Source organism: Bubalus bubalis, chromosome 11 (assembly GCF_019923935.1).
Source record: "Bubalus bubalis isolate 160015118507 breed Murrah chromosome 11, NDDB_SH_1, whole genome shotgun sequence".
NCBI classification, from domain to species: domain Eukaryota; kingdom Metazoa; phylum Chordata; class Mammalia; order Artiodactyla; family Bovidae; genus Bubalus; species Bubalus bubalis.
In genome coordinates this window covers 59274804-59501816 of record NC_059167.1, presented here as the reverse complement: position 1 = coordinate 59501816, position 227013 = coordinate 59274804, and the positions used below count along the sequence as shown (strand labels likewise).

At 40.7% G+C, this 227013-nt stretch overlaps 1 protein-coding gene, 1 long non-coding RNA gene and 1 pseudogene across 11 annotated transcripts; 2 read left to right on the top strand and 1 right to left on the bottom strand.

Annotated features, from left to right (window-relative positions):
- Positions 1-28403: 28403 nt before the first annotated feature.
- On the bottom strand, positions 28404-144882 carry TRIM9 (tripartite motif containing 9). 10 transcript variants are annotated; one of them, XM_025295778.3, is made up of 13 exons: positions 143874-144882; positions 82707-82802; positions 80141-80263; positions 64564-64674; positions 63295-63448; positions 54112-54269; positions 52307-52445; positions 40221-40409; positions 37691-37732; positions 37245-37268; positions 36189-36438; positions 32844-33006; positions 28404-30602 (listed from the first exon to the last, which is right to left on the bottom strand). In XM_025295778.3, exons 1-13 carry the CDS (start codon positions 144693-144695, stop codon positions 30540-30542), a joined length of 2334 nt encoding a protein of 777 aa, XP_025151563.1. In that variant the 5' UTR covers positions 144696-144882; the 3' UTR covers positions 28404-30539. The 10 variants fall into 10 exon arrangements, with proteins under 10 accessions (XP_025151563.1, XP_025151561.1, XP_025151560.1 ...); XM_025295776.3 differs by having other exon boundaries at positions 36135-36438; positions 54112-54257; XM_025295775.3 differs by having other exon boundaries at positions 36135-36438; positions 143874-144880.
- On the top strand, positions 78523-94810 carry LOC112587850. Its single transcript, XR_006542852.2, has 4 exons — positions 78523-78722; positions 79289-79439; positions 94217-94264; positions 94552-94810. It is a non-coding gene; the product is annotated as an uncharacterized LOC112587850 (long non-coding RNA).
- A 46307-nt stretch (positions 144883-191189) lies between the features above and the next one.
- On the top strand, positions 191190-192873 carry LOC112587849 (annotated as a pseudogene).
- Positions 192874-227013: the final 34140 nt, after the last annotated feature.

Genomic DNA, 227013 nt, shown 5'->3' with positions numbered 1-227013 from the left:
TTTGTGATCTAAGCTTGGCCATAATATTTGTCCTTGAACAGGTCACAGCAGTTAACGATCTTAAAGGAAGTAAGGGAAAGCAGGAACAAAGGGAAAGCAGTCAAGAAAAAAATAGGTGATAAAAAGAGTCCTAGTTCCTCCTCAAGCGACACACATAACAATCTGATGCTCATCTTTGAGTTCTGCAGGAGCTAAGGCCCCCACTCAAGTGGAGGATGGAAGGATGGAGTGGACTCTTGTGACTTCAAGTAACTAAAGCTAGACCTTTGCCAGGCGTTTGCTGATTTCTCAGCCCAAGCCCCTTTATGAATATACCTGTGCCTTTAGCTGCAAATTTCCCCAATTTTGCTATTCAGAGAGGCACTGATTTGGGAAGGATCCTGTGTTCTCCTTAATTGCTGCAAATAATAAATCCTTCCTTCTCTGCAATTTTTGTCTTGGTTGTGTCTTTTGGCCCAACTCCCACCAAGAAGAGAACACAGTTTTCAGGTACCAGCATGTTGCTGGCAGGCTTTTGTTTACAGAGGTTTATTTGTTATGTTACTATTATTGCTATCATTTCTCATCTGGAATGGGTTCTACCACAAGCTTCCGGAGAGTCAGCACTCTCACCTTGATTGTCACACATCCCTGTTAGTTCTTGGCATCCCTCCCATCTTGGGTCAGAAAAAGAATCCTAGGGCACCCCCTTTGCTGTCATTTAGTTTTTGAGGACCCAGGAATTCAGAGTTCCTGACTCTTAGACTCGTGCTTGCCTTGTCAAGAGGATGAGATGGTTGGACGGCATCACTGACTCAATGGGCATGAGTTTGAGTGAACTGTGGGAGTTGATGATGGACAGGGAGGCCTGGCTTGCTGCAGTCCACAGGGTCTCAAAGAGTCAGACCCCATGACTAAGCGACTGAACTGAACTGCCTTGTCAAAGCACTCAACTGTTTATCTATAGAGACAGGTTAGTGAGAATTAAAGAAAGTCCTCAGTTGGACCTTCAGACTGATTAGGTGGCAGGGGTTTTTACTTGGGCCTCTTGTTTGAACTATGTTTCAAATGAAGGCAGGGTGGAGGGAGGGAAATGAGAAGGTGTGTCCTGTAATAGGAAGGGATAACTCACTGGGCTGGTTGCCTTGTGTACATGAAACAAAGCAGTCTGTGTTATTTGGCAGTACAGCCTGATCTTTGCACCATTCACCTTCCAGCTTTGGAGGTATTTATTTGTGTGTGTGTGTGTGTGTGTGTGTATAAACCTTGGCAAAGGCAAACAAATGATATTTTAGGATGTCAGAATCTTTTTCAATAAGATATGGTATTAATTTCTTTTAGAGACAGTCCATTCCAGAATTGAGTTCTATCCCCGCCCCCCACCCCCCCACAAATCTTAGTACAATTTATTAATAGACTTCACTGTTAATAGTAGGCCAGAGCTGATTATTTTGAGTTGATGTGGTGGTGGGGGTGGGAGGCTAAATGCAGCTCTCACCATAAAAATAAAACTTTAGATTTCACAGCTCTGACAAAATATCCAGGTCCCTAGGCCTGGATGCCTTTAGATGCTAGGCCTTTTGGGGCAGAGCCAAGACTGAGTTACAATATACAATACCTGTAATACTGATGACCTGGAATAGGAAAGCATTTTAGAATACACAAGGATGATGGTTTGGCCATCTGGACGAGGCCAGAAATGCCCTAAATTAAAAGTGAGAGCAACATCAAAATAGCTGATCTTAAAAAAAAAAAAATAGCTGATCTTACAGAGAGAATAAACTAGTGGTTACAAGTGGAGAGAAGGAAGGAGGGAGAGCTTAAGATATACAAATGCTATGCATAAAATTAATAAGCAACAAGGATATATTGTAAAGCAGAGGGAATATAGCCATTATTTTGTAATAACTTTAAATGGAGTATAGGGCTTCCGTGGTGACTCACATGGTAAAGAATCTACCTGCAATGTGGAAGACCCAAGTTCAATCCCTGGGTCAGGAAGATCCTCTGGAGAAAGGAATGGCTCCTCACTCTGATATTCTTGCCTGGGAAATCCCATGGACAGGCGAGCCTGGTGGGCTCCAGTCGGTGGGGTGACAGAGAGTCAGACACGATTGAGCAACCAACGCTTTCAGTTTCAGACACTTTAAATGGAGTATAATCTACAAAAATATTGAATCATGTTGTATACTTGAAACTAATATTGTATGTCAATCATACTTTAAAAATAAATAAAATAAATGCAAAAAAAAAAAAAGAGTGGATCTTAAAATAACCGGGCCTCTGTGGTAAAGTTTGAGGGGAGGCTGAAGAGGCAGATCTCTTGACAAATTAGATTATAAAAAAATAAGTTTTTAAAATCAGTTTTGAAATGATCCAAAAGGATACACATATCCCAATGTTCATTGCAGCACCATTTACAATAGCCAAGACATGGAAGCAACCTTAATGTCCATCAACAGAGGAATGGATAAAGAAGATGTTGTATATATATACAAATATATATATATATAATGAAATATTACTCAGCCATTAATAAGAATGAAATACTGACATTTGCAGGAACATGGATGGATAAAGAGATTGTCATACTGAGTGAAGTCAGTCAGAGAAAGAGAAGTATCATATGACATCCCTTAGGGCTGAATATAAAATGAAATGATACAAATGAACTTCTTTACAAAACAGGAACAGACTCACAGACTGAGAGAATGAATTTATGGTTGCAAGGTAGGGGGAAGAATGGGGGCAAGGGATAGTTAGTAGTTAGGAAGTATGGGATTGACATGTTCAGACTGCTATATTTAAAATGGATAACCAACAAGGACCTACTGAATAGCACAGGGAACTCTGCACAATGTTATGTGGCAGCCTGGATGGGAGGAAAGTTTGGGGGAGAATGGAGAATGTATCCATTCATGTATATGTGTGACTGAGCCCCCTTGCTGTCCACCTGAAACTATCACTACCTTGTTCATTGGCTATTCTCCAAATTAAATAAAAAGTAAAAAAAAATAAAATTAGTTTTGAATACCTCTAGGATGGTCACAGTGTTAAGCCAGTTTTGGGTCATTCACAGGTTGGTGTGAAACAGCTCAACAGGAGATGGAAAGTAGAGTAGAGCAGTGAGATGAGGGAAAGCTAGGTCTGAGTAGATCTTCCTCCCAGGGAGGTCTGAGCAGCAAAAGGGAAAAGAATTGTCTGGGTACTTAGGCAGGGAATGAGGAGTTAGGGTGTACAAAAGAAGAGAGGGAAGACACTAAAGGCAAACTTTCTATTTCTTAGTTTTGTTTAAGACAATTTCTAGTGGGTGGATCCTAGGCCCCCATATACTTAGATGGACTAAATTCTTGTTGAAAACCCAGAATAATGATAAACTGATAAACACACTGCTACTTCTGTAGCCGGTCAGTAAACCTGCACCCCTGAGTTGAGTTGCATATCTCTCAAACTGGAAAAACTGTTACCAGTGGGATGTCCAAACTATAGTGTGGAGGGAGGGAACCTCCAAGCCTATGTGAAAGGAGTGACTTAGTGATTTAGGAGGAACCGTACATCCAGTTTTGAGCGACAATGGATCACACTGTTGGGACTTCCCTGGCAGTCTAGTGGGTGAGACTCCTTGCTTCCACTGCAGGTGGTGTGGGTTAGATTCCTGTCCAGGGAATTAAGATCCTGTGTGCCCTGTGGCACAGCCAAACAAACAAAACCAACGAGTCACATTGGCAGTCTTTTTCACTTCTCTTCCAGTCTTTCTAGAAAGTATTTGGTGTTAGCGTGTCTTTAACATTTGCTAATCTGCGCTTTTAACAGAAAGCAGCTCCTTTCTTCAGGTTTTAGCATCTAACTGGCATTTAATAATATTGTCTTCCATTTATGGTAAGTGATACTTTATCATTTAATTCTCACAGAAACTTTGCTTTTTAAATTTTAAGTTAAAGTGAATTTACTTAAAGAAAAATTATTAGTTGGGTGGCACATGGGTTGGCCAAAAAGTATACAAATGTAACTGAAGTTTGGGAAACACAGAGCTTGTGGTCTCCTGGGTCCCTTTGAAATCTAACATCTGCTCATTTTGTACTGGTCTAGGACACCAAGGCCCAGAGAGGTGAAGTTACTTGACCAAGAAGATTACTATCTTTGAAAACATTTCCTTCAGTTTCTCCTGACTAGAAACACCCAAAACTGTAGTTCCCTGAGAAAGTATGAGACTTAAGGTCCTCATGTTTGTTCATACTTCTCTTGGCAACGATGACCCCTGTTATTCCTGTTTCTTAGCTGCAGCTTCCCCACGGCTACTCTGATGAAATGGCCCTTGTGAATAGCTCAACAATCCATGCACACCTCATAAGACAAGTATAAGTTATACCCACTGTCAGAAAAGAACATGGGCAAGTGCGTCTGAATCTTCCGAGAAGCAGATGAAGACAGGATTCAACATGCAAGGATTTTGTTAGGGCAAATGCTCCTGGGGAAGAAAATGGGGAGGGAACCAAGTCAGCCTGAGAAAGAGTGTCAGGCTGTGATGCGAATCTGACTCCCAGTGAAGGAGAGAGGGAGAGATCCATGAGAGGGAGCATCCCAAACTGCCCTCAGTTCCAGGAAGATCCAGCAAGGCGACTGGCAATTCTGGAGCCAAAGTCAACTGTCGGGAGTCCCCATGCTGTCTTGTCAGGCAAGCTCCCCAGGGAGGTGTGGCACCTGCACAAGCCCAGCAAGGATATCTGCAGCCCTTGATCAGTTGTGCTGTCTGCAGTTGGAAGTCTGGGAGGCCCATTCTTGGGACTACCAGAAAGACATCAGATAACAAACACAGGTTAGCAGCCACTATATTCCAAAGTAGGGCTTACCATGTTGGCATCCCACTTCCATCAAATATACAACTAGCATTTTCCAAAAGCTCTGGTTAGGCTCTTAATGCGCATTCCTTCATTGAAACCTCTTACCAGCTCTGTGGGCAAGTTTTATTTTTCTTTTCATTTTATAGATGAAGAAACCGTGGCTCAGAGATGTTAGGTAGTTTGCTCAAGATCACTTAACAGGTGAGAGGCTGAAGAGGTTTTCACATATTTGTGTTGTGTTTTCCTTCTTCCGAAATGGGTTTGGGATCAGTTGAGTAAACCTGAATTCTCACTGCACCTTAGCTGACCTAGTTATCCTGTCCCTTTAGGTTGTTTTGTGCTGTTCTCTGGCCTTTGACCTACTTCTAATCAGTTCTGAAATCCAGGGAAATGCCAGAGGTCCAAAGTGGCCCACAAAGAGGCATTGGCACAACAGAGATGCTCAGCGTAGAAGATGAGCTGAGCTTTGTACACAGTGACTGAATTTAAGTACATTTCACTCGGTATATTTAATGTGTGAATCTGTCAACCAAGATTACTTCTAGGCTCTGCTGTTTTAAATATTTAGTAAGACGATTGAGAGCCTGGGTTTATTACGCTACTGAGTGCCCTTCGGATCTGGGGACAGCACTGAACGCATTGCATCTCTGTAATTGGCTGTAACTGAGACCATTCACTTGTTACTTGAATATATTTGGCTTGTTTTGGAAGCAAGTGAGTGTCCCTGGCACTTTCAGATCCTGTTATATCTGATTTGCTCATTAATACGGTAGTTTGGTTTGTTAGGCGTGGTCCGGTGGGAGTTTCTGAAAAGCAGGAAATATTTAACAACTCATTTCTCCCTGTGCCTCGTTCAGTGGATGGTTTTAGTATGCCTGTTATGGAATATGCTGGAGAATTGCTTAGTGCCTCAATTTCAACTTTTGCAAAGTGAGGTTAATGCTCTCTGTTCTCACTCCCCAAGGCAGCTAAACTCAAAAAAGGTCTGAGTGGAGAAGTGTTAGGAAATGTTAAAAGCAAAAGATATTAACTTTGGGGTTGGGATTATATTTTGAAATCTTAGCCAGCACTTCCCTTTTCTCCTGGTGCTTTACTTTTCCCCACCTCCCTTGAGGAGCCACGCTAGCTTGCGATTATTGCCAGTGAAGGATATAACCTCTCTGGTTTGTTACTGCTTGGATTGGCTCAGACGGTAAGGAATCTGCCTGCAATACAGGAGACCTGGGTTCCATTCCCAGGTCAGGAAGATCCCCTGGAGAAGGGAATGGCTACCCATTGCAGTATTCTTGCCTGGAGAATTCCATGGACAGGGGACCCTGGTGGGATACAGTCCATGGGGTCTCAAAAAATCGGACGTGACTGAGAGACTAACACTTTCACTTAGGTTAACATGTGCGAGACACATTGAATGAGAGCCAAGAGTCTGACAAGACTCACAGGAGGGAGAGGATAGCACAGTGGTGTGGGGGGAGTAGAGATGTCACAGTCTTGGAGCAAGGAGCTGGGAGGGAGCCTGCTTCCTCGGGGAGGCAGCAGAAATGCCAGGGAGCAGCCTGCGATGTTCTCTGCTTCTTTAGAAGATCCAGGGGAGGAAGCAGCTGCTTGAAGGCTTTCCGTAGTCAGGGCTTAGACATGGTCAAAGACTCCCCACCCCCAGGGAGGCATGGAGCAGCCTGTGGGCGAAGACCGGATGAGAAGGCTGACTCAGAAAACACCCAGGGGAAGACTTGTCAAGGCTTGGGCTTCCTACCTCCCACCGACACTGGTGCTTGAAGTGAATGGGCCAGTTAAAGTGAGGTCACAGTTTCCCTTTCCTGGAGAATGAGAGTTCAAATTAGAAATTTAAATTATATGTAAAAAATAAAGCTGCATTTCGTACACACCTGAGTTTATTCACTGTTTGTATTTGCTTTTACATCTAGTATTATTACTAATGCAACAAGACTCATGTTTCAGAAAAAGCTTTCACCTTGTTATAGGAATGAATGATAAGATGAGTTCTGGGAAAATTTTGCAAAGAGGTATGAACCAATCCTGGCCGAGGAAGGGAAGTAAGAAGTGTGCTAAGCCTAGGGTTTCAGTAGATAATCAGTAGATAATCATGCAACATGCACTAGAGACAGCCTCTCTGCCACCTTGTCTCAGGGCCTTCATCATGCTGACCTGAGTGGGTGCACATTTTGACTTATATATGCATAATAGATTTATTGCAGGGATTACCTATAAAATGTATAGCTGCTATACAAATATTACTGTTTTTTTTTTTTAAAGACTTTTGTTTCCTTAAGGAGTAAACTGAAGGAATCACAAACACCAAGTTCTCAAATGCAAACACTTTAACTTCTCTGAGCTATTAATTAGCCACCTTTAAAACTCTAACCAATAGGATGCTTGGATGTTTATCAGCTTAAAACACATATTTTTTCAAGGATGGAGCCCAGGAGTCTGGATGATGTATTAAAAGTTGATCCCATGCACAAGTTCTGGGCTTTTCTTTTTTGGATTTCTTGTTGTCTTAGATGTACTGAGTTCATTTGATGCAATTTTGCATAGCATACCCTATCTCTGTTTTTCAAATTCAATATTTTAATTTATTAATTTATTTTAAAAATATTTAAGCATTTACTATGTGTCTAGCCTTGTGCTGGGCATTTGGTAAAATCAGTGAACCAAACAGATGACAAAGTAGCTAGACACATTGTTTCCCCATTCTCTGGTTACCTGGGAGCTGACTCCTCTTCATCTGCCTCTCCTCTCCCATTTATACTTAAGTAGAAGGCGATGGCACCCCACTCTAGTACTCTTGCCTGGAAAATCCCATGGATGGAGGGGCCTGGTGCACTGCAGTCCATGGGGTCGCAAAGAGTCGGACACGACTGAGCGACTTCACTTTTACTTTTCACTTTCATGCATTGGAGAAGGAAATGGCAACCCACTACAGTGTTCTTGCCTGGAGAATCCCAGGGACGGGGAAGCCTGGTGGGCTGCCGTCTATGGGGTCGCACAGAGTCGGATATGACTGAAGCGACTTAGCAGCCGCAGCAGCAGAAGTCCATATACGTATTATGGGAGTGTTTATTTTATAACAGTGACTATAGGACTCCCCTTTGGTCATGTTCTTGGTGAAAGAAGGAACTGGAAGTAAGGACCAACTTGGAAAGTCAACAAATCAAACATTTAATGAACACCTACTGTATATATCCACAGTATACTATGTTCACTGTTAATGATCTGAAGAATACAGGCCATGGTATCTGCCTTACCAAGAACTTTTAAACTATGTTAAGGCACCACACTCACATGAAAATACAAGGCAGAGTATGCTAAAGGAAAAAATAAGCCTAACTTTAAGTGCTAAGTTTTTAGGGAGGAAAGAGCGTCTTGTGTTTGTCTTGAAGCTACATGACAACAGCTGTTTTTCTTTCTTCTCCAAAGTGCTGTTTCCTCCTCTACCCCCTTGAATGATAGTATATCAGTCACTGACTGAATCACAGTACATTTCCAGTTTAAGATGAAAACGTTAAACTTCACTCCACCCATAATTTTCATGACACATCATCTTTTATATTTTTGAGATTTAAATGTGAGAACTGCAGAGACGAGCTTATACCAGCAGGTGGAGGAATTTGCTATTTGAACTCAGGACATCAAGTGGTTCAGCAAAGGATGTGACTGCAATTTAAATTATTGCTTTATTTCTCTTTCTTTGTTTCAGATATTTATGCACCAAAACACTCTGAACAAATTACCTATATTCTAATGAAAAAGGATGTATGTATTTTTTATAACAAATTACTATACTGTACAGCAGAAATTAACACAACATTGTAATCAACTATACTTGAATAAAATAAAGGAAAAACATCAAACCCAAATTACTTGTACTCTGTAGAAGATGAATCAAAATTGATTATTTTCATCACTCTATCCAGATCATAAAGTAGATGGCACTTTCTCCTTTTCAAAGTCTTAGATGTAAATATATATTGACATCTAAAGAAATATTTCGACTTCCCAGGTGGCTCAGTGGGTAAAGAATCTGCCTGCAATGCAGGAGATGCAGGTTCAATCCTCGGGTCAGAAAGATCCCCTGGAGGAGGGCATGGCAACCCAGTCCAGGATTCTTGCCTGGAGAATCCCATGGACAGAGGAGCCTGGTGGGCTACAGTCCATGGGGTTGCAAAGAGTCAGACACGATTGAATTGACAGCACACACACAAAAAGAAAGAGTTTATTCTCATAGAGAACATTGGAGAACTCTTTTTAAACAAACACACGACCTTAACATTCTTATGCTAGATGTAGAACACACTCAGAGTTGGGTGTACTGTTGCCTTGGGCTCCCACGTGAGTCAAGAGTCCGAGTTTGCAGGTGTCAGAGTAGAGGGATCTCTGTACTGGTTTATCTGAGGTCTATCGCAGGTTTTCAGGCCTGTCTGAGCACATAAGCAAACTGATGAGACAGGCCTGAGTAAAATCAATACACCTAGGGGAGTTGGAATCATCAGGGGAAGAAGTCATGCCCTGCCTGTTGCTGGGGCAAGGGCATGTCCAGCAAGCTGCGGGAGTCTGGTGGAGGCTGAGAAGCTTCCTGGGCAAGAGTTCACCCTAAGGGTAGAAATAATCTGCTTATTAGCTTAAGCCAGCAAGAAAAGCCCTAGTTGTCAGAGAGGAGCAGTAAGTCTGATGGGGATTGTACTAGTTTCTTTATAACCTGGTCTGAGTGTATAGAAGCATGATTCCCATGAGTACATACAAGGCTGTTGGTAAAAACGGAAATAATTTTTTCAGCTTTAAAAAAAATTCTCAGATTTAAGAAATACTATTTTACCTTCTCACCCGAACAGGTGACTCAATCTCTTGTGCTTCACTCCTGCACAGCTTGCCTTCCCAGGTTGCTCAGCAGTAAAGAATCTGCCTGCCAATGCAGGAGATGCAGGATACGTGGGTTCAATCCCTGGGTTGAGAAGATGCCCTTGAGTAGGAAATGACATCCCGCTCCAGTATTCTTGCCTGGAAAATCCCATGGAGAGAGGAGCCTGGCGAGCTACACTCCATGGAGTCGCAAAGAGTTGGACGGGACTGAGCAACTGAGCAGAGCAAAGCAGCTTGCCCAGCTTGCCAGACCCAGTAGAGGAGGGTCTGGGGGAAGTGCTTTGTTCAGAGGGGAGAGGCATTGCCCGCAGGACTGACAGAGCAGGGAGACACCTTCTGGAGACTCTCAGAAATACAGGACTTGGTGTGCAGGGGTGGAGGTTTGGTACTGAAAATAGGAGCAGGAACCAGTGACATTTGTATTGCAGTTAATGAGATTCCTCTGACTCAAAGGCTCATAAGATCTGGAGAAATAAACATTACATATATACTGCTGGCCAGGTTCTTAGAATTATTGAACATTTACTAAAACAACCATAATAACTATGTCTGTCTTTTGATGTATATGCTAAGTCACTTCAGTCGTGTCTGACTCTGTGTGACCCCATAGACGGCAGCCCACCAGGCTCCCTCGTCCCTGGGGTTCTCCAGGCAAGAACACTGGAGTGGGTTGCCATTTCCTTCTCCAATGCATGAAGGTGAAAAGTGAAAGTGAAGTCGCTCAGTCGTGTCCGACTCTTAGCGACCCCATGGATTGCAGCCTAACAGGCTCCTCCATCCATGGGATTTTCCAAGCAAGAGTACTGGAGTGGGGTGCCATTGCCTTCTCAGCTCTTTGTAAAACCCTCATTTGGGTCATATTTTTATAGCAGTTAAACAGACTTACAGACAGGGGTATAAATCTTAAGTATTCACCACAGTGAATTTTTACAGTTTAATGCTGCTGCTGCTAAGTCACTTCAGTCGTGTCCGACTCTGTGCGACCCCATAGACGGCAGCCCACCAGACTCCCCTGTTCCTGGGATTCTCCAGGCAAGAACACTGGAGAGGGTTGCCATTTCCTTCTCCAATGCATGGAAGTGAAAATTGAAAGTGAAGTCACTCAGTCGTGCCCAACTCTTAGCGACCCCATGGACTGCAGCCTCCCAGGCTCCTCTGTCCATGGGATTTTCCAGGCAAGAGTACTGGAGTGGGTTGCCATTGCCTTCTCCGTTACAGTTTAATAACTTGTGCAAATTCTGCTAAGACAGATGCAGAATATTAGAAGCAGCTCTGAAGCCTCTCTTGTGCCCCTTCTTGTCTCCTTTTCTAAAAGCTACCCTGATTTCCAATATTGCAAATAACTTTTGCCTGTTTTAAACTTTGTATAAATGCAATTAATTAAACATTTATTTTGCCTACCTTTATTTTTACTCAACATTATGTCTGTAAGTCTTATTTATGTTCTTACCAAACTGTAGGTTTTATTTGTTGAATAGTGTTCCATTATATGAAAGTAGCTCAATTTTATCCATTTTAAAATTTACTCATTTTAAAATTTATTCACTGTTGGTGGACATTTGAGTTGTATCCAGTTTTGATTATTATGAACAAAGCTGCCATAAAGATATTGGTACATGTTTTACTGCACACATGTCCTCCTTACTATTTCTGTTGGGAATATAATTGCTAAATCTGATCTATAGATTTAATGACTTTTATTCTTCCCAATGTGGAAAATGTGGTTTAGCTACACATGTTCAATTCTCTTGCTCTAAAGGGATTGAAGTGATCAAGAAAGTGAATTTGACTATGAAGCTATTAATATTACTAGAAAAAGTTGGCTTTACTTAGAGCAGCCATGTACTGACAAATTGGGTACTTAATGTTGAATCCTTATTAGTTATCATAAGCTGTGATAAGTGGGAAGAGTGTGCACTGTTGTATTGCTCATGTCAAATTGAAAAACATTTAGGATAGTTTTCCACTGCTACCTAGAATATGTTTTTTTAAAAATTTATTTATTTTAATTGGAGGCTAATTACTTTACAATATTGTTTAAGAGTCCTCCTCCTGGAAGCTAATTTTTAATATTAACCTTAGGAAGATATGCTTCGAAAGTAATTTTCAAAAATTGTTTCCATTCATCAGTAGAGATGGCTAAAAGTTAATTGCAGCGCTATAGTTTGTAGCATTTGTTACTGGAAGCTGAGAGACATCAGTGGATTTTCAGATTTTGTATTTTTAGTTTATCAGTTGACAAATCTTGATTTAAGTGTTGACCATTGTGTTTCCTGAATTTATCTATGAAGACTGAATGGAAGGGAATAACACTAAGTTTAGGTCCCAAGAGAAAAATGCTTTGTGATATGGGCCTCACCCAGAATCCTATGGCCAAAAATATCCCCAGGGTCAAAGTTATCCAGTGGATCTTGGCCCATCTCTGTAGATTCTATATCTAATCTATCAGATTTTCTGGAAACTAATATTTATTTCTACTTGGTTTTTAATTACAAAAAAAGTATGTGTTTATTCTAGAAAACTTGGAAAGCATATAAAAATATAACAAAACTCTCATGTAATAGCAGTATCCTTTGTTAATACATTTCAGAATATTTTCTTTCTGGTTTTAAATTACCAGATTATTTTTTCACATAACTCATTTATTCAACACATGTTTTTGAGAGCTTCTTATGTGCTGATGGCAAGACTGTATACAACCAGAGATCCAGCAATCTCTTACAGGGTTTCCAAGACTTGAACTTGCCCAACAGAATCTGGAAGATCAGAGATGGTGAGGGCCAGGGAGAGGGACCTCTGGGAGACAGTGCAGAAAGTCGTTGACATAGCAGCCCTGAGACACCTGTTGTTAGAAAGGTCTGCTTACAATATTGGCTTTTGTCTAGCATCTGGGAACTTGACTTTCAGGAGTTTTCCCACCATTCCCTAATGATAAGGATGGTTCACTGTGTCTAGACTGTGCAAATACCATGTTCATGCTGAAGACCTGCTTACCTTCTGGGAGTCTGGGATTTTGACATGTGAATGGCAGAGATTTCCTACATGACCAGCCTCCACTAAAAACCTTGGACGGTGAGACCAGTGAGCTTCCCTGATAGACACTCTGCACTTATTGCCAGGTGTTATTGTTGGAAGAATTATGTACATCCTATGTGACTCCACGGGAGAGGACTCTGGAAAGCTTCTTCCTGGTTTCCTCCAGACTTTGCCCCATGAACCCTATTCCTTTTACTGATTTTGTTTTGTGTCCTTTCAATAAACTGTACCTGTGAGTATAACTACTTCTCAGTCCTGAGAATCCTTCTAGCAAATTACTGAACATGAAGCTGTCTTGGGGAACACCTGGTATGGTGATCCCTCCTTGGGAGATTAAATTACCAGGTGAATCATTACCTCTACTCTTTTTTTTTTACTTCTACTTTTAAGGGCTTCCCTGGTGGCTCAGTTGGTAAAGAATCTGCCTGCAGTGCGGGAGACCAGGGTTTGATCCCTGGGTAGGGAAGATCCTCTGGAGCAGGAAATAGCAACCTGCTCCTGTATTCTTGCCTGGAAATCCCATGAACAGAGGAGCCTGGTGGGTTACAGTGCATGGGGTCACAAAGAGTTGGACACAACTGAGCAACTAAACCACCACCTCTACTTTTAGGCTGGCCCTTGGGGTAGAGCTGGGAATACAACCCCTCGAGGGAGTCTCCTCAAATGCAATGCTACAAGAATGGAGATGTGGTCAAGGGAAAGGGATTAATGTCCCAGGAGGGTTGAGGAGGCTGCTCCTGAGGAATAGCCACTTACTCAATCCACACTCACCCCTGTCCCGAACAATTCTACGACAGGTAAACAGTCTCACTGGTGTGAAAAAAAATTGCAAATGAAACCATTTAGTGTAATTTGGGGGGGCTCTGAAGAGCTCCCATACCATAGTCCTTTATGTATCAGTGCAGAGAAGAATTCATGGACAGCAAAGTGGTAGATGAGACGTGATTTATTAGAATAGGATGCTTATGAGGCTTACAAGTGGGTGGGCGAGAAAAGCTAAGCCCTGAGAACTTACTTGGCTGCAGTTTTATAATCAAAGGAAAAGTGGGGATGCCAGGAAGAACTTCTTTGTCTTTTTTGAGTAGACGTGTTTTATCATCAGCTCCTCCAGTAGCTCAGACGGTAAAGCGTCTGCCTACAATGTGAGAGACCCAGGTTCAACCCCTGGGTTGGGAAGATCCCCTGGAGAAGAAAATGGCAACCCACTCCAGTATTTTTGCCTGGAAAATCCCATGGACTGAGGAGCCTGGTAGTACAGTCCATGGGGTCACAAAGAATCAGACACGACTGAGCGACTTCACTACTTCACTTCCTCCTCCAAGTTGGGCAGGGAAGTTTTCTTGTCCCTACATAGTCAAACTAGGTTCACAGATTATTGTGTCTTATGTGTAAAGAGAGCATGTCCTGGGGATCATTAACTTACTGAGATCACTGGGCAGCTTTTGGGTCTCATGCCACCTTTGTTTTATTGTTTTGGGGCATGTCTCATGCTTCCGTTGTATGGTTTTGTTGCTAAGGAATCCTGCTTAGTTTTGTGGTTAAGCAAACCTATGTTTTTGAGTAATCATTAACCTACAGGGGTCTCCCATATTTTTTCTACTTATAATCTACTAGTGGGATTAACTATTTAATTACCTATTTTGTCCCTTTACTCTGTCCCTGTGACAACTATCAATATACCCTCAACACGAATATAGCCAAACGCTTAAGGAAAGCCAACAGCCTGACAGGTATGGATTCAATAGAAAGAACTGACACACAATCGGTTCAGTTCAGTTGCTCAGTTGTGTCTGACTCTGTGACCCCATGGACTGCAGCGCACCAGGCTTGCCTGTCCTTCACTATCTCCCAGAGCTTGCTCAAACTCATGTCCATTGAGTTGGTGATGCCATCCAAGCATCTCATCCTCTGTCATCCCCTTCTCCTCCTGTCTTCTATCCCCCTCCTCCTTCTATCTTTCCCAGCAGCAGGATCTTTTTCCAATGAGTCAGCTCTTCACATCAGGTGGCCAAAGTATTGGAGTTTCAGCTTCAGCATCAGTCCTTCCCTTGAGTATTCAGGGTTGATTTCCTTTAGGATTGACTGGTTTGCAAAAGTAGGAAGTCAAGAGATACCTGGAGTAACATGTAAGTCTGGCCTTGCAGTACAAAATGAAGCAGGGCAAAGGCTAATAGAGTTTTGCCAAACAAACGCACTGGTCATAGCAAACACCCTTTTCCAATGACACTCAATCAGAAGAGAGTTAATATTGGAAACAGAAGAAAACTTAAAATTAAGTATAAATATTTAATACAATTTAGAAAATTTCATTTATAGAGTTCTCCTTACTGAGTGCACTATATGCATTGGGAGAAACATTGCATGTGTTAATTGGGCATTGGCTTTATTCAGTCATCCCTGGGCATTTTAGTTTACTCTCCAATCTCCAGATCACTTCTCTCAAGCACTGAGGTACTTCTCACTTAAAGTTGGCACTGGTTTGTATAAGTTAGGGAAGCTTCTCTAAAGACTTGGCAGGGAGGGTGGTAATAGAAGAGAATTAAACTCACAACACAGGAAATGTCTTGAAATCAGATGTTACACATCACTGAGGCCAGAGACCATTGGACAAACACTGTCAGAGGGAATTCCTTACTGACTTTTTCTTTCCTTAGGTCCTATTCTGCTTCTAAATTCCTGGAGACCAACCTTTTCAATTAGAGTGTTCCCCCCACCCCGTCCCCCATCTCCTCTTTCTCTTCTGACTCCCTCTGCCACAAGTTCAATCCCATGGCCGTCAGGAGGAAAAAGAAGTCCTTTAAAATGAAACAAACAACCCCCTATCCCCAAATCTTACCTGCACAAAGATGAAACCCTCACATTACTGCACAGAGCAATTTAGCTCCATACTCTCTCAGTCATCTTTGCTGGGCTAAGGCTTTCATTTCATATAATCAGAGGCCCCTTTAAAGCATTTTAACAAAAAATGGGGGAGAAAGGAAGAAAAACAGTTTTCATCTAAAGCAGTTGTTTACAGTGTTAAACAAAACTTGAGACTTGAAAATTCTTTAAATCTATTTTAAATTAATTTTATTGGAGTATAATTGCTTCACAATGTTGTGTTAGTTTTTGCTATACAGGAGAGTGAATCAGCTATGTGTTTATATATCCCTCTTTTTTAGATTTGCTTCCCATTTAGGTCTCGCTCTTGCCTGGGAAATCCCATGGATGGAGGAGCCTGGTAGGCTGCAGTCCATGGGGTCTCAAAGAGTCGGACACGACTGAGTGACTTCACTTTCACTTTTCTCTTTTCACTTTCATGCACTGGAGAAGGAAATGGCAGCCCACTCCAGTGTTCTTGCCTGGAGAATCCCAGGGATGGGGGAGCCTGGTGGGCTGCCATCTATGGGGTCACACAGAGTCAGACATGACTGAAGTGACTTAGCAGCAGCAGCAGCAGTACCATTTTTCTAGATCTTTAAGTGTATTTTTGAGGATCCATGCAACACACATAACTTTGAAATGGAAGGTTTAATTTGTTACTCCAAATTCCAGTGGAACAACTTGCATGCAAGGGAGGAAGTTGAGCAGCCCCTGGAGGAGGTAATGTGTAGATTAGTGCTTCTTTGTTAAGTAAAGCAGAATGGTTAGGAGTGAATGCCCCAGAGCTAACACATAGGGGTTCAACTCCCAGCTCAGTCACCACCAGCTGTGTGACCTTGGGCAAATTACAGAAACTTTGTCAGGAAGATCCCCTGGAGAAGGGAATGGCAACCCACTCCAGTATTCTTGCCTGAAGAATCCCATGGACAGAGAAGCCTGGCAGGCTACAGTCCGTGGGGTTGCAAGGAGTCAGACATTGCTGAGCGACTAACACTTTGCATGCTTGTGTGTGCATGCTAAGTTGGTTCAGTCATGTCTGACTTTTTGCGATCTTATGGACTGTAGACTGCCAGGCTCCTCTGTCTATGGGCTTCTCCAGGCATGAATCAAGAGTGGGTTGCATGCCCTCCTCCAAGGGATCTTCCCGACCCAGGGATTGAACCTGCGTCTCCTGCATCTCCTGCATTGGCAGGTTCTTTACCACTAGCGCCACCTGGGACGTCCTGTGTAGATTAAGTGAAGTGAAAGTCGTTCAGTCATGTCCAACTCTGTGTGGACCCCATGGAATATAATAGTCCATGGAATTCTCCAGACCAGAACACTGGAGTGGATAGCCCTTCCCCTTCTCCAGGGTATCTTCGCAACCCAGGGATCGAACCCAGGTCTCCCGCATTGCAGGCAGATTCTTTGCCAGCTGAGCCACCAGGGAAGCCCAGGTATACTGGAGTGGTTAGCCTATCCCTTCTCCACTGGATCTTCCTGACCCAGGGATTGAACCGGGGCCACCTGCATTGCAGGCGGATTCTTTGCCAGCTGAGCTATCAACAATAAGTAAATAAATAGGAAGCGCTTAGGATAGTTCCTGGGACACTGTGAACACTAAAGCCACAGTAACAATGGTTACTATTATTTGTCTTAAGAACTGTTGGCATGAACTATAATATATTCAAGGTACATAAATCTTTTAAAGTTATTTAAAGCCAAAACCTAATTGTATGTGGAGCATTCTCCATGGCAAGGATCAACAGAGCTTAATCAAGAAGAATCCTAAAGAGGTGCTGTATTAGGCACACAACGTATTTTCTAACTCACAATAGCCCTTACAATAACCCTATGGTATAGGCATTATTATCTTCAGTCTATGACAAACTTACGCTGATTGAGACTAATTAGCTTATCTGAGCTCATATCAAATAAGTAGTTGCTCTGGGTTGAGAAACTGGTTTTTGTGACTCTACAGCCCATGTTGAGACAGATTTTCAGATCAGCAAGGCCCAAAGAATAATTAAAAAAAAAATCAACAGTGTGGCTCTTTATGCCATGAGAAAAAAATTCCCAGCTCTGTTTTGAGTAGCTTAGAGGCAGCAATTTCTGTGTTCATTGCTTGGAAATTTTTATTAGGTAAAATTGGCTGTGGCCCCAGTTTCGACAGAGTTATGGAAGTTCTGTTGTTTTCTGAGCTAAATAAATTTGTGAGTGTTTAGTATCCTGAGCTATAAAGTCAATACTGAAGATAACATCCCCCTTCACTGTTTATTTTCTGCTGGGATTAGAAATGAGCTTCCTTGCTTTCTACCATTTCTTAAAGACTGCTTTTATAAACACAAAGACACACAGACACACACACACACACACCCCAAAACAACTACCTGCCCCCCACCACATCCCAGAAATTAAAGGCACAGCCATAAGCAGCATTCATTCATTCAAAACAGGACATAAATATAACCTACCCTTTTGCTTTTTTGGGGCTTCCCTGGTGGCTCAGAGGTTAAAGCATCTGCCTGTAATGAGGGAGACCTGGGTTCGATCCCTGGGTCAGAAAGATTCCCCTGGAGAAGGAAATGGCAACCCACTCCAGTATTCCTGCCTGGAGAATCCCATGGACGGAGGAACCTGGTGGACTACAGTCCACGGGGTTGCAGAGTCAGACACGACTGAGCGACTTCACTTTCACTTTTCACTTTTGCTTTTCTTGTTGGCTGCACCCATCCTCACCTTTCTGCAAACAGCACTCAAATTGGATTTAGTGGTTGGGGTCCTAGTCATGGCATCAGTTAAGAGGCAGACGCTGGAACAAAGTCAAATCAGACACTGTCTATCTGGAATCAAATCTCAAGTAGAGACTAAAACATGAAATGTGGAAGGAGTGTTTGTGCAGTCCTGGGCCTTGGAGGCCATTGCTGATCAGGTCCTGCCCCAGAGCTCTTACCCCTGGCTCCCTCCCCACCCCCATGCTCTACTTGCTCAAATCTCACTTCCTCAGAGAGGTCAGTGGTGACTACCCCAAACCTTCTATCTCCACTAGCCTGTTCAATTTTTGGTATAGTCTTTACTGTTTAAAATTATCTTGAGTTTTATTTACTTATTATATGCTTTTCTCTGTTAGAATATCAGTTCTAAGAAGGTTGAGACCTTGACTATTTTATTTGCTAGCATCTCTAGTTACTATAACAGTGTTTATAGCACTTAATAGGTGCTCATTAAATACTTATTGAATGTGTTGCATGGGGTACACCCTCTGTGCAGAAATCACAGTGGCCTATAACCAAATGGTTAAGAGCATGAGACTTGGAGTTAGACCATCTGGGTTCAAATCCTGGCCTGCTGTGTGGCCTTAGGCAAGTTACTTAACCCCTTTGTGCATCAATGTCTCATTTCTAAAATGGTGAAAATAAAAATATGTAAGTAAAACGAAGATTAAGCAAGATGATTCACTTAAAGCCTTTGGGCATTGCGTGGAAAATAATAAGATTCAGTACATAGCTACTATATTATTAGAGTATTTCTCAGTTGTAAGACGCTTTTGTTGTAGATTGTAAAATTTACCACTGACTTAATATTAGTTCTTTTGGAGAAAACCAAAACCAAATACAACATTTAAAAAATCTAATTTATGACAGCACATATTTATATTAAGAAATACATGAATACTTTCTTCTTCAGAATGACAGTCACAGATGGGGTCTAAAGTGGCTCTCACACTCTCAAGTATGGCCCTTGGCCTTACGTGTATGTGTAAGAGTCAGTCACCCCTGCTGATGATCTAGACCTTGTGAGCATCTTTGTGATGCTGCAGAATTATTTATTTGTTTTTAAATTATTTATTTATGTATTGACTGTGCTGGGTCTTTGCTGCTGCTTGCAGGCTTTCCCTAACTGCGGCCAGCAGGAGCTGCTCTCGTTGTGGTGTGCAGGCTTCTCATTGAGTGGCTTCTCTTATTGCAGAGCACAGGCTCTAAGGCAAGTGGGCTTCAGTAGTTGCAGCACTTGGGCTCAGTAGCTGTGGCTCATGGACTTAGCTGTTCCGAGGCATGAGGGATCCTCCGTGACCCCTGCATTGGCAGGCAGACTCATCCACTGAACACCAGCGAAGTCCTGCAGAATTATTTAAACACATATCAAAGAATACTGTGGGTTCTGTGGGATTTTGTTTGTTTTGCATTTCCCTCTTGGTTATTTTGTTTGTATTGTCAGTAATTGAATTACACATAACTAAAGAGTTTTTTAAAAGAGTTTTGTACAGAAGAACTGTACAAAAAAGATCTTCACGACCCAGATAATCATGATGGTGTGATCACTGACCTACAGCCAGACATCCTGGAATGTGAAGTCAAGTGGGCCTTAGAAAGCATCACTATGAACAAAGCTAGTGGAGGTGATGGAATTCCAGTTGAGCTATTCCAAATCCTGAAAGATGATGCTGTGAAAGTGCTGCACTCAATATGCCAGCAAATTTGGAAAACTCAGCAGTGGCCACAGGACTGGAAAAGGTCAGTTTTCATTCCAATCCCAAAGAAAGGCAATGCCAAAGAATGCTCAAACTACCGCACAATTGCACTCATCTCACACGCTAGTAATGCTCAAAATTCTCCAAGCCAGGCTTTAGCAATATGTGAACCGTGAACTTCCTGATATTCAAGCTGGTTTTAGAAAAAGCAGAGGAACCAGAGATCAAATTGCCAACATCCGCTGGATCATGCAAAAAGCAAGAGGGTTCCAGAAAAACATCTATTTCTGCTTTATTGACTATGCCAAAGCCTTTGACTGTGTGGATCACAATCAACTGTGGAAAATTCTGAAAGAGGTGGGAATACCAGAACACCTGACCTGCCTGTTGAGAAATTTGCATGCAGGTCAGGAAGCAACAGTTAGAACTGGACATGGAACAACAGACTGGTTCCCAATAGGAAAAGGAGTTCATCAAGGCTGTATATTGTCACCCTGTTTATTTAACTTATATGCAGGGTACATCATGAGAAACGCTGGACTAGAAGAAACACAAGCTGGAATCAAGATTGCCGGGAGAAATATCAATAACCTCAGATATGCAGATGACACCACCCTTATGGCAGAAAGTGAAGAGGAACTCAAAAGTCTCTTGATGAAAGTGGAGAGTGAAAAAGTTGGCTTAAAGCTCAACATTCAGAAAACGAAGATCATGGCATCTGGTCCCACCACTTTATGGGAAATAGATGGGGAAACAGTGGAAATAGTGTCAGACTTTATTTTTCTGGGCTCCAAAATCACTACAGATGGTGACTGCAGCCATGAAATTAAAAGACGCTTACTCCTTGGAAGGAAAGTTATGACCAACCTAGATAGCATATTGAAAAGCAGAGACATTACTTTGTCAACAAAGGTTCGTCTAGTCAAGGCTATGGTTTTTCCTGTGGTCATGTATGGATGTGACAGTTGGACTGTGAAGAAGGCTGAGCGCCGAAGAATTGATGCTTTTGAACTGTGGTGTTGGAGAAGACTCTTGAAAGTCCCTTGGACTGCAAGGAGATCCAACCAGTCCATTCTGAAGGAGATCAGCCCTGGGATTTCTTTGGAAGGAATGATGCTAAAGCTGAAACTCCAGTACTTTGGCCACCTCATGCGAAGAGTTGACTCATTGGAAAAGACTCTGATGCTGGGAGGGATTGGGGGCAAGAGGAGAAGTGGACGACAGAGGATCAGATGGCTGGATGGCATCACTGACTCGATGGACGTGAGTCTGAGTGAACTCCGGGATTTGGTGATGGACAGGGAGGCCTGGCGTGCTGCGATTCATGGGGTCGCAAAGAGTCGGACACGACTGAGCAACTGATCTGATCTGAAAGAGTTTTTGGAAGGTAGCTGGAAGCTTGTGACATATTTGGATATCTGAATGATAGTTCTTAGCACATCAACTGGTCCTAACATTGAAAATCTGTGATTTTTCTCTCAGAACTTGGCAATTTTTATTGCTTTTAATCACAGTATCCAGTGTGCAATTGTTATATATTTTCTTTTCTATGTTACCTTGTAGTGGAATCTTTTAAAAGATCTTTTAAGTGACAATTATGATGGAAATTTAAATCTACCAGTTATCAATGCAAATAACTCCACAGAAGTAACAACTGATGAGCTGATGGACTCTCACCCACACATCTTATTAATTTTCCAAGGGAAAGTGCAAGTCGCTCAGTCATGTCTGACTCTTTGCGACCCCATAAACTACATTGTCCATGGAATTCTCCAGTGTGGAATACTGGAGTGGGTAGCCTTTCCCTTCTCCAGGGGATCTTCCCAGCCCAGGAACTGAACCGGGGTCTCCTGCATTGCAGGCAGATTCTTTACCAACTGAGCTATCAGGGAATACGTCCAGGCAATAAAAACTGTCTCTCAGTACATGCCACCCACTCTTTCCTTTCCTGCATTCTCAACCTTGGCAGCATGTTAGAATCACCTGGGGAACTTAAAAAAAGCCCACATTCTCAGGCTGCGGGCTTCCCAGGTGGTGTTAGTGGTAAAGAAACTCCCTGCCAGTGCAGGAGATGGGAGAGAGGTGGATTTGATCCCTGGGTCAGGAAGATCCCCTGGAGGAGGGCATGCCAATCCACTCCAGTATTCTTGCCTGGAGAATCCCATGGACAGAGGAGCTTGGTGGGCTATAGTCCATGGGGTTGCAAAGAGTCAGACATAACTGAAATGACTTAGCCTGAATGCATGCACTCAGGCTGCATCTCTAACCAGGTAAATTAGTAGCCTGTTATCAGTATTTTTAAAGTCCTCTGGATGATGTCAATGTGCGGTGAAGATTGAGAATCACCACTTTACCAGTGGCTGGTGAGTTTCTTTTGACACATGTAAGCTGTATCTTCATTGAAGAGATGTTAATGTGTGGGAAACAAAACAACCCTTGCATCTGAGAAATAAGAAAATAGAAATTATTATTATTGTTATTATTAGTCTTGCCCTGAGAAGATTCAGACCATGAAAAATATCATAGTGAGTCAGACCCACTTGGAAGGTTCTATGTTCTTTTGTTATCCTTTATAGCATCTTTGAAAGTTCCTACTACGAATGTGCCCCAGTGGTTGAATTTCCTTTAGTTACTGCCAAAGACTTGAGAAGGGGATTGAGGATGAAGCCTAACATCTGAGACATCTAAAGAAAAAGAAAAGCCCCTGTGAATTGCAGCTGACTCTCCTCGTCGCTGAGTGTGCCCTGTATCCTGTTCTCTCTTGTTCCCATTAGACCCCTGAGGTGGCATTCTGACTGCCCCTGAACTAGCCCTCACAACTTCATCCGATCCACTGGGATTCTGTCTCCCCAAGCAATGAAGGGCAGATCCTCAGGTTCTCTTAACATCAAGGAAAAGTGTCCCCTCAGCTTGGATGAAGGACAGTTAACTTACACACAGTGAACATAATTATGCTAATGTTTTGATTCTTGGTCCTAGTTGAAATCGTGAAGACATGGAATTTAACAGTCTTGTGTGGAGTTTTGGCTGATCCTAAGAAGTTTTTAAGATTAACTGATTTCCTTGTTTTAAAAAAGTCCCATTAAAAAAAACCTGAATTATCGTTGATTTACAACATTGTGCTAATTTCTCCTACACGGCAAAGAGACTCAGTTATACACGTGTATACGTTCTTTTCCATTACGGTTTATCCCAGGAGACTGGGTATAGTTTCCCGTTTTATACAGTAAGACCTTGTTGTTTATCCATTCTAAATGTAATACTTTTCATCTACTAACCTCAAACTCCCAGTCCACCTCTCTCCCTCCCCTTTTCCCCCTTGGCAGCCATGATTCTGTTCTTCATGTAAGACTGACTGATTTCTTTCTGATAGATACTTTTTTTTTTCCCTGCAGGCATAGCAGGTCTAAGTGCTTAGCAGATAGTTTCCCTATTCTGCAAAGCTCATGTATTGTTAACTATGAAACCAACCTCCTGAGAAGCTGCAATTAACCTTCACCTACTTATTATTTTAAGCTTGGCAAATGATAAGATTGGAGGCTTATTTCTTTACATCTGACAGTCACACTTACCACAGGCAATTAGCAAAATATATTGAGTGGAGTAGTCCTCTCACAGATCACATGTAAAAATCAGTCTTTACAGAAAGAACATTTAGGATCCTCATTTACTTCAGATGATTTTCTCATTAGAAACAACTATTAGCTTGAAAATACAGTCCAGAGTACAGAGTAGTTCATATTTAATACCTCAATTTTTCCTTAAAAGTAGTTTGTTAAATGGCAGCATAACAATAAATCAATACATTCAATAAATCTATAGTACTAGAAGTGGGTTTAGACAGGATAAAAATGGGCCCAGTTAATTAAAGAAGAAAACAGATGGCTACAGTATATAGGCAGGGATAACATAGAAGGGTTTATAATGTAAAATACTGGTTGGAGAGGAGGTTTAGAAAATTGATAAACCTATTGCACAAACTTGCTTGCTCCTTGAAAGGAAAGCTATGACAAACCTAGACAGCATATTAAAAAGTAAAGACGTCACGAGTCCATATAGTCAAAGCAATGGTTTTTTTCAGTAGTCATGTATGGATGTGAGAGCTGGACCATAAAGAAGGTTGAGCACCGAAGAATTGATGCCTTCAAATTATGGTGCTGGGGAAGACTCTTGAGAGTCCCTTGGACTGAAAGAAAGTTAAACCAGTCAATCCTAAAGGAAATCAACTCTGAATATTCATTGTAAGGACTGATGCTGATGTTGAAACTCTAACACTTTGGTCACTTGATGCAAACAGCCGACTCATGGGAAAAGACCCTGATGCCGGTAAAGATTGAAGGCAAAAGGAGAAGAGGGCAGCAGAGGATGAGATGGTTAGATAACATCATCAACTCAATGGACATGAATTTGAGCAAACTCCGGGAGATAGTGAAGGACAGGAAAGCCTTCCATGCTGCAGTCCATGGGGTCACAAAGAGTTGGACATGACTGAACAACCACAGCATTGCATAAACTAATTTACAGTGACTTAAGCCTCCCTGAGAAAGATCAAATGAATATTTGCTTTTTGTTCTGGTCATTTTGATATTTGGCAAAACTAATACAATTATGTAAAGTTTAAAAATTAAAAAAAAAATAAAGTTTTAACTACTGAATGTTTAACTCCTTAATATCTGAGCTGTGACATGATTTAAAATATAGTTTTCAAATGGCTAACCTATTTTCAAATAATATTTTCAACATTTTGGAGTAATTTTCACTTCCTCCTTTGTAATTCTTTGTTCAACATTCATTGAAGTCTGAGTTATCCTGTAGCTGATTAAGTCAAACTATATACCATTTTGATTATTGTGGCTTTGAAATAGATTTTAATGGTGTCATATAAGTGAACTTTTTCTCAGAATTTCCTTGCATATATTCTTCCATTAATTTTTTTTCACTTAATTTATTTTAATTGGAGGATAATTACTTTACAATATTGTGGTGGTTTTTGCCATACATCAACATGAATCAGCCACGGGTGCACATGTGCCCCCCCATCCTGAACCCCTCTCCATCCCTCTGGGTAATCCCAGAGCACTGCCTTTGAGTGCCCTGCTTCATGCATCGAACTTGCACTGGTCATCTATTTTACATAACTTCCATTCATTTTTGCAGTAGAATTTGACAAAGACATTTTGTACACACTGTCTCCCAAGAAGATGATGTTAAGAATCATTGTTGATGCTCAGAATCTTACAGAAGAGACAGAACTGACATCACCACAGAATATGTGACACTTGAGTAGAAAAGTGTTCTTCATAACACTCCACATGAAAAGACCTTCATAACACGCAACAGGGGACACGCACAGTTTGGAGTGTTTTACCTTAAATTTTTGCTTTAACTCTCAAAACAATGTTTCTATTTCCACTTTAGAGACATGGAAACTGTGGGTGAGTTTTCAGTTTGCTCCAGGGCACGCAGCTGGCACACCTGGGAACCAGGACCAAGGGCCAGAATTCAGACAGTAACTGCCAGATGCTGTGCTTTCAGTCACTATGCCTGACCACTCTCAGGTAGTCTGACGGTGCAGAGGGTAGAGGTAACTTAATAATTCTATTTAACATGTCTTTCATCTCTATTGCACATAGCACTCTTACATAGTTTGCCTCGTTCGTGCTCCTTTCTTTGTTCAGAACATACATAGACGCATAGTTGGACATGCTGTTTGTTTATTTGGCTGTCCTTGGTCTTAGTTGTGGCAGGCAGGATCTTTAGTTGCAGCGTGTAAACTCTTAGCTGTGGCATGTGGGATCTAGTTCCCTGACCAGAGACCGAACCCTCCCCCCTTACGGAATCTTAGCCACTGGACCACCAGGGAAGTCCCTGGACATATTGTTCTTACTGGAGAATTTAAGCCAAGGTGGAGAACAACGCACTGGTTTATATCTTCATGAAGTTTCTCTCATCACGGTGGTTTCTTTAGCTTTATGGTTTCCTTCATCATACACATTAAAAATTGTGGCCATATATCAAAAGGCAGTTTGTAAGTTGTTAATAGGTAATTGAAGTTGAACATTATTCAGCCATGCTTGCTAATGAAATTCTAATTTATCCTCATTACTTAGAGAATTTTATAAAAAAATATTGGGGGGGGGAAGGGCAAGAACACCAACCAAAACATTAACCCTTTCATATTTCACCGTAAATGCTTATTTCTACCTGGTGGGAGAAGGTAAAAAGCAACGTGGGCAAGATTCATACCCACGGGGGCTATGTGAGAGCTACTTGGAATTGTTGCCTTAGTGGCAGCCAGGTTTTCTACTCTCCCCAGCACTGTGGTCCTCAGGAAGGGAGCTGGTTAAAGTCCATGGTAGGAGGTCCAAGAGCAACATGTACAGGCAATCTTCACCTCATAGCAAGGGGAAGCAAACCAAAGCCCTTCCACTGACTAAGGGAATATGGGAAGAGGAAGAAAAAGTCAGGCCAGGAGTTTGGCTTCTCAGTCCTCGATGACCCTCCGCTTCTGCGCTGGGCTTTATTCCAGAGGACAGGTTTGGGGAGATAGGAACCTGGGCTGTTAGGTAGTGAGGGAGGCTGTAAGGAGAGTCCTGGTCATGTCCAACATGGCCTCTCACCCCTCTAGAGTGTACAACTCAGTGATTTTTAATATGTTTATAAGGCTATGCAACCATTAGCACTATCTAATTCTGTGGTATCTGATTCTGTACCTGTAGCTTTTCTTAGCACATCTGTAGCAGAACAGAGCTATTAGTTCAAAGGACCAGGCTGATGTTTCTGCATGTGTAATTAGGAACTTCCAGTGTTCACTCTGTTTTGATACTCCAAATTCTGCGTGTATCCAAAAAGCTGGTTCCTCAGAAAGACACGATTTAGGTAGCCTCAGTTATATGTGATGTAGCATGTCAGACCCCAGGTTCCCTAACCACCAGTCTCAGTGCCCCAGGTTCCCTAACCACCAGTCTCAGTGGAAGTAGCTGGCTCCTATATTTGAAGAATATATGCAGATATCTTCAGCATATTCATATAAATTATAAGGTAGTGTGATCCAAGCCCTTCTTTAATTACTATAGTTTCTTTGATTCATAATCAGATTATGACTCAGTAGAAAAGCCCTTCTTTCTCATCAGTGAGTTAAGTAGATGGGCAAAAGATAGGCACACACAGTAGAGACAGAAAAAGAGGATCTCATTTCCAGAAAATAGGGTAATTTCTTGCAAATCACTTAATCACTCCTATGAGGAAATAGGCAGGGGATCAGAAGTTCTATTAACCTTAGCACCAGGGAAAAATTAAAACATGGCTAAAGCATCCCAGTAGTTAGAGGAGAGAAAGGCAGAAAACCAGAAGATAGGGCCAATAGAGGAACAAAAACAAAGTAACAGGGTAGAGAGTGAGGAAAGAAGAGAGCAGAAACCTGGATGGATACAGAGCAGAAGCTCCAACAACTGTCAGAGGTTACACTCAGAGATTATAATCTGGACCGGATTGTTATGAAACCAGGTTCATCTTGCCTGAAGCACAGTGAACCAAAATGCTGAGGCTTTGGGCAAAGCAAACAGGGAAACAAATCTTAAACCCGTCTCCCAACTGAAGGCAAGGGGCTTGGGATATTTAGGGGATAAGGAAGGAGGCTGGGCTGAGGCATAGGGCTTGAGGGGCACGGGGAGGGGCACGTGGAGGGTATGGGGCACATGGAGGGGTGTAGGGGGGAAAGGTGATTGCCAAAAGGTGTGATAACGGTCATTCTGCCCAGGTGTAATGAATTTCAGCCCTCTGTTGTCAAAAGGTCACCAAGGGGGACACCTGCCTGCGCATGCCCAGTTGAGGGGTTGGTCGGTGGTCCCATCCAGTCTTAATAAGCTCAGTTCCAACTCGACACAGCTGATGCCAAGCTCCTGGAAAATGACTGCCACAAACATATTGCAGTTTAGGCTGCTCACTGCTTGGAAGATTTGCAAGTCTTAGAACAACAATCTAGATTAGTGAAGGCAGGTGAAATGGATTTAAGCCATGCTTTCAATATGTTTTTAGATCATGTTTTTCTTTTAATATAAACCCAAGGCAGTTCATTTCAAAAGGCTAATAAACAAGGGAGATGAACAATGTTGTAATTATTTAAAAACAATCGTATTGCTTAGCCACTCTAAGAAATGGTGAAGGAACCAAGTTAGAAAAAGTCAGTGACACTCTATCTTGCAGGACAAGTTTGCGGCTCTTCTAGGAGCAAGTTTGTTAAAGTAAGTCCCCAGTGTTTGGAGGCATACCCTTAACGGCATCAACTATTAATATGTTATATGAAGTTAAGGCTGAGGAGGTCAGTACCACCAGGAGACAATGCCAGGCTCCTGAGGAGATGGGATGAAGTACATATGCTTTCCCCAGTCCTGGCGGACCTTCCAATGACACTTTGCTGAAGAAATATTGCTCTGACAAAGGTGAACTGTCATCCCAAATAGGCAAAAAAACTGTGATATTCTAAAGAGACATAAAATGTTCTCTCATAAAAATCATTTATTGGTACACCAGAAATATCCATTTTTTTTCTAGTACAGGAGCTATATGCTCTATAATTGCAATTCTGTGTAAACTACGTGTTACCAGTCACTAGAAATCTAATTAGCAGGATGGATTTAATAAAGAACAAGAGTAACTATGAGTCTACAGCGGCCCAGCCATCAAGTCTCATTGGAGAGTAAATCAAATATCAAATTAGTGTTGGCCTGCAACAGAGTGGTTCTGTAGCCAAGAAAAACCAAGGTGGACGCAAACAGGATAGCACCCATTCAATAAATTAGGTACACTTAATTAGAAAAACACCACAGCAGATAGAAATAATCTAAATAAAGCACAAAAGTAAACTATTAGCTATTTACATATATTACTTGTTGCCCAAAACTTTAATTTGCTAGCTTTCCCATCCTACTGCTTTCCTTTTGTTACTTTTTTCTTTTTTTCATGGTGAATTTCTTGACCCCCTGGCAAATATTTAGACAACTAATCAGAACTTCTTTCAAGGTCCAACATTTTCTAAAACTTCATGTCAAACAAAAGAATCTGAAAGGAAGCTTATATAGGTCTATCTCTACATGGAAGTAATACGTTTATTATTCTGCTATTTTGCTATTCTCTCTGTTAAGAGCAGAGCAGTGACCTACAATTTCATTTTCCTTCCAAACATTATTTGAACTAGTCCAGAAAGGTGGGTTGTGAATGGCAGCTGAGTGAATGGACAGTTCACCTGTGACAGGCACAGAAAGTGAGTCTAAACGGAGACAAGAGCATTAATCCTGAGAATGGAATGCTGTGAGCTGCAACTTAAGATCCCCCATTACAGAGAATGAGAACTCCTCCTTCTGGTTGTTACTTTTTTTTTTTCACATTAGGTTTTTAAGGCTTAGTATCACTGCAGCATTAACAAATACGAAAGCTGACATCATTTCTACTAAAGAAGGGTTTTGTGATGAATGGCAGCAGGTACCATAATTAAAATAGCACAGTTGGAAAGGCATTGAGTTGGTATGTTTCTGGTGCTATGGCCAGACTGTATGGATTTCTAGCATCATTCTGGGGGATCTGAAAGATCTTTGCCAATGAGCATCTTTGGCCCTTTTTATTTCCTTTCTAGTACTAGTAACAGTTTGCAATAATTTTATTTTTGGTTTGTTCTCCTAGGACAATATAAGCTCCAGGAGGGCAGAGACTACACCTGTGTATTCACTATTGTGTCTCCAGCATCTAGAACAGTGTCTGGTCCATAATAGGTTCTCAATTAAAAACTTGTGATAAATAAATGAACCAAATCATGACATCCCCTGGCCTGCCTATGTTTAGAGACTTTCCAGTTTCAATCAGTGACCAGGGTTTCTGACCCGTCCTAAGGACCCAGATGTCCTTTGAGCCTACGCTGCTATGAACCTCTATGCAGTTGTGTAGCTATCATTTTTGTGCTTCAATGGATAGTAAACTTTTCATTGCTGAAAAGACTAGCTATGCAGAGGTAACACTGCATGAGAGGTCACAGGGCAAGAACACTCAAGAACATTCTAAATGGCAAGCTCCAAGTTCAGCTCATTCTTCCCTACCTCTTCCTACCACCTACCTCTTTGACAGAGAGCTTAAGAAAAAAGTTATTAGGAGAATTTTCTCTTGGCAGTGCCAGTTCATAACTCACCAATGACATAATCAGAAGAAAAACAAAAGATAACTCACCTACATAAAAATTAATGTAAATAAAAGCAAAATCTGGGTTTGGAAACAAAGTGACATGGTGGGCTGTCTAGGTCCTCTGTTGGTTAGAACTGCTGACTATGGAAGAGAAAGCAGGCTTTACAGCAGTAGAGAGGCTGGGGGGAAGGGTGTGCGTGGAGGCGCTGTGGGTATGAGGACCAGCGTTTCTCCTCCTCTCTCTCCCTCCAGGTCTGGCTGAGCTCCTTGCGGTCACTCTCAGGCGGGAGGTAAGAACAGGCAGCTGGCGCCTCCACGGCACATTCTTAGGCTATTGATGCTCTGCTGGAGTAGAAGTCGGGGACTTGGAGTCCTGTGTGAAGCGTGACCTAGGGGAAGAGACTGTGAGTCCTGGAGGCACTTTAGGAGCCCCCCCCCCAACCCAACACACTGCACCCTCTCCCCACTTAGGAACAAGTGGGCTTGTTCCTAACTCAGAAAGGGATCTGTTCACTTTTCTGTAACATCTGTTCGAGTAGACATCTCAGAGATCTCCAGCAGAATTCAGCCTGTGCTAAGAACCTGGCCACCATGCTGGGCTCCCTGATCCTGGAGACACTTGATAATATGATTCGAATCCACCTGCCTCTTCAAAGAATTCTGGGGAGATTGTGTTCCTTATGACTGAAGAATGAGGCATTGATTTGCAGGTGGCAAACCCTTTTGGCCGCATTGCAATGGTCACTGCCATATCCATGGATAGAGAACAGATGAGCAGACAACCCTTCCCCTATTATTTGTCCCCTAGTTATTTCAATTAGGATAAGCCTTTCACTTTGGGATGGCCTAGATGATTGCCAAGAATGAGGAGACATGGGCACTTAAACTATTTCACTGATTTCTATCTAACCTCAGACCTCAGTGGATGGCTGCACCAATCAGGCCAGAACCATTTCTTGCAGTGCTGTCTGTCATCTCTCTCCACCTTGTCCCTGTCTTCCCCAGTCTAAGAGTCTTTCTCTGAAGATACTCATAACATCCCAGAAACCTCTAAAGATCATTGAGTACAATAGTCTTTGCAAGGGAAACAGCTAAAAAAGCAGAAAACTTTGAATGAGTGTCTTCCAAAACACACTTCTAGGGAAAGCTATGGCTTTCTTTGGTCCAACGTAGAGCCAAACTCTTGATGGATTAGATTTCAGCCTTCCAGAAAAACCCATCAAGTTGCAGCAAGAGAGAAGGGCAGAGGTCACTGGGTTGCAATCACTTCTACGGCACATACTTATAAACAACGATGGCTTTTTAAAATAGCTCCCAAGATGGTAGTTCTGTATACAACAAAAATCATGAGCACTGTGTTGATACTTAGGCCCTATCTATTTTTCGGCAGCCATTTGCTGAGTAAAGTTCACAGCCAATGTCAAGTTCCAGCTCAAGACGGAAGTGAGCGCTCCCATCTCAGCAGTGGCTGGTAGGGCATGCTCTCGCATGCCCTGATCTGTTCTCCCACGCCCCCCATCTGCCCCAGCTGTGGTTTGCTGGCCCTTCTTTGCCCTGGCTGTTCCCTCTGCCTGGAAAGCCTTACCCAGCTCACTCCCTCACTTCCTTCAAGGCTCAGCTTACCTGTGACTGCAATAAGGCCCACCTATGCTGACCACCCTGCTTAAGACTGCCACTGCCCTCTTTACCCTGGCACTCTTGGTCCCCTACCCTTTCCTTGTCTTCTTTCCACTGCATATTGCCTTGCTGTTGTTGTTGTTTAGTCGCTAAGTTGCGTCTGCCTCTTTGCGACCCCATGAACTGCAGCACGCCAGGCTTCCCTGTCCTTCATTAACTCCCTGAGTTTGCTCAAACTCATGTCTACTGAGTCAGTGATGCCATCCAACCATCTCATCCTCTGTCGCCCCCTTCCCTTTTGCCCTCAATCACTCCCAGCATCAGGGTCTTTTCCAATACTGCCTTCTAATATACTATATAATTAACACAGCAATTGTGTATTATTTACTGTTTCTCTTGTAACTCGAATGCAAGCTCTAAGAGGGCAAGATTTTCATTTTTGTGTTTTCACTGATAAACAACAATACTTACAATACTTCAGTAGTGCCTGACATATGAAAGGTACTCAGTAGACATTTATTGGATGAACAAATAAGAAAACCCTGTTGTTTATATTTACAAAGAACCATTACTAACTTGCAGGCAGGGACAATGTTTTCTCTCCCTAACAGAAGTGATAAGACTGCAGTGGAGAAGCTCCAGATTTCTAAGCATCCTGTTAGCACCTCAGGCTCACACTTTCACTTCTCAGGCACTCCTGGGGCTTTGCTGCAGTCATTTCATTCGCTTTCAGGCCAGCGGGTTCAAGAGTTTCCTTTCCACTAGAGAGGAATCTAGGGCTCAGGAGGACAGTCATTAGCCTGCCACAAGAGAATCCCAGTTTCCCCCGCTGCTGTTCACCAAACTGTGTCTAAATATAACGAAGGGGCTTATGCTGGTCTGGAATTATCTCCCTTGTCACGTCCGACCTGTCCCGCAATCCCCTCTCCTCCGCGTCTTGGTCTGGGCCCTCCAAGGTGGGGGACTAAGCTCACCACCCCGCGGGCAGCCTCACAAATGGAGCAGCCGCTCACCTGCACGTTCCTGTTCAGGCTGACTGCCGGGAAGAACAGGCCCTCCACGTTCTCAAACGCAATGGGACCTTGCTGTTCGTCGTTGATAAAAAACGTCAAGGTTTTTCTATTGAAGTCGAGGAGGACCCCAATCGTGGCCCCCTTTGTGATCCCTCCCTCAGTTCTGTGGAAAAAGAAAACATGGGGTTTAATTTGCCCATCCTCCTTCTAGAAGCTCCCTGTTTGTATGGTTAAACCAGTATTTCTTAATCTGTTTAAAATTATCATTCCCTACCCCCGAAGCCTTTTAACACATTTTTCCTCTTAGTGACCCCTCCTCACATACAATTTTAATGCCACAGATATACTGTTTATCTGCTTATGAGCTGTATGTATAGGTGTGTTGTGCCCTGCTCAGTCGCTTTAGTCATGTCTGACTCTTTGTGACCCTATGGATCATAGCCCTTCAGGCTCCTCTGTCCACGGGATTCTGGATTCTCCAGGCAAGAATAATGGAGTTGCTTGCCAGGCCCTCCTTCAGGGGATCTTCCCACCCAAGGATCAAACCCACGTCTCTTATGTCTCCTGCTTTATATAAAAAGTCTCCTGCATTGGCAGGTGGATTCTTTACCACTCACGCCACCTGGGAAGCCCATGTATATAAAAAAGTAAGATCTGCTTGCCCGCTGAACCAATTCTCATGGCCCTGTTGAGAATGCACAGGTTCACTGTGCTGCTCTGCTGTTGCTAAGAGAGAACCCCTTCACACAGTCTCCACATAGAGACACAAGCATCAAAGGCCGGGAACAAAAAAAAAAAAAAAAAAAAAAGCCTTTAGGCTATCAGAACTTTGCCTAGAGCTGTGTCTCAAGTTGTGAATTAAGCGTCATTCAATCCAAAATGATTTAATTTGAAAGTCAAAGTAAAGAGGCACTTAAGCTGAACCTAGAACACATGCATGAAAAATTAGATTTGGGGCCTCATGCTATCCATTAATCAGAAAAACTCATCCCAGAAAGATGGGAATTTGGGGCATACTGAAATTGAATTGAGAAGCTGGAGGCTCTCCATAAAATGGCAACATTGAAGAAGAGGAATCTCCTCTCCGTAAGGTGAAATAATTATACTCTAGGAGCTGGAGTGATTGTCATTGGAAACAAATTGTGTCTTATGCTTTAACTGATGGTTTCACAAAAGCCATTAAGCCTAGACAATCAGATCTGTCCTTTTCCTCCTCACTGAGATCCAGCAGTACTGAACTTCAGCCTCACAGACATGTGAGAGTGTTCTTCTTTTCCCCTTGGGATGCAGATCACAGACTGTGCACAGTCGTTAAAAATGCCAGGGTATCAACGGTGTCTTGGCAATTTCTCAGTTTCAGCAGTGACGGCCCTGGTGCCATGCAGTTTACATGCAAGGGGACGTGTTCTGCTTTAAGAAACTGTTTCTCTGTATAGTATGGCAGTTGCGTTATTACCCCTTCATTCCAAAATAAAGAAGTTGAAAGGGAAAGGTAAGTGGGGTACATGGGTGATGGCATCAGGGAGCTGGCGACAGAGGGTCCCTCAAATGTGAATCCCTGAAGGTAACAGCTTCTCTACACATAGTAGGATTCGAGACCAGGCTGGAATGGCATGTGTGTGTTGCAAGTGAAAAGGGAAAAAATGAGGAGTCTTTTTCTTTCCTGTTCCTGAGAAGCAGGAAGATAAAGAGAACAGTGAGCAGGCCTGAGCAGGCCTGAACAATCCTAGCTTTTTTTTCACTTTAACTGCTCCTAACTCTGTAACTAAGTTTGCTTCTTTTGCCCCCTAACTCTGCAGGAGCTACACTTCACACCTATTTTTCCTTTGACTGTATGCTAGATATATCCCCTATCTGGTGTTTACCCTTATAACACCCTTCCTGTTGTAGTTACACATCAGAAAGAAGGCCACAGAGCCATGGAACTGCCAGACTCAGGTACTGGGTAACTGACACCAGCCAGTATGACTGCCTTTGAAACAATGCAAGAGGAAGAAATCAAGATCCTAACACCTTTGTTCCCCATCTTATAGAAGCCCCTAGACTCCCCATGGTGGGGGAGGCATAAGCCTACTGTGTTCCCCTTTCCACTGGCTGAGAATTTGGACCCACCTTTCTATTTCTTCCAAACTCTGTCTCTGTATTTTTCATCTGGCTTTGGTGGGCAGAGAAGGCCATAATTTTGGCCAGCAACATGTGCTCACTTCAAGGGACAGTGAACGAAGCACGACTGAATGCAGATGTAGAGAAACTACCCAAGGAAAGAAGTGGAGGCCCTAGGAGACCTACTTGCTAGAAGAGAGGCAGTGATGAGCACACAGAAGAAGCCGAGACAGTGGAGCCCACTGCCTACCACTGCACGACTCACTTTCCTTCTGACTGAATATAGCTGTAGACCCCCACACCCCCATTCCAGACACCAATAAGAATGTAACTTGGGGATGTATTTGAGAATAAGGTGGACCAGGTTCCTAAAAGACACTTCTCTACCTAGGAAATTTGTGAAAAATACATTTGAGGAAGAAAACACAAACCAAATGAAAAAGGAAGTCTAGAGAAAATATTATAGGTATGAGTTAAATTATAATTGCCTAGATTTTGGTGGTAAAGGAAAACTGAAAACAATTCCTGTGTTCTTTTTCCCCAGCAAACTGGGTGCTCTGAATCCATATAATAATAAGAGGGTTCTTTAACTATAAAACTATCCAAACTGGCATCCATAAGATTTAAATATATCATAAATTTAAACAAACCCATAAGATTTAGTTTAAATTAAAGTGCTCAATACCACTTAACTGTGGCACTGATAATGATAAGAACAGTGGCTTCTATTTTCAGATGCCTCTGATGGGAGGCATTTTTGCATGTTTCATTTAATCATGGGAACATTTCTGCATGGAAAAATATGATTTTCCTAATTGGTGGATTTGGAAACTGATGTTCAGAAAAACTGAGTATCTTGTATACAAGTGCTTTTCTGGTAAGTTTTAAGACTGTGTTTTAGAATCCTGGAATGTTTTTCTGTAATGGATATTCATGAGGATTCTTAGTTTGCAGCCCTAAGTGGACTACAGCAATGAGGGGTCTAAGAAAGTGCTCATGTCCCTATCATTATGCAAAAAGCAAAACACCAGGATGGACTTGGCTAAGAGCAGTAGAAGGTCTACTTAATAAAGATGGCCTGCCCGACTTCCTTCATGTTGTCTATTTAACAGGTCTCTGAACTTGGACTATCGTTCTGGACCAGAAGCCAACATGAAGAAGGCTTGCTTGCAGGGGGCTGCAGGGTACCTGTTGGTGTGCGAGTTGTTGTGCATGAACCAGCTCCGGTTATTGTCCACATACATTGCCCAAGCTTTGTCGTCCTTTCCTAACATCACATCCTTCATCACGTCGATGCGAGCCACACCGAAGGCAGGGTCGGGGTGGTTGTCGTAGCGATCCACTGTCAGCTCCCAGTAGTGGACGCCCTTGGAGAAACCGGTCTTCCCCAGCACCACGCGGTCATCATAGCTACTGCAGGTCACAGTCAGGTTGTCATTGGAGAAGATGATGTCAGAGTGTGCCGAGCCAGGGTCGAAAGCAAACCAGGCCACTGGGGACAACAGAGGGGAGGGTGGTTGGTTACTAAGACGGACCCAACGAGTTCACACCGTAATTTACTCCTGGGCAGGAGAGGAGTGTTTTGTCCCATTTTCATGCTTCCATGCGGGAAGGAAGTGTCCAGAGCCAGAAGGGGCCATGAGTGAGCAGACAGGGGGCACGTCCTGGGACCTGGGGCTCTCTGCACCCAGAAACAGATGGATGACACACGACCGATTCAGCAGGGGTTACCTGGCTCAGACTGCACTCCCAACCAGGTGATCCGGGAGTGAAGTGGCATCAAGTCCCTTCACCCAGTGACTGGCAGAACAGTACACCAGAGACATAAGGGAAGAGGGATGCACTAAGAAGCCTGTGTAACCCTGAGACGGGAAGGCTAGTAACTAGAGTCCTAGATGGAGGAGGGATAAAACACACTCAGTGAAATACGGAAATACTTCCACAGAAGTGCTCAATTTAGTTGTTTTGAAAATTTCCTCAGTGTTAGTGAAAACTCAGAAGCTTTGGAGCTATTAGCAACAGAAACTAATTCTCACGAGTGATTGAGACTTGGATGTAAGACTGGTTGCTTCCTTCATCACAGATACAGTGTGAGTGTTATTCTTAAAACGTAAAAACTATTGGCGATTAGGTGCAGATGGAATGATGTCTTTATATACAGTGCTGTGCCCAGGTTCTAAATGCCACCTACCAAGAACCTCCTCCAGACAGACGGAATTGCTGATTTATCAAACCTGTGAACCACCTCACATGCATTTTGGTCTTTGCTATTGGTAACAGAGTAAGGTTATTCCATACCTGCCAACAGCTTTTTAATGTCAACTGTTGTCATTCCAAGTGAAAAGCATGGGAGAGAGAAATAGGAGGCAAAATTGACACTGATAAGAATACATGTCTCTTTTGATAGACTAACACCAAAAAAGGGCTAAGTTTAAAACTGCATACACTACAGCCATTGGTCTGATTAGTACCTTTTGCCCACAAGTTTTCTGCTTATAATGAGTGCTTGCATTGTTGTACAAGAAATCTGGGGGAAAAGTAATCTTCTTTGAGGTACAAAATTTAAAAATACAGGCATCTTTTTTCATTTTTTCTAAGTATGAGAGAAATTGCTATAATGGGATTTGAATGACAATTCAACAATTTTATTGACATAGAATAAGCTGCTACCATTTATTTTGTGAAGGGAATGGAGCATACTAAGCACATAAGTAAAAGATAACAATTACAATAGGTATACTTGCCTAATTGAGAGTAAGATGCAGATTGTGTCTCAAAATTGCATCCTATAAAGAAATACTACACATCAAAGCTATGAAACAACAGCCAATTCAATAAAGATTATTTGTATACACGTAAAAAGCACCAGCTGAGTAGTTACCAGAGACCTGATTCATGAAAAACCAAAGCCCTTTTTATGTTAGTTTACTTGCTGGAGTAAAAACTGCTTCTCTGCTCTTTCAAAATGAATAGTAGATTTTTTTTTAATTTAATAAAGTCTCCAATTGTTTCTAAACTGCAGAGCTTAAATTTTTTATCATCTTCTAAGTCTAACCTTTTCCATTAAAGTTTTCATATTCAGAAGAAAACGAGAAAAATTCATCCAGTTGAAGTGGAGAAACCACTGGATCTTGATAAAGCTCCATTCTACATCACTATTTCATGTTCTTCTAACTCTGGTTGTGCCAAAAGGCCTTTACTGTGACTTGGGCCCGAGTCAAATGATAATTATAGAATTAAATATGTGATGTAATCCATATGTTATTAAAGACATCTGGTAATTATTAATAACGACATGAAATAAATGTAGTAAAAACAAAAATGACCTCCTCTCTTTTGTAGATTGTTTTACTACATCATCCTTTTCACCTAAGGGAGGGGAGCCAGCATGATGGCTGATGGGGGTGGAGTGACCTCAGAGATACATTAGAATCACCTGTGCAACTCTTGCACCCACCTTCCCCTTCCTTAATATTTGGATACTCTTACCTCTTCCATGAGAGGCTTCATCAGGGTGGATGAAGCATTCTAGTCTTAAAATGTTCAAAGGCGTGTGAGCTACAATTTAAAGTGGTGTCAGTGACTGAAATGTGTTTTTGATGAGCACTAGGATATCTCCTAGAAAGGATCATTTAATTTTTTTTTCCACTCAGGCCTTTATGTGCTAAATGAAGGATAATACACTGAATGAAAAGAATTTTAAAAGAATTAAGAAAGCACCTTAGAAGGGACTAATGATTGAATTAAAAGCAAAATGTAAAGATTATGACCTTACTTTTGGTTACTTTATTTTTCTCTGAAATGGATTCATTTGCAAAAATGGTGGACAACTTGTTTAGTTTCTATCAATTATCATCTCAGTTCCTATTCACAGGTGAGAACTTAGTGAATATGGAACACATGGAGTTTTAAAACTGTAGCTCATCCAGCTTTGGAAATAAATCTGCAGAATGTGAATAGGGCTTTTAAATTTTTTAAATGAATCATGCCTTGTGCAAATCTTTGTCAAAACAAGCTTTCTGAAATCTTTTTACACGACTTTAAATACACCATCGTACATTTAAGGTTCAACGATACAACAATGGTGTCAAATACAGCCATCAAATATCCCCAAACCCACATTTCATTTTATTCTTGAGACAATATACATTACAAAGACTATAACAATATTTCAGTACATTAGACACAAGTGGAGAGAGTTCCATAACAAAGCATGTTTAAAAGCCAATAGTGCACAGAGAAACAAGAAGAAACATAAAAGCACAAAGAAAAACAGTCATTTTAAAGAGAGCTTGAAGTCCCTGCATCCTTTTTGCACTGTCATGCTGTGGCCTTCTTCATTCCAGGATGTGGGATGAGCAAACAGAATAAAATAACAAACAAAAGAAGCCTCTGGAAATGTAAAATGTGCATCATGTGTAGCCCTGATTACAATATAGTCCTGAAGAGATCAAATAGGTCTGCGTCTTAGATATTTTAAGATTCTATTTTCTACACAGAGTTCACGGAATAGTATCACCAGTGCAACTTGAAAACTGAAACCCTGTCACAACCCTCTCAGCTGTGGGAAACTTCCGGAGGCCTAACTTCTCAGTAACTCCCATCTTTGGGCCTTAGGCTAGTTAAGGCTTTCTGATTTAGCTGGTGATTGTCCCTTCCCTTTGTTTAGAAAAAAAATCAGCCTTGAGTACACTGTCTGACCAGTGAGCAAGGCTTTTGCAGAAAATACTTTCACTTTCTGCTCTCTGGTTTGCCTGCTTTGCATGATGCATTCTGCTGTTGGCAAGTTTTTTACTTTTTTCAGTAAAGATCTCTTGAGTCTATGTTTAATCAGACCACTCCAGGCTGGATGCACTGATCCAGTCTCCCAGACATAGCTGGTTTCCTGGATACAGCAGGGTTGCAAACCTCCAAACTAAGGCCACAGCCTCCCCTCAGCCAGCACCTGTGCGTGCTACGCCATGGCATGTGATGACAGAGCAGGGTTCCCACGGTGGTGGTGCCAGCTTGTGCAAGAAGAACCACTTCACTCATCGCTTTTCAATGCCATTATATACACTGACCACAGCTCGATGTTAATCCTCACAGCACACAAACATGAATGCCACAAATCTCCCATCATCCAAATGCTACTCATACCGGAAGCAGGCCACAGACATAGAGATTAGCTCACTGCCCTCCGCACGCACATGAACAGCAAGAACAAAACAGGTATTTCCGAGATGCCTTCAAGGCACAGAGATCAAGAGGAAAGGTCAGACGAGCTCGGCTCACCCGGTGCATTGAGAGACTGTAAAGAGGAATGCAAGCTCAGCTGGTGGGGTGAGGATCGGAAATCAAAGTAGGCTCTCCCGGGGAAGCTGGGTTGTAGATTAAGGGTGGAGGAGAAAGGACTCATTCTACGGAGCGGCAATCTTTCCGAAGGCACTGGAAAAGGGACTGTCTGTTCTTCTGAGTCTGTGTCTAAACGTAAGATCAATGCAAACTAGAGATCAGAAATCTGCCTCCTGCCGTGCACGCTTCCCCAAGACCTGCCTCACGAATGCATTTTCACAAAGCCTCATCCACCCCATCGAGGCCAATGTGGTTTAGGGAATTCTCGGCAGGACAGAACTCAAACCAGAGGATACTTCAAACATCACAAACGATTGTCTTCATTTTCCCTTGATTTTTACGGATACAGAAAGTATTGGAAGTTTCCTTTTAATTAAATATCTTTAGAGCTGAACTTAGAAACTTTAAATTAACCCATTAAAAAAAATAAATTAACCCATTGATGACCAAGAGATCCATACTTTACCCTCTTCACATTTGCTGGGTATTACTATTTGTACAACAATAGTCTCTGAAAAGGTTTCTATTTAGGAGGTGATGGTTTTTACTAACTCTGTGCTGTTCCATATGTTCCCTTTTCTCTCTTAATATATATATTTCTGTTTCTAAATGGACAAAATGGTTTTTCTACACCAGCATACTCAAGACTTGCTCTTTAAATCAGAGAAGGACAGTGGGCTGAACAAGTAACCAGGGAAGGAGCCTTACCTTTGTTTCTGAATTAAGATCAGCCCTTAGGGGTGCCCTTGAATATCTCTGGTTCTCTAAGAATAAACGACCACGGGCAGTGGTGAGGTACATTGGTCTTTATTGGCAAAAATGTCTCTATTTTCAGATAGTCAGGTCTGGAATGAAGATGGCTATTATACCATAGTAAGGACATATCAATTGCTTCATCTAGTTTTAGAATTTAAAGTAATTTAGAGGTAGTTTCTCACCTCTAAATTACTGAAATCATTCCTTTCTCGTTTGTTAATAGGTGGTTGTAGGCTGTAGAGTGATCTAGTCAGAGACACGTTTTACCAACTGGGGACATCTTAGAACTCAATTTGATAGTAACAATTCAGGAAATACAGATAGCATGATGGTAGTATTCTAGTTCCAAAACCACAAAGGAAATTTCTTCTCATTGAAACAATAATTTTGTTTTGGTGGCTAAAGTGTTCCTGGGAATATTTTTCTGGTTTGAGTCTATTAGCATGTTCCTCTGTACCAAACATATCCTTATTCTATCAAAATTCTATTCCATGCATGCTCAATGTAGCATATGTGTGCAGAATGGGATCCTATTTGAGAAGCTCAGAGCAGGGCATTGGCAGGTTTCAGTTCAATACTGCCAACCCAGCCTCATTTTCATTTTTGAACTTATAACATTAAAATTAGCTTTTCAGGCTACATTTTTTTAGTTTGGGGGAAATTTTTTTTCTTTTCTTTAATAAGAAAAGTACAAACAAGGTTTTCAGGGAAAAGGAACTGCCATTTATGGAGCTGAGGCATTGTGTTCCCAATAATACATTCCAATTTTCTTCTACCTAAACTTCACATGGATGGAGTAAATTGGCATGTGTGACTATTTCTTGTTAAGAAATGATTTATGATATAATTATCTCAAAGGAGAATTAGTCTTTTAGTTTAATAGAAAAAGTTGAAAGACAATTGCACAACACCACAAACTAATATGGGCATCTTTTAGGGGGAGAATTTACAACTGTATTTATCACAGTAAAATACTTTTAACAAGAATTTTCTTAGAAATGTATCTTTCACCAGGTGATAACAATTAATTCATTATATTTAAAATACTTGTTGCTCCAATAATTAAGGAAAAGGACATATATAATAAAATGAATTCTGGAGTATACTGAACCCCCGAGTAATCATCTGAAAACCAGTGAAGAAACGTGTACTATATCCAGACTCAGGAAGCAAATCCAACCCCATCATACTCACCTCTTCTATTCTCAGCACCAGGAAGAAGCACCTAGAGTTGGTGATGGGACCACTCTGCAGGATGGGGGCTGAGGGCAGCTATGGTTATTCATGGGGTTAGTAACTGAACACTAGAATGGTTAGTTTTTCTATCCTTTTATGTGAACCATTATTGATGACCCAATTTTCCTTGAGTCCTCTTAGTCTTGAGCCATGTTCTCTATTCAGGCAAGCTTACTTAATATCCATGTTACCCAATCACTCCATCTCTGCTCTGAGTTTTTCTTACCTGTGGTCTCCCATACCCTACCAGCTGGGCTCTTACCTTGTACTCCTACCCCATTTTCTCTAAGAAGTTTAAAAAAAAAAATGTCCTACTGCTTCATGAAAACTGTCCAAATGAAGCATGAGAGAGAGAAAGAGAGAGAGAGAGAGCACTTGATCCCAGCAAGATGCTTTGTGCCTTTCTCCCTCGGCATAGGGTGCAAATGTCAGGTCAGTTGCCTATAGGTCATCTAAACCACTTGATAATACCTTAGGTTGCAGGAGTCTTAGAGGGAAGACACTTATCTTGATATCATCTGAGCAGCAATAATAAGCTTCCCCTTGAAATCCTCTAGGTTAGGGATCTCATGGCCTCTGGGCAGCCCCCTCCTGTTGTAGTTACTGCTTACATTGTTCTGGATATACCACTTTGGGAGCCCTACTTCTCAAGTGTAGCATTACTGAGGCCATATTCAAGAGCAGTCACGGTTCCCTTTAAAAAGAATCACTTTTCTGGGATAAACAGAGTTGATTTCCAATCTTTCTTCTAAGGTATGGATCTCAAATCTTTACTCTCCTCATCACGCCCCTCTGGACATGTTTAAAGACATGAACCAAAGACAATAAGACAATATTGAGAACAGTAATGCTACACCCATGTTTAGCCAAATCACACAACTCACACTGAGCATACACACAGCTATGGTGTGTATTCTGTTTTATACCCTGGGATGCAGAAAGGATGTAAACCGACTTCCTTACCTTCCCTCAAAGCACAACTACTGAGATCTGGAGAAGGCTTTTCAGCTATTAATATTCTATTAGTCATGACAAAGAGGAATTGGGTTAGTTTTTTTTTTTTTTTTTTCAGAATACATGATATGAGGCTATGTTTTAGGTCATAGCTAATATTCAGGATAATTATTATTAATTTTTAATACATTGGTCACTAGAGAAAGACAAATAGCTCCTTAAGTATTTTAAATTTCTTATGTTTCATCACATGTAGTGATCCTGTCTGCTGAAGAGCTTTGGTAAGCAAAAGCAATTTAGCCAAAAGAGCAAGGGAAAACAGAATGCCAGCTGAATACTGGTGTAGCAATTTTGAGCATATCAGTAACTCTGGGAGAGGGACTGTGTTTATAATGGGAATGTGTCAGGACACACTTTCCCTCAACTTGGTCAATGAGCATCATTCTCCTCTGGTCTTTGCCTGGACTGTTTTCTCTTTCCATCTGGAACTGGCTGATTCTGGAGTTGGGGCCTCTGCTTGAAAGAAACAATCAAGAATTATCAAAGCAAAGATTGGGGATCAAACTTATTATTTACTGAGTTTTGGGTTTGAGGCAAAAAAAGGATATTTAAGTGGTGTATCTCTTTTTGACTTACTGAATATTTATTTTATTTTTTTATTAGCAGACACTGTATTAGAACTGAGTAACTAAATGGGAAACATTTAGAGAAAATCTCTTATACTATTGATTTTTACACTTTTGAAGACAGAATTTCTTGACTGATTTCAACATATACAGTGCACTAGAGATTTCTATGGATGTTGCAGACTCTTTGGAAATGTGTAGTCTTTGAGGTGTTAATTTTGGAATTCAAAGAGGAAAAGCAAATTGACAGGGGTTCCTTATGACAATGTACATTAACCCAGCTTCCTTCATGCTCTTGTAGAATTCTTGGTTATCGTCCTGTCTGGTATGAAAAGCTTCATAACTTAAGCAGCCTTTGGATACTAGTTCAACAAAATGGTGGTATTTCAGAGCTAAATAAGGCAAAATATGTCACTACGAGTTGCACAAGCGGCATTCAAGATGAGTTCCAGTTCAATTATAAACAAGCTGTAAAATAATTTGTTTTTTTTGGGAGGAATTTAAAGAGACCAAGAAATGAATGAAGAAGGCAAAGTTTCCTTAAATGATCTAATAAGCACCCCAAGTCACAGTTATGTCCCACTGGTACATAATTTACAATGAAAGGTGGTATTTTAATCTTAAGTGTGGCATTAATTGCAGTTGAGAAGTGAGAAACAAATCTGTTTAGAAAAGCTCCTTTTAAAAGAAGAAATGAAACACCCTCTTTCCACCCTGGGACAGTTGCACACTCTGTCACCAAGTCCTCCATTCCAATTTAGAACATCAGGTCATTATTTATAAGGAAACTATTAATACAAAAGAGTGGATGCAGAAGATTCCAAAGGACTAAACTGCTCCCCAGATGGTCAGATACAAAGTGCATTCCCCAGAAGCAAAAATAGGGTTTGGATCCAATTCAGTTCTATGAAAAATCAGGAAATTCCCTGGATGTCATACATGTTGTCAAAATTAAAAGGAACAAAATCTCTTTTTTCTCCGGGCTTTGAAAGCTATCATTATGCCTCTCACTTTGGATTTTGTAAAATCTACCCAAATTTGTTCAGGTATGATTTACCTACCTTGAAGAATTTGTCCTGGAAATGCATATTCTTCTAAGTAAACACAATTTTGGGGGGAGGTGGTGGGCTGATGCTCAGAGTCAGAAAGAGCAAAGCACAGGCAGACAGGAAATATCTCCAGTGGACCATATACCGTTCTTTATTTGATCCTTTATTAACTATTCCTATTAGTGTTGAATTTTCAGTATCACAGGCAGCCTCTAAGAACCATTATACCCCCTGGAGGATACAGGAGGTGGCTACACTTGTTCATAGCATTTGCTGAAATAATTAACAGCTTTCAGCAGTAATTTTGAAGAAAACCAGGGTGTATTAATTGTAAAGAATTTAGAGATCATCTGTTCTAAGTTTAAAGTGTTAGAGACAAACAACCCCCTGCCCCCCAAACAAAAACAAAACCCTGAAGTCCAGAAAGATTAAGGAACTCATTTAAGTCACACTACCAGCTGTGATGTGATTGGATAAGGACACAGGCAGATCAATTCCTGGTGGATACAATTTTGGGGGTGGTAAAGTCATTGGTCTCTTTTGTGCCTTGGAAATGTATAAAATGTAAGGTTGATGCTATAGGCCATGGGGCATGTGTTGGTGGTCTCAGGGGTGACCCAGCTTTGTGTAGATGATCTAATTATCATTCTCCAAACCCTGCATTATACTGAGGATGAATCTTTCTTATCTATATATAGAGTAGTTCTTGGGACTGTGGTGGATACAGATTGAAAGGCAAACACATTACCCTACCATTTGGGATTCTGGCCACATGGGATGGGTGGGCTGAGAGTAGGTGAGGTTCTTTTTCTCCCACAAGGTTACATTTTCTCTTGTGGGATGGGGGATGTCTTAGTGCAGCAAGGTTTAAGAGTACAGTAGCTACCCCAGCCCCCAATTACTATAAAGTATCTGCAAAGAGGTTGTGAACAAAGGCATCTGGGGTCATGCTGGGCCTACATTCTGCCTACATTCTGCCTGCATCACTGACTATTCTCTGGGTTATTTCCTATGATGTGTGGGAGAAGGTGCTATCACACTTGAAAGGGAACTGTGATGCTGAGAATCTAACGGGGGAGAAAAGGGCATTTTAATCTTTATGAATAACCTCTTCTATGTCCCCTTTTTAGAAAGCAATTTCTAAGATATCATTTCAAGAATCCCAACCCTTTAGTTGTCATTAGATAAAACAATCCTGGAAAGTGTTGGGCAGGTGACTCCTGTGGATGTTCAAGAAAGAGGATGCTTGAGAGCACATTTTCTCTGTGCTCTGAGCTCCTGTATGTGGGCAGCGCTGGAATTTACAGCCTTATCTACAGCCTGATTCTCTCACGATCACTGATTATCCTTCCCACTTGGCCTCACAGTCGAGATCTGGAGGGCTGAGAGCTTCTGTGAATAAGTAGCTCTTTGGTTTCAACCTGAGCAGGGCTCCCAGTTCCAGATCTCACTTGGTGGGGTCCTTCCAGGACCTCAGAGATGCAGCTCTGACATCCTTTTCCTTCCCAGGCAGCAACTGGTCACTGCTAGCTGAAAAACGTCCACAATGGGGAGAATCTCAGCCTGGGCAGGTATGTGTGTGTATGTGTGTGTGTGTGTGTGTGTGTCTGTGTGTGTGCGTGTGTTAAGGAATGACAGCCATTCCCACATCTCTTTCTTAAAGCAGGAATATTATTCTTTAGAACAAAACTCTAATGTGACTCTTTGAAAGTGTTAGAAGTCCTATTTCTGCCTGGGGTTTCTGGATGAATACGTGAAGCAGCTACACAGTACTGCTTCCACAAGCTGTTTTCAGATGTTTAGCAAATAGACTTAGGATAGTTTTCTCTCTTTCCCTCCTATTGGTTGAGTGCAAATAGCACTGTTTTAATGTCAGCATCAAAATGTACTGTGCTGGGCATTGGAGCTGAAAGGCTCAGGCCTGACACATCATTTATCCTCTCCTGGGCTCCATTTTGCCATATGTAGAGTGGGAATAACAAGAATAATATTTTTCTCCCAGTGTGTGGTAGGCAGAATAATGACCTGCCAAAAAAATGTCCATGTCATAATCCCCAGAATCTGTGACTATGTCACCTGATATGGCACAGGGAACTTTACAGATGTGAATAAATTAAGGATCTTGAGATGGGACATTATCCTGGACTACCAAGGTGGGCCCAAGGGATTTAATCACAAGGATCCCTTATAAGAGGAAAACAGGAGGATCAGAGTCAGAAAGAGATTGGAAGATGCTATGCTGCTGGCTTTGAAGATGGAGGAAGGGGGCATGAGTCAAGGAATATAGGTGGTTTCTAGGAGCTGGAAAAAGAAACAGAACAGATTCTTCCCTAGAACCACTTCCAAGGAATGCAGTCCTGCTGATGCTTCACTTCTAGCCCAGTGAAACCCATGTAAGATTCTGACCTCTAGAATTGTAAGGTGAAAAATTTGTGTTGTTTTAAGCTACTAACCTTGTTGTAATCTGTTAAATCAGCAATGAGAAACTAAAACACAGGGTAAATCTGGAATGCTACAGCAAGAGGACAGAAGAGAGGTTTAGACACTAGTGATGGGTACAGAGGTACAAAGTCTATACAGTGGTCTTAGAATAAACAGAAAAGAATCCTTATGTTTTCCTTAGGCCCTTACAGAAAATGGATAGCTTTTATACAATTCCTCTACTGAATTTCAGTATCCTAAAAATATTTGCAGACTTTCATGTTGCTGTCATTTTTACAGAATCTTTTAAAGGATAATGAAGAAAGTTCTTAGAAGCTCTACACAAAATGAAATAGGGCTTATTATCATAGTATTTGGTGAGGGGAGGGGGAAGTACTTATATTCCATAAAGCCTTCTGAGATATACTTGAATACCCTGTTACCAAGAGTTCCAGAATACATACTGACTTTTAAATGTACAATGTGGAAATCATTCTAAAGTACATTACATACTTTCTGGCTTTCTTAATCTGAGCATATGCCCCAAGAACATTCGCTTTTGATTTTTTGGATTTTTCAGTTTTTCCAGTTACTTTCTTTGGTCAAGGCTGCCAATAGCTTCAATTCACTTTTATACCAAATTCTTCTCTCTGCTAATGTGATGCCTCCAATCTGTTGCACTCTTTGCAAATGAGTCAATGAACTCAATGGAATTGTGGGTAAACTAAGAGTAAGTGAGAGCCAAGTGACGCCAAGGGCTCTGCTGTGAGAACATCACAAAAGCTTCTGTATCTTTTCTTTTTTTTTTTGCCAATCATAGGTCATTGTTGCTTATATCTTGATTCTAAGATGACTACCCACGTTGTAGGGTGGATATCTTAGTTCTGGAGAGACGAGGGGGTACCGTAGTTTTTTGCCACTCTGAGCCAGGTGCCATGAGATTCAGGAAGGAGGAAGAATAAAGCCCATAAGCTCTAGGGCAGGGCCATGCTATGTGCATCTCTGTGATCATGAAATCGACATGCTCAGTTAATGTTTTTGAGTGAATGAGGATTCCTTTGCAAAGTCAGCTCAAGGCATATTTTGAAGTCTTTGCCTTGCGTACAGTTATTCCTTCTGTTTAGATTTCACTCTCTCTCTCTCTGAGAAGTCTTTCCTTCCCTTTATATCATATTCATTTTCCCTTCAGTATGTTGTATTTCATGTCACTATTAGATGCAAGACAATCATATTTTCTATGAAAATATGAATTAAAAACCTTCTCTTAGAAACGTTTTTACTTTTAGAAGCTGCTTGTTAGTTGAAATTAAACTCTAAATACTAGAATTAAGGTGATATTAAAAATGGAATAGCTCATACATTTCTTGTGTAAAATCTGGAAGCAATTTGCAAACAGATCAAGAGTCTTTAAAATGTTCATATTCTTTAGTAATTCTTAGAATGTGTCCAAGGAAAATGATCTTTTTATGCAAAGGGTTGTATTTTTTGCACAGAAGGTGCAACTCTCTGTGCTTTAATTTCTTGAAGGATTGGTGAGCTGCAGCTTCTTTTCTGCTGAGAAGGCTGCATGAAGTGGCCCCCTGGCTCTGAGAGCTGAGGAGAGTCAGGGAAAGATCTTTTACCAGCCAGATAATAGTATTAGTGAACTACTTGAGTGCTAGGAATATTATCTTTGGTCTATCTTATTTTTTTCTCCAGATTTTAAACAAAGGGGAAAAAAGTACAGTCTGTTTAGATAGGTAGGAGAAAAGTAGGGGGAAATAAACAAAAATTTTCTGTCCTATTCTCACCCACGTCTAAATTCTTTTTGGCAGGAGAATAGACTTCAAGACACAGAATAAGCCTGAGGACTTTATTAACGGAGCCTTGTTATATAATATTTTAAACAAATACTCTTTGCAGATGGTTTCAGAGACTGTGACATAGCCATCATGGATATTAAATGAATCATTTAGAAATACATATATAACCAGGCTATGGGCCTTATTTTAAAATTTCATTAAAATTCTTAACTGCCTACAGTTAAGCTTATTCTTCAGTCAGGGTACTTTGGTTTGGATCTGCAGCTGGCCTTATTCTCATGGCAGTTTTAAGTCCATTCCCAAGAGCTTTGCTTTCAGGGAACTAACTAAGCTTGAATTCATGTAATAATGTGTTTTCCTTTCCTTGTCTCTTTTGATTACACATTCTTTATAATTTCCATTGCATTAAATTATTTTTCATTGTTTTCCTGATTCCCTTACACAAATCATGTCCTCCTTATGGTCCCTTTTCCTTTTCTCACAGTGTTTATCGTAATTTGTAAATATGCAATATTTGTGTGTCTATTTCTTTAAGGCCTGTCTCTCTTCCTAGACTGTGAACTCCGTGACATCTGGGTGACCTCTCATTGTATACCCATATCATAGCATACAGCAGACTCTTATCAAATAATGCCCAACAAATAGACAAATATATTTGCTTTGAAAAAAAAAAAGGTCAGAATTCACAACAAACAATGTGGACATTTACTCTCCCCCACATAATATTTTACCTTTAGGTCAGCAGAAGGTTTTGTGATAGTTCAAAGGGTTAAGTGACAAGTGATTTCAACCTTGGACTAAATGCATGAAAATACAAGTTAGACTTGCTATCACATATGAAATTGTACCCTTCTGTGATACAGACTTTTTATTTTGAACCTTGGAAAGGGGTTAACTCTTGCTAAAAAGAACATAAAAGATTTTGTTAAAGTAGAGAGCAAACCAACCATCGCATCACCCACAATAGCAGCAAAGAAAAAAACCTCCAAAGTGAACCTTTTCAGGAATGGTAGGAAATGAGATTAATAAAGTATAAATTCAGTTAATGTATCGAAACTCTGTTAACAGCATTTTCTCATTGATTTCTAAAAAACAAAAATGAGGTATAATTCTTTAGGTCTATATTTTTCTCAATGGTTACAGACTGATCAAATCTCTCTTTTTTTAACAAGCTATTTGTTTTTTTCTTGCTTCTAAATCTTGTCTTACTGTCGTAATGAATTAGAATGAGGGAGAAACAAATAGAACAAACCAAAGTTATGGAGAAAGTATGTGTGTGAACTTTATTTCATCATGAGAAAATCACTTCTGTGCAGTAACAGAGAATACTGACATCTACAGGATGATAGGGTGTTCTTTGTATTTAGATACATACCTTATATTTGTACACAATATATAAAATTCATGGAGGAAATTAATTTCTACAGTACAGTTTCTTTGTTGGAAGAGGACTTGTTCCGTTAGTTTCTTTTAGAAAATGACCCCCAGTTCTGTGACTGTGGTACCAAGGATCGCAGTTCCAATCCTGTAATTTATTAGACACCATAATCTTATGAACATTAATCGAAACTTAGAAACTACATCCTCCTGCAGGATGAAAAGAGAGACGTAAGTGCTCAGGCTGCTATGCTATAACTGATTTTAGCAGAATAGTATGACTTCCATGATGCATTATGAATAGAAATAGTTTTCCCTTAGGTCTGGTGAACAAAGATTAACAACATTGCTACAAATTGTCTGCCTGCTCTGATGGCATGCACTTCACTCTTTAATCAAACTGCTGTATACACACATGGGAAACCAGGCCATCCCCCGTGAGGCCCTTTTGCATGGCACCTAGGAAGGCTCCTGGAGGGCTTTAGCACTTAGCTTTGGGAAGGCAATTGCTCTCAAGCTGGTAATTCTCTTCCCAGAGAGAAGCTGCCAAAATGAGGGTCCCAGAGGAGGCTTAGCTACCACATCCCTATAACCCAAGTCAGGGTAGGTCACGTGGGTTTGTCCCTTTCATTGAATTCTTCTCTTTGAGTAGCATCACTCAGACACACAAGTGCTCCCTAAGTGTGGTTTTCACAGCTAGGGGCCTTGCAACCTTACTGTGGGATTTAAGTTGTGCTTGTTTTTAACCATGTGAACCATTTTAGAGGGTGACCGGCACATGCTGAGGTTTGTGGGAAGTGGGAGAAAACGCCACCACAGTTCTTTCAGCTAACATTTTGAATGTGAACAAAATCAACATAATTAGCTCTGCAGAGGGAAGTTATGGAGGATGCCATGGGACGGGGGTGGCTCCTGTGATTAAAATGACACCCAGAAGGTCTGAAAATGCTTTGGCACCGACCACAAATTCCTCACCATAGGTTTAATCTCATGTGTGACGACTGCTTTTAGAGTGAAAATGTGAAGTGGCTCAGAGGTTATACCTGGCCATCAAATCCAAGCCCCTCTCCTGAGATGGGTGGCTTGTTTCTGATGACCAAGATATTTACAGTATAGCCAAGAAGCAAAAGTTCTCTAGAGATGGACCTGTGCAGAGGGCCCAGGCAGGCTAACCAAGCCTAGAGGGACTGGCAGAGGTGAGAATGGCCAGGTAATGCCGAGGTGCTGGTCTCCTCCTGTCTGGTGCCCACAGGGAGCCTGGTCCTGGTGCATGAAGGTTAACTGGAGTGGCCAACAGGCCCTCTTGGCATAGCCCTGGGCCCCATACCCCTTGGAAACACATTCAGTTGGATAAATCCACAGCTGCAAAGGACCTTGGCCCCACCCTCAGATACGAGCAAGTGCTACAAAGCAATTTAGAATCCTCTGGGCAAAACTGGCCAGTGACGTGTGTCGTGGACAATGGGAGCCTGCCCTAGAGCCTAGGTAACATTCGCCTCACACACCGCGGCACATTCAGGCCTTCACTTGTCAGCTTCTTCCGCTGCAGCTTATTTAGAGTGTTATCAAAGGAAGCCGCCGGCCCAGGCCATTGGAACTGCTGCTGTGGACACTTTGGTCTGATCCCGTCCACACACCATGAGCTCTCTAAATGCAGGAGAGAAACAGCGGCTCTGTGCCAGAATGCAGGGCTAGTCATGGAAACACTTGCGAATGTGGGCAGTGGTGGGGTTACCTCCGGGCTTGCCAGCCATTCTAGATGCCTCGCAGTTCTCGCTCTGAGGGATACTGCTGAAGGGCCTTACCCTCGGACGTCTGCAGGACCAGCGTCTTGCTGTACTGGCTGACTCCTGTTTTGTTGAAGGCCTTGATGCGAGCATTGTACGTGCTGTTGAAGTGAAGACCATCCACGGTGCACATGGTCTCCTTTCCAACATACACTTCCTAAGGGTCAGAAAAGAACAGGCCACCATTTAACTCTAAACTGGGCTCAGACAGTAAAGAATCTGCCTGCAATGCAGGAGACCTGGGTTTGATCCTGGGTTGGGAAGATCCCCTGGAGAAGGAAATGGCAACCCACTTCAGTATTCTTGCCTGGAGAATTCCGTGGACAAAGGAGCCTAACAGGCCACAGTCCATGGGGTCACAAAGAGTCAGACATGTCTTAGCGACTAATACAATACTATGTTCTAAGTTATTCAGGAGGCAAGTGTTGCAGGATGGATAAGAGAAGGTGCTTTGGGTTCTGCCTGATCTGACTCATCCTGTGAAATACTGGGCTCTGAACTGACCTCTTTTAGCTTCAGTTTCCTTCTCTGTAAAACTGGGACAAAAATACCTATCTTGTGAGGTTGGTGTGTAGATTATATAAGGTCATATGTGCAAACTGACTAGCGTAGTGCCTTGTATTTAGCATGGGTCTGTCAGCTCACTGAATGCTAGTTATTAGCAAATAGGGCTTCAAAGATTAAAACTGGGTATTTGGGGTCACAGGAGTCAGACAAGACTGAGTGACTAAACCACCACCACCACAGATAGCATTATCCTTATTAAGCTGACATTTATTCAGTATGTTATACCTACTGAGCTCTTTATTCACCAGTATGATTTATATTTAAAAAACAGGTTTGGAAACATGAATGTGGTCTGTCTGGTATGTTTATAAACCACTAACAGCTTCAGGAACTGTCACAAAGATGACATTCAAAGCAAAAGAGTTTCGAAGTGCAGGAAGGGAAATCATGACTTTTCAGATTTTTCCTCATAGTACAGAGGGAAGAGGGAGGAAACAGGGAAGGGAGGAAGAGTGATATTTCAAAAGCTTAAAATAAATCCTAGCATAATGCATCATTAGCATAGGTTAGGTATTTACCTCCCTCTTTAGCTGTACATGTTGCAACATTATGCTGATGTAATGAGTAAAGATAATTTGAGTCCAAATTTGAGCACAGCCTCAAAATGACATCTCCTTAGGGGGATGCTAGGAAGACTGGTGGCTGGGGCTTCAGTATGCTAAGAATTTTATACGAATGATCCAAGTGGCTCTTAACAACAATGCATGAGGCACACGTTATCATTAAATGGCAATCCACTTCAGTACTATTGCCTGGAAGATCCCATGGACAGAGGAACCTGGTAGGCTACAGTCTATGGGGTCGCAAAGAGTCGGACATGACTGAGCGACTTCACTTTTACAAATAAGGATCTGAAGGCTCAAAGAGGTAAGAAACGGGCACATTCCCACAGCTTTAGGGGTGCGGTTGGGACTGGAAGGCAGGCAGCCTGATTTCAGAGCTTGCAGGACTGTAGGTACTTTCTCTTCAGGAGGGGCAACTGCTGTTCTGGGACTCCTTCATCCTTCTTTGATGGGACAAGGATGAAGGCCTCAGATGAAGGGTGTGCAGGCCCTGCTGGGTTGGGTCTGAGGCTCTGAGGTGGGTCCTCTGTGGTCGTCACCAGTTTGGTTAAGAAGAAGTAGGTTTGGCAACCCACTCCAGTATTCTTGCCTGGAAAATGCCATGGACAGAGGAGCCTAGTGGGCTGCAGTCCACAGGGTGGCAAAGAGTCCGACTTTGCGATTAAACCGTCAACCAGCAGGTTCTCCACTTACCCGGAACTGACCGCCATTGCCGTCATCCAGCTCCAGAATGTATCCTTCCGCAGGCACCGTGGACAGAGGCGGCTGTTTCCAAGACAGCGTGGCGCTGTTGTTGTGGGTGCAGCAGTCCTCCAGCTGCAGGATGGGAGTCGCTGGGACTGGAGAGGAAGCTAAACAGAAATTAGTGTAACCCTGACTTCTGTGGAGCTGTCAACACTTCAGCATCTAGGAATTTCACTAGGAATGCTCAACACCCACTTGTAAACAAGTGGCTGGACTAAGTTCCTAGCCTGGGGAGCGAGGGGACCTGAATAGGATCTGCCTCACAGAGCCTCCAGGCGTGGCCAGCGTTTCTTCACTGGTGCCTTTTCAAGCTCACAGCAGCGTTTCCTACCTTAACCGGAGGGGAGACGACTGCTGTATTCTCATCCCCTTCAGCATGGAAGGCCTCAGCCCTCAGGGAAATGTTTGCCGAGTAGTCCGGATTTCCCATTTTGCCCACTAAAGCCTAGTTCATCCATAACATGGTTGATACATGTATCGTAAAGTTACTCTGAAACTTAAACTGCATTTAATAAAATGGGGACTGCCTATGCCGAGAAACAACTCTGAAACCACTACATACATGTCTAAGTTTCTTTCATTTTTTATTAGTGATTCCACTTAAGATTTTGTGCACATAACTAGCTACAACTGTGGATTTGTGAAAATTTGGTACCAAGGGATACAAAAGTGATTTCTCAGTTTTGAAACTTTTGAGGAATTTGACAGCATTCTTTCCAGGTAGCTATGCCTTGAAACGGAGAAGGCAATGGCACCCCACTCCAGTACCCTTGCCTGGAAAATCCCATGGATGGAGGAGCCTGGTAGGCTGCAGTCCATGGGGTCGCTAAGAGTCGGACACGACTGAGCGACTTCGCTTTCACTTTTCACTTTCATGCATTGGAGAAGGAAATGGCAACCCACTCCAGTGTTCTTGCCTGGAGAATCCCAGGGACAGGGGAGCCTGGTGGCTGCCGTCTATGGGGTCACACGGAGTCGGACACGACTGAAGTGACTTAGCATAGCATATGTCTTGAAAATAGCACTAGCCCAAGTCTGTTTTTGTGTTGGTGTTTAGCAGTCAACTGTGAGCCGGAGAATACTATGGGAACAGATGGGGGCTAGCAGGGAGGGTCAGAGTGTCCTCCTGACCTTGTGAAAATCTGTCACAGTGTTACTAGTCTCAATACCCCCTCCCGCTTCTGTGCTGAGTCTTGTATGAAAACTGCAGATTAATAGAGCCTTCAATCACATAGACATACAAATATCAGGGAATGAATAATCCTAGTTCCTAAGGTATGAACTCAATTGATGAATCTGGGAGCAGTGTTTTCACTAACTGCTTAAAAATTGTTTTCAGCACTAAAACATGATTTTATTTTTGTAGCACTTTTAACATGGGAAAGAATGATTTGGACCATGTCCAGGGACATTCAGATGAACAAATGTTAATTGTGGAATACCTGGTATGCTGTACCAAAACTGAACTCAGAGTGTCATGCCCTAAATTAAATCTGTTCCTTGCCAGTCACCCCAACTAAGAAGAAAGTTACTTTAACAGCGGCTTAGAAAAAGGTTTTATGGTGGATAACCTAGAAAACAAAAGTAGGGACTAGAATATAAGAGATGTAAAGGTGAAGCAGGTCTATTATACTTAAGAAGGCTGATACATTACAAGAAAACCATGTCTAAGTTAACACATCAAACATAATTAAATCAAAATTATGACCAGTGAATTGGAGGTAATCAGTTTATGAAAGGGAATCCTGTTTCGAGTTTCAATGGCACAAGAATGGAATCTTATCAGAGAACAATGGCTTTGCAGCCTCAGAGGTCCCAGAACATCTAGACTTGGAGGAAATGCACTGCTTTGGGCTTCCCTGGTGGCTCAGACGGTAGAGAATCTGCCTGCAATGCAGGACACCCAGGTTCAATCCCTGAGTCGGGAAGATCCCCCGGAGAAGGGAATTGCTACCCGCTCCAGTATTCTTGCCTGAAGAATTCCATGGACAGAGGAGTCTGGTAGGCTACAGTTATGCGGTTGCAAAGACTGACTAACACGACTAACACTTTCACTTTCATTCACTAAATAGACTACAGGACTGGCTGGAAAGAAGAGGCAGAAGACAGAACTCCTTTGAATGATTCTAGTGACTTTCTGTGCATAATAGATATCATCTAGGAACCTGTTCCCTTGGAGGAGGGCATGGCAACCTACTCTGGTATTCTTGCCTAGAGAATCCTCATGGACAGAGGAGCCTGGTGGGCTACAGGCCATGGGTCTCAAAGAGCTGGATATGACTGAGCGACTAAGCACATCACAGGAACCTGTTACTTAACTAGAGGTTAATTTAAGGTCACTATTTCAGTTAGAAACTTACTTTGTCATTTAAATTTTTTCTGTAGTAAAAGAATACCTCTTAACATAGTAACAGTGGAGTAAAATCTGACCCTGAATACTCTTTGGAAGGACTGATGCTGAAGCTAAAGCTCCCATACTTTGGCCACCTCATGTGCAGAGCTGACTCAGTGGAAAAGACCTGATCCTGGGAAAAATTGAAGGCAGAAGAGGGTGAGAGACGATGAGATGGTTAGATGGCATCACGGATTCAATGGACATGAACTTGGGCAAATGCCGGGAGATGGTGAGGGACAGGGAAGCCTGGTATGCTGCAGTCCATGGGGTCATGAAGAGTCAGACACGACTTTTTGACTGAACAGTAACAACAACAAAATCTGACAAATTTAAGCAAACTGTTCTTCAAAGGGTTTCTAGAGACAGGCAGTGAGTCTCCCTGGGAAATATTTGCTCTTAACTGTTGGTATTGGTTAGGGCCTTCCATAAAATAACAAGTCCTCGGACTTTCTTTATTTCATTATCTGCCTTATTAGTCTTCATTTTCCCTTTTTTCATGTTTCAGGCAAGTCTACATTTCACCAGTTTTAAAATCAACAAATAAGATCCAGAAAATGATTTCAACTTGAATCACACAAATACTTTCAATGTCTCTGATAAGAAACTCAAATTTCCCACATAGTCATAGATATAATTAAAAGATGCATTGAAATATATAGTGTCATGTGTAATTAAAACATGTGAACTTCATTTGTAAGTACTCAGTGGGATACACTTTCAAAGGCCAAGGAGCTAGAAAAAAGTCTAACCAGTCTCTAATCTTCAGATCTTAACACTATCCCAAATTTAAACAAATGAACAAAAAAAAAAAAAAAAAAAGGCAAATTAAGAGAGAGAGAGGAAGAGAGAGAGACGGAAGGAACCGGGGAACATCTGCATGTGTCTAAATCTATTTCTCAATGTGCTGAGAATTATTTTTTCCTTTTCCTTATTTACCCCAAAGTGACATTGCATATAAAAGGAAATGTGATAAAATTACAGTCTTGTTAAAAAATACTTAAGGCTGGCATTTCAGAACAACAGATTTTATACTGGGTGTTGTATCTTTATTACCCCTCTTCAATTTATTAGGTATAAAATAAATGGCCTACAAGAATCCAGAGTATTTTCAAATTGATTTATCTCTTATGCTTTGGAAATGGATAGCATTATAGTTGTTGGGCTGAACTCTGAGAGAAAAGGTTTTGTTTTATTGAAATTCCTATAATTGGAGCTACAATAACTATCTTAACACATTGATGATCATTCCTGGATATCTTTATTTTTCCTAAATAACTAGCTTCCCCTGACCTGATGAGAATTCTAGTACTCAGTATCCTCTTAGCCTGTAAAATCAAGCTTCGGGCTCAAAATTCTCTTAGATACAGAATGGTAGCTGTTCTTACTGACTTCCTTGGGGTCTGGTGGAGCCTCATCTCAAAATTAAATTCTGCCGCTGTGGCCTGTTAATACCAAGGTTTTCAAAAGTCTTACCTTTTTAAGGTCATTCTAGTTCAAATTATCTCTCATGATTTTCATATTTACTTACTTTTCTCTCTAATCCTTCAGACTGACAGCCCTCACACCATCCAGAATTCCTCTGTGTGGGTTCACAAGAGTGTGGTGAGGACAAGGGAGAACAGGGAGCTGTGAGGAAGCCACGAGAACACGTGTGAGGTGGAAACACTGCTGAGGCCCAGACTGTGGGAAGGGGCTTACATGTGTCCATTCAGTTGATTTTCAACACCAGCCCACAAGGTAGGTACTGTGATGATCTCTATTTGTAGACAAGGGAACTGAAACACAGGAAGGATTCAGGGCGAGGCAGTGGCAGAGCTGGGTTTTGACCCCCAGCAGGTTGGCTTCCCGGGCTGGATGTTTACATCACTGCCTCTCCAGTCAGGGGCTCAGTAATAGTGAATTAGAGGGAGAGTGCAGGCCTAATTCCAAGAGCAGTGTTTCTTCTTAGTTCCTAGAATGTGAACGATAAAGCTTCTCAAGAATTGCTGGTATAGATTATAATAGTTCACCTTAAGAGCTGTAGTGGCTGGGAGAGCAATTTTACTGTCATCGTCTCTGAAGGTTCCTTTGTGGACTGTCATTCCTTTTTATGATGGTTGAACAATACAAATAGCATCTGAGGAAAGTTTAGACTTCAGCAGAAGAATGGGCTGTTTCTGGAAAGCTGGCATTAGTACTTTGCTGAGGATAAACTTGCACACAAGGCTTTGAGGACACGAATTCCAGGCCCCCAGAGCATGAACAGATTTCATGCAAGTTCCCACATGTGGGGGCTTCCCTGGTGGTTCAGTGGCAAAGAATCTGCTTGCAGTTCAGGAGATGCAAGTTCAATCCCTGAATTGGGAAGATCCCCTGGAGAAGGGAATGGCCACCCTTTCCAGCATTCCTGCCTGGGAAATCCCATGGACAGAGGAGCCTAGTAGGCCACAGTCCATGGGGTTGCAAGAGTTGGGCATGACTTAGCAATTAAACCACCCCCCCCCCTCCATGTATGCTCATTCCCATCTCTGCCAAACCTCTGGGTGTTTTTTTTTTCCATAATCTATAGGAGAATCTGTTTAGATCACATTGTCCTTGCCCATAACCTTGGTGCATATTCAGGGCTTTTTAACATTCAACATGAGTTAATGGAGATAAATGTGTCCTTAGGTGAGTAGAGGCACTCAAGAGATTAATATCTGTTGGTCTATGTGTTAAAAAGGCTTGATGGACTGTCAGGTCAATGTTTCACCCTGGGTCAGAATGAACACCCCGACATCTGGTGTTTTATTTCAGCACTAACTCATGAACCTTGGGATACTTTGTGTCCTTAAACAATTCTGGGGTAATAATATTTTTCTGGGAGAGAGTATGTATCTGGAATCTATTCTGAGCCAAGCAACAGAGCCCCTGATAGACTGGCAAAAAAGATATTAAAATATCCTTCCCATGACCAGGTAAAAGTTGAAAATAGCAATTTAGGATTAAGGAAAAATGTATCTATTACTCTATAATAAAAACAGAAAACAAAGTTTAATTGGTTGTTGTCTACAAAAGAAAAGCCTGAGAGATCAAACACCACTCCCAGTAGTCTGGAAAGAGGGTAAGATGATTTTCTAATCAAAATGCAACTGGAGAAATGCCCTTACATTTTGTGATGTTTGAACAGAGAGGGTACCAACATTCTTCACTCAGATCTCAATTGCTTGAGGGTGATATGGAATCCAAAAGAGCAGATCAGTTAAATCCTTAGCTAATAAGAGACTAATTTTAGACAATGCATTTTAGTTGAGTAGCAGATGCTGTGAGAATATTTTAAAATGAGCAAGAGACCTATCTTCTCTGATGTTAAAAAAAAAGGCATCTGAGATAAAATTTCAAAACCGGAGAGATTCTCAAATTTTGAGTCAGGAAGTAGACAGATATTTTAGCTGTAAGTTTGAGTCAGACTTAAATGCCTATTTCAAGTAACTTTGAAAATATTTTAAACTTTCTACTAATCCACTTAGCACAATTAGAAATTATATATTGAAACCAACATATTGTTAGTCTTACAATGGGAGAGTCCCTTGGACTGCAAGGAGATCCAACTAGTCCATTCTGAAGGAAATCAGCCCTGGGATTTCTTTGGAAGGAATGATGCTAAAGCTGAAACTCCAGTACTTTGGCCACCTCATGCGAAGAGTTGACTCATTGGAAAAGACTCTGATGCCGGGAGGGATTGGGGGCAGGAGGAGAAGGGGACAACAGAGGATGAGATGGCTGGATGGCATCACTGACTTGATGGACGTGAGTCTGAGTGAACTCCGGGAGTTGGTGATGGACAGGGAGGCCTGGCGTGCTGCGATTCATGGGGTCACAAAGAGTCAGACACGACTGAGCGACTGATCTGAACTGAACACCATTTCAAGTGCTATTTAAATTTAGCTATTACTACATGGACATGAGGGTGCAATTTCTTGAGAGATTTTTCCTGACTGTGAAGCTCAGTTTGCTAAACTGACTATGAATATCCTAAGAAAATAAAAAGACCAACAATGCACTAGGCATGGTTGTGTATATGCTAACAGACATCAAAGGGGCAAGCAAGAGAAGTCTTAACTGCAGGTAACTGAGTTCTGGGTCATGACCTTTCAGCTTTTTCTCTCCTTTAAAAGTGTGACAGATAAAAATTATTCAGATTTTAAGGAGGACTGGGCTCTTACTGAATTAATTAAATTTAGTGAACATAACACACACACACACATAAACATATAAATTAACTCCTCAGAGGGATACTTATCAGAAGTAAATTCACATGAAGTATTAAAAAGAAAAGGAAAAGGGAACAATCCAGTCTCATACCAAGTGGTCTACTGTATTAACATTATAAATAATGGTTTTGGATAATTTTGTATTCTAGGTGAGTTTTTGCTGTAAGAGTGTTCTGCACTTTGGCCTTTCAAATGCATGGCATTCTCTGCTGTGTGTCCAGTCATGTCCACAGTTATGCTTGTGTGCAGCCAAGTGGCCAAGTGATAACGCTTTAGGAGTGTGGTCTGTGTTGCTACTTCCAAGGAAGCCCGTCTGCAATACAGTTGTCACCACTGTGTCAACTGGCCTGGACTCCACCATGGCAGATGGACATCTCTCAGAATGGACGGGGGAGGAGAGGGCTTTCAGCTGATTAAAGCATCTGAAAGCCCTGAGGCCTCGATGCTCTACCTGCCCCTCCTCCTGCCCCTTCACCAAGGCTAATTGGATTGACTCTTTTTTATTTTTCTTCTCTCTTTCACCAAAAGCCCTTACATGGCCCTTTTGTGACACATTTTCTCCTCTGAGCTACTTGTGACATAACCTTTCAATGGTTCTACCTTGTTGAAGGAACTGGGGACAAAAAGAGGCTGATCAGGGGGCTCTGCACATTATTGGGATGGTGACGCACCACAGGCTACCATGTAGGTGTTAAAAATTTTTTTTAAAGCCTGAAAGCATTGCTGCAACAAAAAAAATTTTAATTTCTCAAGACTAAGAGAAGAATTCAGTTACTTCTTGAAGAAGTGGCTTAGTAAGGCACTAACTTTACAGCACAAACTGGAAGTTGTAGGTGTGAGTTCTGGAACCATGCTCCATGGGTTTGAATTCTGGCCCTGTCAGTCACTAGCTGGGTGAGCCCAGGCAAGTAACCCAGTCTTCCTGCACCTCAGTGTCCTCAGCTGCTTACTAGGATTGGGAGAATAAAATGAGTTAATCCATGGAAAGCATTTTGTAATCCATGGAAAGAGTATGTCTGATTTGGTAGGCAGCCAGTAAAAGCTAAATGTTTTTGTTACTACAACAAAGCATTTTTATTTACAATCTATACACTAGTTACTTTGAAAATTAATAAAGGCATTATCCCAAAGCAATACATATTAAACAAAAAGATGAGGAAACTGAAGATGAAAGAGGACAAAAACTCATTAAGAGGATGAGAGAAGTACTGTGCATTACCCGGGACAGGAATGTGTGTAACTGCATGTGTAGTATAAACCCCTAACACCTGCGGGGTTATATGGTTCTAATAAAAGGATGTATGCGGATTTTTCTTAAGACACAAAAATTCTAAACCATTGGATTCTAAGTTATTTATTACATGGATGCTTAAGTTGGGAGAAGCACAGAGCAAATCAATTACTTTAGTTTTAAAAAAGATCAGAAAATGACAAAGTTATGGAGATGGAAGCCAGATCAGTGGGGATGGGAGACTAAGAGGGGCAGATGAGGGAAAGCATTGATGGAGTAGTTCTGTATCTGGACTGCAGAGGTGGTTACACATGTGATGTGATGGCACGGAACTACACATATACACACACTGTACTGACGTCAGTTTCCTGGTTTTGATGTTATGTGACAGTTACGTCAGATGTAACCATGAATGGAAACTGGATGAAGGGTATAGGGGACCTCTCCTTACTATTGTTGCAACTTACTCTGAATATATAAGTTATTTCACCATAAAAAGGTTTTAAAAAATCAGAAATATTTTTCAAATGGGATATTACTTACACTGCCATAAAAATATTATTGCATGGTTGGCTTGAGTTTTTACTTTTTCTTCAAAGAGCTATATTCCTTAAGATAATTTTAAGTACTTATATGTCCCCTCAGCAGATACTACAAATCTCGAGATCTTGCCATACCCCTTAATTTAATATACCAAAAAATTTAAAATGTTAAAGTTTTTATTACATACTTTCATTTTCCTTCTGTACCCAGGCTCTCATTTTCCTGACCAGTATAAGCAAGCCAATTCTGATCCTCTCAAATTCCTGCTAATCCACAATCAACTGTCTGCCACTATCTCTATCCCTGTAGAAGCAGTTTCAATGCTGAACTCCCTTGATTTATATCAGTATATCAGAGTTACCGTCTGTAACAAGATGTTATTTATGTACAGTGATGTTCTCTCTCTTTCTTCCTGTAATGCTGAGCATGTGAAATCTCTTATGTCTCTCAAAGGCGAGCATTGAGTCCTTCTGATTTATCTGACATTCCAGCTACAAGGATATACATTTCCATTACACAATAAGATGGGAGCTATTCCAGATTTTTGTAACACTAACCAAAGGGGTGTGTGTGTGTGTGTGTGTGTGTGTGTGTGTGTGTGTGTGGACTTTCTCACCTCTCAGCTGATTTATAAACCTGGTGGCTGCCTTTCGTTTGCTGCAATCTGCAAGCTGCCTTTACCCTGCTTCCAGCAGGGAGTTGCTCTGACTGGGTGGGGCACAGGCACGCACCTTTCATCTGCACGAAGTCGAGCTGGTGGATGGACTGCAGCAGAGGGCTGTTGTCCAGACTCAAGTCGAAGTCCGTGGTCATCCTGGGAGTGAGCGTGCCTTTCCCCCACTGATCCTCAGTCAGGTGCACTCTCCTTATGAGGGCGTCAGAAATCTATTCAAACAAAGAGCATAGCCTAAGAAATACAACCCCACACTGGGCACCCAAACTGCTCTTTGGCTCTCCAGTGTGCCCCACCAAGCGCCTTGGGACCCACATCCTTCCTGTCTCTATGCAGGCAGAGAGGAACTTCTGATGATGAGAGTAACCTGTGATTTATCATGAAAATCTGAATATTTCTGGGACTCAGAGGGATCACTATATATAACTAGAAGCTGTTAATTGCTCTATTATATCATCTGGATACATGATCATGCTATTTATGACTGATTAGCTAAAAGCCAACAACATTCAGTAGTGATATGTTAGCAATTAGTGAAATCCACTAGCACCAACAATCATAGGTTTCTGATATGAGCTATGGGTATTACGTCAAGACCTAAGACCTAATGACTTTTATTAAGTGGTTCAGAGAGGTTGCATATTATCATCTGTAAGATAAGATTTCCTATACATCATCTTCATGCATGATCTGATTCTTTGGTAGAGGACTTTTTCATTTCTTATATTTAGGGCCCCCCCCTCCATCATTCTTGGCCAGTTTGGTAGAATGTTAGTTGAAAGGAAGCTACATGTTCCTTAATCAGAGGTCCATTAATCACTGGGATCAAAAGTTAAGTAAAATTTAGCTGACATCACAGCATGTCATTAAAACAACACTAAAGAAATCATGAGACATCCAAACAATGAAAAAATTTCACTCTGTTTGGAAAATCACTGACTTGCCAGAAGGAGGTGTAAAGAAGGTAGAAACATGTGTATACTTACATTTCTGACAAAACTGTCCAAGATATTAGTAAAGGGACCCAGTTCTTACACAAGGTAATAAGTTTGCTTTGGAGGAACTTGGAGGGAATTATGTTTTCATGATCAAACATAAACAAAAACAAGTTTAAAAAGCCTTTTCAGTCTTGTAGCCCATGATGGTAGAATCTTCTGAGACGCCAGTGAAGTTCCAAAGGCACCCACATCCATCTGGCAACACAAAGGTGGGTTCCATTGTGGAACGCCCCATATCCAGCTAGGTCTGTTGGGAGTCTGGCCTTGGCATCATAGAGTCAGTCTCATGGAACATTGAGAATCTGAAGCAGAAACTAGTTGACATTTACCTGCAAAAAGCCACTAGGATCATTTTCCTTAATCACCTCCAGGCAGTATTCCATGAGACCTGTGGTCTGGCGCAATTTCACTGTGCAGTGAGAGATCTGATCTCGAACCACCTAGGATTGATGAGACAACAGAATGGTCCAAAGTGGCAGAGTGTAGAAAAGAAAGCAAACTAGGACTTTGGAAAACTTCTTCAAACCAGAATCCAAGAGCATCATGGAGTAGAACTCAATTTATGAGAATATTTTGTGGCAGTGTCTGCTGGGAACAATGGCTCTGGAAGACAGATTGGATAATGTCTCTTATGGGGATGGATTTGTAACAACTGGAGCCATCAGAAAGGCACACGGTTGTTGGACCTCTGGGAAGCTGGTTACCTTGGTGCCTCAAGGGACATCTTGGTTTCATCACAGGTCTCCATCACTCCCCTCTCTGGGAGCTGCTCTAAGTGGGAGGTCATGGGAGGGTCTGTTAAATGACTGAGTGGCCGGAGGTGCAGCTGCAGCGTCTGTTCCGTGACACAGACACCCACCATCTTTGCTCGCCCTCTATTTGTCCCTTCTAAAGAGCAGATATCACCATCTGAACCCAGATCCTCTCTTGTTCTGATTCTCTTTTCCCTGAGTGGGTGGTAGGATAAGCCTAGAAGTGGTTGCTGAAAGACAATGAGCTAATGACAGCAAGTATGCCAGACAAAGATAGATACAGAATCAAGTTATAATCGACTTAGCATCACTCATTGCCTCATTTGGGAAAGCAGTTTTAAAGGCTATTTGCTCAGCGATGAGTCTGCCTGACCTAGAGAGGTATCTCTCTGAACATGCAGGTTCTGCCGCTGGGAAGTTATCTTTGCCGTGTCAAGTGTATGACACTCCTTGAAAAATTTCTTTCTTTAGAAATGCTTGTCCTCTGTGTCCCTGCTCAGTGACCCAAATCCTGAAGCAGATTTTGAAGCACAGAATTGAACACGGGCTTTCTAGGAAACTATTACTCACCTTCTGTATTTGTACTATTTTGCAAAAGCCTCAAACCTCCCCCCCCAATCCCCCCAGCATTCTGGATTTTATGGGTAATAACTAAAATGGGTTTTAATAATAATTATTTAAAAACTTTCCCTTATTCCTTGTTCAGTTTTGATGATAAATTTATTTTCCATGAAAGATGATTACATCCTGTTTCAAAAACAACAGGAAAATAGGTTTAAGAAAAGCAAATAGTCTCACTACTCCAATGCAAATTTTTAAAGAATTCTGATGTTTCCTTTTAGTTTTTCTCCCTTGAGCTAGATTTAGTTATAGTTGCAATTATAGTATGTGACAATTTCACCTCTTTCCCATTTACCCCCATATCACGGGCGTTTTCTGTGTTGCCACCATCAATAAATGTTACTGACTACAAAAATACTCTATTGGGTGGGTTCAATTTATTTAACCTATTTTTGACAAAGTTCTTTCCAATTTTTTGACAGTTAATTCATTCAATATTGTTGATCTCATTATTTTATTGTAATAAAATATATATAACATATAACTTAAACCATTTTAACTATTTTTAATTGGAGAATTCTGTGGCACTAAATAAGTTCACATTGTTATACAACCATTACCACCAACCATCTCCAAAACTTTTTCTTCTTCCCAAACTGAAGCTCTGGACTTATTAAACAGTAACTCTGCATTCACCCCTCCTCCCAGCCTCTGGCAACCACCATTCTACTTTCTGTCTCTGTCAACCTGACTACTCTAGGTACCTCATACACGTGGAATCATACAGTATTTGTCCTTTTGTGACTAGTTTATTTCTTTTACGTAATGTCTTCAAGGTTTATCCGTTTTGTAGCTTGTGTCAACACTTTTGTCAAGACTGAATAATATTCCATTATATGTATATACTACATTTTGTTTATCCATTCATCTGCTGATGGACATCTGTGTTTCTTCCACCTTTTGGCTATTTTGAATAAACTTATGAACATAAGAACACAAATATCTGTGTGACTGTCTGTTTCACTTTTTTTTTTTTTTTAGGGAGGGGGTGGTTCATATACCCTGAAGTGGAATTACTGACTTGTATTGTGACTCGATTTTAATTTTTTTTTTTTGAGAAATCACCATACTACTTTCCACAGTAGCTGTATCATTTACATTCTCACCAACAATGCACAAGGGTTCCAATTTCTTTACATTCTCACCAATACTTATCAGTCTGTTTTTTTTTTTTTTTTTTTCAAATAGTAGCCATTCCCTCATGGCTCAGTTGGTAAAGAATCCACTTGCAATGTAGGACACCCCGGTTTGATTCCTGGGTCGGGAAGATCTGCTAGAGAAGGGATAGGTTACCCACTCCAGTATTCTTGGACTTCCCTTGTGGCTCAGCTGGTAAAGAATCTGCCTGCAATGTGGAAGACCTGGGTTCAATCCCTGGGTTGAGAAGATCAAGAATCTGCCTGCAATATGGAAGACCTGGGTTCAATCCCTGGGTTGAGAAGATCCCCTGGAGATGGGAAAGGCTACCCATTCCAGTATTCTGGCCTAGAGAATTCCATGGGGTCGCAGAGAGTCAGACACAACTGAGCAACTTTTACTTTCTTTCCCGTCCTAGTGGGTGTGAAGTGGTATTTCATTGTGGTTTTGATTTGCATTTCCCTGATGACTCATAGGGCTTACCTGGTGGCTCAGAAGGTAAAAAAACTGCCTGCAATGTGGGAGAACTGGGTTTGATCCCTGGGTTGGGAAGATCCCCTGGAGAAGGCAGGGGAACCCATTCCAGTATTCTTGCCTGGAGAATCTGCACGGACAGAGGAGCCTGGCAGTCTGCAGTCCATGGGGTTGCAAAGAGTCAGATATGACTGAGTGACTAAGCACAGCACAATGACTCATAATCTTGAGCATCTTTTCATGTACTTATTGTATACCTTCTTTGGTAAAAAGTCTGTTCAAGTCATTTGCCCATTTTGAAATTGGGTTGGTTGTTTTTGTTGTCTTTTGACAACAAGAATTTGCAAATTTTCATGAAGTCCAATTTGTCTACTTTTTCTTTTGTTGCCTATGTCTTTGATGCCATATCCAAGAAATCTTTGCCAAACCCAGTGTCATGAAGCATTTGCCCTATGTTTTCATCTAAGAGTTTCATAGTTCCAGTTCTTACTTTTCAGTCTTTGATTTATTTCAGGTTAATTTTTGTACATGGCTTTCAGTAACTGTCCAACTTAATTCTTTTGCATGAAGATAGTTTCCCACCGTCATTTGCTACTAAAACTACCTTTTCCCCATTGCATAGTCTTGGAACCTTTGTCAAAAATCACTTGACCATGAATGTGAGAATTTACTTCTGGGCTTTATTCAGTTTCCAGTGGTCTTCTGTCTATCTTTATGCTAGTACAGTTCTTTTTGTACTTTTGTAGCTTTGTAGTGCATTTTGTAATCAGGAAGTGTAAGAACTCCAATTCTGCCCTTCTTTTTCAAGCTTGTTTTGGCTATTTGGAGTCTCCTAATATTTTGACAGATGATTTGTTATTGCTTTTTAAAATAAAAAATAAAATGTAGGATTTAAAATCTCTTTATTGGAATCTGTGAAAGAAACCAACTTTGATGTGAAGATTGTTTTGTGATTTTGATTGGGGGGAAAGATCACTTTTAAATTCACTGGTTGATTTATTTTCTCCTAACATCTAGTATGTTTCTGTCAAACTAACACCACTGTCTGTTGGTCTGGGCTCAAATGATACAAATTATTATATTATATTTTCATTTTATTATTTTACTTTAATATCAGGAGGTAAAGAAAAGTTAAGTTTCTGCTTCTGGGGGAAAAAGAAAACATCCATAAGTTAAGCACTTAAAAAAATGCAATGCAGGGGACCTACAGCTATTACACTACTCATCTCTGCTATATGACGCTGGACTAAATTGTTCCCAGAAAGTGTTTTTACATTTCAGCAGCCAGTGCCTCAATGCTGCTAGGTAGCAGAAACCTCAGCAGTCACCTTGCCCTAGGACTATATAGGAGTGACTGGTACTAAAATTCCGAATAACAGGCACAGGCTGGATCTGAGCACTGCAACCCAAAGTAAGCCTCCTTTTGAGGCAAAAAAGACTGAACTGTGTTTACTTGCCAGAACATTCAGCTCAATGATAATTTTATGATCAAAATGTGCTGAAATAAATATATTACTCAGGTCTCATAAAATTCTATGTCTGCCTCTATAAATTTCCTTCTCAAGTAAAGGTTTATTTGGTGCCAAAGGAGCTGTGGGAGTGTTGGGGGCTCTGATTACTCTTAAGAAGCTTCATTGTTGTGCTGCCAAAGAGCCTGTGAGTTTCAGGGGTGTTTGCTGTTGGCTCCTGTATTCCGTGGTTCAAGCTTCTTGGAAGGACTCAATATCCTGCTTGGCTCGCAACTCCCCTGTTGCTACAGTGCATGCTGGTCCATTTTTAAAACATTTTAATCAAACATTTTGCTATGATCACAGTAACCTGTGATAAAATCCACTGTTAAAAATGAATCAGTGGGGTTCCCAGAAGTAGCATTTTTGGGTGTTTTATAATTAACTTTTAGTTTCTCAATTAATCTAGCAAGATTTACCATATTATGGAAATCAGCCAGATAATTAAATCTTTTAAGAGTATAAATATTTTTTTCTGTGAGTGTCTTCATTCAGCTTTCTTACTTGCTACCTTCTTCACTCTGTGTTATTTCTACTCCTTATTAGTACTATTTACTTCTATATTATATATTTTTTAATGAAAAACAATTTGTAGGAAGTCAGGCCATCTCACTTTTTCTTTGAGTTCTATATTTCTTTGTAGTGGCTCTGATGCTCTGGAGAAACCCTTGGCACCGTGTTTTCAGCCGGCTGGATTTGAGGAGTTTCTAAGGAAATGTATATGTTGCAGGAGTGACATGAATCAGTTCAGTTCAGTTCAGTTGCTCAGTCGTGTCTGACTCTTTGCGACCCCATGAATCGCAGCACGCCAGGCCTCCCTGTCCATCACCAACTCTTGGAGTTCACACAAACTCATGTGCATTGAGTTGGTGATGCCATCCAGCTGTCTCATCCTCTGTCGTCCTCTTCTCCTCCTGCCCCCAATCCCTCCCAGAATCAGAGTCTTTTCCAATGAGTCAACTCTTCCCATGAGGTGGACAAAGTACTGGAGTTTCAGCCTCAGCATCAGTCCTTCCAATGAACACCCAGGACTGGTCTCCTTTAGAATGGACTGGTTGGATCTCCTTGCAGTCCAAGGGACTCTCAAGAGTATTCTCCAACACCACAGTTCAAAAGCATCAGTTCTTCAGCGCTCAGCTTTCTTCACAGTCCAACTCTCACATCCATACATGACCACTGGAAAAACCATAGCCTTGACTAGATGGACCTTTGTTGGCAAAGTAATGTCTCTGCTTTTTAATATGCCGTCTAGGTTGGTCATAAGTTTCCTTCCAAGGAGTAAGCGTCTTTTAATTTCATGGCTGCAATCACCATCTGCAGTGATTTTGGAACCCAGAAAAATAAAGTCAGCCACTGTTTCCCTATCTCTTTCCCATGAAGTGATGGGACCAGATGCCATGATCTTAGTTTTCTGAATGTTGAGCTTTAAGCCAACTTTTTCCCTCTCGTCTTTCATTTTCATCAAGAGGCTCTTTAGTTCTTCACTTTCTGCCATAAGGGTGGTATCATCTGCATATCTGAGGTTACTGATATTTCTCCCAGCAATCTTGATTCCAGCTTGTGCTTCATCCAGCCCAGCATTTCTCATTATGTACTCTGCATTGACATACTCCTTTTCCTATTTGGAACCAGTCTATTGTTCCATGTCCAGTTCTAACTATTGCTTCCTGACCTGCATATAGGTTTCTCAAGAGGCTGGTCAGGTGGTCTGGTATTCCCATCTCTTTCAGAATTTTCCACAGTTTATTGTGATCCACACAGTCAAAGGCTTTGGCATAGTCAATAAAGCAGAAATAGGAACTAGGAGATAGTCTTCCAGTCTTCATGTGTATTAAGGCCTAAACCAGCTCTTAGAGGACAGTTAATTAATCTGTGGTCCATAGTTTCAGAGGCCTTCAAAATTTTATCAGCAGTCACCATCTGTTTTGGATGGCAAATCCTATTGATCACTTGCAGAGTTTTATTTTGTTAAGTGGCAAATTTATAAAGGTCATTTTTGGGGGGTCAGGATATGATACTGTACCTATTTGGAAAAGGAGAATTTGAGAACAGACTGTACGTATCTTTGAATGCTTAGACTTTTTAGTAGCAGAGAGTAACCCATGACAGCTTATATAGTACAAATGTGAAATTTTGTTCAGTCTGTCTACAACTGTATTTTCCACTGCATCTTGAACATGTCAGTCTCCCATCACTCAGCTCAGGTGATACAAAGAGCAGCTAGAACTGAGATTAATTAAGGGGAATTTCATTATTTTATCCAAATTTCATCTGTCCATCTTACATGTGGCTCTTTAAAATTTTTCCTTCAAATCTTTTTAATAAATACTTTTCTCATAGTATTTTCTCTTATCATGGGGTCTGCAGAGAGATCACTGATGAATTTTTACTCTAAGTAAATACTAACATTCTCTCAATATTTCAAGACATTCTTTCTTAATATATATTTCCACCACTGTTTAAAACAATTTCCTCTAAGTATAATGCAATTCTTTTTTGTTTTTCTAAGATATAAGTACTTTCAAGAAACAAACTGGAAGAATTTATTCTACACAGGTCCCTTTGGTCAGTGGGGATAGTTTTCTCTGTGTTCCATAAGGTCCTGTCGCAAGATGACTAACTGATACTTGCAATTGACTCACAGGTGATTTTTGGTGAAGTACTTTGACCAATAGATTCATCTAGTAAAATAAATAATTCTCTTGATTTTCCCCTAGAGTAAAATATTATCTCCTATATTATCATTACGTTCATTGAAACTTACGGACACTTAAATTAATGAAGAGCATTTTAAATTTCTTACACGCCACCATTCTCCCACATGGCTTATGGAAATATGCAAAGATTTCCTCCATTCTCTTGATAACCATCTTCTGTAGTAGTATTATTAATTTAACCACCTCAGCGACTAGTCATTTCAAAGACAAATCTGATGCTTTGAGTTTTAATCCACAAAAGGATCATTAGGCCTATTAAGCAAATAAAACACATGCCTGTTTTTTGTAAGGCTTGAGATTTTAACAGTAAAACTGTGAGCTTTCTGTCTCAAAAGTGTGAATGGCAATAACCTCATCAATAAGCATTGAGTGGAATATCCAAAGCATGCTCTTAGTGCATAGAATACTGTATCCTTGTACAGAGAAGTTAATGAAGGAAGAAATACAAGCCATTTGGAGAGAGAAGCATCCTGATGTGGCCCCACCCATACAGGAGAACATTTATCATTTACCGCGTCCCACAATACAAGTGTTGCATCCAGTATGGTGGTGTTTTGTAGGATGTGAGAAACGGTGGATTAGTCCATCATCTGTGAAGTATGCTTTAAGTGTCTTCTGGAGCTAAGTGTGTCTTTCATATATGGACTCAGGCAAAGTACATTGCAGAAGTTCTGTGACTGCCCTTCACTGTCATTACCAGAGTGGGTCAAGGGTGTTCAAAGGCATGTCCTGAACCGTGGTGAGCTCCAGGTGTATGCAGTGGCATTCTGGTGATTCCACGGGCAACTTGGGCACTCTGTTTCTTACAGGCCCTCTACAGCTTTTGTTTCTACATGTGGGAAGCAGAGGACCATGGAATTTGCCAAATGAATTCCCAATTAATGATAGGCTTATCATCAATAATAACTGTGGTTAAATTATTAGAGTTGGCCCCAAAAAAACTTCTGCTGAGGGCAGTCAAAAATTTTAAGTGTTCCAGTATGCCTAAATTTTTTCAAAGTCTTCACTGTAAAGAACTAATGGAACGTCTTGCCAGTAGTTTTATTGTAACTGAGTGGACTTTTTAGTTTGTTGCTTTTCTTTCTAGTAATGACTATAACAGTCAAATCCTACCTAATTATTTTTAAATTCTTTGTGAGCTTGGGCAGACCTTTCCTTCCCTCCTACCCCTCTTCTTCCCGCCTCCCTCCCGTCTTCCTTTCCTTCCTTCCTCCTTCTCTCTCTCTCTCTCTAAACTTGATCAAAGGATTATTTACCTATTATGAAGCATTGACAAAATGGCTAAAGTAAGCCGATAATATCCCTAGTGTAAATCTGTACTCTTAATAATATGCCCATACGATTAATTCTTTTCTTTTTTTGCTAACATAATGGGAACAAACAGCCAATACATGGTAAATAATAACGAAGATAATAATGACAATCATGATAATGAGTCTAACAAAACCCAATTGGATTCAAAATCAAGCATTCTATAGACAATTACAATTGGGACATGAAGTTCCTCTATAAAAGTGGAAGCTCTAATAAGCAGTCAGTTTTATCATTTTTATCATTATCCCTCAGCATTCTCACTGAGTAATGTCACTGGTATGTTAACTTACCAACCACACATGGAAATTAAAGATTAGATTTTTTTCAGAATGTATTTGAATAACTATAACTATTTTTTTTTTCTTTAAGAGGATCTAGACTTGCAAGGGACCAAGAAGACATCCATCACTTAGTACTATTCAACACACAAATTCATTCCAAAATATTGGAGAAAGAACACTTGTAAGATGATTGTGGAGTTATTTCAAATCTGAATGTTACATAAATATAAATAATTCTCAGATATTTCTTTGGGCTTATCAAAAGGAAAATGACATTTGTAAAGTTCCTGAAAAGAGCACAGATCCCATTAATGGCACTTTTAAAATGTTGACACAAATTCCCTATGAGGATCACAGACAATGAGGATATTTTAAAGCCTTATTTAGCCAAGGAAGACCTGGGAAGGATGTTGACACAACACACACAGTTCAGACATGAAACCTAGGGGCCCAGCTGCCTCTGCTGATAGAGGGAATATTGTCCAAGGCATTAAATGTGATTTAGTAATAGTTTTTGAAAGCTCAAAAAGCATTTTTTCCCTCCAGTAGCTTTCTGACATTTGATTAGTTTATCATATCCTGAAAATTTAGGTATTTGGCTCCCAGTGTTTTTTCAAACCACAGAATAGTATTACTGTAATTTAGACAGTGTTCCTAATATAAGGTCACATTTGTATATGCCTCAAAGTCTTGTTTTTAGCTTTTAAAAATAGCTAACTTAGTGCACTATTTTGTGTGGTAATGAATTATACTCAAGTCACCATTCCTAGGTTCAGAGATAATTAATCACACTAGGTTAATTCTGCAATAGGAACTCTGGTATTATGGAAAATACCAGGAGCACTTACTTCCTCCGTGTTCTGAGTAAGACTATATTTCCCGTCTTCCAGTGACTGCTGTTCAGTTTCTAAGTCGTGTCCAACTCTTTGTGACCCCATGGACTGCAGCACATCAGGCTTCCCTGTCCTTCACTATCTCCCGGAATTTGTTCAAACTTATGTCCACTGAGCTGATGATGCCATACAACCATCTCATCCTCCATTGCCCCTTTCTCCTCCTGCCCTCAGTCTTTCCCATCATCGGAGTCTTTTCTGGGAAAGATATCCAGAGATAACAACAATAAAGCTCACATTCTGAGTACTGTGTTTTAAGGGCTTTACAATGCCCTAGGTGGTGCTGACCACGTCTAGTCCTATTTTCCACACAGGTGGAAGAAATGGAGCTGTAGACGTGTCCATGGTTAGAGACCCAGCAAGTGATACAGTGTTCACACCCCGTTCTCTTATGACCCAGAATCTGGGCTCCTCACCACACGGCTCCATCTTGCCTCAGAACCAGAACTGCTCCATCTGCTCAAGCAATCGGTTCTTTCAGAGAGGAGCCTGAGTGGATTATAAAGACTGTCTTTATGCACATGGCTTTCCAGCTCCCCTAGCCTTTTGGATGGCTCAAGAAGAGAAAGTTGCCAGAAAAACACACACACAACTCTCCTCTTTGTCAGCAAAAAGCAGGCCCCCAGAGAACTCTGCCAAAGGGAAGCGGAAGACCATAAGATTATCCCCTCCGGACTGTGAGTGATGGGCTAGCCAACAAAGACAGAAAGAAGTACTGTGCCTGGCAAGTGATGTCTATAAAAGGCCAGTCTTTTCTCACAAATCTGAGTAGCAACTGAAGTGACAAGAAAGGAAAGAGGCAGGAGGAGAAAAGCAGAGGGAGGGAGATGTGGAGGCTGGCATCAGCAGTCACGGTGACGGCCGCACTGCCTGTTTTTAGAAGCAGTGACAGATACAATCAGCTGAAAACAGCAGAGAAACAAATCACAGAAGGCAGAAGACAGAACAGCTTTGCTGCCGTGGGAGACAACCAGCCACCTGTCTCTGGTTTCTGTCGCCCTTTGGGATCTAGGGCAGGGAACTCCACCCTAGGCAGGGTGGAATGAGGGCAGGCAGCTGCCTCTGCTCAGAGGTCCCTGACCATGCAGGCCACCAGCACTGATGGACTGAAACTGGCCACGGGGTCCCCCGCAATGCGCTACAGCTGTCCCTGAATCATCTCCACCTGCATCCACGGCACAGCCTAGGCCGGTGGCTTTCACGCCCCTCTGTACTTTTTGATTGGGATAAATGGCGTTCCCTCAGTCCTGGCCCCCCGCGTCTATCCAGATGGTCGCCCTTACATCTCTCCTGCAGAGAAAACCAGGAGTCACCACTATGGTCACCCTTGACTTAACACAAACTGCTAACCGTGTCCTGTTTAAAGATGTCAGGGAAGCATCTGCCGTGCTTCACAAAAGAGATGCCCTTTAAGGAAAAAGTTAAAACTTTATGGCTACACATTAAAACGGCTGGTCCACTATCAGAGGGAAAATCTCAGCTGTCCGGCTCATTACCCGTAGACAGCTGTGAGTTTAGATACTCTCTGTGGTTCAAATGACATTTTAAGTTCCACTATAACAATAAAGATTCTGGCTTTCTGAAAGGTGCTAAAATGAAGGGCTGTAGTGATCATCTTTTTAGTAATGTCAGAGCAGGTGATGGAAACAGAAAACATCCATCGGTCCCTATGACTAACTGCATAGAGCAAGACTAGGGTGCACAGTGCTGACCACCCTCTCCTTCCCTCATAGCCTGGCCACTTCCCACAGGCAAGCATGCACACCACCATCAACACATGTCTCCCAAAGTTTGGGTTCCTCCAATGCCTGCTTTTCCATGACGCTCTCTGTGAAGCCGGGGTCCAGCCCCGGTGGATCCAGGGAATTCGAAACGGGGACGGCGTTGGCGAGGATCAGGAAACAACTGCTTAATTAAACTTTAATTAAGGATATAAAGAGTAATAGAATAAGGATAGCTCAGTGAGGAAATTCAGTGGAGAAAAGAGGCTGAATAATTCAGCCAGAAGATGAGAGAAAGAACAACATGGGGGAGACCAAGTTTCGGTGAACAAGGCCCGCACCTTATTTTCCAAAGTAGTTTTTATACCTTAAGTCATGCATAGAGGATAATGGGGGAAGGGGTAGAGTCATGCAGTAAGCCAGGCTTTCTTCCTGCAAACTTATCATATGCAAAAGTTTAGGTGATTTGCATCATCTTCTGGCCCGGAGGCCTGTTAACATTTTAAGACCCTTTCTTCAGAAAACTTATTTTTCTCTAAAGGTGATTAGTCAAGCGCCACCCTCCAAAAGCATTAGATAAAGTTGCATTCCTACAGAGCAAAGGTGAGGTGGGCTATAATAAGAAAAAGAATTAACTCAAGGGTCCCAGGTTGCAAACATTAAAGTTACTACTTACACCAATTATATTAATCAATACACTGCCAGGGACACAGCAGGTAAGGGATATGGAGACTTAGCAGCAAACATTGGCCCAACAAGTGAAAAACCCTTCACCAATACAATTTCTAATCAATCTTTTAACTGCTCAAAGGAATCTGTATTTAGACAGTTTAGAACATCTCATGCCTCTCACAGTTGGGAGGCTCTGAGCAATCACATGTGGCCGGAAAAACCTATTCAGGCAGGCTAGAGGATTTCCAAAGGAGTTTGTAGGTTGAAACACTGTCACACCCAGGAATTATTAACTGGAGCTGTAAGCTAACTCTTTTTTCAGAGAGAGGTAGTGGGGGACAGCCCCCCGTAGTAAAGTCAGAGGTGTAGGTGAAAGCACAAAGCAGAAAGTAGGCAGACTCTGGTTTTGGGGGCAGATGCTCAAGAATTTCCAGGGAGACTCCTGAGGCTTGATCCTGCCTTTGCGTATGCCAAGCCTCCTTCCTCATGACCTTTGCCATGGGCAGAGCTCGCTCCCTGCACTGTGACCCCTTCAGCTGGAAGTAACTTTGCCCTTCTCACAGCTCTAATGACATGGGCAACCTTCTCCTGGAAACTTGCTCTCTATCTGTGCTGGAGTCATTTGTGGGTGTGACTGATCTCATCCACAGGACTGTTGCTGCTGCTGCTTCTAAGTCGCTTCAGTCGTGTCCGACTCTGTGCGACCCCAGAGACGGCAGCCCACCAGGCTCCCCCCGTCCCTGGGATTCCCCAGGCAAGAACACTGGAGAGGGTTGCCATTTCTTTCTCCAATGCATGAAAGTGAAAAGTGAAAGTGAAGTTGCTCAGTCGTGTCTGACTCTTAGCGACCCCTTGGACTGCAGCCTACCAGGCTCCTCTGTCCATGGGATTTTCCAGGCAAGAGTACTGGAGTGGGGTGCCATTGCCTTTTCCCATCCACAGGACTGGAAGCCCCTAATTCTGAGTCATCTTCGTGTCCTTCTTCCCCTAAGCCCAGCACTCGGCTCCTAGCAGGTGTGCATTAGGTAGGTGCTGGGTGACTGGGGACAGGATTAGGCATGTCCCCACGTGCCTTCTCTCTGCACTGTACTACCCTACAGCTGTAGGGTGCCACGGTCCAGAATCTGGACTCTGCAGCCAGGTTAACAGGACAGGAATTCTGGATCCCAGGACCAGTTCTCAATAGCATGGTGCCATGGTTTCCTCATCTCTAGAGTGTTAATAGCAGTAATAATGACCTCCCAGAGTGGTGAGGAACAGAGGAGTTGATCCCTATAACACAACTAGTATATTGCTGCTGCAAAGCAAGTATCCCCAAATGTTAGCTCTTACTGCTATGAAAGCCAGGGCTTGGTCACCAAGGATGCTCATTCTGTGTTGCTACCTGGTTAACTACAGAATCACAGTCCACAGTACTTCCAGATTTTAATTCAGATAAAAAATGGTGACTTCAGAAGAATTTTTCATTCAAGCCTCATCTGACTATCTTAGATAAATAGGCTTATGGCTTTAAATCTATCTCCCAGGTTGTTACAGCTAAATGTAACATCCACATAGCACAGCCTTCAGAAAACGTTTTTTTCTGAAGTATCTTTAATACTGCCTTACTTATCTCTCTCACATTTTAGGAATGACTATGTATGTTACCATGAAACACATCCCATGGCCCTTTATAGAATTCAAAAGAAAATAACTTGATCATAGACCCTAAGGGACAGGAGCCTGGAAATTGATAAGCTAGAGAAAATCATTCAAGTAAAACTTGGCCTCATTCAGTACTTTATGAGACAAGTACCACACAGGTCATTGGAAGGGGCGGGGAGGCTCCTGAGGAAAGCCCAGTGCTCCCTCCATTATCTGAAGTTCAGTGTGAAGCCTTCATGGGGCTGGGGTTGGTGTGATAACCCTTGGGGGCTTGTGTTCATTCTAAGACAAACCTGAGAAGGTCTTCCAGTTAGATTCGCCATCAGGAAACAGCGACTGCCTCCCTGGAAGGAGCAGTAAGATCCCTAGCTTTGGTTCACTGTTCAAGCCCACGAACTAAGGCTCTCTCAATGTTCACTCCCTGGGTACTTTTCTTTCCTAACTTCTGGTTCAGATTCCAACTTCAAGACATGCAATTTTCCTTGACAAAGAATCTGCTGAGCCTCTCCATGATGCAACTGCTCTGTTTTGTCACATCAGGAACGCTCAAAGGGACATGGCCCCAATACAGCACGAACGAGGTCAAGCCGACCAATGATACAGCACCAACAACGTCAGGCTGGCCAACATGGCCCCGTACAGCACCAGCGAGGTCAGGCTGGCCAAATTCACTGTAGGGCCCAGCTCTCATGAGTCCATTCTGGCTTGGACCCCATGGTCACAGGTCAGCCTCCTGTCTGCCTCCATGACACAGGTAAATTCAGAGTGCCAGGTAGGTAAGTCACAAAGGCAGTGGAGAAAGGTTTCTATTCCAGCCACATTGCCCTGGTTTTGGGGAAGGGAAGAAGCCTGTATGTAGATCCAAATGTGTACTGGGGAACTGCGGGTGAGGAGCAGCAGAGGAGGGAACCTAAAGAAGTAAACTAGTGTTGGGGTTTCCCTTGCCTTTGGATAGAACTGTTAAGCTTCCTTGGGGAAATGCTTCTCTTTTCATGCTGCCTGGCTCCCCATCTTCACAGTGGAGTTCTCTGGGTCCTGAGTCTTGGAGCATGGTGGGCACAGATTAAGGACTAGGGAACTCCACTGCTCAGGACTCAACACTGCCATTTGCTGCACGTCTTGCTGAGCTCTCATGCCCCAGATAGCAACTGGTTTCTTGCCTTATTTCTAGTAACCATGAACTGGGCACTGGCCCGGTCACCAAGCTTTAGCCCCAAATCTTGTAATGTCTGTTCTCTTAGTTTTTCATTTTGAAACTCTCCCTTGGTTCTCCTACTGGAATTCCACACTTTTAGAATGGGACCTCTTCTTTTTCTCCAGGGACTAAAGCCTGCTCCAAGCCTGCTGGGGATATCTGCTACCTCCTGGGCTGCTCACCAGCCACCAGCTCCTCCAAGGCTGTGTCCACTCTAAGCTGTACAGTATTGAAGCTCCCTGACACTGGTTGCCTGACCCCAGCAGAGAACCTAAGGTCAGACCTCACTTCTGCCTCCACCCCAACCACAGGCCAGCACGGCACACTACCCACCCTCCACCCACTGGCAGCCACCCTGAAGCTTGTTGGGCATGCATGTGTTCCTGCTGGCTACTTCTTGCTTCCTTCTGCTGGGTGCTGCCCATCTATGTCTATCCAGCCTGCTCTTATGTGTTGTTGCCCTGCTCCAAGGGGGCAATAGATGGGGAAGCAGATGTCTCCGGGAGGACCAGTCCTCCTGCCAATAGGACCCCAGACCTGTGATCAATTGATTCACTGTGTGATGACCAAAGTCTGTACAGCTGTTCAGTTACATAGTTTGCTTCACAAGTGAAGACAAATCTTGTTTGTTTTCTGAAAAGTACAGATTCCATTTCCCAATTGAAAAAATTGCCTCTGCATCATCATTCTGGTCATTCTGTTTAAAATTTCAACCCCCATTTACTTACTTATCTTGCCTTCTGTTTATTCCTTCTAGTAGAATATAAGCCCCATGAAAGCAGGGATTTGGATTTGTTTATTATGTTTGTACCCAGGATAATTTCTGGCCTATAAAAGTCACTCAGTGAGTATCAGTGATGTAAAGAAAGGAGTGAGTGCCGAGTGAAGGGGCCTGCCTGCTCCTCATTGGCCACCCAAGGCTGTGGGCATTCACCCGGAAGCCTGGCCTCCCGCCCCCCACAGGGTGCAGCGCTCACCTTTAGCTTATGCTCATGCTCCTTGTTGACGCGGGCAAGCAGCTGGGCTTTCCTCCTGTTGAGGGCATCAATGAGAGCATCACACTGCGCCACCAGGCAGGCCTCGAACTCCACGCTGTTCTCCTGTGTGAGAAAGCACAGTATTCAGCGGCGAAGTGACCGCGTGCCTCGGGCTGCCAGAGACAGCAGAGCCCCAGTCCACTTGTGGGGGGAAGGCCCCACTGAAGGGAAGGAAGAGGAGCCCTGCCCACAGTGCACACATGCATTTTATAAATAACAAAATAAACTTTATTCTGTAGTGGTAGTGTTTCACTTTAGATTCAAAGAGGTAACTGTTACTTAATACATTTGTTTTTAGCAAGAGGAAATCATCTCTGCAATTTGAATTATATGAAGTAAAATAAAGTTTTAGTTTGTAGAGTTGAACATGAATTGCTTTGAGGGCTGGCATATGGCCAGCTGTGCATGGTGGAAGGTGGCATTCACAAAGGCTGGTTGCCGGAGGGAGTCGGGTACTGTTGAGGCATGAGAGGGAAAGAATCACTGAATTTAGAGGCAGAAAGAAGAAAGCAGATGGCAATAGTCTTCAATATTAAACAATAATACAATGACAACAGAAGTTTAGACGAATAGTCATGGGCAAAACACTTGCTCATTTCATTTAAAAGAGCAAGTAATAAGTTTAGGTAGGCAGTGAAGAATCACTGGTATATGTAACAGGCATCAGCCTGCTGTGAAAGTCAGCTTGTGGGAGAACAGTAACCATGCTCTAAATGGATCATAACTTTCCCACGATGTTTAAATTGAAGGCTGGATCTAAATTTTTTTTACGTGCGTGTGCAGTTGCTCAGTCGTGTCCAACAGAGTGACCCTTTGGACTGAAGCCTGCCAGACTCCTCTGTTCATAGGATTTTTCAGGCAAGAATACTGGAGTGGGTTTCCATTTTCCTCCTCCAAGGGATCTTCTGGACCGAGGGATTGAACCCGATCTCCTGTGTCTCCTGTACTGCAGGCAGGTTCTTTCTCCACTGAGCCATGCTACAGACATTTTTAAAAGCAATTCTCTCATTAAATTATAAGCATTCATTAGAGGTAATCCTTTCAATAAGTTATATATGTAGCTTTGATTCTCAAACCATAATCTGGAAAACAATTATAATTTACAGCCAATGAGAGCTAAATACTTGTTACATGTACAGTAATAGCATTGAAAAAATAGTACTCAACTGAGTAAGCTGTAAAATTTGGGGGGTTAGAAATGAAGGAACAGCTTAGCCTATCAAATTTAAATTAATTCTCAGTCATCCAGAACTGTGTCTCCTAATATAAGGATCAGTAGTTAGGTATTAGGTCACTGTTTCAAATGCAAGGTCTTCTTTGTATAAGGCATGCATTTACAACTGCTTGAGCAATCACTTCTACAAATATTAAGTTTTGGCTTTCATAGTAATTTGCTTTCGAGTTCTCACAGAAGACCCCTGGAAATCATCACTGCAGAGCTCTCTAACCAAGCAGGTTATTATTGGTAGGGAGGGGGAAGCTGTTTCAGTAAAGGCTCTGATAGAGTAAAAGAAAGCTCTGCTCTAATGAAGAGGTGACGTGCAGGGGTGAGCCTGGGGCTGCACACTTTATGCCAAAAGGAGCAAAGAAGAGACCAATTGATAAACTTTGTTGTTTTGGAAAGCAGAAGGAAATATACAACTGTTAGGTTGTTAACAGGGGCTTGCACGTCAACAAAGGGCGAAAAAAATCAGTGTGAGGTGCTCTAGAAGGCTGGCTTACATTTAAAAAGCCATTTCTGCCTTGACATAGGTTAGATATTAACTCAGAAAGTCAAGCTACTGGAGGCCAGCGCTCAGGTTATTTGTGTGAGGCAAACCTGAAAATGTAAGAACATTAAACAGTGCAGAAGGTCATTATTTTAGCATTTCATGCAATTTAATGGTTTCTCCCCTTCAGCTCTAGTAGGAGTTCACAGGCTCTCAAATGCCAAGTGATTTGTTGGTTACTGTGTCCACATAAAGCAATCTGAAATTATAGTTACCATGGGATCATGGTTGAAAAATATTTAAGTATCTAGGTAGAGGAGAAGCATTATTATGGGATAGGAAGGAAGGAAAGAAAGACATAAAAAAGAGAAAATGTGACCTGTTTGTTACTATTAGATAAGATATAATTTTTGCAAGGTGCTTTGGGAACATATAGATTTAGAAAACTCAACAATAACGACTGAATCCACAAAGAAATAGACATCTTTCTGAATGCATGGCAGCAAAGAATTAGGAGCTCAGTGTGGAAGATGGGAACCTCTTGGAAACTGGAGTTATGTCCTTGGCTTGTTGGAGAAATGTATCCATCTTGAGAAGGGGTATATTTGAAGTTGGTCTGTATGTGTGTTTGCATATATTAGAACAGAAAGAGCAGAAAAAAAATAGGTAGGAAATTTCCTAGGAAACATGAAAATAAAAGATAAGACAAGTAAACACCCGCCCCCGCCACCACATTCCAGGTACACAGTTACATCTTAGCACATGGCTTGGCTTTCTGCCTTGGTTGCTGCCAATACCTGGATCTGCTGGACCATGTTGCGCAGCTGTACCAGGAACTCCTTGGCTTCTTTGGCCCTGTCTGACAGCCCGTTCAGCGCCTGGGAGAGCTGGCTCTGCAAGAGACAAAGAAGGAAACCATAGAGTCCTCATTGCAGGAGGCAGCCATACAGGGTGGTTTTCATCCAAGAGCCCTCACCCTTTCAGATTCCTCTTGTCTCAGCTGGGCCACTGAGCCAACACCTGTAACCTGAAGATTCTGGAAATAGCAGCATCCCTACTCCTTCTAGAGGCCCTTGAGGAGTGTTTCCTCTGAGGCAGTGAAAACTTCTGGCCGCTATAGTCAAAGGCCCTTACCAGCTGATATCTTCCTAGAAGCCCCTCATCTTATTAATTACTTAATTAATTCAATAATGGTTTATTTAACTTTAAATTAAAAAAAAAAAAGTGATTCAGGTGATCTGATACTTATCAACGCTATTTAGCCCAAAGTGCTACTGGGATGAAAGCAGAAAAAATGAAGAGTTAACAGGATGAGGGAAGGAAGGGTGAGAGCACCTGTGATGCCCGGGGTCACTTATATGTAATGGTGAATTCAAAGGGCAGGATGAGGCTCCTTCTCATCAACCTTCTCCCAAGCACATCTTCCTTCTCCCAAGCACAGCCCACCCCAGCTCCTCTCCACACTAGCCTCCTAAAGTAAGGTGTACTTTCTTCTTCCTTTCCACACTGTACAGGGGACCCACAGCTGCTTGATGAGATCTAAGTGGAAGCTGGCTGGAGGCTGGAGGGCTGAGAAAGCTTCTGCTTTTCTGCTGACATGGGACCAGTGTGGCTGGTGCAGCCTCTTCCCTTTTGTTCCCAACTTTATGGCAGATGCTTTGGAACTCTCAAGAAGTGAAGATCAACATGGGAAGGGAGGATGGTGAAAGGAGACAGTGCCAGGTTCCATCGGCATCTTTTAGCATCTGAACCAACACTTGAAGTGTCCTACCACCAGGCCTCTTGTTATGTGGGGGACAAGTTACCTCCTATAGTTTAATCCTTATACAGGAGCTCACCATTACTTGCAGTCATTACCACCGTACTTGATACAAAATTCTTCCCCTAGCAGCTGGGGCAACATCCCTCCTGGAAATTGCAAACTCCTTTCCCCACATCACTTCTTTGAAAACTAATGCCTTTTCTCCTCCTTGCTAACACGATGCATTATCCACTCATCTTTTTAGTAAAAGGGTGGAATCTTAAAATTGTATTTCTTGGTCATGTGGTGGTTTTTTGCTTATATGTGCATGACTAAATAGGAAGTCAGTCATTGAATCTCTTTAAAAATGTGCATGCTGCATGCCACTGTGGGGTGGGAGAGCACAGGCTTCAGAAGGGTTCAGATACTGTCCTTCCCTAAGCATGACCTTGAGGAAGTGACCTCTGTCAGAGTTACTCCAATGGAAAAAGTGGGAAAAATAATGTTTAGTGGTTGGATTATCGTGAGGGCTGATTACATTCATCAATTTGACGGCTCCTGCTAACAAAGAATCGTGGTAAGGGAAACCACTTCAAACTCATAAATGGTGCCAGTGACTGGCTGTTCATATCTCACACATAGCTCTACCTCATCCATAAATAAGAATACTATGGTTTTTGGTGCTGTGGGCATTGCATGAGGTACTGTATATAAGCCCAGAACCCTGCTGGGACATGGTGCATGCTTAATAAATGTTGGCTGTTATTAACTCTTATTCATTTGTTCCTTCCTGCCCATAACCCTCTGTGGACTGACTAGGGTGGGATTTGCAGGGCAGATTCCTGGAACAGGATCTGTTGGAGGATACCCTTCATTGCTTGTACTTTGATTGAGGTACTCAGACTCTAGGAGTCTAAACCAAGACAGCCTAGGAAGAAAAGGAACAAAGTGAGCTTACAGTTGCTGAAAGGGCTACTCAGTAATTGAATATTAGGTCTCAGCTGCACAATGTGCTGTGCTGTGTTTAGTCATGTCTGACTCTTTGCAACCCCATGGACTGTAGCCCGCCAGACTCCTCTGTCCATGGGGATTCTCCAGGCAAGAATACTGGACTGGGTTGCCATGCCCTCCTCCAAGGATCTTCCCAACCCAGGGATTGAATCCTGGTCTCCTGCACTGCAAGCTGATTCTTTTATCATCTGAGCTACCAGGGAAGCCCACGAATACTGGAGTGGCTATCCCTTCTCCAGGGGATTTTCCTGACCCAGGAATCGAACTGGGGTCTCCTGCACTGCAGATGGATTCTTTACCAGTAGAGCTACCAGGGAGGCCCCAGCTACACTATAACTTGGGGTAAAAATTTTCTTCTCAAGAACTTCAGGAGCCCAAGGGATGAAGAGAGTTTCATTTGGAACAGAGGGCAATAGAATGACAATCATGTTCTAAAGGAGACATAATGTTACTGTGACTTTAGAATTCATATTCCCTCTTTTCCTGAATGAGTCAGAGTTTGCTGGGCTACCACAGTTTTCTTCTCCCTTTATTGTAACCTATGCCTTAGTTATCACATTTGGAGGTTTGAGTAGAGAAGTCAAATTCATTCAACTACACAAAATTAGAGCCACCTGGTTTCTTATAGTCCAGCCTTGTAATTCAAGCCATCTGTATAATATAAGTTAGACCTGATGCCCAATAAGAATTGTTGATCAGGTGCGGGTACATATTTAGAAAAAAATTATACTATAGTACAAAATTATACTATAGTAGACAAAGAGTGCTGGCCTCACCTACTCCCTGGATTTTATATAGCAAAGCAGTACGTAAACTGCAAAACTCAGATTTCCTCCCTTTGTGTCTATATTCAGGCCTTCTTCCTGGTTAATGATTGTTCTGGTATTTGATCTGCATTATAAGATAAATATCTAGAAACTTTTCTCTAGCTTTGCCACCCTGTAGAAATGGAGCAAAAGACAACGAAAAATCCTGGAAACTATTTATCACTAGAAAATGCTCTTCTTCTAAGGATTTATATGTGTATTGCTTTTATAGGACAGTCTTTTGATCATGTTTATAAGCCACATCTGATGTAAAAGAACATTATTTATTTATTTTGTTTCTCAGGAGCATTTAAATTCCTGCTCTATGCTAACAGAGATGTTCTGTACTCAGGACCACAGAGCAGCCCTGTAAATTTATACCAGAACACAGAAGATGCAAATATTTAGTGTGTGTTTTTGGCTGTATATGTAGCCATCAGAAGCTATCTGTAATGCCTAAGCAATAACATTCTGGTGTCTTGGATATTTGTTTTCTGATTTACTGAAAAGGTATCATGATCAGAAAGTGAATAGGAGTGGGAAAATGATGTAGCCAAAGAAGCACTGACAGATTTCCAGTCCAGAGCTCTGAGCATGCTTGGAAGAACCAAGATCGCCCAGAAAGATGGCAAGTTGTTCTGAGCTTGGAAGAGAGAAACAAAGAACTCCACCCCTTCCCTCCTTCTCTCCTGCTTTCCCCTTCCAACTTCTTCTCTGACTGGCTAGCCTAGCCTCCCAAAGGAGTATATGTTAAAAGAGATTGGAGCTCAACCTGGGAGCCCCTGTGGAGCATGTCTCAGAACCACAATCACTTAGGCTCAGGAAACAGGTAATGAATTCAGTGCATGTGCCCAGCTGCCAAGCTTTCCCAGACAGAAAACCACGTCTTCTTTCCTTTTCCTGCTGTGAACATTATTCATGTAATTTCCCCCCTCAGTTTATTAATACTATGAATACTGGATGGAGACAAATTAGAACAAATGAAAGGAAACTTCAGATCCTAGCTGTCTAGGATCTGAAACTACAGGCACGAGATGGGTCACAAAGAGTCAATCAAGAATCATACAAAATAGGTGAGGTGGCAAACACACAAAGGCAGCTTGGTGGCCCCCAAAACAACCTTACTCCTTCCCTGGGCACCTCCGACGTAGTACACCCTGCTGCAGACTGTGGCCCAGCCTCCTGCTTCCTGGGTACCAAGGTCAACACAAAACACAAAAATGAGGATCAATGCAATGCTATTCTGAAGGAAAGTACTCCCTCCCAGAAAATAACAATTCTTCTTGAAGAATACTGATTTTTGAGTCTTACTATATTATTGATATTATATAATTAAAAAGTAAAAACAAGAAACTCAAATGTTGTTAACATATTGGTCATTTCTTAGATACCAGGGATCTTGATGAGTGCTTTTAACAGATGTCCTATTCAACTCCAATCACTCCCCTGCCAGTTTGCAGAGGCTCAGAGGTCCTGAGTTAGGGTTTTGCTACTCACATATGGAAGAGCCAGAACTCCATGATTGGAGACTGGCTGGGACCCTCTTGCCTTGATTTGAGAACAATCCCGAAAGGTCATCCCTGCTCCAGAACTCCCTGCAGGAATTGGCTGAGGCCCTGCAGGTCAACTCCTCCCTCTGCTCAGTTCTGGCCATCTCACTTCCTTGTAGATGGATCTATGGAGACCACTGAGCAACTAACCATCGCTATTCAACTCTCCAAATCTGTGTCCAGGGCATCCTATCTGATAAACAATTTTCTAGCCTTCAGTTTCTTCATCTGCAATATGTGGTTAATAGCAGTATCTGTATCATAGGATGGGGGAGATTGGTGAGACTTATGTACTATATAAAGTTCTATACAACACGTGGCATATTGTAAGCATTTAATAAGTAGTAAGTTTTTACAATGAGAATTATGTTAAAATACACATACATAAGTCATTAAAATACTTAGTCATGTCACATGTCCCAGTTTGGGGTTTGGCCAATTACAGTTATCCAGACAGCCGGGTATATTGTAGCATCCACAGTTGTTTGTTCCCTGCGCATCCTTGCCATGGGCCTTGGAGGACCTCCTGTAGATGGAGCATGTGTCCTGCATGTGTCCCTGCCTTACTGTCACCCTTGGCCATGTGATTTACGTTAACCTGAAGAGGCCTTGTGAATTTCTGCCAGCTTTTTTCCTCTTCCTCTTTGTCACACAGACCCAGGGGTACACTGATGAACTGGCCCTCATCAAACAAAAACAACAAAAGAATTTTGATTTGTAGTGTCTGCCAATACCCATGGTTCATATACATAGTTGATTTTAGGTCACCAACATGGCATCACTGAACAGAGCTGGGGAGAGATGTGCATCATCAACTCTTTAGAGCTGGGGCTGTTATGAGCCAGGTCAGAATGCCACAGGGCACATCCCATATGGTGGCTGGGGGCCTTAGAAAGAAGACATGTAGAATGGAACTTGAGACTATTTCCCATGATATAATATGAGCAAGAAATCAACCTTTGGTTTATAAGCCACTGAGATTTGGGGACTTGTTTGTTATTGCAGCAAAACTAACTAATACAGATAGCAATTATAATTTTCCATTCATGATTTTAATTTAATCAACCTCCCATTTTACCATGGACCAGTCACAGTGATTCATGCCAGGAAAATGATGATAAAGGAGACAAAATCCCTCCTTCAAGGAACTGGCACTGCATTGCAAATACCACCATTCTGATCTTAATAATATTACATTTAAAGGTTCTCTCCCATAGGCTTTCTAATGAAGCAGAGGAAGACTAGAATATTCTAACGACTAACAACAGAAGTGTAGCCTTTTCACTTATAAGGGAAAATGAAAAGCGTCTGCTTTCCTAGCAAGACTCAGCCAGTTCTGGCCGGAGTTTGAATTTCAGAGATAATCTACACGGACTCTATCCACCAAACTTCAAATATTTCTCCATCTTAGACAGAAAACTCTCAAAATGGAGATGCAAATCAACATGGCAGGTTTTTTCAGCAATGAAATAGAGGAGCCATTTTTTGCCTCAGAGCAGAGCAAAATAAACTGTTGCCTCACCCCAGTGTTCATAGTTTCTTGGTGGAAATTGATTTGCCACATCTCTATGGTTTTTGCTTAGAGTGCTGGAAGCTGTGAAAGAATTCATGCAGCAACTACTGTGACTGAAGGCTTGAAACTTTAATCAAGTAGCAGGCACACAGGCTGGAAGGTCAACACCACTCTGCTCACGGCTGAGCACGCCTTTCTGTGGATACTCTAACCCGCCACAGGCGTGTTGTCAGGCAGTTACTAGGTATTTACACCCGAGGATCAAAAATATGCCTTCCTTGGGCTAAGTCTTTGTGCAAATATTGGATTTTACATCCTGGAGATAGATTATAGGACAGCTCTCCTTTGTGTGTGTGTTGCCTTTTCTCCTAGGTAAATTCTAGGGCCCCAAACAGCAGACTCTGAGCCCTTTTCTGGAAAGCTGTATGGATCCCCCAGCTGTCTTCACATTCACTCTGTTCTGCTGTGTTCTTCCAAGTGGTGTTACAGCATTCTGCTTTGTCTGATACCACCGGGGAACAGCTGAAGCAAAACACATCGAGATCTATAAGTTGTCAGTTCTTAATAGTATTTAAATGTTCCAGATAGAAACTCTCAGTTCTACAATAAGGACTTTTCACTAAACAGTTTAAAACATGGTCTTAGAAATATATATGAAAAGGTAAAAAAAAAAAAACCACTAAACTATTTTTCATATAGAAATGCTTTGTGCTTTTCAGAGACTGAATTGTTAGGTGCTCAAAAGAGGAATGACTTATTCTTTCAAGTTTCTTGGCAAGAGTAAGACTTTTATTTAAGAAATAGCTTTTCCCACCTTATTTTAAAGGCAGAACATGTTCATTTCACAAAAATAAGAAAAAAAGAAAAATCAGAAAATTAAGAGACTTAGAAGAAGAAAAGGAAAACTTCAGTCACCAGAGACACACTACTTATTAATAGCCTTGATAATGAACTCTTGATATTTATCTTTTAAAATTTTATACTCTCATAATCAAATATGTATGTCTCCATACAGTGTATATCAACAAAATGGACATCAGGTCATATACTCACTGATATCTTGAAATCTGTCCTTTTCATTTAATATGATATAAATATTTTTGCATCTGACTAAGTAGTCTACTGCATATCTGACTAATAGCTGCTGCTATTAGTCACGCTAATCGCTAAAAAACACAAAACACTTTGGTAACATTTACTACATGGCAGGTAAAGCTTTATACATCTTAACTCATCTTTTTTAACAAAACAGCCCAGCAAAGGTAGATACTATTATTATTCATATTTTTTATAGGTGAGAGAATGAAGGCAAGGGAGGTTAATTGTCCAATGTCATAAAGTTGCTAAGAAGCAGAGCAGGGATTCAAACCTAGGAAGCCTGCAGCCAGAATCTGTGCTATTCACTGATAAACTGTAGGATAACCCAGGGTGTAGGTACATCACAATTTATTTAAAGAATCTCCTATTTTAGCATACTTAGTTTGTTTCCATCTTGTTGCAAAGGGCTAAATGAAATTCATGCAGGAAATACGTGAATACATTCTTGATTATCCCCATTTCCAAAAGTGAAACTGCTTGATCTGCAAACTTTCCTAGAGAGTTTTAAAAGTCATTTTATCAAAATGTCCCTTTATATAATCATCTAACTTACATTCCTGCTGAAGGTGATATATAGGCAGATATTCTTGCCTATATATCTCACTCCAAATATATAATTTGTATTTACCTTTGTAATCTGGTAGGCAAATAATGGAATCTCATTTTTTTAATCTGCATTTAAAAATTACCAGGATGGATGGGTGAGTTTTTTTTTTTTTTCCTTAAAAAGCTTCTTATTGATATTTTCCTACTTAAGGTGTAAATTCCCACCGGTATTATTTGTGAAGCCCTTAGTAGAGGTCCTAACCTATGGGGTGCTACCTAAGTATGTATTACATAAACTAGTTTCTTTCCATTGCTGATGACTAGGCAAGGCTGGCCTCACTGCACGTATTTGCTTACCTATAAAGCCTTAGGGATCCAACTGGACAGTGATCTGGAAAATTCAGGTGGTCCATTGAATAGGAAGTGAAATCATAGATTGTTATTAATAACTTGAGTAGATTATGGTCAGAATGTCTGATTCATAAGATCTCTACTGTTTTACATGTATAATTATTATTTTGTGGACAGATACAAGTACATGATAGCTTCTGGTAAACAGGCAATGAGCATAAGAGAAGAATATATTCTCTTTTTGTGGGAGAGAATATATATAATACAAAAATGATGTGTATAATATAAAAATTTGCAACATATTTATAAACAATTTAACTTGTTAATTGCATTATTCAGATATCCTAAATTTTTGTTATTTGTCTACTTGACTTACAATATTCTAGAACAAACAGGTAATCAAATTTCCCACAAAGATTGTCTTTGATCCCGTTCTCCTTTAGTATTGCTTTCTGTATTTGTGGCTCTGTTGTTTGTTAAATCATATTTATACCTTTTAACATTAGAGCTTATCCTTCCATGTTTCACTTAGTTCTTTTGATCTTGAATTCCATTTCATCTGATATTGCTATATTTATACCCTCCTCTCTCTCATACAACTTTGCTCTTCTTTTATTTCAAAACTATATTACTCAGCCATTAAAAAGAATACATTTGAATCAGTTCTAATGAGGTGGATGAAACTGGAGCCTATTATACAGAGTGAAGTAAGCCAGAAAGAAAAACACCAATACAGTATACTAACGCATATATATGGAATTTAGAAAGATGTCTGTGTACGAGACAGCAAAAGAGACACTGATGTATAGATCAGTCTTATGGACTCTGTGGGAGAGGGAGAGGGTGGGGAGATTTGGGAGAATGGCATTGAAACATGTATACTATCATGTATGAAACGAGTCACCAGTCCAGGTTCGATGCACGATACTAGATGCTTGGGGCTGGTGCACTGGGATGACCCAGAGGGAGGGTATGGGGAGGGAGGAGGGAAGAGGGTTCAGGATGGGGAACACAGGTATACCTGTGGCGGATTCATTTCAATATTTGGCAAAACTAATACAATATTGTAAAGTTTAAAAATAAAATTAAAAAAAAAAACTATATTGGTTTTTAACTCAATCTAATTTTTTTTTCACTGTCATTGGGAAATTTGAGCTATTTACATTTATTGTATTCATTGATATAGTTGGCTTTATTCCACCAACATTATTTATATTTCTGTTTGTTATAATGTATTTTTCCTTTTTAAAAAATTTGTGGTTTTATCACATTTCTTTTAATATCTTAATCCCACTCACCAATTACTTTGGATGGTTTGCTGTGCTTTTCCATGTTACCTTCCCATCTTGTCATCACATGTCAACCTATATTTGTCCATTACTGAGTCAAAATTAACTAATAACTTTGATTCACCTTTCCTACTACAGTCCCCCAAATGCTTCGCTTAATGTATCTCTCATAAATTAAGAAATGCCATTCTAAAACCCCTTGGATGAAACTGATAATTGAAACTGAATTTATAAATTATATAGATATTAAGGAGATATAGTTTATGAAAATATATTACATTTAAAAATATGATTATTTGGAAGAGTTAGGAAACCCTAATAATACTCGTTTTAACAAGGTTCCTACTAGAAATATTATTCTTAGATGGAACTTGGAAAACCAGCAACATTTTTTCCCTTCTCCCTATCCTGACCTCCTAGACCCAGAATAGAATCTTTTCCATCTCTGATACACTTTCAAAGGTAAGTCACAGTGGTAGCCAGACCATAAAAGAAAGAAAAGGCTTTTTTTGCACATAAGTGCTTATAGTAAGGATGGCTTGGGCAGCTGTTCTTATGTTCTGAACATTCGATTTCAGTGTCTTTTTTTGCTAGTATTACGAGTTGCATGGGAGGATACAGCAGTCTCTATCTCTTTTTAAAAGTTTTTTTTTTTTTTGGTACAACATCAAAGAATAGCTAAGCTAAGCAAACCTATAAATGAGGTTGAAGTCACAAGTTTCCTTTAAACGTTACTGGTAAACTAATACAGCTGGTGGCATTCCCATCTACCCCTCAGCCTTTGTGACCCTTTGGGAGGAATAAAAGCCACACTGTGTCATCTATACCACTGAGCAGCATTGGGGAATGTTCACTCCAGGGGAGTACCTGTGCCTCGTAGTGTCGCTGAGAGCAGGGCTCAGCCACCAGATTCCAGGTGAGCTGGTTCAATCTGTGGATATCAATCCTATTTCTTGATGTTGTAGGCAGAATCATGGCTCCCTAAATGTCCACACCCAAATCCTTGAAACCTGGGTTATCTTATCTCACAAAAAGAACTCAGCAGATGGGATTAAGGTTTCGGATCTTGATTCTAAGAGATCATTCTAGATTATCTTGCTGAACCAGCCTAATCACACAAGGCCTAAAAAGTAGAGGATCTTCTGGGCTACAGTCAATGAGAGAGTTGTGACTATAGAAGAATCAGGTGTACCTTTCTACTTCAACCCGTTACGATCATCAGTTTATAAGTACCCTGAAGTCTCAGTGCCCCTGAACTTTTACTTATCTTGGAAAATCTACATTTCCCAGTAGGGTCATTGGGAGGTTGGGAAATGTTAATCACAATATCTGAATTTTTATTCTGACCATAGGACCCCATGACAACATTGAGGCAGATATTAACACAGCTTCTTTAAAAAGCTTCTTTAGAAAAAAGGGTGCACAAGGAGAGACCACTGCACATCCACTGGAATGACAAAACTAGGTGCTGGTGAGGATGGAGCCTCACACATGCTATTGAGAGTTACAATGGCAAAACCACCTGGGAAAACCGATGCTTTCTAGGAAAGTTAAATATACAGCTACCCGACATGACAGCATATGTCCACAAAAAAACTTCGATACAAATGTTCATAGCAGCTTTATTTATAACAGCCTCAAGTTGGAAACTGCCCAAATGTCTATCAACAGTAACATGGATAAATAAATTCTGTATATTCATACAATAGAACACTGCTTAGCAATGAATACATTCAAGCTAATGATATACATGAAACATAAATGAGTTTTAAAACATTATGTTGATTAAAAGAAGTGAGACAAAAAGATACATATTGTTATTTACGCAAAGTTCAAGAACAGAAAGAACTAATCTATGATGATGGAAGTCAGGAAAATGGTGACCTTGGTAGGTAGGAAGATTAGAAAAGTATTTTGTGAAATTCTTTAAGGGAAGACTATGTTTTATATCTTGATCTGGGTGCTAGATATATATATACACACACACACATATATATTAATAGGTGTAAAATTTATAAATATAAATATAAATAAATATAAAAAATTCATTGAGCTATAAATTTAAGGTTTGTATATTTTACTGGAGATATTTTATGCTTTTTATTTTAAAATGAATTTTTTCCCCAAGGATAAATACATCTTGTATATAATTAATCTGTTTACTAAGACCCCATGATGTGGGATAACATTTTTTTCCTAAAAAAAATTTAGTGTTTTTTCAACTGAATCTCTGAATTTAAATAGACACCTATCAAATCCTCAAGAATCTTATAACTGACTACTAAAAATATTTCACTCAATTTTCTGTAATACTTGATATTGGGAGCTGTTGCTGCCTTGGATGAAGACTGTCATCTCTCAGCCTTGCCTCTGACCATGTTGTCACTTCTCTTCTGTTGCAGATACCCAGCAGCACCTGAAATCTAGTCACATGGCATCCACTAACTCTGGTGTGTATTCCACTCACAATGGTGCCACTTTAATTTAAAAGATGTATCTGGTTTGATAGTAAGGTCCTACTGTATAGCACAGGGAACTAAATTTTGATAGTTCCTCTGATAAATCATAATGGAAAAGACTGTAAAAAGGAACATATATATATGTATAATTGAATCACTTTGCTGTATAGCACAAATTAACACAACTGTACTTCAGTAAAAAATAAAAAGATGTGTCTGGTTGAAGGTCCTTTAAGACGAAACGTGTGCCTAATCTGAAATGTGGTAATTTCTTACAGGGAGCAGGAATGACGGGCTATGGAGCAAAAAATGGAATGGCTTACACCATCTCTGTTGGTATCTCCACCAACCCTCAGAAATGTTCTGTCTTTTTAGGAAGGCACAAGTACCGTAAAGCTTGAAATACACATGTTCTTTATGGTCAACTTATGATGCCATAAGTTTGTGGGAATAAGAACTTGTGAACAGACATGCTTGGTTTGACTATGAGTTTGAGATGCACACGATCCTTTCATTTTGATGACAAATCCACATATTACTTCTCTGACAATCTTAACATTTAACTTATAAAGCTTAAATATAAAGAAATTGAATTACCCTTAATATAACTACTATGGCTTCAGTTATTCTGGAACAAATAAAACACAATCTTACTGGTCTAATAAATGATCCTCGTCATTGGCAAGAGAGAAACTCTTTGGGCTATCTTAAATAGCTTCTAAAACATACTTTGGTTGTTTCCCCCCAGTACTGAAAGGTTTGTTAGGATCCAGTATAGGTCAGTTTTCCATCCAAAGTAAAATCAATAGTGATCATCAATACTGTTCAGAAAAATAGATTTAAGCCATGTCTGATTTCTTTTCACCCTTTTCCTCGGCATCTTTGTCAATCCATCTCCAGGCAAGTGAATTGAAGCTCCAGCCTAGTGAAATGGGAATGGTTTCCATGACAACAGATTTTTGCTCTGCTAGTTAGAATCTAAGATTTGACTCCCACAGAAATAAATCTCACTATGGGAATTGGTTGATTTTATAAATGACTAAATAACTGTGCAATCATTTCCAAAGAAAAGCCTGTTAAAAGCAGTTAAAAGCTTGGGCGAGCAAGGGTGGGTTATGTGAGGTGACTGCTGAATCTGCCACTGGCATCACACAGACAGAGCAACGTGCACGGAAAAACCTATTCAGAGCTGCAGTTTGCTCCATTCTGTACCCGCCAAGTGTGGGCTGCACAGCCTGGCCCTCCTGTGAATTTCAATGATGTTTTCATCTGAGGTAGAGGGAACAGATTTGAGAGCACCTCACAGCAAATGACAAGTGTTCACCCCTAAATGTCTTTCCTTTTTTTCCCAGAAACTATTAGTTCCTTGAAAAGAAGAGATTTCCAGAGCTGTTCTTAAGTATAATATGAATTTAATTGCTTCTTATCTATTTCTCTGTTAAAATTAGGTGCTGCTTTTGTCTAAGAATACGCTTTTCTCTTTTACCATGGTTTCCCCTTCTTAGTAATATCATTTTATCAATTAAAAATAACTTAAATATATTACTTATTATATATATTAGAAATGTAAAGAAACATTCTTAGGTTTTTAATTTTCATTTCAATACTTAACATGATGTTATGTGTTTCAAATAAGGTTTTATAAACATATTTCCTAATAACGTTTATATAAATCATAATGGTTAATTCTGATCTGTAAGAAAAAATTATTATCAATCTCATTAGTTGCTCAGTCTTGTCTGATTCTTTGTGACCCTCAGGCTCCTCTGTCCAAGGGATTTTTCAGCCAAGACTACTGGAGTGCGTTGCCATTTTCCTCCTCCAGGGGACTATCCTGACCTAGGGATAGAACTCATGTCTCCTGTTGCAGGAGGATTCTTTACCTGCTGAGCCATGGGGGAGGCAGTATATAATTAACAAAGTGAATTTCATTCCTGAGCCTGCTAAGCCACATTTCCTTCTGAACAAAGGGACTTACTGCTGGAGCAGCAAGTTCTGTTGGAATGAGGTGGTGTCCTCAGCATAGAACTGAAGAGGGAATGGGTATGTGGCTTTGAATAAGGCTGCTGATTGTTCAAGACTGTGATGAGAATCCTCTGCAGAGTGAGAATTTGATAGCTTAATCAACCCCTCTCTCCCCAGCCTGTGATGCACGATGCTAAGCGGGCTAAGCGCCATTGAAAGTATCCTATAGCAACTCCTCAGTGCCCCACCTTGTCACTGTCCCCACCCAGCAGAAGACAGTGATGGCTAAATCTGGTAAAGTCTGCCTCTATGTGTTGTGCATCTTCCTGGTCCCCCTAGCCTACCCCCTGATGCCACAACTTCTCCTTTCTCCTCTGAAAGCCAGGAAGGATTAGACACCAGTCTGATCCTTGAGAGTGATAGGCCAAATACCCCATTATCCTTTCATTGAAATTCATTCACATTAAAATTTTATCTAAACTAAAGATTTCCATTTTAAATCTTTTATTTCTGGTTGTCAAATGAAAGATTTGTAGTTAAGGAAATTTTTGGTAATGTTGAGAAAAGCGGGAATAATTTTGGTGAGCAAAAGGGACCTTGAAATTAGTTTTACAGATGTGCTTGGCCACAAAGGCAAACCTAAAATGATCTTTATAGGATAAAATTTCTCTCCTCCCACCCCTCCCATTGGACAACTTCCTCCTTAGGGTGAGTGCAGCTCTCTGAGGCCTTTGGAGGCCTGTTCCTAAGGCAGGTACAGATGGAGGAACTGATGTCCCTTCATCTTGAACCTTTCCCAGGAGCTGAGACTGCTCTGCTACAGTCGTGCCTGCTTCTTCTAGACCTGGCCTTAACCTTCTCGGGGTGAACACAGGACTAGCCTCCTCCTCTGCCACTTTTAATTATGTAAATATCACACCTATATATTCCTGGCACAAAACATTTAGCTCATTGTTAATAAGGTTAATGGCTTAACTTGCTGATATGAGGTCCCAACATGCATGCATTATATCTCCTATAATGTTTCTATCTCTGAATTTCTAAGAATGTGATTACTTAAGATTTCCCAGGTGGCTCAGCGGTAAAGAACCTACCTGCAAAGCAGGAGACACAGGAGATACAGATTCAATCCCTGAGTTGGGAAGATCCCCTGGAGGAGGGCGTGGCAACCCACTCCAGTATTCTTGCCTAGGAAATCCCATGGACAGAGGAGCTTGGTGGGCTGCAGTCCTTGGGGTCCCAAAGAGTTGGACACAACTTAGTGACTAAGCACACACACGCCTGAGACTGCACACCTCAGGTGGGACTTGAACCCAGCCAGAACTCAGCTTGGGACTTGAACCCATGGGCTGGGACTCAAACCCACTGCCTTTTAATTGATATCACATACCTGGTCTTAGGACTTAATGAAGATAAGATTCTTTATGTCTCAGTACAGAAAGAATTCAGAATGTCATTACAGAATGTCCCATAAAAAATCAGTTTTATGGGAATTGTCTTCTTAATGTCTTCTATATAGAATATCATCTTCTGCCTATTTCCAGTTATATATTTAAAATGACAGAACTCCAGTATGCTGATGGCTAATAGATTTAAGTATGGAGAGAGGAGAGGTATTGGGGAAGAAAGAAATCAGAGGGAGTAGAAAATGTGGTCTCAAAAAAAAAAAAAAAGAAAGAAAGAAAAGAAAATGTGGTTTCATGGGCAGAGCACAGCAGAGACATCAAACTGATGCCAGGGGCATCCAAGAGGGGAAGGCAGAGAATGGTGGGGCCAATGGAGAGAAGAGAAAGGAAAAGCCTTGTGGAGAAAAGATAGAGAACAAGCTAGAATCAAAACACCAGACCATCTGGGGCCACGCTGAAATGCTTGTTAACTCATAAGCTTTCTTGGCCAATTCCATCTATAGCAGTTTTATGCAAAATTTGGGCAGGAAAGCAAATATTAAGATTTATACCTTTTATCTGTTTGTATTAGATGTGCATACAGAATTAATAGAACTCCAACTACTTCTATGACTGCTTTTCAGTTCTCTGCTTGTAGAATGAAACTGAGAAGAGGTGGTGGCTCTGAAATGTGTCAAGGAAGGTAGAATGACATTCTCTAGAATTCCCTTCCCTGGACGTCCAGTTAGAGTGGGCCACAGGGAGATCCTTGAAGGAGATTTGGAAGAGGGAGGGAACTGTCATTTCATAATATTAGCACAGTGAATATCTAGCTCTGCCAAGTTGGATTCCCCAGTCATTGCACATTAAGAGCTTTTCAGGGTTCAACTGGATGTCTGGCAACTTACAGAAGGATCATCACATAGGCTGTCCCTGCCGTGTGAATGTTTGACTGCAGAGGTCAGGTTGGATACCACGCCTGTCCTGAGAATTCTCAGCTCACAGACTTTACGGACAGGGGTCATGTGCACTGTGATAGCCCAGGAAGAGAGTCACTAGTGCTCTTCCCCAGTGAGAATCATAGCGGGGTGCTGAGCGTGTCTCCCCCCATATTTTTAAGCGATCTTCTCAACAGAGCACTGATAAGACAGTTCACACATTTGTCTGTCTGCCTGTCCATCCATCAAATCCTTCTATTCAGTGTGTCCTATGTCAAGGTCATTGGTTAGTTAGTAAGGACACAAACACCAACGTGACCCCAGACTCTGCCCTGGAGAAGCTGGTGATCTAGGATAGTGGCAGTGAAGTGAAGTGAAAGTCACTCAGTCGTGTTCGAGTCTTTGCAACCCCATGGACTATATAGTTCATGGAATTCTCCAGGCCAGAATACTGGAGTCAGTAGTCAGTCCCTTCTCCAGAGGATCTTCCCAACTCAGGGATTGAACCCAGGTCTCCCACATTGCAGGTGGATTCTTTGCCAGCTGAGACACCAGGGTAGCCCCTAGGACAGGGGGCAGGCATGCAAACTTACATGAATGCCAAAAAATGTTATGGTGCTGTGAGCGGTGTACCATGGACTTAACAGAATGCAGCGCTTGGTTCTCCTGTGGCAGGTGTGGGTTAAGAGAGCACCAGGAGGTAAAAGCTCAAGAGTGTAGCATTCCCAGCAAGCAGGGCCGTGGAGGGGTAAGACGGCCTGGTTTGATTGGGAACTGTGAGTTGCTCAGCATGGCTGTAGCACAGCAGTTAGGAGGCGTGTTCCAGAGATGTCTTGATGTTTTTCTCTGCTTTCTGTAGAAGCAGAGCCATCACTGCTCATGTTGTTGCTAAATTTCTTAAATGAGTAAGCGTAGGCATTTCTTGATTTTATTCTGCTGGCTTTCAGAAAAGGTCTGAAGTCTCATCTCCTTAGCAGTACAATTTCTCTTGAACCCAGTAATATGTAAGGCAAGCTGTCCTTTAAAATCCATTATAAGATTTTCCTGGTGGTGCAGTGGTTGAGAATCTGCCTGCCAATTCAGGGGATACAGGTTCAATCCCTGGTCCATGAAGATCCCACATGCAGTGAGGCGACTAGGCCCATGGGCAACAACGACCGGGCCTGCGCACTGGGACTCGCCAGCCACAACTACCAAGCCTGCGCACTGCAACGGCTGAAGCTTACACGCGCTGGAGCCTGAGCTCTGCGACAAAAGGAGCTACGGCAGTAAGAAGCCACTGCACTGCAATGACAGCAGACCCGGCAGACCAGCCAAAAAAAAAAATTCTTTTAAATCCATTACAGAATCCTATTTACCCTTAAGTTTTAACTGTTTGATATATCATTATTAAGGCAATGCTCCACTATTTCAGAAAGCCTCAAGGATTATTGATTTTGGCACCATCAACCAACAAAGGCAAAGAAGGGCTGGGCTGGACTCTTGAATTCACAAATCACACCAAACTCTACCTAGTTTAGCTAAGTACTATGATAGGCTTTTCTTATTCTTTCATCAAGATTGAAAAGATTGATTATACTGGGTCTCATTGTGACTTAGCGGTTAGCAGGTATTCATGTTGTGGAGTCCTGCCCTTCCTAATCTTCCCAGACACGCGCATTACAGCACTGCCAACACTGGTCAGAACAACTTGGGAACGGCCTTCAGGAAGAGGTAATATCCCTTTGTTTTTTTCATTTGCTCATTCAACACACACATACACAGAGTAGCACTTACTCTAGGGTAGACACTGTTCTGTCTATTGGAGACAGCTGGTGAACAAAATGAGTTACTGCCCTCATAGAATTCATATACTGCTGAGAGCAAAAGAGCAAAGCTCTATATCTGTATCTAATATATGACATTATATATATGGTCCATCTAGTCAAGGCTATGGTTTTTCTGGTGGTCATGTATGGATGTGAGAGTTGGACTATAAAGAAAGCTGAGTGCAGAAGAATTGATGCTTTTGAACTGTGGTGTTGGAGAAGACTCCTGAGAGCCCCTTGGACTGCAAGGAGATCCAACCAGTCCAGCCTAAAGGAGATCAGTCCTGAGTGTTCGTTGGAAGGACTGATGTTGGAGGTGAAACTCCGATACTTTGGCCACCTGATGCGAAGAGCTAACTCATTTGAAAAGACCCTGATGCTGGGAAAGATTGGGGGTGGGAGGAGAAGGGGAGGATAGAGGGTGAGATGGTTGGATGGCATCACTGACTCAATGGAGATGAGTTTGGGTAAAACTCCAGGAGTTGGTGATGGACAGGGAGGCCTGGTGTGCTGCAGTCCATGGGGTCCCAAAGAGTCGGACACGACTGAGCGACTGAACTGAACTGAACTGATGGTCTCCATCTCTTTCTACCCATCTATCCATCCACCCAGCTATCCATCTATCTCTCTACCCATGATGTCAGGTGGTGACAAGAGCCTTGAAGAAAAACAAAGTGAGGTAGCGAGGACAGAGAGAAAGTGAGTTTGTCCATGGGCAAGCAGTGAGGACTCACAGGGAGAGCCTTTCTCAGAAGGTGCTCTTTCAGTAGAAACCTGAATAAAACACGAAAGCAAATCAGGTGACTATCTCGGAGAAAACTGATCCATGCAGAGGGAATGTGCTTAGTAGGTTTGAGAAGTGGCAAAAAGATGAGTGTGGGGGTTGGAGAGGGGTTCACAGGGAAGGGCTCGGTCACATAAGGCTTTAAAAGTAAGGAATTCTTGAAAGTAACTGATGGAAAGCCATTAGACAAATTGATATTCCTTATCAATTACATAAAATAGTTATTATAATCACAGGAAATTCTCCCCACAGAAGACAGTATTTTCCAAAGATGGCCATATCTATATATTTGTCTCTTCCTAGATGTACTTCTAACAGTGTGACCCACCAAGAGAGGTGGTCTATGTTCGCTCTCCTTAGAGTTGGAGAGGGTCTTGGGATTGTCCCAGTCACTGGAGTATGACAGAGGGAACTTATATACCTTCCAAGGCTAGGTCATAAAGAGGATAAAGCTTCCTTCTGTGTGGTTTCCAATCTCTCTCTCCCTTTTCCTCCCTTGCTCTCTCCATGGATAATCACCATAGGAACTCACCTGCCAGGCTGTGAGGAAGCCCAGACCACTTTGAGAAGCTGATGCTGAGAGGCTTCCTGCAAACAACCAGCCATATGAGTAAGCCTCCTGGGATAGCATTCTCCAAACCTGCACAAGCCTTCAGATGACTTTGACATCAGCTAACATGTGACCGCAACCTCACGAGAGACCCTGAGCCAGAATCACCAAGCCAAGCCACTCCTGATTCCTGACCCATAGAAACTGCAAGAGATGATGAATTGTTTTTAGTCACTAAGGGGTGTCAGTAAGGGCTAGATCATGTAGGGCTTTGTAGGTCATCGCAAAGAGCCTGGATTTAGTTCTAAGCCTGATGGAAAGTCATTGGAGAGTTTTTAGTAAGGAAATGATAGGCTCTGATTTACCAGTTTCAATAACTATTATCATAACCAGATAACTACAGGAAACCCTCTTTGTCTCTGAACATTATATCTATCTTTTCTCCTTCTTCCTACCTCTTCACCTCATCTCTCTTACTCAGTTTCTCCTTAATGTCCCTCTCCCTTGCTGTTGCTCCTTTCCTTTCTCTCCATTACTCACATTCCTTCCCTCCATGGCCTCCTCAGAGCCACTCAGAGGAGCTGCGATTCAGCCAAACCACTGCTCTGGAGCAAGTAGTGAAGAAGAATTTGGCGTGGGTGAGGTGAAGGCAGGCAGGGCTTACCTGGCAGGCCTCTGCTGCACATCGAGGTTGAGATTCTTACACAAAACACCCAGGAAAAGATGCAGTCACCTAACTTGCCAGTGTGGGTGTAATTAGCAGAGGAGTCTAGTGCAAATAGCTAAATCATACTAAACTTGGACTTTAGTAAAGTGTAAATGTAGGATCGCTGAAGAAAAGATGGAGCAATCAAACAATCCATACTTTTTATACAACAGGCATAATGATCCAGCTACTGAATTCTACTAATACTTTATCTGGCGTGTCATTAAATTAATTCTCTCAACATATATTTCCTCCAAATCATTAGGTGGAAAAAAGACCTATAAATGTTGTAAAGCAAATTGCCAAATTTCTAACACTTGAGGAGACCCTTTGCAAATAACAAAAGGGCCAAGGTTTATAAGAAAGATTAAGAATTGCTTTTTAGTTAATAAAGACTCTTTAAAACCTTTTTACTCCCTGTTGTGTGTCTGCTGGAATTTCTCTTCTCAGGGGAATTAAATTTGATCAACAGCCCAGTCCCTTAGTGTTTTAGCTATCGTTGTTATTAGCAACATTTAATTTGTGTTTAATCCCTATGGGTTTGATTTTGAATGGGAAGGAGACAGTGATTCCGTTACCTGAAGCAGCACAATCTGACATCTCATCACTCTTAAATTGATACAAGTCCTTGTTTTCAAAGGAGAGTTTTGATGTAGGCACAGAGGTTGCCAAGATTCTCTAATTCAGTTTAGCTACTGTCACTATGCACTCAGAGTCTATTACTTAAGCAGATTCCTCTTCAACCCTCATTTTTGCCTCCAGATACAGACATCATTGGCTATAAATCTCTAAGTGTTGAGAGTTAGGGTTTGGCGGTCACATCACTTTATTATCTACCTGCAATGCAGGAGATCCCAATTTGATTTCTGGGTCTGGAAGATCCACTGGAGAAGGGATAGGCTACCTGCTCCAGTATTCTTGGGGTTCCCTTGTAGCTCAGCTGGTAAAGAATCCACCTGTAATGCAGGAGACCTGGGTTCGATCCCTGGGTTGGGAAGATCCCCTGGAGAAGGGAAACGCTAATCACTCCAGTGTTCTGGCTTGGAGAATTCCATGGACTGTTTAGTCCATGGGGTCACAAAGACTTGGAGGTGACTGAGTGACTTTAACTTTCACTTTCCCTCATGGCTCAGCCAGTAAAGAATCCGGCTGCATTGCAGGAGATGTAGGAGATGTAGGTTCAATCCCTCGGTCAGGAAGATCCCCCAGAGGAGGAAATGGCAACCCATTCTAGTATTCTTGCCTGAAAAATCCCATGGACAGAGGAGCCTGGTGGGCTACTGTCCAAAGGGTCGCAGAGAGTCAGACACAACTGAGTGACTTAAACACACATATCACGTTATTAGTGCACAATATAAACCCCATGGGCTTCCCTGATGGGTCAGATGTAAAGAATCCACTGCCAAAGTAGGAGATGTGGATTTGATCTCTGGGTTAAGAAGATCCCCTGGAGAAGGAAATGGCAATCCACTCCAGTATTCCTGCCTAGAGAGTCTCATGGACAGAGGAGTCTGGCAGTCTACAGTCCAGGGAGTCACAAAAAGACTGACACGACTTAGCGATTAGACAACAGCGACAATAAACCCCTAACTTCTCCCTGACACTGATGGAGAGAACTTGTCATTTATCTGTAGACTAAACAAACCAACAAAAAACTCAGAATTGAAAAGAATCTTGAAAAATATTTTGCACAAAGCACTGTTATTGCATATGTATGAAATGTTTTATTAATGATATTAAGATGAACTTTATTTTAGATATTCTCACAGTATTTATCAGACTCTTAAGGGCTCCAAGGTGAGTCAAGTTGTCAAGCCCATTTCCTCCCAAAGTCCTGAGGGGGATCCTCTGTTTCTTTCTGGTAATATCTTTTAAAGAGCTTAGTCTTTATGGAGGGGTGTGTGTGTGTGTGTGTGTGGTGGGGGGCTCTTATTGATGGGAAGCAATGCCCTGTGCACAATGACAATAGAGTACGAAGCTTCAATGAAAATGCAGTAAAGTTCATTTGACACAATCTGTAGTTCATAGTTTACACTCTTCAGGAGTGTTTCAGACAAACAAGCTCAACTGCAAAATTGATTAAAACAAGTATTCTTAGGAATGAGAGGGGTTATAGATTATCACCCAAAGATAAAGACTAATATTTAAGGGCAAAGCTGAATCTACAAGGGTCTGTTGTTTTAAAATCCTTAATAAAGGAAGCTGTCAATTTAGTCAGCCATGATCTTTAAAGATAGATGAGTGGTCAACCTGAATTTTATTTTATTTTTTTTTCAAGGAGTTTTTAAAATTAAAATGTAATTAAAAAAACTTTGTATTTTGTATTGGGGTATAGCTGATTAACAATGTTGTGATAGTTTCAGGTGAACAGCCAAGACTCAGCCATACATGTATCCATTCTTCCCTCAAATCCCCTCCCATCCAGGCTGCCATGTAACACTGAGTAGGTCCTTGTTTGTTATCCATTTTAAATATAGTAGTGTGCCATCATTTAAAAGTGGACATTTAATTTCCAAATGTATGGGGTTTTATGGCATCTTTGATATTATTAATATTTCTTATTTAGATATTAATTTCTTATTTAAATGCTTTCTTCTCTACAATCATCTTCTGTGTTTTTTCAGTCTTTTGACCTCATTGAGGCTTTCAATGACTAAGTCAAAGATCTCTCTTGGTAAATGTCACATTGTACTTGAATATGTGGGTTATTCACAAATATCTTTTGATATTGATTTCTAATATAATTTTACAGTGATAAGAGAACATACCCTGTATGATTTCAATACCTTTAGACCATGAAATTTCTGTGCCTTGTTTTATGTCCCTGGATATGTTCCAGTTGATTTATAGTCTATAGGAATTTGAATAGAATTTGTATCCTGCTGTTTGTGAAAACTGTATAATTCTTAATTATGTTGAATTGGTCCACAGTGCTTTTAAGGTCTACTATATCCTTCTACTTTTCTGTCTATTCATGCTATTAATCTATGAGAGTTTGATATTGAAATGCCAACTAAAAATAATTTACTTACTTAAAAAAATAATTGTAATATATAGTAGGGTCTGTATTTTCCAAGTCTCCTGTAAATGTGTTATCATATGTTCACAATCCAAAAAATAAAGAAGAAAAAATATAGATCAGTGTTTACAGGCAACCATAAGTTTGTTCTCTAAGTCTGTGAGTTTCTCTCTGTTCTGTAAGTTTGTTTGTATCATTTCTTCTTAGATTCCACATATAAGGGATGTCACATGATATTTCTCCTTCTCTGTCTTACTTCACTCAGTGTGACAATCTCTAGGTTCATCCATGTTGTTACAAATGGCAGTATTTCATTTTTTTAACAGCTGAGTAATATTCCATTGTGTATCGGTACCACATCTTTATCCAGTCCTCTGTCAGTGGGCTTTTATGTTGCTTCCATGTCTTGGCTATTGTAAACAATGCTGCAGTGAACATTGAGGGGCATGGATCCTTTTGGATCATGTTTATCTCTGGATTTATATGCCCAAGAGTGGAACTACAGGGTCATATGGTAGCTCTATATTTAGTTTTTAAAAGAACCTCCATACTGTTCTCCATAGTGGCTGTACCAATTTACACTCTCACCAACAGTGTAGGAGAGGTCCCTTCTCTCCACACCCTCTTCAGTATTTATTGTTTATGGATTTTTTGATGATAGCCATTCTGGCTGGTGTGAGGTGATAGCTCATTTTAGTTTTGATTTGCATTTCTCTAATAATTAGTGATTCAACCTGAATTGTAAAAATTCATTATCTTAAAATTTAGTAATTGAAGTTCAGGGAGCATCTCAGAGTTAGTTAATCTTTCTTTAGAAATAATTTTGACATCGTTTTGAGAATATGATTTACGACACACAGAAGAGACTTTATTCATTTGGCTTATTATTTTGAAGTTACCTTAAGTTATTCCATTAGGTTTAAATGTCATCAATCCTAGGAAGCACCATCATTTTATGTTCCAAGAAGGAAGAAAAGCATTGCCAGTTAAACTATGAAGCAGTTTTTTTTTTTCCAATGGCATTGATTGTAAGTCATATCCTGATTGTGGAAATGGAAAAATGTGTGTGGTAGGCAGAATAATGGCTCCCAAGCATGTCTGCATCCTGATTCTTATATGAATATGTTAGGTATTCATATAGATGAATACATGCAGATGGAATTAACGTTGTTAATCAGAAGATGGGGAGATTATTCTGGATTATAATCACAAAGGTCTTTGCAGTAGAAGACAGAGGCAGAAGAGTCAGAGGGAGATGTGACTTCAGAAGAATTGTCAGAGGGGAGCAAGGTTGTTTTGAGAAAGGAGAAAGGGACATTAAGTCAAGCAGTGTGGTGGCCTCTAGAGGTTAGAAAAGGCAAGAAGATAGATTCTCCTCTAGAGCCTCCATAAGGAATGCAACCCTGCTGACACCTTGGTTTTAGGTGGGAGAGATCTGTATTGGATTTCTAACCCACAGAATTGTAGCAGGCAATAAATCTGTGATGGTTCAACTCATAAACTTTGCATAATTTTTTTATGGCAGGGATAGGTAGCTAATACAATGTACATCTTCTTGTACAAATTTGAAGATTATAATATTTATATTTTACTAGATATATAAATTTATGAGACTTATTCAATTAGTATTAATAAAACAACTTTAGACAAGACTGAAAAATTTAATTATGCACTCCTCTGCCATAGGGGACAACCTTCATTAGGGTGTATAAATTCAGATAAATATGTCCAGAAACCAATTTCATTACTGTGCATTCCACTTTATGTCTCTGACGTTTTGCTCACTTCTATTTATTACAGACATGAAACAGCAAACTTTTACAATGGGACAAAATAATGCCTATGCATTCATAATCCCTGATCCAGCTGAAAAATTAGAATATTTCAGAGTATTGAAACCTCTCTAACCAGATCAGAAATTAGTTTTTAGTCAGCGAATCTTTATTATATAATGGAATGAAAAACATTAATTTATATTTATTTGATTTCAACATTTTAAAATAAAATTTTTTGTGTTAGCCTTCAGTCTATCACATAATACATTCATTCTATACAAATGCATAGTTTGCAATGGTACTACTAATCCAAAGCTGAATTCCTAAAAACAAAACAAAATAAACAAATATATCTTTGAATAATCCCCAGTACCAGATATACTATACTCCAGATCCCAGATCTCATAATCTCATGTAAAAAACTTGACATTAAACAAATGAGTCCAACATTTACCTGGCAGTTTGAAAATGTCACCTCACATGGGCACAGCGAGCTAGCCTTCAGAGGGCACGGTACTCTGAATACAAAATAGATGACCTAGGCATTGGTTTAGAGCAGCAGCTCAGCAAACTACCAAAGAAAATTATTGTTTTGTATCCTTATGCCACTATCCTTCTTTCTGGTTTCATAATCCCAGGATCTTAATTGTATGTAGCTGGTCCAAGAGATTGTTTTTTCCTGGCCAATAGTGTTTTCTTCTTATTTCTTTGTTTCCTCTATCATTGTTGTCTTGTCATACATTATGTAATTTGCCCAAGCCTTTCCCTGATCTCCTTCAAATTGAAAGCCACTGTTCCCAGCTTCTGAGATCAAGAAGCAAATATTATTAAGGTGAAATAGAGATTTAAGGTAATGTTTTCTACCTTAATATTCACCTGACTTGGCTAAGCTTCTGCCCATCACAGATTAAAAAAAGGAATAAATGAGCCCACCTCCCATTCATTAACAGGATTATTCTGGAGACTTTCACTTTTCAGAGCATTTATTGATAAGGCTCTTTGGGTAGCCAGCATAGTGCTTTAGATGTACTATATCTGCATGGCCATGGATGCTGTGCTCTAAGTCTTCCCATCCTTATTTAATCACCCTAAAACTCCCCATTCTTTGACAGAAATCGATGCTCAAATTTTCAGTGGGAAGTAAATTGCTTGGGTGGTCTCAACAGCAAATGACTGAACTAATGAATTGTTCTATTATTGTTATTGGCCTGATTATTAGAAGTGGCGCTCATTTTACAGGATTAAGATGTTTCTGTTTTCTAAAAATAACTCAAAGAAATTTACAAATATTCTTTTCATTGTCCTCAAGAAGGTTATCATGCAAATCATATTATTTCCTCTTGAAGATGTAGGAATTTGTTTTCTGGAACTCATCAAAATTGATATTAAAACTTGAGTCACCTAATAGTAATATTCTATGTGCTAAAATCAAATACATTAAATTTAACATAACTTCTTTGTCACATTTAACATTTTTTTCTTAGATTTTATCTTTTAAATCTGCTTGCCAACTGTTCTTTTGTGACCCACTGAAAATATGACATACATGGGGAGAATAGCATTGTATAATATATCAGCATATTTCAGAAGATATGACAATCAAGTTTTATTTTTGTTATAAAATAAAAATCATGGTCTTTTAATCTGAATTTATCTTTCTTCTAGTAATACAATCTGTTGACTAAAAAAATAAATCGCCAAGCTTATAAAATCCAGCCATTAAAAAAACTGCTTTTGAGACCAAAACATGTGTATAAGGCTAAACCATCTCTCTGGAATTCAGTAAGAAGAGGTAGGTGGGAAAGATGTCTACAGAGTCAAGTTGATACACAGGATTATCCACTAAAAGATCAATTCAAGATAATTTGCTTAAAGGGGAGAAATTTGGGCCCTGATTCCAAGACAATTTAGTCTGATTTTAAATTGAATTCTAACAACTTCCAATATTTATTTTCAAAGTCAACAGCTCATTGAAAGTAACATTTTTATAAACAGATTTCAGCAAGAGGCAACAGCTGAGAACCTTTCAGTAAAGAGACTGAAAAGTGAAAATGGAGAAAAGTCCCACAGTAATCTAGGGGCCTGGGCTAGCACTTCTCAACCTCCTTCAGTAGGGCTGAGGGGTCCTTGTACTACAGCACAACACAGTCTTGCACTGGAACTCAGACCCGAAATTGACCTCTAGTCCAGACATAACCATTGATTATCTGTGTCCTGAGCTAGTTACTCAGGTGCTGTGAGCCTCACATGCACAGAATGGGAAGACTTATTCCTGCCTTGACTACTCTATCAATGTACAGGATGGGAAGACTAAATGAGATCACAGTATGTATTAGTGGTAAAGAACCCGCCTGCTAATGCAGAAGATATAATAGATGTGGGTTCAATCCCTGGGTTGGGCAGATTGCCTGGAAAAGGAAATGGCAACCCACTCCAGAATTCTTGCCTGGGAAATCCCATGGACAGGGGACCCTGGCAGACTACAGTCTATAGGATTGCAAAGAGTCGGACATAACTGCAGTGACTTAGCATGCATTGCTTGTATTAGTTAGGTTATTGATTCAGCTGCATGTGGATTCTTTCCACTAGAATAAAGACTGTATTTCTCAGCCTCTCTTGCAGCTGTGTGTAGCCCTAGAACTAACTTCTGGCCATCGCAGTGGTGAGAATGCAGGTGTGATGCTGAGAATGCAGGTGCAGTGATGAGCAAGCCTGGGTCAAGAGGACAATGGCAATAAGACCAAAGGGGCCTGGTTCCTGATGATATGCTCAGATATACTCAGCTCAGACTTCTACGGAAAAGAAGCAAATTTCTTTCATGTTTAAATGCCTTCAATTCAGCTGCATGTGGCGTGTCTCTATCACACTAAATCAGGATGACCTGTGAATTCTGGATGGGATTTGCTATTTTTGAAGAATAAGAAAAACATGGCTGTTTCTTAAACTTAAAATTTATAGTCTTATCCCTCCACATACAAGTAAAAATTCTCATGATGGTCTGTATTTTTCTTCAGAGGCTGTAGTAGGAAACAAGGATTTTGGAACCCATGGGCTGACTATATAGGTCTCCAAGTTTTCTAGGGCAGGTCAGAATATGTTTTTAAGGAAGTTATGAGATGGAAGTGTAGTTGGCCAGGCCTGGGACTAGCCCAATATCAGTGCAAAGCCCCCTCCTCCCCATAATGGCTCTTGGGAAATCAGTTCTCTCCTCTAAGGATGGAAACAGTGGAGCACAGAAGATCAGAGAGAGGGAGAAGGCAGAGATTTTTTCATTTTCCCTAAACACCACTTCTGCAACTTCTTCTAATGTTACCATGGTTACCACATGACTTTTGAGTTAATTTCTACAGAAACAGCAATTGTGGACACTGATAAGCATAGCGTTTACCCATGAGCCTTCATTAAGAATAGGAAATACAGGCCAACTGCTAAAAATACACGATGGGATAGTTTTGTCTTTCAACATTTGCTTTTGATTGTTTACCACAAATTGGGGACACAGAATTGAGGACACAATGAAAAGAAAGGGGAAAATACAGCTATATGAGGGAATTTAATATTTCTCTCCTGTGGCTGTGGACATCTAACCATCAGTATAGCTTCTTTAGAATACTGGTGACTAGCAAGGCCCTAAAACCAGTTCCAAATAATTCATTGAGTGGAAAATGTGGAATAAATTCTGTAAAAAGAAATGTTTTGTCCTAGTTTCAAGATTTTTATGGCTTTCATTAAAAAAAAAAATTCCACTAAACTGGAATACAAGGATGAATCACCTCCTGCCTGGGAAACTTCAGAATTTGTAATGGGTTTTCTAGCTTCCTGTTTCTTCCTTCTGTAAAAAAAAAAAAAAAAAAAAAAAAAAGCACTTGACTGGGGGGATAGTCTTCAGAAAGCATTTATATCATATTATTTATTTGACAAGAGTCTAAATATTATTATTTTGTTTGGTCAATTCTCACTCTCTAGATTACCTTTGAAGTCCTTCATTGGCTAATCTTCCTGTTGCCACTCCGCCAACCCTTCATTACTTCTTAGGTCAACATCATAACATTCTTTGCACATATCATACTTATCCTATTTTTATAGAACTATACAGCTGCTTTTATTCAATGTCAAGTTTTTGAGATTCATTCATACTGTTACATTTTCATTCCTTTGTGTTGATGAGTAGTATTCCACTATGTGGATATTCCACAATTGTTTATCCATGCTCCTACTCACAGACATTTGGGCTGTTTACAGTTTTAAGTTATTATGAATATGACTACTATGAATATTATTGCACAACTCTTTTGTAAACATATGCTTTCATTATTCTTGGGTAAATACCCAAGAGTGGTATTTTTGATTCATAGTGTAATAGTGATCAATTCATTATTGATCTGTGTTTAAATCTATGAGAAATTGTCAATTTTCCAGAAATCATTTATTCTCTCCATCAGTGATAGATGAAATTTCTAGTTGCTTCACACCTTTGCTAGTATTTGATACTGTCAGTCTTTTTAATTATATAATGCATAAAATATAATGTAAAAATAATTATAATGTATAATATAAAGTGGGGCTTCCCTAGTGGCTCAGCAGTAAAGAATCCACCTGCAATTCAGGAGATGCAGGAGACATGGGTTTGATTCCTGGGTCAGGAAGATCCCCTGGAAGAGGGCATGGCGACCCACCCCTGTATTCTTGCCTGGAGAAGCCCATGGACAGAGGAGTCTGGTGGTCTATAGTCCATATGGTCACAAAGAGTCGGACAGGACTGAGGCAACCAAGTACATAACATAAAATGATATATTATTGTGGTTTGAACTCATATTTATTTAATGATTAATGATTTTTGAGTACTTTTTCATGTGCTTAGTGACCATTCCTCTGCTTTCTTTGGTAAAGTGTCTGTTCAAGTATTTGTCATCTTAACATTGTTTGCTTTTTATTGCTGGAATATATATACCAGATTCAAGTTCTCTGATATATGTTTTATATCTTGATGCCTTTTGACTTATAACAAAATTTTAAATTTTGATGAAATTAATTTCTATATTTTTTTTCTTTTAAGGTTAACACTTTCTGTGTCCTCTTTAAGAAATTTTTGCTTTTTCAAAACTGAAAATATACTCTTCCATGTTGTCTTCTAGAAGCTTTATGGTTCCAACTTATACTTTTAGGTCTATGATCCAATTTAAATTACTGGGAATATCCCCAATTCTTTCTGGAACATTCTAGGAAAATTCTTTCTTCTTTCTCATGGGGAAACTTAACTCTCACTCTTGAAATAGTGGTCTTCATACTTTGTCTTATTATATGAGAAAAAAAAAATGAAGGAGGATAAAGTAATTAGACTTCTATGACAAATCTTTTTGGTATGTCTGACCCCCATCCAGCCATCCAAGGAAAGTTTCCTAACCTCTGAAATAGTGAACTATTCTTTATAATTTTCTATATGCTTGCCATAGAATCAGTTATGGATTAACAGATTGCACCCCCGTATCTAAATAAGGATTTAAAAAATAAGACAGCTCACCCAGCACATAGGAGGAATTCAATTTTTAGTGGACAAGGTTCTGAAAAAAAAAAACTGCAGATATGGAACAAAGCTTTTCTATGTAGATAATACAAAGAAAAAAGAAGCCTTACCTCTGAAAACTTAAAAAAAATTCATATTTAATACAGAATCAGAATGACTTTTTTCAGGTTACTGAGGTTTCAACTCCTTTCTTTCTTACAGACTATTTGAATAGCTCTTACTCTCATTTAAGAAATAATTGTTCTCTTTTTAAAATGTATTTGCATTTGCATTAAGTGTTTTCTCTTAAAAAGTCCTTCTCCCTAAATTGCTTCCTAATATTGCTAAGCTACACTATGAAATTTGTACAAAATCTGATGACTTGACAGAGAGCAATGTACAGTGTAGAGAAAGCAGAGGTAGCAAAGCTTTTCTAACTAGCACCTCTGGGCCCCAAGGAAAAGTGGCTTATTTCAGAATTCAGATTTTTTAGTATCTATGAGTTAAAAAGGAAGAAGAAATACTTAAAAGACAAGTGAGTAATAAGAAGGCAGATAACTCAAGTGATGAGTGGGCAAATTACTTAGCTGACTACACATAAAAGAGGATACTAAAATGACCAGAAAACATATGAAAATGTTCTCAATACCACTGGCTATTACAACACTGATACCACTATACGTGTGTGCTTAGTTGCTCAGTTGTGTCGAATTTTTGTGACCCCATGGACTGTAGCCCATCACGCTTCTCTGTACATGGGATTCTCCAGGCAGGAATACTGGAATGGGTTGCCATGCCCTCCTCCAGGGGATCTTCCCAACCCAGGGGTCAAACTCAGGTCTTCCGCACTGTAGGCAGATTCTTTACCATCTGAGCCATGAGGGAAGCCCAAGAATAATAGAGTAGTAGCCTTTCCCTTCTCCAGGAGATCTTTCCGACTCAGGAATCGAATTGGGGTCTTTTGCATTGCAGGCAGATTCTTTATCATACCTCTATATATCTACCAGCATAACTAAAGTGAAAACATAATTAATAGCAAGTGTGAGTGAGGATGAAGCACAAGCTGGAATCAAGATTGCTGGGAGAAATATCAGTAACCTCAGATATGCAGATGACACCACCCTTATGGCAGAAATCGAAGAAGAACTAGTCTCTTGATGAAAGTGAAAGAGGAGAGTGAAAAAGTTGGCTTAAAGCTCAACATTCAGAAAACTAAGATCATGGCATCCAGGCCCATCACTTCATGGCAAATAGACGGGGAAACAGTGACAGACTTTATTTTTTGGGGCTCCAAAATCACAGCAGATGGTGACTGCAGCCACGAAATTAAAAGACGCTTACTCCTTGGAAGAAAAGTTATGACCCACCCAGACAGCATATTAAAAAGCAGAGTTATTACTTTGCCAACAAAGGTGCCTCTAGTCAAAGCTATGGTTTTTCCAGTAGTCATGTATGGATGTGAGAGTTGGACTATAAAGAAACCTGAATGCCAAAGAATTGATGCTTTTGAACTGTAGTGTTGGAGAAGACTCTTGAGAGTCCCTTGGACAGCAAGGAGATCCAACCAGTCCATCCTAAAGGAAATCAGTCCTGAATATTCATTGGAAGGATTGATGCTGAAGCTGAAACTCCAATACTTTGGCTACCTGATGTGAAGAACTGACTCATTTGAAAAGACCCTGATGCTGGGAAAGATTGAGGGCAGGAGGATAAGGGGACAACAGAAGATGAGATGGTTGGATGGCATCACTGACTCAGTGGACATGAGTTTGAGTAAACTCCGGGAGTTGGTGATGGACAGGGAGGCCTGTGTGCTGCAGTCCATGGGGTCGCAAAGAGTCAGGCATGACTGAGCGACTGAACTGAACTGAACTGTGAGTGAGGATGGGGGGTATTGCTGGTGGGAAGGTACTATGGCACCACCACTTGGGAACACTGCTTGGCAGCATGTGCTAATGGTGAGCTTATGTGTACCTGACCCTGCAGCTCCCCTCTTACAGAGATAACCCATGTAATTGCTCATGTGTGTGCATCCAAAGACATGTACAAAAATGTTTATAGCTGCACTACTAGTAATAGCCAGTACCTGGAAACTGCCCAAATGTCCATCAATGGTAGGATGGATAAATTGTGGAAGATTCCTAAAATGGAATACTATAAAACAATGAAAATGAATGATTTAAAACTGCATGCAACAATATGAATGAATCCAACAAACATAACAATAAGCATAAAAGCCATGCTGGAGTGTGTGCTGTCTGATTATATTCATGTGAAATACAAATCAGGCACAATTAATATGCTATTAGAAGCCAGGATGCTTATTATCCTTGGCAGGGGCAGGTGGAGGCATTGACCGGAAGGGACTACAAGGAGGCCTTCTGGTGGCTGATAATATTGTTTCTTGATTTAGTGCTGATTATACAGGTGTGCTCAGTTTGTGAAAATTCATTGAGCTGTACATTCACGATTTCTACACTAAAAATTTCTGTAACATTTCTTTTTTTGCAGCTGCAGGCCTAAACAATTCTAGAAATAATTTTAGAGAACTTTCAATCTGGTACTTCCTCTGGGGTCTGACATAAGCAGAAGCATTAACAATGAGTGGTGATGTGCTGGAGCTGGCTGTTCTGACTCTCTTCCCAACTCCAAGGTCAGTGCTTTCAACGTTAGGGAAGCTTGAAGTCAGACATAGCATGCTGCACACCAGTGCTTTACATTTTTCCCAGTGCACTTCTGAGTCACAGCAATGACCACCACAAAAACCAAATACCTATTTCTTCTGCATAAATAATAACCACTTGAAATTGAAGAAAGTTGGCATCTAAAATGAACATGATCCTTAGAGGATTAGCATCAAACTGGCTCTTGCCCTGAGATAAGGAATCCACATCAAGACTCAAACTTAAAAATCCTCATGATGGAGAAGTGAGAAGGCAAACGCATATTCATCCATTGTTTTCACATTTTATCTCTCTCAATCAAATCTGAACCCTCATTTTAGGAAGTAAATAAAGCATCTTTTTTATTCCTTTTAAACCACTCCTCTCCACCCTGTCCTTTTCTTTCTCTGCAAGGAGGCGACAGTGAGTGTCATCTGCAGACAAGGGTCATTACAGACCCACCAGTGGGCTGTTCTACCCGGCACAGGGGGGCAGAGGCCAAAACTGGGTGGCATGTACTCCCCTCTCTCCACCTGGAAGCCTTTGCCCATTCCTCCATACACTGCCAGCCTCCCTCTCACAGGGCACTGGAGCCCCTGGGGCACTTCCAAGGCCAGGGTAATAGGAGGGGAACGGAAGATGCTGCAGCTATCCGGTCCATCTTCTTTTGATCCCCAGATATTGAAGCCCCAACTGAGAAACTTGAAACAGTAGGAAAATTAAAGTGTCTCTTCACAAAGCCACAAGCAGCAGGTAGCAGACAGTTTTATCCAAGAAACTCTTGTCACAAACTGAGAGAGAGGCATCAATAAATCTAGATCCCAATTAAACTTGACACTGACGGTGACTCTAGCTCTCATCTCATCTTACATCCTTATTCTATACACAGGAAGCTGGATGTCCAGAGAAGCCAAGTGGGTTGCCCAAGAGGTAGACACAAGGTCACAACAGGGGCCTCTATCTCTGTGTCTCTTGCTTTTTCTAATCTACTTGGCTGCCACTTTTCTCAATTCCCAGTGGACCCTCTCCCCCACTCTTACTCCATGTTATTATTTCTGAAATTGGATGTACCTTGTAATTCTCTTTAAAATTCTTTTTCTTGTTTATCACTTTTTTTCTAGAAAAAAATTGAAGCCTGTTATTAATGTTGGTGTCCTGGAATCTATGAAACATTTACATTTGAAAAATATATACCAAAGATTTCTTTGTGGGAAATGTCTCTTGTACATTTAAAATATGATTTTGTTTACACGAAGTTTTCAGGAACACATGCCCACTTGGGGCTGCATTTTGGAAGCACTCCTTAGCAGCTTTTTGCCTGTCAATCTTTTTTTCCAATTTTGCTGTCCTCCTTGAAGTCATGGCCCAGATTCTTCATTAACACCCAGAGATGAGTGGGAGTCAGGAAGCCTTGGAGCAGCCACTGGGGAACAACAGACAGCAGTGCGATGGCCCAGCTGCCCTTGCTCTCAAGCCTTTTTGAGGGTGGGGTCTCATCTATCTGAATTTCTCATTGCCCGCTCCTGACTAACCCAATGCGATGGTGAATTTTGTGTGTCAGTGTGCCTGGATCACAGATACTTGGCTCCACATTATTTCTGGGTGAGGATTTTTAGGATGAGATTAGCATTTGGATCGGTGGACTGAGAAGCTGATTGCCCTCCCAGTGTGAGCAGGCATCATCCAGTCCACTGCAGACCTGAACGGAACAACAAGGTGGAAGAAGGGAGGGTTTACTCCCTGTGACTGACTGCCCCAGCTGGGACATTGTTCTTCCCCTGCCCTCAGGTTGGGGATTACACCATCCGCTCTCCTGGTCCTAAGGCTTTCAGACTCAGGGTGAACTACATCACCAGCTTGGCCATGTCTCCAGCTTGCAGATGGCAGATCCTAGGACTTGTTAGCCTCTAACTGTGTGAGCCAATTCCTAAAAATAAGTCATATGTATAAATGACTTATTTCCGGTCCCATTTAACAGGAAACAATAGCTCACACTAATCATGCACTTATTCTGGTCAGGTTCTGTTCCAAGGGCTTTGTATCTATCATTCCTTTCATCTTCACAACTGTCCTTGGAGATCAATCTGATTATTATCTGCATTTTACAGATGAGAAAACCAAGGCACAGAGAGGCCAAGTAACTTCCCTAAGTTCACGCAGTTAAATGGTAGAAAATCTAGGGTTTAAACCCAGGTAGTCTGCCTCAAGGTCCAAGTTCTTAAACTCTCCATTGTGCTGCCTGAATAACGGCAGACGAAGGAACAGAACTCAGCTCTTCTGACTCTATACCAGCTCTTCTGGACTTTATGGCAGTTCCACCATAGCTTTTTCATGAAAAGGCCTCTCCAGCTGGGCTCTAGTCCTTTGGCTCCAACTCTCAGTATAGCGCTTGCTATATAAGGGCTTAGGGATTCCCTGGTGGCTCAGATGGTAAAGAATCCTCCTGGAATATAGGTAGACCCGGGTTCAATACCTGAGTTGGGAAGATCTCCTGGAGAAAGGAATGGCAACCCACTCCAGTATTCTTGCCTGGAGAATCCCATGGACAGAGGAACCTGGTGGGCTACAGTCCATGTTGTTGCAAAGAGCTGGACACAACTGAGTAACTAAGCGTGTGCGCGTGTGCGCACGCACGCGCACACACACACACGCACACACACACACGGGCTTAACTAGAGACTAGTTTTTACATTCTGTCAAGCTCATTCTGTTTCCTGTTCCTCCTGACTATTTTATTGTCTGTTACCTGGATTCCCACTGTGCCTCTCAGATTCTTCTAGCTTATATATAGTGTTGAAATGCTTGTCATCATTTGTTCTCAGCCAACGAAGCATTGATGCGGCAACATCACAATGGCACATAGATCAACTGCTTTTAGGAGCAGGAAGGAAGGAGTCTCATGTTTCCTGTAGGTGATATGGTGGCCTCAATAGGGTGTTTTAATGTTTGAAGTAAAATGATCATGAGCTGTCAGACTTTAGTCCTGGCCCCAAGTTTCAACTTCAACGTGCATGAAACCCTCCTAAGCCAATTTTAATGATGATCATTGTTAAATCAAAGAAACAGTTCCTTGTGGAAAAGACATTGATATGATATTACATCTCATAGCACAGTTCAAACAGCAAATCCTGTTCTAGCAACAACTGTTTCATGATGTTGGTTTTAATACATCACCCAGAACCAGTTCTTCTCAGAGGTGTTTGGGAGTTAAAATGGTCACATACCATTATCTGTATAACCATTACCCAGTCCTCTTTCTGGTGTATAAAAGTGCTTTGTTTATATGATCAAACTGGAAATATCCCTCACTGTATGAATTTTACAAGTTGAGTAGCCGAATAAACCTGGAGCTAGGTGCTGACTAAACAGCCAGTGATCTCATGCTATAACATCAATGCCCTAAACTTGATTCAACAACAGTAAGGTCCTTACTCAGCCCACACTGGGCCTTGAGGAAATTAAGTGACGATGGCACTATGAAAACAGACCATTTAAATTCCTTAACATGGCTGGGAAGACTAAAGAACAGTAGGAACATAGGGGATGTAGCAGACCACTGATAAATATGGTTTAATCCCTGAAGAAAAATCATGTGATATGAACAAATATGAAATGAAATTAATTTTCAAATCTAATATTTATGCAAATTTTATACCAATTGCTTCAGATTGGATTTCTCTAAAATTACTGGGTTAATTTTTGATGGCTATATTTCAGAATAATAACCTCTTGTACATACAGCTTTAAAAAACTTAATAATCAACCATAACCCCAAACCATCATAACACTCAAATTAAATGATGTAAATGGTAAGTTGATGACTTTGTTTTCATAAAAGTAAATAGAAGACCTAAGGGAGTGAAACTATAATATAATTGAACTATTTGTCTCCACTCAGAGGAGAGGAACTGACCTGTCTTTGGCTAGCCTCCAAATTGGGTAATAATCTTCTACCTACTAATTCATTCCTTCCCAGTTTTGCAGATGAAATTTATAAATTATGCTTTAATTCCTGCCTTCAATGTAAGCAGAGCTTCCAGGTTCTACTAAATATCTGCCATATTTCATTTCATTGGTGGCTGTAAGTCAATGAATTCTGTGTTTATACTTAGTTAAATCATTTTATGGCATGTTTCAAAAGAAAAGTGTTATGTGAGTTCATTTTTATACAGCCCAGATGTATATGTCGTAGTCTTATTTTAACATTACAGGTGATTGGCCAAGTACATTACAGTAATCTATTGCTGGGATCACTGCCAGCCCTGAAGCTGCTATCCATGAGGTATGAGCTGAGGCGCTGTCAGCACTGGGACCTTTACTGGGATGCAAGCCAGGACTGGGAAAGTCAGAGTCAGGCTGGAGGCAGAGGGTGCACAAGCCAGATGGGTTGGTAGAGAGACTCCCTGAAGTTACTGGTCAAGGTGCTGGATGAGCAGACTTGACACACACTGGTCAGAGCAAGGCATGGAGATAACCAGGAAGGAAGGCATAGTCATTGCAACCAAAGCTGGGCCTGCAGACAGGTAGGCAGGAAACCAGCAGATTCACAGGAGAGCACAGCAGGAGGGGAGCAGAGGAGTAGAGACGGCTGGTGGTCAGTAAGGTGCCAACAAGATGGCAAGCAGTGCACCAGAAGTGGGAGAGGAGCAACAGGAGAATCTTTTGCTGCATCTTATAAACTTCTTTTGTGCTTTTGGCCAGAGGAGGAACCAATCAGGGAACAGCTATGCTGCAATGCAGCAGTTCTCCCTTCTAGGGACAAAGGAAAGCCTGTTTCTACAGATTCTTCCTTTTCCAGCCTTTATGCTGAATTCCTACCATTAGATCCATCCTTTGAGCAAAGGCACTGTGTACTGAAGGGCAAAGTTAAAAAAAAAAAAAAAAAAAAAAAAAAAAGGACTACCTGGTGGAGGGAGCACACGATGGCGGAGAAGTAAGTGGACGTGGAGTACATCTCCAGCTGTACAAGCTGCAGATTAAATCCACGTGATCAACTAGGAAGACTCTGTGTCTATAGAATATCTAAGAGGTCATTGAGAGCTCCTACAAGAGAAAACACACTAGCTCTGATAGCTCTGAACACTGGAGGCAAGAACACACAGGAGTAGGACCAGATTAGAATCTGAGCTGTCCCCAGAGCAGGTGCAGAGATCAGCACAGGGTTGGAGGACATCCTGGAGGTGAGGTGGACTGTGACTCCCAGCGATGGAAAGGACACTGACAGCAGTGACTCAAGAAAAACATTTATTATTCTTATATTCTGACTTGTCTGCAGTTTCTTTTGGAATTTTTCTTTTTCTTTTTTTCCCCCTCTGTTGTAGTTGTCAATTTTATTGGCACTATGAAATCTAATTAAGCCTTTGAGCTTTTTTTTTTTTCCCTTAGTCACATTCTTTATAGTTGTTATAAACCTCTGCCTCTACATTGGACTTTTGCAGTTCTGTGGAGTTTTCCTTTTTTTTTCTATTTTTTTTAAATTTTAATTTATTATTATTATTTTTTCTACATTTATTCCCTTGTTTGTTTTTCCTACTGTTCTTTTCCCCTTGCAGTTAATCTTTAATGTATATAAATCTTCTTTATCTACCTCTATTTAACTTTGCATATCTATTCTTTCTTTCTTTCCTTTCCTCTCAACATATTTGTTAGTTTTACTTTCATTGCTTTATTCCTCAACTGGCACCTTGCTTTAGTTTTGTTTTCTAGTTTGTGCTTTAGTTAGTTTTGTTCTGGTAGATATAATTTTTGGTTTCCTTTGTTTGCCAGGTCATTTTGTTGTACTTTATTTTTGTTGGACTGACTGTTTTGATTTTGCTTAAGGATGTATATGTATATGTGTATATTCAGTCACACTTTTTATTGTTATTATAAACCTCTGCCTCTATGTTGGGCTTTTGCAGTTCTGTGGAGTTTTCCTTTTCTTTTTTTCCTTTTTTCTTTCTTCTTTTGTTTTCTTTCCTATTTTTCATAATTTTAATTTTTTTAGCCTATTATATTTTTTCTACACTTATTCCTTGTTTGCCTTTCCTACTGTTCTTTTCCCCTCCAGTTAATCTTTAATGTATATAAATCCTATTCATTTACCTCTATTTAACTCTGCATATCTATTCTATCTTTCTTTTATTTCTTTCCTTTCCTCTCAATATTTTGTTAGTTTCATTTTCATTGCTTTATTCCTTAATTGGCACCTTGCTTTAGTTTTGTTTTCCAGTTTGTGCTTTAGTTAGTTCTGTTCTGGTAGATATAGTTTTTGGTTTCCTTTGTTCACCAGGTCAATCTATTGTACTTTATTTTTGTTGGACTGTTTTGATTTTCCTTATGGATGTATATATGTATATTCCATTATTTTAATTACTATTTGCCTGACTTTGTAACTGCCATTTGTCTTGGGTTCATCTTTGGTTTCTGGTTTTTGGATATTTGTTTTAATCTCAATACCATAACAAACCACTTGTGGAATCTTCGTTCCTGACCAGAGATCAAGCCCTGAGCCTTTGGAGCGGGAGCACTGAGTGACTTTAAGAGAACTAATCCTCGTCGTCGTGAAGTTGCTCAGTTGTGTCTGACTCTTTGTGACCCCATGGGAGTATCAAATAGTGAAAACTCACACAAAGGAAATCATTTGAATACAAGACCTGGCCAACCAGGTCGGCCGACCAAGACATCACCCAACCACCAGTAGCATCCTGTGCAGGACTCCTCATCTAAAGTGAAGTGAACTGAAGTCGCTCAGTCATGTCCAACTCTTTGTGACCCCATGGACTGTAGCCTACTAGGTTCCTTGGTCCATGGGATTTTCCCAGGCAAGAGTACTGGAGTGGGTTGTCATTTCCTTCTCCAGGGGATCTTCCTGACCCAGGGATTGGACCTGGGTCTCCCGCATTGTAGGCAGATGCTTTACTGTCTGAGCTACCAGGGAAGATTCATCTAAACAACAAACAAAACAAAAATACAAACCCAATCATCAGCAGTCAGGATTACCACCTCACTCAGCCTTGCCCATCAGAGGAAAAACAAACAAACAAACAAAAACTCAGCACAAATCTCACCCTATACGAAGCTTACACAAACCACTGGACCAACCTTAGGAGGGCAGAAACCAAAAGGAAGAAAGAATTCAACCTTGAAGCCTGGGAAAAGAGACCTCAAACACAATAAATTAAAAAAAAATAATGAAAAGTCAGAAAAATACTACACAAATGAAGGAACATAAGTCCAAATAAATGAAGAGGAAATAGGCAAACTACCTGAAAAAGAATATACCTAGACTTTAGCTATTACATTTTTTGGCATTTCAAAGTGACTTAGTACCATTATTTATTATAATTATTTGATTGTAAATTTTATTTAATAGAATAATAAATATATAGAAGTTTCTTTAATGAACAAAAATATTTACTACCATGTATAAAATTAATAATTTACACATTAAAAGCCTGTGTACATGATTAATTTTAAATTTAAGATAAGAATTAAGCCTTATTATCATTTTCATATTTACCTTTCTTACTTGAAATGTTGCTGATTTTTCTCACTAGAGAGACTTTGAATATTTATTGTAAGTGTAATTACTTGTTTTATCAAAGTAATTCAATTGGCCTTAAAATATTCTATTCTTTCTAAACAAAGTTCTCTTAAATAAAAGTAGTTATCTCTACCCAAAGGATCTCTGCCACCTGGCACATTTAAATTTCTAATTAAAATCATCACTTTCTGAAAAAAAAAAAAAAAGAATTCATAATAATGATAGTAAAGATGATCAAAAACTTTGAAGACAAAATGGAGAAAATGCAAGAATCAATTAACAAAGACCTAGAAGAATAAAAGAATAAACATACAGAGACAAGCAAAACAATTACTGAAATCAAAAATACTCTAGAAGGAATCAGGAGAAGGCAATGGCACCCCATTCCAGTACTTCTGCCTAGAAAATCCCATGGACAGAGGAGCCTGTAGGCTGCAATCCACGGAGTCGCTAGAGTCGGGCATGACTGAGCGACTTCACTTTCACTTTTCACTTTCATGCATTGGAGAAGGAAATGGCAAGCCGCTCCTGTGTTCTTGCCTGGAGAATCCCAGGGATGGGAAGCCTGGTGGGCTGCCATCTATGGGGTCGCACAGAGTCGGACTTGACTAAAGCGATGCAGCAGCAGCAGCAGCAGCAGAAGGAATCAATAGCAGAATATCTGAAGCAGAAGAACGAATCAGTGAGCTGGAAGATAAAATGGTGGAAATAACTTTTGAAGAGCAGATAAAGTAAAAAGAACAAAAAGAACTGAGGACAGTCTCAGAGACCTCTGGGACAATATCAGATGCATCAACATTTGAATTATAGGGGTCTCAGAAGAAGAGAAAAAGAAAGCATATGAGAAAATTTTTGAAGAGATTATAGTTGAAAATTTCCCCAACATGGAAAAGGAAATAGTCAATCAAGTCCAAGAGGCACAAGGAGTCCCATACAGTATAAACTCAAGAAGAAACACACCAAGACACATGCTAATCAAACTAACAAAGACTAAACACAAAGAAAGAACATTAAAAGCAGCAAGGGAGAAGCAACAAGTAACATACACAGGAAACCCCATACACTTAACAGCTGATCTTTCAGCATAAACTCTGCAGGCCAGAAGGAAATAGCAGGGTATATTTAAATTACTGAAAGGGAAAAATCTACAACCAAGATTACTATACCCAGCAAGGATCTCATTCAAAATCGATGGAGAAATAAAAAGCTTTCCAGGCAAGCAAAAGTTAAGAGAATTCAATAGCACCAAACCAGCTTTACAACAAATGTTAAAGGGACTTATATAGTCAAGAAATACAAGAGAAGAAAAAAGATCTACAAAATCAACCCCAAACAATTAAGAAAATGGCAATAGGAACATATATATCAACAATTACTTTAAATGTAAATGGATTAAATGCTCCAACCAAAAGACATAGGTTGGCTGAATGGATATAAAACCAAGACCCACATATATGCCATCCATAAGAAACCCACTTCTGACCTAAAGACACATATAGACTGAAAGTGAGAGGATGGAAAAATATATTCCATGCAAATGGGAAGCAAAAGAAAGCTGGAGTAGCAATCCTCATATCAGACAAAATATACCTTAAAATAAAGATTACAAGAGATAAGGAAGGATACTACATAATGATCGAGGGATCAATCCAAGAGGGAGACATAACAATTGTAAATATGTATGCACCCAACATAGGAGCACCTCAATACATAAGACAGACACTAACAGACATAAAAGGAGAAACTGACAGTAACACAATAATAGTAGGAGACTTTAACACCTCACTCATACCAATGGACAGATCATCAAAACAGAAAATTAATAAGGAAACACAAGTCTTAGATGGTACATTAGATGAGATGGATCTCATTGATATCTTCAGGAAATTCCATCCAAATACAGAATAATACACTTTCTTCCCAAGCACATGGAACATTCTCCAGGATAGACCACATCTTGGGTCACAAATCAAACCTCAGTAAATTTAAGAAAATTGAAACTGTATCAAGCATCTTCTCTGACCACAAGGCTATGAGACTAGATATTAATTACAAGAAGAAAAACTGTAAGAAACACAAACACATGGAGATTAAATAACATGTTTCTAAATAACCAACAGGTTATTGAAGAAATCAAAAGGGAAATCAAAAAATTTCTAGAAACAAACAACAATGAAACACGACAACTCAAAACCAGTGGGATGCAGCAAAAGCAGTTCTAAGAGGGAAGTTTACAGCAATACAATCCCATCTCAAGAAACAAGAAAAACATCGAATAACCAACCTAACTTTACACCTAAAACAACTGGAAAAAGAAGAACAAAAAAATCCCCAAAATTAGTAGAAGGAAAGAAATCATAAAGATCCAAGCAGAAATAAATAAAAAAGAAATGAAAGCAACAATAGTAAAGATTAATAAAACTAAAATCTGGTTCTTTGAGAAGATGAACAAAATGACAAACCTTTAGCCCAGACTCATCAAGAAAAAAAGAGAGAAGAATCAAATCCACAAAATTAGAAATGAAAAATGAGAGGTTACAACAGACAATGCAGAAATACAAAGGATTATAAGAGACTATTGTGAACAATATGGCAATAAAATGGATAACCTGGAAGAAATGGACAGATTGTTTAAAAAGTTCAATCTTCTGAGACTGAACCAGCAAGAAAAAGAAATTATGAACAACCCAGTCACAAGCACTGAAATTGAAGCTGTGATCAAAAATCTCCCCCAAAACAAAATCCCCCAAATCTCCCCCAAAACAGGACCGATTGGCTTCACAGGAGAATTTTATCAAACATTTACAGAAGACCTAATGCCTATCCTTCTAAAACTCTTTCAAAAAATTGCAGAGGAAGGAACACTTTCAAACTCATTCTACGAGGCCACCATCACCCTGATACCAAAACCAGACAAAAACAACACACAAAAAGAAAACTACTGGCCAATCTCACTGATGAACATAGATGCAAGAATCCTCAACAAAATTTTAGTAAACAGAATTCAGCAACACATCAAAAAGCTCATACACCATGATCAAGTTAGGTTTATCCCACGAATGCAAGGATTCTTCAATACACGTAAATCAATCAATGTGATATACCATATTAACAAATTGAAAGATAAAAACCATATGATCATCTCAATAGATGCAGAAAAAGCCTTTGACAAAATTCAGCACCCATTTATGATTAAAACTCTCCAAAAAATGGGCATAGAAGGAACCTATCTCAACATAGTAAAGGTCATATATGATAAGCCTACAGCAAACATTTTCAATGGTGAAAAACTGAAAGTATTCCCCCTAAGATCAGGAACACGACAAGGGTGTCCACTTTCACCACTATTATTCAACACAGTTCTGGAAGTCCTAACTACAGCAATCAGAGAAGAAAAAGAAACAAAAGGAATCCAAATTGGAAAAGAAGAAGTAAAGCTCTTACTGTTTGCAGATGACATGATACTGTACGTAGAAAACCCAAAAGACAGTATTAGAAAATTACCAGAACTAATCAGTGAATTTAGCAAAGTTACAGGATACAAAATCAATACACAGAAATCACTTGCATTTCTATATACTAACAATAAAAGATCAGAAAGAGAAATTAAGGAATCCATCCCATTCGCCATTGCAACAACAAAAAAAATTAAATATCTAGGAATAAACTTACCTAAGGAGACAAAAGAACTGTACACAGAAAATTATAAGACACTGATGAAAGAAATCAAAGACAACATAAATAGATGGAGAGATATTCCATGTTCCTGGGTAGGAAGAGAATCAATATTGTGAAAATGACTACATTACCAAATGCAATCTACAGATTCAATATAATCCCTATCAAATTACCAATGGCATTTTTCACAGAACTAGAACAAAAAATTTCATAATTCATATGAAAACACAAAAGACCCCGAATAGCCAAAGCAGTCTTGAGAAAGAAGAATGGACTTGGAGGAATCAATCTTCCTGACTTCAGATTATACTACAAAGCTACAGTAATCAAGACAGTATGGTACTGGCAAAAAAAATAGAAATACAGACCAGTGGAACAAGATAGAAAGCCCAGAAATAAACCCATGCACCTATGGGTACCTTACTTTTGAAAAGGAGGCAAGAATATACTATGGGGCAAAGACAGCCTCTTCAATAAATGGTAGAACTGGACAGCTACATGTAAAAGAATGAAATTAGAACACTTCCTAATACCATACACAAAGATAAACTCAAAATGGATTAAAGACCTAAATGTAAGACCGGAACCTATGAAAGTCTTAGAGGATAACATAGGTAGAACACTCAATGATATAAATCAAAGCAAGATATTCTGTGACCCACCTCCTAGAGTAATGGAAATAAAAACAAAAGTAAACAAGTGGGACCTGATTAAACTTAAAAGCTTTTGCGCAGCAAAGAAACTATAAACAAAGTGAAAAGACAACCCTCAGAATGGGAGAAAATAATAGCAAATGAAACAACTGATAAAGGATTAGTTTCCAAAATATACAAGCAGCTCATACAACTCAATGCCAGAAAAAACAAACAACCCAATCAAAAAGTAGGGAAAAGACCTAAACAGACATTTCTCCAAAGAAGACATACAGATGGCTAACAAACACATGAAAAGATGCTCAACATCGCTCATTATTAGAGAAATGCAAATCAAAACTACAATGAGATACCACCTCACACTGGTCAGAATGGCCCTCATCAAAAACCCTACAAATAAATGCTGGAGAGGGTGTGGAGAAAAAGGAACGCTCTTGCACTGTTGGTGAGAATGTAATTGATACAACTACTGTGGAAGACAGTATGGAGATTTCTTTAAAAACTAGGAATAAAACCACCATATGAACCAGCAATCTGACTCCTAGGCATATACCCCGAGGAAACCAAAAGTGAAAAAGACACATGTATCCCATTGTTCATTGCAGCATTAATTACAATAGCTAGAACATGGAAGCAACCTAGATGTCCATTGACAGACGAATGGATAAAGAAGTTGTGGTACATATACACAGTGGAATATTACCCAGCCATAAAAAGGAACGCATTTGAGTCAGTTCTGATGAGGTGGATGAACTGAGAACTTATTATACAGAGTGAAGTGAGTCAGAAAGAGAAAGATAAATATAGTATTCTAATACCTATATATGGAATCTAGAAAAATGGTCATGAAGAATTTATTTGCAGGGCAGCAATGGAGAAACAGACATAGAGAATAGGTTTATGGACATGGGGAGAGGGGAGGAGAGGGTGCTGCTGCTGCTGCTAAGTCGCTTCAGTCGTGTCCAACTCTGTGTGACCCCATAGATGGCAGCCCATCAGGCTCCCCCGTTCCTGGGATTCTCCAGGCAAGAATTCTGGAATGGGTTGCCATTTCCTCTTCCAATGCATGAAAGTGAAAAGTGAAAGTGAAGTCACTCAGTCGTGTCCGACTTGTAGCGACCCCATGGACTGCAGCCCACCAGGCTCCTCCGTCCATGGGATTTTCCAGGCAAGAGTACTGGAGTGGGGTGCCATTGCCTTCTCCGAGAGGGTGAGATGTATGGAAAGCGTAACATGGAAACTTACATTACCATATGTAAAATAGATAGCCAACGGGAATTTGCTGTATGGCTCAGGAAACTCAAACAGGGGCTTTGTATCAATCTAGAGGGGTGGGATGGGGTGGGAGATGGGAGGGAGGTTCAAAAGGGAGGGGATATATGTATACCTATGGCTGATTCATGTTGAAGTTTGACAGAAAACAACAAAATTCTGTAAAGCAATTATCCTTCAATAAAAAAATAAAAAGAATAAAAAAGGACTACCTTATTTATAATGGAGGAACATTATTCAATAGTATAGAAAGACTGATGCTGAAGCTGAAGCTCTAATACTTTGGCCACCTGATGCAAAGAGCTGACTCACTGGAAAAGACCCTGATGGTGGAAAGATTGAGGGCAAGAGGAGAAGGAGGCAACAGAGGATGAGATGGTTGGATGGCATCACTAACTCAATGGATATGAGTTTTAGCAAACTCATGGAGATAGTGAAGGACAGAGAAGCCTGGTGTGCTGCTTTGTGACCATGGGATCACAAAGAGTAGGACACGACTAAGTGACTGAACAACAACAACAACAGACATATAATTTCCCTTTAAAGAGAGAACGAAGATTCCCATGTGGCTCAGGTGATAGAGTCTCTGCCTGAAGTGTGGGTGACCCGGGTTCGATCCCTGAGTTGAGAAGATCCCTGGAGAAGGAAATGGTAAGCCACTCCAGTATTCTTGCCTGGAAAATCCCATGGATGGAAGAATCTGGCAGGCTATATAGTCCAAGGGGTCACAAAGAGTTGGACACAACTGAGAGACTTCAATTCAATTTAAAGAGAGAACAACAAGGTTCAGGTAAACTTTGACAGTTATAGTCATGGAATGTGGAAAAAACTGTGATTATACTTGTCTGAGGGCATGAGAGAGCCTCTAAAAAAGAGGTGTTAGTTGCACAGTCGTGTCTGACTCTTTGTGACCCCATGGACTGTAGCCCACCAGGCTTCTCTGTCCATGGGATTTCCCAGGTAAGAATACTGGAGTGGGCAGACCCAGGGATTGAACCTGGGTCTCCTGCATTTCAGGCAGATTCTTTACTGTCTGAGCCATCAGGGAAGCCCTAAAAGAGAAAAATGGTATTTCCATACACAGTACACATAGAAGTAACTGAAAATAGGTCCTTGGATGTTCAGAATAATTAATATAGTTCTAAGAAATCAAAGATTTTTTTGGTAACAACTGTGTGATTCTGGTAATTTACTGAAGTGTTCAGGGATTTATTTTTCTGACTTTCGAGGGGGTTAGGCAAATAATCTCTAATACCCGGTATCCCAATTCTACCAATTTATAATTCTCAAATACAGGGGAAGGGCCCACCACTTTGACAGCCTAAGTGTCTTTTTTGAATACCACAATGGTAACCTGCAAGTAACAGAACCACAGCACCACTGAAACTTAGCAATATTTAACTCTAGTACCAAAACTCTAGTACCAGTGAACTCTAGTACCAAAGCCAGGAAGAGTGGAACGTGAGGAAAGAGGAGGCACAGCCACCATATTCAGGGACTCTGATAGTGAAAATGTTTCCTCCTCCTGCTTTTGGATTTTTCCACGTTTCCTATTTGTCATGAGCCAATCCTGGTAGAGCTTATCTGAGCTCTGCTTCAGACTTGGCTGATAGAGCTTACTGGGTGAGGGAGCAGTAGGAGTTTTGGAAGGTCAGTCTTGACCAGTTTTTTCTTCCTCTCATCTCCGTGTTGGCTTTTTATTTCCTGTGTCTCTGAAGAATGAGAGTCTCACGCTTCTATTCTTCTCATTCAAACAGTGGATAAATATCAGAATATAAAGAACTCTTACAACTCAACAATAAAAGAGAAGTTATCCAATTTAAAAATGGGCAAAATCTCTAAAAGTGATATGAAGCTAGCCAATAAACACATGGAGAGATGTTCAACATCACTAGTCATTAGGGAATTGCAAGACAAAACCACAATGAGATACCCTTTCAACATCAGCTTGGATGGCTCTAGTCAAAAAGCCAGATATTAACACGTGTTGAGGATATAGAGAAACTGGAACCCTCATCCATTGCTGGTAGGAACGTAAGATGATGCAACCTCTTTGGAAAACAAGAATCAAGGATACTCTCCATGCAGGAAGCATTAATTTTATCTTTGGCTTGATAATTTTTAAACTTACTATAAAATATTTATGTGATTTGCCAACTAATACCAATATTTATTAGCATGTTTTTACCTACATAACAAGACCTTATATCAAGTCAAACCTTTCTACAAACTTTCTATATGCAGTGACCAGAGCAACCATTCTTTGTTCAGGTGGAGAGGTACCATGTTTGAACGGTAAGGGGATGGTAGTTATGCTCTGTACACTTGCTTATCATGTTTGTTAAAGTTAGCTTGGAAATTTAGTATTCATACAAGTATATATATTCTATATTTTTTGTTCCTTAAATTATAATGTAGAGAAAATTTTATTAAATTCTGAATAGTGTTTTAGTTCCATCAATGGCAGATTTGCTTCCATAATGGCACAAGGTGGCCAGATAACAGGAGTTGAATGTAAACATGCAGCTTCTTCATACTGCATTGACTGTGTGCTAAAAGCTGTTTATCATATTTGCTTGCTGTCTTGGCCAGATGATTGATAGTCAATAAAATCAATAACAACTGCTTGTTAAAAGCACTATGGATTTATCTGTGCCATGTAAGATTTATTAGATTGAATGGAAATCCAATTCTACATTTGAGTTTTTGTGAATAATGCGCTTGGATAACATTTCATGGATGTGGAGGGGGTGGCATAGCATAAGTAATACCATTTTATCAAGTTCATGAACTGGTGCATCTGGGTGATGGCATAAATATCAGTAGCATAATGCAATGGACTACACACCTTTATAGTAAAGTCAGCTGTTGATTGTTTGCATCAAAAATAGTATATTATGTTATAAAGTCATTTCCCTTCAGCTTTGAGTGAGTTATAATTATAACTGAATCTGTGTATATTTGACCTTCTGAGCATTTGCTCCCTACCAAGTCAAAAAGCCTGTTATGAAGACCTTCCTGGGGTAGAAAAACTGTTTAATCCCCCATATTCACATTTACTTCTCTCTGAAACTGGTTTTGTTCAGAGACTAGATAATGTCTAAGACTGATGAACAGCACAGGTCAGAGCGGCATGGCCCTCTCACAGCTCTTCCTGGAGTGTGGCAGAGAGTGATAAGTATTTGGTGTCAAACAGTTGCTTCTTAAAATGCAAGCTGCAAGCAAAGTAAGAAAAAAGAGAGGATGAAGAAAAAGCTCAATAAAGCTGAATAGATGCTATCTGGCTGGAAAGTCAGCTTCAATGAATAAATCAGTGGTAGATGAGGATTAACCATCCACATGTATGGGCTAACGACAGAACGTGTATTCCCACACCAAAGCACAATGTTCAGCATTCTGCTTCCAAAGCTAATTCTCCAAGGAACAGTTTCTTCTTTGATCACAGCTATTAGTATAAAATGTGCAGTGCTGGTTCTATGCAAGGCTTTTGAAAAACAATTTTATTTGGCTGGACTTTATTTTTTTATTTTTTATTTTTTTTAATTTTAATTTTAATTTTATTTTATTTTTAAACTTTACATAACTGTATTAGTTTTGCCAAATATCAAAATGAATCCGCCACAGGTATACATGTGTTCCCCATCCTGAACCCTCCTCCCTCCTCCCTCTTTAAACCATTCTTAAACAATGGGCTTTCCCAGGTCATATATTCCTTTTAATATTTGTGGTAAAAGGCAGGTCAGGTCTTTTCCTGAATAGGAATATACTTTCTTAAAAAATTTTTTTAATTGAAGGATAATTGCTTTACAGAGTTTTGTGGTTTTCCATCATACATCAACAAGAATCAGCCATAGATACACCTGTGTCCCCTCCCTCCCGAGCCTCCCTCCCATCTCCCTTCCCATCCCACCCTTCTAGATTGTCACAGAGCCCCTGTTTGTGTTCCCTGAGTCACACAGCGAATTCACATTGGCCATCTACTTTACATATGATATTGTAAATTTCCATGTTACTCTCTCCATACATCTCCCTTTCTCCCTCCTCTCCTCCCCCCATGTTCATAGATCTGTTCTCTACGTCTGTTTCTCCACTGCTGCCCTGCAAATAAATTCATCAGTACCATCTTTCTATATTCCATATATATGTATCAGTATACGATGTTTATATTTCTCTTTCTGACTTACTTTACCCTTATAATAGGCTCTAGATTCATCCACCTCATTAGAACTGACTCAAATGTGTTCCTTTTTATGGCTGTGTGGTATTCCATTATAATATGTACCACAGCTTATATGTCAATGGACATCCAGGGTGCTTCCATGTTCTAGCTATTGTAAATAGTGCTGCAGTAAATACTGAAGTACATGTGTCTTTTTCACTTTTGGTTTCCTCAGGGTATATGCCTAGGAGTTGGATTGCTGGGTCATATGGTGCTTTTATTCCTAGCTTTTTAAGGAATTTCCATACCATCTTCCATAGTGGCTGTATCAGTTTACATTCCCACCAGCAATGTAAGAGTGTTCCCTTTTCTCCGCACCCTCTCCGGCATTTATGGTTTGTAGACTTTTTGATGATGGCCATTCCAACTGGTGTGAGGTGGTGAATACATTTATTTTTTTAAACCATCTCAACAAAAGGTACAAAAAGAGTGAGTTTAAATTGAAAGTCAACATGGAGTTACTGCTTACAGGTTTGAATGCATTTTTATGTTTCCAACAGGATAGACTTATAAATCTTTTAGATTTATAGAAATATACTTAACATGCCAAAGAAATCTGCTTCTTGTTTTATATCACTTTTGCCTATAAATTTTAAGATGATTATTTTATTAGAAGAAGACTGTGAATCCCTGGCCGAGCTGATAGAACCTTACTGCCTACCTGTTGCTTGCTTGGTTCTGACAAGAAGACAGAGGTACCCAGAACACTTCTGAGGATCTGGTCTAAGGAATACTCAACATACATGTCTCTCCCTTCCCTCCACCCTGTATTTTCCTCATTAAATTTATTTTGTCATAGGAAAACTTAGGAGACAAATTACTTTTAATTTCTCACTGATTTTCATACATGAGAACTAAAAGATCTCAGTTATTTGTTATGTCCTTGAATTTATAAGACTGCAAATTGTGCTTTGCAGATCATGTTTCCTGTGATTACCAGAAGGTAGGACAGAATAGCAGTTCCACACAGGAGCCTGGATTCAAACTCTGGCTTTGCCTCTTAAAATCGGAATGACTTTATAACCTTTTTGTGCAGGAAGATATGTGAATCCTGAAGATTAACTGAAAAAGTGGCTGGAAAGGGCTTAGAACCGTAGCTGGCATGCAGTAGGTGCTCAGTATGTTTTTAATAAAAGGTGTGAAATACAGGTTTTCAAATTTAATTCTTACTGTCAGGCTCATAGGAGAAACTTAAAATATTGGGATATATATTGTGTGTGTGTTAGTCACTCATTCGTGTCTGACTCTTTGCAATCCCGTGGACTGTACCCACTGGGCTCCTCTGTCCACGGAATTCTCCAGGCAAGAATACTGGAATGGGTAGCCATTCCCTTCTCCAGGGGGATCTTCCTAGCCAGGGGATCGAACCCAGGTCTCCTGCATTGCAGGCAGATTCTTTCCCATGTGAGCCACCAGGGAAGCCAATATATTTGCTAATCATTAATCTTCTGATTCTTTTTTTCCATCAAACAAACCTTCTAAAAACATCTTCTGAGCGTAGAAAATGGGGCAAGGCTGTGGAGGCAGGCTCCCAGGAGCTGGGCCTGCCAAGCTTAGTGGGGGTGAGGTGATGATCTAGTCTAAGAAAATGGTGGAGGGAGGCTTGGTGGACAGGGAGAGGGCTGGTGAGGAAGCTGGAAGGCCAGGAAGGTCAAGAAGGAAGAGGTAACTTAGGTAGGCAGACAGGACCATGGCTGGATCTGCAACATAAACCAGAAAAGTTCAAAAAATGGCAAAGTCAGAGTCAAACAGAAGTGAAATGAAATGACAACTTCGCTGGTGATGTCAAGTATATTCTGTGAATTCTGCTTGGGTTTTCTGGGTAACCTTACTCTGAGATAATTCTTACTTTAAGACAGGGACCCAGTTTCAGGTTAGGATAAAACTGCTGTGAGAACACCTCAGTACAATGGTTTTTTTGCTTTGAGATGTCTTTTGGGATGAATTAGACATGCTGTTGACAAAACCTAGAGGGTCTCTGATAATCTGGGTTCACTGATGGTAGCCATTTTATACCAACTTCTCTTCCAAGGTTAGAAATTGATCCTGAAGGTCAGTGTGGTAATATTAGAAAGCCTAGGATGTAACAGGCAATGTATTACTCTTTTGACACGTTGTTCTGCTCTGGTGTCACAAAAGCAGCATTAGTTTTGACCTTTTAATATTGTCCTTTTTTTTTTTTTTTTCTGGCTTTGTAAAAGGACTCAAAACAATCTGTTTCTATTTATCACAATTTAATGAAAAACTCAATCAAGCCAGTCATTTGGCATCATGTATATAAAACCTAGCAGTAGTCAGAAGTAAATCAAAGCAGTAGTTTTCAATTATATTACATTGGTATTACTGATGTTCAAAATCATCTTTCAGTTATTTATAATAGAAAGAGAAGCAACTTATAGTAAATATATGGACATAAATACTACAAAATTTATATTAATTGCTTTACCTCTTTGTCTTCGACTTTAATATTTTAAAAATAAGATAAATGTAACTTTTAATATTTTATCAAAAGGTTTAACATAAGATTTAAGGATAGGCTGAGTAGGGACATTTATCCACAGGCTGGAGTTCTAGAGTAGTCTACTCTGCACACATAAGAAATGAAGAAAACCGACCTCCTTACTGACTTTTGGCTAGTCACTGCCTAGAATGGTGTTTCCCAAACTTGTGTTGAAGCAAAAAGAACTTCTACAACCTAAATGTCCATCAATAGATGAATGAATAAAGCAAATGAGATATATATGCGTGTGTGTGTGTGTGTGTGTGTGTATACACACACATACACATATATGTCATCATCAACTCTGTTGCTCTGCGTTTAAAGCATCTCAAGCAATTAGTTCTGTAGTTAAGATGCAAAAGATCCAGGGAGAGCATACAATGGAATATTATTCAGTAACCTCAGATACAATTGTTTATATGTGATAAATCTCAGTTGCAAATGGCAGAAAACCAATACAAATGAGCTAAAGCAGAAAGAAGGGGAAGTTTGTTGATTGACAAAACTGGAAAGGCAGGAGTGGGTAGCTGGCCTTGGTTATGAAGGCCAGGGGTTCAAACAGTTTTTTCCGAATTCTCTGTTTCTTCCTGCTGTATCTCTGTGGATTGCCTTACTTTCTTCTACTAAAATAGGAGGAAGAGGAAGAGGCAGGGATACGGACAGCCCCTGTCTTTTCTTCTAGCTGCAGCAAGTCAGAGGAAAGCAAGGCTTTTCTGTCCCTGATTCTATTATCTATATATGGTATCTATAAACCTCAGAAGAGGATTCTCACTGGATGGGCTCATGTCATATGCTCATTCTTTGAATTATCAATTGGCCAGAGGGGTAGGGTGTGACGGCTTGCCAGGCCCATGTGACACACTCTCCCACGTGGCCAGGTAAGGCAGAGCCCTGGATTGGCAGCCTCACAGAGTCACAAGGACTAGGCTGAGGCAAGAATTGATGGTGAGGAGAAGCACTTAACTAAGAAGAACACTACTGTTATGAGACCAAAATATAAAAATCACAAAACACTAAATTCCATGGTTACCATAAGCTCTTTCTAAACAGATGGAATTATTAAATGAAACTATACAGTTCCTTCAGAGAAGGCAATGGCACCCCACTCCAGTACTCTTGCCTGGAAAATCCCACGGATGGAGGAGCCTGGTAGGCTGCAGTCCATGCGGTCGCTGAGGGTCGGACATGACTGAGCGACTTCACTTTCACTTTTCACTTTCATGCATTGGAGAAGGAAATGGCAACCCACTCCAGTGTTCTTGCCTGGAGAATCCTAGGGACGGCAGAGCCTGGTGGGCTGCCATCTCTGGGGTCACACAGAGTCGGACACGACTGAAGTGACTTAGCAGCAGCAGCATACAGTTCCTTACACTCTCAACCCAACCACATACTTTAAAAGAGACACCTGAAGTGAATGCAAAATCATATTTTGGCACCTTTTACCATCCTCCTTCCATTCATGACCCCTCGGGGCCAGGACTAGGGTGAGGGGAGTGAGGCACTTTCCTCAGGTGTGGAATTGAAAGGGGTGCCAAAACCTCAGTAATCAACATAAATAATATTTTAATGTGATATTTTTAAAAAATAAAAATGAATGCCAAAAAAAATCTATGATGAACAAAAGATCAAAATCTTAAAGACAGGATCAATACTACTGATTTTCCCTTTTGACTTAGGCTCCAATATGGCTCAGCACGGCACTGTCATTGATCAACATTTTAAAATGTTGATATTCTGCTCATTGTGAATTTTTTTGCATTCATCTTTGTTTTTTAAGATACTGCCTTACAGGACTTTCCTGGTGGTCCAGTGGCTAAGGCTCTGTGCTCCCAATGCAGGGGGCCCAGATTCAATCCCTGGTCAGGGAACCAGATCACACATGTCGCAGAGAAGAGTTCGCAGGCTGCAACTAAAGATCCCCCATTCCACAACTAAGACCTGGTACAGCCAAGTAAATAATTGCCTTTTTTTTTTTTTTTAAAAGAAACAAAGATATCACCTTATAATATTTTTATCCTGATTACTGAGTTTCTGGCACACCCTTATGTTTTTCACCCAAGGTGAGTGCCTTACTTGTCTCATTCATGTCTTCTGCATCCACCTCACCAAAGAGGTAGGCAGTCATCAGTAAACCCTTCACTCAAGCTGAGTCAATCACATTCTTTCTCTAAACTTGAAAATGTGGCCTAAGAGACACAGAGACACTGGTTTGATGAGAGTGGACACCTGAACTGAAAGTGATGCTGCATTGGAGCTGGAGGAGTCATGTTGGGCCTTGTGCAGGCCAAGGAAGCCCATTCAGAGACAGAAGCGAGCATGAGAGAATTAGGCATGTGCCACGTTGTATTATTTGATCAAAATATTTTCTGCCGTCTTCTACAAGGCCCTGCTCTGGCGCCTCTCTATTGAAAGAGTGTATTTCCTACAGCACGGATGTTGATCTTGGCCACATGGCTTGTTTTAGCCAATGGAATGTAAGCAGAAGTGACATGCCATGCCTGAATGGAAACTTTTAAGTGCCATTGAGTGGATCTGCTTTGCTCCCTTCTCTCTGCCATAAGGCTGGCATGTTCCAAACATATTTTTTCAGCCTAAGTTCAAGAAGTTGAACTTGAAGCTGTGCATCTGAAAAAAATGAGTCATATCACTTATCATTTTAGCTTTGTAACTGAAAAACAAAATACCTTTGTTTATACACAAATAAATCTTTGTCTAATGTTCTGCTCCTTGGGTTTAATTCAACTGACTATTCTCTCAGGACCCATTAGGATCTGGCTCACTCTTTGAGATCATCTTTAAGAATAGTCTTTATACTGCACCCTGTGCTCTTTAAGGAGCAAGCAAAGTATCCCAAATTGGAGGATAGGATTTCTATGCAGTAATAGCTCAGAGCTTCCCTGGTGGGTCAGATGGTAAGGAATATTCCTGCAATGAGGGAGACCTGGCTTCAGTCCCTGGGTCAGGGAAGATCCCTTGGAGAAGGGAATGGCTACCGACTCCAGTATTCTTGCCTGGAGAATTTCATGGACAGAGGAGCCTGGCGGGCTACAGTCCATGGCGTTGCAAAGAATGGGACACAACTTGGTGACTAACACACATACACAACAACAGTTGACTAATGAGACAATAACTTCTGTTTTATGCAAAAACTTTCTATTTTGGCAAACTAAAATTACTAAGTTACAAACATTATAATTATTTTTTTCAAAATACTGTCATAAATATACTTTTAGTTGCTTTACATCCTGTGGGTAGGAAGCACAGAGAGGTTATAGATTTGCCTAAAGTTACCAGCAGGTAAGTGGAAAAATCAGGTCTGGAAGCCAGAACTTCATCTAGCTCTTTCTGTTCTTGCCTCAGTACAATGAGAAACAATTTATTCCTTTGTAACATTCTCCTTAATACTTGTAAGAATGTTTATGTTGCTCACAGAATGTTCTCATTATACATGAAGTAAACTTTTAAAAATTTAAGAACATGAACGTATGTTACCTGTTGCATTTACCATAGGAACATCTAGGTTATACTATGTTTATTGCTGATGTATATATCTAACTGAACACCATTTTAGTTACATTAAATAACACATTTATCATGCAAATATTTGATGAGATGCTACCACACTACAAAGCAGGTATTTCTTTCCCAGAATGCCTTGAAGATGAATGCATAATAACTGATGGTTTATTTTAAAATGCTTAAATTACAAATCTTTATTTAAGAAAAAGAAGCTAAGAAAGAAATAACATTTGAGACAAAATTGAGAATGAACAGTGATTAGGGTAGAAAGGAAAAGAAAATTCTTGCTCAACAGTAAAAACACAAAAGAATTTACAAATATATTACTGATTCAGTGATTGATAAAATACATCAGGAATTCAAGAATAATGTTAGATTTAGAAATATGAATTGCTAAAATTACAAAGTAATAATAACGGTTCCAGTTGCCTATAGTAAAGTACCTACAAAATCTTGTTTTGTGTGCACAGCATTTCTTTATACCAACCTAAGTTAGATAAGGAATAGAGAAAGTACTGACACTAAATAAAAAATGTCACCAGATATTTTTCCTACAAGGACACTTACTGTATTATTATTTTTCATGGATTTTGAAGACCATAGATATCTGAAAAGTAAATCAATTTAGTCAATTGACAACTAATGAGTTTCAACCAGTTGTTTTTAAAAGCACTTAAAAGATAAACTTCACCCATTTTGTCTTGTTTCCTGAGGGAAACACTTATTCACACTGTTTTATCACTGCTGCTACTGCTAAGTCGCTTCAGTCGTGTCCGACTCTGTGTGACCCCATAGACAGCAGCCCACCAGGCTCCCCCGTCCCTGGGATTCTCCAGGCAAGAACACTGGAGTGGGTTGCCATTTCCTTCTCCAATGCATGAAAGTGAAAAGTGAAAGTGAAGTCGCTCAGTCGTGTCCGACTCTTAGTGACCCCATGGACTGCAGCCTGCCAGGACCCTCCATCCATGGAATTTTCCAGGCAAGAATACTGGAGTGGGGTGCCATTGCCTTCTCTGATTTTCAACTCTAGACTAGGAATTGGCAAACATTTCCTATAAAAGGTCAACGAGTAAATATTTTAGGCTTTGTTGATCACACATGGTGTCTCTGTCCCATGTAATTCTTTTGTTCATTTGTTTTTTACAATCCTCTAAAAATGCTAAAACCTTTTTTAGCCCACAGACAGTACAAAATCAGGCTTCAGCCTGTGACTAGTAGCTTGAAGACCCCTGCTGTAGACCATTATCCAACTCATCCTATGGTACTATCTGGAAATGACTAAATATTAATGAAAACTTTCAGATCTAGTGATAACCTGTGTTGATAACTAACTGTCCAAATTTGGGAGAACTACTTAGGATAGTTCTTTGCTCTCCTATATTCTGAAGGACTTAGGAATTCTGGCTCATGAGTTTTTTGTGATGATGGAAGATAGACTATATGAGAAAATCGAACGTTAACACATTAACTATCTTACTAAGCAGACATGGTGAGGGAATAAATGTTTGTTGTTCATCTAACAGTTGATAAATGAATGTTAGAATCTGTCATCCTCCTGCCTTATATTTCTTGGCAGTTTAATCATTGTGATATTGACAGACCAAAAACTGTATTTACTATTTTGAAGAAATATACAAAAGATCAGAGAAGAAAAAATTTTTAAATGAACCAATATTCCCTTCCTAGTCTACTTATGTCATGTCTTAAGGGCTTCACATTATTCTTTTATAGCAAAATCCAAATTTCAACTCTGTCTACACCACAGTGTCTACTCACAGCCTCCATTACTGATAAAACAAATGATTTAACATTTTTTTAAATATAAATTTATTTATTTTAATTGGAGGCTAATTACTTTACAATATTGTAGTGGTTTTTGCCATACGTTGACATGAATCTGCCACAGGTGTACATGTGTTCCCCATCCTGAACACCCCTCCCACCTCCCTCCCCATCCCATCCCTCTGGGTCATCCCAGTGCACCAGCCCTGAGCACCCTGTCTCATGTATCGAACTTGGACTGGCAATCCATTTCACATATGATAATATACATGTTTCAATGCCACTCTCCCAAATCATCCCACCCTCACCCTCTGCCACGGAGTCCAAAAGACTGTTCTACACATCTGTGTCTCTTTTCCTGTCTTTCATATAGGGTTATTGTTACTATCTTTCTAAATTCCATATATATGCATTAGTATACTGTATTGGTGTTTTTCTTTTTTTTTTCTTTTCTTTTTTTTAATTTTTATTATTTTAATTTTTTTTTACTTTACAATATTGTATTGGTTTTGCCATACATCAACATGCATCCGCCTCGGGTGTACACGTGTTCCCCATCCTGAACCCCCCTCCCACCTCCCTCCCCATACCATCCCTCTGGGTCATCCCAGTGCACCAGCCCTAAGCTTCCTGTATCCTGCATCGAACCTGGACTGGCGATTCGTTTCTTATATGATATTATACATGTTTTAATGCCTTTCTCCCAAATCATCCCCCCTTCCCTCTCCCAGAGAGTCCAAAAGACTGTTCTATACATCTGTGTCTCTTTTGCTGCCTCACATACAGGGTTGTTGTTACCATCTTTCTAAATTCCATATATATGCGTTAGTATACTGTATTGGTGTTTTTCTTTCTGGCTTACTTCATTCTGTATAATAGGCTCCAGTTTCATCCACCTCATTAGAACTGATTCAAATATATTCTTTTTAATGGCTGAGTAATATTCCATTATGTATAGGTACCACCACTTTCTTATCCATTCGTCTGCTGATGGACATCTAGGTTGCTTCCATGTCCTGGCTATTATAAACAGTGCTGTGACGAACATTGGGGTACATGTGTCTTTTTCAATTCTGGTTTTGATTTAACATTTCAAATCTACATGGGGCTTGATGGAGATTTAAAGGCTGCCTTTGGTCTTAATGGATAAAGTATAGGTTCTTCTTCACAGAAAAATAATGCTGTAGTTTGACCATCCTAATTAGTGTATGCCTGTAAGTCCTTTTTCCCAGACAGGGTGATTAATTTCTTAGCCCCAATGATATGCTAATTTGTAGGGCAATTCAACATAGGCTATAGTTAGCAGTTTAGGAGTGAAATCATAATAGGAAGAAAATATTGGCCATGAATTAAAGTTTTTAAAACTTTCAAAATTAAACATTATTTAAACAACTTAAATTGGAATGTTTAAAAAGTGGCATGTGCCTGGGGTGCGGCGGAGCTCAAATTTGTGCTGAATTGTCTCCATCAGTACTAATACAGTTCAGTAGGCTATATGCGAGAACACAAATAACTGTAAATGTGGATCACGTTCAATCAGTACTGAGTTGAGCTCCCTGACTGCTGAAAATGGTGATGCTTTATTTTTTCTTGCTTTAAATAAATTATCAATATTTCTCCCCTTAACCCGAGGGCCTTTGTCAAAGGCTAGCTTTTCTGGTCTCCAGGGAGTGCCAAGAAACCCTGAGCTGGGGGGCCCACAGCTGATGCCTGAAGACATCTCTACTGCCCTGCCTCATTCTTGAGCTTGCAACTCAATGGTGTAAAGAAAACCTCCCTATAACAGTCCTGGACCCCTGCCTTGACCTTTGCACTCCTGACTAAGTGGATTTTTTAAAAAAGTAAAAGTCAGATTCATGTACATCTCAAGAGTGGTTCCCTTCCTCCTAATCAGTGTGGGCAATATTATAAAGATCTCTTTCCTCCTGAAGCTTATTTGTGTGTGTGTGTTGGGGGAGCAATAGATAAACACAAAAGTAACATGTTAATTAAAATATATAGCATGCCAGTTAGTGGTAAGTACTACTGGGAAAAATAAAGCAGAGAGGGAACTAAAGGAATCAGAAAGGCTCACTGCAACGGCGAGATCTGAGTAATGATCTGAAGGAGGCCAGAGAATGAACTATTAAGATACAGGGTATTTGGTCTGGAGCTGAAGGAATATCAGATGCATAGGCCCTGGGGTCAGGGGGGCCTGGTGTTTGTGGAGGAACAGCAAGAGGGACAGCTGGCTCAAGCAGAGGGAGTGGGAGGAAATAAGGTCGGTGAGGCTAAAGGAAAGAGGTCATGTGAGGTCCTGGCGGACCTTCCTAAGGACTAAGAAACGTGGGGGCAACAAAAGGACTTTGAACAGGGGAGTGGCATGACCTAACAAGTGGTTAAAGACCCTGTTCTTGAGGCTAGCTTTGGCAGCGGTACCACCAAAAGACATCCGAAAGATAAATTTGGTAACAGGTGTTTCAAAGTTTGCACAGACAACTACTGATAAAGGAAAACGGTTGCATTCTGGACAAACGGGTGCGTAGGTGGTCAATAGGAGGGGTTACTCTGAGAAACTGGAAGATGCACCTGCCTAGTTTTCAGGCCGCGACCGCGCAGAAACCTCCAGTCCTGCTCCTCCAGCCCATGTCCTCTCCGCGAGGGTCAGGGCCTCAGCCTCTGGCCGTGTTGCCATAGCGACTACAGGATTTTATTTTATTTTTCTCTTACTTCTTCCACCCTACTTCCCACTCATACACCTCCTGAGCGCAAAGCACCCGGATCCGCATCCTTTCAGCGCGGACGTTGGGTTTGGGCCAGCGCCTACTAATCAGTATTCCGCTCCCGGCGTGTTCCCCGCCCCCGCCGCGACTCCAGGCGCCAGCCTATTCAGCAGCCCGGCACCCAGTGGTCCGCGCCACCCAACCGCCCCCACCTCCTCCCCGGGGATCACGGCCGGAGCCCCACACCGGCTCTGCCCTGGAACGTCCCTGGCGGCCCTGAGAATAGCCATGGGTCGGCCCAGTAACGCATTGCTTTCCCACTCGCTGGTGATGGCCCAGAGTTGCACGTATGCGGCGGGGAGGGGGCGCTCTGCGCCTGGCTCGCAGGCAGCGTGCCCGGGGAGACCCGCTCTACGCATCCCCGAAACAACTCTCTGAAGAGGTTCAACTCCCCTGTGAGCCGTTTAAGGTCCCCCTGCGCTTCCTGCAATGCACCAGACGGGGGAAGCAGATATCGGAGGCACCTGCATTGCGCCCCCGTTGGGATGCACTGTGCGCAAAAGAGGCGGGGGGTGGGGTGGGGGGGTGTCATCTGCTGCAAAACTGGAGGATCGGAGGCGCGGGGAGTTAGGGGTGGGTTTTCTTAGGACTTACCTTGTGCAGTTTCCACATGGCCCCTAGAGCCTTGACTTCGTGGCTGGAGTGTTTGCCCTCCTCCAAGCACTGGTAGCACACGGGCATCTTGCACTGCACGCAGTACATGCTGTGGTTCTCCAGCTCGTGGTCTGTGCAAGTGGAGACCTTTCGTGGGCTTAGCCGCCGGCTCACGCGGCCCTGCGCCGGGGGTACCAGGCGATGCTTGGCCAGAGGACCCCGGGGCGGGTGGCAGCGCAGGCGGCACGGGTCACAGTAGAAGACATCGCACTGTTCACACATGACGGTGGCTTCCTTGGGTGCCTTCTCGCAGAGCTGGCATTTAAGGGCAGCCGCTTTGCTCTGCTGGTAGCGGTCAATTACCCCTTCCAGGACGCGGTTCTTGGGGAAGCCGCGGAGCCCCCGGTCATCCAAGATGAGGCTGCGGTGGCACTGGGGGCAGGTGATACAGGAGTTGCGGGGCACAGAGGCCAAGGCCGGTGACAGGTGGGTGGCCGGTGGCGGCATAGCCGGGGGGAACACACGGACGCCGTTGGGGGACTTCTGGCACGGTGTAGTAGGGGCGCTGGCGAACCCCCCGTAGGAGCCATAGCCGCTGTCCGCCTCGCTGTACAGGCTCATCTTGTCCAGATCCAGATAGTCATAATCAGAGACCCCGGAGCCCGAGGCCCGTCGGCTCTGGGGGGACTCTGACTCCGGGGTCTGTACCAGGATGTTGCGGGCGCACGCCTGACATATATTGTGAGAGCAGGGTAAGATGATCGGCTCGCGATAGAACGAGCCGCACACTGGGCATTTTAACTCTTCTTCCATCTCTTCCATGGGGACCCGGCTGGGAGCGAAGCAGCTGCGGCTGCAACGGGCGCCTGAGCTGACGAGGTGGCCGGCTGGCCTGTCGTGTCCAGCACCTTGGCCAGCAGTGCCGGCGGTGGTTTTGGCAGTGGCGCCTTCCCGCGTCGCTTAGGCGCCGACTCCCTGCGAGGCGCTCTCTCTATGAGCCACCGAACCTCGGAGCCCAGAGCCAGCCTGGGACCGCCCCCTCCTCGCCCCCTAGTCTCGCCCCAGCCTGTAAACAGCGGCCGATTGGACGGAGAGCGAGAGAGCGAAGCTCTCATTGGCTATATGCCCCATCCTTCTCCTCTCCTCTGCAGGTCACAGGGGGTTTGGTGGAGGATTCTGAGGATGAGGGGAGTCTTCATTCCCGGCTGCATGATCTCGGGAGGCGGCCGGCATGCGGAGGCGAAGGGACCGGGAAGGAGGAATTAGGCGGGATGACTCATCCCTCGCCCCGCTTCCTTCCGACCTCCGGCTCAGTCTCCCGAGAACTGAGCGTTGAGAAACCCCTCCTCGCAGCCAGGGGGCTGATAGAGGGGTTGATGCCTATCGCCGGCGTTTGCGTTTGGCTTTCAGCTATGGTCTCCGAGCCGACCTCCCCTCGGCGAGTGCTGCACCACAGAGGAGACGGCCCTTCTCCTTCCGCTGCTGGCGCCTCACCCAGACCTCGGTTTCTGTACCGCAGCGGGGACTTTCTCCCCAGCTCAGGAACCCGCGGAAGCTGGTCCCTGCACTCCAGCTTCCGGGGACCCGATGGTGCAGGCCGTGAGCCCTGGCAGGAGTCAACTCTTTGTCTTTTTTCTGTCCCAGTTCCTGCTGTCTAAAAGGGGACTGACAATATCGATTTCCTAGTGTTGCAGTGTGACTTAAACTAGGGACTTACGTAAAGCTCAGTATACTAGTTAAAATCTATGCCCCCTTCATTTCACGCTTTCAGTACAAACGGCCCAGAGGCTTCTTACCGTGTGATGTGAAAGTGTCCCTATATCCCCACTTCAGTCCCTGTTCCCTAAAAGCTGTCCTCTCACCAGGCTGTCCGCACCTGGCTGAGATTCCTCAAGAGCAGCAGAATCTTTGGTTCAGTTGAGGCAGGATTGGGTTGCTTAATTCTGAGTGCCCACAGTTCAGTAAATGGATCACTGTGTCAATGCAGAGTCTCAAGTGTGTGACACCAAATAGCGTCTACCACAGCTTCCAGGATGGTGGGTTCTTCCTGTTTCTTCTAATGAAGTGCATGAGGTGATGGTGATGGGGCGTAGGGGCAGGGTAGTTCTAGTGTCAGTCCTTAAATATTAATCACTCTTCTCTCTCTCCCCAGTCACCGCTGGAGATAACTGGTCCTGTCCCTTGCTTGCAGAACTGCTGATTTGATAATGGAGAACAAAAAAATAAAAAATAAAAAAATCCAAAAACACCCCCAAATCCACCTTTAGGTTAAGTGACATGGTGATATTCTGAGGTAGTAACTTATTTCAAGTAGCACATGGCTGCCTTTTGTTGAATGATTCCTGAAGTAAATGACAAAATTTCTTTCCAAGTTTTAACAAATCTTCCAATTTTCCATCTTCCAAAAAGATCGCTTGACTGCAGCTCATTTAAACCACTCTACTGTGCCGGGGGTGGGGGTTGGGGGGTGGAGGGAAGAGGAGTTTTTATAATCCTGCCTATGGGGAAATAGTCCAATAAGCTAGGTTATCTTTCCAACACCTTTCTTCAATTGCAGTAAAAACAGCACCTGATCATTGTTTTGGGGGGAAAAGTTCTCATTGTTATTTAAAGTTATGTTAACTACAAATGCTATGTGATTTAATTGGAGTATAGTTGATTTCTATGTGATTTATTTTTAGCTTTTAATTAGTTGAGTCCAGGCATCCAAAGGCCTACTTACTCTGTTTACAGAAATTTAAAGTTTTCATGTGAGTTTGGAACATCATCTATTTGCAGGATACATCTAATTTATAAGTTCCAAGAGAATTTGCTAATAACAAATAGTTCAGTTCAGTTCAGTTCAGTCGCTCAGCTGTGTCCGACTCTTTGTGACCCCGTGAATCACAGCACGCCAGGCCTCCCTGTCCATCACCAACTCCCGGAGTTCACTCAGACTCACGTCCATCAAGTCAGTGATGCCATCCAGCCATCTCATCCTCTGTCATCCCCTTCTCCTCCTGCCCCCAATCCCTCCCAGCATCAGAGTCTTTTCTAATGAGTCAACTCTTCGCATGAGGTGGCCAAAGTACTGGACTTTCAGCTTTAGCATCATTCCTTCCAAAGAAATCCCAGGGCTGATCTCCTTCAGAATGGACTGGTTGGACCTCCTTGCAGTCCAAGAGACTCTCAAGAGTCTTCTCCAACACCACAGTTCAAAAGCATCAATTCTTTGGCACTCAGCCTTCTTCACAGTCCAACTCTCACATCCATACATGACCACAGGAAAAACCATAGCCTTGACTAGACGGACCTTTGTTGCCAAAGTAATGTCTCTGCTTTTGAATATGCTATCTAGGTTGGTCATAACTTTCCTTCCAAGGAGTAAGTGTCTTTTAATTTCATGGCTTCAGTCACCATCTGCAGTGATTTTGGAGCCCAGAAAAATAAAGTCTGACACTGTTTCCACTGTTTCCCCATCTATTTCCCATGAAGTGATGGGACCTGATGCCATGATCTTCGTTTTCTGAATGTTGAGCTTTAAGCCAACTTTTTCACTCTCCACTTTCACTTTCATCAAGAGGCTTTTTAGTTGCTCTTCACTTTCTGCCATAAGGGTGGTGTCATCTGCATATCTGAGGTTATTGATATTTCTCCCGGCAATCTTGATTCCAGCTTGTGTTTCTTCTAGTCCAGCGTTTCTCATGATGTACTCTGCATATAAGTTAAATAATCAGGGTGACAATATACAGGCTTGATGTACCTTTTCCTATTTCCTATTTCCTATGTCCAGTTCTAACTGTTTCTTCCTGACCTGCATACAGATTTCTCAAGAGGCAGGTCAGGTGGTCTGGTATCCCCATTTCTTTCAGAATTTTCCACTGTTCTAACTGTTGCTTCCTGACCTGCATATAGATTCTCAAGAGGCAGGTCAGGTGGTCTGGTATTCCCATTTCTTTCAGAATTTTCCCCAGTTTATTATGATCCACAGAGTCAAAGGCTTTGGCCAGTCAATAAAGCAGAAATAGATGTTTTTCTGGAGCTCTCTTGCTTTTTCTATGATCCAGCGGATGTTGGCAATTTGATCTCTGGTTCCTCTGCCTTTTCTAAAACCAGCTTGAACATCAGGAAGTTCACGGTTCATGTATTGCTGAAGCCTGGCTTGGAGAATTTTGAGCATTACTTTACTAGCATGTGAGATGAGTGCAATTGTGCAGTAGTTTGAGCATTCTTTGGCATTGCCTTTCTTTGGGATTGGAATGAAATATCACAGTAATCCACATCTATGCCCCAACCAGTAACGCTGAAGAAGCAGAAGTTGAACGGTTCTATGAAGACCTACAAGACCTTTTAGAACTAACACCCAAAAAAGATGTCCTTTTCATTATAGGGGACTGGAATGCAAAAGTAGGAAATCAAGAAACACCTGGAGTAACAGGCAAATTTGGCCTTGGAATACAGAATGGAGCAGGGCAAAGACTAATAGAGTTTTGCCAAGAAAATGTACTGGTCATAGCAAACACCCTCTTCCAACAACACAAGAGAAGACTCTGCATATGGACATCACCAGATGGTCAACACCGAAATCAGACTGATTATATTCTTTGCAGCCAAAGATGGAGAAGCTCTATACAGTCAACAAAAACAAGACCAGGATCTGACTGTGGCTCAGATCATGAACTCCTTATTACCAAATTCAGATTTATATTGAAGAAAGTAGGGAAAACCACTAGACCATTCAGATATGACCTAAATCAAATCCCTTATGATTATACAGTGGAAGTGAGAAATAGATTTAAGGGCCTAGATCTGATAGATAGAGTGCCTGATGAACTATGGAATGAGGTTCATGACATTGTACAGGAGACAGGGATCAAGACCATCCCCATGGAAAAGAAATGCAAAAAAAGCAAAATGGCTGTCTGGGGAGGCCTTACAAATAGCTGTGAAAAGAAGAGAAGCAAAAAGCAAAGGAGAAAAGGAAAGATATAAGCATCGAAATGCAGAGTTCCAAAGAATAGCAAGAAGAGATAAGAAAGCCTTCCTTAGCCATCAATGCAAAGAAATAGAGGAAAACAACAGAATGGGAAAGACTAGAGATCTCTTCAAGAAAATTAGAGATACCAAGGGAACATTTCATGCAAAGATGGGCTCGATAAAGGACAGAAATGGTATGGACCTAACAGAAGCAGAAGATATTAAGAAGAGGTGGCAAGAATACACAGAACTGTACAAAAAAGATCTTCACAACCCAGATAATCACAATGGTGTGATCACTCATCTAGAGCCAGACTTCCTGGAATGTGAAGTCAAGTGGGCCTTAGGAAGCATCACTACGAACAAAGCTAGTGGAGGTGATGGAATTCCAGTTGAGCTATTCCAAATCCTGAAAGATGATGCTGTGAAAGTGCTGCACTCAATATGCCAGCAAATTTGGAAAACTCAGCAGTGGCCACAGGACTGGAAAAGGTCAGTTTTCATTTCAATCCCAAAGAAAGGCAAAAAGGAGTGTTAGTGCCACTCATAATTAACAGCCTTTCAAATGACTTTTATATGGATTTGGTAAATTGTAGCAGCCTTAGCCCAGTGCTTCTGACATTTCAAGGTAAGCAGCTGTTATTCTTTTTATGAGTTTGAACTTTCTTATCACAGATCACCATTTGCTATGGATTGAATGTATCTCAGATGATGGTATCCAGGGGTGTGGCCCTTGGCAGAGCCTTCATGAATGGGATTGCTGCTGCTGCTGCTGCTAAGTCGCTTCATTCGTGTCTGACTCTGTGCGACCCCACAGATGGCAGCCCACTAGGCTCCTCTATCCCTGGGATTCTCCAGGCAAGAATACTGGAGTGGGTTGCCACTTCCTTCTCCAATAGTGCTCTTAAAAAAGTAGCCCAAGAGAGCTCCCTTGCCCTCTCCCATCTGGTGAAGAAGCAGATCTTCACCAGTTACCAAATTTGCCAATACCTTGATCTTGTACTTCCCAGTCTTCAGACCTGTGAGAGATATACATGAAATATATCAAGATTTCATTGCTAGAAATATTGATTATGTATCAATGATTTGTTATGTCTATTTGGTCAGGACTAGCTTAGTCAAACCCAGGAGATTTAAATGACTATCATTTTTTAAATTTTCATGCTGTTCCAGGCAGTGAGTTAATAACTGATGGCTTATTTTTAAATGTTTAAATTGGAAATCTTTGTTTAAGAAGAGGTAAGAGAGAAATAACATTTGAGACAAGATTCAGAATGAACAGTCAGTAATTTGAGTAGAAAGGAAAAGAAAATTCTTATTCAACAGCACAAACACAAAAGAATTTATGGATACATTACAAATATATACTACAAATATATTACTGACTCAGTGATTGATTAACTCACATCAGTGAGTTAATTTATTTACATATATTATCTACTTCAATCTCTGTGATAACAAGAAGAGATGGGTATAAATATCCCCATTTTAAAGATGAGTAAACTGAGGATAAGCGAAGTACTGAAGGTCAAATATTGGTGAGGCTAGGATTTCTTTCTTTCTTTGTTCATTCATTCGTTCAACAAATGCTGAGCTTCACTCTCTGTCAGGCCCAGTGTGTAATAGATACCAAAAATGACCTTTTCTAAAAAAAAAAAAAAACTTCTATGCTTATTCTCCCTGGAGAAGCAAATGGCAACCCACTTTAGTATTCTTGCCTGGAAAATTCCATGGACAGAGGAAACTGGTGGACTACAGTTCACGGGGTTGAAAGAATCAGACACAACTGGGCAATGAACACACATGCTTATTCTGCTTACCTTCCCTGATAATTTATCATTTTCTTGAATTTTTTCTCTAAAATATTATATGTATTTCCCCTCATGTTGCAGTATTTGGCCATAATGTACTTACAGCCCTCTGTTGAATTGTGTTTAAAGGAAATAAAGACCTGATTGTAGTTGATGCTATAGAAGTACTATAGGGAATATCTTCTCTCTTCCAGCTGGTGATCAGCCTATGCCCTGAAGCACAAGGATTGATAGGGTTGACTGTAGATGTTCTCATTTGTGTAAAATGCCTCTGAAACTTACTAAATTCTTCACCCAAATGATGTTCCTTAGCGATAAGTCAAGCAAATTAAGCTGAACTAGTGGCTTTTCCATTTTTTTTAAAGACAAAGGTTTTTCAATGAAAAATTTAGGTGCTTTCCGGTTTACTTTTGACTACTGCTGCTGCTGCTGCTAAGTCTCTTCAGTCGTGTCCGACTCTGTGCGACCCCAGAGATGGCAGGCCACCAGGCTCCCCTGTCCCTGGGATTCTCCAGGCAAGAACACTGGAGTGGGTTGCCATTTCCTTCTTCAAAGGATGAAAGTGAAAAGTGAAAGTGAAGTCTCAGTCGTGTTCGACTCTTAGCAACCCCATGGACTGCAGCCCACCAGGCTCCTCCATCCATGGGATTTTCCAGGCAAGAGTACTGGAGTGGGGTGCCATTGCCTTCTCTGACTTTAGACTACAGTGCTTGATAATTAACACAAAAGTCTCTGATTCTAAAGAATGAATACTCAGAGGAGAAAGAATTCTCTCTTCTCCCCACATTCTGTTCTAGAGTCATCAATCCTTAGTTACAGGGGCAAAATTCCCTCTTTTGGCCATATGAGAATAATCCTCCTTCCATAAATGCCTAAAAAGCAGGATTAACTATAGGAATCAACTATGGTCCGACCCTAGATAACAGACAGTGTAGGACTATAATTCCTGAGAGAAGGCAAACAAAAAGGTAAGCCCTACCTTCAATCAGGCTTTCTACCAGATTGTAAATTCCAGATTGACACAAGGAGGAGGAATTCTAACAAAGCCCATCAATCTCCCTGAATTGAGAAAACAAGAGATTGGATTTTTAAGAAGGTGAAGGAAGCTAGACTTTGGAGAGAGGAAAGAGCTAGACAAAGTTTCAAGGGATCTGAATGGGGATTTGCTTGGTGTTTGGATACCCTATGTGCATGTACAGGGTGAATCTCTACCAGGTGGGCAATGACAACTTCTGAGGAAAGAGCAATTATTTGAGTTGTAATATAAACAATTCTCAGAGCACACACAGAACCAGGTATCATTCATATTCTCTTCAGCCAGAATGAAGAGAACTCATTGAATATACAAAAAATCAGTTGTATCTCTATATATTAGCAGTGCACAATTAGTAATTGATATTAAAACTATACTATTTGTAACAGCATCAAAAATCATGAATTTGAATTTTGAAATGTATAAGATCTATCCACTGACAACTACAAAACATTTCAGAGAGAAATTAAAAGCAACTTTAATAAATGATGAGATACACCATGTTCATAGATTGGCAGATTCAATAGTGTTAAGATGACAGTTTACCCCAAATTGATCTATAGAGTCAATGCAATTCCAATGAAAATTTTCAGAAGACCTTTTTTGGGGTAAGAGACTGACAAGCTGATTGTAAAATCTACTTGAAGATATAAAGAAGTTAGAACAGCCAAAAGTATTTTGAAAAAGATACAACTTGAAGATTTATATTAACTGATTGTAAGACTTACTATGACGCTACAGTAATTAACTGTTGTGTTAATGGCTTAAGGATAGAAATATATATCAATGAAACAGAATAGAGTTTAGAAATAGATTCATAGGTATGGTCAATTAATTTTAAATAAAGATTATAAATAAGCTTATGGAAACATCTATTTAAGTTAAAAACATCAATAAAGTTAAAAAGTTCGAAAAGTGAGGAGAGATGCTAGCTTAGTCTTTATATACTGTTCTAGGTTATTTCACTTTTTATAACAAGCATGTGTTATAACTTGAAAAATATCTAAAAAAATAATTCTTAGAAGTTCAAAATAATTTCTGAAGGAGTGTGGGCACTATTACTTGGAATTCCCTTTTTCCTATCTAGTCTTCATTGTTACATGCCAGAGTTAAAAAAAAAACAACTCATGTTTCTGATCTTAAATTTTGGAATTCTGACTTGATATCATTTACTGTATCCTAATTAGAAATCAGAGCTATTAATACTTTCTCCTAAGTGCCTAATGCAGTTCTAATGTCATTGTTCCCTGTGATGTTCTCTGGAGGTGTCTTCCTGGATAATTTGTCTACCTTCTATAAGTTTTCAAATATTTTACCCCTGTCTTTAAGAAGCAGATAGTTTGCTAGGAAAATTAACTTGTCCATAGAATTTTTCTTTAGGTATTCGTAAACACTGCCCCAAGCTCTTCTCTGTTTAAGCCTCAAAGTCAGAAGTCATTCACAATTTCTTTTACATTTAGCTGTTACCACTTTTGGTAATGCTGGAGGACCAATATAGGAGAATATAGGGTATAGGAATTCTTCTGTTAGGATTTTGAATTTGGGAAACTGAAAGACTGAGTATGTTAATTGACGGTGCTAAACAGAAAGGTCATGAAGTGTACTAGTGGCCAGATTAGCCAATACAGTTATATGGAAGCTAGTTTCAAGGAACTTGTCTAGGGGAGCAGATGTTACCAGTGCTTAGCAATACCTTTTCCTTCCTGGATATAGGGGAGACTATGAAACTTTTTGTTTTTAGGCAAGACTTTGTTGGCCAAAGACATATGTGCAGAAGTGATATGTGTGACTTCCAGACTGAGTTCATGAAAAGCTCCCACACAAAGTTATGGAAAATGTGTTGAGATATTATTGAACCATGGATCAGACTGCCTGGATCACTGAATCTGCATACAGAAAACAGCTGTCAGAATTGGTGATTCACTGCCTAAAGAACAACTAAGGAAAATTAGCTTTTGCTGTGTTAAGCCAGAGATGTGAGAGTTGTGTGTTACTGTCACACAGCACAGCCTAACCTGACTGATACAGCAGTGAAGAGAGATGAATGGAGGAGATAGGCAGAGATGAGTCATGAATATAGCCTTTGAAAGAGACACTTAGTGCAGAAACCTGTGAGTTTTTGAGAGATTTTTTTCTGGCCAAGGGAGCATGATCAGCTGAGACACAGGGGAAGGTTGGGGAATTAATGCTCCTGGAAGCAGCCCCAACAAGTGATGCTGGGTGGGTGAGGGGTTGGTGGATAAATATCTAGGTTCCTCACATCTCTTGGTTGAGATCATTTTGAGACTTGCTTCACACTGTCTCCAAGAGGTCTCCAGTGGGATCAGTTTACCTGCCCAAGTGAAAGTGAAAGTCACTCAGTTGTGTCTGACTCTTTGTGACCCCATAGACTACATAGTCCATGGAATTCTCCAGGCCACAATACTGAAGTGGGTAGCCTTTCCCTTCTCCAGGGGATCTTCCCCACCCAGGGATCGAACCCAGGTCTCCTGCATTTCAGGTGGATTCTTTACCAGCTGACCCACAAGGGAAGCCCAAGAATACTGGAGTGGGTAGCTTATCCCTTCTCCAGCAGATCTTCCCAACCTGGGAATCGAAATGGTATCTCCTGCATTGCAGGAGGATTCTTTACCAACTGAACTATCAAGGAAGCCCTACCTGCCCGAAGTGGCTTAAAAATTCACCCTTTAGTGGGTAGCTTCTTGTCTTCTTACTTCATTTCCTTAACAGTGTTTCTTAGGATCATCCCCTAAATAAAATATTTGCACTTAAATTCATGTCTCCAGATGTGCTTCCAAACCAAAATAACCATTTTGTGTGCATAAGTAGGGAATGAAGGGAAGCCTCATCTCATGAAATTGTCACTTACTTCTTCATTTTTTTGAAGTTAGGCCCATTATTCCTTTTTTATTACCTAATTTCAAACTTTAGTTGGTTCTTCTTTAGTTTCTATCTTTGTTTATGCATCGTTTTGTTCATACATCATTTTTCTGATTTCCTTTGTTTATCTGTGTTCTATGCACAGTGAACTAATTTTGAATTCTTTGTCAGGTAATTCATAGATGTCTGGTTTTTATTTTTTAGGGTTAATTTCTGATGATTTATTTTGTTCTTTTGATTGGACCATATTTCCCCCCCCCCCTTTTTTTTTTGTATGTCATGTAATTTTTTTTCCCTCTGAGAGTTGGATATTTGAAAAAACAGCCACCTCTCCTAATCTCTATAGAACAGTTTTGTACAAGGCAAGAACTTTCCAATCAGACTGACCAGAGATTCTGGGAACCTCTCAAACATTTCCCAGGAATTCATGTTCTGTGGGCTTATGCAGGTATTTTCCCAATAAGAAAGGTCTGCTGGCTTACTATTTAGGAGCTTGTAATCACTTGCTCAGGCTTCGCAGGTGGCTCAGTGCTAAAGAATCCGCCTGCAGCGCATGAGACACAGGTTGGATCCCTGGGTCAGGAAGATCCCCTGGAGAAGGAAATTGCAACCTATGCCAGTATTCTTGGTTGGGAAATCCTATGGACAGAGAAATCTGGTGGGCTACAGCCCATGGGGTTGCAAAAGAGTTGGACATGACTTAGTGACTAAAGAACAGCAAGAATCTCTTGCTCTGTTTGTGGTACTGCAGGTCTGGTGCTGCAACAAGTCCCAGAGTTCTCTTTTGTTCTCCATGAGCCCCAGGCATAAAAAATATCAGGACAACAGAGCCAGTCCCTTGGGCAGACTTAAGAACTCAGAATGTTAGATGTACATTCCATGCCTTTCTTTCCCTCCCAAGGAGAAGCCACGAGTTTGGAGTTTCCTCCCTACTGAGCTAAAGCTGTGCCAGATGAAGTGAGGTGAGACCGCAGAAAGAATGCAATGGCTTTCCTTACCCATTTCAACATGGCTGTTCTTGACTTCGCACTCACCCGGAGTACTGCAACTTCTTAACTGGTTTCTGGAGTTTTCATGAAGGCATTTGAATCCATATATTGTTGTTGGTCATAACTTTCCTTCCAAGGAGTAAGTGTCTTTTAATTTCATGGCTGCAGTCACCATCTGCAGTGATTTTGGAGCCAAAAAAAATAAAGCCTGACACTGTTTCCCCATCTATTTCCCATGAAGTGATGGGACCGGATGCCATGATCTTCATTTTCTGAATGTTGAGCCTTTTTTTTTTTTTTTTTGAATGTTGAGCTTTAAGCCAACTTTTTCACTCTCCACTTTCACTTTCATCAAGAGGCTTTTTAGTTGCTCTTCACTTTCTGCAATAAGGGTGGTGTCATCTGCATATCTGAGGTTATTGATATTTCTCCCGGCAATCTTGATTCCAGCTTGTGTTTCTTCTAGTCCAGCGTTTCTCATGATGTACTCTGCATAGAAGTTAAATAAGCAGGGTGACTATATACAGCCTTGACGTACTCCTTTTCCTATTTGGAACCAGGCTGTTGTTCCATGTCCAGTTCTAACTGTTGCTTCCTGAACTGCTTACAGATTTCTCAAGAGGCAGGTCAGGTGGTCTGGTATTCCCATCTCTTTCAGAATTTTCCACAATTTATTGTGATCCACACAGTCAAAGGCTTTGGCATAGTCAATAAAGCAGAAACAGATGTTTTTCTGGAGCTCTCTTGCTTTTTGCATGATCCAGCAGATGTTGGCAATTTGATCTCTGGTTCCTCTGCCTTTTCTAAAACCAGCTTGAACATCAGGAAGTTCACGGTTCACATATTGCTGAAGCCTGGCTTGGAGAATTTTGAGCATTACTTTACTAGCGTGTGAGATGAGTGCAATTGTGCGGTAGTTTGAACATTCTTTGGCATTGCCTTTCTTTGGGATTGGAATGAAAACTGACCTTTTCCAGTCCTGTGGCCACTGCTGAGTTTTCCAAATTTGCTGGCATATTGAGTGCAGCACTTTCATAGCATCATCTTTCAGGATTTGGAATAGCTCAACTGGAATTCCATCACCTCCACTAGCTTTGTTCGTAGTGATGCTTCCTAAGGCCCACTTGACTTCACATTCCAGGATGTCTGGCTCTAGGTCAGTGATCACACCATCGTGATTATCTGGGTCGTGAAGATCTTTTTTGTACAGTTCTTCTGTGTATTCTTGCCACCTCTTCTTAATATCTTCTGCTTCTGTTAAGTCCATACCATTTTTGTCCTTTATCGAGCCCATCTTTGCATGAAGTGTTCCCTTGGTATCTCTAATTTTCTTGAAGAGATCTCTAGTCTCTAGATCTCTAATTAAAAGACACTTACTCCTTGGAAGGAAAGTTATGACCAACCTAGATAGCATATTCAAAAGCAGAGACATTACTTTGTCAGCAAAGGTCCATCTAGTCAAGGCTATGGTTTTTCCTGTGGTCATGTATGGATGTGAGAGTTGGACTGTGAAGAAGGCTGAGTGCCAAAGAATTGATGCTTTTGAACTGTGGTGTTGGAGAAGACTCTTGAGAGTCCCTTGGACTGCAAGGAGATCCACCCAGTCCATTCTGAAGGAGATCAGCCCTGGGATTTCTTTGGAAGGAATGATGCTAAAGCTGAAAGTCCAGTACTTTGGCCACCTCATGCGAAGAGTTGACTCATTGGAAAAGACTCTGATGCTGGGAGGGATTGGGGGCAGGAGGAGAAGGGGATGACAGAGGATGAGATGGCTGGATGGCATCACTGACTCGATGGACGTGAGTCTGAGTGAACTCCGGGAGTTGGTGATGGACAGGGAGGCCTGGCGTGCTGCGATTCATGGGGTCGCAAAGAGTCGGACCCCATGAGCTCAGTTGCATGACTGAGTGACTGAACTGAACTGACTGATTGTTGTTGAGTCAGAGTCTCTGTGTGAGAATGAGAACTGGAGCTTCCTATTCTGTTATCTTTCTGATGTCATTCTTATCTTACGTTTTAAAAATATAATTTAACTGGTTTATATTTCTACCCCATATAATTTTTGCTTTTAATCCTTAAAAACCTTTCAGGAGCTCACAGAATAATAAAAGTGCCGGTTCATTCAGAACTATATGATTTAATAGAAGATATTTACATTCATTATCTAAATTATTAAAATTCTCCAAAGTAATTCAGATAGGCATCTTAATTTTACAAAAACTGGGACTTAAAAAAGTCCTAGTGACTTATCCAAAGTTATAGAGCAGAGTCAGGACGTTAAGTCAGAACTTTTTGCATCTGGTTCAGTTCTCTTTCCCCTACGTTGAGCTAGCAGAAAAGCCAGAATTGTTGTTTGTTGTTTATTATTTTTTTCATGTTGGTAAGGGAAAGAACAAGGTAAGACAATTTGTAAAGATCTTGGACTTGAATATAAAGACCTAGATGTACTGATTCTTTCAACTTGGTTGCTCCTTAAAGAATAAAGCAGATTACATTTCCAAAATTAGATTTCTCAGGATTGTATGAGCTATATGATCTTGTGCATGTCCTACACTGTGTGGGTCCTAAATTCTCAAGTCTTAAGAATGCCTAGATGGTTCCTTGAAGCTCTATAGAACTCTGGCTTTAGTAACCACATTAAATTTCTGGGAAGAAGAAGGAAGGAAAAGAGAAGGGTATGAAGCAGTAGTATATTGAGGAGGGGTGAAGGAGGAGAGGAGGAGGAGGGGGAGGAGAGAAAGGGGGAGGAGGAAGGGGAGAAAGAGAGGAGGAGTGGGAGGGAGAGAGAGAGAAGGGGGAGGAGGAGTGGGGGGAGGGGAGGAGGAAGAAGGGGAGGAGGAGCACATGCCCTGTAGTCTTCAAGGAAAAAATGTTTCAGATCATTTTCTCCTCAGGCTGAATGATAACAAGAATAGGATCTGGGGGACACTTAATACTCAAAGCATCCTGTACAAGTCTGTGCAATAAGTGAAAAGTAAGAAGCGGATGACAGAGGATGAGATGGCTGGATGGCATCACTGACTCGATGGACGTGAGTCTGAGTGAACTGGAGTTGGTGATGGACAGGGAGGCCTGGTGTGCTGCGGTTCATGGGGTCGCAAAGAGTTGGACACGACTGAGCGACTGAACTGAACTGAAGAACCACTTGTTACATGATAACATCTTAATAAGATAAAATAGAGTTCAAACTTATTTGGTAGAAGAAAGTTGCTAAAATATGGCTGTAGTACTAAGACATTTCATTATTAATTTCTGTTCTTTGATATGAAGTTTTACTCAAATGTCGAGAAGAAAATATTTATGCCTTAAAATAAAATACAAGTTTAATATAATAACCATATTGATTTAGTATTTAAGCAGAGAATAAAACAGAATAATACATATGGTATGGTACCTATTTTGTTTACCAACACTGTATTGTCCACCTGCCAATGCAGGAGATGCGAGAGACCTGGGTTTGATCTCTAGGTTAGGAAGATCCCCTGGAGAAGGAAATGGCATCCCACTCCAGTATTCTTGCCTGGGAAATCTCATGGACAGAAGAGCCTGGCGGGTTAGCCCATGGGGTCGCAAAGAGTCAGACATGATTGAGCACAACCCTGGTAAGTGACTTTATAGACACAGAGATGCTTAAAGTTTAAGTGGTGTGCCCAAGTTCATGAAGATGGTTTTGGGGTATAGTTCAGTTCATATAAAGGAGTAGCCAAGCAAACTGGTAAGATAATATTTTGTTGTTCTAATTTCTAATAGCATTCTACTATGCAACATTTTCTTAGCTTCAGTAACATTTATAGGGTAGTCACATTGAGATGCCAGTTTTTATGAAATGGTTCTTTGATGCTGCCAATGAATACTATGTTAGAAGACTTTTATGTAGATTCTGGGATAGTTCTACTTACTGCTGGGTTTTGAGCCCTGGATTTTCCAGTTTTACTGATCTACTTCTGAGGAGAGCTTGAATGAGCAAGATCATTTTTCTTGCTCCAAATCCATGATTCCAATCTCTTTGAATTGCTTGAAATCACCTCTTAATTTATTGGCTGTTAAATTATTTTATAACACTTCACAAATTTGTATGTACATTTGGTTCTTCACTGCGACCTCCAATTATCCTGGAATAATTATTTGTGCAGTGTAGATGACAAATAGTTATCTATGGGTTGAATGAAAGCCCTCTTTTACATTCTTACAGATTCAATAACTGTAATACAGGCTTTTATTTGAGTGGCATGTTTCTTTGTGGTTTTGAAAATAGCTGATTCTCTGAAATGACAGTTAAAAAAAATCTGAGTGGAGATAATTATGGGCTTAATTTTTTAAAATAACACAATCAATTAAAATATTTATTGCTCATTTGCTGATTATGGGAGACAAAAGAAAGACATCCCTGCCCTTTCAGAGTGAATGTTTACTAGAGAATAAGACAAAAATCACTCAAGATCACTGTATGAGACTATGAGTGCTGTGAAAGGGTTCCATAGTGTCATGGGGGTCAAAGGAGGGAGCATGTGTGGGTGAGGTTATGAAGCCTTCATGGGTTGGATTTCAGAAGAAACAGCTAGGATGGGGAAGAACATTAAGCAGGGAACATAGTAAGCAGAGAAGTTGGAGTTTGGGGCTTTTGAAGATAAAATCTGTAGTGAAGGGGATCAACCCAGAGTCATTATCTTAGTGTATAGGTCACAGAAACATACAAATGAAAGAAGGAGAGGGACTTTTCTGAAAGGGCAGAAGCATGGCCATGAGTCTCAGCAACCTCTGAAAGACTCAGAATAATTCCTTGCTAGCTAACAAAAATCTGATTATCTCCAGAGTCTAGACAGGGAAAGTGGAATTTATTTTAAGTAAAAAAAATATAGGTTAATTGCTTAAAGGAATAAATAACTTAGAACCAAGAATTGAAGTACTCTTACTTTTGGGGTTCCCTTTCCCTTTTATTGTAGGGCCAAGGCAGGGTCACATAGCATTTATTCAAGTTATTCAAATATTGTAGTCTTCTATTTGAGTATCTCCACTCCACCTGCCATGTGTGGTGAAAAAAAACCCATGAATATTGGGATCAGGTGGATACAGATTTAGACCCACTTACTAGCTAAAAGAAAATAGGCATAAATTCCATGAGGACACTGTTTTTCTCATTGCTATATCTCCCCGGCATGAGAACAATGCTTGGGATATAATGTGTGCTTCATAAATATTTGTTGGATAAATTAATGATCTTTTTGAACCTCAGTTTCCTTATTAATATATTGGGAAACACAATACCTAACTCAAGGAATTGTATTAAGAAATTAAACAAGAAAACGTAGGAGAAATTCTCTAATACAGTATATATTTCATGTACCGGGTTTCTAAACATGACTTTCTCTTCATCTTCAGATCAAGAAGCACTAACTGTATCTTTCATTAATTAATTGCTTTTTGATTTTTATGACTGTATATCTGGTTTTTAAAAATATGTGGTTTTCAATGACATGGCTGACAAATTTAGTTTTACAAAAATGAAAGCAGGCCAAAGATCTAGACTTTGTCCATTAATGCAGCTCAAGTTAGACATAAGTCACTTAAAGGACTAGCTCCTTTTATTCAATATAGATAAGACTCTTATACTAATAATTCCATTGAATTTTACAAAAATTCAATCCTATAAAATGTGGGCTAAGAACTATGCTAGATGCTGGGATACAAAGACAAATAAGAAACTTCATTCTGTTTTTAGATTCAGGATAAGATTGGCAAGTGACAAAGAAGAAACAGCGAGGCTTTGCCTGTGGGTCAAACGACCTTTGAGAATAGTTAAGATATGCCCACAAAAGTGGCTACAGTTAGGCCCATGACTGGATAGGCCTCTGAGTAGTAATAATTTGGCTCAAACTTAAAAATTAAAATCTCTATCACCATACCTTAGATGATCAGGTCAACCTCTGGCTCTAGAGAAAGGAGAAGCCCTTCTGCACGCTTATTGCAAGAACCGCCTCCACTCGTATTCAAAGACGCTTGGCAGTGAGCTCTTCTTTCCTGTCTCTAGGGACTGACGGGGAAGCAGCCATTCCCTTTAGGCATAAATAGGAAAAAAAAAAATTCTTCTCCTGCTATTAAGGACAAAGATAGACCCAATACATTATTAAACCGAACACTGAACATCGCATTTGGAATCACGTGCATTCTAGTTAATGCTGACAAGGTGGTTTTCTACCAAACAAAGATGAGTATTTGCTTAGTTTGGAGAATTTCATGAAAAAAAATCTGTTCCATGGCTAAAGAAAAAAGAACTGTCCCTCTTAAGTGATACTTCCCTAGTTTAAGTCCTCATCACCTGCTGCGGAAACTGATTAAGCCGGGCATCATAAATGTCTGTGGTTTGTCAGTGACTGCGCATCTGTGAAGGTGCAAACCAGAGTCACATTTTGGTATCTCCCTTGTCTCATAGTCTGTTAATGAGTATCTACTAATTGCTTATGGGGAGCATTACATTATATTCACTGTTTTTAATTTCATGTTATTCCTTTAGTTATTATTCTAAGGGAATTCTGTGATTGAGCTAGTCATAATTATATTCTCTGGTGGGTTCTTTTGCGTGTATAATATAATAGATCTGCTTGTGAGAGCATATGAAGATTTTATCAGGTCCTGCAAGAGACAGCGCAGGGCATTCATGGCAGCTGTCATATCCAGTTATATCAATCCAGATTCCTCTGGGAATCACTAAAAAATTCAGAGGATTACATCACTATCAGCTTTTGTCTTCTTTCATTAGTATAACCTAAAAGGATTTAAAAAATAAAAACACACTCAATGATTGATAAAATTGACTGATAAATTACAATGTGATGAAAGGAGAGCCAGTCAGTACAGAATAACACACAAAATCAGTGATGTAGGGAATCACTGAATCAAAGACTATGGGTGTGCACTTGCAAACCAAATTTACCCATGCATATGGCAACCCACTCCAGTACTCTTGCCTGGAAAATCCCATGGACGGAGGAGCCTGGTAGGCTGCAGTCCATGGGGTTGCTAAGAGTCGGATACGACTGAACGACTTCACTTCCATTTTTCACTTTCATGCATTGGAGGAGGAAATGGCAACCCACTCCAGTGTTCTTGCCTGGAGAATCCCAGGGACGGTGGGGCCTGGTGGGCTGCCGTCTATGGGGTCACACAGAGTCGGACACGACTGAAGTGACTTAGTAGTAGTAGTAGCTGAGGTAGTCTAGGGAGTGAGGTCACTCAAATGATCAGGGAAGCTTCTTAGAGACTGAAGGATGTAACACAAAGAAAATCAAGCGTGGTCCTGTCTTCCACCCTCATGTTTCACTATAAGATTTAAACGTAGAGAGGTTGAGCTAAATGGACCTATTGATTCATCATTACTTAAGAAAAGCAGAAAACAAATACACCTTTACTGACTTCAGCAATTGAGTGAAAATATATATGCAATAAGATTTCAGTTATAGCATTTATAAAAACTACAAGTCAATTTTTCTTCACTCTTCTGCTAGACAAGGGGGGAGATGTCGGGCTAACAGGAGCTTAGGGAACATGTCATTGTGGTAATTTCTGTTCCAGTTAAATGTTGAGAAATGGTTTTCTGTGAGGCTCATGTAAAGAATTATTTACAACAGAGAATTTCACTTGAATTCAAAGGAGGTTACTGGCTTAGCCTCTTCTTGAGGAGAAAATAGAAGTCTAGAATATAAAATCTTTCTCTATTTTTTCTTTTGTTAGGTTACTTCTTCCAGGATTTTAAGGTATATTTATTTTGGGTGAATTTTGTTACTATTATTGTTTTGGCTGCTCTGAGTCTTGATTGCTGAACTCTGACTTTCTCTTGTTGCCGTGAGTGGGGGCTACTCTCTAGTTACGGTACGCAGGCTTCTCATTGAGGTGGCTTCTCTTGTTGTGGGCTTTGGGTTGCGGTGTTCAGGCTTCATTGGCTCGCAGTATGTGGGATCTTCCTGGACCAGGGATTGAACCTGTGTCCCCTGCATTGGCAGGTGTATTCTGAACCAATGGGCTGCTAGGCAAGCCCCATTTTGGGTGAATTTTAGATTTGGGGAGATGCTAAATTATCAGGCTAATGATACACTCAATAGCCAGGCTCCAGAGGCCTGATATTAAGAATGGGACCTGGTTCTCCCCTCCTTTCAGCCTCTGTACTCAGTATTTCTTGTGTCTGTTGCACAATGTGATCAGCTGTATTACACAGGGAAATAGATGAGAGACAGATAACTCATTGAGGAGGGGAGGTGTAGTGGGCCCGGTCCCTGGGTACCAGAGACCAGATGAGTGAGCCTTGCAAGAGGAATGAGGAGGGCAAAACAGAACCCAGAACTGTGGGACTGGTAGCATTATGGACTCAAGATTAATGAAAAGAGATATCTTGTACCCGAGTTGGGGTAGAGAGACAAAAAAGGACAGATCTCTGCTGTTGAGAAGGAACGGCCAGCATAGACTGTGAACACTGGGAACAAGACTCAGAAGAAGGTTACCCCTGGTTTTATATTTTGGCATTATGTACCTGGTGTTTCAACATCAGCTTTATTTCCATTTATAGAGAAAAGCATAGGAAAAGCCTCGAAATATGCAGTAGATGCTAATGTACTTAGATCTAAAATCTGAGAACCCGGAGGTCCAACATAGCTCTATTCCTGCTTCCCTCAGGGATGCCAGGCATCAGAACACATCATAGTGACAGTGTTGATTGCTTTGTGGAAAAATAGTTTTAAGTGACCTGTTTCATTACCTTTTTTTGAAAACTGTGGGGTCAGAGAATGGTATCAATTTTAATGTTGTCTTCCTTCCCTATGTAGGGAGTTTTGATTGCTAGATGAATCATATATACTAAAAATAACTTAAATGTTAAAAGACAGAATGTTTATTTGAAATTTAATGTGCCTGACCTGAAACCAAAGTTATTAAATAATTTTCCTCCAAGTCAAGACATTTACCCAAGACCCTTCACTTAAGAGGCTTTCTCAGAAAATTAGGAACAAGCTACTTCCATATTAGTATAAATTGTGTAATAAACTAGTGGTTTTAGCATAATCACTCAGTTATTGAAGTTTAAATTGTATTTAACTTGTTGGTGCAGACTCTTATCTGTCTCTTTCATTGCAGGATGGATTTTCCTTATATTTTCCCATAATTCTTATCTATATTTTGGAGATTAAGACCATGCCTGTAGCTTCTGATGCCAACTGTATGGGAATTAAGGGCCCCTTAGGAGTGAGAAGCCACCATTGCAGTGTGATCCAGTAACAGATGCTTTTTGAGTATCTGTGGTATAAAGACAAGTGATGTACAGAAGTACCCATTTTGTTCATCTATATTTAGTTAAAATTCTACTTCAATAATAGTAATAATTGTACTGATGAAAGTGCTAAGTGCCAGGTACCATGTAGACATTGTGCTAGCCAATAATGTATATTGTCTCATTTAATTCTTATACCCAAATGTCCTTCGATAGAGGAACAGATAAAGCATCTGTGTTTACATACATACACTGGAATATTGGCTATAAAAAAAGAACAAAATAATGCCATTTGCAGCAACATGGATGGGCCTAGAGACTGTCATATTGAATGAAGTAATTTAGAGAAAGACAAATATCATGTTATCGCTTATATGTGGAATCTAAAAAAATGGTACAAATGAACTTATTTACACAACAGAAATAGAGTCACAGATGTAGAAAAACAAATGTTCAGCTACCAGGGGGAAAAAGGAGAGAAGGGGTAAATTGGAAAATTGGGATTGACATATACATCTACTACTATGTATAAAATGGAGAGTTTCCCAGGTGGCAAAGTGGTAAAGAATCTGCCTGCAATGCAGGAGACCCAGGTTCGATCCCTGGGTCAGGAAGATCCCCTGGAGTAGGAAATGGCAACCCACTCCAGAATTCTTGCCTGGAGAATTCCATAGACTGAGGAGCCTGGTGGGCTACAGTCCATGGGGTTTCAAAGAGCTGGACACTACTGAGCAAAAGAGCAAGCATCTATAAAATAGATAACCAATAAGATGTATGTATAGCACAGGGAACTCTATTCAGTGCTCTGTAATGGCCTATGATGGGAAAAGAATCTTAAAAAGAGTGGATATATGTATGTGTATAACCGATTAACTTTCCTGTACACCGGAAACATTGTAAATGACACTGTAAACCAACTATACTCCAATACTACTTGTATTGGTCTGCTCGGGCTGCCATAACAATATACCATACACTGGATGGCTTACACAACAGAAATTTATTTCCTCACAGTTCTGGAGGCTGGACGTCAAAGATCAAAGTGTCAACAGAACTGGTTTCTTCTGAGACTTCTCTCCTTGGCTTGTAGAAAGCTGTTTTCTCCTTGTATCTTCACAGTCTTCCCTCAGAACCTGTCTGTGTCCTAACCGCCTCTTCTTATGAGGACATCTGTCACATTGATTAAGATCCATCCCAATGATGTCATATAACTTTAATTACTTCTTTAGAGGCCCTATCTCAAAATACAGTCATATTCTGAGTTATTGGGGGTCAGGACTTCAACATATGAATTTGGGGGGAACACAATTCAGCTCATCTCTTTTTAAGTCGTAAAGACTATGCATTGCCTATAAGAGGAAATATTAAGCCACTAATCATTGATACATATGAACTTGTTTTTCCAGCTAATTTCCTGCAGAAAGATTTTGATGATGAAAATAACGGAGAAAGTTGGGGCACTGGATCCTTTTAAGAAAGAAGAAAAATGAGCAAGAAAGGGATATTAGAAAGCTGGCATCTCCTAATTTGTTATTTTTGGTAGGGCCAGATTTATGGAAATAAATTAAACACAAGTGTTACTTTCTGTTTTTATTTCTATATTTCATCTTTCTAGCTTCTTAACATTTATTTTTTCTGAAAGTGTCACTGCTATCCATCCAAGCCAGCAGGCTCTTCAGCTCTTGGAAAGGCTTCTCAATAACCTCATTGTCACTTCTAAAATAGTGTACACACACACACCAGTTACAATCTGCTAGATTCTCTAACATTTAAAAGTAAATTATTAAATAGTCCTCCATTGATCTGATTGCAATTCAGAAGTTGTTAGGACATATTTGGAATAGTTAATATAAATTTAAAGGGAGCCAATCGGGAGGGATGAGTTTTTCCTGGTGAGTTCTCAGTTTCCATCAGAGCTGTTTCATGGAAAAGAATATATCAGAGGGTAAATCTTAGCACTGCTCACATCCTGCCTTCCAGAAGCCCTGATTTCTATTAGTGTAACCTCCTGGGAGCCAAGCCTAATGGTAGGGGGCAGGGCCTTCCCTCTACCCTCATCTATCAAGAGCAGGTTCTCCCATGGCTCCCTCTTCTCCCACATTAGTGAGTTTGCCTATGGATGCATCCTGCTGAAACTGCCACTTTTCCAGAGGCAAAATTAACTACCAGTTTACTTTTGGACACCAAGTTCAGTGTTAATAACCCTGCCTGACAGCCTGTTAAGAGCTTCCTGAGTCAGGAAGGACTAATAGGTTTCAGTTTGCATGCCAACTCCAGATGATTGATTGTTACTGTCTAGGAGAGGATGGTGTTATATGAAGGTTGTGAGGCCATTTTTAAAAAGAAAGAAAGGCTTAATCAATTAGTGAGGTTTACTATTGGGAGAGAGACTAGTGGCACAAATATAAATACATTTCCATCATTAATCAATTCAGAGCTGCAATTTACCGAGAGCTTACCCTGTGCCAGGCACCGGGCTCAGCCCAGTACATTCATCATCTCAGTGAATCTTCACAGCTCTGCAGGATAGGTGATATATATCCTCTTTGTAAGGGTAAAGAAATGTAGGCATAGTGAAATCAAGTAATGAGCCCAGGATCACCAGGCTAGGTAGAACCAGAGCAGGAATTAGCACCCTGGCAGTCATAACATAGACTCCCTGAAACAATACACCAAATGTGTGGATTTGGATTTGAGCTGAGGTTGCCACAAGCAGAGGTGCTCCAATCATCACCAGACAATCACCAGCAAGGGCCAGGGAGTGTCATTTCCTTACATATGTCCTCTATACAGCCTTCCTGGTTTGTAGATGGATATGGAGGTAAAGGTGGGGTTTGGGAGAGAAAGACTTGTCTTTCTTTAGTTAAGTCCACACATATTTGCTGAGCACCTACTCGGTGGCAAGAATTTGGGGATACAACAATTTCCTGCCTTCGAGGAGGTTATGCCCAAGTGGAGAGAGACAGCCAATAAACTTAAATAACTTTAGACCCTGATAACTGTGATGGAGATGCTTAAACAGGGTTACAGGGTGGGACTGAGTAGGGGATTACTTTAGCCAGGGATGAAGGCCTCTTGAGAAAGGGGAAGAAGACAGCTAACGGAAATGTAGGGACAAGCACCCCTAAACAGAAGAAACAGAAATTGCAAGGCCCTGACATGTAAGGAACTTGCCATGTTCGAAAGAAAAAGGCTCAGCTATTTGCTATTACCTCATTCAAGACTAAAGGTATGGCCATGCTACAAGAATTGTCTGGAGTTCCCCTGCACAAAACCGCTTGATAGGGGAGACAGAGGCAAGTGATTTGCCTTCTCTTTTCTCCCTTTCACTCTCTAAATGTGTTGTGTTGATAAATCAGTGAGAGGTCACACATGCCAAAACCTTCAGCTTTGGGAGGGATTAAATTCATTTGCTGGGAAAAGAATATGAATTACTGTATGCCTTGCCTGTAGTTCCTAGTTCATTTTCACATACTTTCCTTTGTTTTACCCTTGCACTGGTCTTTTGAGATAGTTATTGGTGGTATCCCCATTTCACAGATAAGGAAACTGAGGCTGGGAGAGATCCAATACTCAAGACAACTAGTAAGGGGCAGAAGTAGAGTAGGTTGTAGTTAAGACCTTGGACTTGAGTCAGACAGACTGGGTTTTTATTTTTGGTTTCAACTCTTACTAGTTTTGTAAACTTGGGCAAGTTCCTTACCCCTTCTAAGCCTCAGTTTCCCCATCTGTAAGGATAACAACAGTGCCTTCCTCCCACAGGTTTTGTGTTAAATTAGAAATGTACGGAAGATGCTTAGCCCAGGGCTGGGACCACAGCATACACTGGGTGAACATATCCTTTGCTATGAGGAGGCAGCGAGCTGGGACTGAATTCAGGCATTTCCAGCCCCTCAGTACAAGCTCCTTCGTGTGTGACATTCTGAATGAGTTATTCAACTGCTCTGTGTTTCTGTTGCCTCATTTGTAAAGGAGGGATAATATAGTGGTTACTCACAGGCTGATGTGAAGATGCAGCAACTTACTACACATCCAGTGCTTAGAACAGTGTGTGCACACAGTCATCTCCCTAAAGCAATGTACTCATAAAGGCTGAAAGATGGAGGTGGGGTGAGTTTAGCTAGCAGGCTTTTTCCAAGCAGCACTTGTCACTTCCATCCTGATGGAACAAATACCGGCAGGAACCTGCATGTACATCCTGCTCATCACGCACCTCAGCACTGTTGGGGGCGGCACTGAGGCTTGATTTGCAAAACTACCTCTGCCGCCTCTCCTGCACCTGTCAAAACTGTAGGGGCTGCTCAACAACACATGAAAAATCTAATTTGTTATAAAGTCATTTTCCCCCCAAATACATCTGTCCATACTTGAAGGTGGCAAAAACACATTTGAGAATTTGCAATCCCGCATAGAGGGTATGAACTTGTCAGCTTGTTCTGTCAACAGGCTTGATGTCTCAGCCTTGTTGTCATCACAGAGTGGCTTGTTATCTGCCAAGCCTGATTGTTTCTCTCTCAAGGGGCAACTTGAAGGCTCTCTAATAGGAGGAAAAATCTTTACCAAGCCCTAGAGATAATTAAAAGTCACAGCCGTTGACTTTGGAAAGTGGAAGGTTTGACCTCTGTGTTCTCAACTGGTTGAACTCTCAGGCCCTAAGGCTCTTGCCTGTTTCTCTCCTCTGTCTCTGCACCTCTCCTTCTCTTTCTTCCCTTCCATGGCCTGCCTACTGGGGGTGGGAACTGGGTCAGCTTTGTTTGCCACTCTGTAAGTTTCAAATTAAGTTTCTATTTATTGTACATCTATCAGGTACTTAATACATGACCTTGTTTAGTCCTCAAAAAATCCCTGAGGATTTGATTGGCCTACTTGATGTCTGAGCCAGGAATTTAAACCACAATGCTTCCTCTGAATCTATGCAAAGAGCTTGCCTCTCTTGCCTATTGAGTCAGGAAAGTTTGGGGTTTTGTATTAGGGACTGTAGTTTAATACTATGCCTATAGTTTGGACAACTGAGAAGGGTCAAATATAAGCAAGTAATAGATTAAATAAAAAATAGGAGAAAATAATCCTAGATGCAGAAATTAAATTAGATGCATCTTGATGGCTTCTTGTAAGTGTCATTTAAGTGAAAATAAAAGTATTAGTCTCTTAGTTATGTTGGACTCTTTGAGACCCCATGGACTGTATTTAGCCCACCAGGCTCCTCTGTCCATGGGGTTTCCTAGGCAAGAATACTGGAGTGGGTTGCCATTTCACTTAAATAGATTTTATTAAAATCCGACTGGATAATAAGAGGTAGACCTCTGGCCGGAGAAGGCAATGGCACCCCACTCCAGTACTCTTGCCTGGAAAATCCCATGGACGGAGGAGCCTGGTGGGCTGCCGTTTATGGGGTCGCACAGAGTCAGACATGCCTGAAGCGACTTAGCAGCACCAGCAGCAGCAGCAGACCTCTGGCTGTGGGATCAGACCCAGGTGGGATCATATTTGAACTCCATGTGCTGTCTCGCCAAGTCATCTAAATAAGCTAATGTGTGTAAAGCATCTGACCCATGGGTACTCCTAAATTAGTTTATACTTCCCTCTGTTTGAATCATACTTCTCTTTAGTGGATATAAAAGGGGACTTTTTCAACAACTTAAAGAACCACAGCATGGATGTAATTTTATGATGAAAGAAACAATAATCTTTTGCCATGACCTGTCCAGATAGGTTAAAAAAAAAAACTACTTTAAAACTAAGGAGACTAATGAGGCCTATATATATATAAAAAATCATAACATCCTGTCATTGAGTAACAGTTGGTTTTGGCTACCATTATAGCCTTTCAGTTAATTTTTTTGGGAAACCATTGCTACATAGCAAAAAAGAGATTGAATTAAATGAATAGAATTTTCAGCTTCTTAGAGGAAGTTTCATTGGTATGCAGCATAATTGCCAGAAGAAAGAAGGGTACGTTTTGAATATGGGCAATGACCTCAGGAAATCCAGGCTGGACTTAGAGAAAGTGATGGAAACTTAGGTCCTTTTGCTTTGGGAGATTCTAGTTTCTTGTAATTGATGATACTCATGCCCAGGTCCAGTATCATGGAAAACAAATGATGCAGATGTGGGCATCTTTTTGTTCCTTTGTTAGGTATAAAAAAGGGCATGTGGACAAGTCTCTTTGGTAACCCAAGTGTCATAAAAAAGTTAGTGGGGAATGTTACTTTTTCCAAAGACTGACTTAGGGAAGAGTTATTTTGAAAACCATTCTCTTCAAGCTGTTTCATTGTAAGTAAAAATAATAAGTGAAAATGTCAATTAATTTCATGGTGAAAAAAGAAACCTTAAAACAAAGATATGTTTAATGATGATTCAAGAAGTTTTCTTCTTTCTTTAGAGTGACTGTTTATTTCTTCCTCTTGGCAACTTCTGCCATGTCAATTTTAGTAATAACATATGGATAAATATCATGTTCCATCCATTAGATAAATGTGATTTATCCTTTAGCTTTTTTAAACCACATGGTTGGTGGTTTTCACAAAAGGAGATGTTTTGCTCTTGCTAAATGACTAATGGTACACTTTGTTTTATATCACCAGAAGAGGAGAGTAATTGACTTAAATGCTTGTTTAGAAAGGATTTTTGAAGAAGCACTTCATCTTTCAAGAATGGGGCACCTGAAACCTGAATGAAGGTCCCAATCAATTCTCCTTTGTTTCAGAAAATTGAAGGCTGTTTAAAAAAAAAAAAGAACAAAATGCAAAGAAAAGACTAGGTTCTAGAAAAGGTATTGAGCAGAAAGAAAAGCTGACGATTTAAAAGTTAGGGATTTAAAATGTTAACACTGGCATCTTCTTTAGTAGCATCTATTTTCTGTAGGCTTTTAAAAGTATAAAAGTGAGGACAGTGGGTTAAATCAATTTGTGTCACACAGCATTGGAAAAAATGTTTGACATTTTTTCAAGATCAAAATAGAGGCATGTTCATCCCAATCTGAAAGCTTCCTGCTTTTTTTTTTTTTTTAATTCTCTTACCGTGGGTAATGATTGTGGCTACACCTCTTTCTCTTGAATTTGAAACTGGTTCTATGTCAACTAAGATCCTGTACCGCTGTTGAAACTAGGGTAGATTGAGAGAAAACAAAAACCCCCAAATTAGTGACTGGATATAGAATAATCTGAGAAGTCTTCCTGAAGGAGAAGAATGTTATATTGTGGGGATAAATCATATTTAATATAAAGTAACTTATGTAGGTTGTTCTCCGATTTATCTGTTTCAATCAATGATGATCTATCTATGAATCTACAAATTGGTCTATCTTGTGTATTTATACACATACACCATGCAAATATAAGATGCAATTGTAGAGATGGAATTGCTAAGTCAAGTAGCTTTATGAATTTTTATAGATATTGTCAAATTGTCATCTAAACAGTTCATAGAAATGTATATTCCTACTAACAGTATAACATCATAACATCATGAGAAATGCTAGGCTGGATGAAGCACAAGCTGGCATCAAGATTGCCAGGAGAAATATCAATAACCTCAGATATGCAGATGACACCACCCTTATGGCAGAAAGTGAAGAAGAACTAAAGAGCCTCTTGATGAAAGTGAAAGAGGAGAGTGACAAAGTTGGCTTAAAGCTCAACATTCAGAAAACGAAGATCATGGCATCTGGTTTCATCACTTCATGGGAAATAGATGGGGAAACGGTGGAAACAGTGGCTGACTTTATCTTTCTGGGCTCCAAAATCAGTGCAGATGGTGATTGCAGCCATGAAATTAAAAGACGCTTTCTCCTTGGAAGGAAAGTTATGACCAACTTTGTGACCCCATGGACTGTAGCTTACCAGGCTTCTCTGTCCATGGGATTCTCCAGGCAAGAATACTGGAGTGGGTTACCATTTCCTTCTCCAGGGGATCTTCTCGACCCAAGAATTGAAGCCAGGTCTCCTGCATTGGAGGCAGACGATTTAACCTCTGAGTCACCAGGGAAGCCCATGACCAACCTAGACAGCATATTAAAAAGCAGAGACATTACTTTGTCAACAAAGGTCCGTCTAGTCAAGGCTATGGTTTTTCCAGTAGTCATGTATGGATGTGAAAGTTGGACTATAAAGAAAGCTGAGCACCAAAGAATTGATGCTTTTGAACTGTGGTGTTGGAGAAGACTCTTGAGAGTCCCTTGGACTGCAAGGAGATCCAATCAGTCCATCATAAAGGAGATTGGTCCTGGGTGTTCATTGGAAGGACTGATGTTGAAGCTGAAACTCCAATACTTTGGCCACCTGATGCGAAGAGCTGACTCATTTGAAAAGACCCTGATGCTGGGAAAGATTGAGGGCAGGAGGAGAAGGGGACAACAGAAGATGAGATGGTTGGATGGCATCACCGACTCGATAGACATGGGTTTGGGTGAACTCAAGGAGTTGGTGATGGACAGGGAGGCCTGGTGTGCTGTGATTCATGGGGTCGCAAAGAGTCAGACATGACTGAGCAACTGAACTGAACTGAACTAACAGTATATGAGATCGTTTTCCTCATGTTTATACTGGGTATTATAAAAGTTTTAAATCTTTGCTAATCTAATATGTGAAAGATAGTATCTTAGACTTTTATAATTTTTTTAGTTATAAAGAAGATTAAGTTATAATCTTTTTACACATACAGGCCATCTGTGTTTCTTTGTAAATTGTCAGTTCATCTCTTCACCCATATTTTTTAAAAAAATATTAAGCCTTGCTTTTGTAATTCTTTGGCTTTTAACTTTCAATGTGGCTTCTTTCAACTTTTGACCTTTATTTACTTTTATAATAAATACTTATAAAAGTATTATAAAATACTTTGTACTATTTTCATGTTAGTATTTTTCATCTTTACTCCAAAATAATCTCTTGTTTTTTTCTATGTAAATTTATTTATTTCATTCCTTTTACTTTTTAATTCTCTTATTTTGTAATCAACCTTTTGGTTCTATTCTCTCCTTAACCACGGAACTCTCCTATTTAACTCAGGAAGGCAAGGTAGACTGGAGGTCGCCTCTGCAGCTGCCCTGTGACCACTCTCATCCCCTTCATGAACCTCTTATGCTTCCACTTCTACCTGGAAACCTTAAAAAATAGCTGCACTTGCCCAGGACAACTCTAGTTTTCTCTTGGACAGATAGTGTTCTTGTTTCCCTGCAACGGTGATAGTTTCGATTACTCACACTATCCACAAACCATCTCCAAAGATAACTTCTGAATAGTAGCAGGGGGTCTGTGAATGGGAAAAGAGATGAGAACCTGTCCTTTGTACTTATCCTTATCTGCACTGTTTGAGGTGTTTCCATAACCATGTAGTATTTTCACAAAATAAACAAAAACTAGGAAATCCTGTCTTCTTCAACATTTATAGGCAATGGCCATGGGACAAAGCATGTCACTAGTGTCCTACTTATGGCATGAGAATTTTGGACCCTGCTCTAATGTTAGTAGAAATGTCTTGATAGATACTCCTGGAATGTGGCACTACTGAACATCTGTACACACGCGGTGGACAGACCCTAAATTGGGCCCCCTTGATCCCCGTCTTCTGGTATTCATGGCCTATGTGTTCACCCCTTTTCTTGTGAGACCCAGGACCTGCTTCTAACTGACACGCTATGGCAAAGGCATGGACTGGCAGTCCCATGACTGTGTCCATTATTCTAGATCACACTCCTTGTTGTTGACTCTCACTTCTGCTTTTCTGCTGCCTTTATAGAAGCAAGGAAACTCTGCCACTCCTTCACCATCCTTCCTGCATCCTTGTCCCTGTGTGGCTACAGTTTCAGGTCACTGCTCTGGCTTCCACTGACCTCCTTTCTGGCATCAGGGGGTGTCCCTATTTTGTGTATGTGTTAATTTGGCTTTTCATTTATAAGAATTTTAATTGTATTTTACAAACCGTTTCTAGGAGTTGCAGTGGGAGGGTTTTCAGGTTTCTTAATCTGCCATATTGTTGAAACTGGGTGACTCAAAAGTAAATTTTTCTAAAGTTGTAAGTCATACTTCCTATCTCTGGAGACCTTAAAGTTTTTTTGGTAACAATCACTTCAACATCTCGAAGTGTCAGCATCGCCCTGAAATCTCCTTCCCTCAGCATCTCTACTGTCCACAAATCACAAGAATCTAGACACCACTTGGTAAAGTCCCACCTCTGCTCACCTTCAAATGCAAGTCCATGTATGAACACATGCTTACACATATGCATGTCTTTACCCCTGTCAACAGAGTTTCTGAAAGTGTTAGTCACTCAGTTGTGTCTGACTTTTTGCGACTCCATGGACTGTAGCCTGCCAGGTTCCTCTGTCCATGGAATTCTCCAGGCAAGAATACTGAGGAGCGAATATTGGAGTGGGTTGCTATTCCCTTCTCCAGGGGATCTTCCTGACCCAGGGATTGAACCTGAGTCTCCTGCATTGCAGGCAGGTTCTTTACCCTCTGAGCCACCAAGGAAGTGGGGACACCAATGGACCAGAAGGTAGGCAGTGAGTTGTAGCATAATGAACTCTCCCTTATTCCCTGAGAGTGCCTTGTTCTCTTGGGTGTTCTTTGAACTTACTATTCCCTACTTGGGCTATTCTCCTTCCTCCTACATGGCAAACTCCTGTTCATCATTCAAAACCCAGCTCAGTCATCCCTTCTGCAGAGCTTTTCCTGCCCCTTATTAACTTGCATATCCTTCTAATTATTGGATTCATTACACTACACTTTTGCATTTGCATGTCTATCTTCTTCACTAAGCTTTGAGGTCGTTGTATCTTTAATGCCTAGCATGTTCCTGGCTCATAGCAGGCATTCAACAAATGTTTACTGACTTTAACTTACTAAGATTTCAGTGTGACATCAGGGAAATGTATTGACAATAGGGATGGCAATCTTCCCCCATCACTTCAAAATTTGGGAAAGTGACGCAAAGGACATAGAGTACATAATGCCTTTATGTACTTTAAAGGCATTAAAAGGGGGAACTTGCTGAGGATGTAAAATGCTACAGCCACCAGGGGAACCAGTTTGATGGTTTCTCAGAAAGTTTAAGTTGGAATTAGCATATGATTTAGCAATTCTACTTCTAGTATATACCCCAAAGAACTGATACCAGAGACTCAAATAGGGACTTAACACCAATATTCATAATAGCATTATTCACAGTAGCCAAAGATAGGAGCAACTCAAATGTCCATCAACAGTGGATCGGAAAAACAAAATATATATACAATGTGTGTATGTTGAATATAAATACAGTGGAATATTATTAGGCCTTAAAAAGGAAGGAACTTCTGACACATGCAACAACATGGATGTACCTTGAAAACACTATATTAAGTGAACGAAGTCAGACATAAAAGGACAAATATTATATGATTTCAGCTACATATAGGCAAATTATATATAGAATAGGCAAATTCATCAAGACAGAAAGTAGAATTGTGGTTGCCAGAAAGTGAAGGGAGGGAGTAGTGGGGAGTTACTGTTTAATGGGTACAGAGTTTCTGTTTGGGATCATGAAAAAGTTCTGGGAATGGATGGTGGTGGTGGTGGTTACACAGCATTTTTTGTATACCTAATGTCACTCAACTGCACACTTAATAGTGGTCAAAACAGTAAATTTTAAGTTGTGTATATGTTACCATAATAATAAAAAAGTAAGTTGGTCTCCCTAGGATGGGGGAAGGGTAAAATTCATCTAGAGAAAGGACCCACATCTGAGGGTCTGGCATCCTGTCCCAGGGAAGAGCTGACATCTGCAATCAGAGCTTAATTTTGTTCTGCAAATTACTCGAGAATAAAGAGGGAAAGGAATAACCCTTTATTGCTTTTTCTGAAATGAATTTAGATTCAAAGACTATTTCCCTGTACCATCTGGATTAACTCTTAATATTTCCAAGTAATACTATAGAGGTTGAAACAGCTTTGCTACTTAATCAATCACTCTGTAGTTAGAAACAGGTAAATGTGACAGTATAACCAGAAATTTCAGCCAACCTGGTTAAGCCTAGGTCAGTGATTGGCTTTTGCTGCTTTTCCTGCACAAGAGGGAGAGAAAGGCTTAAGCCTTCTTTGTTGCAGGTTAACTTGAAGACCTGGGTCAGAGAATGATCACACTTGCCTCTCCAGAATTTCACCAGATAATCATAATGCAAACTGACAGAGGGAGTAGGAAAACACACTGTATTTGTCTTCATTTGGCCTGTGTTAAACACAGACAGCATGTGATGCATTACAAACTCTTGAGACAGACCTGCTTCTGGAAACCTTTCCAGTCCTGTTGCTGCTGCCATGGCAACTGCTGGATCTTTCTGTTTTAGCCCTTCCTCCAGTACTTGACCGTGAAGCGTGACTTCTGGTTAGTGCTCTAGGAAAGTCCAATTTTGTAGACGGCTGCAGTCTCTGAATATCATAAGTGGAACTACGTCTTCTTGCTGCTCAGAGCAGACTTGCTATTTGGAGTCTGAGCCTCTCTCTGTGGATGCCACTCAGAAAATCTGGGTTGCTCCTTTTGGGTAGGTGCTTATGTAACCTGGAGATGTTATGGGGCCTGCTTCTCTCCCATTGTGTGACTCCCACAGTAGAAACATAACCACAGTCATGGTGGTGAATAACTAGGGGAAAACACAAAGAACTGAATGATGTGCTTCTTTGGAGTTGTGTGACAGACAGTTTTGAGGGGGAGATTCTCAAGGGGTGATGTCATTATAGTCTTCAGGGTAGAAGCAACAGCCAATATTGAAAAATATCAAGCAGCAGTTCCGAAAATGTTGATTTCAATCTCTAATTTCATTAACACGATTTTCTAGGTTAGTGGATTAAATAGAATGGACAATCTAATGAGTGGATTTAAAGCATCCTTTTAGACTTTGTCTTGATATACAGTATTTACAGGTCATTGTGGCATGTGACTCTGACAATTGTTGAGGCTGGAGGACCATTGTTCACTAGCAGTTTTTCATAAAGAGAAATGATTTTGTAAGAATTTAGAAATAAACCTTTGTATTTAAAATTACTCCTTTCTTCCAGTTTTCATTTATACATAATTAAAATTCAAAGAAGTGCATAAAAAGCACTTTTTTGGATCTAGGGATGGTCAGATCTTAATGTAGTAAGAAGAAATTAGTTTCCTGCATTATAAGGGTTTAGGAATTTGTAATTTATGGCCTTATCATTTTGCTGTGCCTTATATTTTTGTATTGCTTATCACTGTGTATTAACGAATATTCATTAAATCCCTGTGAGCAAGATCCCTTGAGTTAAAAGACTGATATCATCACTGTCTTACCTACTTTGTCAGAGGAGAGAAATGAAGATGGATTAAGCTTGTTCTTTCCTTCCTAGAGGAATTTGGCTAGAATAACGATTCACTTGCCTAAAACTGGCTGGAAACATGGGAGGGAGGTGGAAAGGGAAGAAGAAAGCCTCTATGTTTTAAAATTTGACTTATATTCAGACTCCCTGGAGATTTGAAGGAAGGCAAGGCTCTGGGATTCATCTTGACTTTGGATCATGTTGCTTCTGCAGATGACTATGTAAATGAATTCATAGCACATAACACATGCCAACTCACGGGCCTCTTCTGTTTTCTTCTCACCACACTGCAGATCTGCTTGTTTGTATTCTCTTGGTCTCCCTGGGACATTTGCCTCAGATGCCCTAACACCAAGGAGTCCTTTGATCAGAATAGTGGAGAGCGCAGCCCAGAAGCAGATATCTGGGCTCAGGGAGATGCTCAGCAGGGAGAATCCCAGAAAACCTGTTCCCAGTCCAGAGGTCACTTCACCAGCTACACCATGGACATCCATCACATGACCCCTGGGAGTGAGGGCCAATGCCCACAAAGCAGTTGCCATCATGTACCATGAACTTCTCAAACCCTCTAAAGTCACCATTGCTCTTCCTTATTGACCTTTCTCTTTGGGTTCAACTTTTTGTGGTTAGTTTTGTTTATTAAATCTTTACTTGATCACATTCTGTATTTGAGTAGAGTATCTCTGTTTTGAAATTGAAGTTCTATTTCATACTTTTTGTACAACATTTATTCCTACAAAACAGATAAGCAGGAAGAAAATTTGTTATTTTGAGGTTTCATGGAGAAATTAAGGAGGTGCAGGAAAGAGACAGGAAAGGGTAGTCTCTTTAGAGAGTGGAGAGAAAGAAATCAGGCCTGTCAGAGATGGTAGGTGACTTTAACAACAATGAGGTCTGATTTATATATCTATACAGTTATATATATATATATATATGTATATATGTATATATATATATATGGAATATATATATATATTCCATATGGTTCAAAACTCAAATATTGGGATCTCCTTCCCACCTCATCCTCAATTTGTCTAGACCACCTCTTCCACTTTCCCTGCCCTAATAACAACTGTTATTTTCTTAAGAAAGTTTCCAGAGTTTCTTTGCATATATCCAAGTAAATATGAATAAATCTATTGATTTATTTGTTTATTTAACAAATTATCAAGTGTTCCAGGCAAAAAACAGAGAGATTCCTGTCCCCCCCAAAGATGACATTCTAGCTGGAATTTATAGATTAAATGTATTAATTTTATAGATGAAAATCTTAGACTCAGGTTATGAAAACTGGTCAAGGTCACAAAGATTCTAAGGTCTAATTCTGAAGCCAAAGGTTCTGTAGTGGTTTCGGCTCACTACAGTCTTTGCTTTGCAAGGTAAATACCAGGCAGAAGAGTCACGAGCCTTCTGTCCTTCATGTTTAGAGTAGCTGGGCCATGACTTTGAGTAGCACAGGTAAATGTGTGTGTAACACATGGAATCTATCATTCTGTGGTTTCTTACAGAATGTGTGATACTTGGCATTCAGCTTGGTATTTTTTCCCTTTTGCTATAAAATATCATACCGAATCCACCCCTGTGAGGCCATCAAATGTCCTCATTGGCTGTCAAATCTCTATGCTTACCTGCAGGTTGCTAAGGTGGTTTTAAAATGAATTGCAAGGTTCCCACACAAAACTCATGATCATTGTTTTGTTATGATGATAAAATAATATAGTTGTCATTTAAAAGTTTTTAAGAACCAGAGATCAAATTGCCAACATCTGCTGGATCATGAAAAAGCAAGAGAGTTCCAGAAAAACATCTATTTCTGCTTTATTGACTATGCCAAAGCCTTTGACTGTGTGGATCACAATAAACTCTGGAAAATTCTGAAAGAGATGGGACTACCAGACCACCTGACCTGCCTCTTGAGAAACCTGTATGCACCTCAAGAAGCAGCAGTTAGAACTGGACATGGAACAACAGACTGGTTCCAAATAGGGAAAGGAGTACATCAAGGCTGCATATTGTCACCCTGCTTATTTAACTTATATGCAGGGTACATCATGAGAAACACTGGGCTGGAAGAGGCACAAGCTGGAATCAAGATTGCCGGGAGAAATATCAATACCCTCAGATATGCAGATGACACCACCCTTATTGCAGAAAGTGAAGAACTAAAAAGCCTCTTGATGAAAGTAAAAGTGGAGATTGAAAAAGTTGGCTTAAACCTTAACATTCAGAAAACCAAGATCATGGCATCTGATCCCATCACTTCATGAGAAATAGATGGGGAAACAGTGGAAACAGTGTCAGACTTTATTTTTTGGGGCTCCAAAATCACTGCAGATGGTGATTGCAGCCATGAAATTAAAAGACGCTTACTTCTTGGAAGGAAAGTTACGACTAACCTAGATAGCATATTGAAAAGCAGAGACATTACTTAGCCAACAAAGGTCCGTCTAGTCAAGGCTATGGTTTTTCCAGTGGTCATGTATGGATGTGAGAGTTGGACTATGAAGAAAGCTGGGCACCAAATAATTGATGCTTTTGAACTGTGGTGTTGGAGAAGACTCTTGAGAATCCCTTGGACTGCAAGGAGATCCAACCAGTCCATCCTAAAGGAGATCAGTCCTGAGTATTCATTGGAAAGACTGATGCTAAAGCTGAAACTCCAATACTTTGGCCACCTCATGAGAAGAGTTGACTCATTAGAAAAGACTCTGATGCTGGGAGGGATTGGGGGCAGGAGGAAAAGGGGACAACAGAGGATGAGATGGCTGGAAGGCATCACCAACTCGATGGACATGAGTTTGAGTGAACTCTGGGAGTTGGTGATGCACAGGGAGCCCTGGCATCCTGTGATTTATGGGGTCACAAAGAGTTGGACACGACTGAGCAACTGAACTGAACTGAAAAACACATAATCTCACATAGCTTCCAGACCACTATTTGTCAGGTGACTAAATTCCTTGATTTGTTGCTGACTGAGTTTACAGGAGAGAGAACAAGTTTTCAGTCAAGTAGATCTGCTTTAGGAAAGAAATAGATCCTGCTCACCTGAATTGTAATGTAATGTAATTTACATTACAATTGTACCTCTGATGTTCCTATCTCTATCTGAATTCTACAAAATCATTCAATTCAAGAAACATAACATCTTTATGGGCTAAAACCCACTTCTAGGCCAATGTCAGTTGCTTCATTTACGTTGCTGGAGCTGGACTGTCAATTCTGTAATTAATGCAGCAATATGCAGTCCTTCAAAATGTGGTCATTTTCCTGTTCCTCTGTCTTTCTCTTTGATTCTTAGAAAGCAAGATCTAAAATAAACTTAGCTTGTAACCCTGATAAGGAATTGACCCCAATACTTCTCCCTGTCATTGAAAATGTAGTGATACTTTAGTGAGGAAACAATCAGCCTTGGAAGTCCTCCATTTTGCAGATATGAAAGCTCTGAAAAACCACTCAGTTAAGATCTTTTTATCTGTGACTAATTTATTAAGTGGGTTTCCCAGGTGGTGCAGTGGTAAAGAAACTGCCTGCCAAATGCAGGAGATGCAAGAGAACCAAATGCAGGTTCTATCCCTGGGTGGGGAAGATCCCATGGAGTAGCAAATGGCAACCCACTCCAGTATTCTTGCCTGGAAAATTCCATGGAGAGAAGAGCCTGTTGGGCTACAGTCCAGAGGGTGGCAAAGAGTCAGACATGACTGAATGAGCACACACACACACTATTTATTAACCAAATGCATCTGTGATTCCAAAAACATAATTTTAAGAAATACATCTAATTATGGTTTCTCAATATGCCACATATTCACTTCATTTTTAGGTGCAGGCTCTTGGTCACCTTCACATAAAAAGTCGCTTTGTTTGTGCTCATTCATGCTAAGTCGCTTCAGTCATGTCCGACTCTGTGTGACCCTATGGACCATAGCCCACCAGGATCCTCAGTCCATACGATTCTCCAGGCAACCATGTGATACATAGGAATGATATATGAAGGACAGAGATAGAGTTTCTGACATTCTGTTGTGTTTTAAAAATTACTTAGAAGCAATACTCAGAAATATTCACTAAATAGTTGACAGCTTCAGTGTCAACTGTTTTGTAGTAAACTCCTTTCACTTTTCACTTTCATGCATTGGAGAAGGAAATGGCAACCCACTCCAGTGTTCTTGCCTGGAGAATCCCAGGGACGGGGGAGCCTGGTGGGCTGCCATCTACGGGGTCGCACAGAGTCGGACACGACTGAAGCCACTTAGCAGCCAGTTAGGTGACCAAAGATATCTCTTTATGGGAGGAAAACAAAAATCATAAGTGTAGAACCACTTGGCACTTTCTAAAAATCTTTGTAAGCTGCCAAGCAGTTCTATCCTGTAGTGGTAGACATCAAAACAACTGAAATCAATCATACGGTTATAAAGGCAAAAATGTCATTGTTATTATGATCATTGCTCCTAAGTCTAGGAAAACTGCTTTCTATTGGCTTTAGGTGCAGGCTATTGGTCACCTGCACATAATAGATGGCTTTGCTCATGCTCATTTGTGCTAAGTCGCTTCAGCCGTGTCCAACTCTGTGTGACCATGGACCATAGCACACTAGGATCCTCTGTTCATAAGATTCTCCAGGCAAGAATATTGGAGTGGGTTGCCATGCCCTCCTCCAGGGGATATTCCTGATCCATGGATCAAACCTGCATCTCTTACATTTCCTGCACTGGCAGGCAGGTTCTTTACCACTAGCACCACCTGGGAAGCCCAATAGATGGCTTGGTAACCATTTTTTTTTAATGAATGAATGAATGCGATGTGTACACTTATGGTTGAAATGGGAAAAGAGTTGGAGGATCTTAAACATCAGAGTTGCTACACCAGTTAGCATTACAACCCCCATGCTAAAGAGAATCTTTCAGAATTATCTTTTCCCAAGTTATTTCTTGCATGAATCGTTCTAAAGTTCTTTCAGGCACAGTGGGACTCCCAAATGCCTATGATGTAAAGCCTCGGCAATGTGTGAATGTGTAGGAAGTGTTTGTAAGATTTTCTTTCCCAATCATCTTGCTTTTTGGCAGATGACACAATTGAGGTGCAATATGTAGGTGGACATTTTCTAAATTATAAAATATAGGAGGCTAGTGGGTGACTGCAGAGGCAATGACATTCACAAAGTAGAGAAGATCAGGTTTCTTATCTTCTCTTAGAAGAGTCTGAAAAGGCACTCATTCTTCCACAAATGTGATTTACAAAACAAAATTAGAGCATATAGGACCTTTTCAGTACAGTAAAAATTGGAAAACTGTCTTCTTCGTGGAGGATTCTATATAGTGGTATTGAATGGTTCAGTCCCAAGTCACTGAGTTAGGGAGCTTGCCACTGAGAGCTTAGCAGCAATAGAAGCTTGATTCTCAGCCTTGGAGGCTGAGACCTGACTTTGTTATTACACCAAGAGTGGATCCATCTCCCTAGGGCTGAGTTACCGGAGATTGATGTGTAAAATCAAAATGCCAGCTTCTTACTGAGCCATGAAACAAAACTGTCACAAAGGCAGGAGTCCTTACATTGACATGTCCAGCTCGTTTTCTTCCTAAAGTAAACCAACAAGGGAAGTCAGACTGGGACTAGGAGATTGTAGGCTGAGCATGGATTCAGTACACAGGAAGTAAGACCAGCTGAGTAGCTGAAGGTATTAAGCTAGGGGCAGCCAGTGCAGATGTGTCCAGGGGTCTGAGAGGTAAGTGAGCTGAGTGAAGATGCCGGTGGAGGCTGTGGATGGCGGGAGCTGTCTGCAGGGGACAACTCTTACACAGTTCTAGCTGATTGTTGCCACATGGCAATGTGGGATTTTTCTCAAAAAAAGTAATAAATGAAGAATTTTATATAAAATATTTACATTTTAAAAGTTTCCAATTAATTTGAATATTGGGCTCCCCAGGTGGTGCAGTGGTAAAGAATCTGCCTGCCAAATGCAGGAGACATGGGTTCGATCCCTGGGTGGGAAAGATACCCTGGAGTAGGAAATGGCAACCCACTACAGTAGTCTTGGCTGGAAAATTCCATGGACAAAGGAGCCTGGCAGGGTAGAGTCCAGGGGGTTGCAAAGAGTCAGATAAGACTGAGCGACTGAGTACACACACATATAAACACACACATTAAAAAAGAACCTAACAGAACCAGACAAATCCAGCTGGGAGCAAGGTTAGGTGTCCACACTCAAGTCTGTGACCTCTGCCTTGAGTTTTCAAAGCCTGACGCATCTGGCTCATGTTAGGGGTGATCTTTCCATGAGACTTGAATAACTCAGAGCCATTGGTTACGGTTGTTGTGTCCAGAACAATGTGTAGACACACAGAGCCAACACTTGTCTGAGTGACACTCTTTCCTATATTTCTATGATGAATCAACATCACCTGCTCCCACACACTTTGGTGAACATACCCTTTAGGTATCATAATATATTCATTCTTTCACAGCCCAGGCTTGCTGACCTGACAGCTATCTGGTTTCTAAGCAGTTTTGTATTCTCAGCCCTTATCACACTATATTGATTGTAGAGTTTAACCCTTAAGTCATTCTTTATTGCCCTCATTTTCAAGTTCCAGGGAGATAAATCACTGTACATTCACGAACTGACAACACTGTCTTATAAAAAGTACATCATTTTGTCAGAAAAATAATTTACTCTTAGTGCTGGGATAAATTATTTTCCCTACCTTTTAATAAAAACAATGGTCTCCCAGGTTGCTTATTTAAAAACAGAACACATCAAATGGGCCATCTGTATGATATCTGTATTGCAGTTTTGAAAAGATAGAGTAATATCTGAGAATTGTTTAGGACAAAAGAAACTGCATAAATGATTATTAATGTTTTCCTGTCTAATCACAGCTGGCTCATTAGCAATGTTATTTTTAAAAATCAGCAGCATGGTCATAGAAACATTTTCTTCTCAATTTGCCACACCAGTAGGCATATGCTGCTGATGTCAGCATGACAAAATCGAGACATCAAGGCCTTAAAAAACAACCCATATTATTATGTTTTACTTTTGGTGCTAACTTGAGATTGAGCAGCTGTTCAAAAATTGTGGGAGGCATTTCAGAGACAGATTTTTGGTCTGGACCTGAAATTCTGCAGAATGGAATGGAAGGTTCTGTCCTATACGTTACCAATCTGGGCATCAACTCGTAGGCAGGCCAGGTACTCAGTGGAGTCTGTGGTTCACAGTCCCTAGCTCTCCACAGAGAAGTGAAAGTGTATTTTATTTGGTCAGTCTGATCTGAAAGAAGCATTGGGACATTTGGTATGCAGGGACATTTTATCTGAAAAATGACACCTGGTCCTGAAGTCTTGGTTGACTTAAACAGTTAAGTTTTGGTCGACTTAAACAATTGTTCCATGGAGGGAGACTCTTCAGAGTGGTTCATTGAAGAGACAGCTGTCTGAATCATTTGCAAACAGGAACTTAGGGGTCCAGCTTTCTTTTGCTTATGAACTAGTCATCTAAATCATGTCAGTAATAGAAATTACTTTTTATGGAAAATTTCACACATACACAGAAGTAGATGGGATAATATAATGACTCCCCTATGTATTCTGCAGCCAGTCTCACAAATTATCAACTTTGGCCACTTTGTTTCATTTATACACCTACCTGCCATTTCTATTCCCAACGTATTATTTTGAAGTAAATCTCAGGCATTATGTAAAATATTTCAGTGTACATTTTTAAATAATAATATCTAAAATTAACATATTTAATTTGCATCTAAAATTAAAAGATAATACCTAAATATCATCAAAGATCTAGTCAATGTTCTAATTTTCCTGATTATCTCATAAATAGCTGATAATTGGTTTGTTCAAATTAGGATTCAAACAAGGTCCACAGATCGCAGTTGGTTGGTGTGTCTGCTAAAGTATCTTTCTCTCTTTTAAAACAATTTTATTAGACTATAAAAATAAAGATAGAAAACTACACAAAAATATATGACAATTTATTTTTTATAAAAGTGAACAACTTTGAAACTACAATCCCAGACAGAAAATAAAACTTTACCTTCTACTTTGGAAGCCCTGTCCATGAGACTCATTTCAATGCTGAACACTTTCTTCTCAATTACTTTTATAGTAATTGTTACTTTGCAAATAACTTTATCACCCAATTTGTAATAAAATGTCCCTGGATATTATAATTTAGTCCTATCTATTAAAAATGACTTAAATGAACTCATTTACAAAACAGAAACAAACTCACAGACGTAGAGAATGGACTTCTAGCTGCCAGGTGGTTAGAATGGGGGAAGAAACAGGGAGTTTGGGATCGACATATGCATGTGTGTGTGCTAAGTCACTTCAGTCGTGTCCAACTCTTTGCGACCCTATGGACTGTAGCCCACCAGGTGCCTCTGTCCATGGGATTCTTCAGGCAAGAATACTGGAGTGGGTTGCCTCCTCCAGGGGATCTTACTGACCTAGGGATCAAACTTGAGTCTATATGTCTCCCACAATGGCATGCTTTACCACTAGTGCCACGTGGGAAGCCCTGGGATTGACATGTACACACTGCTATATTTAAAACAGATACAAACAAGTTCCTACTGTATAGTATAGGGAACTCTGTTCAATGTTACGTGGCAGGCTGGATGGGAGGGTAGTTTGGGGGAGAATGGGTACATATATATGGGTCCCTTTGCTGTCCACCTGAAACTATTAAAATCATAACATTGTTAATTGGCTATACTCCAATATAAAATAAAAAGTTAAAAGTGTATTTTAAGTTTTAAACTAACAGTCCCTTTCATTTCCTTATATCTCATCTGCATCCTTTGACCAGCAGGGTTTCCCAGTCTGGATTCTGCTGATTGCACACTCGTGGTGTATTTCAACATATTCTCTGCCCTCTGTATTTCCTGCAAATTGGCAGCTGGATCACACTGATCCTGTTGTCAAGGCAACGAGGTGTTGGGTACTTCTGTAAGAAGCACATCTGGTTGTCTCCCCTAGGGTGATGTCAGCAGCCACTGATGATGCTTACTGCCTTTATCTAGTCATTTATTTGGTTTGAAGAATGCAGATGTTCTAATTTTAATAATTTCTATTTCATCTGTTAGTTGAAATATTATTATAAAGAGATTCTCCTCCTAATCTATTATTTGGTTACTCAGTTCAGTTCAGTTCAGTTCAGCTGCTCAGTCGTGTCTGACTCTTTGTGACCTCATGGACTGCAGCACACCAGGCCTCACCAACTCCCGGAGTTTACCCAAACTCATGTCCATTGAATCAGTGATGCTATCCAACCATCTCGTTCTCTGTCATCCCCTTCTCCTCCCACCTTCAATCTTTCCCAGCATCAGGGTCTTTTCAAATGAGTCAGCTCTTCACATCAGGTGGCCAAAGTTTTGGAGTTTCAGCTTTAACATCAGTCCTTCCAATGAATATTCAGGGTTGATTTCCTTTAGAATGGACTGGTTGGATCTCCTTGCTGTCCAAGGGACTCTCAAGAGTCTTCTCCAACACCACAGTTCAAAAGCATCAATTATTTGGTGCTCAACTTTCTTCATAGTCCAACTCTCACATCCATACATGACCACTGGAAAAACCAAAACCTTGACTAGATGGATCTTTGTTGGCAAAGTAACGTCTCTGCTTTTTAATATGCTCTCTAGGTTGGTCATAACTTTCCTTCCAAGGAGCAAGCATCTTTTAATTTCATGGCTGCAGTCACCATCTGCAGTGATTTTGGGGCCCAAGAAAATAAAGTCTGACACTGTTTCCCCATCTATTTGCCATAAAGTGATGGGACCGGATGCCATGATGTTAGTTTTCTGAATGTTGAGTTTTAAGTCAACTTTTTCACTCTCCTCTCTCACTTTCATCAAGAGGCTCTTTAGTTCTTCTTCGCTTTCTGCCGTAAGGGTGGTGTCATCTGCATATCTGAGGGTATTGATATTTCTCCTGGCAATCTTGATTCCAGCTTGTGCTTCTTCCAGCCCAGCATTTCTCATGATGTACTCTGCATAGAAGTTAAATAAGCAGGGTGACAATATACAGCCTTGACGTACTCCTTTCCCTATTTGGAACCAGTCTGTTGTTCCATGTCCAGTTCTAACTGTTGCTTCCTGACCTGCATACAGGTTTCTCAAGAGGCAGGTCAGGTGGTCTGGTAGTCCCATCTCTTTCAGAATTTTCCAGAGTTTATTGTGATCCACACAGTCAAAGGGTTTGGCATAGTCAATAAAGCAGAAGTAGATAGTGGTATAGTTCAAATAGGAAGGCAGGATAGATTGTTGTTGTTTAAACCAGATTTAAAGACAATACATTGATGTCCTATCACATTCTGTGTGTGAAAATCACTCAGTTGTGTCCGACTCTTTGTGACCCCATGGACCATGTGGTTCACGGAATTCTCCAGGCCAGAATACTGGAGTGGGTAGCCATTCCCATCTCCAGGGGATTTTACCAACCCAGGGATTGAACCCAGGTCTCCCTCATTGCAGGTGGTTTCTTTACCAGCTGAGCCATCAGGGAAGCCATCACATTCTGAAGGTGATCAATTCTTTTTGAGCTTATAGATTTAAACATATTTGATTTGTTTTAACCCATCCAAATTATTATTATCATGATTGAAGCTCCAACTGTCCCAATTGGAGATTTTGCCCAGTGAAATCTTCAGGTGGACTGGGAGCCTTTTTGAGATGATCCTAACAGTCTTTGATAACTTTCTTGGTATTTGAGAGACAATATATTCTAGGCCCTTCTTGTTATTTTCTGCTACAGACTTGGAATCAGCCATTTATTCCCCAGAATCTCTGATTTCTTTTAGTGAGAACTAGCATTTCAGGACCACAGTTTGGGTCCTAGGAATGCTCACTGCTAAGAGGACAGTCATTGTTTCTACTCAGTCTCTTTGTCTATTTCCATATATTTATATTTATATATGTTTATAACTTTTATATGATACATAAAATGTAAATGTTTAAAAATATACTTTCCAAATCATTGAATAAGTTGCAAACAACATGATGTGTGCTAAGTTGCTTCAGTTATGTCGGACTCTTTGTGCCCCACTGGACTGCAGACCGCTAGGCTCCTCTGTACATGGCATTCTCCAGCTAAGAATAGTGGGGTGGGTTGCCGTGCCCTCCTCTAGGGGACCTTCCCAACCCAGGGATTGAACCCACGTCTCTTATGTCTCTTGCATTGGCAGGCAGGTTCTTTACCACTAGTGCCACTTGGGAAGCTCAAACATCATGATATTTCACCCCAAATGACACTCTCAATGACTTTCCACTCCTATTATTGTCATTCATAAGAAATTTAACATTGCCTTAATGTCATCTAACATAGAGTCCATTTATCTTCAAAATAGCATATGCTGCTGCTAAGTCGCTTCAGTCGTGTCCGACTCTGTGTGACCCCATATACGGCAGCCCACCAGGCTCCCCCATCCCTGGGATTCTCCAGGCAAGAACACTGGAGTGGGTTGCCATTTCCTTCTCCAATGCATGAAAGTGAAAAGTGAAAGTGAAGTCACTCAGTCAGGTCCGACTCTTAGCGACCCCATGGACTGCAGCCTACCAGGCTCCTCCATCCATGGGATTTTCCAGGCAAGAGTACTGGAGTGGGGTGCCATTGCCTTCTCCCCAAAATAGCATATACATATTTTTAAAATCCAGATGTATGCATTATACTTGACATTATGCCTCTTTCATTCTCTTTAATATAGAACAGTATCTCTCCATCTTTTCTTTTTTCTTTCCTGACACTGACATTTTGAAGAATCTGAATTGTTTTTTTGAAAATAGCATAGTTCTGGATTAGTCCTAATGATTAGATTCATGTTAAACATTTTGGCAAAACTACTGCATAACTGATATTGTGTATTTCCCCCTGTAGCTTGTGAGAAAGAGGTACAGAATATAAATTTGTTCTGTTATTACTGAGAAACAATTTGATCACTTGGTTAAGGCATGTCTGCTAGATATCTTCACCATAAGCATGTATCTTTTCCTTCTTAATTAAAAAAGAATCTGTGGGGTAAAGGACCTGGGAGTGATAACTATCTTGTTCTTCAATGAACTTTCACCCAATGGTTTAAGCATCCTTTACTAATCCTTGGCTGAATCAGTTATTATCCAAGGGTTGCAAAATGATGATTTCTAATGAAATGATTTTGTTTCTATACCTTATGTGCTTCTCTGCAAGTTACTCTCTATAAAGAAGATCTTTTCCTCTTTCTCTTGAGTATCACTTGGAGAATCATGGACTTTTAAAATGATATCATTTAGTATGGCCAATGGCAACACTTTAGAGCTGGCTCCTTCAAAGAAGGAGTACTTGGTCACTGCCAAGTATACTTTCTGTTTTTATGAATTTGCCTACTTTAATAACTCATACCAGTGGAATCACATAGTATTTGTCTTCTGTTTTTTTTTCTAGCAACTCACATCCCATTTCTCATTTTAAAATGTGTTGTTACAAAACTGAAGAAACACAATGCAGATTAAAAGACTTGACAGCATCATCAAGTTTCTTAACCCAGTTGTCAACCTACCAGAAAGATAAATAGTGAACAACAGCAGGACAAGACATCTCTCCCCAGTTGCTATCAGTAGTAATTAAAACTAAAAATTATATCAAGTGAAAACAAAATAAAGAAGGGGTGAAAAAAATCCTCTAGGTAAATGGCTTTTCCAGCCATTTTCGATTTTGTTTTTGAATCATCACCTTATTTGATTATCTCTACATTTTAAAAAGATCCGCAGAGCTGTCCTTGAGGTTAAGCACATTGTTTATACCACTGGGCCAGTTGACAGGTGCCCTGTCTTAAGGGGAGGTGAGGATGGGGTTAGGAACAGGGAGAAAAGGCTACAGTCTGTAGCCTCTGACCCAAGGCAACATGGCTTTTCAACCCTGGGGAGACTCCCTCAGTGACTGATTAAGAGCTATGTTAGAAATGTTCAGAGAACAGAGGAAGAATTCAGTCCAGTTTAGTCTCTCTCCACTGAGCCAGAAGGGTCTCCAGTGCCTCTTCCTCCCACAAGCCAAGTCTCACCTTACATGCCCTGTTTCTTCTCATATTAGATGCAGCTTGCCTGCAGATGCATGAAGAACCACCCTCAGTGGGCATTGCAGGACTCTTGCCATGCCTCCTTCAGCTGGAACCACATCACAACTTGGATGTTATGGGAAAAGCAACCCCATTCATTGATGTCCCCCTCACAGCCCTCAGATGACAGAAGCAGCAGTTCGGAGGCACTGCCTCCTGTTCACCAGGAGTCAACTCCAAGCCCAGCAACAACGTCCTGCAGGCAATTCTGCATACCTGCGGTGGCTGGAATAATAGACAACCTGTTGTCCATGTGAGTGGCTTCTCCTGGTGGACTGCAGACCAGGTCCTGAGCCAGGTTATTCCCTTTGTAGGAGTCTGTGATGTGCTGGGGTTGAAATTTGCAGATGATGGGGCAAATAGCCAGTGGGGGTATGCTGAGGTGGTGGTAGCCTCTGAAAACCTGGTCCACAAAATTATTGGAAACTCTTTCCAGAAAAGTACTTAATGGAGAAAAAGTGGACGTGGGGTTAGCCACCTGGCAGACCTGTCATAATTTGAGGCAGAGGCTCAGAGTCTCAAGAGTGGAAATAGGTATAAAGGACCAACGCAGTATTCTAGTAATTCTGCTGATGGCCATAGATTGAGAACCTTGTACTCACATCTGCCTAAAAGGATAAGCCCTGCCATGTGCTGCCTGACTTCAGTCGCTCTCCTCCAGTCCTTCACCTGATGAGTCTGGTCTCAGGCCCAATTCTATCCCTACTGCCTCTCTCCTCAACATTTGCAGTCTTCCTCTTCCTTCTGGCATCTCCCACGAGCATCTCCTGCCCCTCCATCACCTCCTTTTATAGCTATACCTCCCCCTGGGCCATTCCACCTGCCCTTTACCTCAATCCAGCCTTATTTCCTTCACCAAATGCTACAGTAGGGCCTCCATCAGATATTTACATGAAGGCCTTTGACCTCTCTATCCACCTTGGCAGACAAGGTTTGGGCTTTCGACCCTCAATGGTGAATGAAGCTGAATTTGAAGAGATCATGAAGCAAACCAGAGCCATGCCAATCCCAAAGTGATTTCTGGAGCCAGCACAGGGGACTACAGTGACTCGACTGAGATGCTGCGCACAGCTATTGCTGTTATCAAACAGTCTCAGGCCACCAGTGATGAGTGTTGCTGTGTCCTCATCTCCCTTAAGTGGTTCATGGCACTGAAGCCAAGTCCTACAGTGTGGGTGCCAGCAGGAGCTCTTCCAGAAAAAGACATCTGTTCTGGGAGAAATCGTCTAGCTAGTCCCAAGAGAGCAGCAGGACAGCAGGAGGCATCGGGACCTGCTTCTTAATAAGGATCAGCATGATGGTTATTTCCAAGAAAGGAACCAGGAGCACGAGAGACACCAGAATAGAGAATGGGGCTGCACCTCTGATAAAGGAATCTGGTTGGAAGCATTTTTGTTTTTTTTTTTAATGGACTTGTATCTCTTCAACTTCATCAGGCATATTTTGTGGATGCACCTGAGAATTTCAAAGCCCTGGATTCCTTTAAGTGGGAAGAAATACTCCCCTCCATCTTCCTAGAGAAGAGAAGCTCCTCTTTGCCAACAGAGGACACAAGGCTTCACCTGAGGTAGATGGAAGATGATTCTTGTCCTTTTCAAGATTAACCCCACCTTCCATCATTGCCATCAGACTTTTTAATTGAAGCATAGTTGATTTACAATGTTGTGTTAGTTTCAGGTGTATGGCAAAGTGATTGAGTTACACATATACACATATTCTTTTACAGATTCTTTTTCATTATATATTATCATAAGATATTGAATATATTGATAGTTCCCTGTGCTATACAGTATGTCCTTATGGTTTGTCTATTTTATCTGTTAATCTCAATCTCTGACTTTATCCCTCCCCCAACTCCATTTCCCCTTCGGTAACCATACATTTGTTTTCTATATCTGTGAATCTATTTCTGCTTTGTAAATAAATTCATTTGTATCATTTTTTTGGGTTCCACAAATAAGTGATATCATATGATAATTTGTCCTTCTCTGTCTGACTTACTTCACTTAGTATGATCATTTCTAGGTACATCCATGCTGCTTCTTTTTTACGGCTGAGTAATATTCCATTATACACACACACACACACACACACGCACACACACACACACGCACACACACACACACACACACCACATCTTCTTTATCAGTTTATCTGTTAATGAAAATTTAGGTTGTTTAGAGTTACCATCTGACCCAGCAAGCTCACTCCTTGACACATAACTGGAAAAGATAAATCTCTTTTTACAAAAGATAAAAGACCCTAATATTCAGAGCAGCATTATTTACAATAGTCAAGACATGGATATCACCAGATTTTAATAATTTGGGTCAGCTCTCTGCATAGCCCAAGCAGTACTGTGGCAGCAGCAGACAGCCTTCTTACGGGAAGAACTTCAGGATCTCACTAAAATGTACTGACAGGAACATGTGTGGGAGTGGATCTTGAGTGTGTTGGATGGAGGGAGGTAGAGTATGAAGGGGAGCATGGTATAGGGTGCATTTATCAACCCAGGAGCACCGTCCCAGGGCTCAAGATCTAACTTCCTGGTAAGGACACTTAATAGGTTGCTGGCTGGGTTCTTTGTTGGTTGGACATAAAAATAGCTTACAACAAATGAGGCAGAGGTGCCACAACTGCCTGGGTGAAGTGTGGAGAGAAGAGTCAGAGGGTTTGTTAGCGTTGGTTTATGACAGGACACCGAGACCCTAACCAGTGACTGTGTACCCCAGGAAGAGGGTCCAGAAGACAGCCCCACGACTTAGGCAACAAGGAACACACTTGTGAGGGTGGCAGTGGCAGAGACAGCAACGAAAAGTCAAGGCACTGTCCTCCGTAGGCCCAACTGAACCCCTGGCTCATCTGGCTCCAGTGCAGACCTTGGCAGGGGACCCTGGAGCTGGTCAGTGGACAGTCCCTGTGAGTGACATGTCTCACCTCAGGCACGTGCCTGGCCATCTCTCTGCTTTCTGCCTTGGGACTTTCTCCAAAGTCTGCTTGGTCCACATGGACGTGATGTAGAAGTGTGAGAGTGTTAATGCCTTAGGGGAGGAACTTTGGGAAACGAGGAACACGCAGTGAGTGAATGACCCCCGCCCCCCGCCGCCCTGTCCTTCAGCGGGACAATCCTGGGACACGCTGGCCGCAGTTCCTCTGAGGACCTGTGATGAGACCAGTCCTTGGTGTCCACAGCGGTAAAAACTCTCCCTGTATTGACCTCAAATACAGGCTGCTCTAACGTCAAAAAGTCGCTGTGTATTATTCTTTCTCGTATTCTGTGTCCTTCTCTCAGCAGCCACACTCCTGCTCCTTGGGGCCACCTCCCAATTCAACTCGACACTCCAGCCTGTGTCTCATGCTTTGTTTTCCAGGGAGCCCTATCTAAGGTTCTTCTTCTGTGCTTAAACTTGGGAACCAGTTAGCATATTATTATTATGTTAAAACATCCTCATTTGGAAAACATATCCCAGCTTAGCATTAATTGATTATTGGTGATACTGCCAATCTCAGAGTTACATTTCACTTTCTCCACTCCAAGTTCATTTAGGGGAGAAGCAGTGTTTTTCCCATACCCCTCACGCTGTCCTTGATGGCAAAGCCAGGTAAAGCTCACAATACATTATGTGTGAGCAAAGAGGCAGAACTATTGTATTTTATAAAGAGCAGTTATTATTAAAAGCAATAAGTGGGCCTAATTAGGTCCAGTACATCTGAAAGTAATTGCATTGCCTCCTGTAAGTATTTTAGTGTGTCCAAGTGCTTAGCCTTAATTCTCCACACTAACTCTCACTGATTGTTTGCTCTGCCATTTGTTAAGACCTGCCTTTCCTAAGTTATCATCGCTGTTTATTCTGAATCTGTATTTTCAATCTGTAAAACATTCGATGGCTCTGCTTGCACCTTTATCAGGAAAAAGAATCTTTCCTGATTTAGATCCCAGATCTTGAAATGTTCTCTCTCTGGCAGACCCCAAGCCTCACCACTGCAATTTGAAAAGCTTCCAGAATCCCATTTCCTTCACAGATCTCCCTCTGAGGAGCACAGTATTGCACTGGCTGCAGCCTCTGGAAACCTGGAATTACCCAGAACCTCTCTTTCCTGAACTCCCCGAGAGGCCCTCAGCGCCTGGCAGGCCCTGAGACCCAGACGGGTTGTTAGATGCTCCTTTGTCTTCAGCGTCATGGTTTTTAAACTAGAAATTCCTTGACATCAAGCATAACATTTTTGTAACTCAGTTCCTAGTACAAGGTCATGCACTGTGAAACACAATGCAGTCTTTTTTTAATGAAGGTAGAGTCAAGGGTAAATTCAGGGAACACAAAAGAAAAAATTAATATCTAGCAAGTGAACAACATTTTGATCGGGTTAATATTAGAAGGCTCAGTGAGTTGGTTCACAGAGCTATAATATAGTTCTTAATACTTAGAAGCCTAAAGTAATTTAAAAACAGACAGAAATAAGTTATATGTGCTAGAGAGAACAGCGTCACAGAGCCAACACATTCCTATATAATTCTGAGTGTTCTCTATGGTATAAAGACAATATAGTAACATCCTGGATGCATCGTTATCATTTGTGTATGTTTGTGTCTTACAGCCCTAAAGGGTATAAGAAAAATTATAGAACCAGAGAGGGCTAAGTCCACTAATCGAATATTTAAGAAATATTAAGTATGGATGGAAAGATGGGATTATCTCATTCAACTCTCTGATTTTATACCTTGGTATTGTCAGAAGGATACAGGCCCAGCAATGAGCCTTTGGTATCCTTCTAACATGCTGTGTGAATGTGGGAAGAAAGCTTGTTGATTCTCCTCATCTGCAGGTTTATCAGGAAGCCAGGAAAGGCTTTTAGGGATCTATATAGAAAGGAAAAAAAAACCCACCAAACTATAAACTAAAGCTTTATGAACACATACATTCATCATAGGCTGTTTATAATAGCTGGGAAATTAGAAATTACCTGAATTCTAATAGTAAGGTAAGAGTGAAGTAAATCATAAGATAATGTACAATAGAATATTATGTAGATATTAAAAGTGTTTCATAAAAAAATTAATACCATGGGAAAAAGCATGATACTAAATTTATATAGAGAGTATTATCTCACCTGTGTAGATATCAATGCCTGGATAGAAAAAAATACAGACAAAAGCATCCAAAATGGTAACTCTGGATAGCGTGTATCTTTGGACGCTGGGATCTGGTGATTTTAATTTTTTAAAATAATGTTCTATACTTTTCATAATGATTTTCTAATGGGAAAAATTTTTAAGCAGGAACATGTAAAATTATTTAAAATATATTAGTTAATATAAACTATAAATTTTTACATGAAAGATAGTTTTCAATATCTCTGAATCAATCTTTTAAAAAATTTCTTATTGGAGTATAGTTGCTTTACAATATTGTGGTAGTTTCTGCTGTATAGCAAAGTGGATCAGCTGTATGTATATACATAACCCCTCTTTTTTAGATTTCCTTCTCATTTAGGTCACCACAGAGCACTGAGTAGAATTCCCTGTGCTATACACTGGGTCTTCATTAGTTATATAATCTGTATCAATCTTTGAATAAGAGAGGGTACATGTCGGGAGAAGCAAGACTTTTTCTCATAGTAACATGCTGCTGTGGGTAGTTCTGACATGCAAAATACAAAGAGAAGTAACATCACAAAATTTTACAGTGAATTTGTGACTCTGATAAGAAAACTATTAAAGTTCTAGATTTGGGTGTTTTGTTTTGTTACTCTAGGCACAGCTTCAGGTTTTCTTGATTTTGTTTTGGGTGATAGTGTAAAATCAAGGTCATTGTGAGTTCAAGTCCTCCAAGAAGTAGATGCCAAGATGGGGTAAGATGAGAGGTGCAAGAGAGGGTAACAGCTGTAAAGCACAAATGGAGAGAGAGCAGGAGAAGGGAGACAGAGCTTTCAGATGGAAGCAAAGTCTGACTCTCGTGGAAGGAGAATGGGTAGGAAGGTTGGGTGGTGAAAGTCTCAGACTGGGTGTGGCTCCCAAAGAGGTTCAGCCAAGCCAATGGGAAGTTCTTGAACTAATTTAGCCATTGAAGTTGTCTCTGGATGAAGCACAAGCTGTAATCAAGATTGCCGGAAGAAATATTAATAACCTCAGATATGCAAAAGCACCACCCTTACGGCAGAAAGTGAAGAGGAACCAAAGAGCCTCTTGATGAAGGTGAAAGAGGAGAGTGAAAAAACTGGTTTAAAACTCAACATTCAAAAAACTAAGATCATGGCATCTGGTCCCATCACTTCATGGCAAATACATGAGGAAAAAAATGGAAACAGTGAAAGACATTATTTTCTTGGGCTCCAAAATCACTGTGGACAGTGACTACAGCCATGAAATTAAAAGATTCTTGCTCCTTGGAAGGAAAGCTATGACAAACATAGACAGCATATTAAAAAGCAGAGACATTACTTTGCTGACAAAGGTCCATATAGTCAAAGCTTTGGTTTTGCCAGTAGTCATGTATGGATGTGAGAGTTGGACCAAAAAGAAGGCTGACTGTTGAATAATTGATGCTTTTGAACTGTGGCATTAAAGAAGACTCTTGAGAGTCCCTTGGACTGCAAGGAGATCAAACCAGTCAATTCTAAAGGAAATCAACCCTGAATATTCATTGGAAGGACCGATGCTGAAGCTAAAGCTCCGATACTTTGGCCAACTGATGCAAAAAGCCGACTCATTGGAAAAGTCCCTGATGCTGGGAAAGATAGAAAGCAGAAGGGGGCAACAGAGGACAAGATGGTTGAATGGCATCGCTTACTCAATGGACATGAATTTGGACAAGCTTTGGGAGATGGTGATGGACAGAGAAGCCTGGTGTGCTGCAGTCTGTGGGGTCACAAAGAGTTGGATATGACTGAGCGACTGAACAACAACGTGTTTCTTAGGAACAGAACACATTTGATCTTCATCATGTTCATTTAGTCACTAGAAGCAGCCTGTGGTAATTGTGGTGGTGGTGGTTTAGCCACTAAGTCGTGTCCAACTCTTGCAACTCCATGGACTGTAGCCCAATAGGCTCCTCTGTCCATGGGATTTCCCAGGCAAAGAATACTGGAGTAGGTTGCCATTTGCTTCTCCAGTGGGAATTGTGACCTTGGCACAAATGCAGTGGTACATTCAGAGGGGCAGCTCGTAGGGCAACAGTCAAGTACGCTCATCACAGCAGATATCTGAGCAGCACAAGTTCGGGGCCACCACAGTCATTAAGATGCACTTAGAAGATGCACAGTCATTAAGAAGGAATAGTTCCCTAAGTCTTTAAACACAGAATGAGTGACCTTGACGTTTTCTTTAAGTTCATCACTATAGACAGATGTGCCAAGAGGCATTTGTGGGCTGTTAATGACTATCACTTTCTAAGTGCCTCACAGATATAGAAATACTGTGTTTATAGTTAACGTCTCTAGATGAACTTTGGTTGGGTACAAGCAGCTCATCTATTTTGCTTTACCTGTGGCTTTGTTTTTGCTAATTCCCTATTTCAGGTAAATATAATAAAGATAATAATATATTGTAAATGAAACACCAATTCGGAACATTTCACAGCATTTCCTTTGGAAATATTGGCTCAACGGAGACTATAATTACTGGAAAGCAGAAACGCAATGCTGTCATACAAACGGAAGTGTTTCTACTATATCTCAGAGGCATTTAATCAATTCAGCCAAAGCAATCAACAAAACCGGTTGTTTATTGTTGGAATTCCAAATCACCTAATGACAAACTGGGTTTCTTCAGATTTAACTGACTAGATGTTGAACTGCTATGACAACATAAATCAGCATGCCCAAATGGTCTTAAGGTGGCAAGATGGCAGAAAATGCACTACAGCTGATATTAATGAGTAAAACTCCTTCCAATTATTTCACACTTGAAACAAAACACTATTGCATTGTAAAATGGTCAAAGTAGCCAGGAAGTGTGAATGATGTAATAAGTGTTTATTAATTTTAAAAATCCCCTTGCTATGATAACTGAGAGGTAACTGTATATTAAATCTTTGTCTCTGGGATCTTCTTTACCAGCGTGCCTTTGCATTTCTGGGACAGAACAATTCCTATATGCCCTGCTCATGCTATGAGTTCAATGACAAGTTCAACGACTACTTTTTTGTTTGTTTTCTTTTATCGTGGTAAGAATATTTCATATGCGATATACCCTCTTAATGAAACATTCTCATTGACTATAGCTAAAGTGTTGATCTCTAGAGCTTATTCATCTTGTTTAACTACGACTTTATGCCCATTGATTAGTAAGTCTCTATTTCTCCTTCTTCCCAGTCCCTGGAAACCACCATTCTATTCTTTGATTCTATTAATTTGATTACTTTTGATACCTCATATAAGCAGATTCATGCAATATTTATCTTCTATGACTGGCTTATTTTACTTAGCATAATGTCCTCCATGTTGTCACATATTGCAGTATTTCCTTCTTTTTTAAGGCTGAATTCAATTATATGTATAAACCATATTTTCTTTATCCTTTCATTTGTCAATGGATATTTAGGTTGTTTCTTAGCTATTGTGAATAGTGCTGCTCACCCATAAGTTCTAATAGCTCTTTGAGATTCTGATTTCAGTTCTTTTGGATAAACACACAGAAATGGGGCTTCTGGTTTATACAGTAGCTCTATTTTTAATTTTTTTGAGTTATCTCCATGAAATGGGGGCTGCACCATTTTACATTCCCACCTACAGTGTGCAAGGGTTAAAGTTTGTCTACATCCTTGTCAAAACATGTTGTCTTCAAAATAGCCATCCTAAATATATGAAGTGAAATCTCCCTGTGGTTTTGATTTTCATTTCCCTGATGTGTAATGTCATCGAGCATTTTTTCATACACCTGTTGGCCATTTACATGTCTTCTCTATGAGAAAGGTCTATTCAACTCCTTAGCTTATTTTTAAAATTGGTATATTAGGATTTTTTTCTATTGAATTGTAGGAGTTCCTTACATTTTTTGGAGAGTAACCACTTATCAGATATGCAGTTTGTAAATATTTTCTCCTATTCCATACATTGCCTTTCTGTTGGTAGTTTGGGGTGTACAGAAGATTTTCAGTTTGATGTACTCCCACTTGTCTATTTTCATTTTTGTTGCCTGTGCTTTTGATGTCATATTTATGGAGCATTGCATAGACCAATGTCATGAAACTTTTCCTATATGTCTTTTCCTAGGAATTTTATAGTTTCAGGTCTTACATTGGAGTCTGTATTCCATGTTGAGCTGATTTTTGTGTGGTATAAGAGTCCAATTTCATTCTTTTGTCTGTAGATATCCAGTTTCCCCAACACCAATTGTTGAAGAGACTAACCTTTCCTTATTCTGTATTTTTGGTGTTCTTGTTGAAGATCAGTTGGCCATACATGTGTGGATTTATTTCTGGGATCTCTATTCTGTTTCGTTAGTCTATAGGTCTGTCTTTATACTGGTACTACATTGTTTTGATTATGATAGTTTTGTAATATATTTTAAAACCAGGAAGCGTGATGGCATGAATTTTGTTCCATTTCAAGATTAATTTGACTCTTTATGGTATTTTATGCACCCATGTGAGTTTTAGAATTGCTTTTCTATCTCTGTAAAACATGTCAATGGAATTTTGATAGTGATTCCTTTGAATTTGTAGATTGCTCTGGATAACATGAGGATTTTAACATAATTACATCTTCTAATCCATGAACATACAGTGACTTTCAATTTGTGTCTTCTTTCATTTATTTCATCAATGTTTTGTAGTTTCACTATACAAATAATTTCCTTCATTAAATTTATTTCTAAATATTTGTTTTTGGTGCTGTTGTAAATGGAATTTTTTTCTTAATTTCCTTTTCAGATTGATGATTATTAGTGTATGGAAACATAACTGAATTTTGTATGTTAATTTTACATCCTGCAACTTTACTGAATTAGTTTATTAATTCTAAGAGTCTTCTTGTGGAATCTTTAGGGTTTTCTATATATAAGGTCATGTCATCTGCAAATTGGGACAGTTTAACTTCTTCCTTCCTGATTTGCATGTGTTTTCTTTCTTTCTCTTGCCTAATTGCTCTGGCTAAAACTTTTAGTACTATATTGAACAGAAGTGTCAAGAGTGTACATCCTTGCCTTATTCCTTATTTTAGAGGAAAACCTTTCAGTTTTTCACCATTAAGTATGATGTTTAAATGTGGCTTTTCATATTTGGTCTTTATTTCAGTGACTACTTCTTGATCTGATTTGTGTTACTCTAGGATTCTAAAGGAAATCAACCCTGAATATTCATTGGATGGACTGATCCTGAAGCTCAAGCTCCAGTACTTTGGCCACCTGATGCAAAGAGCCAACACACAGGAAAAGACTCTGATGCTGGGAACAATTGAAGGCAGGAGGAGAAGGGGATAACAGAGGACGAGATGATTGGATGACATCACCGACTCAATGGACAAGAGTTTGAGCAAGCTACAGGAGTTTGTGAAGGATAGGGAAATCTGGCATGCATTTCATGGGGTCGCAGAGTTGGACATGACTAAGCAACTGAACAACAAAAACTCTATGAAAAGAAGGAAGGAACCAGACCATTTCTGTCTGTGATTCACTTTCAAAGTGTGGTTCCTGGACCCAGCAGCATCAGCATGTGCCCAGGAACTCTTTAAAATGCAAATCCTCAGGCCCACCCCAGACTTACTGAATCTGAAACTTTGAGAGTGGGGCCAGTAATTTGTGTTCCAGCAAGCCATCTGGGTGATTACAATGCATGCTTGGAGGATGTCTGACTAACACTATTTCCTATGGTGTAGTATTCAGATAAGTATCAAAGACATATTAACAAGTGTTATGCAACAGAAGATTCCTTATTTGAATAAGGCTGGGAAATCTGGGGCTAAAAAGGTTAAGTAGAGCCCATGGGCCGTGCCCCTTCACAGAAGTCCCCTACAGGTCATTCCTCCAGACCTGCCTCTGTGTACATGTGCCTATTTATGCCCCACAAATAGCACATCCCTTGTTCTTTCTCCAAGAGCCCAGTTGCCCATCTCTCTTAGCCACACACACACACACACACACACACACACACAGAGAAAGAGAGAGAGAGAGAAAGAGAAAGAGAGAGAGAGAGAGAGATCCCTTTCCCTTGCTTCAAAGCCCAACTTTCTTTTTTCCACCCCAGTACGACAGACAGGAAGGAATCTCAGTGTGGACTGATGCCCCACTCCCTGCACTGCAAGGCAGTCACAATAATAGTCAACATATTAACCAAAGTGTAGATTGTGGCGCCTGCACTTAGTCGTGTCTAACTCTTGCAACCCCGTGAACTGTAGCCCGCAGGCTCCTCTGTCCATGGGATTTTTCAGGCAAGGATACTGGAGTGGGTTGCTATTTCCTCTTTCAGGGGATCTTCCCAACCCAGGGATCGAAACTGCATCAGCCTGCATCTCCTGCATTGCAGGTGGATTCTTTACCAGCTAAGCCACTGGGGAAGCCTAAAGTGTAGGTTATTCAGTCCTAAATAATTATTCTTTGGGGACACATTCAGTGCAGTTCAAATACATATTTAGAAAAAAGACTTTTTTTTTTTTACTGAAAGGACACAGTCTTGCTAAAGACATATCCAGTTCCTATTTCTAAACTGAATGAAAATATTTCAGTCTGAGGCATCTATATTTGTATTATTTCAGTGGTTCAGGGCTTGCTTTTCTAAAATTAATCTGGGATGATTTGCTTTACATCTATCCACAATGCAAAATGCTTGCCTACAGAATAGCTTCTGTTTCCATTTTAATATGCACAAATTAGTTATAAACCCCTAGATAGTTTTCAGTTTGGGCAACCTAAAATTCAAAATTTACCTCTAGCAACAGGAAGAAACTGCAGGCAACTTAAATATACTGGTTTTTCTCTGAAATTGTGGCTACTCAGTAGGACTAAAGGACAGAGTCCAAATTACTTTTTCATCTACTAAAAAAACTAAAATACCCCAAAGCTTTAAAATTTTACTTTGTTACATTGTTGGGTCATCATTGTAAGCCAAAGAACCGGAGAACAAGCATGCAGAAAAAGGGATTACTCCAGCCTCTAAAAAAAACAATATTGCATTTCTTGCCTGCTTTTGCATCAATCAAGAAATATCTCCACAGGATGCACTAACTACAAATGTCTAGTGGTAATGTGTGGAAAAAATCTTCCAAAGCCTGAATCTTGAAGAAAGCGGATAAAATCTGGGCAACACAGAACTTGGAGATTAACTCAAGCGTGATTTGAGATTTAAAACTTCTGAAAGGAACATGCCAGATCATGCCAAGTTGCTCACGCCTGCTCATAATGAGACCAATTTGGTTCTGAAGGAGAAAGTGCGTTAATATAAGGGTTGCTGGCAGGGCAAACAATAGATGACGTCTCATCCCATTATATCCTATAATAAGTGTGTGTCATCCTAGCCTTTCCTCTAGTTCCTCTGACTCAAATTCATGCATTGTTAAAAACTTATTAAAATGCATTGAATCAGAGCTCTGCAGACAACAAAAATAGAGGGAGTTTTTGATGCCAAGCCAAATAATTTTGGCTTTTCTTCCCAATGTTCATGTAAACAAACTGCCAAACACCGATACGTATGAATGGAAAATTATTCATGAAGGGGGATGTTGACTGAAGTTCTCAGAAGAGATACGACAGGGAACTAACTAACGCACTGACATGTCGTCTGTGGAGGGCTGTTCCTTCACTTAGTGTCATATCTCATGAGCAGATATTTCACTTCACATTGTCCACCATTAAACAGAAAACTCACGTGCAAGTTACATTTATTAAAATTCAAGTCTTTCTAAGTAAAAATATAAAGACTTCCCCAAGTACTGATTCTTCTTTCTCTATGAGAGAAAAAAAGAGAGAGAGAAAGATGTGTGGAAAAATTGTTCTGAAAGTTTGGAGGTCAGATCTTAGAAAGTGATCACTGATAAACCAATCACATCTATTTCACATGGAGCAACAAAATCTCCCACGGGAGTTTGACGAACTGGAATCTAGCAAGATGACAGCAGTAAAAACATAACTAGATTTTGTGCTAAATAAATATATGCTAACAGTTGTGTTTTCATTGGATGAGGGGTTATAGATTCTAATTAACTTTTGAAGCAAGTCAGGAAATGAAATTTTAGTTGCTGAAGAGACTTCTAAATGCCTCCCATTGTCTGCCCTCTCCATTTTCTACGGTGATAGAATTTGAAGCTGGGTACATGGTTTCCCCTTGAGGCTCAGGTGATAAAGAATCCTCCTGCAATGCGGGAGACCTGGGTTCGATCTCTGGCTTGGGAAGATGCCCTGGAGAAGGGAAAGGCTATCCACTCCAGTGTTCTGGCCTGGAGAATTCCACGGACTGTATAGTCCTTGGGGTCGCAGAGTCAGACACAACTGAGCGACTTTCACTTTCACATGGTCTCCCAGTTTGTCTACATATCCCAGGCTCCCTTATAAGCCAGGTGTGACCTATGGCAAATTTCTAATCAAAAAGCAGGGAGAAGTGATTTGTGCATCTTCAGAGCTGTGCCCTTAAAGAAAAGGGGCATGCTCTCCACTTCCTGTGCCCCCTCTCCACTGGCTGAAGTGTGGATGAGCGTGTAGGTTCAGGTGAGGGCAACACCTTAGTGACCAGGACTAACAAGATAGAATCCTGGGTCCTCAAACTGTGGTGTTGCCCAAGCAGCCCCTGACTGCTCACATACAATTAGAGAAATAAAACTATCTTGTTTTGGGCTTCCCTGGTGGCTCAGACAGTAAAGAATTTTCCTCCAGTGTGGAGACCTGGGTTCGATCCCTGGGTCAGGAAGATCCCGTGGAGAAGGGAATGGTACTCATTCCAATAGTCTTGCCTGGAAAAATCCCATGGATAGAGGAGCCTGGTGGGCTGCAATCCATGGGGTCACAAAGAGTCAGACAACTCTGACTGAGTGACTAACATACAACACAACACATTTATATGATCTTTCACAGAAGTTAAATGTATATTCTAATAAACACAAACTATGTTTGTTAATAATGAAGAATATAGAACTTCCAATCCTCTACAAACAGGGTTAGTAAATTTCAGGCACAGGCCCAGTCTGGCCTGCTGCTTGTTTTGTAAACAAAGTTTTATTGAAACACAGCCATGCTTATTCATTTGGGTATTGTCTCTGGCTGCTTCACACTCTAACATCAGAATTGAGGAGCTGTGACAGAGACCATATGGCCGACAGGGACTAAAATATCTATTATCTGGTCCATAACAGAAAAATTATTCTTGATGTAGAGGGAAAGAAAAAGAAGACTTCATTCAGAATAAGTCAAGAAAGAGGGACAAACAAATCAAATAGTAAAACATGAAAAAGAGAATTTATAAAGTCAAAAATATGACTAAATATACTGGTGGTTAAAATAAATGTGAGTGGGTTAAAGTCCTCCACTAAATATGTTAACATTTGTCAGGTAAGACAATGAGTCAAGCCTAGAATTGTTACAGAATTTGGGGCATTTAAATAAAGAGTGGGAGAATAGCAAAAGAGCAACAACAAAAGAGATCTGGTGTGGGTAAAATCTTCCCCGGAAAGGGAGGACTTGACTTTCAAGAAATTGTACAAAATTCCAGGTAGCTGTTAGGAATCTGACTATGAGAATCAGAAATCAATTCAGCTAAGAAGGAAGAGACCAAGAGAAAGCAGCCTTGGGCCAAAGAGCACATGATGAAACATCCTCAGAGCCAGGTGGTTATAGGAGAGGTAGGGGTGACCTACAGGCTTCCCAGGTGGCGCTGGTGGTAAAGAACCTGACTGCCAATGCAGGAGACATAAGAGACCTGGGTTTGATCCCTGGGTCCGGAAGATCCCCTGGAGAAAGGAATGGCAAACCACTCCCCTGGACATTGGGAATCCAGTGGACAGAGGACCGTGGCAGGCTATACAAGTCCATGGGGGTCACAAAGAGTAGGACATGACTGTAGCGACTTAGCAAACACAGGTGACCTAAAAGTAGAGTCCACCAAAGAACACATGCCAAATTCAACTGAATGGGTCCAAGTGCTTGTAAGTCACCTGATTAGTATATACTGTAGACTCTACCATTCCCTTACGTTTAATACAAAACTGTATGCTTCAGTATCTTATGGATACTGAGAAGGATATTAGAGAATTATAGAGAAGGACCCATGATGCCAGTGATGAGTAAAGGAGAAACTTCCATTCTCTGATTCTGTGAGGAAGCCTTCAGTCTTTGAGCTTCTCTGAGCTTGTTCCATTTTTGTGCTGCCGGAAGGAACATGCCAGCATTCTTGTCACTCACTCCCGTCTGCCATGCCTTCTTTCTGGGGCCGCTTGGCCGGACTTCCTTCTAATGCCAGCACCTGTTATGATGTCATCTCCCCAGCCTGAACCACTTCTACCAGAAAAGATTACACAAACTCCCCAATTATCCACAGAACTAAATAAGAGGATGCTGACATGAGCTGAGCAGCTGCTGAGGAAGGCATAGTGAGGGGGATGGGGATGCAGAGATGAGACTTCACCTCCTCTCTTATGTCCCTGTTAGACAGAGCAAATCTCTTCAAATCCAGTGCCAGGGTGAAATTTTTTCTGGGGTGTTAGAGGTTATACTTTGAGGAAATGGTCTTATTATCAGTTCATTCAATATGTCCTAAGTGTCACCTGTATGTAAGCTATTGTGTTTGGTACTGGGGATGGAAACATGGATAAAAAGTGTCCCCTGTCTTTGATGAATCTACATCTAACGGAGAGAAAAAAAAACTACAAGGGTAAAATGTATTTTGACTGTAATATGTTTTATTGCACTACCTTGGTAGCTTCACTGAGTCTTACTTTGAGGTTATAACCTTAGATTTTATCAAAGGTCAATATTATAAAATGGTTCTAGGGTGAATGATTTTGTATCTTTTCATAAATTACTGTTGAAAAAAGTTCATTCCTCTGTTTCTTACATAGAAGTATCTCTTTTAAGAATTTAGTATCAGAAAAATATCTTCTGACAAACTGGTATCTTTTTACAGGGGTCTCCTGCATTGCGGGCAGACACTTTTACTGTCTGAGCCACCAGGGAAGCCCCTGATAACTATATAATGAATCATAATTTAAAAACTCATTTGACTTCGAGAAACTTGTAGTTCAATCAATGTTTAAGCATAGTCTATGATTGGGGCATGTTTATTTTTTCTTTTCTGTGGCCTCTATATTAATGGTCTTAGGATAAATGTCTTTTTTAAAATTATGGACCACATAATGTTTTCCTAGAAGCAAACAGAATATAAAATACAACTTTGATTAGAACATCTTATTCCTCCCAGAAGTATAAGTAATTTCCTAGAATCAGATGGAAGCAAATGACAACACAAAGCAGGGGTTATTATGATACTCTGGGACAGGAAATAGCCTTGGAGTAGATTATTTTGGTTGGGTGGTCTTTCGAAGTCCACTGAAGATCATTCTCAGGGCACAGCTTTTACAGGCCTACCCGCTGGCCTGGCCAGGGGTCTCTATCTGTTTTGACTGTGTTAGGAAGACAGAGTTTGGTGAAAATCTCCTAGAAGCTTGGATAGTTATTCAAGATAAACATGAAAAGTATGTCATTTTATAATCTTGTCTAGCCTGGAAGGTTATGCAGGCTAGACCCCGTAAGGGGAAGAGGAGGGGAAAGGAGGACTTATCAACAAATACCCTGGATATAAATATTCAAACCTAGTTTTCATTGGTCTAAATGCTATTTCTGTATCTAAAATGATGCCCTGAGGGAAAAAAATCAGGGCAACTAGGGCATGCCTGTGAACACCTGGGACTTTATAAGTGTTCTAGGTCTAACTAAAGGTTCTGTTTCTATTATTCACCCACCCACCTCCCAATCTAATTCCTGGCTGGTTCCCACTTAACTTAGAAGAAAATCTGCATTTAAAAAGCACCTTCACTTTGGATCTCCTTTACATGATGTAAAATGGCCTCTTTTAGGATTTAATTCTTGCACAGCTGGACAAGCAAGGGGTGGGGGTGATGCAGGTTGCCACAGAAACTGCTGTTGGTGCTAGGATTCTTTATACTTTGCTCCTAAAAATAAGATGTAAAATGTACCGAGGGTGTGATTAGCGCAGCACAGAAGGGAATTTCTAAAAGGAGAGCCAAACCTCCCGCCCCCACGGGAACGGGGGTGTTCTTCATAGCTGGAGGCCAGGACAGAAAACTGGGAACAGATGCCCAACATGGTTCTTCCCTCAAAAGGTGCAGGGAAAGACAAATGGGAAAACTGGCTTTTGAAGAAGAAAACAGTCTTCAATCAGGCATAATTCATATAAATTTCAAGGTTGAGATGTCCTGAGATTACCCAGGAAATAAATAAAACTGTTCTCTGTAAGCTACATAAAAGCTATAGAGCTGCACATAAAAGCCAAGAGACAGGGTGAGACATTGTAGTCTGGTGTCTTGCCCAGAAGAAGATGCTGTCACATGCGACCTTCGTCAGGTGGTCCCGCAGTCAGCTTGGACACGTTCAGTGATCTTTACTTCCTTTGGAGACATCTGACAACTGGACTTCTCTCTCTAAATGTTGTTGCACTCTGCCTTTCTGTAACTTCCACCCATTTGCTTTTGTTTACCTTCTGCAGCAACCAAGAAGTCAGCTGCCACTTTTTTTTTTTTTTTTTGTCTTCATATGATAATTCTTCATTTACTACTAAATGGAGCAATCAGCCCAATGGTCCACTCACAGCTAAGGTAGGCTGACTAAGATGACAAATCAGTCCTTCACAGATCTTGGTGCAAAATGAAATGTCATTAAAACTAGCAACTCGTGGTCACATACAGAAAATGTGTATGTGTTTCTAAGCACATTCAACAGCTTCGACGGGCCAGGCACCAGGCTAAGTGCATATATCATCTCATTTCATCTAGTTATATGAGGTAAGTAGCTTTATCATCCCTGCTTCATAGAGAAAATCCAGTTTAGTCTGAATTGCAGCAGCCTCATGGGTGTGTGCAGAGTCGAGTGGAGGGCACAGACTTCAGAGTCAGAAGGGGTTGAGCTTGAACACAGTTCCTCCATTTGCTATATTTGTAATATCCTGGAGAAGTTATGTAACCTCTTTAAACTGGGTTGCTCATCTCTGAAAACTAGGATAATAAAATGTCATGACTTAGTAAATGGAAAGAAAATTATATGCTTAAAATGTCAAGCACACAGTGGGGGCTCAATAAACCCTAGTTTTCCTTTCTTTCCCCTGAAATCCTGGAGGTCTCTACTACTGTGGTACAGAAGGGCTGTCAATCAAAAGTCACCATATGCAATGAAGCCTGGAGAAGCAGCCTGTATAGGTATTCAATCGTCAGACTGAGCAAATGAACCATTAAATGACTAAATCCTTTGTAAGCAGAACATCGTGAAATGATATGAGCTGTTAACATATAAGAACTACCTCCCTCAAATAGATGATAGAGAGATCTCATTGACTATTAAAATGGAGGGAAAAATAAATATGTACATACTATCAAGGCAAAGGCTTAAATGGTCTTTACGCTCGGTCCAAAATACCCTGTTGTGACTGCTATTTCTCATTCTTCTGTCTTTCTCAGTCTTCCCTGTGCCGTATCTGTTGTTTATATCCCTAGACGGACAGAGAGCTGGTGCCTGGGCTCAAAGCTCCTTGGTCCTTCTGTCCTCACTTTATTCCTTCCCAGCTGGACCCCATGAAAAGCCTGTTCAGTGAGACTTAGACTCCTTCTCTCGTGATCACTTCCTTGGACCCCAACTCTAGAGACAGTGTCACAAACCTCCTACTCCCCTGATGGACTCATTTACCTGTTAATAAGAGGATAAGGGAAGCCTGGGATAGAAAGTCCCCCTCCTGACCTTCAAGGGAACCTAATACATGTAAATTCTCAGGGATGACAATATCAGTTAGGACCTTGCTATTTTTATGTAAGTGTGAAACTTGTCTAAATAAAAAGACATTTAAAATTTGAAATTTACACATCATTCTATTGTAGACAGACTGGGTTAAATCCTAATTCTAACACCTTGAGTGTAGCCTTGGGTCAACTGCTTCATCTATCTAGGCTTCAATGTCTTCACATAAAAAAAAAAAAAAAGAGTCTAATACTAGCAAAATGTATACAGTGCTTAAATAGTACCTTTAAGCCAGGAACTGTTCTAAGCTCAGGTTAAAAACACGTATATCTAATCCTTGTGATTACTAAAGCCAGAGTTGCTGTGATAAAGAGCCCCAATGATGCAGAAGCTTAAAAATAAAGACACTATGATGGTTAATTTTATGTGTTGATTGGGTTAAGGGATGCTCAGAAACATTATTTCTAGGTGTGTCTATGAGAATGTTTCTAGAAGAGATTAACATTTGAATTAATAGACTGAATAAAGAAAATCTGCCCTCCCCAATATGGGTGTGCATCATCTAATCCTTTGAGGGCAAATTCTGTAGAGGGAAAATTCTTTCCTTCCCTTCTTGAGCTGGAATGCTTGTCTCCTGCCCTCCCACACAGCAGCCCGTAATTCTCAGCCCCTGTACTTATACCAGTGTGCCCCCTCGTCACCTCTCATCTCCCAGCCCCTATTCTAAGGCCTTCAGATTTGGACAGAATTACTGCAAACTGGTTCTCTGCTTTGCAAACAGTGAAACTGAGCATTCTGCAGAACCCTCCTGGGTATGAAAGCCCTGCTATGTCCCCCATTTCTTGCTAATAGAAAAAGGCTTTACTTTTGGAACTTACTGATAATTAGTGATGGAATTTTGTAAAGAAATGAAAAGCTAATTCACCTACAAATAATGATATTAGTACAGAAAACGATTACACGCTAGTGCATTTCCTGTATGCCTTCTCTGGCCCTTCAGTGCTAAGTCTTTTATATTATGCATATCTACAGTCTTAATTCTTTGGGGCATCATTGTCATGTAGGATCATCTTGAACTATTCATATTTATGGAGAAAAGTCTGAAAGCCATTCACATGATACTACAGCCTTCCTCTTCAGAGTCTTGCTAATATCTAACCAGATCAGATCAGATCAGTCGCTCAGTCATGTCCGACTCTTTGACCCCATGAATTGCAGCACGCCAGGCCTCCCTGTCCATCACCAACTCCCGGAGTTCATTCAGACTCATGTCCATTGAGTCAGTGATGCCATCCAGCCATCTCATCCTCTGTCGTCCCCTTCTCCTCTTGCCCCCAATCCCTCCCAGCATCAGAGTCTTCCAATGAGTCAACCCTTCGCATGAGGTGGCCAAAGTACTGGAGTTTCAGCTTTAGCATCATTCCTTCCAAAGAAATCCCAGGGCTGATCTCCTTCAGAATGGACTGGTTGGATCTCCTTGCAGTCCAAGGGACTCTCAAGAGTCTTCTCCAACACCACAGTTCAAAAGCATCAATTCTTCAGTGCTCAGCTTTCTTCACAGTCCAACTCTCACATCCATACATGACCACAGGAAAAATCACAGCCTTGACTAGACAAACGTTTGTTGGCAAAGTAATGTCTCTGCTTTTGAATATGCTGTCTAGGTTGGACATAACTTTCCTTCCAAGGAGTAAGCGTCTTTTAATTTCATGGCTGCAGTCACCATCTGTAGTGATTTTGGAGCCCAGAAAAATAAAGTCTGACACTGTTTCCACTGTTTCCCCATCTAGTACCCATGAAGTGATGGGACTGGATGCCATGATCTTAGTTTTCTGAATGTTGAGCTTTAAGCCAACTTTTTCACTCTCCTCTTTAACTTTCATCAAGAGGCTTTTGAGTTCCTCTTCACTTTCTGCCATAAGGGTGGTGTCATCTGCATATCTGAGGTTATTGATATTTCTCCCGGCAATCTTGATTCCAGCTTGTGTTTCTTCCAGTCCAGCGTTTCTCATGATGTACTCTGCATATAAGTTAAATAAACAGGGTGACAATATACAACCTTGACGTACTCCTTTTCCTATTTGGAACCAGTCTGTTGTTCCATGTCCAGTTCAAACTGTTGCTTCCTGACCTGCATACAAATTTCTCAAGAGGCAGATCAGGTGGTCTGGTATTCCCATCTCTTTCAGAATTTTCCACAGTTGATTGTGATCCACACAGTCAAAGGGTTTGACATAGTCAATAAAGCAGAAATAGATGTTTGTCTGAAACTCTCTTACTTTTTCCATGATCCAGCGGATGTTGGCAATTTGATCTCTGGTTCCTCTGCCTTTTCTAAAACCAGCTTGAACATCAGGAAGTTCATGGTTCACATATTGCTGAAGCCTGGCTTGGAGAATTTTGATAGGCAACAAATTGTTAAAAAGGCAATAAGGAAAAAAAGATAAAAAGGTTTTAATCTCCCAGGTCTTCCCTGAGTTCCAAAGAACAGACACAAGTACTTACTAATTAGGGAAGTGAGGGGCAAGCAAAAATAAGAACAATCAAGCAAGAAAAGCAATGAGAGTTTAAACAATTTCAGCAATAAAGCAGAATCACAGGACCCCTGGTTTCTCCTCAAGGTATATCTATAACAACCTGAAACATATCTTTGAATTGTTCTGCAGAAATTAAGACCTCTACCCAGGTGGATGATAGTGAGTACATACTGACCACGAGCATGTAGACTTCAGACTGCTTGGGACCATAAGGATGATGATTAAGATTCCTAAAACATACACCAGTTACCTCACCACCAACCAACCAGAAGAAAGTCTACAAGTTTATCATGCATGCTGCAACCCTCACTCCTAATGTTGCCTTTAAAAGTCTTGCCCTGAAAGTAGCTGGGGATTTTGCATCTTTTGAGCATAAGCTTCCCATTCTCCTTGCTTGGCACCTGTAATAAATGCTGCCTTTCCTTCACCACATCCTGGTGTCAGAAGACTGGCTTTGCTGTGTGGCAGGTAAGTGGACCCGAGCTTGGTTCAGGAACAATAGCATTTGTCAGTCTCCATAATTGTGTGAGCCAATCCCCACAGGAAATTTCCTGTAATATATCTCTATCTCTATGTATGTATGTATGTATCTTTCTGTCAGTCTATCTATCTATATCTCCTACTGGCTCTGTTTCTCTAGAGAACCTTGACTGATACAGACACTGATTTCTCTTACAACACTGCAATGATAGTAGAACGGTTGTTGTGCTCTGCAGAGTCACCCATGAACCCAGGTGAGCAGGATGGCCCATCCTCAACCTTAAATTTCACCATCACCTTTCATCACCTGTAATCACCATTTTCAAACAAGAGTAAAGGGAATAAAGAGTATAAGTCTAGAATAAGGAATTTCTTTTTAACCCAGTAAAGCCAGGGTAGTGCACATTGCTTCTGCTCTCATTCCAATGGTTAACACTTAGTGATATAACTGCATTGAGTTATTTCTAAGGGAGGTTGAACATATAATCTTCAGTTGATTGACCATGTGCCCAAAAAGGAGAGAATGGATGTAGGAAAATAATCAGGACTCTCCACAATAATACCCTATATGATAGTCATATTATTACCTCCATTTTACAGATAAAAAATCTGAGGCACAGAGAAGTTAAGTAATTTGTCCAGTGAAACAAAGTTAACAATGGTGGGGCCGTGATTTGAACCCCAGGCAGTATGGCTCCAAAGGGTATGCTCTTACCTGAAATACTCATCTGCCTTCTCAGAGTCTGCTGTACATTGTGGTCATTTACTTTTTTTTTTTTTTTTCTTTCCACTGTACTGCATAAACTCCTTGAGGAAAAGATTCCATTCATCTTTAAATTCCCTACACTGTAGCTTTGCATATTTTAAAGGGTATGTCAGCTAGTTTTTAGTTGCAAGCCACAGTTGCAAACTCTAGCTTGTTTAAGCAGAAAAGAAATGTAGCAAGTGATTTTGGTAGCACAAAGCCCCTTCCAAAGGACCAGATAATCAGCTTTGAGTTACATAGCTAAGAATGAAACAGGAGGGAAGCATGCAGGATACAGCCTTTAAAAGAATGACATAGTTGTTGAGGATACCACATTAACTTCCTGTAGACCTTGAGCCTCTTTATATGCTCATTGTGATATATTAGCATATGCTAAGTAACATATTCACAGGCACCACGACAGTTCTGAGGCTGACCATAAAAGGCTAAAAAGTGGACATCTTCCTCAGATTCCTGGAAATCTCTTCCCCTTTCCCTGAAATAGATGGAATAATCCTCCCACTCAATAGCCTATGAAATTACCCAGCCCATAAAAACTAACCACCCCTTATTTCAGGGCCGCTCTTGCTTTCTGATATGGACTGCATGGCCTATATTTGTATCTCTCTCAATAAATCTACTTCTAACCTATCACTTTGCCTCTCACTGAATTCCTTTTATGCTGAGACATAAAAAACCTGATCTTCATTAAGTCCTAAGACCAGATGTGTGATCTCAGTTAGAAGGCAGTGAGTCTCAGCCCACGGGTTCAAGTCCCAAACCAAGTTTTGGCCGGGTTCAAGACCCATCTGAGGTGTGCAGTCTCAGGTGTGTGTGTGTGTGTGTGTGTGCTCAGTTGTGTCCTACTCTTTGCGACCCATGGACTGTAGCCCACCAGGCTCCTCTGTCCATGGGATTTCCCAGGCAAGAATACTGGAGTGGGTTACCATTCCCTTCTCCAGGGTTCTTCCCAACCCAGGGATTGCACCTGTGTCTCCCCCATCTCCTGCATTGGCAGGCAAGTTTTTACCACTGTGCCACCTGGAAAGCCCCTGTGGTCTCAGGTTGTTCAGTCATTCAGTCATGTCTAACTTTGCAACCCCATGACTGCAGCATGCCAGGCTTCCGTCCTTCACTATGTCCCTGAGTTTGCTCAAACTCATGTCCATTGAGTCAGTGATGCCATCCAACCATCTCATCCTCTGTCGCCCCCTTCTCCTCTTGCCCTCAATATTTCCCAGCATCGGGGTCTTTTCCAATAAGTCAGCTCTTTGCACCAGGATGCCACCTTGTCATCAGGTGGCCAAGTTGTGGTCTCGGGAGCAACATGTAATTCTAACACAGGATGGTCCTGTGGAGTCACCAGGTGGAGGCAAGACCACAGACCCTGGAAAACAAGCTGTAGCTTGCAGCTGAACCTCAGTTCTGGCTGCCACTGGAAGTCCATGTCTTTGCAATTTACTTTCCCTGGAATGAATCTGTGTAGCACTAGCTCAGGTGGTCAGCAGTTTCTGAACTGAGGTGTTGCATGAATGTGTCTGCTTGGGGTGGCCTCTATCACATGCTGGTGCCTAGTTACATGCCGCTGCTGCTGCTGCTCCTAAGTTGCTTCAATCTTGTCCAACTCTGTGCGACCCCATGGGAGGTGGGAAAGAGTTTCTGGCTTCTGTCATGAAAAGGACAGGACTCAAAAGATGAAGAATTTCCCAGCATAGGAAGGGTGATCCAGGAATAGGGTATCCCAAAATATATCAACTGTCTACCCCATAAGGGCTTGAATAAAGTGTCTCTTGCCTTCTAAATTTCTTAAATCCTTTCTTGCCTGAGAAGTAGAGTGCCTGAAACACTGAGATGACTTTCCTGAGGCTTCTTAAGAAGAAATGTTTAGACGTCAAAGAAACCTCTGAACTTTTTAAAATCTAGAGTTTTCAGACATTGATTTAGTAGGTCTCCTAGTCCATTTAGCTGCTATAGGAAGTAGTGAGCAACTTAAATGATGCCAGTGTGTTTAGATGGACTTCATTCTCTTCTATGTCTGCCTCATCTCACCATTTTTTTAAAGCACTTATGTTTTTCTTCTTGTTTTAAAGGCCTAGTGATCACTATCTACTGATAGTAAAGTTTCACTTTTTTTTAAATTGGAAGATAATCACTTTACAATGCTGTGTGTTTTTCCGCCATACAATGAAGTGAATCAGCTATATGTATACATATATCCCCCCTCTCCTCCCCCTCACCCTCCAATCCCACCTGTTTAGGTCATCAGAGAGCATCAAGCTGAACTTCCCATGTTTCCCACCAGCTATCTATTTTACACATGGTAGTGTATATGTGCATGCATACTAAGTCACTTCAGTGTGTCTGCCTCTTTGCGACCTATGGACTATAGCCCGCTAGGCTCCTCTGTCCATAGGATTCTCCAAGTGTACATATGTCAATCCTAATCTCACAATTTGTCCCACCCTCCCAGATATAGATTCTCTACATCTGTGTCTTTATTTTTGCCCTGGAGACAGGTTCATCTGTAACACTTTTCTAGATTATTTTACTAATTCACAAATTCATCTAAAAGAGAAAATATGAATGAATGAAAGAATATTGAATTGGCAATATATACATATATTAATATATACATTATTTGAAAACATTGTGATGCAAATAGCAATTACTGTTATTATATACAGTAGTATATAATCAAAGTATAATAAAATGCTATTTATTAACCAAATGCACTCTAATAATCTATCACATTGATCAGAAATTTGGAGATACAACAGACTTCTAGAAATCTGACTACCTTAGTTTGGGTTCCCTAATAGCAAATGACGGAGAAGGCAATGGCACCCCACTCCAGTACTCTTGCCTGGAAAATCCCATGGATGGAGGAGCCTGGAAGGCTGCAGTCCATGGGGTCGCTGAGGGTCGGACACGACTGAGCGACTTCACTTTCACTTTTCACTTTCGTGCATTGGAGAAGGAAATGGCAACCCACTCCAGTGTTCTTGCCTGGAGAATCCCAGAGACGGGGGAGCCTGGTGGGCTGCCGTCTATGGGGTCGCACAAAGTCGGACACGACTGAAGCGACTTAGCAGCAGCAATAGCAAACAATGAATCAAATGAAGATAGTTGATTTGGGAGGTGAAAAGGCAGAGCACTGATAAAAGAGTAAAGAAATGCAACAAAGAAGGAAAAGTAGCCAATAAGAGGTGCTGTCCAGCCAGCTCTCCATGTAAATGGTGCTGTCCTCTCCTGTGTGGCTCCATCTTCCTTCTCCTAGTAGTTTCTTTCCCTCCTCTTCTGTTCTCTTCCTTTCTTATTCTCTTTTCTCTTTCTTGTATTTCACTCTGCCTTAGTTCCTCCCTCTTTCAATCTTTCTATCTCTTTGAGGGTTGGGATAGTCCCCTAATCTGTTTCTTTAATTTTTTCCAGTTAATTTCAATCCTGATAAACACCTGGGAGAACTCCCAGCTTAGTGCCAGTTGTTTTATCTGGGTTATATTCTCTTTATTGAGTAAAGCTGTTGAGATTGTTCCATGGCTTTAGAAAAACAAATAGATTCGAATTTTGGGGCTTCTCTTCTCATCTTGTGTTGCTAGATATAGCCAGAACATGCTGTTAAATTTAAATATCAGATAAACAGCAAATAAGTTTTTAGTATAAGTACATATCCCATTTAATATTTGGGACATACTTGTGCTGAAAGTATCCACTGCTTATCTGAAATGCAAATGTAACTGGACAGCCTGTATTTTATTTGGTGACCTAGTCTTAACTCACTTCAAAATTTGCTCTTGCTTTTATTCCATGACTGACCTAGCAGCAATAATTGCAGTTCAATGTTCATTTCCAGCTCTTAAGGCCAAGGAGATATAGGCATGATTTCATCCTTTATGGTGACAACACAATTATACAAGAAGTACTTCATTTGAGAAACTTTCCCTGTCTTTGTCTTTTGAAACTGAAGCATTTCCAGGATTACATGGAATAATAAAATTAACAGTACAATTATGATGTTGTTAAGTGGTAGACAGAAATTAAAAAGCTGTTACTCAAGGCAATTCTCGTCTACTGCACATGGCCTTTGTGATTACCTGGTAATTTGTTAATGTGAATATTTTGACATGCATTCAGGGAGTTCTGTATAGTGTCTGTTGCAATAAAGAGAATTCATATGTCTCATACACTGGCATACAACAACAATACATCTATATTTTTCCATTTTTATCTTGATATCTTTATCACTTTTAGGGCCTAATTTAGAAACTTAATAGTTGAGGGTACTGGAATTCTCCAGTTCTCCCCTGCTAACCATCCTGTCCTCTGGCCTTGTCCCTCTCATGGGTGATTCTAGAGAGGGATTTACACAAAGAAAAAAAATAATGAACAAACAAGGTAATACTATCTCGTTACCTGAACCAACGTCCCCACTGTCAACCTCTGGGACATTCAATTGACTAGCTTCTCTATCTGATACGCATCTCATCATGATTACTTTCTGAATTGGTCAGACTCTTAATAGTGTGTCCTATTTGATCGTACACAGTGTGGAGACACTAGAAACCATGTAGGGCACAGCAACAAAATTGGCTGCAGTGCAAACAGTGGGATCTGTGTGTGTGGAAAAGATTTCTTGAGGGGAGAGGAGTACTTTTTTCAGGGAGAAGATTTTTTGACATTGTTTAGAATTGTCAATGAGTGGTGAATGATGATAACAAAAAGTAGACTGATTTTTATTCAGTTTTATGATTGTTTTAAAAATGTCTACAGAAAGCACAACTTCCTATTGAGTGCACCCAGGTGGTACGTTCCCATCTCTCTGTTCTTAGAAGGACAGTGATGCACACACAGGGAAAAACTCTGAGGTAAGGTAACATGAATTATTTGAGAACAGTGCTGTGCAAGGTAGGCATGGGCTATGTACTGAGACTGATTTGTGACAAGTACAGAAATTGACCCAAGCCTTAGATTTTTTTTTAATAGCAACTTAATTTTGCTGATATCCAGGAGAAGGCAATGGCATCCCACTCCAGTACTCTTGCCTGGGAAATCCCATGGATGGAGGAGCCTGGTAGGCTGTAGTCCATGGGGGTCACTAAGAGTCAGACACGACTGAGTGACTTCAGTTTGACTTTTCACTTTCATGCATTGGAGAAGGAAATGGCAACCCACTCCAGTGTTCTTGTCTGGAGAATCCCAGGGATGGGGGAGCCTGGTGGGCTGCCGTCTAAGGGGTCGCACAGAGTCGGACATGACTGAAGCGACTTAGCAGCAGCAGCAGCAGTATCATTTTCTAGTAATTCATTTTCATTGTACTTCACCAAAAAGTTGGCCTGTGACAGTGGGGAAATTTTTAAAAAATCATCATTCACCACAGATACTTTGAGAAACACTAGTTTATAAGCTTCCTGTTGAATTACAGGATACACTTGAAAGTCTTGATTAAATAAGATGGTGAATGAATTGATGAATCTGAAACATACCAAATGCCTCAGCTTGAGGAAGGATGAACTAGAAGCTGCCAAAGCTGATTATACTAGAATATAACATGCTGTGGTAGGGCACTTTTAAACATCAGATTCTATCCTGGAACAAACTTGATATGGTTCTCCAAGTGTAAAGCTTGTTAATATGGAGAAGATCAAGATATATTTAGATGGGTGCTTTCATTATTTACTTGTTGTTCAGTTGCTAAGTTCTGCCTGACTCTTTGTTGTTAGGTCGTTAAGTTGAGCCTGAGCCCATGGACTGCAGCATGCCAGGATTCCCTGTCGTCCACTATCTCCCAGAGTTTGCTCCAACTCATGTCCATTGAGTCGGTGATGGCATCCAACCCTCTCATCTCATTATTTCCTTACCTGAAGGTAACTATACGCAGAGTACATCATGAGAAATGCTGGGCTGGAGGAAGCACAAGCTGGAATCAAGATTGCCGGGAGAAATATCAATAACCTCAGATATGCAGATGACACCACCCTTATGGCAGAAAGTGAAGAAGAACTAAAGAGCCTCTTGATGAAAGTTAAAGAGGAGAGTGAAAAAGTTGGCTTAAAGCTCAACATTCAGAAAACTAAGATCATGGCATCCAGTCCCATCACTTTATGGGAAATAGATGGGGAAACAGTGGAAACAGTGGCTGACTTTATTTTTATGGGCTCCAAAATTACTGCAGATGGTGACTGCAGACATGAAATTAAAAGACACTTACTCCTTGGAAGGAAAGTTATGACCAACCTAGACAGCATATTCAAAAGCAGAGACATTACTTTGCCAACAAAGGTTCGTCTGGCAAGGCTATGGTTTTTCCTGTGGTCATGTATGGATGTGAGAGTTGGACTATAAAGAAAGCTGAGCACCGAAGAATTGATGCTTTTGAACTGTGGTGTTGGAGAAGACTCTTGAGAGTCCCTTGGACTGCAAGGATGTCCAACCTAAAGGAGATCAGTCCTGGGTGTTCATTGGAAGGACTAATGTTGAAGCTGAAACTCCAATACTTTGGCCATCTCATGCAAAGAGCTGACTCATTGGAAAGGACGCTGATGCTGGAAAAGATTGAGGGCAGGAGGAGAAGGGGACGACAGAGGATGAGATGGTTGGATGGCATCACCGACTCAATGGACATGGGTTTGGGTGGACTCCGTGTGTTGGTGATGGACAGGGAGGCCTGGAGTGCTGCGGTTCATGGGGTCGCAAAGAGTCGGACACGACTGAGTGACTGAACTGAATTGAAGGTAACAGACTAGAACCAGATCACCCCTTGGGAACAGTGCTCACCTTATATTCCTTTTATGGTGCAGAATATAATTAATTGGAAAGCTATCAGGAATAAAATTAGTATTATATGGATGGCTGTGTGCAGAAAAGAGTAGGAGGGACTCAGGGATCAATCCCAGAGCAGTGGTAACTGGGGTGACTTCAGTTCAGTTCAGTTCAGTCGCTCAGTCATGTCCAACTCTTTGCGACCCCATGAATCGCAGCACGCCAGGCCTCCCTGTCCATTACCAACTCCTGGAGTTCACTCAGACTCATGTCCATAGAGTCGGTGATGCCATCCAACCATCTCATCCTCTGTCATCTCCTTCTCCTTCTGCCCTCAATCTTTCCCAGCAACAGCGTCTTTTCCAATGAGTCAGCTCTTCCCATGAGGTGGCCAAAGTACTGGAGTTTCAGCTTTAGCATCATTCCAACCAAAGAACACCCAGGACTGATCTCCTTTAGAATGGACTGGTTGGATCTCCTTGCAGTCCAAGGGACTCTCCAACACCACAGTTCAAAAGCATCAATTCTTCGGCGCTCAGCTTTCTTCACAGTCCAACTCTTAGGCAGTGTATAATTGAATGCATTTTTGACTGAATTAGAAGATGAATGAAAGCGTCAATCTCTAAGTAGCAGGGATTTCTTTCTGCCCCAGTTTTAGTTCTGATTCTCCCTCGATTCTTCTGTTGTTGAAATCTTAAAATGGTTTGGCATTTCCTTTTCAAAAATGCCACCAGTCATGATTCAAGTAGCAGCTTAACTCCAAAATGCTAACTTTCTCTATGTTAGAACACAGAGTAGAAAGAAAAAATATTTATCTCAAGGGATTTTAAACCTGTGACTTTTATCATTTCAAATGTAGATATCATGAGTTATAATTATTAGTTATCTTCATTATTCATCCATTCACTTCATGCTTTATGGTGTATTAGGAAATAATCCTTTGGCAAATGAATGGACTAGATGGATAGAAAGTAGATAGGTATATATTTAATTCTGAGGAATGCAAGATGTTCTTGCCTGTGGGAAAGGGGGGATTTTTTTCCCCCCTCCTTGAATCTATTACGCTTGGAAACATCCATTGTTTCACCTGAGAAATCCATTGTTCTGGATATTCCAGTAGTCAATGGGCTAAAAAATGTAGGTATTTTGGGGTCCAAATGCTTTATGCTTACAATGTTTCTTATGAACACAGGCATGTTTTACTGGCTTTTTGAAAAAGACAAATCAGAGATATTTCTTACATAATCATAGGCACTGTAGAAAACATTTTGAACTGATAATCCATTATCCAACATTCTGCCTTAGTCATATTGCTACTGTGTCATAAAGCAGACTGCAATATTTTAAATAAAAGTCATATTAAGAAAAGATCTTTTTATTAGGTAGCTATCTCATGACCTTGTTCAACATCCAGATCCAGTGTATAATCAATCCTACCTCCATGAAATTCTTTCCATGTCTAGCTTGAATTTTTCCAGTAATTATCAAATCCCTCTTTAGCTTCTTTCAAGAATTACTTTGGTAAAACATGGCTGTAGGACAGCATGGGGGACCCACATTCACAACCATTTGATAGTTTTTTGATTGAACTTGAAATTTGGACTTTTCTTACCCATTTGTATGATACAGGAGGCAAAGTAGGACTTTCTTGATGGGATCAAAGCAGAACCTGAGGGAAGAGACAGAAGGAAATAAAGATGGTGGAGACGGCTGTGCCTCCTGGAGCTTAGACCGCATGGAAGGTTTTACATCTCCAAGGTTTCCTATCCGTAATCCCCATACTTGCCTGGAGCTAATCACTTCTGCCTATTTATCATGTATTATTTCCAGAGGGAACATTGCTCTAAATAAATTCCAAAATTTACTAAAAGAAAGACCCAGCAAAAATGGCAAGCAGGGGAATGTAGAACTTATTAATTACTCCTGGTGAGGTGAACTGTGGGTGAGCTTAATGAAGTCTTTCAACACAACATTTCATATGGCTGATAGACTTCCACAGGCTCTGTGAACACAAATGCACAGAGTATTTTCACTGATCATAACTCATGGAGCTCAACTTTGAAAAGCATGCAACGCAATCCACTGAACATAAAACAGGCTCCTTTCTTCCCATGAACTAAGTTAGAGCTCTTTTACGCACATAACCTTAATAAAGTATTCTAATTTTGTGACATGGAGTGGAACAATAAGCTATTATACAATTTTCCTTCTCTTCCCAAAAGACATTGAATGTTAAGGTATACCAATATTATTGATAGTTGTCACCAGTGAACTGTTGGTTTGAGGCTCTACAAAACAATTTATGTGAGATTTCTCTCCTTACATTTCAAGAAAAAAATTATAGGTTCAAACATTAGTGTAGTAGAAAGTTTGATTTTTGGCTTTTGGGACCAGGGAGACTAGAATTCCTAAATATGTGTGTGTTTTTGCTCAGTTGTGTCCAACTCTTTGCAACCCCATGGACTATATATGGCCCACCAGACTCCTCTGTCCCTGGGATTTCCCAGGCAAGAATACTGGAGTGGGTTACCATTTTCTTCTCCAGGGGATCTTCCCGATCCATGGATCAAACTCCTGCATTGGCAGGTGGATTCTTTACCACTAAGCCACCTGGGAAGCAGAATTCCTAAATAACTGCACTCAATTTTGACATGTAAAATCTTATTTAATCTTTATTTTGTGTTATTACTATTTTGTTACCTCTATTTTTGTTCTTGAAAATTCAACCTTTGAGTCCCCTGTGTACTTGGATTCAAACAATATGTAAATATTATATTTTACTAAACAGACAATATCTCAAATGGTATCTTACTAAAGGATGATTACCATATTTATATTTCTTTTGATAAATTTAACTGCTGTCTGTCACTATTGGTATTTTCTAATACTTAAGTATAGAGATATTATTTTATTTGTTGTATTTATAGAAAATGGTGCCATTTGTATTAGAAACTTCTGAAAATTTTAATGAAATGCATTTATAAAATACAAAATAAATTTCACTTCTCTATGAAAATTCCAAACAGAAAGAAGTATCAGTGAAAACTAAGTTTAATCTGGGTAAATTTCCTTTGTCATTAAAAAAAAATAATGTCATTTAAGAAAAATAAGTCCATGCATTTATCACACTTGAAGTCTGGTGCTTTTTTCCATAATGAGAAAAAATAGTACTTATTTTTCTTGGCTAAACAATTTTGCATACAGTACTCCTTTAAAAAAAAATACCAGAAAGGCTGGCTTCATGGGCCTGCCAAGCCTCTGGGTGGTCAGCTTATAGCTACCTGTATGTGTTCCTAGCTTCAATGGCATTTGACCTCAGTAGTCCCCTTTCAGTGGAAATATGGAAAAGTGAAGACTTCTTAAAGTCACGGAGGGAAAAATGTGCATCTCTCCTGGGATGAAAACCTCCAGGCATCCAGCACACATGACAGAGGGCTGGGAGGCCCAGAGTCACCTGCTGCCTTGGTCCAGCCAGTCTCCCTCAGAAGGAGCTTTGCCAAAGGCAGCTCAAAAGTAGGGCCAGATCCTATGGCAAAAGCAGCTTTGTTCCATTCTCTGCTGGAGCTAGTTCCTTCTTATTCTTTGCTGTTTTTTAATCAAGTTAACATATGCTACACCAGCGGCTACATGGGCTGGTGGTAGCAGAGGAGAAGGCTGAGACAAGGGAAGATGAGTGAAGTGATGATGAAGGATTACATGTCCACTCTGTCCAGGAACAGTGTCTCCAGTGCCCTACTCAAAAAACAGGGATAGGCTCTGCATTTCCTGTTAAACTGCTGATGCAAGATCAGAGACAGAACTCTGTGCTGCCCCAGAACTGAGTGCCAAGGGATGATACCTCTTTGATTTCAGAATCCAAATTCCAGATTAAGAAAAATTACCATGTCCTTTAATCAATTTACATGACTCAATTTACATGTTTGCAAACTTGAAAGTTCCAGGTGGCTCAGAGACCTCCTTTGAGTGAGTGAATTTTTTTAATTGTTTTTCTTAAATATATTGAAAACATACAAAGACAATATAACTTTAAGTTTAGGTCATTCATGGAATTTATGTATGTTGGGAAAATAAAAGGGTAGAGACTTAATTAGTTATGGTCATCTGAATACAAAGAGCCTGAGATGAGTATTGAGGACTTTAAGGTATCTTACCTATTCATCTTTAGCTAATGTTTCAATTTGAATTGGTCTGGTTCCTGAATTTTAATAGTCACCATTTTCAGCTGTTTCATTGATTGTCTCTCATTTGTTTTCCAGAAGCCATGTTTTCTTCAAAAGCACCTCATAAATCACTTTTTCCCATTCTCCTTTCAAGCAGGGTATGATCTTTTCTACCCATAGATATTGTGGTACCATTTGTTCTGAATCCAAATGATACAAAATAGGCTGTGAGCCACTGCTAAAATGTCTATTTTTGTATCTGCCCCTGCTTTTTGTAAAAGATACCTCCTTTGAACACAGCTCAGATTTCTGTTCTTAGTTAGATTCATGCAACATCCTAAGCTTAATTTTTTTGTTGTTGTTGGAAGTAATTTTAGTTTATCTAATTTTCATAATCCTTGCATTTCATCAGGGTGAACCAGAAGTCTGCAGAATCACATTACTTAACAAAGGAGTAGCTAACAAACCCTTAAAATGTTATTTTACTTCTTATGGAATGATAATTATCTTCAACGCTGATTGTCATCATAGGCTGATGCCACAAGAGGAAGCCCACTGATGCACTGGCAGACTAGACTGTTGCACTTTATAAAGATGAGCAGGTCTTGAGTTTGGGAGTTCAGGTTTTAATTTATGCAGGGAGTGGCTAATGTGCTAACATCCATTCTATATACCTGGCCAGTAAGAACTGCCCTTCCCTCCTGTGTGGGAACAGGATGGACTCTTGCCATGAATGGTGGCTGCTTGGCCCATGCTACCTGCCTCCTCCTTTTCCTTCTCTCTCTACACCTCAGCTGCTGTTCCCTGAAGGCCCAGACCAACTGTGTCTTGTAGTGGTGGTGGTTTAGTCACTAAGTCGTGTCCAACTCTTGCGACCCTATGGACTGTAGCCCACCAGGCTCCTCTGTCCACGGGATTTTCCAGGCAAGATCACTGGAGAGGATCTTCCTGACCCAGGAATTGAACCCAGGTCTCCTGCATTGCAGGCAGATTCTTTACTGACTGAGCTATGAGGGAAGCCCAACTGTGTCTTGATGCCCATACTAACCAGATTGGAGCCCACAAAGCATTTAAATAGATGGACAAAATACTCTTCTCAGTTTGCCAGAACCCCAGGGGTCTAATCCCAGTTTCTAAGCCCTTTGCTAGGGGGAGAAGAGCCCCAGACTATGACTTGAATTTTGAGATGGAACTTGCAATAGATGTTTGCAAACCAACAATATAACTAATGATGCTTCTGGGGTCCAGGACTATGAGCGCATTATTACAATTTATCTGTGTAATTCCTATGACAACTGGAGAGATCTGACAATGGAAAACACAGAAAACTGTGCTCTATTTTCATGGACGACTTCTATCGTGAAGAAATTTTCTAATCACACTGAGGATTACCAAAAGCTGTCAATGTATTACAGATCCAGTTGCTCCTAAGCTCAATTTATATTTCCCAGCCTATTTCCTATGTCTAAATGGTATTTTCCCTTCAGAAAGAAAAATTATAATCCAATTATAAGATTTTCTCTGATATTTGTAAGGTGTTTCCTTCAGTTTCTATCACATGTATTTCAAGATGGAGACAGCTACTAGTAATTTTCCAGCCTGTTTGAAAGACCTAAGAGTAGCAGACAGATCACTCAGATAACACACAACATACTTCAAAAGCTATATAAAGGCTGCAAATGGTTCTACACCTACTCCTTTCAAAAATATGAACAAGAACTTCTATGAAACAGAAATGTCATTCAAAGGAAGTCAAGACAAAGTAATACACTTTATATATATATACTACATTCATGAAAGAATATTAAGCTCTGGTAATAATACTCTTAAAAAATTCTGGATTAGGATGGAAGAATCTTTTACTAATGAGATAATCTGATCTTTGGGAGATGTGATTTTGAGTAGAATATTGTCTGACTGCATTATATTTTGTAGAGAAGATATTTTACATTTTGAAAGGTTCATTCCATTGGATCTTATTGGTATAAAAGAAGAAGTAGCAGGTTTTATAGTTTTACTAAGTAAGTGAATGAAAAGCTTATCATACTCCCAAATATAATATACTTAAATCTCACATTAGACCACACCAAGCAGAACAAACAAGTTACAGATCTTCGATTTTAATTTCAGCTTCATACCACACCGGGTACCATTCCCTCCAAGCATGGTGTTAATGTATTTTATGTGAGGCATTAATCAATGACTCCCTGATGTGTCAGGCTTCCAGTTACACCCAGCAGGTTCCTAC

Bases quoted from the DNA above. Each gene is read 5' to 3' on its own strand.
- TRIM9 (XM_025295775.3), bottom strand. From the start codon at position 144,695: ATGGAAGAGATGGAAGAAGAGTTAAAATGCCCAGTGTGCGGCTCGTTC. The intron at 82,803-143,873 runs GTAAGTCCTAAG...TGTCTCTTGCAG, and splicing joins CCATGTGGAAACTGCACAAG to AGCCAGCTCTCCCAGGCGCT. The intron at 54,270-63,294 runs GTGCGTGCCTGT...ATTTCTGTTTAG, and splicing joins CGACTTCGTGCAGATGAAAG to CTTCCTCTCCAGTCCCAGCG.